The sequence below is a fragment of the Mobula hypostoma genome, chromosome 10 (genome assembly GCF_963921235.1).
Source record: "Mobula hypostoma chromosome 10, sMobHyp1.1, whole genome shotgun sequence".
In the NCBI taxonomy this organism is placed as follows: Eukaryota; Metazoa; Chordata; class Chondrichthyes; order Myliobatiformes; family Myliobatidae; genus Mobula; species Mobula hypostoma.
This window is the reverse complement of record NC_086106.1, coordinates 74,731,518-75,019,875: the sequence shown is the minus strand read 5'-3', so window position 1 is coordinate 75,019,875 and position 288,358 is coordinate 74,731,518. Positions and strand designations below refer to the sequence as shown.

Here is a 288,358-nt window from a genome sequence, read left to right as displayed (position 1 = left end):
ACAGGCAGGCTGCGGAATGGGTTGGGCAATCATGATCCTGAGTATGTTCGTTCCAGCCAATTAATGTTTCACTGTGGTGCTACTTAAGTCCCTTCCTCTTGTTTCAGTCTTATCAAGACTTGAGCAAAAACACAGCAACGTCATTGCTCCCTGCTAACCATTGTCCTGGTTCCAAGAGGAAAGGCTACTGTTTAGACTGATGCTGTTAAGAATTAAGCTACTGTCGCTGGCTCTCCTTGTCAGCATTAGCTTTAGGTTGAAAATTCTAATTAATGGCTGGTTGGCCTAACATTTATTGCTTGTTCCTTTTTTCTGTACAGTTCCAGTGAACTGTTGATCCACTTCACCGTCTCTTTCTTGGCACTTGGGTCATCAAGTCTCAACCAGAGAAAATGGACTCAGCAAAGAGAGAACAGCTGAACTTGGTCCTGACATTCATAGGCTAGATAGGAGAGAAGCTACAGCCAGTTGAAGCTGTAATTGGAGTAGTGACTTAAGCAGTGCGACAGATACTTGCAGAACAACGTCCGGTCCAGACTAAATTTCAAAGAGGAGAAAATAAAATCAGTAGAGGCTGGGTTGATTGATGTAGCCACTTTCCGAGTGACCAGCCCAGTCCTGGCTAGAAGAGCAGGAGTCAGCCCTCACAGTGACTGTTCGACAACTTACTGCAGACAGCTGGAATTAGGTGGCAGTGATCACTGCTTTTACAGTTGCGTTCAACACCTTACCACCGACAGCCAGAATTAGATGACAGTCATTACGGTTTTACTACCACCATTCAGCAACTTTTAGCCATGTCAGAGTCACTCCCAGCATCTCCCTAATCCTCTTCTTCAACAGCCTCATCAACCTAGGCCACTAATTGTCCCACTCTAGTAAGCACGTCTGAACCAAAAAACAGAGTATTCCTCTATCCTCTAGTGACCCAGACAGCTGCAGGAATTTTATTACCCAGTGTGTACTGAATTTCCAAGCCAAGCTTGGCCAGTTTGTTGATGATGTGCATACACTGCCTTACGTGGTGATTCTCTTAGACAGATCACCACTCAGCTTGCTCAATGCTCTATGGGAACGAGAACTACCACAGCCCAGTCCTTTTGGCATTTTGTTGTTGTGCTCAAGAGAGTTTTTGATCTTCTGGTACAGGGTCAGGAGGCTGCTCACCAATTCCTGGACTTGCACTAAGACGGAGGGATAGTATTGGAATACAAAGTAAAGGTTCTGCATGCTTGCGCTGGAGATGAGTTGGAACGAGAGATCCCTTTCGTCAGGGACCGAGCATTGGGGTCCAGCATGAGATCACAGTGTATTGTGAGCAGGACAGCCTGGATGACCTGATTATTCTGGCCATTCAAAGTGACAACTGGACAAAAGAGTGGCACAGAGAGAGTTTGTCCTGAGCTTCCTACTCCTTAGATCATCACTTGCCTGCACCCTTTCCCACTTCACCCAGGACACCATCTGCAGAGGAGCCTGTGCAGGTGGGGCACACAAACCTATCTCAGGAGAAAAAAGATTGGAGCAGAACAGGTTCCTACCTCTATTTTGCTGATCCAGGACACTTCCGGGCTTCATGTCCCAAGTGCCCAGTGAAAGAGGATACCTGTCTGCGGGAAGGGGAGTTCTGACAGGTCAGTTTTCTCTTCAAGCATCTTCCCTTAATTGTGTAATGTTCCCAGCTTCCTTGTCATGGATCCAGATCCGGGGTGTGGGGGGGGGGGTGGAATCTCCCACCAGCTGCCATGGTACACCCCACAGTGTTGGAATGGGGTCACTTCTTTCCTCTGGTTGGACGTCCAGGAATTCAACATGAATCCAGAAACCCTGGAATTTATCAGGAGATGATTTTGGTGGCCATCTATGTCGCAGGACATCCACAACTTCATCTCTACCTGTCCCACTTGTTCCCAGAACAAGACACCATGCCAGCACCCTGCTGGTCTGCTATGTCCTCTGCCTGTGCCTCACCGCCCCGGTCCCAACTCTTGATGGATTTCATCTTTGGTCTGCCCCCATCTTACGGAAACACTGCTATTCTGATGGCTGTAGACTGATTCTACAAAGCTGCTCACTTCGTTACTCTCCCTAAGCTCCCACCAGCTCATGAGACTGCCATTCTTATCATTCAGCATGTGTTCAGGTTGCATAGCTTCCCTTAGAACATAGAGTGCAATTGAGGACTACAGTTCATGTCTTGTTTTTAGGAGGCTCTCTGTTCTCTTATAGGAGTCACAGCCTCCCATCTAGCTCCAACTGCAATATAATGGCCAGACTGAGAGAGTAAATCAGGAGCTGGAGATAACCCTGGGCTACTTTGCCTCTTCAAACATATTTCCTGGAACTCCCGATTGGTTTGGGCAGAGATTCCCCACAATAACCTCCAATCATCCTCTCCTGGCATGTCCCCCTTTGAATGCCATAAGGGATTCTAGCCACTGCTTTTCCCTGACCAAGAGATTGGCATGGGGATTCTTGCTGCTGAACAGTTGGTCCAACACTGTGAGCACACATGGAGACAGGCCAGAGCTTCTCTGCTGTAAGCTCAAAAAAAAAACATGCTCTCAGACCAAGGGAAAAATTTTGTCTGGCACCTAGGGATCTTCCCTTGAAAGTTGAAAACTGCAAGTTGGCCCCATGCTTAATGGACCATTCATAGTGGAGAAGTCTATTAATAAGGTCTTGTATACTAATAAGGCTTCAATTGTATCAGTGCCCAAGAACAGTGTGGTAAGCTGTCCAAATGACTATTGCCCAGTGGCTCTTACTTCCAGAGTGATGAAGTGTTTTGTGAGGCTGGTGTTGTAGCATATCTGCTCCTGTCTGAATGGCGACTTGGATCCACTCCAGTTCGCTACTCAAGCAACAGGTCTGCAGCAGATGCTTTCTTGTTGGCTCTTCACACAATCCTGGAACATCTGGCCAGCAAAGATGCAGACATCAGGCTGCTCGCTATTGATTACAGCTTGGCATTTAACACTATCATCACCTCAAAACTAATCAGTAAACTCCAAGACCTGGGCCTCAATACCCTCTTGCTCAATTGGATCCTGGATTTCCTCACTTGTAGACCCCAGGCAGTTTGAACTGGTATAAGACATCTCTGCAATCTCCATCAACACAGGAGCACCACAGGGATATGTACTGCGCTCTACTCACTTTACAACTATGACTGTGTGGTTAAGTATAGCTCCAAAACCATAAGCAAGTTTGCTGTTGTGGCCTGTATCAAAGGGAGTGATGGATCAGCATACAGGAGTGAGATTGAAAACTTGGCTGAGTGGTGTAATAACAATAACTTCTCACTCAGTGTCAATAAGTCCAAAGAGCTAATTGTCAGGAGACGGAAATCAAAGGTCCATGAACCAGTAATCATTGGAGGAAAAGAGGTGGAGAGGGTCAGTAACTTTAAATTCCTGGGTGTCACTATCTCAGAGGACCTGTCCTGGACTCATCATATAAATATTATTGCAAAGAAGGTACGACAGTGCCTCTATTTCCTCAGGAGTCTCTGGAGGTTCCGCAGGTCATCGAAAACCTTGGCAAACTTCTATAGATGTGTGGTGGAAAGTGTACTGACTGGCTGTATTATGACCTGGGATGGAAACACCAATGCCATTGAGTGGAAAATCCTACAAAAGGTAGTGGATTTGGCCCAGTACATCACAGGTAAAACCGCCCAACCACTGAGCAAATCTACATGAAATGTTGCCGTAGAAAAGCAGCATCCATCATGGAAGTACCTCACCACCCAGGCCATGCTCTTTTCTCACTGCTACCATTGGGTGTAAGGTACAGGTGCCTCAGGGCTTGCACTACCAGGTTCTAAAGCAGTTACTACAACGCCACCATCTGTTAATCGATAAAGAGCAGCCTAATGTATGCATCTTTGCTGTCCAGATGTTCCAGGATTGTGTGAAGAGCCAACAAGAAAGGATCTGCTGCAGACCTGTTGCTTGAGTAGGCTAATTGGAGTGGATCCAAGTCGCCATTCAGACAGGAGCAGAACAAGAGGGGATAACTATACTCATTTAAGGATTATTTTATCTTGTTATTTCATGCTTGTTATTTTTTGCTATTTGTTTATATTTACAATTGCACAGCTTGTTGTCCATTGATCCTGTTTACAGTTACTGTTCTATAGATTTGCTAAGTACGCCTGCAGAAACAGAATTTCAGGATTGTATGTGGTGACATATATGTACTCTGATAAATTTTACTTCGAACTTTGAAGGGCTAGAGAATGAAACACTAACTGGCTGGAGAGTGCAAACTCACAAGCGTGATTGCCGAATCCGTTCAGCAGCCCACCTGTGAGGATGTGCAGACCCCCGGCGGAGTCTGCGGTTGTGACATATGTGTGGTTTCCATTTCCATTTGCGCAAGATCTTACAATTATATTTTCCCCCTGATATGTCTTGAACTAATGGCTCTTAAATAATTTTAAGGGATTCTGGCAAGTTGTTGAGACCAATCTTGTCAAGACTTCGTTTTTATGAAGGTTGCAATCGTCTAATGGTAACCCTTTTGCTTCAAATGGACAGATTCCAAGTTCAAGCTCAGTTCCAGATCTGTTCAGTCTTATAGGAGTTCTGAATTAATGAGAATACATTTTTCTCATATGAAACATTAAGCAGGACAGAAACAAGACATCACACTATTCAAAAATGTGAAGCGTGTTTCAAGCAGACTAGTTATTTATTCACTTTTGTAGTTCTTTGGCAGAGGCAATTTTTAAAAAAATCTTTCAACATGAAAATATGGGTACTCATCTTGTTTGTGATGCATTGTTGGATATTGAAGATATCAAATGATGACAATGTACTAATTGTTTTACAGAGATCCTAAATGTAACTTATGGACAAGATCAGGCAATGCCTTTATTTGCTCATAATTACTTTAGTAGAATGCACCTTTATATTAATAGTTTTATTTATTCCTCTTTCTGATGTTGAAATAAGAAAAAAATGAACCAACTGGCAATAGGGCATTTCCTCAAGTGATTCCTTATCACGGGGCACAAAATCTATTAATGTCTATACTCAAAACAATGTTCATATAATCACTTGCTACATTTCTAGTGCATCAGTGCATTTTATAATATAAATGTAACATTTCAAACCAGAAAATTAAATATATAGCTTATATTCCTTTGAATCGCAGTGTTATCCTAATGAGGTAATCACTACTTTGAGCGCCCTCTTGTGGCTACATGGAAATTATAGATTTAGCTGCAAAGTTCAAACACTGACTGCATAGGCGTGTTCAATTGTGTCCAGGTCTATCAGGGTACACTGAAAATGGGTTATAGAGTGACAAAATAAGTATCCTCTGGCAAAGGTAATGTAAGATGGTAGACTGAAGAACTAAACTGACAGTGGGATTGAAAATCATGCAGGGTTTAATGTGAAATATGGTGAAACCTGCAGACTTGAGGACATCCAAAATATGCACAGAAAGTTTTGGTAAAATACAGCAGGCCAGCCAGCATCTATGGAAAGTGAACTATTTAGCATTTCAGATCTGAGACCCTTCATCAAAACTGAGAAGAGTAAATAATGAAAGTAGCTAAAGAAGGTTGCCACAATCTTGAATGAAAACAAGTCTGCCTCGTGTAAGATGTTCTTGTTATATGGCAATGGTGATGCCAATCAAAAAGTTATGAGTTGATAAGCCCTTTGGGCCAACCTGACATTATGGAAGTTCTTATATAAATGAAATAATTGTCCTTATTACTCCCTTGTTTTATGTGGAGCCCAACATACAACATCAAAGAACTAGATAACTGCAGCGCCTATCATGTTGCCAGATGAGCTGATTTTTTTGCACTGTTGGATATTATAAATAGTCCATGTGCTTTACAATTAACATTAATTTATAATCTCTAAGTGTCACAATGAATCCAAAAGGGATTCATTTATTATCGTACAGAAGGGAGTGTAGGAAGTGTTTATTGATTGCAGCTCCATTCTCAATGCCATTATCCTCTTAATTCTAATCAATAAGATTCAAAACTTGGGTTCCGTACCTCATTCTGCAGCTGGATCCTCTGCTTCCTCAGTGAGGATTTGTAGATGATACAATTGTTGATGACAGAATCTCAGAGAGTGATGAGAAGGCAAGAAGGAGTGGGATGGATCAGCTGGTTGAGTGGTGTCACAATAACAACCTTACAACATCAGTAAGACCAAGAAGTTGATTGTGAACTTCAGGAAGGGGAAGATGTGATAGCACACACCAGTTCTCAGTGAGGGATTAGTGATGAAATGAGTGAATAGTTTTAAGTTCCTTGGTGTTAACATATCAGAGGATCTATGCTGGGCCAACACATTGATGCGATCATGAAGAAGGCACAGTGGCTGTATTCATTTGGAATTTGAGGAGATTCACCAAACAAGTTTCAATAGATACACTGTGGAGAGCTTTCTGACTGGTTACCCCACAGCATGATAAGGAAGCTTGAATGCTTAGGATCACAGAGGGTTGCAGACTGAATCAGCTCCTTTCCCATCATTGAAAACATCTTCAAGATCTGGTGCCTCAAGTAGTTGGCATCCATTACTAAGGACCGCACCATCTGTGACATGTACTCTTCTCATTACCGCCACTGGGGAAGAGATACAAAAGCCTGAAGACCAAACTCAACAATTCAGAAACCGCTTCTTCCCCCTTGCCTTCAGAATTCTGAATGGTCCATGAACCCATGAACATTATTTTGTTACTTCTTTTATTTGTACTCTCTTTATTATTGTAATTTATAATATTTTTATGTCTTTGCATTGTATTGTTACTGCAAAACAACAAATTTCATTTCATATAAGGCAGTGATATTCAATCTGATTCTGCACCTGTTTCTAAAGAGGACTTGAAACCAGGATGTTTGCAATTTGAAAGGGAGTGGGAATGCTGGGGTCTCAGTGAGTTGGAAGGACGCATGTGAAACAGTGCTCTTGAGAGTCAGAAAGAAATGGAAGAACTTGAATCCTGGTCAGCTGGAAGGGAGCATGGAAAACCTTACTTGGTGACCACTAGGATTTCTGAATATTCAGATTGCAGATTATCCTTAATATCTCCATAGTTCTTAAAGGTGTTCAAACAAAGAACAATGTTTCATAATTCAACAATTGTGTGTTATTTCTCAGAAAAGGATGTTCCTTAACAAATGATTGACCTTCTAAATACTTATTCCAAATTGTATAGTAAAATATAATGTGAAATCAATCAATTGGTAACAGGAGTATCTTTTAAACAATGTGTTAGCAGTTGTTAATATAATTTATGAAGCTTTACAGTGCAACTTTTACATTATCACTTCCTACTTTTCCATTCCTTTTAAATAATGTAATTCACAAATAATTAAGTGAAAATCTAATTGTGGGAAGTGTGTGGGAGTTGTGGGTGGAGGTTATTATTGAAATGCACAAAAAGAAAATGAAGATTTTGCAATGGCAATGATGATAAAAGTGGGACTTCATGGGATTTCTGTGCCTATGTGATTTATAGAGGAATCATAAATTTGTTAGTAATCTGGTGCTCCTCCACAATGCTACATGTAGCGTTCTCCAAATGGAATCAGTTCAATTGACATGGACTTCAAGAATTTATGAGCTCATCTGGCTGTAAATACCTTTGAAAATGCCATGTTCATCCATGTGAGGACCAATTGAATTTTTAATAATGCACTAAGTCATAATTAGAACTCAGCAAACCCTCTCTCCCTACTGTATAAATTTTATGCATGCACATTGTAATTCTCTCAAATAAATATTGCAATGCATAATACATCTTAAAAAGATTGCTTATGTTATTTCCTCTATCTTAAATGTGTCTGTTAAAATATTATTTATATGTATACATATAATATGCTAATATTTTAATCATTGTACTTATTTCTTTCTGATTGCCATTTATGAAAACTGTGTAATATGACTGGTTGATCATCTTGAAGATGGCACTTTTACTGGACAACAGAGGTCATCAAAAATTGACACATGATAATAATCAATAATGTAAAAGAGGGCATTTTTCCCACTGACATTACTAGCTATGAGAGAAACTTCCATCATGTTCAGCTGCAAGCCTCATTGATTCTTAGCCTTGTGTCTGAGATTTATCGCAAGAAGATGTTTGAACAATGTGAATGGAGATAGAGGGCTGTTTCTGTACCATATGGCTCTTTGGCCTACTGATTCTGTGGACACTGTAGGGTATATTTTTGCACTAATTCTGCACTTATTAGTTTATTCTCTCCCCAAAGCTTACCACTCACCTATACTACAAGCAATTTACAGTGACCAATTATCCCACTGACTTCAAACAAAAACATTAGATTGAAAAGATCAAGATTCAATCCTGGTCACTGGAGTTCTGAGGCGTTAGATTACTAGCTATGCCACAAGGTTTATCATTCTGCAAGGCTTTACTTGTAATGCAATAGTAAACTGATTTTATGTAATCCAGAGTTTTATTTCATTGTCTTTCAAGTGGATTATTAGCTAGACTGTATAACTATCTGTAAAACTACAGTGAGGGAATTTTTGTGAGCACTTTGCATGTTATTGCTTTTGTTGGATTAGAGTTAAAATTGTTTTATTTGTGTGTGTTTTCCCTTGTGGTTTTAGCATTCTTACACCTGTGTATATGTTTGTATAATCACCAGTGGAATGACCTTCCAGTGGAAGTAGTAAATGCAGGTTCAGATACAATATATAAAAGATTTTTGGATAGATGCATGGATGGGAGGGGAATGGAGGGCTATGGTCTGGGTGCAGATAGATGGAACTAGGCTGATATACAGATCAGCATGTACTAGATGGGCTGAAGAGCCTAGCTCTATGCTGTAGTGCTCTATGACTCTATGGCCTGCTGATCTGTAAACTTTTAGAAATACTGAAGTATATTTGATTCTATACTTATGTCTGCAGATTGGAAATGTGAGTCAGTCAGGAGCCATTCACAGGTTTCTTATGTAAGCTGGTTCAGACCTTTTTGCCACTTAACAGGAAAGCATATTCTCAAGTGTCTTTGCAACTTCTTTACTTGTCTCGTTTGCTGGTACAAGCTTACCCTGTCTGACCTGTGCGATGATGAGCATGTAATGAAACAGCTGTAACCATAAGACTTTGACCTCATTCTTGATTCCAGAGAACCTTCTGGAAACATCAACTTCCGATCTAAAAATTTGAATACATAGAAGGGAGATAATTGCTTCACCCAAATTATACCATATTCCTTGATTCTAGACATGTTAAAGTTTACTAATTTATAATGAACAATGTTCTGTCCTTTATTTTGTTTTGGGTTATTTCTACATCAAATAAAATCTTAAAGGAACAATTGCTTATGCTAAGAGAGCTTTGTGGACAAATATACATGCTATTAGACATAAATCTTTTTGTGGGAAGTCAGTTTACTAGGTTTTATAAATTACTGCAGAAGAAACAAGATCTAGACCCTGAGTTTTGTTATCATGCATACTATTGATCATTGGTTTCCTTTTAAGACAATACCAAAATTTTTTGAGGAAGAAGGCACTGATTAGATAATGCTGTATTTAATACAGAAACTCTTAAATATAAAGTCACAGGAAATAAATTGAATTATTTATCAGTTCTCAGAATAAAATTATACAATTTGGTAACTCCAAGTTAAACTTTGATTATTTGATCATAATTCAGGTAATAAAGCTCTCTCACAGCTGCTGCGACCCAGCTCCAATTTTTATCTCCAGTGCCTTCTGTGTGGAGATTGTGTGTTTTCCACAGGATGGTATGGTTTTCACCCAGGTGCTATGGTTTCCTCCCACATCTGAAAGACATATATATTTATGATTATTAGGTAAACTACCCCTGAAGTATTTGGGTGGTAGAAGAATCAGAGTAAAGTGTATGAGTGTGCAAGAGATAACAAGTTACAGGGAGATGGAGGAGAAGATGGCAGCTTGACGGCAGGGCACGTGGCCACCTCGGAGGTGATGTCTGTTATCTGTCAAGTAGGGGACTGTGCACAATTCTGATTTGATGGAGACGGACGTGAGAGTACGAATGAACATCTGGAAAACTCCTGAAATGCCCGCTTCGCTGCCACTGCTACTGTGTGGTAACCAGAATCTCCAGAGCAGAAGGCCCCGAAATCCTCAGCTTTATGTGTTTCAGCGGCCGGGGCGAGGTTGAAGGTGCTCAGCAGAGGATGGTGCTCGGGAGGCTGTATCGGAAAGGCTGGTCGGAAGCTCGAAGTTTTCGGACGGATGGACTCAGTGTCGGCTGTGGCCAGCTGCTTCCAAGGCATCGGCAAGTTGACGGTGCCTGGAGGTTTATGGCAGGGAGTTTTTCCCTTTTGCCGCCTGCTATCGGGGACTCGGGAGTCGATCGACTCGGGGACTTTTGAGACTTTATTTACCGTGCCCATGGCTTGCTCTTCATCAAATTATGGTATTGCTTTGCACTGCTGTAACTATATGTAATAATTATGTGGTTCTGTCAGTGTTAGTCTTTGGTTTGTCCTGTTTTCTGTGATATCACTCCGGAGAAACATTGTATCATTTCTTAATGCATGTATGCATTTCTAAATGACAATAAAAGAGGACTGAGTGTTCTCATAATCTAAAATAAGTGGGGCAATGAAATTGATAGGGTTGGTCTGAGAGCTAGTAAAGTCTAATTAATGAATGGTCTCCTGATAGTGGGATAGTCAACAGCATGGAAGTAGAGAGGAATTTTGAGGTCCATAGCTCCATGAAAGTGGAAACAAAAGTAGTTGGAAGATGAAAGGAGGCATAGAGCACTCTTGCCTACATCACAGGTTAGTTAGGCCAAACTTGGAGGATTATTTGTAGTTCTGGTTGCCCTATTGCAGGATGGAAGCAAAAGCTTTGCAAATTGTGCAGAAGAGAATTACTAGGATGTTGACTGGATTAGAGGTTATTAGATATAAGAAAAGATTGGATATACTTGTACTATTTCCTGTGGAATATTGGAGATTGAGGGGAGACTATTTGAAGTTTATAAAATTATGAGGTGTACAGATGGTGTTGATATTTCTGGGGTAGAAATGTCAACTATTAAAGGGCATAGCTTTAAGATAAGAGAAAGGAAGTTTAAAGGAGATGTACAGGGCAAGTTCTTGATTACACAGAGAGTGGTAGGTGCCTGGAATACACTGCCAGCTGGGATGGTAGTAGAAGCCAATAGAGACATTCAAGATACTTTTAGATAGGCACATATATATGTAGGGTATGGATCATGTGCAGGCAGAAGGAATTAGCTTATTTCAGTGATACGCACAAAATGCTGGAGGAATTCAGCAGGTAAGGCATCACTTAAGGAGTGAAGTAGAGTTGACATTTTGGGTCATCTTCAGGACTGGAATGAGATGGGAAGAAGCCGGAATAAAAAATGAGATGGGAAGAAGCCGGAATAAAAGCTGGTAGAGGGGATGGAGTAATTTGGCATTGTGTTTGACACAAGCATATCATTAAGTGCATTGTTCCTATGCTGTTGTATATTGTAAGGGAATATAACAAATAATTGCTTCAAAATTAGTATAATGCCTAGGAAAATTATGATGAAAAGGATAATAAGTTGTGGAGATCCTGTGGGAGAAGAAATAATTAAATAGATACAGTCTTCTTTTTATGTCAAGCATGCATCTACTCCTCAGAAAAGCACATCTATTCAATAAAACTGGAAGGGATGGCTGAAGAAGTAAATGAAAATGTTGACTGATAAAATGTTCAATCAAAGGTTATCATGTAATGTAAGGAGAGCATTGTTTAGAAAAGCCTCAATGCCCACTGAATGAATGCAACAAAACTTCTCCAGTTGTAAGAAAAATGGTTCCAATTGAACTGACTCGAACTCAGTTTGTGCTGATTAGTTTAACAGCATGAACACAACTTCTCTAAAACAAATACTAACCAGTGGGAAATACCCTGTTTTTTCAAACAGACTCAATTCATTTCAATGATCACTATCTATTTTACAGTATTATTATACAATTCTTTGTAATTTTCATGACATTAATAAAAACTAGAAGCAGAAATGGGATGATATGCTTTCAGCTGACTGAGGAATTTCAGAGAAGGTAAAAAAATTGTGCCAGATCTTTCGCAAGAGGATTGTAAAATTCATCCCTGGTTTGCAGTTGCAATTATGCAAGATGACAGTAAGAAAGTATTGTGCAGCATCTCCAAGTTGTATTCTCATAATCGAACTATTCAGAAGTCCAAAGCCTGCAAACAATGTATCACTGCAACTATCTGGTGCATTCAACTCTAGTCGGAGGTTTCTTGGATTTCTTCTCTGAGCAAAGGGTGATGAAAATGTTTTGCTCTTTTCTGCTAATAACTATTGTTGCTGTGACAATTGTAAACTTGAAATATGAGCTAACAGGTGAGCATGCAAGGTCTGACTGCAGAGCATGCTGGACCTTATTGAAGAGTAAGTCAAAGGGATAATTAGCTCATGCCTGCAAACTAAGATCTACAGAGTAATCTAGATTATGCAATAATATAATGGTTATTAGAAACAGAATCAGGTTTAATATCATTGGTATATATCATAAAATTTGTTGTATTGCAGCAGCTTTACATTACAATGCATAATAATAAAATATGAATTAGAATAAGATATATATATATATTTAATAAAATATTGTAAAAAGAGCAAAAAATAAACATTGAGAGGCAGTTAACATGGGTTCATTTTCCATTCAGAAATCTGATGGAAGAGGGGGAAAAAGCTGTTCCTGAAATGTTGAGAGTATGTCTTCAGTCTCCTTCTTCTCCTCTGTGATGGTAGCAATGTGAAGATGGCATGTCCTGGGTGATAGAGGTCCTTAATGATGGATGGCACCTTTTCAAGGCATTGTCTTTTGAAAACGTTCTCAGTACTGGGGAGGCCAGTGCCTTTGATGGAGATAGCTGGGTGAACAACATTCTACAGTTTTTACCAATCCTGTGCAGTCGCCCATCCATACCAGACAGTAATCTAGTCAGTTAGAAAGCTCTCCGCAGATCATTTGTAGAAATTTGCAAGACATACCAAGTCTCCTCAAACTTCTGATGAAATATAGCCAGTGTCCTGCTGTTTTGTAATAGCTTCAATGAGCTATTGGGCACAGGATAGATCTTCAGAGATGTTGACACTCAGGAACTTGGTACTGCTCACTCTTTCCACTGTTGACCCATCAATGAGGACTACTATGTGTTCCTTTGAGTTTCCTTTCCTGAAGTCCACAATCAGTTCCTTGGTCTTACTGATGTTGAGTGCAAGGTTATTGTGTTGACACCACTCAGCTAGCTGATCTCTCACTCCATTTCATCATCACTATCTAAAATTCTGCCCACAGTAGTTATGTCATGGGCAAATTTATAGATGACATTTGAGCTGTGACTAGCCACACAGTGTACGGAGAGGTTAGAGCAGTGGGCTAAGCACTCAACCTTAATGTGCATCAGCATTAATTGTCAGTGAGAAGGAGATATTATTTCCTGTCTGCACTGACTGTGATCTCCCAATGAGGATCCAATTGGAGAGAGAGGTACAGAGTCCCAGAGTTGTTACTTAGAACTGAGGATATGATTTTGTTGAATGCTGAGGTGCAATCAATAAGCAGCAGCCTGATGTAGGTATTGTTAATGTTCAGGCAATCCAGCACTGAGTGAGATTACATGTGCTGTAGACCTATGACAAATAGACAAAATGCAGTGGGCCCAGGTTCTTGCTTAGATGGGAGTTGTTTCTGGCAATGACAACACTCTGAAGCAATTTTTCAGAATAGGTGTGATTGCAACTTGAAATGGAATAGTTTTATCGCTCTTCGAATAGCCCTCTGTTTGTCATATCTGAACTTCTTATGTAGCGCTAGATCACCCATCAGCGGTCTATGGATTTCCTGGAGCATCTGTGGCTTTTGGTTTGGAGATCTCTGGTACGTTCTCAAAGGCACACACTCATTCTCACATGTCTTGATGTTAGTAATAACTGCAGTGTATTCATTCAGATTCAATATTGTCTAGTGCCCTGCTTTATCTGTGCACCATTCAAGTAAGACTATCAGTTCTTGTTCTGTTAAGTCCACAGGACTTTGGATGTACTCTTGACTACGGATGTTTAGGATGCACAAAATATTTTTCTGACTGCAGTCACCAACAGTAGCAGATATTGTAAGTTTGAGATCTTTACCAGAATCAACTACTACGTCAATCTCAAATATTAATTGATCGGTGCTCAGGTTGTTTCCTATGGTCCTTTAATACAAATCAATACACCAGAGGACCCAGAGATATGTTATTTAAAGGCGACTAGAGCAATCAAACTTGTCGGATGATTTCTGCTTATAAAAAGTATTTTTCTTTGATGTGGTAATAACATGTCCAGTTGAAGGCATTTCACATGCCATGCAAAATCTATAGCCCCTATCTGTCTGAAGCAATAGTTTGGAAAAATCTTGTATTAAGCAGAGATTCATTGCTGCAAATGCTTTTCCCAGCAGTAGCTAACTCAACAATATTGACTGAACTCATCAATAGAAGAATACACAATAGGCTGCAAAGGGCCAGACATTTCTTACATTTAAGATTCAATGTTCAAGATTCAAGTTTATTTATCACATGTCAATCAAAACATACAGCTAAATATGTTGTTTGTATTAACAACTAACACAGTCAAGGGTGTGCTGGGGCAGCCAAAATAACATGCCTACAATGCTCATCAGAAAAACACAGAACACAACTAAACCTGAATATGGAGCAGGGGAAGCTGGTATGCTCTTTTTATTAGTCAGTCTTTGATTATTAAACATCAGTGTGTGCTCCCTCCAGTTCCTATAATTGAACCTCTTCCCCTCAATTGCTGCCATTCTCCATTGTGAATGTTTCATCAGGCCAAGACCCCGCTACCTACCAATGCAATTCCTTCCCAACCTCAATCCCTCTTGTATACTTATGCAATCCCAGGCTCAAATCTGACCTGATCTCAGATATCTGACTAGCCTCTAAATAATGTACAACATAACATAATACTCCACTGACTGCCTTACACACATTTGACAATATAACTGAAATTACAGAGATTTGTTCACAGTCACTGCATCTGGAAAATTTGTACAAGAACATCTTACAGGGCCTGGGAAACCATGCAATCTCGATTAATGTCACCAAACCGAAATAATTCCTGCAAGGCCATGAAAATTGCTGCTGTTTTATCCTCTTGGGAAAGAAATCTTTTTGTTGTTGAGCAACTCCTGCTGCAGAAGCAGCTTGAGTGGATTACGTGTTTCTGAGAGTGTGCTGATAATGCTCCCATGGTATAAAGCCTTCCTTCAAATGGAATTAAATTAGCCTCTGTATAACACCAGAATTTATGATTGAAAATTACAACCAATGCTATTCATTTTATTCCATTTCTTAATCTTAAATTGGCTGAATTATTAATCAGTGTGGCAGTAATCAATACAAGAGACCATACATTACATTAAACAAATTTAATAAACAATGTAGGAATTTCTTTTCAATTTGAATGAGCAAATACTTCATATCAGTTACCCTTGAGTTGAACTAGATCCCTTCTAGTACAAGAAGGCATGGGTATTGTACATCTTTAAGAACTTAATATATTAATGAGGTCTGACTCTCACACGTTGTTGTACTAGACACTGCCTTTCCAGTAGAGTTACCAGCATCAATAAAGGAAGTTCTGTTTACATTTGTACTTTTGCATATTGGCTTGTACAAATCAAAGGCATTACATCAGCTCCAAGGACCTGTGTTCAACATTGACCTTGGATCCTGATTCTGTAGAGTTTGCATCTTCTCCCTGTAAACCTGTGGGTTTTCCTTGGGTGATCATTTCCTCCCATATCCCAAAGATGTGCTGGTTAGTAGGGTAATTGGTTCTCTTAACTGGGATGGGTGATAGGACACCTACAGTGGAGTTGATAAGTACATAGAAACATAGAAACATAGAAAATAGGTGCAGGAGTAGGCCATTCGGCCCTTCGAGCCTGCACTGCTATTCAGTATGATCATGGCTGATCATCCAACTCAGAACCCTGTACCAGCCTTCCCTCCATAACCCCTGATCCCCGTAGCCACAAGGGCCATATCTAACTCCCTCTTAAATAGAGCCAATGAACTGGCCTCAACTGTTTCCTGTGGCAGAGAATTCCACAGATTCACCACTGTCTGTGTGAAGAAGTTTTTCCTAATGTCGGTCCTAAAAGGCTTCCCCTTTATCCTCAAACTGTGACCCCTCGTTCTGGACTTCCCCAACATCGGGAACAATCTTCCTGCATCTAGCCTGTCCAATTCCTTTAGGATTTTATACGTTTCAATCAGATCTCCCCTCAATCTTCTAAATTCCAACGAGCATAAGCCTAGTTCATCCAGTCTTTCATTATATGAAAGTCCTGCCATCCCAGGAATCAATCTGGTGAACCTTCTTTGTACTCCCTCTATGGCAAGGATGTCTTTCCTCAGATTAGGGGACCAAAACTGCACACAATACTCCAGGTGTGGTCTCACCAAGGCCTTGTACAACTGCAGTAGTACTTCCCTGCTCATGTACTCGAATCCTCTTGTTATAAATGCCAGCATACCATTCGCCTTTTTCACTGCCTGCTGTACCTGCATGTCCACTTTCAATGACTGGTGTATAATGACACCCAGGTCTCGTTGCACCTCCCCTTTTCCTAATTGGCCACCATTCAGATAATAATCTGTTTTCCTGTTTTTGCCACCAAAGTGGATAACTTCACATTTATCCACATTAAATTGCATCTGCCATGAATTTGCCCACTCATCTAACCTATCCAAGTCACCCTGCATCCTCTTAGCATCCTCCACACAGCTAACACTGCCGCCCAGCTTCGTGTCATCCGCAAACTTGGAGATGCTGCATTTAATTCCCTCATCCAAGTCATTAATATATATTATAAACAACTGGGGTTCCAGCACTGAGCCTTGTGGTACCCCACTAGTCACTGCCTGCCATTCTGAAAAGGTCCCGTTTATTCCCACTCTTTGCTTCCTGTCTGCCAACCAATTCTCTATCCACATCAATACCTTACCCCCAATACCATGTGCTTTAAGTTTGCACACTAATCTCCTGTGTGGGACCTTGTCAAAAGCCTTTTGAAAATCCAGATATACCACATCCACTGGTTCTCCCCTATCCACTCTACTACTTACATCCTCAAAGAATTCTATGAGATTCGTCAGACATGATTTTCCTTTCACGAATCCATGCTGACTTTGTCCGATGATTTCACCACCTTCCAAATGTGCTGTTATCACATCTTTGATAACTGACTCTAGCAGTTTCCCCACCACCGATGTTAGGCTAACTGGTCTATAATTCCCTGGTTTCTCTCTCCCTCCTTTTTTTTAAAAAAGTGGGGTTACATTAACCACCCTTCAATCCTCAGGAACTAGTCCAGAATCTAAAGAGTTTTGAAAAATTATCACTAATGCATCCATTATTTCTTGGGCTACTTCCTTAAGCACTCTGGGATGCAGACCATCTGGCCCTGGGGATTTATCTGCCTTTAATTTACCTAACACCACTTTCCTACTAACATGTATTTCCCTCAGTTCCTCCATCTCACTGGACCCTCTGTCCCCTACTATTTCCGGAAGATTATTTATGTCCTCCTTAGTGAAGACAGAACTAAAGTAATTATTCAATTGGTCTGCCATGTCAGTGCTCCCCATAATCAATTCACCTGTTTCTGTCTGTAGGGGACCTACATTTGTCTTTACCAATCTTTTTCTTTTTACATATCTATAGAAGCTTTTACAGCCAGTTTTTATGTTCCCTGCCAGTTTTCTCTCATAATCTTTTTCCCCCTTCCTAATTAAGCCCTTTGTCCTCCTCTGCTGAACTCTGAATTTCTCCCAGTCCTCAGGTGAGCCACTTTTTCTGGCTAATTTGTATGCTTCTTCTTTGGAATTGATACTATCCCTAATTTCCCTTGTCAGCCACGGGTGCACTACCTTCCTTGATTTATTCTTTTGCCAAACTGGGATGAACAATTGTTGTAGTTCATCCATGCAACCTTTAAATGCTTGCCATTGCATATCCACCGTCAATCCTTTAAGTGTCATTTGCCAGTCTATCTTAGCTAATTCGCGTCTCATACCTACATGAGAGAGAGGAATCATTCTGAGAGCCAGAAGTGGCATGAATGTCTTCCTTCTACACAATGAGAAATATGAATTATGGTCCCTTGACACTTAAGCAAGCTTAACCAGTATTGTGCCTGTGCATTTAAATGTGAACTTAAAGTCTGAATTATCCCATTCTTAACATGCACAAGAGCATGTATGCTTTCATCAAGCTACCATGTGGAGTTAAGTGACTCCTGAAGATTTCATGCAACATAAGATTTCATAACATTCTATAACTTCAACATAATATCCTCGTCCGATCAGGAACTGAACAAGAATGGTTGAAGGTGTTTGGGGTCGGGGATGGGGGAATTGGAGTATTCACTTTTTACCAAAGCACAAATGATCTGGCTGAGGTGGAGTAAGCATGCAGTTAAAGCAGCTGGAGATTGCCTGGCAACACACACAAAATGCTGGAGGAACAAAGCAGGTCAGGCAGCATCTATGGAAATGAATCAACAGTCAATGTTTTGGGCTAAGACCGTTCTTCAGGACTCAAACTGAAAACAAAATGGAGAGAGCCCTTTCTGAAAAATGGTGACAGATACCATATGTAAAAGAAATTACTGTTAGTACAGTTTCACTTCTTCCTCTGGTTGTTAAGTACTACTTGAGGTTTCTACAGAGTTGGTGATACACTGAATCAGTTTCAATTATTGATATAGAAGGGGGAGTGTCCTGGCTTTGAGACGAAGAGTAATTAAAGTCATTTGGGCTCAGTAAGACAAAGATTATCAATGATCCTTTCCTTGTTCATTATTATCTCTGGAAACTCAATGGCTTTCAGGAAAGTTACATACGTGGATAGAGCGCTGGCTGATTGGCAGGAAACAGAGAGTGGGAATAAAGGCATCTTATTCTGGTTGGCTGCCGGTTACCAGTGGTGTTCCACAGGGATCAGTGTTGGGGCCGCTTCTTTTTACATTGTACATCAACGATTTGGATTATGGAATAGATGGCTTTGTGGCTAAGTTTGCTGACGATACGAAGATAGGTGGAGGGGCCGGTAGTGCTGAGGAAACGGAGAATCTGCAGAGAGAGTTGGATAGATTGGAAGAATGGGCAGAGAAGTGGCAAATGAAGTACAATGTTGGAAAGTGTATGGTTATGCACTTTGGCAGAAAAAATAAACGGGCAGACTATTATTTAAATGGGGAAAGAATTCAAAGTTCAGAGATGCAACGGGACTTGGGAGTCCTCGTACAGGATTCCCTTAAAGTTAACCTCCAGGTTGAGTCGGTAGTGAAGAAGGCGAATGCAAAGTTGGCATTCATTTCTAGAGGAATAGAGTATAGGAGCAGGGATGTGATGTTGAGGCTCTATAAGGCGCTGGTGAGACCTCACTTGGAGTACTGTGGGCAGTTTTGGTCTCCTTATTTAAGAAAGGATGTGCTGACATTGGAGAGGGTACAGAGAAGATTCACTAGAATGATTCCGGGAATGAGAGGGTTCACGTATGAGGAACGTTTGTCCGCTCTTGGACTGTATTCCTTGGAGTTTAGAAGAATGAGGGGAGACCTCATAGAAACATTTCGAATGTTAAAAGGCATGGACAGAGTGGATGTGGCAAAGTTGTTTCCCATGATGGGGGAGTCTAGTACAAGAGGGCATGACTTCAGGATTGAAGGGCGCCCTTTCAGAACAGAAATGTGAAGAAATTTTTTTAGTCAAAGGGTGGTGAATCTATGGAATTTGTTGCCACGGGCAGCAGTGGAGGCCAAGTCATTGGGTGTCTTTAAGGCAGAGATTGATAGGTATCTGAGTAGCCAGGGCATCAAAGGTTATGGTGAGAAGGCGGGGCAGTGGGACTAAATAGGATAAAATGGATCAGTTCATGATAAAATGGCGGAGCAGACTCGATGGGCCGAATGGCTTACTTCTGCTCCTTTGTCTTATAGTCTTATGGTCTTTCATTCATGTGTTGAAGACAGTGATTATCCATGTAACACATTTTTAAAGTTTTCTTTCATTATCTGTGAGGCTCTCACCTGCTTTTAGAAAACCACTATCATCTTTGTACCTAAGAATAACAAGGTAATGTAACTTAATGACTACTGCTCAGCAGTTCTGACACCACCATCATGAAGAGCTTCATGAGGCTGACCATAGCACATATTAACTTCAGGTTTCCAGACATCCTCAACCCACTGCAATTCACCTACCCCCAATAATAATGACGAGTCTGAGTACAGGAAGGAGATAGTGATCCTATGATGTGGTGTCTGACCATCATTCTTTCCCTTAATATCAGCATAACAAAAGAGCAGATCATTGGTTTCAGGAGCTGGTGGGTGGGTGGGTGGGTTAGTGGAACGCACAGGCTCTTATTTACATCAACACTACTGAAGTCAAGTGCATTAAGAGCTTCAAGTATGTAGAGGTGAACATCACTGGTAAACTGTTCTGCCCCAACTACATCAATGCCACAGCAAAGAAAGATCATCAGCACCTCGACTTCCTCAGCAGACTAAAAATATATTGGCTTGTCTTCTTCAACCTTCACCAATTTTGATCGATGCACCATCAAAAGTATCCTATCCAGATGCATGATGCTTCTCAGCCCATGTTCACAAGAAGCTGTAGAGTGTTGTGGACATAGATCAGTACATCACAGACACCAGCCTTCCATCCAAGGTCTCTTTCTACACTTTAGTAATAATAATAATAATAATAACAAGAAGAAGAAGTACTTTATTGATCCCAAGTGGGAAATTCTTGTATTACAGCAGCAACATTTAAAAAAACACTTAGCAGTGTGCAGACTGAACTAATAATAATATACAGAATAATAATATACAACAATAATGCACAAAATAATAAAACAGAGACTATTATACTGTGAAACTATTGTACGCTTCAGTAAAGCAGCCAACACAGTCAAAGACCTACCCATCCTAATACTCTTTCTCCTCAACATCCCTGAATCAGGAAGAAGATAAAAAAAGCTTAAAAACATGTACCACCAGGCTCAAAGATTATTGACTATATGACTATTGAACAGTTTAAGATGGAATTGTGACCTCACATTCTGCCTGCACCTGCATAGCACATTCTCTGTAACTGTCAAACTTTATTCTTTATTCTGTTATTGTTTTTTTTCTTGTACTACCTAAGTGTATCATTGGAATAAAATTATTTGTACGGATGGCCTGCAAAACTCAGTTTTTCGTTGTACCTCAGTACCTGTGATAATAAGAAACAAATTTCAGAATCAGAATCAGGTTTAATATCACTAGCATATGTCATGAACTTTGTTATCTTTGCAGCAGCAGAAAAAGGCTTAGATATTAATAGAAATAACAACATGAATTACAGTAAGTGTGTGTGTATATATATATATGTTTAATAAGTAGTATAAAAATAGAAATTTTAATGTAAAGGGGTTTCGACTTTTATGTTACTGCGGAGGCTAATTAAAATGGCGTCTTTGTTATGTTAATCCGGGGAATGCGGCTTTGTTGTGTTAAACGCTGAGAAAGTTTGCGCTAGCAGCTTATTTTGGTTTAGAGGGTGATAAGAGGGTGCTATTAACCAATTGGGATTGTTGTTATGTTTTTGGTGTATTTGAAGATACTGTATGCGCGGGGTTTTGGGGAGAAGGTGGGAGAGCGAGACAGAGGATGGACCAGGTGCTGTGAGTCCGCTAACGGGGTCGGACCCCGAGCGGGACGTTCGGCGAGGAGACGGAGACGGACTCGTGTGGAGCATCTGGTCGACCACCGTTGATGGTCCCAGGCGGCCGGTCGAGGTGGTCCGAGGGGGTTGCAGGATGAAGAAGGTCCTTGCTCTCCAACGGTTTTGTGCACGAAGAGATTGAACTTTGATAAGTGTGGCGCCTTTTATTTTCCTTTTATATTTTATTCTCTTTTAATTATATAGTTCCAGTAATATCTATAAACTGTATATCATTTAATTGTATCTGGTGTATTGTCTGTTATTTGGGCGGGGTGGGGTACCTCACACAGCATCCACACAAACGAATTATCCAGTTTGGCGGGGCCGAGGCTGTTTCCCTAGACGACAGCGAGCTGAGCGACACTGAGGGTGGCCGGGGGGGGGGGGGGGGATACATTAAAAAATAGTGAGATAGTGTTCATAGGTTCAATGTCCATTCAGAAATTGGTTAACAGAGGAGAAGAAGCTGTTCCTGAATCACTGAGTGTGTGCCTTCAGGCTTCTGTACCTCTTCCTTGATGGTAGCATTGAGAACAAGGCATGACCTGGGTGATGGGGGTCCTTAATGACGGACACCACTTTTTTGAGGTATCACTCCTTGAGGATGTCCTGGATACTATGGAGGCTAGTGCCCATGATGGAGCTGACTAAGTTTACAACTCTCTGAAGCTTATTTCAGTCCTATGCAGTAGAAACCCCCCACCGCATACCAGATGGTGATGCAGCCAGTTAGAATGCTCTCCACGCTCCACCTGCAGAAATTTGCAAACGTATTTAGTGACATACCAAATATTCTCAAACTCCTAATGAAGTATAGTCACTGTCATGCCTTCTTTGTAGCTGCATCGATATATTGGGTCCAGGATTGGTCCTCAGAGATATTGACACACAGGAACATGAAGCTGCTTACTCTCTCCACTTCAGATCCCTCTATGAGAATTGGAGTGTGTTTTCTCTTCTTACCCTTCCTGAAGTTCATAATCAGTTCTTTGGTTGAAATGACATTGAGTGCAAGGTTGCTGCTGTGACACCATTCAGCTAGCTGATATATACCCTTTCATAACCATCTGAAATTCTGCCAACAATATTTGCATCGTCAGCAATTTATAGATGATATTTGAGCTGTACCTAGCCACACAGTCTTGGGTGCAGTGAGAGTAAAGCAGTTGGCTATGCACACATCCCTGTGGTGTGCCAGTGCTGATTGTCAATGAGATGGAGATGTTATTTCTGATCCACACAGACTGTGGTCTTCTGGTCAGGAAGTTAAGGATCCGTTTGCAGAGGGAGGTACAGATATCCAGGTTCTAGAGCTTTTCAATCAGAACTGTAGAAATGATTGTGTCATCACTGAGCTGTAGTCAATAAACAGCATCCTGACATAGGCTTTGTATTATCCAAGAAATCCAATGCCACGTGCCAGCCTATGAGATTGCATCCACTGTAGACTTATTGTGGTGAAAGGCAAATGGCAGTGGGTCTAGGTCCTTGCTTAGTCAGAAGTTAATTCTAGCCATAGTCAACTTCTCAAAGCACTTTGTCACCATAGATGTGAGTGCTACTGGATGATAGTCATTAGGGCAGCTCCCCTGGTTATCTTGTGCACTGATATAATTCACCGTTTGAAGCAGGTGGGAACTTCCAAATGTAGCAATGAGAGATTAAAAATGTCTTTAAACACCCTCGCCCGTTGGTTGGCACAGCTTTTCAGAGCCCTACCAGGTACTCCACTGGGACTTGTCACCTTGCAAGGGTTCACCCTCTTGAAAGACCGCCTGACGTCGGCCTCTGAGACAGAGATCATTGGGTCACCTGGATGCTGCAGGGATCGTTATAGCTGTGGTTTTATTCTCCCTTTTAAAGCGAGCATAAATGGCATTGAGCTCATCTGGGAATTTACTACTTTAAAAGCCATAACCTTTCAATGGCAATATTTGCAGGGCTTTCTTTCTGTCAGATCTGGACTACACTGAAGGTAAAGAAACAAAGCAGAATACTGTCTTTGGTTGCTTAAAGTGCAGCCAAAGCAGTTATTCAGTGTGTAACACTAATGCATTGTGTAACATATGGCAATCATCCAGGAATCCAGTCGCTAGTGGTTCGGAGTATTGATCTGGAATTGCTAAGGACATGAAAGGTTTAGTGAATTCTTCTTTGGTGCATCATGAGGGCAGGAGTATACATTGAGTTAGACAACTTGGCCCTTCCAGAGAGCAGATATTGATTTTTTCTCTCTAATTGGGGTGTATGGGTTGTCTAGGGAGGGGTTGCACCTCTGGTGGGGGGGACTGCTGTGCCCTTTTTTAGGGCAGCTCATTCGCCTTTGGTCCCCACCTGGCGCTCAGCTCTTGCCTGTGGCTCCAAGTAGCTGTAGCACACACAGCGGCCACACCCCGGTAAACCGTCTTGGCAGACGGGCCAAACCAGGTGAGGGTAGCCGACGGGCCTTTGACCCTCGGTGAGGCAGGGGATCTGCCTGTCCCAGCGTGTGAAGTCTGGCCATGGTGGATTGAGCGGAAGAGACCAGTTAATAGTCCAACGGTCAAGCAGGCAGGCCAGCAGGCGTGGTGGAGCGCTAGGAGCGCGACAAGGCACTTAGACGTCCTGGTCATCCACTGCAAGAGGTGGTGACCTCTTTAAACCCACCCGGCAGAAGGCAATGGCACACCACTGCTGTAACCTGCCACGAACATGATTTCCCAATATGTCAGAGCAGCGTGGAGGGAAATTGTCTGCCAAATGGAAATTCCAGATGCGACCTAACGATGAATTGGTAATGATTTACTCTCAATGGTTGACAGATTGGTTGGAAATATTGCAGCCTAAAGCATTCACCTCTGTGGAGCACACCATTGTGGTACAGAGCTAAGAAATGTGCTAATAAATCAGTCCCACTAAATGCCTGCAGTTCAAATAGATATAATTTCCCCCAGAAATATCTGAATACCAGATCCATCGATGTTTATCTAAACAGTATCATACATATCTAGCCAGAAGGCTGTAACATTCTGTTTTTGGATGAAAGTATATAAGATTTACAGCATCAAATTTCTATCTGGTATAACCCAGATGTAATGTTGTACAGACACTGCAGTTTGATGGAGAGTCACTGCCTCTACCTCTGTCACATCACTAATGCCTGCAGCAACATAGAGAAACTCACAATCTACACAATATAGGTGATGCAAATTGAATGCTAACAAAATGGAATGAAAGATTCTCTCAGCTGTTGCTCTGCAGAATACTTTTATCCATTTCCACTTCATGTTGAAGTGCACAACATAATCAACAAAAAAATAAGAAAAAATTGTTAATCTCATACATTCTCCGGGAATGCAAGCATACAGAATAAAGAAATATTTGAAAGGCTCAAAATTCTGACACTTTTCTGCAGGCTGTGAGATAATGATGGCAGTAAATAATATTTTACTAATAATTGCCATAATAACATGCTACGAAAGGCCACAGAGAACAGGTACTTAACACAACAAGGCCGTAACTGGAGGCTAGGAGCCACTGGTTGAAGCTAGCTGTTATGTATTAGTGAACAAGATTGTGGATGAGAGCTGGGTTTAATTGGGCTGCAGGTGATGAGTTGAAAGTGAGTGGAAGGTGGGGCTCCTGTCAACTGGATGTAGGCTGGGAGGTGCCTGCCTTTGCAGGCCTGACAGGAACCACCACCACCTGCACCATGGCCGATACCCGACGACACAGAGTGATCCACATATGTCTGGTAGAACTCTTTGATGAATGATATTTCCAAGGTGAAACAGGAGGGCACTCAAGACCTATCCTCAGTTCCATACCCTTCCCAGTTGAACAAGTACCCCATCCACACTGAAGTGAATCCATCACCTAGTGAACCCTGTACACTAGATCACCTTCCACCATCCTATGTTCTGGAGGTGCAGGTTGACTGATCCCGGGACAACGGGCTGGAGGCAGGCCACATGGAAGGTAGGTGTGAACCTGGTGGACGGTGGGAGCTGGAGATAGTATGCGACTGGATTGAAGTGCTGGGTAATTTTGAAGGGACCGATAAACTGGATTCAGTGTGCAGGGGCAGATCTCAGGTGGACAGCCTGATCCAGGCAGAAGGAGTCTGGCAGGGTGCTGGGGCGGTTGGCCTGGTTAGCCGTTATGATGGCTCTCAGTGGCCTCTTCCAAGCATTCCAGCAGTGGCGAACTAGGGCCCTGATGGACTGGACCTCCACCGTTGGCTCATCTGCAGGGAACAAAGGGGGTTGGGAGCAATGAAATACTTCAAAGGGTGATATCTCTGTGGCAGAGAAGGTGTGTAGATTGTGGGATAGTTTGGCCCAGAGTAAAATACTTCTTCCATGTGGAAGGGTTGGAGTTGGTGAGACATCACAGAAATTCCTCCACTTGCTGATTGGCTCTTTCTGACTGTCCACTGGTTTGCAGATCATAGCCAGGGAGCAAATTTACTGAGGTGCGGAGGAGGGAGCGGGAAGTTGGAGAACCACGTCCACCTGTTTCGATAACTGATGGAAGTCTGCGGAGGGCAATGAAATGGGCTGCCTTGGAAAACCGGTCCACCTCTGTTATGGTCACTGTGACCCCATCGGAGAGTGGCAAACACATGAAGATGTGGAACAACAGGCGTTGAGGGGCTGGCTGATAGTTGGAGGAATTGGACTGGCAAATTGAAGGCAACAACTGACGTGCATCTGCATTCATAGTGGGCCATTAGAAACAGTGTCGCAGAAAATCCAGGGTCAGTCATGTGCCTGGATGACCAGGGAAAGCTGAGGAGTGGGCCCATTGGGCTGTGTAGTTGATATTTCAGTAATATTTGAGTAATCCTATATATGTATTGGTTGATTAAGCATTCTTGTTAATTTGAATTATTCATTATGTGTTATATGTATAAATATGTGAATTGCATATGTCATCACGCTACCATGTGATATGTGCATGCCTCATTTAAAGTAAACACAAAGCCAGACCTGCATTCTTGGGCTCCCCTATCTTCCTTTGAATTAGTTTAATGCTTTAAAGTTAAACAACATAACATTAGTGATGAGGTATTTTTAAAATGAACCTGAGAATGCAGCTGACCAGTTGAAGCGCAGTGAGATGTTGAACTTAAAAAAAAGCAGAGAGTAAAATACGCAGTCCAGCTCATGCAGAGACGTTCAAGTTTAAAAATGAAAACAGCTCAGTAAAAATTCTTTGGAAAGGAAGATATGATTGAGTTAAAAAAAAAGTCAAAAAAAGGGAAAAATTCATGCATTTATAATTCATGTGTTCATTAGGCTGGTTTAAAGAGAGTGAACACCTCTGCCGCAGAAGGTCCCGATGGAGTACCTGGTGCTCTGAAAACCTGTGCCAACCAACTAGCAGGAGTATTCAAGGACATTTTCAACCTCTCACTACTACGGGCAGAAGTTCCCACCTGCTTCAAAAAGGCACCGATTATATCAGTGCGTAAGAAGAATAATGTGAGCTGCCTGAATGACGATCGCCCGGTAGCACTCACATCAACAGTGGTGAAATGCTTTGAGAGATTGGTTATGACTCGACTAAACTTCTGCCTCAGCAAGGACCTGGATTCATTGCAATTTACCAATCGCCACAATAGGTCAACCTAAGACTTAATCTCAATACCTGGACAACACAAGCACCTACATCAGGATGCTGTTCATTGACTATAACTCAGGATTTAATACCATCATTCCCACAATCCTGATCAAAAAGTTGAAGAACCTGGGCCTCTGTACCACCCTCTGCAATTTGATCCTCGACATCCCAACCGGAAGACCACAATCTGTGCTGATTGGTGATAACATATCCTCCTCAATGACGATCATCACTGGTGCACCTCAAGAGTCTGTGCTTAGCCTATTGCTCTGCTCTATATATACACATGACTATGTGGCCAGGCATAGCTCAAATGCCATCTATAAATTTGTTGACGCTACAACCATTGTTGGTAGAATCTCAGGTGGTGACGAGACGGCGTATAGGAGTGAGATATGCCAACTAGTGGAATGCTGCCGCAGCAACAAACTGACTCTCAACGTCAGTAAGATGAAAGAACTGACTATGGACTTCAGGAAGGGTAAGACAAAGGAACACTTATCTATCTTCATAGAGAGATCAGAAGTGGAGAGAGTGAGCAGTTTCAAGTTCCTGGATGTCAAGATCTCCGAGGATCTAACCTGGTCCCAACATATCGATGTGGTTATAAAGAAGGCAAGACAGCGGCTATACTTCATTAAGAATTTGAAGAGATTTGGCTCGTCAACAAATACAAAACAACTTCTATAGTTGTACCAGGAAGAGCATTCTGACAGGCTGCATCACTGTCTGGTATGGGGTGGGCTGGGGTGGGCAGGGGTGGGCTACTACACAGCACCGAAAGAACCTGCGTAGAGTTTGTAAATCTTGTCGGCTCCATCTTGGGTACTAGCCTACAAAGTACCCAGGACATCTTCGGGGAGCGGTGTCTCAGAAAGGCAGCGACCATTATTAAGGACCTACAGCACCCAGGGGATGCCTGAAGTCTGAAGGCACACACGCAGTGATTCAGGAACAGCTTCTTCCCCTCTGCCATCCGATCATTAAATGGACATTGATCCTTGGACACTATCTCACTTTTTTAAATACACAGTATTTCAGTTTTTTGCATGTTTTTAAAAAATATATTCAATATATGTATACTGTAATTAATTTACTTGGTTATTTATAATTATTTTTATTTTATTTATTATTATTTCTCTTCTAGGTTATGTATTACATTGAACAGCTGCTGCTAAGTTAACAAATTTCACATCACACGCCGGTGATAATAAACTGGATTCGGATTCTGAATAATGAGTACTGGGTGATAATGATCATTAAAAAAACAGAAATGGCTGGCTGCATTGGAAAGCTTAACATTTGATTAAACTAGAGATAATTGGAGTCTGTACACTGAATTAATTCAACAATATTTTTAAAGCAAATGAAATAGTCAATGAGAAAGAAGTACCAGTGTTGTTGAGTGCATTGGGTTTGAAGACATACAGTATGCTTTGAAGCTTGACTGCTCCAAACAAACCAGCAGAAATTACTTTTGCTGATATTGTTAAAGTAATGCAAGAATGCTTAGAGCCAAAGCCATTGTTGATTGCAAAGTGCTTTAGGTTTCATAAGCAGAATCATAAAGAAAGGGAGTAAGTGTATGTGGCTGAATTGACGAGATTATTGGAACACTGCCAGTTTGATAAAGGGTTTAATGATACACTAATAGATTGTTTAATTTGTGGAATCTCAAAAATAGCTCCTAAATGAAGCACAGCTTACAATCATAACAGCAGTTGAAATTGCTGCTTCAGTGGAAACCACAGACAGAGATGCAATTGAATTGCAGTCAGGAATCAAAGTGAGCATGAATAAAATTGCAAACAAGAGAAAAACTGCAGATGCTGTGTCTGTTGCATGAATAAAATTGCAGCTTCTAAACGGAAACCAGCCTGGTCAAACAAATCTTGTCACTATGGCAGGTGCTCACATATACAAAAAAAAATGCAGATTTAAAGGCGAAACTTGCAGAAAATACAACAAAGTAGGATACATACAGAGAGCACGTTGGGCAGACAATAAATGGACTGTACAGGGAAGAAAACAAGCTAAAAAGTCAAGTTGCACATTCAAAAAGATCATGAATCTGCATGCTGTAGATGAGATATCAGATAATAATGAGAGTGATGTAGGGCTGGAGATCCTTGAGATTTGCAATGTGAAAGCTAACAATGGAAAAGCATTATGGCTTATGACAGAAGTGAATGGCAAATGAATTAAAATGGAATTAGACACTGGTTCAGCTGTTTCAGTCATCCCACAAAATGAGTTTGAATGGCATTTCAAAGATACTAAAATGGAGCTTGCAGATATCCAACTAAAAGCTTATACTGGAGAAAAGATACTGTAACTCCTGTGACAATGACATCCGTACTGTGAAATACAATAACGGACAAACCATATTGAGGTTGTATGTGTTAAAAACAGGAGGACCAGCATTGTGGGGACGTGAGTGGCTGAGCCAACTAAAACATGATTGGAGATGCATCCAGTATTTGCATGTCACATTCCCTGCAATGAAGCCAGCTGAAGGTGAATTAAGAAAGGTACTGATGATGCCACAACAATATCCATCCCAAACACCATGAGTCATTGCCCAACAGAGGACAGACAGGTGTTGGTGTCAACTTCTGTGCCTTTGGTTGGAGAGCATATTGAACCAAGAAAGGATAATGCTCCTCAGAAGAATCGTGAAAATGACGAAAGCCTGCAATAGTTTTTGTAGCCAACCTATCTGATAAAGCTTCCAATATGCTAATCAGGCAGTTGCGAAATACGTCTTGGTTTTAAGCTGGGAGAGAGTTCAAGGAGCTTCAGGAAAGTTGTAGGCATTCACCTTTTGTGACGCTAAAAAACTAGAATCTACTCTGCATACTGTAAAGTTATGGCATGAACTTCAAATAGGAGACAAAATGCTGTTGGTAAAAGTAGACGCGAAGACCAAACCCTGGCTGGATGAAAAGAAGGCCAAAAGGAAAAGAGTCAACGAAGATACAAAAACAGAGGATTTGTCAGATGAGGTTGTGGATGAGAAAACCAAGAAGAGAAATCAGTTGATAAAGGGAGCAATAGAAGTATTGGTAATACCTTATATATAGTTGAGATACATTCTCTGTTGAGTTGGAGTTTATAGCTAAGCAGAGAGGAGTGTTGTGTATATAATACCAGTAATATTTCAATAATTTGGAATATACAGTATATTGGTTGATTAAGCATTCTTTTTGTTTAAATAATTCATCACAGACTCCTGTGTCTTCCTTTGAATTGGTTTAATGTTTTGAAGTTACAAAACATAACACACTGGAGTGCTTCAAAACGCACGCAGCTATCAGGTGATCGGCCAGAGCAGGCTCATGCTGTAGGGCCTGGCAGAGGTGGTTCTCAATGTACTAGACAATTGGGTGCAAGGATCTTGGAGGATAGAATGTTGGACCTGTTTCAGCTGGGTCTAACTGTCATGACAGGGCACCCACCTTAGTGGTCCCGGAGCTAGGTCGGTAGGAGATGGTGAAGTTGAATTGCTCAAAGAAGAAAGCCCAGCGAGCTTGACGAGGGTTGAGTTAGCAGATCTTTTGTATGGATATGAGATTTTGGTAGTCAGTCCAGATATCAGGAAGGGCTATATGTTCCCATCAACCAATGTCTCCATTCCTTCACGGCCCATCTAATGGTGAGTAGTTCCCTGTCTCCTACTCCATAATGGTGCTCTGTAGAGTTGAATTTGCATGAGAAGACATAAGAGTGTATTTTCCCATTTGGCACTTGCTCAGAAAGGATGGCCACTGTGCCCATGTCAGATGCATCCACCTCCACCACAAAAAGTCCAGAGGGGTTCAGATGGCTGAGAATGGGAGTGGTGGTCTTTTGGGCTCCTCGAAAGCCGGGTTTGCAGTAGCAGACCAGGTTATCTGTGAGGTAGGTGACTTGGTGAGGGAAGTGAGAGGAGCAGCGATTTGGTTGTCTTTGCTGATAAGTTAGAGAAGTCCAAGAAGCACTGTAGCTGTTTGAGGGTGCATGGTCGGGGCCTTTCATCGACAGCATGCACTTTTTCTGGGTCCATTGTTATGTCTTGGAGCGAAAATACAGAACAAAGGAAGAAAATGACTGGAGTGTGGAACTGGCATTTTCTAATTTGCAGTACAGATGGTTTTTGAAGAGATGTGGAAGGACTGAACAGACGTGACAGACATGGTCTTGGGGATCCTTGGAGGAGATGAAGATGTCATCGAGGTAGTCAAAGACATACCTGCGTTGCATGTCCCAGCGGATCTCATTGATGAACGCTTAGAAAATGGCTGGACTGTTGGAAAGTCTGAAAGACATCACCAGGTACTAGTAATGACCAGTGGGTTTTATGAATGCCATCTTCCACTCATCCCCCTGATGGAAGCGGATCAGATTGCATGAGCTACATCGATCCAGTTTGGTGAAGATTTGGGCCTCATCATGAAATGTTCCCAATGTGCTATCCATCATGCGGAGAGGATAAGGTTCTTAATGCTGATTTTATTGAATCCACAGTAGCTGATGCAGGGACAGAGACCCCCTTCTTTATTTTTGAAAAAAAAAGAATTCTGCACCGGTTGGGGACTGGGATGGTTGAATGAAGCCACGTTGTGGCGCTTTGGTGATGTAGTCATTCATGCTTTGAGTCTCAGGAGGGAGAGGGAGAATGAACTACCGAGGGGAGAGCAGGTACCCAGGAAGAGGTTGACCTCACAGTCATGTAGTCTGTGAGGCAGCAGAGTGCTGGCTTCCTATTTACTGAAGGTGACGGCAAAACTGTAGTATTCTTGTGGGAGTTTGGTGAGTTCCAGAGTTTCCTCCATCTCCACAGACATATGGTGTGAAGCCAGCTGAAGTTGCAGGCAGGTGGCCTGACAGGAGGACCCCCGACTCAGCAGTGACGTGGATGGCCAGGAGAAATGAAGGTTATGCGTGGGGAACCAGGGATAACCCAAGATGAGTGGAGTGCTGGGAGAGTCAATAACAGATTTGGATGGACTAGTAGTGCTCTCTGATGTTCATGTGCACAGGCCCTGTGTGCACTCTGACCATCTCAGAACCCCGAGGGACATCTCTCAATGGCTGTGATGTAGAAGGGGTGAAAAATAGGCTTGCTGGGGAGTCCAAACAGCACACACAGAGTCCTGTCCAGGAAGTTGCCTACCGCCCCAAAATTCACTAGGGCCTCCTGTGTGCATAGAGCCATCAGGGTGTGGAGGAGGACAGAAAAAGAGAGAGCTGGACTATGGTGCTGGATAGAGGCTGAGGGAGCTTCCCAGAAGGAAGGCCCCTTGTCTCTACCTAGTGGTGCCATTTCCACGAATGCAATGGACATTTGATGTGTGTGTGATCAGCGGCTCTGCAGTAAGTGCACAAATTGTTTCCCCACTGACACTCACACTTGTGGGTTGAAGGGAGCTCTACTAACAAAGCTGAGTTATGGAGACATTAATGATGAGGGTCCTTCAGCTGGAAATGGTTATGGGATTGGAAGTGGGGTTCTGGCTGATGATCTGAAGGGTTGTTACATAAGCTACTTGTCAATTTGGAGGGCCAGAGTGATGATGCTTTTGGGGTTGGTGGGCATCCCCCAGGAGACAGCTTACCTTTCAAGTGCTCTGAGAGGCCACAATGGTAATGGGACAGCAGCGCTTCCGCAGTCTAGTTGCGGACCACCATGAGGGTCCTGAATTCAGATTGTAATCCAGCAGTTAATGTAGTCTTGGTGCTGGTAAAGTCTACGTTCTGCTGCCTCCAATTCTCTTCTCGGATGGCAGAAAACTGGTGCATCTCAGTGGTAAAATCTTCATGTTGGTTGCAAATGGAGGTTTTATTGTCCCAGGTAGCAGCAGTCCAGGTCAGATGGCTGGAAGTTGCAATATCAGGTTCGGGATCCACTGAAGCCCTTGAGCACTTGAATCCTGGGTGCTGGAGGAGGAGGGTGACTGGCGCAGAGTTGATTGAGAGTGGCAGGCAGAGGTCACTGCTTTCCCGTTGCTTCAGGACCGTGTGCACCTGTTAACAGACAACTTCCTATATGCTTGCACGCTCTGCTGAGCCAAACTTTGGTGCACTCATCACGACTGAAAATGTAGAGGAGGCTTGACTCAGGAGTAGATCAGCTGAGACAATTTAGCAATACACAATATTTTACTAATAACCATAAAATTAAAAAAGCCATGAGGGGCCACAGAGCCAGAGAGAGCATATACTTAATGTGACAGTGCAGCAAGGTAACCAAAGACCAGGAGAAACTAGTTGAAGCCGGCTGGTACGTATGAGCGGACAGGGATTGTGGATGAGAGTTGGGTTTAAATGGGCTGCGGGTGATGAGTTGGAAATGAGTGGCACCTGACTTCTGGCAGCTGGTGGAGACTGGCATGTACCTGCCTGTGCAGACCTGACTGTGGTATGATATATTCAATTAATATTCTGATAAAGGTTGTCTCTCTAAAATTATTTTGAGCAGCAAACCTACCTTTACTGGTGATTGTTTGCTCTTCAAAACACATGCTTCAGTGTTTCAACAAAACCCTCTGTAGATCAAAGCAAAAAGATTTAAAAATTGTGTTGTCCATGTTGATACATGGTCATTCATGTAATAATTGATTATACACCTTAGCTGCATGGCACATAAAAATATCCATTACACAACTAAATTTCCAGGCGAATGCATTTAGTGTCACAAGGTAGAGATTTAAAGGGGTTTTAACCTAGTAAACCAGGAATGATTTTGCAGCATTTTCACTTTGTTATATACTCCTAGCATTAGGAGAGACTAGGTTGCATAAATAGCATTGATCCATCACTCCTGGATGAGCTCAATGCCTTTTATACATGCTTTGATAGGGAGAACTATGATACAATCTCATGAGCTCCCAAATCTCCTCATGATTCTAATTTCAATCTTTGAGGTTGATAATCACTCGTGAATCTTCAAGAATCCTGGTGCAGAAGGCATATCTGGCCAGATACTAAAGATCTGTGTGGATCAACTGAAACATTTAACCTCTCACTTCCAAAATGCATCTATTGTAACAGTGCCCAAGAAGAGCCTGATGACTTGCCTCAATGACTACCATCTGGTGGTGCTTCCATTAACTGTAATGAAGTGCTTTGAGAGGCTGGTTATGGAATGAATCACTTCTGGATGGGCTCCAATTTGCCAACTGCCACAGCAGGTCAACAGCAGATGTGATTTCTTTGGCTCTTCATTCTCTTCTGGACCATCTGGACAACAGGAACTTGTATGTTGGGCTGCTGTCCATCGACTACAGCTTGGAATTCAACACAATTATCTCATCTAATCTTATCATCAAGCTTCAAGGCCTAGGCTTCTGTACCTCCTTCTGTAACTGGACAATTGACTTCCTCATCATCAGACCAGACTGGTTGCATCAAGTTCTCGTATGGAAATTCAAATGCTCAGGAACATAAAAAGCTGCAGAGAGCAGTAGACTGTGCTTGTATATCATGGCATAACCCTCCTCACAATCTACATGACATGACTTGGAAGATTCCACTATCTGGACCATATTATCTTTTCACAACTACATTTGAGCAAGAGGGACAGAATCCTGTAGTCTCACACATCCTGGTTCAAAAATAGCTATTTCACTTCAACCATTTGGTTCTTTAACCGGCTGGCAAAATCGTAATAAGACTATAAGATCATAAGAAATCCTCCAAGAGGAACACAATCTTGTCGTAGTTTGGAGGCTTGCAGGCTCCCTTCATCCCATAACTTTTGATGCCCTGACTAATCAAGACTAAATATACTCATTGACTTGGTCGACACAGCCATCTGTTGCAATGACTTCCAGAGAGTCACTAGCCTCAAGTTAAAGAAATTCCTCCTCATCTCTGTTCTAAATGGACGTCACTCAATTCTGAGGCTGTGCCCTGTGGTCCTAGAACCCCCTGCTATAGGAAACATACTCTCCATATTCACTGTCTCTGGACCTTTCAATATTTGTTAGGTTTCAATGAGAAACCCTTCATTCTTCTAAATTCAAGTGAGCACTGGCCCAGAGCCATCAAACGCTCTTCATACATGAAGCCTTTGATTCCCAGAATCATTCTAGTGAAACTCTTTTGGACGCACCCCACCCCATGCCAGAAAATTATCATCATCATCATTATGTGCTGTACGATACGATATGGGCAATCATGGTCTTCCTTGAGGATAATTATTCTTAGTAAATTTTTCTGCAGAAGTGGTTTTCTATTTCCTTCTTCTGAGCAGTGTCTTTACAAGACGGGTGACCCCAGACATTATCAATGCTCTTCAGAGATTGTCTACCTGACATCAGCATTCGCACATAACCAAGGCTTGTGATATGCACCAGCTGCTCATATGACCATCCACCACTTGCTCCTATAGCTCCATGTGACTCTGATCAGGGGGCTCAGCAGGTGCTACACCTTGCTTAAGGGTGATCTGCAGACTAGTGGAAGGATTGAGTGCCTTACAACTCCTTTAATAGAGACTTATCTCCACTCCACCACCCTTTCTCAGATAAGAGGCCCAAAACAGTTCACAATACTCAAAGTGGGGTCTGAGCAATGCCTCATAAAGACTCAGAATTACATTTTTGCTTTTATATTCTATTCACCTCAAAATGAATATCAACATTCATAGAATATAAAAGCAAGAATGTAATTCTTGCCATCTTACCACTGATTCAACCTGTAAGATAACCTTTTTGGAAATCCTGCATGAGGACTTCCAAATCCCTTTGCTCCTCTGACTACACACTCCAACGTTATGTTTGATCTGCCCCTTCTTTGTCCATTCTCTCAAACTGTCTAAGCCCTTCTGCAGTCTTCCTGCATTCTCAACATTATTTGCTTCTGCTCCTATCTTTGTATCATCTGCAAGCTAGACTGTAAAGCCTTCAATTTCAAAATCCAAATCATTGACATCTAATGTGAAAGGAAAAGATCCCAACCCTGAACCCTGCAGAACACCACTAGTCACCAACAGCCAATCAGAAAAGGACCCGTTTGTTGCAACTATTTGCCTCCTGCCATCTTCTATCCATGCTAGTATCCTTCCTGTAATTCCATGAGTTGTTATCTTGTCAAGCCCCCTTATGTGTGGCATTTTGTCAAAGGCCTTCTGAAACTCCAATTAAACAAGATCCATCTGTTGTTTATCCTCCCTGTTAGTTCCTAAAAATATTCCAACAGATTTGTCAGACAAAATTTCCCCAAAAGGAAACCATGCTGACTTTAACGTATTCTGACAGGTGCTTCCAAGTACCTAGCAACCTCATCCTTAATAAGACAATAACCATAAGATATAAGAGAAGAATTAGGTCATTTGGCCCATTGAGTCTGCTCTGCCATTTCATCATGGCTGATCCATTTTTCCTCTCAGCCCCAGTCTCCTGCCTTCTCCCCATATTCCTTCATGCCCTGACCAACCAAGAATCTATCAACCTCTAATTTAAATATATATAAAGACAGCCTCCTCAGCTGCTGTGGCAATGAAATCCACAGATTCACCACTCTCTAGCAAAATAAGTTCCCCCTCATCTCCATTCTAAAAGGACGCCACTCTATTTTGAGCTTGTGTCCTCTGATCTTAGACTGTCCTGTGATCGGAAACATCCTCTCCATGTCCACTCTATCAAGGCCCTTCACCGTTCAATAGGTTTCAATTAGATCACCCCTCGTTCTTCTGAATTTTGGTGCATACATGCCCAGAGCCATCGAACACTCTTCATACGACAAACCGTTCAAAACCAGAATCACTTTTGTGCATCTCTTTTAGTGTGAAGTTAAAGGATTGGGAAGCTTTTAAAAACCAACAGAAGGGAACTAAAAACTCATTAAAAAGATCAAATACAAAGTCAAGAAGGGAGAGAGGTAGAGAAAGGAAATTATAGGTTAGTTAGTCTGACTTCAATGGTTAGGAACATGTTGGAGTTGATCATTAAGGATGAGTTCTCAGGGAACTTGGAGGCACAGGATAAAATAACCCATCAGCAGCTTGGTTTACTCAAGGGAAAATCTTGCCTGACAAATCTGTTGGAATTCTTTGAAGAAGTAATAAACAAGATAGACAAAGGAGAATTGGTTGATGTTGTAAATTTGGATTTTCAGAAGGCCTTTGACAAAATGCCACACACAAGCTTGCTTAAAAAGCTAAGAGCCCATGATATTACAGGAAAGATTCTAGCATGGATAAAGCAATGGATCATTGACAGGAGGCAAAATTTGGGAATAAAGGGAGCATTTCCTGACTGGTTATTCATGACTAGTGGTGTTCCACAGGGGTCTGTGTTGGGACTAAAGCTTTTTACATTATATGTCAATGATTTGGATGATAGAATTGATGGCTTTGTTGCAAAGATTGCAGATGATGAGAAGATAGCTGGAGGGCAGGTAGTTTTGAGGAAGTAAAGAGGCTACAGAAGGACTTAAGATAGGTTAGGAGAATGGACAAAGAAGTGGCAGATGGAAGTGTCAGGAAGTGTATGATCATGCACTTTGGTAGAAGAAATGAAAGAATTGACTATTCTCTAAATGAAGAGAAAATACAAAAAAAACTGAGATGCCAAAGGACTAGGGAGTCCTTGTGCAGGATTCCCTAAAGATTAATTTGCAGGTTGAGTCTGTTGTGAGGAAGGCAAATGTAATGTTAACATTCATTTCTAGAGAATAAGAATATAAAAGCAAACATATAATGTTGAGACTTCATAAAGCACTAGCGAGGCCTCACTTGGAGTATTGTGAGCAGGCTTGGATGCCTTATCTTAGAAAGGATGTGCTGAAACTGGAGATTGTTCAAAGGAGGTTTGCATAAATGATTCCAGGATTGAATGGCTTGTCATATGAAGAACATTTGATGGCTCTGGGTCGGCATGCACTAGAATTCAGAAGAATGAAGGGTGATCTAATTGAAACCTATCCAGTGGTGAACGGTCTTGATAGAGTGGATGTGGAGAGATCACAAGACAAAGGATCAGAAGTAGGCCATTCAGCCCACTAAGTCTGCTCTGCCACTCCACCATGAGCTAAACTATTCTCCCATCTAGTTCCAATTTCCTGCTTTCCCCCCCTATCCCTGATACCCTGACTAATCAGATACCTATCAATCTCCTCCTTAAACACCCTCAATGATCGGGCCTCCACAGCTGTATATGGCAACAAATTCCACAAATCAACGACCCTGTGGCTAAAAAAATTTCTCCTCGTCTCTGTTTTAACTGGGTACCCTCTAATTCTAAGACTCTGGCCTCTTGTCCTGGATTCACCCACCAAGGGAAACAGCCTTTCCACATCTACTCTATCCAACCCTTTCAATATTGAAAATGTTTCTATGAGACCCCCTCTCATTCTTCTATACTCTAATGAATACAGTCCAAGAGCCAACAAACGCTCCTCATATGTTAGCCCCTGCAATTCAAGAATCGTCCTCGTAAATCTTACTCTGAACTCTCTCCAACATCAGTACATCCCTTCTAAGATAGGGGGCCCAAAACTGCACACAGTATTTCAAATGAGGTCTCATCAGTGCCCCATAGAGCCTCATTAACACTTCCTTACTCTTATACACTATTCCTCTTGAAATGAATGCCAACATAGCATTTGCTTTCCTTACTGCCAATCCAACCTGGTGGTTAACCTTTAGGGTATCCAGCATGAGGACCTCCAAGTCCCTTTGCACTTCAATTTTTGAATGTTCTCCCAACTAAATAATAATCTGCCCGATTAGTTCTTCTTCCAAAATGTACAACCGTACATTTCTCAACATTGTATCTCATCTGCCATTTCTTTGCCCACTCTCCTAACCTGACCAAGTCTCTCCGCAACCTTTCCATTTCTTCAACACTTCCTGCTCCTCCAACTATCTTGGTGTCATCCGCAAACTTAGCCACAAAACCATTTAATCCATAACCTAAATCATCGATATACATTGTAAAAGGAAGAGGCCCCAACACCAGCCGCTGCGGAACACCACTAGTAATGGGCAACCAATCAGAATAGCATCCCTTTATTCCCACCCTTTGTTTTCTGCCTATCAGCCAATGCTCCATCCATTCCAATATCTTTCCTGTAATTCCATGGGCTCTCATCTTATTAAGCAGCCTCTTATACGGCACCTTATCGAAGGCCTTTTGAAAATCCAAATACACAACATCCACAGCCTCTCCCTTGTCAATCTTATTTGCAATTACCTCAAAAAATTCCAATAGGTTGGTGAGGCAGGATCTTCCCTTCATGATACCATGCTGGCTTGGGCCTATCTTGTCATTCACCTCGAGGTATTTCATAACCTCGTCCTTGAGGATCGACTCCAATAACGTTCCAACTACCAATGTCAGACTAATAGGTCTGTAATTTTCTTTTTGCTGCCTTCCTCCTTTCTTAAACAGCGGTACTACATTTGCAACCTTCCAGTCCTCCGGAACCATGCCAGAGTCTTTTGATTCCTGGAAGATCATTTCCAATGCTTCTACAATTTCCAAAGCCACCTCCTTCAGAACCCATGGGTGCACCTCATCTGGTCCAGGAGACTTATCTATTCTTAGTCCACTTAGCTTCCCAAACACTTTCTCTCTAGTAATCTTGACTGTACCTAATTCTATTCCCTGAGACCTCTGGCTATCAGGTATGTTGCTAATGTCTTCCACTGTGAAGACTGTTGCAAAATAATCATTTAGTTCCTCTGCCATCTCTTTGTTACCCATTATAATTTCTCCAGCATCATTTTCAATCGGTCCTATATCTACCCGTGTCACTCTTTTACTCTTCATATATTTAAAAAAAACTCTTAGTATCCTTTTTTATGTTAATTGCCAACTTCCTTTCATAATTCATCTTTTCTTTCCTAATGACTACAATAGAGGATGTTTTCTATTGTAAGCAGTCTAGGACCAGAGGACACATCCTCAAAATAGAGGGGTGTCATTTTAGAATGGAGATGAGGAGAAATTTATTTCACTAGAGAGTGGTGAATCTGTGAACTTCATTGCCACAAGCAGCTGTGGAGGCCGTCTTTATAGATACTTAAGTCAGAGGTTGATATTGGTCAGGGCATGAAGGGATATGGGGAGAAGACAAGAGATTGGGGCTGAGCGCAAAACTTGGTCAACATTGATGAAATGGCGGAGCAGACTTGATGGGCTAAATGGCCTAATTCTGCTCCTATGTCTTAAGGCTTTATAATCTTATGGAACTCTTTCCAGTTTTAGCACATCTTTTCTAAGTTAAGGAGACCAAAACTGCTCACAATACTTCAAATGTGGCCTTACGTCCTTGCTTTAGTACTCTACTGCTCTTGAAATGAATGCTAAAATTGCATTCCTCACCTCAGACTCAAACTGCATATTAACCTTTAGGGAATCCTGCACAAGGATTCCCAAGAACCTTTGTATCTCAAGTTTTTATAATTTTTCTCCATTTACACCATTTAGAAAATAGTCTACATTTTCATTTCTTCTACCAAAGTGCATGATCATTCATTTCCTGACACTATATTCCATCTGCCACTTCTTTGCCCATTCTCCTAATCTGTCTAATTCCTTCTGTAGCCTCTCTACTTCCTCAAAACTACCTGCCCCTCCACCTATCTTCATATTATCAGCAAACTTTGCAAAGCCATCAACTGCATCATTCAAATTATTGACAAACAATGTAAAAATAAACAATCCTAACACAGACCCTGTGGAACACCAATAGTCACCAGCAGCCAAACAGAAAAGGCTCCCTTTATTCCCACTCTTTGCCTCCTGCCAATCAGCCACTACTTTATCCATGCTAGAACTCCAATATGTTCTCAGGCACTGAGGTCAGACTAACTGGTCTATATTTTCCTTTCTTCTGCCTCTCTCCCTTCTTGACGAATGGAGTGACATTTGCAATTTTCCAGTCTTCTGGAACCGTTCCAGCATCTAGTGATTCTTGAAAGATCATTATAAGTGCCTCTTTCAGAATCCTAGGGTGTACACCATCTTGTTCAGGTGACTTTTCTACCTTCAGACTTTTCAGTTTCCCAAGAACCTTCTCTATAGTTATGGTAACTTCACACATTTCATGCCTCCTGACACCTGGAACTTCTACCATACTGCTCATGTCTTCCACAGTGAAGACTGGTGCAAACTACTTATTCGCTTCACCTGCCATTTCCTAGTTCCCGATTACTACCTCTCCAGCATTGTTTTCCAGCAGTCTGATATCCACTCTTGCCTCTCTTTTACACTTTATGTATCCGAAGAAACATTTTTATCTTATTTGACGCATGTTTGGTATTCTCTTTAATATTATCGGTTAACTAACTTTTGTATTCCACCTTTGCCATCTTAGTGATTTCTTAGTTGCCTTCTGCTGGCATTTGAAAGCTTCCCAAAGCTCTAACTTTCCACTAATTTTTGCTCTATTATATGCCCTCTATTTGGCTTTTACGTTAACTTTGACTTCTCTTGTTTGTTGTAATTGTGCCATCTTTCCTTTAGAATATTTTTTCCTCTTTGGGATGTATATATTCTATGCCTTCTGAATTGCTTCTATAAATTCCACTGATTGCTACTCTTCCATCATCCCTGCTGGTGTTCTTTTCCGACCAATTCTGGCCAACTCTTCTCCTATGGTTCTGTAATTCCATTTACTCCACTATAATGCTTGACACATCTGACTTTAGCTTTTCCTTCTCAAATTTCAGGATGAATTCAATCATATTATGATCAGTTGCCCTTTAGGATTCTTTTACCTTATCTAATCAATTCCGGTTCATTGCATAGTACTTAATGACTTTGTAACATTGCCCTTTTTGTATGCATTTTCTATCTCCCATTGTAATTTGTAGACCACATCCTTTATTTTTTAATAGATGTGTAGACCATGTTCATTATTTTTTTGCCGTATTATGGGCTCTCTCTTTTGCTTTTATGCTGTCTTTGACTTCCTTTGTCAGCCATGGTTGTCTCATCCTCCCTTTAGAATTTTTTTTCTTGTTTGGGATGCATCGATCCTGCCCATTTTGAATTGCTTCCAGAAACTCCAGCCATTCTTGTTCTGCCATCATCCCTACTGGAGGCTGTTTCCAATCAACTTTGGTCAGTTCCTCTTTCTTACTTCTGTAATCCCTTTTACTCCATTGTAATACTGATATATCTGATTTTAGCTTTTCCCTCCCAAAATGCATAGTGAATTCTATCATATTATGATCACTGCCTCCTAAATGTTCCTTTACCTAAGATCCCTAATCAAATATGGTTCATTACACAGCACCAAATCCAGAATTGCCTTTTTCTGAGTGGGCTCAATCACAAGCTGCTCTAAAAAGCTATCTGATAGGCATTCTACAAATTCCCTCTCTTGGGATCGTGGACCAACCTGATTTTCCCAATCGACCTGCATATTGAAATTCCCCCGTGACTATCTCAATATTGTCCTTATTACATGCATTTACTATGTACTGTTGAAATGTATATTCTACAGCCTGGCTACTGTTCAGTGGCCTGTATATCAATCCTATCAGGGTCTTTTTACCTTTGCAGTTTCTTAATTCTACCCACAAGGATTCTGCAACTTCTAATCCTATGTCACCTCTAGGATCCCAAGGATTTGATTTTATTTTTTATCAACAGACTAAGCCACCCTCTCTGCCTATCTGCCTGTCCTTTCAATAGAATGTGAATCCTTGGATGTTGAATTTTCATTCAGCCACAACTCAATGATGCTCATTACATTATATGTGTCAATTGCTAACTGCGGGACAAAATCAACTACCTTATTCTGTATACTGTGTGCATTCAAATATAAAACCTTCAGTCTTATGTTTATCATCCTTTCAATTTTACCCTCATGTTACAATTCAACTTATCGCACTGACTGGTTTTTCAGTTTCAAATTTGAAAAGGAGAAGCTGGTATCAGGTGTATCGATATTTCAGTGGAACAGGGGAAATTACAGTGGTATGAGATAGGAACTGGCTCAAGTTGATTGGAAAAGTAAACTAAATGGAGGGACGGCAGAGCAGAATTGGATGAAATTCCTACAAGAAATAAGGAAAATGCAGGAAAAATATATTCCAAGAAAAAGGAAAATCATGAATGGAAAAATGGCACAAATGTGGCTAACGAGAGAGGTTAAGGCAAAAATAAAAGCAAAAGAAGCAGCATACAAGGAAGCAAAAATTAGTGGGAAAAATGAGGACTGGAAGACTTTTAAAAACTTACAGAAGGAAACTAAGAAAGTTATTAGGAAAGAAAAGATGAATTATGAAAGGAAGTTGGCGATTAACATAAAAAAGGATACTAAGAGTTTTTTTAAATATATGAAGAGTAAAAGAGTGACAACGGTAGATACGGGACCGACTGAAAATGATGCTGGAGAAATTATAATGGATAACAAAGAGATGGCGGAGGAACTGAATGATTATTTTGCATCAGTCTTCACAGTGGAAGACATGAGCAATATACCTGATAGCCAGAGGTATCAGGGAATAGAATTAGGTACAGTCAAGATCACTAGAGAGAAAGTGCATGGGAAGCTAAGTGGACTAAGAATAGATAAGTCTCCCGGTCCGGATGAGGTGCGCCCAAGGGTTCTGAAGGAGGTGGCTTTGGAGATTGTGGAGGTATTGGAAATGATCTTCCAGGAATCAACAGACTCTGGCATGGTTCCTGAGGACTGGAAGGTCGCAAATGTAGTTCCGCTATTTAAGAAAGGAATGAGGCAGCAAAAAGAAAATTACAGACCTATTAGTCTGACATCGGTAGTTGGAAAGATATTGGAGTCAATCCTCAAGGACGAGGTTATGAAATACCTCGAGGTGCATGACAAGATAGGCCGAAGCCAGCACGGTTTCATAAAGGGACGATCCTGCCTCACCAACCTATTGGAATTTTTTGAGGTAATCTCGAATAAAATTGACAAGGGAGAGGCTGCGGATGTTGTGTATTTGGATTTTCAAAAGGCCTTCGATAAGGTGCCGCATATGAGGCTGCTTATGGAATTATAGGAAAGATATTGAAATGGGTGGAGCATTGGCTGATAGGCAGAAAGCAAAGGGTGGGAATAAAGGGATCCTTTTCTGATTGGTTGCCGGTTACTAGTGGTGTTCCGCAGGGGTCGGTGTTGGGGCCGTTTCTTTTTACGATGTATATCAATGATTTGGATTATGGATCAAATGGTTTTGTGGCTAGGTTTGTGGATGAACCAAGATAGGTGGAGGAGCAGGAAATGTTGAAGAAACGGAAAGGTTGCAGAGAGACTTGGTCAGTTTAGGAGAGTGGGCAAAGAAATGGCAGACGAGATACAACATTGACAAATGTACGGTTGTACATTTCGGAAGATGAAATAATCGGGCAGATTATTATGTAGATGGGGAGAAAATTCAAAAATCGGAAGTGCAAAGGGACTTGGGGGTACTCGTGCAGGATACACTAAAGGTTAACCACCAGGTTGGATTGGCGGTAAGGAAAGCGAATGCTATGTTGGCATTCATTTCAAGAGGAATAGTGTATAAGAATAAAGAGATGTTGCTGAGGCTCTACGGGGCATTAGTGAGACCTCATTTGGAATACTGTGTGCAGTTTTGGGCCCCCTATCTTTGAAAGGATGTACTGATGTTGGAGAGAGTTCAGAGAAGATTTACGAGGATGATACCTGGAATGCAGGGGCTAACATATGAGGAGCGTTTGTCGGCTCTTGGATCGTATTCATTAGAGTATAGAAGAATGAGAGGGGATCTCATAGAAACATTTCGAATGTCGAAAGGGTTGGACAGAGTAGATGTGGAAAGGTTGTTTCCCTTGGTGGGTGAGTCCAGAACAAGAGGCCATAGTCTTAGAAATAGAGGGTAACCAGTTGAAACAGAGATGAGGAGAAATTTTTTTAGCCAGAGGGTCATGGATTTGTGGAATTCGTTGCCACATACAGCTGTGGAGGCCCAATCATTGAGGATGTTTAAGGAGGAGATTGACAGGTATCTAATTAGTCAGGGTATCAAGGGATATGGGGAAAAAGCCAGAAATTGGAACTAGATGGGTGAATAGTTTAGCTCATGGGGGAGCTGCGGAGCAGACTCGATGGGCCGAATGGCCTACTTCTGCTCCTTTGTCTTGTGATCTTGTGGCTGCAATTTTGCCCTACCATCTGCCTGTCCTTACACACAGTCTTGCTACACTCTGCATCTTTTTGTATATCAACTTCCCCATCTTCAGCCCTATCACTCCAGTTCCCATACTACTGTCAAGTTAGTTTGAACCCTCCCCTACACATCTAACAAACCCACCCACAAGGATATTGGCCCTGGCTCTCGTGTGTTCAGGTGTAAACTGTTCTTTTTGTATAGGTTATACTTTCCCCAGAAGAAATCCCAGTGATCCAGAAATCTGAATTCATCTGCCAAACATTCTATTCTTACTCTTACTGGTGAATAGCACAAACAACAATCCAGAAATTACTACACTTGATATTCTGCTTTCCAGCTTTCTGTCTAATTCCCTAAATTCTTTCTTCAGGACCTGATCCCTTTTCCCAGCTACAGTATGTTATTGGCACCAATATATACCACAACCTCTGGCTTTTCAACATTCCCCTTTAGAATGCTGTGGATCTAAATCTAAAACATCCCGGACCTCAGCACCTGGGAGGCAACGTACCATCTGGCTGTTTCATTCAAGTCCACAGAAATTCCTGCCTGCTCCTTTAATGGACCACACGATCCAATTTACATAGGTGGTGTGCAAGTGGAACAGATCAAAAGCTTTAAGTTCCTCGGGGTCAATATCACAAATGACCTGACCTGGTCCAACCAAGCACAGTCCACTACCAAGAAGGCCCACCAGTGCCTTTACTTCCTGAGAAAACTAAAGAAATTTGGCCTGTCCCCTAAAACACTCACTAATTTTTATAAATGCACCGTAGAAAGCATTCTTCTAGGGTGCATCACAACCTGGTATGAAAGTTGTCCTGTCCAAGACCGGAAGAAGCTGCAGAAGGTCATGAACACGGTGCAGCACATCACACAAACCAATCTTCCGTCCTTGGACTCACTTTACACTGCACGCTGTCGGAGCAGTGCTGCCAGGATAATCAAGGACACGACCCACCCAGCCAACATACTTTTCGTCCCTCTTCCCTCCGGGAAAAGGTTCAGGAGCTTGAAGACTCGTACAGCCAGATTTGGGAACAGCTTCTTTCCAACTGTGATAAGACTGCTGAACGGATCCTGACCCGGATCTGGGCCGTACCCTCCAAATATCTGGACCTGCCTCTCTGTTTTTTTTGCACTACCTTACTTTCCATTTTTATATTTTCTATTTATGATTTATAATTTAAATTTTAAATATTTACTATCAATTTGTAATCCAGGGAGCGGGAAGTGCAGAATCAAATATCGCTGTGATGATTTTACGTTCTAGTATCAATTGTTTGGCGACAATAAAGTATAAAGTACAGAGTATATGTATAACTGAGGAATACCCTATCACTACTGCAATTCTCTTCTCCCCCTCTGCTTCTGAGCCACAGAACCAGACTGTGTGCCAGAGGCCCAGTATGCAGCTTCCTTGGTGTCTTCTGTATTAATAAAATCCTTCATAGAAATTTGCTACAGAAGCTATTAAATTTTGACAACAACCTTTAGTTATTAATGCAGTAACATACAGTACCAAATATAATAAACTCTGTTGGCGATATTCTCCACAGATAAGGGAAAATCTGCAGATATTGGAAATCTGAGCAACACACTCAAAATGCTGGAGGAACTCAGCAGGACAGGCAGCATCTGGGAAAAGAGTACATTTGACATTTAAAAGGCAGGGGGAAGGGAGAGAGAAACACAGGTGATAGGTTCATCCCATCAAGTTGGAGGCTACCCAAACGGAATACAAGGTGTAGGGGCGGGTGTAGCACTTGTTCCGCTTGCAAGGATAAGTGCTCGGAGGAAGATGAGTGGGGAGGGTTTTTCAATGATTTCAAGTTCCCTGGCCCCCATTATCTTATTTTTACTATGGATGTCCAGTCCCTCTACACTTTCATACCCCAGCAGGAAGACTACACCTATCCCTACACCTCCTCCCTCACTACCATTCAGGGCTCTAAACAATCCTTCCAGGTGAGGCGACACTTCTCCTGTGAGTCTGTTGGGGTCATCTACCGTATCCGCTGCTCCCGGTGTGGCCTCCTGTACATTGATGAGGCCTCACGTAGATTGGGAGATCGCTTTGTAGAGCAGCTATGTTCTGTGCACTTGAAAAAGTGGGATCTCCCAGTGGTCACCCATTTTAATTCCACTTCTCATTCCCATTCTGATATGCCTATCCATGGCCTTCTCCACTTTCATGATGAGACCATACTTAACTTGGAGGAAGAAGACTTTATATTCCATTTGGGCACCCTCCAACCTAATGGCATAAACATTGATCTCTCGAACTTCCGGTAATGACCCCAAACCCCTTCTTCTTCACCATTTTCCATTTCCTTGTCCCTCTCTCACCTTATCTCCTTGCTGGTCCATCGCTTCCCTCTGGTACTCCTCCTTCCTTTCCTTTCATCCATGGCCTTCTGTCTCTTTACCAATTTACTTCCTAACTTTTTACTTCACCCCCTCCCCCTTAAGGTTTCACCTATCACCTTGAGTTTCTCATTCCCCTCGCCTCACTTTTCAAATCTACTCCTCAACTATTTTTCTTCAGTCCTGACCAAAGTGTTTCAGCCTGAAACGCTGACAGTACTCTTTTCCATTATGCTGCCTGGCCTGCTCAGTTCCTCTAGCATTTTGTGTGTGTTGCAATATTCTCCACTTCGGTTGCATCCCAAAGCTTTGTGCCTTGCACAAGAAGCATGATCAGCAGCCATAGCAGGCCATCATAACCAAATTTCTACCTAGGCACCATTTTCCCATGCTATTACCTAGTTCGTTGATTCCCAAATCCTACAGCCATCTATCAATCATGTTTTTGAACAAGCTTATTATGTCTCCTCAAGGGTAAAGAATTCAATAGTTTCACCATCCTTTTAGTGAAGAAATGCTTTCTCACTTCAAATCCAAATTTTCTACCGTAGTTCTAAAACAGTATCTTCTGGTTCTCAGGCTCCTCAGAGAGGAGAATCATTTTTCTTGCCTCTCCTCTCTTAAGCTGTTCCATAATGTTGTAAGTTCCAATAAGATTTTTTTCTCATTTGTCAAAACCATATAGAATACAGTCTCATTCTATTCAATTTCTCATGACAGACTTGCCATCCCTGGAACCAGAAAATGACTCTGCTCTCATTCCTTTTATGGCAAATACATGGTTCTTCAGAATGGAAACTAATAGTGAATATTCCAGGTGCAGTTTCAAAAGATCCCATACGATTGTAATAATACTTCCTCATTCCAGTAATCAAGCATTTCCATTGCAATGGCCAACACAGCAGCTGTCATCCTAATTGCTTGCCACAACTGCAACAACTTGTGTAAAACAATACCCATCTTTTGACCATTTGAGAAATTATCTGCCTTTCTCTTATGCACACCAAAGTGAATTACAACATTTTTTTCTGCTTTGTTTTCCATCTGCTATATTTTCACCCACTTAGTTTACCCATTTACAGCTGCGGCCTGCAGCCACGTGCGCTTGCCTCAGTGCTGAATTTGGCTCCATGGCTGTGGCCTGCAGCCATTGGTCTACTGGACTGGCTGCAGCACTGAACTGGCTATGTGACTGTGAATGTACTTTCTGGGACTCTGTGTTTCATGTCCTGTGCATTGTGCGCTTGCATTTTTTTATTGCTTGCATGATTTGTTCTTCCTTTTTCACACATTGGATGTTTTTGTGATGTGGGGATTTTCATGAATTCTATCGTGTTTCAGGTGGTCAGTGGAACTGAGGATGGGCTCTGAGATGCACAATGAGGCATATGAAGGAACTGCAAACTTCCACAGAAAGGGTGGGCATGGATGTAATTTGTGAGTTTGTACACTCCTTCAACCTCTTGTGCAGGGCACCTGTGCTCTCTGAGACATGTTTTCAAGATTCTCAATAAGTTCTGCTACTAATATTTCAATTCCTCTTTTTGCACTAGACATTTGATTTTCACCAGATTCCGTAGATGTAGAATATCATATCTGGATGTGTATCTATGACTTGGTATGACAACTGCTCTGCTTAAGAACACAAGAAATCGCAGATCTATGGACACAGCGTAGCTCATCACGAAAACCAACATCCCCTCCATGGACTCTGTCTACACAACTTGCTGTCTTGTTAAAACAGCCAACATAATCAAGCACCTCTTCAATCCCAGACATTCTCTCTTCTCCCCTCTCCCATCAGACAGAAGATACAAAATTCTGAAAGCACGTAACAGCATGCTCAAGCACAGCGTCTATTCTGCTCTTAAAAGACTATTGAATAATAAGACTTACTCACAGTTTACTTCATAATGGTCTTTCACCTGACAACATTGAACATTTTCTGTAAGTGTGCAACTATACAGCATTCTGCATTGTGTTATTGATTTTCTCTTGCACTACCTCAATATACTGATGTGACATGAAATCATCTGTATAGATAGCATGCAATAGAAAGATTTTCACTGTACCTCAGTATATATAACAATAATAAAACAAATTAAAATTGTGCATGTCTTATCCTTGAAGACAGATTCAAAGTAATCATTTAACAACTTTGTTTCCTTATTTCCCATTGTAATTTCCCCAGTCTCTGTATGTATGGGACCAGCACTTGTCATTGTTTGCGTTTTCCTTTTTATGTCCCTACTGAAGCTTTGACAGTCTGTTCTCATGTTTTTTGCTTGTCTACTCTCGGTTTCATCTTGCCTTTCGTAATCAATTCCTTGGTCTTCCTGTGCTGAGTTCTGGTCTACTGCTGTTTCTTGCAACTTTACATGCCAGTTCTTTTAATTTAATACTATCTTCAATTTATCTTTTGGCTCTGGATGAATAACCTTTCATTTTGCTTGTTTTTGTGCCTTAAAGGAATGCAGTGCCTTGCAACTTATAATCAGTATACCTCTAGTCCAGATGAATTTTCCCACTCTCCTCTTATGCTTTCATAGCATCCTTCATTTAGATTTAAGATCCTAGTTTCAGATTGATTTTGAAAGTAATGTACTGTCAAATTCAATTATGGCCACTTCTCACTAAAAGACCCAATACAACAGGATAACTAATTAAGCCTTTCTCATTACATTGAACAAAATGTAAAACATCCTTTTCTCTCATTGTTTCCTCAACATATTGATGCAGTAAAGCAACCTGCATAGATTCTATGAATACAATTTTATGTTTATTACAGCAAATTTGATGCATCCTGTCTGTATGTAGATTAAAGACGATTGATTGCTGTATTATCCTATTTACATGCATTTCTAAATTTAATCCACCTTGCATCTATACTTCAATATTGAATCACAGTAAACTCCGGACTTTTTCTCTTTCCTGGTGTCACAATGACACCTCTTCCCTTCAGACCTTCCCTTTCAGGTTCATATACAGTATTTTCATCTCTGACAATGTTCAGTTTGTCCTGGTGCACTCTGACTATGCTGTATTAGGCTGAATTTAATAAATCACACTGGCAGTAGCATTCTTTTCTAGATCTTCAGTGCAGTGTCTCCACGTCACAATACTCTCTTTTCTTTAAATATCCAATAATTTTTGCTTGATTGAGTCAATTCAGAAATTCTGTGATTAATAGATATTCAGTTCTACCGAGCTCTTTCAGAAACTGCTTTACATTTTAAGACTCATCTTCACATTGATAGCCCCACTGCATACTCTCCCTCAATCACTAAGTCAAGTTAGCGACTTAGTTTTTTCTGGATTTTCTCATCTTCCAATTATAAAGGGCTCGATTAAGACATGGTATATGAGCAAATGCTTGGTTCCCTGAACTAAGGAAAGATACTGTATATTTACAACAGAAACAGTATAGCAAAGTTTCATCAAATCCCTTCCTGGAATGGTGGATGGATGGGGGGAAGGGGATGGATGTATTGATCTTGGTGAAGAGTTTAAGTAGACTATGCCGCAGTCTTTCAATGAAACCTACAAAACTCTTTAGGGATTGACAGGGATGATGCTTCCAAAGTTCAAAAAATTCAAAGTAAATTTATCATCAAAGTACACATATGTCACCATATGCAACCCTGAGATTCATTTTCTTGTGGACATACTCAATAAATTGATAATAGAATAATAATCATAATGTAATCAGTGAAAAACTGCACCAAATTTGGCTTTCAACCAGTATGAAAAAGACAACAAACTGTGCAGATACAAAAAGAAAGAAATAATAGTAACAAATAATAAGCAGTAAGATCAAGAACATGAGATGAAGAGTTCTTGACAGCAAGTCCATAGGTTCTGGGCACATCTCAATGTTGGGACAAGTGAAGATGAGTGAAATTATCCCCTTTGGTTTAAGAGCATGATGGTTGAGGGGTAATAAGTTTTCCTGAACCCGGTAAGGTGAGTCCTGAGGTTCTTTTACCATTTTCCTGATGGTAGCAATGAAAGGAGAGCATGTGGGTGTCCCTAATGATGGATGCTGCTTTCCTGCAAGAACATTTCATGTAGAATGTGAAGAGGGCTTTACCCATGATGGACTGGGCTGTATCCACTACTGTTTGAAGGATTTCTGTTTAAGGACATTGGTGTTTCCATACCAGGCTGTGATACAGCCAGTCAATATGCTCTCCAGTACACATCTATAGAAGTTTGTCAAAGTTTTAGATGTCATCCCAAATCTTCACAAACTCTTAAGGAGGCAGAGGTGTTGCTGCGCTTTAATTCATGGCACGTCTAGATTCAGTTGTCATAGTGTCAAAATTCCAGTTCAGAGCTGAGATGAGCGTGAGATTTTTCACTAATGGGGTAGTGGATCTTTTGATTTCTCAAGATAGCTGTGGAGGGTCAGCACCTGGGTATGTTCAAGACAGAGAAGGATAGATTTGGGATAAGAGCATAAACGGGAATATGGGGTAAAAGCAAGGTTCTGGCTGTGGGGTGAAATACCTCATGGCTTACTCCTGCTTTTCTTTCTTATGATCTAAGCTTGGATATTAGGTGATCTCTGTTGTGTCTGTTCACAGCTACATATATATTAAATAAAAGCACGCATACTGAAGATGGCTTTAATTGGTGAATTCACATTGCAATGAATGAGAGAGCAAGGCACATGCACGGACAACAGATCACTATGTGGGGCTGGGGGGAAGTCTTTGCTCTAAAAGCAATACATTACACTACCTCCCCCGTCAGATTAATGCACCCTAAAACAGTATACGTACAAAACATTCAATTTCCCTTTCATGAACCCATATTCCAAATAATCATGCTTTAACAGGAACAGTCCACAACAACTTCATGGCTCAGTCTTTTGGTTGGTGCTGTTTTTCTTTCAGGATAGACTCTAGACCTGTGGAGTGGCAGCAGGTTTGGTAGGTTTCTTGACTTAGTCAATGTTCTCAGTTTCTGGTGTCACATTGCTGTCACTGACATGATCATCACTGAAAAGTAGGTCTGGTGGCTGTAATGTGTCTGTCTTGTTGGAATCAAGTGTGTTCTTCAGCTGAGTATCTAGAATCTGTCCACATGACATCTCCATGTCTGATGTCCAACATCCACTGTGTACATCAGTGGTCCAGTTCTTGTAGCTATCCCACTGGGCGTCTACTTGTCTTCTTGGTAATCACATGCTAGGACTTGCTGTCCAATCTCAAAGCTCCTTGCTGCTTCACTTGGCAACTGGCTGATCTGTCTATTCTGCACATCCCTCCATAGATTTGGTTTCAGGAGGTTTATGCAATCTCAGGTTCCTGCTCATGAACAGCATTGCTGGTGTTTCATTTGTTGTTGCTTGAACAGAGTTCTGATACACAAAAAGGAAATTGTTCAACTTGTGCTGTAGAGGAATGTCCTGCTTGTCCATTACCTTAATGGATTTCTTGAATGTTTGAATAAACCTTTCAGCTAACCCATTCCATACAGGGTGGCAAGGAACTGACTTGAAATATCTGATGCTTTTTTTCTTCATGAACAGTCTGAATTGTTCTGACATGTATTGTGGTCCATTGTCAATCTCAAATTGTTCTGCTAAGCCATTTCGGGTGAAGGTAGTCCTCAGGGTGAAAACAGTCTTTGATGAAGTAACACACATAAAAGTTGCTGGTGAATGCAGCGGGCCAGGCAGCATCTATAGAAAGAGGTACCTGGCCTGCTGCATTCACCAGCAACTTTTATGTGTGTTGCTTGAAGTTCCAGCATCTGCAGATTTCCTCATGTTTGATGAAGTAGCTAACTTCATTAGTGTAACCTCCATCCACTTCGAATGAGCATCCGCAGCAATCAGGAACATGGAGTCCTTGAATGGCCCAGCAAAGTCAATATGTACTCTTTGCCATGTTGAAGATTGTCACTCCCATGGGTGTAACACTGCCTGTGAGGGTGCATTTTGAGCTTTTTGGCATCCAGAACGACTTCCAGCAAAGTCTTCGATCTGTTTATCTATTTCCTTTTCAGACACCTTCTCATTAGCATTAAGCAGCTGTGACAGCCTTTGGTTAGCACTACCAGTTGGGCTGCAGATTCCTGTTGTTGAGAGCTTTGATTTAGTTGTATTTTTCTCCACCATTCACATCCAAAAAGTGCTAGCCCTCCACTTTTCAATACATATATACATAATCTGTGTGGGGCCTATGAGCGGTGGCAACTGAGCTCGACGAACTAAATAAAAGAACAGAAGGGATAAGTGGAGCAGCCACTGTCGGGGCGTCCATTCTTGGGAGTAGGCCAGTGGCGAGAGTATAAGCGACAGGGATGGCTCATTCAGGCTTTGACGAAAGCAGGCTTTGGTGAGGTAAGTGGGTAGGTGGACTTCGTTTTTGGTTTTTAGAAACATAGAAACATAGAAAACCTCAGCACAATACAGGCCCTTCAGCCCACAAAGCTGTGCCAAACATGTCCCTACCTTAGAACTACCTCGGCTTTACCCATAGCTCTCTATTTTTCTAAGCTCCATGTAGCCATCCAGGAGTCTCTTAAAAGACCCTATCATTTATGCCTCCATCACCGCCACTGGCAGCCTATTCCATGCACTCACCACTCTCTGCATGAAAAACTTACCCCTGACATCTCCTCTGTACCTACTACCAAGCACCTTAAAACTATGCCCTCTCATGCTAGGCATTTCAGCCCTGGGGAAAAGTCTCTGACTATCCACACGATCAATGCCTCTCATTATTTTGAACACGTCTATCAGGTCACCTCTTATCCTCCGCAGTTCCAAGGAGAAAAGGCTGAGTTCGTTCAACCTATTCTCATAAGGTATGCTCCCCAATCCAGACAACATCTTTGTAAACCTCCTCTGCACCCTTTCTATGGTTTCCATATCCTTCCTGTAGTGAGGTGACCAGAACTGAACGCAGTACTCCCAAGAGGGGTCTGACCAGGTCCTATATAGCTGCAACATTACCTCTCAGCTCTTAAACTCAATCCCACGATTGATGAAGGCCAATGCACTGTACGTCTTCTTAACTACAGAGTCAACCTGCATAGCAGCTTTGAGTGTCCTATGGACTCGGACCCCAAGATCCTTCTGATCTTTCTCTTTGGACTTTTTTGAGGAACAGAGAACATGTCGGTAGGGTTAGTATTTTGCTCTGGGTGTCGGATGTGGGAACCCTGGGAATCTTCCAGTCTCCCAGATGGCCACATCTACGCCAGGTGCACTGAGATGCAGCTCCTCAGAGACCGTGTTAGGGATCTGGCGCTGCGGCTTGATGACCTACAGCTTATTGGGGAGAGTGAACAGGAGACAGAGAGGGGCTACAGGGAGTTAATCACCCCGAGGCTGCAGGAGTTAGATAAGTGGGTGACAATTAGGGAAGTGAAAGGAAGAGCTCAGACAGTAGAGAGCACCCCTGTGGCTAATAATCGTCATCTTGTTTTGGATGCGGTTGAGGGGGATGACCTGACAGAGGATGACCACGGCGATCGGGTCTCTGGCACTGAGCCTGGTTCCATGGTGCAGAAGGGAAAGAGGAAGATGTGGAATGCAGTAGTCAACTCCATAGTGAGGGGAACAGACAGGAGGTTCTGTCAGCCTGATAGAGATATCTGCATGGTGTGTTGCCTCCCAAGTGCCAGGGTACGGGAGGTTTCAGATCGGGTGCAAAGTATTCTGAAGGGAGGGGGTGAACAGCCAGGGGTCTTGGTACACGTTGTTACCAATGACATAGGTAGAAAAAGGGAGGAGGCCTTGAAGAGAGAATTCAGGGAGTTAGGTAGCAAGCTGAAAAGCAGGACCTCTAGGGTAGTAATCTCAGGACTGCTGGCTGTGCCACGTGCTAGCAAGTGCAAGAATAGCATGATCAGGCATATTAATGTGTCGCTGAGAGACTGGTGTAGGGGCAGGGCTTCAGATTCCTGGATCACTGGGGCCTCTTTTGGGGGAGGTACAACCTGTACAAAAAGGAAGGTTTAAAAGGGGTCCACTATCCTAGCAGGCACATTCAATAGCGCCATTAGGGAGGGTTTAAACTAATTTAGCAATGGGATGGGAACTGGAATGATAATGCTGAGGAAGGGGGAAATAGAAATAAATCAAAGATAGGGCGCAACAGAGATTATAGAAAGAACAGGCAGGAGAGAAGGCTTAATCACAGCCAGTGGCATGAGTAACAGAGCAATCGAGACATGATGCAGTTAAAACAGAAAGCAACAAATACTGAACTGTAAGTGTTATATTTGAATGCACGCAGGTTAAGAAATAAAATGGACGATCTTGTAATTCAGCTAAAGATCGGCAAATATGATGTTGTGGCCATCTCTGAAACTTGGCTAAAGGATGGCTGCCATTGGGAGATGAACATCCAAGAATATATGATGTATTGGAAAGACAGGTTAGTCGGCAGAGGGGTGGTGTGGCTCTGTGTATAAGAAATAATATTAAATCATTAGAAAGAGATGATACAGGATTGGAAGGTGTAGATTCTCTATGGTTTGAGTTAAGAAATGGCAAGGGTAAAAGGACCCCAATGGCAGTTGTATACAGGCCTTCAAACAGCAGCCAGGATGTGGATTACAAATTACAGCAGGAGATAGAAAAGGTGTGTCAGAAAGGTAATGTCATGATAATCTTTGGGGATTTTAACATGAAAGTGGATTGGTAAAACCAGGTCAGTACTGGGCCTCAAGAGAGAGAATTTGTAGAATGTCTAAGGGATGGATTTTTAGAACAGCCTGTTGTTGAGCCCAGCAAAGTAAAAGCAAAAGAGAGGGCACACAAGGAAGCCAATCCAAGTGGGAAGATTGGGAAGCTTTTAAAAACTTGAAGAAGGAAACTAAGAAGTTCATTAGGAAGGAAAAGATGAATTATGAAAGGAAGCTGGCGACCAATATCAAATAAGATACTAAAAGCTTTTTTTAGTATATGAAGGGTAAAAGAGAGTCAAGGGTAGATATATGACCAATACAAAATGACGCTGGAGGTAACGTAATTAGAGATGCAGAGATGCCAGAAGAACTGAATGCGTATTTTACATCAGTCTTCACAGCGGAAAATGTCTGCAGTATACCAGACACTCAAGAGTGTCGGGGAGTGAAGTTTATGCAGTGAGAATTACAACTGAGAAGGTGCTGAAGAAGCTTAATGGTGTGAGCGTGGATAAATCTCCTGAACCTGATGGAATGCACCCTTCGGTTCTGAAGGAAGTAGCTAGAAAGATTGGGGAGGCATTAATGATGATCTTTCAAGAATCAATAGATTCTGGCATTGTACTGGATGACTGGAAAAGTGCAAATGTTACTCCGCTATTTAAGAAGGGTGGGAGTTGGAATGTTGTTGGAATCGATTGTTAGGGCTGAAATTACAGAGTACCTGAAGGCACATGACAAGATAGGCCAAAGCCAGCATGGTTTCCTAAAAGGAAAATCCTTCCTGACTAACATACTGCAATTCTTTGAGGAAATTACAAGCAGGGTCGACATAGGAGATGCAGTAGACATGGTGTACTTGGAAGGCCTTTGACAAGGCGCTGCAGAGGAGGCTGCTTCGTAAGATAAGAGCCCTTGCAATTATAGGGAAGCTACTAGCATGGGTAGAGCATTGGTGGGTCAGCAGAAAACAGAGAGTGGGAATAAACGGATTCTATTCTGGTTGTCTGCCAGTTACCAGTTGAGCTCCACAGGAGTTGATGTTGTGATTGCTGCTTTTTATGATGTATGTCAAGGATTTGTGACTAAGTTTGCTAATGATACAAAGATTGGTGAAGCAGCGTGTAGTGTTGAGGAAACAGAGAACCTGCAGGGAGACTTAGATAGTTTAGGGGAAATGGGCAAAGAAGTGGCAAATGAAATGCAATGTTGGAAAGTGTATGGCCATGCACTTTGGTGAAAGAAATAAAAGAGCAGACTATCATTTAGATGGGGAGAGAATTCAAAATGCAGAGATGCAAAGGGATCTGGAATTTCTTGTGCAAGATACCCTAAAGGTTAACCTCCAGGTTGAGTCGGTTGTGAAGAAGGCGAATGCAATGTTGACATTCATTTCTAGAGGTGTAGAATATAAGAGCAGGGATGTGATGTTGAGGCTCTATAAGACACTCGTGCGACCATACTTGCAGTATTGTGTGCACTTTTGGGCTCCTTGTTTTAGAAAGGATATACTGACATTGGAAAAGATTCAGAGAAGATTCACAAGAATGATTCCAGGAATGAAAGGGTTACCATATGAGGAACGTCTGGCAGTTCTTGGGCTGGATTCTCTGGAGTTCAGGATAATGAAGGGGGTTGGATCTCATTGAAACATTCTGAATGTTAAAATTTCTGAATAGATTAGATATGTAAAAGTTATTTCCCAAGGCAGGGAATTCTAGGACAAGAGGGCATGACTTCAGGATTGAAGGACGTCCATTTAGAACAGAGATGTGAAGAAATTACTTTAGTCAGAGGGCAGTAAATTTGTGGAATTTGTTGTCATGAGTGGCTGTGGAGGCCAACGCATAGGTTGTATATAAGGCAGAGATAGATAGGTTCTTGTTTAGCCAGGGCCCTAAAGGGTATGAGGTGAAGGCAAAGGAGTGGGAAAAACTGGAATAATTGGATCAGCCCATGATTGAATGGCAGAGCAGACACATTGGGCCGAATGGCCTACTTCTGCTCCTATATCTTATGGTCTTATGGTCTTATAAAGCTCTTACTGCTGTCTTTAGCCTCCATAAGTCACCGCCCCTTTCATTTTGCCTTTGGGAGACACTTTTTCATATGTGTAGGTCTTCAGCATCATTGAGGTCTTCTCTAATGGTATCTTAGAAAACAGTCTGTTGTAGTCAGCCTCTGGAATTATAGACAAATTTGAACTTATATCCGGCTCCATTTTTAGTTTTTTTGTAGACACATTTATTGTGATCCATTTTATTTTGCAATCTGCTTCGGTAATACTAAACAGTTGTAGGTATGTTAGGTCACCTTTGTCAGACTCCATGTTCTCAGTTTCTGATTTACATTCGGTAACTTTATGCATTTGCTTTGTTCTGTGTTTGAGACTTTTCACTCGGTTGTGCCTTTTGTCTGCCTTGCACATTCTCTCTATGTGATCTTGTCTGTGACACTTTCTGCAGACTTTTTCTTTGAACCAACAGTTGTTTGCTTCATGGGAGGATTTACCACATTGATAACATCTTTGGCTTTTTGCACCATTCAGGGACAATTTGTGCATTTCATATTCTAACTTCCTTTTCTGTCATTCTACTGCATCCTTTGTTGCTGAATCTCATGATATTACAATGGTCAACACCTGTTCTAAGGTTAGGTCTCTTTCAAACAGTAGCTACTTTTTAGTGCTTTGACAATGCAAGCCACATATAAACCTACCCCATAATGCATCAGGAAGTCCAGCTTTAAAGTCACACTACTTGAAAAGTTTAGGCATTTCTGCAATGTATTCAGAAAGGCTTTCATCTTTTGACTGGTTCCTTTTGTAAAATCTAAAACTCTCAGCTATTGCCAGTGGTTTAGGGCTCAAGTTATTTTGTAAAATTGTAACGATTTCGTCGAATGTCTTGCTTGCTGGCTTTGCAGGGGTTATTAAGTTGAGTAAGACACAGTATGTTCTTAAGCCCATTGAGCTAAGAAGCATAGAGGCTTTCTTCTGTTCTTCCATTTTGTCCATTCTACAATACAGTTTAACCCTCTCAATATATGACTCGTAGCCTTCATTAACGCTATCAAATTAAATTTGTCAACTTTCCAGACTGAAGTCATCACAATGTTATTTTCACTTTAAATTCAGTGCATCTTTCACTGTTATTCACACGTTCCTTTTTAGCGTCCGTGATGACCTTGTGCTGTTTAACTCTCGCTGTTTCATTCTGTAACTGTTGGTGCAGTTGGCGATATTCTCTGACATTCAGGTTTATACTCGTTGCCAATTTGTTGTGCCCGTGCCCAACTACATATATATTAAATAAAAGCATGCATGTGGGAGATGGCTTTAACTGGTGTGTTCACATTGCAGCAACTGAGAGCAATGTGCTTGTGCAGATAACAGATCAATATATAGTGCGAAGTGGGTGGTGGGGGGGCGGTCATTGCTCTAAAAGAAATAGATCCATACATTACCATGCCTCAACACCAGAGTAGGACTGGAAATTTCTCCTTTTAGCCAGCTAGTATCTTTCTTTGTGGCCACACAGTTCCTGATCAATTCCTTATACTTTTCAATGGACATGACAAACATGAAGCTCATGGAAATCTCTGATGGTGCCAGATTAAAATAACCTTTCAAGATTTTCATTTTTCCCCTCGTATGAGTGGTACATACTGGCTGATTTAGTGGAACTGCCACCTGACAGCCCTAATGAGCAGGTGCAGTCCTAATTTCTGATGCAGTCTGTGTGGAGTTTCCTAGTTCTGCCTGTGATTGTTGTGTTTCCACTAGGTGCTCAGGTTTCCTGTCACATCCCAAAGATGTACAGATTGGGGAATTATTTGTCCACTGAAGATTAATGCAGTGTATAGCTAAGTAGTGAAAGCTGAGTGGGGGCTGACGGGAGTTGATTGAATAAAATAGGTTCAGTGTAGGATCAGCATAAAGAAGGTGCTCAAAAAGCCTGCTCAGATCAGCTAGGCCCACAGGTATGACTCTGAGCCCTTGCCTGTTGTTTAAGGCATTGCTTTTGAAGGATGTATTGTTGTCCTGTATCTCTGACACCTCACCAGCAATAATGTTAATTAAACAATCATGTGTGGTACAACTCCACAATTAAGAGTTAAAGTTGCACATGTATATATCACGTGGTCAAAATTCTTATACTTCTTTTCTAAGAAGCAATCTTTTGTCTAAGTGGAAAATCCTGATTCTAGAACATACCTTAGTGTCTTCGTTAGTGATGGCTAATCAGTTCTGACCTTGACAGAGGCACATTCCATGAATGAATTTTAAATGACTGTTAATAGTACTTACTGTTTTGACCATTCTCTTTGTACTTTAGAGTGTTATGCCCTGTTCAATATTTGTGACTTGCTTTTAAACACATCAGTAGGTTGTAATATATTGGTTTACCCATATTGTTACATACAGTGAAATAGCAATCTCTTCTCTGAAATGTTTTTGTTAGGGTCCTTGCAAGACCTCTGCAGATACACTTCTGTAACACCTTTAATATGATCATCAGCAGATATATAAATGGTTGCAAAGCATGAAACATTTCTTAACAATTCAAAATAACTTTTAACAAATTCACTGGCCCTGCCTTTAGTCTAGCCATAGGAGGACTATTTATGTGGGAAAATAAAGAAAATGGTGGAAATTGGACACATAAAAACAAAATGATTAAAATATATAGTAAACGCATAATTGCCCAAGGGGTACGAATAGCCAATCAGTTCATGTTCATTATCCCTTGGTATTCTTTGATCCCTGCTGTAATCTTCAGTGTCTTTCCTCTTTCATTTTCCTTCCCTCAACCTTTGATTGTATTTCCCTATTTATTCTTCTAACAGAATATGTATTAGTGATTTCAAGATAATACTGGCAACAAGACCAAGTTATAGTGAAGACACAAGTTACTGGCAAATTGATTGATTTTACAACACCAATAGTTTTGGTTTTGGCTTCCTTGCTTGTAGTGATGGTTTTATACGATCTTTTGTCACATAGCTGGAGAAGGACTATGAATTATCAGAAATGTTATACTTTGTTATCATATTTTATGCAGATCATGTAAATGATGGAATGCTGATCAACTGCTGCCAGTGGAGTAGTTTAAGATGGCGTTGGTGAACCTTAGCAACTGCTGGCTGGTAGCTAACAAAATATAGATAGCAACTCAATACTTTGTAAACCACACTTTTTCTGGCAAATGATCATTGCAAGTAATAGTCTGTAACTTCCACTTGGATTTGGAGGCAATCTGATGTGGCAGAACCAAGGCAAGGTGAAGCAATGCGCCTATTGCCAAGAGCATGAAAAGTCATGAAGGATCGGACACAGGCTGAATAAAAACCCTGGGGTCCAGGCACCAGATCCAACTAAGCATGGTGTGTGGAACGAGATTTGCAGGCTGAATTGAAGTGGCAAGTTCAGCATATCCAAGTGGCAGAACCTGTTTTCAGATGGAGTGTTACTCACCGGGCAAGATTGAAAAGGTCAGGGTGTCGGGGCCTGAGATGAGGTACAGGCCAGTTCAGATCGCTGCTTGAACCCAACACTCGGATGGAAAGATACATGCCAGGCCAGATTGAAAAGGTCAGCATGTCGGGGCCCAAGATGATGTATGAGCCAATTAAGATTGTGGCTCCACGATGTTTACTCAGCTCTGCGCTGAACATTGGGACTCTGTTGCGGACTGCAGTTCAGAAACACTATTTGCTTACAGTCACTGTTTGCACAATGTTGTTTTTTCATTGCACACTTGGTGGTCAACTGTCTTTTTATGGGTTATTTTATTATTTTACTTTCTTATGGACATGATGCGTTATTTTTTATTCTCTGCACATTGGGTGTTACACAGTCTTTTTTCATATATTTTGGGTTTCATTGTTTCATCGCTGCCTGTTAGGAGATGAATCTCAAGATTGTATAATGTATACATACTTTGATAATAAATGTACTTTGATCTTTGAACTTTGAGAAGCGAGGCGGGTCCAAATCAGAAATCCCCTGCTAGTCATTTTCTACAAAAAACAAAGTGTGAAACTGGATGTAAAAATTCGATGGGATACCGAGAGTTGTAAGGTGAAAATAAGCAGCCACTTCTACAGAAACCTGTCTCCTTTGTAATAAGCCATTGCAATGGCAGTTAATACTTGGAAACATGATACTTCACTTTTAGATGCGCACAGCCTGAGCTTTGTTATCATAATGCACCTGATCTCACAACCTGTACCTCTTTCAAGATTTGCATTGATCGTTTTATGATAATATTTATGCTGCTGGTGTCATATCCTTCCACCACTTAGAGAATACATGTTTTAACAAATAGCTGTGCTCTTTAGTGGACATTACTGGGTAGTTTAAAAAAGCAGAAGTAAATTGTTGACGTTTCTGAAAATATCTACTGTTGTCATTGCCAACAAGTTGATTTGGAGTGGAAATATGTTGCTATCTGTTGATATGACAGCTCCACTGCTTCATATATATTGCTTTGAGAGCTGTGTTTAGGTGCTGCAGATAGCAGGGATAATTTTGTTGCATTTAAATAATTGCTTGCCAAATTGTGGGCTCCTGTAAAAGTAAAGATGTGGTTGATCACACACACACACAGATTGGTTTGTGTTTAACTATGTACTAGTTATAAAGATAGGAGATGTACCATCATTTTCATGAAATGAAAGTTGCTCTACTTAGAATTCTATTAAGTGTTCTATTAAAGTCAATCAGATAAAAGCATGTGTGATAAAGGTTAGCAGAAACAATATGGGAAATGAATAGGTCAGCCAGAAATCATATTAATTATTTGGAATGTTCTAGGGTTCCTTTGCAAGATGAGAAAACCTCACACTAACTGATGAAAAATTAAATGTTCAGGATTGCTTTTATGCCAAGCTTTGATGCCTTGGTCTGGAGAATACATTTCTAATTTGTGTTGAGAAAGACAAATGTATTTGCAGTTGTAGCTGCAATTTATTGACAGTTGAATTAGTCATATTTGCAATTTTTTGACAGTGCTGGAATTTACTATTCACCAGCAAGAGTGAGGAGATAGTAATGAGTATGGGTGGATTTGCAGTTGTTTCTAGATTTGATCAGGTAAGGATGGCAGATTTTATTCTTAAAAGAACATTATTAAATAAGATGGATTTTTACAGCAGCCGAGAGTTTTGACTTTTCATCACAGTGCAAGATCATTTTTTTGAAATGCCAGAATAATATTGCTAGTTGAATTTGACTTTCCCAGTTACTATGACAGGCTTGTAGATTGAGAGCACTGACCTCTGTCTGCCAGCATAGTAACTTAACTGCTAAGTTATTGTACTCTTTTGATCCATAGCGTCATAAGACCATAAGTCGCAGGAGCAGAACTAGGCCAGTCAGTCCATCGAGTATACTCCACCATTCTACTTGATCATGGCTGATCTGGCCATGGATTCAGCTTTACTTAACTGCTTTATCCCAATAATCCTTAATTCCTCTGCTATTAAAAATCCATCTAATTGTGTTTTAAGTATATTTGATGAGATAGCCTCCCCTGCTTCCCTGGACAGAAAATTCCAGAGAGTTGGAGTCCTCTTCCCAGAAAGAGAGGGGTTCCTTGTGGCAATATAACACACAAAAAAAATCAAAAATACATAATAAGAGTCTAACAAATTCAAAAAGATAATTGCAGAAAATGCCAAGAGAAACCAGAAATAATCCTACACAATACAGGATCTTGCAGCAATTTAACTCAATCTGATTATTACACAGGCACACTCAAAATCTTGCTTTAAAATACAAACTCATAAAATACAACATGCCTCATTATAAATACAAGCTTGATCAGAATATCCTACAAATTATATTATGACTAATCCATTATTGCAGATAGGATGATCCATAATAACTGTCTGGATATGCTATTACAGGATAAACAAGGAAGAACAACTTACTTAAAAGATTTAGGCTTTCCAAACACACAAAACATACAGAAATCAATACGTGAAAATACCAGAAATAAAATATGCTGAATTAAAAGAGGTAAGTGAAAGACTATGGAACAAGGCCAAAAGTTCCCAGCAATTGAGAAATGAGTGTTCTTCGCTGTGCCTGTACCTCAGGTTTTACCAGCTTGATCTGAGAATAAATAAAGCAGTAAATAAGTAATAAATATCGAGAATCTGAGATGAAGAGTCCTTGAAAGTAGTCCATAGGTTGTGGGAGCAATTCAGTGCTGAAGTGAGTGAAGTTGAGTGAATTTATGTCCTTTGGTTCAGGACCCTGATGGTTTAGGGTAATAACTGTTCCTGAACCTAATATTGTGGATTATGAGGCTCCTGTACCTTCTTTCTAATGGCAGTAGTGAGAAGAGAAGGCCTGGATGGTGGTGGTTCATAATGGATGCTGCTTTCATGTGGCAACATTCCAAGTAGACGTGCTCATAAGTGGAGACGGTTTTACTCATGATGGACTGGGCTGTATCAATTACGTTTTGTAGGCTTTTATAGTCAAGGACATTGGAGTTTTCATAGCAGGCCATGATGCAACCAGTCAATATACAGTCCACTGCACATCTATAAAAATTTTTCAAAGTTTTAAATGACATGCCAAATTTCAGCATACTTGGAAGAAAGTTGAGGCACTGCCATGCTTTCTTTGAAATGGCAGTTATGTGCTGGACCCAGGACAGATCCTCGGAAATGATAATACTGCAGAATTTAAATTTGCTGACTCTCTCTACTTCTGATCCCCCGATTGCCTTCTTGATAACCTGTTTTACCTGCAAACTAACCTTTTGCAATTCATAATTCATGCTCATGCACTCTCAAGTCCCTCTGCACAACAGCATGCTAGAATAGTTAATTAGTAATCTCATCTTCTATCTTTCCTTCCAAAGTTGATTACCTCACATTTACCAATGTTGTACTCCATCTGTCAGACACTTGCCCACTCATTTAACCTATCTATATCTCTCTGCAGAGTCTCTGCCCAGTTTGCTTTTCCACTCAATTTAGTGTCATCAGCAAATGTAGAATGTTACACTTAGTCCCCTCTTCTAAATTGTTAATGTACAGTATATTGTGAACAGTTGTAGGCCCAGCACCGATCCCTGAAACACACCACTTTCTGCTGATTGCCAAGCAAAGAAATGCATTTTTTTCCAACTGTCTGCCTTCTATTGGTTAACCAATACCCTATCCATGCTAATACATTACCCCCAACTCCATGTATCTTTATCTTATGAACAAGTCCTTATTCAGTACTGTGGAAATCCAAGTATACAACATTTACCAATTACCCTCTATCTGCTGCGCATGTTATATCTTCAATGAACTCGAAGAAGTTTGTTAAACAAGACCTGCCCTCATGGATCCATCTACCCAAAGGAATCACTTCTGTACAGATAGATCTAGATCTCTCTTATTATTTCTTCCTTAGTGACAGCTTCGAGCCTTTTCGCAAACACAAATGTTAAGCCAACTGGCCAATGGTTATCTGCCTTTTGCCTACATTCTTTTTTAAACAGTAGAATGATACTCACTCTCTTCAAATCTACTAAGACCTGCCCAGAGGCCAGAGAATTATGGGTAAATTACCACAAATGTGTCTGCTATAACTTGCACGATTTCTTTCAGTAGCTTGGGATACATCCTATAGGGACCAGGGGATTCATCTACCTTTAGATCCACCAGGCTGCTCAGCAGAACCTTTTTAGCTAATGTACTGAAGTCCTCACCTCCTATCACATCCATAACATCTTTCTTTGACATGTTAGATGTATCTTCCACCATGAAGACTGAGACAAGATTGTCATTCAAGGCATTAGTCATTTAGACAATAAGTCTTTAAAATATTTGAGCAGAATTGACCCATTCAATACATTGAGTCTGCCTTACCATTCCATCATGGCTGATTTATCATCCCTCTCAATCCCATTCCCCTGCATTCTCCCCTTAACCTTTGTGCTCTGACTAACCAAGAACCTATCAACCTCCATTTTAAGTATACCTAATGGCTTGGCCTTCACAGCCAGCTGTGGCAATGAGTTCCACAGATTCACCATTTCTACATTACCTGATAATACTGTAAATTCCAGTGTATAAGCTGAGAATTTGGCCCTAAGTTTTGGTCCTAAAATTAAGGGGTCGGCTTACACAGAGGGTGCCAACTTTGGAAAAACGAATACTTGGAAAACAGGCCATATTTATTGGCTGTTTGAGTCGGATACAATAGAAAATACAAATGCTTATGAAATCTACACAAAAGAAAAAGATCTACAAAACACATACTCTTTTTCAATTTACTTGTACACACTGTTGTCATCAAACGTTCAGAACTTGCAACTCTCACACTGTTCATTATCTGACTCTCCGAAAATCGTGTCCCATTCTTTGGCGCATGAATTCTTTGAATGGTTTGTTAAACTCACATCTAGTGGCTGGGGCACAGACGTCAAACCACCAGGGATGACTGCAATATCCGTATTTTCAGCTTTCAATGCTGCTTTTGTCTCACCTGACAAATGTGCTTTGAATATGTCCCAGACTTTTCCTTCCTGAAACCTATGGGACGTCGACGCCATGCCTCTTTAACCCACTTCAAGCAACCCGCTTCGTCCATCCAGCCATGTTCTTGAACGTAAACAACAATACCCTGCGGGAATTTTTCTTTCTTTGAGAATGTTTTCCTCTTAAAAATCACCATCGGTGGTAGTTTTGTCCCATCAGCCATAATGGTAACACGACAGTAAAATGTTGCTTCTCGTATCCAGTTGTTTTGACAAGGACTGTTTTCTCCCCCTTCTGATTGACAGTGCGGTTGCCAGGAAAATCAAAGAGCATTGGTGTCTCGTCCATGTTACCAATCAGCGAGAGCGGGTAAGAATGTGCCTTTCAGTGCTTGACTACAAACGATTGGAAGGCCATAATCTTATTCTCAAGGTTGCTCGGCAACTTCTGAGCAACCTTTGTTTTTTGTCTCAACACAAGATCATGTCTATTCATAAATTGGGTGCACCGCCTTCACGTAGCTTTGAAATTTTCACTGACCTCACGGTGTTTTTCGGCCCATTTCAACGCTTAACTTGAATTATTTCTCTGGTAACAATGTATCCAGACGATCGCTAGTGATTCACCCACTCTAAAACTTTTTCTTCCAGTTCTGGCACTGGCATGTTTTCCCACAGTTTGCACATTTCGTCTTTGGCATTTCCCTAAGCATTTCCTCTGCCTTTCTCCACTCTCTCACTTGTTTCTCGTTTACACTAAACTTCTTAGCAGCTGCAGCATTATTCGTTTCTTTAGCAAAATCAACAACCTTCAGCTTGAAGCCAGCATCATGTTGCATTTGTTTTAATCTTTCGTACATGGTGGTTGTAAACTCCATACTGAGTACACGTACTGATCCTGTCACCCCGTGTTATGCTTTAACGAGATTACGATGAGTGCTAAATGGTTTCACAGGGGTTACATTTCAGAGGATTCTATACCATTGGAACCTAGTCCAAAACTTCCCTCCCTGAACCAAAACCTCCACAAAAGGAGTTGGCTTATACAAAGGTAACATGAAAAAGTCACTTTTTTAACCTTGAAAATGGGCGGGGGGGGTGGTCGGTTTATACCCTGGGTCGGTTTATACACTGGAATTTACAATACTTCTCTTCCCCTTCCAAGGAGCCTATGATTGCTTTAGCCACCATTTACCACTTTATATTATTATTAAAATTTTAGTTATTTGCTTTTATATTTTGTGCTAGCTTACTTTTATATTCTATCTCCCTTTTCTTATTGCTTGCTTAGTGGTTCTTTGTTGTTTCAGAATGAGAGTTAGGTTTAATATCACTGGCATATGTCATAAAATTTGTTAACTGAGCGGCAGCAGTACAATGCAATGCATGATAAATATAGAGAAAAAGTAAATAAATAAATTACAGTAAACATATGTATATTAAATAGTTAAATTAAAATGGTGCAAAAATAGAAATGATACAAAAAAGTGAGGTGGTCTTCATGGGTTCAATGTCTATTTAGAAATCGTGTGGCAGATGGGAAGAAGCTGTTCCTGAATTGCTGAATGTGTGCCTTCAGGTTTCTGTACCTCCTTCCTGAAGAAGGCGTGTCTGGGGTGATTGGGGGGGGGGCCTTTAATAATAGATGCCACTTTTCTGAGGCACGATTCCTTGAAGATGTCATGGATACTATGGAGGCTAGTACCATGGTGGAGCTTTCCCAGTCTTCCAAGCTTCCCACTACTCTTAGCAACTTTGTATGCATGATTTCCAGCATCTGCAGTATCTTTTGTGTTTCTAAATTTGTTGTTCCTTATTGGAAAATGTAAACGCATACATTGTATTTTCTATGTATTACAGTATTTACAGTATTTACTCAACAGTATTTCAGTATTCACTCAAATGCACACATTATATTTTCTATATTTACAATGTAACCACTGCTAGCTGAATAGAGGGTATTCACTATGTAGCCATGACTTTTGACCTAATCACTATTAATTCATGAAGAGAACTAGAATGAAACCAAGTAGAAAGATAACGGTGGCGAGTAAGGTAATGAAATATGTGGTAGTGTGTCACAACAAGATTAATTAAGAAATAACTGTGGTTAGGGATGAGGGGACACCTGGTCTAAAAAGTAAACTAGGACATAATTAAATTGGGGAGTAAAACAATAGTGGAAGGTCGAGAGCGGATGTATTGATGATATGTGATCACAGGCCGTCTGGATATGATAATATAGCTAAGATAGGAGATTGCTATAAAGAATGCTATGTACAAGCCTCGATGGGCAGTCAGCTACTAGCTTTCTGATTGTCTCAGCTTTGATTTGCAAATTAAAGTTTAAAACGTCTTGAAGGATTTTCTGCGTCTCCTTGTTGTTTGTAAGAAACCAGAAACCACGACAAAATTGGCGTCACGAACAGGACCGGATAGAGACCCGCGAGGGAGGGAACGGCAGATTGGGACGCTTCCCGGTCCCTCGGGGACCCTCACGGGGCTAACAGAATTAAGGGTGCACCCAAAGAAAAAAGTGAGCGCTTTTTGCGATAATTCGGACTAAGAATTCTGTTGGTTTTGGAGGGTCTCGGGGACTCAGAAGTGTGAAGCAACTGCCGAAAGGCCTCTCCGATCCAAAGAATCTGGCAGAATCGGGGATAAAAGGAAGCTCAGAGGATTAATCAAGAACACTGCAGTGGGGGTAAGTACGAGTTAAGTAAGAAAATTCCACGTGGTGTTGGTAAGTCCCCGTGGATACCGCTTCGCACGAAGGTCTGAACAGGTAGGGAAAGAGAATTAAAAATCCTCGTGAATACCGCCTTAAGAAGTGTAAGGGTCTGCATAGGCGAGGTGTAAAAGGTTCTGTGGATACCGCCCTAAGTAGGAGTCTGCACGGGCAGAACGTAGTAAGAGACAAAGATAGTTTGATAGACAATTCAGACGCTGGTGAGATAAACCATAAGGCTAGGCATAGAAATAAAGTTAGAAAAATAGTACCATTAAATAGGCAAGTAGTGAGATTCTAAAGATACCATAATAGAAAAAGGGAAAAGAAAGCAACATGACAGAGAAAGGAACAGCAGTAGAAATATTGAGCAGAAAATTCCCGGTGTGTCAAGGTAAGATCGTGGAAATTTCAGAAAAATGGGAAAAAAGAACTGAAGAACTGGTCACGAAATGGCCAAGAGAAGGAACGTTTGATGTAAGCTTATGTGAGGAAATGGAAGCGCTAATTAAAAATCACAAACCCAAAGATAAATCTAAGAAAAGAGAAGGAAAAGGGGAACAAGAAATGGAAGTGTTAAAACTCTTTAGGATGGAGGAAGAAAGATTAAGAAAGACGGGAGGTATATTAATAGTAAGTAAAAAAGACATTGAGAAACGAAAGGAGCAGTCTGATAAAGAAAAGGAAAAGCATAACAGGGAGCCGGCTTCGTCTCTATACCCAGACCTGAAAGACGTAGAAAAAACTCCTCCCTATTAAGAGAAAGAAACCCTTAAGCAGTGTCCGATGATAACAGGAAGAGTGGATCTAAATGGAGAAATTAAAGTCTGGGATACCGAGGAGGAAAGAAAGAATCACGAAAAGGAGCGGGAGGAACTACGGAAGGTAATAGAGGAAGACAGGGTAAAGATAGAGCAGGAGAGACGGGAAATAGTAGAACAGATCAAAGGGTTACAGGAATTAAAAGCGAAAAGGGATGAAGAGAAATCTTTGTTATATGGGCACGGAACTGAACAGGCCAGAGCAGAAGGTGACTTGTCGGGAGAGCAAGAGTTAAGTAGCGAAAGAGAGGGTGCCGGAGAATGTAGGCAGAGGATAGGAGACAGGAGCCTTGAAGGGGAAAAAGAGTGAAAAGGCAGATATTAGAAACAGAGGGAGAGATTAGGGAATTACAGCGCAGACTGAATTTCCAACGAGAGTTTGAGGATTTCGCATGGGCCAAAGCAAATGCTAGCTCAAGGCAGAAAGAAAGAACTCCATGAGGAGGCCAAGGGAGAAAGGAAACCCCGGAAAGAATCATGTGGCAGCCAGTGAAAACGTGCTCAGAAACAGACGGGGAGTCAGGCGAGGAGGAGAGTTGGGATATGTGGGAAAGGAGAGGAAGAATGATGCCGTTGTTAGTAAAAGGATTGAAACAAGTACAGTATATTCCTTGGGGATCCCAGGACCTGGAAGGGCTGAAAAACACCCTGCCCAGCCTACATTAGGGTGCATGGAAACGGATTAGGGCCTTTGAAGAAGAAACCACGGGACGAATGTTGGCTATGGGAGATTTGAAGGCGCTGCTGATAAGGCTGATGGGAACCTCCAAACTGCAAGAGTTGATGGAAGTGGCTGGCATACAGAATGCGGACAGCACACTGATTGACGGGGTCAGATTTGACACAGTGAGGCAGAGAGTATGGGGGGCCCTCAGGGAGCTCTATCCACCCAAAATGGACCCGGAAGCCATGAAAGGAGATCCACTGGGAGACACTGAAAATCCAGCAGCCTATATAGAAAATCAGTTGAAAAGGTGGAGACTGGAAACTGAACAAGAGGTGGAAGGCAACCCATTTATGACTGGGATGTTCCGAAATACTGTTTTGGATGCGATGCCTTCCCAAGTTAACTCTAAACTTGAGGAAATGGTTGGACTGATGTCAATGACCCCACAGGAATTCAGGGACCACGTAGTCCATGCGGTCGAAAAATTTCAAAAAGACAAATGAAAGTTGACTGAGCAGCAAGAAGAAGTGCAAAGAAAGCTGATACAAATGCAGCTTGAAGAACTTAAAAAGAAGGAAAAAGAAAAAGGCAAGAAGATGCTGCCAGCAGTGACCAACTTGAGCACAGCCGTTGAAATGAATGAAATGCCACTATATGGAGGGACTGGTCGTGCTGTAAGACAGGGCCCAGAAAACCCCATTCCAATAATAAATGTCTTTGGGGGTGCTTTTCCACAAATGCCCTATCAGGGACAGGATAAATTTAAACAGCAGCCTAGACAGGACTGGAAATCCCAAGGAGGGGGGCAGAGAGGTTATGGGCAGGAAGGACCAGTAAGGAAACAAGGGGGAAGAGAGATGCAGAGACGGTGCTGGGGATGTAACCAGCCAGGACACATAAGAAGGGACTGTCCACTTAGGCCATGGGCCGTCACATACCAGTGGGAATCAATGAGAGGGGAACCACAGTCTAGCCAAGGACAAGACCCCGCAGGGCCGAATGGACCCGTGAACCCCTATGCAAGACATTAGGGGTGCCCAGAGAACCCAGGTGGGAAGGGACACTACCCAGTGATAACAAGAGAGGCAGAGGAGGAACCCATTGTTCAGGTTGTGTTAGAAGGGCAGCTGACACCAGTGATGATAGATACTGGAGCCACGTATACTTGCGTACAGCCGCAGTATGCCCTTCACCTTCCCAGGTCAGGAAAATTTATTAAGACTGTAGGGTTCTCGGGAAAAATACAGTTGACACGATGTACAGCTCCAGTGAGATTAAGGATGGGCAGCAAAGGAATAGTTTTGCCGATATTAGTGTCCAAAGGAACTCCGGTGAATTTGCTAGGCAGAGCGGCCCTATTAAAACTAGAATTAAAATTAGAATGTACCAGAAGTGGGTTGAGTGTGGAAAGAGTAAATGCTCAATTACTAGTGCGGGAAATCAAGAAAGCTAATGTCTTCTGGATAGGAGACATAGAAGATCAGATCTGGGAAATCTGGGAAAAATGGAAAAAGGGCGTGCAGGCTATATTGCCCCAGGCCATAGCGCCCAAATCCGAGTTACATTGCACAGTGATTTTTGATGAAACTCAGAACAGAGAGTTAGAGGAGAGATGGAACAGGGAGGCAGGTAACCGGCAGCACCTAAGAGGAGAAGCTATAATAATTGGGAGACAAGGGGCAGCCCTGCAAGTCAGGTGGAATACTTTCTTGGAGAAATGGTACAGGATACCGGAAGCTGAGCCCCACATAACGCTGCTGGTAAGTGAGGGACATTAGTCTAAAGACCTAGGACCCTTAGTAAAGCACGCTGGAATCATGGCAGTGTGGAGGAAAATTATGCCACAGGTGTGGGTATCGGGAGACAACGACTATGTTAAAAGTAGAGGTAGATATAGATATGGTAGGAACAGCAAAGGAGGTCGAAGTAACTCCCCAACCACACCAGACGTTATTGGGTAAGGAGGAAGGCCAGCAGAGAGATAACAAGCTGGATAGGTTACCATCTATCCTGTGGTCACAACATGACACGGATGTAGGGAAAATTAGAACAGCTAGTCCGGTAGAAATAAAGCTGAAAAAGGGAGCAGTTCCACCCAGGAGACCACAATATCCCCTGAAACCAGAGGCAGAAGAGGGAATAGCGCCAATGATACAGGGGCTACTGGAGGCAGGAGCACTTAAGGGCAGACAGCCCATGTAATACCCCACTGTTACCTGTCCTTAAAGCGGATAAATCTAAATGGAGACTGATGCATGACTTGCGAGCGGTGAATGAGACAGTGGAGGACTGGCCAGCGGTACTTCCCAACCCACACATGCTCTTGACTAATGTTCCACCAGAGGCAGACTATTTTTCGGTGATTGATTTGTGTTCGGCTTTTTTCAGCGTTCCCCTGGCAGATCAGTGTCAGTACCTATTTGCATTTACATACAGAAACAACCAGTATACCGAATGCCTCAAGGATTTACACATTCACCACACGTATTTAATCAAGTGTTAAAGGCAGACCTAGAGGGCATACCATTGGAAAGTACATTGATACAGTATGTGGATGATTTGTTGATTCGCTCTGAAAGTGAGGGACAGTGTGAATAGGATACCATAACCCTTTTAGAGAGACTGGCGCATGGAGGGCATAAGGTATCTAGAAAGAAGCTGCAATTTTGCAAGCAACAGGTAGAATACCTAGGTAGAGTGATATCCAAGGGAGCGAGGGCGATAGTGCCGGATCAAATTGAGGCGAGAACTAAAGCTCCCAAGCCCCAGACAGTGAGACAGATGATGACGTTTCTGGGACTGACAGGATATAGTTACAGATTGGATTGGGGAATATGCTGAAATTGTAACTCCACTAAGGAAAATAATGAAGGAAGCAGGACATACAAGCTTGGGGAGTAATCTACTGTGTGGAAACAGAGAGGTTTTAAAAAGAGCAATGGAGATCCCATACAGCACTGTCAGCAGATTTTAGATCTAATAAAAGCACTGATGAAACCTAAAGCACTGACTATAGTAAAATGCCAGGCACATGAAAAAGGAAACGATACAGTAACAAAGGGAAATCAAGCTGCAGATGAAGCAGCCAGGAAAGCGTCTGGGTGTACATCCACTGTTATTGCACCCCAGGTAAGTCTAGAGCCGGAACCTATGGTAGAGGACCTGATTGAAATACAGGGAAAGGCAACTTTGGCAGAACAAACTCTGTGGAAACGAAGTGGGGGGGGGGGGCAAGCAAATCCCAGAAGGCCTATGGACCACGGAAGATGGCCTACTGGTAGCTTCTACACCTTTACTGACTATTCTGATCTCAGAAGCACATGGGATGGATCATTGTGCAAAGGGGGAAGTAATAAGAAAAATAAAAAAGGATGGATATTGGTCGCCTTATTTACAGGCTTCAGTAGACCATGTGTTGTCACAGTGCGAGGTATGCGTGCAGAATAATAATCGGGAAGGAATTACAACCCCAATAGGTCATATACTCGTACCTGAAGGGCCATTTAAACACCTAGTGATTGACTATGTAGACATGATAAAAACAGTAAGAGGGAAAAGATGCATGTTGATGGTAATCGACAGATTCAGCAGATGGGTAGAGGCAGTACCCTCGAAAGATCAAGGGGCAGGAACAGTGGTGAAATTCCTGACAAACGAAGTGATCCCAAGGTTTGGGATACCGACAGAAATTAGCTCAGACAATGGTTCAGCTTTCATTCAAAAAGTGGTCAAGTTAGTTCTGCGAGCACTGAGAATAAAGCAGAGATTTGGATGTGTGTATCACCCTCAGTCGCAGGGTATGGTGGAAAGAATTAACGGGACCTTAAAAGCCAAACTAAACAAAATCTGTGCAGATACTAAACTCTACTGGGTTGATGCACTACCATTAGCATTAATGAGTTACCGCATGCAGACTAATCGGATGACGTGTCTAACACCACATGAAATGCTAACCGGAAGGCCCATGCCAGTGCCCCAGTGGAGAGGACCATATAAAGGGCCTAGTTTAGAACAACTGGAATTGGAATTAAAACAATGCATGCGGCAATTAACTATGATGCATAAGTCTATTTATGTACAGGAAAAACAGAAAGAGCCAGAGATCGATCAAGGGGAAGGACCAATCAAGCCAGGCGATCAGGTCTACGTGCGAGCATTTCGAAGAAAGTGGAACAAACCCAGAAGGGAAGGGCCCTTTATAGTAACCAAAGCATCACCCACCGCAGTTCAAGTGGAAGGACGCTCCACCTGGTATCATCTCAATCACTGCACTAGAGCAATCCCGCAGGTACAGTCAGGTGGGCCACCCGAGGTAAGTGGTGACGAGGATCAAACAGTAGGGGGCAGACAAGAGCAACAAGAAGCTGACACTGAACCGCAGGAACTTGACCAAGTAATAAGGGAAATTTTTGGTCCTGAGGACAGGCCCGAAGACCCTAAGGATGGGCTTATGGATGGTAGTACTCTTTCAGATAATGGGGACTTGGGGGCGACCAGTCCCGCACCCCGGGTGGATACACTCAGATACTCTTGTGCAGATTTGGAGACCATTAATTTGGCAGATGTGGCATGGGACTGTTAGGATCCCACAAAACCTGAGAGAAAGGAGTAAGAGGAGCACAACGATTACCTCCGTACCATGGTACCAGAACACGTGGTACCAATGGGCAAACTACACAGCAGGGATGATGAAAAGACAGAATTGTTATGTATGCTCAAGGGCAAATCCAGCACAGTATGTAGTCCCCATGCCATACAACTCTTCCACCTGCGCGCAATGGCGAAAGGAGCGGAGGGGGCAGTGTGCACAGCAGTGTCCAAGTATAGTCAAGACCTGCAGTATGGGAATTTGTAGCAGGATAGATCCTTGTTATCGGAAATGTATTGATAACACACCAATGTGCCCTTATTGGTGTATGTTGTACCAGGCTTCCTTGCAGTATGATCAAAACAAGCTTGCCTCTAACTGTAATTACAGCAGACAGTGGGCTATGAATAAAAGAAGCTAGACACCCACATTTGAAAAGCTCAAAGTGCAGGAGGATTTGAGTTATGAAAGTTTCACACGGACGGGTGATCTCTTGGTTGGACATTTCAGTGGTAACTGTGCTGAGATTTGGGATGTAACCCCAGGCCAGAGATACAAGACAGGTACCCCTCCGCCCGATGGTGCACTGGATGCCCAGACCATCCCGTTAGCAGATACCTGGTGGCTCTGTGGGAAGGAGGGAGGTCTGATATCCACGCTCCCCCTTGGTTGGACAGGTACATGTACACGAGTTATGCTGATTCAAGAAGTTGTAGTATCCCCTGAAGTACAATTTGACGCTCTGAAGCAGCAGATACTGTGACAAAGGAAGAGAAAATATGAACTTGATCCAACAATCCAAATTGACAGTATAGGACAGCCGAGGGGTATACCTAACGAGTTTAAGGCAAGAAATGAGATTGCTTCGGGCTGGAAGGCACTTACACCTATAATAGGGGTTAGTAAAAATGTTGAATGGATAAATTATATATATTATAATCAACAGAGATTCATTAACTACACTGATGATGCACTGGAGGCTTTGGGACAGCAGCTAGATGCAACCAGTAGAGTGGCGTGGCAGAATAGACAGGTACTCGACTGGCTACTGGCTGAGAAAGGAGGAGTTTGTGTAATGTTTGGGGAACAGTGCTATACTTTTATACCGAATAATACTAGTCTGGAGGGATCGTTTACCAGAGCAATGAATAAACTGAAAAATTTAAGAAAGGAAGTTAAACAAAATGCAGGGTTTGGACATCAGTTCTTTGACTGGTTAAATAGTAAACTAGGAGGATGGGGAGCATGGCTGACCAAGATTGCAGTAACCATTGGTATTGTATTGCTAAGCTGTGCGGTCATTCTGTGCTGTTTTCTTCCATGCCACAAGTCGCTTGTAGTGCGTGCTGCAATGAAACGGTTTCCGATGCTCCTGGAAATTGTTGGGTCGAACCCTATGGAGAAGGAGACACCGATGATGTATTCGTACAGTCTACGAGACACGCAAGACGAACAGGAGAGAGATGAGATATGTGGGGATTAGGCTGTGAAGGCTCCCGAGTCTTTTTTCCTGTCTCAGTTACAAAGGGATGGGTTTTTGGCTCAGCGGCCTAGGGAGTTAGGGAGAGAACACTTTGAGTCCTAAGCGCAGAAAACTATCGTTGAACCCAAGTTTGGGAGTAAATGCATGGCTTTATTTGAGCTTTTGTGCATAGACTCTCAGTCCTCTCTCTCTCTGTATGAGACCCTGTGGGTCTCAAAGGGTGGATTATATTGGAAAATGTAAACGCATACATTGTATTTTCTATGTATTACAGTATTTACAATATTTACTCAACAGTATTTCAGTACTTACTCAAATGCACACATTATATTTTCTATATTTACTATGTAACCACTGCTAGCTGAATAGAGGGTATTCACTATGTAGCTATGACTTTTGACCTAATCACTATTAATTCATGAAGAGAACTAGAATGAAACCAAGTAGAAAGATAACGGTGGCGAGTAAGGTAATGAAATATGTGGTAGTGTGTCAAAACAAGACCAATTAAGAAATAACTGTGGTTAGGGATGAGGGGACACCTGGTCTAAAAAGTAAACTAGGACATAATTAAATTGGGGAGTAAAACAATAGTGGAAGGTCGAGAGCAGATGTATTGATGATATGTGATAACAGGCCGTCTGGATATGATAATGTAGCTAAGATAGGAGATTGCTATAAAGAATGCTGTGTACAAGCCTCGATGGGCAGTCAGCTACTAGCTTTCTGATTGTCTCAGCTTTGATTTGCAAATTAAAGTTTAAAACTTCTTGAAGGATTTTCTGCGTCTCCGTGTTGTTTGTAAGAAACGAGAAACCACGACATCCTCTCGTTAGATTCTTCTATTTTGTAATTTTTTAGTAATTTAGTGAGCAGACAGACAACAATTTTCAGACACAATATAATCCAGTAACTACTGGATGTCACACACAGGAAGCAGAATGAATGAGCTTCAAATTTTCAGCTACAGTTGGACAAATTCCTAACTGCCTTATTATTGCCTCCTATCCCCAAATAGCCCACCTAGCCAAAAAGCCTTTGGCCATCTCTCCCTTGCAGTAAGTACCCAAAATGTTCAATGTACTTCAAATTATTTTAATGCCTTTCTGAGTTTTATGATTTTTTTCTGGATTCTAAAAGATTTAATCTTTTTCTCCTCAGAGTGGTGGTAAGTCAAGACAGGTTGAATGAAAATGACTTCACTATCCCTGAAAAAACACTAATACCAAATGTTCCTTAATATATTATATAAAATAAATGAATATATATTTTATATATTTTAATGTTAAATATATATAAAATTAAATAAAATGTCACCTGCAATTCAGTTTCATTATTGCTTAAGATTCCTTATGTTTTTGAATAAAAGGTGACATTTGCCATAGAAACTCTGGCTATAACCTTTTGTCAATTTCTGAATCACATTCAGTATAGAAATCTACTGCAGTGACTTGTAGCTTGAAGATGAAGTCAGTTATGACCTTGGTCAATATTGTCTAACAACAATTCCCTTGCATTTACTTGCAAAAGGAAAGATGGAATTTGTTCTAGCTACAAAATTGGACATTCAGTGGGGAAGATTTTTTTATAACCATGCACCAATAAAAATGTCTTTCTAGTCAGGCAAACTTTCTTACTTTAGTACTCACAGCTTTCTTGCAGTAGAGGAAGAGTTACCATTTAGCTTCATCTTGCTTGCTGTACCTGCACATTACTGTATTTAATTCAATTGTATACTGGGATCTTTCTGTATCATTGGGTTTACAAATGCGATCAATACTATATACATCAATCTTCCTGTTGCTAGTTGCAAAGTCTAAGATTACTATGGTTTAAAAAACCCTTCATAAATCTTCATCAAATTAGATATTGGTCATTTCTTTATGCCATGCACTTATTTTTTCATTTAATTCAAAGTAGATTGCACCAGACAAAATCATACCAATGTGATATTGAATCAGGTACTTCTGGGCATGAACTTTGCTCATACTCCTGACTATTTCCTGGCATCAGACACACCCCAGACCTACACTACAACTGCTATTGCAAAGTATCTCAAGAACTGGCAGAATATCACATTATCTTATAGTTTTTCTGATGTTTCTTGAGATACTCTGCTAACATCAATCTACCTAACTAAAAATTTGTTAACACATCACTTTCTACTCAAGCACAAAAGCCCAGAATGTGCTACAATTAAATACAAAATTCCCCACCCCCTACCCTACACCTGTCTTTTTTTCTTACATACTATAGAACAGTATAGCATAATACTTCAGCCCTTCAGCGCACAATATTGTGCCAACTTTTTAACCAGATCCAAGATCAATCCTTCAACCCACAATACTGTGCCAATATTTTACCCAGGGTCAAGATCAATCTACCTCCTTCCTCCCACATACCACTTCAATTTTTTTTTCATCCCTGTGCTTTCTAAGAGCCTCTTAAATGTCTCTAATGTATCCACCTCTACCTCCACCCCTGGAAGCACATTCTATACATACTCTCTGTATAAAAAAAATTAACTTTGATATCACCCAATATTTTCCTCCTCCTTAAAACTATATCTCTTTGAATTAGCCACTTCTGCCTTTGGAAATAGGCACTGGCTGTCCACCCTATTAATGCTGCTAATCATCTTATAGACTTCTGTTAACTCATCTCTCAACCCTTTGCTCCCAAGTGAAAAACCCTGGCTCACTCAATATATTCTCATAAAGCATTCTCCGTAATCCAAGCGAACTCCTTGTAAATTTCCTCTACACCCTCTCTAAAGCTTCTACACCTTTCCTATAATGAAGCCACCAGAATTGAATACAATACTCAAGTGTGGTCTAACCAGAGTTTTATAGAGCTGCCAACATTACCACATGGCTCTCAAACTCAAACCCCCAACTAATAAATCCTATCATCAGAATCACTTTATTACAAGTATGTGAAACATAACAGAAGTGAGTCTGGTTCGGTGCCAAGCATAAAACAAAGGAAAATGTCAAGCATAAAATGCAGGACAGCACCATAACAGACAACACAATAGCAACAAGCAATTTACAAGACAGTAGTGCAAACAGCCATAAGCAATCAGCAATTAGCAGAATGGTCACATGCACAAATATCAATAATTAAACTTAAATAAATGTGAACATATGAACAGACTAAGTAATTACCAACAGAACAATGAGAGTAGGAAAAACCATTTAATGGATGTTGTGGAGGGTCAGTTAGGGTATTACACCTGAGTGAGTTTTGTTGAGAAGTTGGAAAACTACAGGAAACAAGGTTTGGAGATGATGTCTAGTCCTGGTGGTAATGGACCTGTAGCATATCCTTGATGGCAACTTGATGAAGAGGTGACTGCTAGGTGGAGCCAATGATCTTCTGCACTGAGTGGACAACTTGTAACAATCTAGACTTGGAGAAGGAAGGGAAGCAGGAAACCAAATAGTGATAGAGGTGGTCGGAACACTCTCAGTGATGACTGAGGGAAAATTCATCAGGATATGCCCTGAGATATTAAGCTTCCTAAGCTGTCGTAAGAAGAACAACCTCTGCTGGGCTTGGCTAGTGATGAGGGTAACGTACTTGTCCCACTTCAATGTATCGGTAATGGTAGTCCCCAAGAATTTGAATGACTTTACCACAGGTGCAGCCTGACTATTAATGCTGTTGGGAGAAATCAATCCTCATTTCCACGTCTTAATAGCATTAAGTTCCAAGTTGTATACTATATGCCTTCTTAACCATCTTATCAACTTGCTCAACAACTTTAAGGGATTTGGGCCTCAGGATCCTTCTGTTCCTCCACACTGCTAAGAACCCTACCACTTACCCTGAATTCAGCTTTTAGTCCCAGCATTTCAAAGTGTGTCATTTCACATTTTTTTTGGATTGAACTACATCCGACACTTCTCAGTCCAGCTCTTCCTTCTACCCTATCCACAACTCCACAAACCTTTAGTGCCCTAAGGACAAGCATGATGTACTTCTCCCCCAGTTTTGTAAATTCTGAAGCCAATATGGAAATTGTGGATGCTTCCACATCTTGTAGCAGGATGTTCCTAGGTGAGTGGGTTGCTTAAGGCATTGCACTCTTTCCACTATTTACATTGTGTGCCCCACTTGATTTTCTCAGTGCTTTTCAAAACTTGCTTTATGACTTTGAAAGGCCATCAGGATCAGATTGATTTTCAACTTCAGGATTATTCCAAGTAGCTGCAGTGCCTCTCTGCTGAATTACTGCTCCACCATTGTGTCAGGGAGCTCATTCAGGCATTGTACTCTCAGACCCAAACAAGCCATTCAGAAAAAAACAGGATTAGGACAAGGTATAGGCCACTGGGTCTCTTGAGCCTGATCCACCATTGAATGATGGATATTATGGATGATTTTTCTTTACTAATTTTCTGATAAGTAGATCACCAAACATGAGTTGGAGCACAGGGAAGAGTTTACAAGCCTTGTGTCATGGTACCAGAATAACAACCATTTAACCATTAATGTCAGCAAGGTGAAAGAGTTTGTTGCTGATCGAAGGAGTTGGAGGGTTGAACATAACTCTATCCTCATTGACGTAGCAGCTGTAGAGATGGTCAACAGCTTCAATTTCCTTAGCCTCTATATCAACTGAAACCTCTCCTGGTCCGCTTTGCACTGATGTGGTGATCAAGAAAGCACATCAGCATATTTACTTTCTTATGTATATCCAAAGATTGGGCACGTCCTCAAGGAATCTCTTGAACTTCTACAGATGTGTTTAGAAATATTCTGCTGGGTTGCATCTCAGATTGGTAATGGCAACTGTTCTGCTTCTGATTGACAAAACCTACAAATGTGGTAGATATTGCCTTAAGGACCGGTGGTCAGTAATCATTGTGGCAAATCAGCACTGTGGCCATACTATCTGAAAGAAAAGCAGATAAAAATATCTTGATTGAATTCAAATTCATTGGGTAGGGAGATGTATTAAATGGCTAATATATTTAGCCAATTAAGTCCCCAATGAGAAATCACTCATGAGATTCCAGCTGAGGTTCATTTTAAATGTTTGTATCACTCAAGTTACACAGTGAAGCCAAGCTGATGAATTCAGTAGTGAAAGCAACATGCTTCACTCAGTTCCGCGTTATTGGTTTTGTGACTGTTTTTCTACAAAAGCCTTTACTTTTTCACTATTTATTCTCACCTAATCCTGTTGTTTTCAATAAAAAGAGGTTGCTTGAGTAACATAGCACAAATATAAATGTTCTCAAATTTTTAAGCTTCTCCTAGGGCCCCTACTTCACACTTTCCCATCTCCCTCCTTGAAGTGGACAAGTCAAAGTATCACAATCAAATTGGGAAAGAGAAATCTACTCCTCATTGAAGATACACAGAATAGTACAGTGGCTGTAGTATCATCGCAAATATTTCTCAGTATTGCAGCAAAAGTGATCATTTTTAATTGGAAGTTTATGTTTAGCTTTGGCATTTTCACGTGATATTAATAGTTTTTCAGGTGTGGAATGACAGAATATGCAATGATGTTGCCACAACAGTCAGACTTATTCTCTGGAATTAAATTTGTTTTTACTGATTAGAACTAATTTCAGCGTGCCAGTACATTTAGATGTATTTATGCATGACATGGTCAATCTGGATAGCATGTCAACAAAAGCGTTTTACTTTATCTTGGTACTCATTGGCACATGATAATAATAAACCAACACCAATAGTGTCCTGAGAATCTTTTCTCCACAGTGTCAAATCGAAAGTACAGTATAGAAACATAGAAACATAGAAAATAGGTGCAGGAGTAGGCCATTCGGCCCTTCGAGCCTGCACCGCCATTTATTATGATCATGGCTGATCATCCAACTCAGAACCCAGCCTTCCCTCCATACCCCCTGACCCCTGTAGCCACAAGGGCCATATCTAACTTCCTTTTAAACATAGCTAATGAACTGGCCTCAACAGTTTGCTGTGGCAGAGAATTCCACAGATTCACCACTCTCTGTGTGAAGAAGTTTTTCCTAACCTCGGTCCTAAAAGGCTTCCCCTCTATCCTCAAACTGTGACCCCTCGTTCTAGACCTCCCCAACATCGGGAACAATCTTCCTGCATCTAGCCTGTCCAATCCCTTTAGGATCTTATACGTTTCAATCAGATCCCCCCTCAATCTTCTAAATTCCAACGAGTACAAGCCCAGTTCATCCAGTCTTTCTTCATATGAAAGACCTGCCATCCCAGGAATCAATCTGGTGAACCTTCTTTGTACTCCCTCTATGGCAAAGATGTCTTTCCTCAGATTAGGGGACCAAAACTGCACACAATACTCCAGGTGTGGTCTCACCAAGGCCTTGTACAACTGCAGTAGTACCTCCCTGCTCCTGTACTCGAATCCTCTCGCTATAAATGCCAGCATACCGTTCACCTTTTTCACCGCCTGCTGTACCTGCATGCCCACTTTCAATGACTGGTGTATAATGACACCCAGGTCTCGTTGCACCTCCCCTTTTCCTAATCGGCCACCATTCAGATAATAATCTGTTTTCCTATTTTTGCCACCAAAGTGGATAACTTCACATTTATCCACATTAAATTGCATCTGCCATGAGTTTGCCCACTCACCCAACCTATCCAAGTCACCCTGCATCCTCTTAGCATCCTCCTCACTGCTAACACTGCCACCCAGCTTCGTGTCATCCGCAAACTTGGAGATGCTGCATTTAATTCCCTCATCCAAGTCATTAATATATATTGTAAACAACTGGGGTCCCAGCACTGAGCCTTGCGGTACCCCACTAGTCACCGCCTGCCATTCTGAAAAGGTCCCGTTTATTCCCACTCTTTGCTTCCTGTCTGCTAACCAATTCTCCACCCACACCAATACCTTACCCCCAATACCGTGTGCTTTAAGTTTGCACACTAATCTCCTATGTGGGACCTTGTCAAAAGCCTTTTGAAAATCCAAATATACCACATCCACTGGTTCTCCCCTATCCACTCTACTAGTTACATCCTCAAAAAATTCTATGAGATTCGTCAGACATGATTTTCCTTTCACAAATCCATGCTGACTTTGTCCGATCATTTCACCGCTTTCCAAATGTGCTGTTATCACATCCTTGATAACTGACTCCAGCAGTTTCCCCACCACCGACGTTAGGCTAACCGGCCTATAATTCCCCGGTTTCTCTCTCCCTCCTTTTTTAAAAAGTGGGGTTACATTAGCCACCCTCCAATCCTCAGGAACTAGTCCAGAATCTAACGAGTTTTGAAAAATTATCACTAATGCATCCACTATTTCTTGGGCCACTTCCTTAAGCACTCTGGGATGCAGACCATCTGGCCCTGGGGATTTATCTGCCTTCAATCCCTTCAATTTACCTAACACCACTTCCCTACTAACATGTATTTCGCTCAGTTCCTCCATCTCACTGGACCCTCTGTCCCTTACTATTTCTGGAAGATTATTTATGTCCTCCTTAGTGAAGACAGAACCAAAGTAATTATTCAATTGGTCTGCCATGTCCTTGCTCCCCATAATCAATTCACCTGTTTCTGTTTGCAGGGGACCTACATTTGTCTTTATCAGTCTTTTCCTTTTTACATATCTATAAAAGCTTTTACAGTCCGTTTTTATGTTCTCTGCCAGTTTTCTCTCATAATCTTTTTTCCCCTTCCTAATTAAGCCCTTTGTCCTCCTCTGCTGAACTCTGAATTTCTCCCAGTCCTCAGGTGAGCCACTTTCTCTGGCTAATTTGTATGCTACTTCTTTGGAATTGATACTATCCCTAATTTCTCTTGTCAGCCACGGGTATGTTATCATTTTCCATTAATGTAAAATTGCACACCCTGGTGCCATCCCTGTTTTACAACCCTGGAGTTTTGCTTTATCCTTATGTTACATTATAGACTTTTATTTGGCTGTAGTTTGACTAATAAGGGAAATAGACAATTCTCTTTTGCTTTCAGTGCCCACTGATTGCCTTGAAAATTTGTGAGAAGCTGAGCCCAGTGAAGGCCCAGCTTCACACTATTCAAGACCAATTGAAATTCAAAGTTCAAAATACATTTATTATCAGAATATATATATGTCACTATATAACATCCTGAGTTTCATTTACTTGTGTGCATACGCAATAAATCCATGAAATACAATAGAATCAATGAAAGACTGCATCCAACAGGGTGTACAAACCGTGCAAATACACAAAAATAAATAAATGAATGAATGAATGAATAAACAAACAAACAAACAAATAAATAAATAAGCAAGCAAGCAATAAATATTGAGAACACGAGATGAAAAGTCTTTGAAAGTGAGTCCATAGTTTGTGGGTACAGTTCATTAATGGTGTGAGTGAAGTTATCTCCTCTGGTTCAAGAGTGGGATGTTGAGGGATAATAAATGTTCCTGAACCTGGTGGTGTGGGTGCTGAGGCTTCTGTACCTTCTTCCTGATGGAATCAGTGAGAAGAGACATCGCATGTCTTCCTCACCATTCACTCAATCTGCAAATTAACCTTTAGGGAATCCTGCACGAGAATTCCCAAGTCCCTGTCCACCTCAGATTTTTGAATTTTCCCCCTGTTTAGAAAATAGTCTGCACTTTTATTTAAGTGCATGACCATACTCTACCGGACACTGTATTCCATCTGCCTCTTTACTCATTCTCTTGATCTAAGTCCTTCTGTGCTTCCTGAAAACTATCTGCCCCTCCACTTATCTTTGTATCATCTGCAAACCTGCCACAAAGCTATCAAATCATTGATATATTACATAAAAAGAATCGGTCCCAGCACAGACCCCCGTGGAGCACCACTAATCAGCAGCAGCCAACCTGAAAGGACCCCCTTTATTCCCACTCTTTACCTCCTGCCAATGCTCTATCCATTCCATTATCTTTTCGGCAGTAACATGGGCTTTAACATGTTAAGCAGCCTCATGTGTGGCTGCATAAGGCCTCCTGAAAATCCAAGTACATAATATCCACTGATTCTCCCTTGTCTATCTAACATATAACTTCTTCAAAGAATTTAAACAGATTCATCCAAGACTTTCACTTAAGGGAACCATGACGATTTCAGCCTAGTACTCCGAAACCACATCCTTAAAAATATCTTCCCAACTACTAAGGTCAGACTAACTGGCCTATAATTTCTTTTCCTCTGCCCTTCTCCATTCTTGAAGAATGGAGTGATAGTTGCAATTTTTCAGGTCTCCGGAATCTATTGATTCTTGAAAGATCATTACTAATGCCTCCACAATCTCTTCAGCCACTTCCATCAGAACCCTGGGGTGTAGACAATCTTGTCCAGATGATTTATCTATCTTCAGACCTTTCAGTTTCCCCACGTACCTTCTCCTTAGTAATGGCAATTTCACTCACTTCTTCCACTTGACACTTTCAAGCTTCCAGCTTACTAGTAGTGTCTTCTACAATGATACAAAATACTTATTCAGTTTGTCTGCCATTTCCTTGTCCTCCCATGACTACCTCTTCAGCATAATATTCCAGTGATCCGAGATCTACTCTCACCTCTCTTTTACTCTTTATATATCTGAAGAAACTTCTAATATCTTCTTTAATGTTATTGGGTTGCTTACCTTCGTATTCCACCTTTTCCTTCTTCATGACTTTTTAGTTGCCTTCTGTTGGTTTTTAAAAGCTTCCTAATCCTCTAATGTCACATCAATTTTTACTCTATTATATCCCCTCTCTTTGGTTTTTATGTTGGCTTTGACTTCCCTTGTCAGCCACAGTTACATCATTCTGCCTTTAGAATACTTCTTCAGCCTAATTCTGCTCCTATCTCTAATGGTCTTATGGTCTCATGGACTATTAGTCCCACTCCTATTAGGGAGGAGGCTACATAGTATCCATGCTATGATCACCAAACTCAAAAACAGTTACTTTCCCTATGAAAGCAGCCTGATCTACCACTCCACCCTCTGACCCACCCCTCTATACTCCCCACCATCCACCATCACTACTTTATCATTTCTTGTCAGCCACCTTATCCACCAACACTCTTGTGCCTAGGATCACGTTATGGACATACCTTCAATCTATGTATATAAGCCATCTTATGTATTTATATTTATTGTACTTATTGTGTTCTTTATTTTATTGCGCTTTTTTTTGGTGCTACATCAGATTTGGAGTAACAATGATTTTGTTCTCCTTTACATTTATGTACTGGAAATGACATTAAACAATCCTGAATATTGAAATTTGAAATTGAAAGGGAGCACAGAAGCAGGGTTCTCAGCAAGTGAAAAGGGAGGACAGTAAAGATTACCAGATGAGCCAGATGCTGAAACAGTGGGGTTTCTGAACAGTTGCATAGTGGATTATTTGGAGTTTTATTGACTTGCTACTTACCATGTAGTCTTCTTCATATTAAGAAGATTACATACAAGCTTGATTAATTCTGTCATATTTGCTTTCACATCATCATATGCATCTTTCTCAATAATAGTTAAAAATACAAATACAAAAATGCAAACTTTATACTTTATTGTCACCAGACAATTGACACTAGAACATACAATCATCACAGTGATATTTGATTCTGCGCTTCGCGCTCCCTGGAGTACAAATCAATAGTAAATATTAAAAATTTAAATTATAAATCATAAATAGAAAATAGAAAAAGGAAAATAAGGTAGTGCAAAAAAAACCGAGAGGCAGGTCCGGATATTTGGAGAGTACGGCCTAGATCCGGGTCAGGATCCGTTCAGCAGTCTCATCGCCGTTGGAAAGAAGCTGTTCCCAAATCTGGCCCTACGAGTCTTTAAGCTCCTGAGCCTTCTCCCAGAGGGAAGAGGGACGAAAAGTGTGTTGGCTGGGTGGGTTATGTCCTTGATTATCCTGGCAGCACTGCTGGAACAGCGTGTGGTGTAAAGTGAGTCCAGGGACGGAAAATTGGTTTGTGTGATGTGCTGGGCAGAAACTAACTGTTCACTATCTTCTGCAGCTTCTTCCAGTCTTAGACAGGACAACTTCCATACCAGGTTGTGATGCAACCTAGAAGAATGCTTTCTATGGTGCAACTATAAAAATTAGTGAGGGTTTTAGGGGACAGGCCAAATTTCTTTAGCTTTCTCAGGAAAGCTAAAATTTAAAAAGTGAAAAGGAGATCATTCATAATCAAGCAGACAAGAAACAAAACTGTATATCTGAGGATATGCATCAGTTCTGTAAGAGTTAATGCATGTATCCCCTAATCAGAGTTTGGAAGGATAACCTCTTGCAGGCAAGATGCAGGATTGATTGCTTTGGAAGCTCTCTCAGCTACACTTTATTGCCCACCATCTGCTAATAGCAAAATTTCATTTACTTTGAAAACGCTATTAAAAGAGTATTTGGTCTTTTCCCAGAAGCATTATTGCCTGATCAGTGCCTTTAAATACCAGCAAGCAGATAAGCAAGAAAGTAAACAAATATGTCATCAACGTTTTTGTATGCAAATTGCAGAACTCATCTAATTCTCCAAACAGTGATAATAGCTGTTAAGTCTAAAGTTGGCCAATTCTCTGGTCACTAAAAAGCATTAAAAACACTAACTGTTGGACGAAATGATAAACAGAAGGGGGCCTTTGTTAACATTTTGAATAGAATACAAAACTGAAAGATGGTTTTATGCCTGAACTAACAGTTAGTTTCTGCTTGGATCTGTTATGCATTTGCCAGTTAAAAGATTGGGATGTCATTTGAGTTTGGTCCAAGAGAATTACATTTACATTGTGTCACATTCCACTCAAGCTGGGCAACACCAACTTCAATTTATACTCCTTGCATGATCCCTGCACCATCTGCCAAAGGAGAACTGTTTCAGGAAAAGGAAAGAAAAAAAACTGACGCATTCCAAAAAAAGTCTTTAGCTTAGATGAGGTACATCTGAGATGAGCTGCAAACTGTGCTGCTATTTGAGAGTTCCAAGGACTATTAAAAGTTAGTCAATCCTTTTTTTCAGTATCAAACAAATATTTTGATGGTCCTTCTGGTAAATATTCTTTAATCATGGTTCAGTTGAAAATATTTGCATATCTGAGGTAGAATATTCAGTTTGAATTTCATCTGGGACTAAATGAAAGAGACCAATACTTTGGTCCAGGACAGAATGCAAAATTCATTGTCATGTTAAAATTTGGATACAAGACTCAACCAAATATTTGTCTGCTTGTTTTAGTGAAGGTTAATCATTTCAATGTAAACATATTTTTAAATTATTCAATAAAATTTCTGTTATGCCTTTCTGTACTGTCATTATTTTGGCAGAATGGGACACCATTTATGTCATTCCACATAATTTTCCATAAACCCTTTTTGAAATGAAGTTCAACACTTGAGAAATTCCAAGTAGTTTTAAGGAATTCTTCTTGTGTCCAAACAAACACTTTCCCTTTTGATTTTTGCTCAATATCTCTGAATTCAAAAATATTTGATTGAAATCTTGGGTTCTATCCGTTTTACCATGGTACAGTTCATCAGCATTCTAATTCCTCCACATATCAGGGGAAGCTCTGAAATTAGTTACACAAGGTTTCAGGAAATGTAGTAGCATGTCCTTCCTCCAGAGACAGGGATTGTAAAGAGATATAGATGTGCTTCCAAACACAAACAAAGGAAGTAGTAGAAGCTGGAGACCAATTCCCTGTTCAAGAAACCCAGGGGAGAGAAAGGAAGTGGCTCACTTATACAACAAACGTGTCCACATTGACACAGGTGGCTATTCTCAATCCTCTCCATAAGATGTCAGTCCTGATAAAGGGTCTTTGGCCCAATGTTTTGACATTTACCACACATGCCACCTAACCTGCAGAAGGTTTCCATCAGTTGCTACACTTTTGCTTCCATCACCTGCATTAAAAAAAATCCTTTCCAAAGAAAAAAAAATTCTGCATAACAAAATCAGGCCATTACTAAAGCTACTATTCCTTTCTCTCTGATATTCATTCAAAAGAACAGTAACATTGAAAGGTCACAAGTGATTCTTAATTCATATTAAAGAGATAATATTCATTCTGGAAAATAAAGCAAACATGTCAAATTGACTGAAGTCTATTGTCATCTTGTCCTTTCATTGTTCCTATCCTTAACAGTTTCTTTTTCCACTGTGCATCCTATTAAACCCAAAACTGTTGTTATGCATAATCTTGAACTCCAAAGCATTAAATGATTCTACATGACAAATGACCTGTGGATGAAGGTTTAAAATTTACAGCCCAGTCTGAAAACCCAGCACCGTTCTGTTTTCAGTCTTCCCATCAATGCTGTCAGTAAGTACTCTAAAATCTTCTTCCAGAAGACTCAAGGTTTTGCTATCTCCTGTATTACCACAGTCACCTGGATGTCCTGCCCTTCAGGTCACACATTTCATAGCAAATGACAAACAAAACGTTCGCCTCCTTCAACTTTTGCAATATCCACATGAAGAGAACAGACTGTTCTGTATATGTGATTTGTGTACTAAAAATAACACCATGTAACATGCTGCACACTAGACTTGTGAATGTCATATGCCAAGTGATGCAGATAGGATACTGGTATGTAGAAAGTTTTGTTTATTTTTTTAAAACTTTCCAGCATTTATATTATGTTGTGTCATGGAGGAAAGTTACACTTTCAGAATTGCCCCAGTTGTTGTCTGGGCCTTTCTTTAATCTGGTGGTGCTGAGAAATGTTTTGTGTACTTCAGCATGAAACAACGATCTGTGAGGATCTAGGCTTGTGGTACATTATTACTGTCATCTCCTACTGTAACATACTGCAGCACATTTTCATTGGATGCCAAAGAGCTATTACAGTCTGATCCTCATCATTATCAAATGCTATGTTCTCTCTGATGGTTCTCCTCCTTCTCTGTGACCATTTTCCTTTTACTATTGCAGACTTCTCTGATCTCATGCCCTTTTACCAAGCCTGACCCACTGAAGTTTTCCCTATGTGTTAAAATGGCCCTCCTGTTGAAATTGCACGCAATTACTCATCGAAGCAAATGTAAGAAGAATGGCCTTTCTCTGTTATTTCACTGATGGGAGCCAGTTTCAACTATCATAATAAAAATGCATGATAACTACATCATCCTGCTTTGCTATATCTTTCTATTCTTAGGATATTCATTTTTCAGCATAGTGTATTCCATCAATTATTAGATCAGCAAGGCTACTCATAAAAAATCTTTAATTCAATTAAATACAAGTGGTTATCCATTTTTAGGTAAGGTACTAATATTTTCATAACATGCAAAAGCATTGATTTTCTGTATATCTAATATCAAAACTAATGGTGTGGCTGGGCATAGCTCAAATACTATCAATAAATTTGCTGACGATACGACCATTGTTGGTAGAATCTCAGATGGTGACGAGGGCGTGTACAGGAGTGAGATATGCCAGCTAGTGGAGTGGTGCTGCAGCAACAACCTGGCACTCAACGTCAGTAAGATGAAAGAGCTGATTGTGGATTTCCGGAAAGGTAAGATGGAGGAACACATACCAATCCTCATAGAGGGATCAGAAGTGGAGATAGTGAACAGCTTCAAGTTCCTGAGTGTCAAGATCTCTGAGAATCTAACCTGGTCCCAACATATCAATGTAGTTATAAAGAAGGCAAGACAGAGGCTATACTTTATTAGGAATTTGAAGAGGTTTGGCATGTCAACAAATACACTCAAAAACTTCTATTGTTGTACCACGGAGAGCATTCTGACAGACTGCATTACTGTCTGGTACGAAGGGGCTACTGCACAGGACCAAAGGAAGCTGCAGAAAGTTGTAAATCTAGTCAGCTCCATCTTGCGTACTAGCCTACAAAGTACCCAGGACATCTTCAGGGAGCGGTGTCTCAGAAGGCAGCGTCCATTATTAAGGACCTCCAGCACCCAAAGCATGCCTTCTTCTCACTGTTACCATCAAGTAGGAGATACAGAAGCTTGAAGGCATTCACCCAGTGATTCACGAACAGCTTCTTCCTCTCTGCCACCCGATTCCTAAATGGACATTGAATCTTTAGACACTACCTCACTTTCTTTTAATATACAGTATTTCTGTTTTTGTACATTTTAAAAAATCTATTCAATATATGTATACCATAATTGATTTACTTACTTATTTATTATTATTATTATTATTTTATTTAATATTATTTTTTTCTGTCACTGCCAGAATATCTATTGCATTGAACTGCTGCTGCTAAGTTAACAAATTTCACGTCACATGCCGGTGACAATTACCTGATTCTGATTGTGGTGTCCTCTTTTAAACATCAAAGTTAATGTCCTAAAATATAACTATGGAACTAATTTCAGTATGTATTCTGCCAATGTCTTCCTTTGAGTGGAGAATTGAAAGCATTAGATAGATGAGTATTTTATGACACAAGCTGCTGTTGGAATTGGACAAAAATATATGCAAAATGATTTTCATCTGCAAATTAGTTTTTGAAAAAGAAAAAAGTGAGAGAAGTCAAATGTGTCCAAATGTGTCAGACATTTCTCAGTTCACTGCTGAGAGCAAGATTAGATGGATGCTGTAAGCTGTTATCAAGGAAATGCAGAGAGACTAAACTGACAGGTTTCAAGGTTGTAAAATTGCATTAATGTAGAGACGTCAAACTTATCTTATTTGGCTATGCTAAGCAACACTAATGATATGATTCATTGCCAATAACACAGATTGCTCTATGCTTTCCACCAGTATTGCTGACATCTTGTTTGTTTTTACATAGTACATATGCAAATGATTTCTGCATAGAAATCTTTAATAATAAATCAAACAAACTGCTTATTCTATTGAAAAAGCAGGCATGCTTTGTAGATTTTAAGGTAACCCACATTGTGCTGCCATCAAAACGTTAATACTTTCTGAAGTTGTACAATTTATTTAGTCATTAAAATTACGATGCACTTCCTCCAAATGATTTCACAAATGTGTAGCCAGCAAATTACTTCTGCAAAATAAGCCCTCATCTTGATTGTATTACTTTTATACAGATTGTTGTAAATACCTTTGCAATTATTTAAGTTAAATCCTAAAATTATTTGACAATAATGAAATGGATAAATGGCATCCTTTACATAGAGGGCATTCACAGAGAAATAGTTAGAAGCCAAGTTGAAGAACAAAGTACAACCAAGACATTGGGCAAAGAGTTTGTGTATTTATTTTATCTTACCTTGCGGTGGAGTGCAGAATCAGCCTTTCTGGGCCTTTGAGCCTTGCCACACCAGCAACCCCGATTTAACCCTATACGGAATCGTGGGACAATATACAATGACCAATTAATTGACCCAGTATGTCTTGAGACTCTGGGAGGAAACTGGTGTGTTTGGGGAAAACCCATGCACTCCACGGGAGGGCATACAGACTCCTTACAGATGCCACTGGAATTGAACTCTGAACTCCGCCATCCCAAGCTGTAATAGCATTGACACTATGCTACTGTGTTACCCCAAGGTACAAAGGTGCTGAAGGGTTATTTATAGGAATGTGATGATGGGCTTAATGATGATATTCTAAAGCTTAGAAATAAGACATCTGGAGGCACGTTTGTCAATGATAGGGGAAATGTGACAAGGGATATGGAAGCAGTGGTTCTCACACTTTTTTGGGTTACCACCCCACTGGCTCCCAGACCACATCTCCAGTGCCTTCCTCTCCCTGTCTGGCTATTACATAAACACAATGAAGAATTTTGATTTTGATTTACGATGCACATAGGAACTGCAAATTCAAAGCACCGACAAATAATTGCAAATAATTGCACCGACAAATAGTTGTCATATCTATTTAAAACTATAAATAAAATTATTTCTTTATTCTAATTACAGTAAAAACAATTTTCATCAATAATTTTAGAGCACAGATTAGTCGTTCAACTATCCACTACCACTGGTTTTTCACCTTTCAATGAGATGGATGGGTCTTGAGCAGTGATATCAGCTGCTCAACATTAAACTGAATGTTACATTAAAGGGCATCTCAGATGCCTCATCCCCATTCAGTAATTTGCAGTCTGCTTTGTTGCTTTGAAGGAAGTTGAGTAACTGCACTCCACTAAATATGATGTTGCAAAAAGCAATAAGGAACATCTTGACTGTTTTCCGCAGTGCAGAATAAAGTCAACAGATTTCTTTTCTTTCCAACCAAAAGTCTTCATATGGTGTTTTGAATCACAGCTTCAGCTCAAGATAATTTTGTAGTGAGATAAGTTCCTCCTCCCTCCTTCCAGTTAATTCCTCATTACAGGTGTTCAGGAATAGATTTATAACTCAATCTGGAATTTGGATTGAGAGGAAATCCTGAAATCTCTCTGGCATGTCTTTATGCTGCTCACCCAATTGGGCATAGTATACTTGAAGAACATTATCTGGTATTCTCTCTTCCTCATCCAATTCAGAGAGGGTCAGGCATTAGAGAAGGTCATGATGACCAATGTTGCACTTAAATTGGATTAACTTGGATAGAAATGTGGAAGCAACTTATTTGACTTTGATAAAATTCACATCAATTCCTTGCAATTGAAGATTGACTTCATTAAACTTTGCGAGTAATTCTGACAAATAAGTAATGTTATATATCATATTCTTGAGTTGATTACTGAATTAAGTATTTGAGTCTTCCTTCTATTTTATCAAAGTTTCAAAAAATGCATAAAATTGTCTCATGCAGTTTCCTTTTGAGAACCATCCGCAAATGAGCCAAGTTCTTGTTTGCTTTATCAGAGTGTATTCGCTTCAAATGTTGAATGAGCCTGGAAGGTTTCATTGTTTCCTTTGTAAATCTTTTTCACAAAACAGACGCATTGGCTGCTTTTGGTTCCTCGGTACTGGTATAAATCCATATTTCAGATACTCAATGCTATACTGTCCATACTTTTTCATTTAGCCTATTTCTGCCATTTTTGTTACAGATTAATGACCACAGTCAATCACCTGTTTTTGAAGTTCAACTGCTGTGATCAATAAAGGGGAAATCATGATGTCATCATAGCTCAGGCAAAACCTAACTCACTGCCTGAAGCTACAGAAAGTGGGGCAGTGATAGCTTGGTTGGGTTGTGGGCTAGAGAAATGTGGTCATGACTATTCAAAAGAGCAGATTCCGAATTTTACCCCATTGAATGCCATAGCTAATTCTAGGCCTGCTGAGACTTTTCAACTGCAGCAATGCAAAGGTATCAGTGTGGATACCGTCCAGTCATACAGATGGACACACTCCCTTCAGCCCACTTTGTACCACCTATTAAGTACCTCTCTTCCTATTCACACTTCCCAGATCTCAGGATCTCACCTAATTATTTTTACATATTGTAAAAATACCTGCCTCTGCTGTCCTCTTAGGCAATGAACTTCAAGCTTCAACAACCTGATACACCCTGAAAAGCAAATAAGAACTTAGCTTATTTGCAGTCACTTTGTGAAAACTTTCAGAAATGAATAACCCTTCAAAATATGTGTGCCAGCAGTAAAGAGGTACAATATTTTACCTTTAATCTCTTCTAAATTTCCTATCACTTACCTTAAACCTATTTTCTCTGCTAAGGCCACATATTTCTCTATTTATGCTATTCACAATTTTGTGCATCAGGATAATACACGGCCTTTCCCACTGAATAAAACAAATATAGTCCCATTGCTCTAACACTCCAGTTCAGGCAACATCCTAATGAATCTCCTCTGCACCCTTTCCAGTGCAAATCGTATCCTTCCTACAGGATGGAGACCAAATGTACACACAATATTCTAAATATGGCCTCATGTTTTATATAGATATAATATGATCTCTCTGATAATATATTCTATTAATGGGGGTGAGGATCCCACATATGTTGCCTAATCTATTTCTGTTCAGGAGGCCTTGGGCATCAACAATAAGGTCCTTTTATGGTTCAGCACTAAAAGTTACCTTGATAGGAGGAACAAATTGCGAGAGAGGAGATCACAGGAAAGGAACCAACACTAACACTTGAAAATTTGCAGCTAACGTTGCCCAGAACATTCAAGGTCAAATAGATTCTTGTTCACCTTAAGCTAAGAGAGTGGCAGAAAAAAATAGAATTGAGCAAGGAGATCTTGGCAGGGGAGAAGATGATGATTTTCCCAGTGTTTACCTGAAAGAACTGGATATTGGCCATGCAATCTGCCAACACGGAGGCAGTGAGCCAGTGGAGACGCAGAGTACGAGGTTGCCTGCATGTGGAATCTGACCTTGTATAATGCTGGTGCAGCAGATAATTGTAAATCTATGGGGGCAACATCACGGGGAAGGTAGAGAAACCATTGCTAGAAATCCTTTGTCTGTGATTCGATGTGCAAAGATAACTGATATTAAAGTTCTTTATAGACACTCAAGCAACTCACCTACTAAGACTTTTACAAAACAGACTCTGTGCAAACTTTCAACAACAAGCAATTTGGGAGGTGTATTAGAGTGTAGATTTGCCTCCAACTAGTTCTTCTTTCTAATAATCAATTGTGTTTTTATTTTTGTACCTTTTTTCTGCTTATATACTTCTTTTTAAAGACTGAATGTGAGTCATTCTGAATATAATCAATTGAAACCTTTTGCATTAAAGGCTTTGCAGATTAGTGGTCAAGAACATGGCAAGTGGTTGAAATGTATGATTGATATCTATTGTGTAAGACAATATGCAGCCTCAATAAAACTTCAATTGTTGATGGTATTTACATTAAATTAGTACCAACTGTGGTGTGAAGGGACAATAGGACCAAAAACTCAGTGGGTGTGGGGGGGGGGGGAGCCGCGGGGAGAGTGCGGGTTGGTGGTGAGGAATCAGAACTATTTCATGTTGCTATGCATTGGTTTTTAGTCTATAATTTCAAAATCAGAATCGTAATTAAGTTTACTATCATCGGCATGTGTTGTAAAATTTGTTAACTTAGCAGCAGTTCAATGCAATACATAATATAGAATTAAAATAATAATAATAATAAATAAATAAGTAAACCAATTACAGTATACATATATTGAATAGATTTAAAATAGTGCAAAAATAGAAATAATATATATTTAAAAAGTGAGGTAGTGTTCGAGGGTTCAATGTCCATTTAGGAATCAGATGGCAGAGGGGAGGAAGCTGTTCCTGAATCACTGAGTGTGTGCCTTCAGGCTTCTGTACCTCCTACCTGATAGTAACAATGAGAAAAAGGCAGGCCCTGGGTGCTGGAGGTCCTTAATAATGGACGCTGCCTTTCTAAGACACAGCTCCTTGAAGATGTCTTGTGTACTTTGTAGGCTAGTACTCAAGATGGAGCTGACTAATTTACAACCCTCTGCACCTTCTTTCAGTCCTGTGCAGTAGCCCAGGACCGAAATTTAATGTAAGACCTCAATAACTATGGTGGAGCTAACCTGGAGCTCTTCTGAGAGTGCACTACATTTAAACTTAATACTAATTGATGTTCTACACGTGAAACGTGTGTACTATTAGAGAAGGGCCATCATGTTGGTATATGGCAACTTGACAGGTGCATTACCTATGGTATCTAAAGTAACTTTCAAATTGTAAATTCTTAACTTATGATACGTAGCTAACATTTGTTAGAAGTATTGTTGCATTAGATTCATTAATGTTCTATCAAGGAGGAGACATTTTAAAGTTTAGTATGAAGTTTGTGGAAGGTGTAGCCTCATGGAGTATACATTAATATTTTAAAAATATCCTAAAATTTTGCATACAGATTAAAGGGGAGGGGGAGCAGAAGAGTAGCACAGCTGGTAGAGCAGTTGTATCTGAATTCCACTGATCCGGGTTCAATCCTGACATTGTTACAAGTTTTAACCCTCAAGGGTAAACCCTCAAACATAATGATCAGTTAGGCACAGACAGGATCCATATTTACTGTCAAGTACGTTTTTGGCTTAGTTCACAAGGACGTGGACTTACACAACCGAGTACCTGTGTGCACAACCATTGGGTTTCCCTGACCCTCCATGGACAGTAAACGGAAAAAAAGGTAATACCTGGGAAAAAGAGTCTATGCTGGCCGGACAGTCCTTGTGGTGCTGATCTAATTACTATGTGTCTGACATGGGGTCCTCCACACCCGCTATTTGCCACTGCCTGTATTCCCGAAATCCTCCATTCTTATTCTTTTCCTTATCAGATCAATCTACGATGTTTCAATTTTTGTTGGCTCAAGGTCACCTGACTTACCTATGTCAGTTTCTCGTTGGATATGGCCCAAGGCTACAAGCTGTATTGCTTTATGGCCTTTCCTCTTGTCTCATGCTTCAGCTGATTCCCTTCATCTTTTCCCAACACATACTTGTTCAAACAAGTCTAACCAGGTCATGTAAACACTGGGCCTAGCTAACCAGATCACAACCTGCCATTTTACATAATAAAGGGCTTGTTATCTGAGAATGCTTTCAGGTTTAGCATATCATTAGCAGAAACTCCTTGTGTCCACGTTCAACAGCTCTGATTAAGTTGTCCTGGAGCAAGAATCAATTCACCAAACAGTTCACAAAATGGCAGCTACAAGGACAGTCTCATACAATTGTTACCACTATTCCTCCCAGCACATGGCAAAAACAAAGACTTTTGCTTTGTTTGTTTCCATTGCCCTTGTCTCATTCTTGATCACTGATTTATAGATTTTAGATTTTTTTCTGGCCAACAACCTTGGCTGCTGTTTGTGAAGTTTGCACTTTCTCCCTGTGACCAGCATATTTCCTTTGTGTGCTTCAATTTTCTCTCTCATCCCAAATATGAGTGGGTTTGTAGGTTAGTTAGTCACTGTAAATTGTAATAATAGTGTGTAGGTGAGGGGTAGAAGATGGGGACAGTTGATGGGATTGAGATCAGTGAAGATTTTGTGTGAATGGGTGCTTGGTCATCACAGATTTTGTGGGCTGAAGGTCCTAACTCTATTGCTCTAAGGATTGGTCATTCCATGTGAATCATGCAGCTAATATGGGCATACATTGAATTCTGAGACCCCTGACAGGGCTTTCAATCATCATACTGAAATGTATTGCTCATTCCACTGCTCTGGGCTACAGGAAAACAAAATGGCTGGCTATAGTACAGTTCACAGGTAGTCTCATGGAGGTCAAAGAAATGGGGTAGACAAATCTTTGGTGGTCAGTCAAGAGGGGCTTGGATTCTCATAGTGAATGGCTTGGGATCACTGACAGAAAGTGGTATCACTGTCCACTGAAAATCTATTTGTGTTTAGTTTGTGTTTAGTTTGGGGTTGGTGAGCTGGATGTTTGTAGGAAGAAGTAAGGATGTAAGGAAGGAAAAGATCCCCAAGGAAGAGTCCCACCTGCTTTAAGAAGACAACTGTCATCTCAATACCTAAAAAAAAAGTTAACATGCCTGAATGATACTGCTCAGTGGCTTGGCGTCCATGGTTAGGAAGTGCTTTGAAAGGTTGGTTAACCCCAGCCTCCCAGACATTTTCAACCCACTGAAATTCATTTACCACCAAAACAGATATACCTCACTGTGCAATTGGATCCTTGATTTCCTCAATTGCAGACCCCAGTCAGTTCAGATTGATAACAACATCTCCTCCATAATCAGGACAGATGCATCACAAGGCTGCGAGCTTAGCCCCTGCTCTACTTAGTTTACACTTATGACTGTGAGGTTATGCACAGCTCCAATGCCATATTCAAGATTGGTGATGACTCAACTGTCATGGGCCAAATCAAATGCGGTGACACTTCCATATATAGGAGGGAGATTGAAAGCTTGTCTGATTGGTGCCACAGCAACAAACTCTTACTCAATGTCAGCGAGACCAAGGAGCTGATTATTGACTTCAGGAAGAGGAAACCAGAGGTCCATGAGCCAGTCCTCATCAGAAAGTCAGAAGTGGAGAGAGTTAGCAACTTTTAATTCTTTGGTGTTGTCATTTCAGAGGACCTTTCCTGGGTCCAGTATGTAAGTGCAATTATGAAGAAAGGACAACAGCCCCTCTACTTCCTTGGGAGCTTGCAAAGATTTGACATGATATCTAAAACATTGACAAACTTCTATATACATTGTGTGTCCTGGAGAATATATTGACTGGCTGCATCACAGCCCTTGAATGGAACTTCCTACAAGAAGTAGCGTATACAGCCCGATCATCATGTGTAAAGCTCTCTAGACCACTGAGCACTTCTACAAGAAGCATTGTCACAGGAAAGCAGTACCCATCATCAACGACCCCCACCACCCAGGTCATGCTCTCTTCTCGCTGCTCCATCAGGACTCACACCACCAGGTTCAGGAACAGTTATTACCCCTCAACTATCAAGCTCTCGAATCAAAGGCAAAAACATTACTAAACTTCACTTGCCCCATCTCTGAAATGTCCCACATTTTTCAATTTCAATTTCAAGGACTCTTCCTTTCATGTCCTCGATATTTATTGCTTCTTTATTTAGTATTATTATTTATTTCTTTTTATGTTTGCACAGATGGTTGTCTTTTGCACACTGGTTGAACATTGAATTTAGTCTGGTCTTTCATTGATTCTATCATGATTATTATTCTATTATAGATCTATTGTGTATTCTCACAAGAAAATGAGTCTCTGGGCTGTATCTGGTGACATATATGCACTATGGTAATAAATTTACTATGAGCTTTGAGCTTTGAAGTTTGGCAGATGTCATATTCCTGGCCCTATACAAATCTCTGCAGCATTTAAATATTAAATACATCTGTTTTTTATTTGTATATAGCCTGTTGTTTATTTACTACCTCTTGGCTACGAGTACTATAATTCCCAGTATGATCACCTTCATACTCCCAATACCGGGACTCAGCATCTCTCTTTGGAACTGATTTCTTTACTTCCTAATCAACTAACCACAATCAGTAAGAATAGATGGCAACACCTCTGCCATGATTATTCTCAACAATGATGCACTGCAAGGCCGTATCCACATCTCCCACTTCTGTTCCCTACACACTCACAATTGTACAGCCAGAATCCCAAACACCACCTGCAAGTTTGCCGATGATACTGCTGTATTCGCCAAGTCTCAAATAATGAAGAATCCAAGCACAGGAAGGAGATAGAGAACCCAGTATCTCCATGTTAATAATATAAACTTACTCTCAAAAAAACAAAAGAACTGATCACTGACTTTCATGGGGGTGTGGTGGTGGGGGTATGAGGTGGAGAATGTTCATGCTTCTGTTTACATTAATGGTACGGAGGTCAAGAAGGTTAAGAGATTCAAACTCCTTAGAAAAAACATTACCATTAGTCTGTCCATAGTCTGACCACATCAAAAAAACTCACCAGAGGCTCTACTTCCTCAGGAGACAAAAGGAATTTAACATATCCCCTTTGACCCTCACCAATTTGATCAATGCACTGTAGAAAGCATCATATCTGATGTGTTATGCCTTGGTATGGCAACTACTCTGCCCACGATCACAAGAAACTGCAGGGATTTGTGGACACAGTTCACATGGCGGAAATCAGCCTCCCTTTTATGGACTCTGTCTATACTTCTTAATGTCACAGTAAAGCAGCCAACATAATCATAGATCCCACCCACCCACTAACATTCCTTTATCCTCAGATGATATTGGTAATTTGGGATTCCTCACATTTCACACTTTTAATCGGTGAATCTAGACTATCTTGATGTTATCAGGGGAAGAAACATAACCACACAACTTATATACAAACCAGAATTAAAAAATCTCTAAGAACTTCAGGTGTTCTGACATCTCTGCAGCCAATGTACCAACTCTGGATTTTGAGCATAACCTTAGAATCTTCAGCGCTATTCTGAATGTGATGAGATAACCTAGCAACTTCTGGGGTTGAAGTGGGACCTCTGTCCTACACTGGGCAAGTAGGGCAGTTGTACACTACAAATATAATGTTAAACATTTTTATTATTTATAGATATTTGAAAAATAAAACTCTTTCAAGCGGTCACAGAGAACTTTGGTCTCAGTTGTACAGAGCACAGCCTCATTGTCATAAAACTGTATCTGCTCTTATTCTCATAAAAAAAACATGCGATCCATTCCACTCCTTTGGATGTCTTAGCTATACTGCACAAAATAGGTACTTCATTCCAACCTATCCTCACTGACGAAGGTGCCTAACTGGAATAATCCTATTTACCCACAGTGTAAGCCTCTTTCATTCATGTACGTGTCTGTTCAAATGTATTTTAAACATTGTAATCACAACTATCTCTACCACTGCTCCTGGTAGCTTCTTCCACCCTCAGGTCTGCTTTAAATCCTTCTGCTCTCATCTTAAACCTGTAGGCTTCAGTTTTAGACTCTGCCCCCTTGAGAAAAAAAGACTGTGGGAGCTGATGTATTTTAAAAAAAGCACCAAGCAAAAAGCAAAGGGCTGAAGACAAGCACACAACACACATATAAGTAAAAACATCATCTGACGACCCGGGGATCTTTCTCTTGGAGACCAATGTCAGAATATCTTTCAAGAGGGTGAACACTCACAAGGTGTCAGGCCCTAATGGTGTATCTACTACGGCACTGAAAACTTGTGCCAACCAGCTGGCTGGAGTGCTCAAGGATGTATTCAATCTCTCAAACACAAAATACTGTGCAGATGCTGGGGTCAAAGCAATACTCACAATGCGCTGGAGGAACTCAGCAGGTCAGGCAGCATCCGTGGAAGCAAACAGTTAACGTTTCGGGCCGGAAACCTTTGTCAGGACTGAAGAGGGAAGGGGCAGAGGCCCTATAAAGAAGGTGGGGAGGGTGGGAAGGAGAAGGCTGGTAGGTTCCAGGTGAAAAACCAGTAAGGGGAAAGATAAAGGGGTGGGGGAGGGGAAGCAGGGAGGTAATAGGCAGGAAAGACGAAGAAGGAATAGGGGAAAGCACAATGAGGAGGAGAAGGTAGAAGGAGGAGGTAATAGGCAGCTGGAGGAGAGGGCAGAGTAAAACTGGGATGGGGGAAGGGAGGGGCAGGGAATTACCGGAAGTTGGAGAATTCAATCTCTCGTTGCTGCAGTCAGAAGTTCCCACATGATTCAAAAAGGCAATAAACATACCCGTGCCCAGGAAAAGCAAGATGAGCTGCCTCAACAGCTATTATCCTGTGGTGCTCACGTCTCTGTGATTAAATGCTTTGAGAGGTTGCTCATGGCTAGAATCAACTCCTTCCTAAGCAAATTGCCTATTACCTCAATAGGTTTACAGAGCATGCAGTCTCACTGGCTCCCCACTCGGCCTTGGATCACCTGGACACTAGTAGTACCTATGTCAGGTTGTTGTTTACTGATTACAGCTTAGAGTTCAATGCAATCACTCACTCAATTCTAATCAACAAGCACAAATCATGATCCTCTGTATCTCCTTCTTGAACTGGATCCTTGACTTCCTCATAGGGAGACCACAGTTATTCCCATTGGAAATAGCATCTCTTCCTCTCTGACAATTAACACTGGCCCATCTCAAGGATGTATGCTTAGCTCTCTCTAAACCCATGACAGTGCGGCTAAGCACAGCTTTAAGGCCATCTATAAATTTGCTGATAACACAAACATTGTTGGCAGAATTTCAGATTGTGATGAGGAGGTGTACACGAGCAAGATAGATCAGCTGGTTGAGTGGTGCTGCAGCTACAGCTTTGCACTCAATATCAGTAAGTCCAAGGAATTCATTGTGAAGTTCAGGAGGGGGAAGTCAAGGGGGCACACACCAGTTCTCATTGAGGGATCAGAAGTGGAAAAGGTGGCCTTTTTCATGTTCCTGGCTATCAACATCACTGAGGATCTATCCTGCGTCTAACATATTGATGCAATTACAAGGAAGGTACAACAGCAGCCATAGTTCATTTGGAGTCTGAGGAGAATTGGTATGTAACTGAAGACTCACAAATTTCTACAGATGTAATGTGGAGAATATCTGGGATGGAGGAGCCACTGCACAGGACCAGAAAAAGCTGCAGAAAATTGTAAACTCAGCTGGTTCCATCATGCAACATCTTCAAAAGTCAATGCCATGAAAATGTTGGTATCCATCAGTAAGGACCTCCCTCACTCAGGATCCTGTTCCTCCACCTCATTGCTACTATCAAAGTGGAGGCACAGAAGCATGAAGACATGCACTTAATGTTTCTGGAACAGCTTCTTCCCCTCTGCCATCAGATTTCTGAATGGACAATGAACCCATGAACACTAACTCAGTATCTTCTTTCCCCTCTCTTTGCATTACTTATTTAATATATTTTTAAAAAATATATACTTCTTATTGTAGTTTATGTTTTTTATCATTACGTGTTGTAATTTACTGCTGCCGCAGAAGAGCAAATCTCATGAAATACTCCAAAGATATTAAACCTGATTCTGAACAAACGTAGTGTAAGGAAGCTGGTGATTCAGTTTTTAATCCACATATGTGTAAGGTTTCACTGCTAATGGTTTCTCTGTAGTAGCAATGCATGGGTTATGACTAGAGATAACGGGGGCTTGGAATTTACTCCATCCAATGAGAGGCATGTTGTTCTTTCTTGTGAGTCTGAGAGCACGGATTTTGCGGTCTTTTGTCGGCAAGAGATGAAGAGAGAAGACATGAGTGGAGAGAGTTGATAGACCACCAGATAGAGTGGACTGCGAATGAGGGTCCGAAGGTCAGCGGCGCTAGGAGGAGGTCGAAGGGGAATGAATGGACAAATCTGTGAGCTCCAACGTGCACATTAGACTGTGTCATTAAAATGGGCCCTTTTTCTTTTTATTTTCTTTACTAACCCTATAATCAGATTAAGATTTATAAAGTTCAATCCTTTAATTGCATATGGTGTACTGTCTGATATTTTGCGGTTCGGATTTGTAACCGGGCAACACATCATGCAGCATCCACACAAACGAGATTTCTCAGTTTGGTTGTCTTCCCCTAGACAAACGCGTGCTGGATAAATCTGACGGTTACATATGTAATACAAGAAATTTCTCAGAAACATGCATACTGTGATGCTTCTATATCCTTTCTAGAGTAAAGAACAACTTAGACCTCAGGCAGATGATGGTAGACCATCATCTGCCTGAGATTGCCAGCTGCTTTTTCCAGCATGGCCATTGTTACAGTTTTCCACTGGGAAACCCATCTCCATGTTTACCAACTATTATTTTGCTCATTGTATGATTGTATTTGGCTTTGGAATGCACAAACTTTCAACAGCGACCTGTCAAATTACAAATCATTAATAAAATACATATAGATATGTGTCTCCCAGTCAAATGAAAGATGATGTTTGTGCTGGTGACAGGTTAACCTAGCATGCATGCATTGTGCAGACTCCGTAGCCTGAGAACCAGATTACCTGTCAAAGATCTCACTGCTCAGTTTGCCTCCGTGAGATGTTCCTAGATGCTGCTCAGAACGAAACGACAATCCAGGTCGTCACCTGAATGTGTCAACTGGTTCCTTAAGGTTGTTATTGCAGGGGGTGGTAATGGGGACAAGCTCCCACTACCTATTAAATGCTCCCAATGGCGTGCACCTCAAATAGCCTGTGACAACCAAGTCCAGCTCCTGGCCTTCACATGTGGATTACCTACAAAACCCGATAGAAGCGCTTCTACAGACAGGAGAAGGGGCAAAGGCGGCTTACTAGCACCTTAGAAACAATTGCTTCTGGCAGATGGGGCTCATCAGCCGTGGTTGGCAGCTCATCTAGGAGAAGGAAAACTCTGCTCTCAAACCTCCGCTGCCATGCTGCTATACCGACTCATGGGGAAGGCTCTAGGAGTAAACCCCAAGGAAAAAAATCTGGAGCTGTAGTCCTTAAGGCAATCCTATGTCGAGTTCAATCCTGACTGGCAACTCCTGCGACACCGCTGGTGCCAAACTGCACCAAAAAAAGCTACAGAATGTTGTAAACTCGACCGTCTCCATTTTGGGACATTTTCAGAGGTCAATGCCTCAAAAAAGATGGCATCCATCATTAAGGACCCCCATCACCCAGGACATGCGTCTTCCCATTGCTGCTATCAAATTGGAGGCACAGGAGCATATAAAATTATGATAGGGATAGATAAAATAGAGGCAGGATTGTTTCCACTGGGAAGTGATATTAGAACTAGGAGACATAACCTCATGTTTCAGGGAAGTAGATTTAGGATGGAGATGAGGAAGAACTGCTTTTCCCAGAGAGTGGTGAATCTGTGGAATTTCCTGTCCAATGAAGCGGTAGAGGCTACTTCAATAAATATATTTAAGACAAGGTTGGATAGATTTTTGCATTGTAGGGGAATTAAGGGTTATAGGGAAAAGGCAGGTAGGTGGAGATGAGTCCACGGCCAGATCAGCCATGATCTTATTGAATGGCGAAGCTGGCTCGACAGGCCAGATGGCCGACTCCTGCTCCCATTTCATATGTTCTTATGTTGTAACTGTATCGGTCTCTGCCATTCCTTTGGGTTCATGAGATGTGAGGAGAGGGGGAGCTTGCTACATGGGCAATTGCTTGCTCTCCAAATTGTACTGTTTTGGTTTGCATATCTAGACAGCTGTTACTCAACATCCATTGTCGACCCTGACCAGTGGAGGCCTCGTTCAACATTGGAAACAGATATCTCTAGGGAAATGTGGCGAAGTCTTACAATCAATGTCATGTGAAGTCAGTATTACCTAGTAGTTTGCCTTTTACAAACACTGCTGGTTCCGTTTACTTCATTCATGCTATATCAACTACCTACAGTAGAGGAAGCTTTCCAATTTATTCGATTGAGTTTTACATTGTGCATATAAGATTGACAAGTTCATAGCATGTATACAGTTGCAGAAAGTAATTAAACTGCCTGCTACAATTTATTGCACCTCAAACTCAGCTCAACAGCAACATGGCAGGTTTTAACCATTAGATGTCACTTCCCGTTGTAACTTAGATAGCCAATTTGATTATCTCTTAACAAGTGTTTGCTTTTATTATACTATAATGGTGCGGCTTCCACAGGTTACGACTTTTTCCCTTTAGGAGTGATCTCACATCGCACTTTGGATAGCCAATCTAATTCTAAAATTATACTGACATTCTCTCATTGATATGAAACAGCACGGATGTGCATCAGTGGGCAAGTGTTCATCTTACAGGAGCCTAACAGAGCAACAATTCACTCCGCTGTGAAATATTTTGACATTCTCAATTGCCTCATTTTGAAGATAGAACTGAAATGGAAAATTAAACATCCATAATCCTCAGTCCAGTGGAGGCATTGTAATATTTGATACCTACTCATTGTCAGATAAATCCTATTGTGATTGAGATTACTAAATAGAACAAACCAATTCAATGAAAAAAAGTTCTGCTCTATCACAGGAGCACTTTACTGTATATTATTTCTAAACACTGTGCAGGTAAGACTAATTTATTCTGCAATGGTCTGAGTTTATTAGGAACAATTACATAGAGTTTATCTTTTGTAATATAAACCCCAAAATACTTGAATAGTTTGATGAAGTCTAATATAAATAATTACTAGGTGTAGGTAGGAGCAGTTGGAGTTAGGGATCAGAGCAGGTTGTTAACACTTGGACAACTGTGTGCATTAAGCACCCAGTTCTAGATTCTTCCTTAACTTGTGATTAAGCTGTGTAAGAGCAATTGCACTGGAAAAAGAAAAACTGTCAGCTTCCATGTGTCATGGTTTCTCGTTTCTTACAAACAACAAGGAGACGCAGAAAATCCTTCAAGACGTTTTAAACTTTAATTTGCAAATCAAAGCTGAGACAATCAGAAAGCTAGTAGCTGACTGCCCATCGAGGCTTGTACACAGCATTCTTTATAGCAATCTCCTATCTTAGCTACATTATCATATCCAGACGGCCTGTGATCACATATCATCAATACATCCGCTCTCGACCTTCCACTATTGTTTTACTCCCCAATTTAATTATGTCCTAGTTTACTTTTTAGACCAGGTGTCCCCTCATCCCTAACCACAGTTATTTCTTAATTAGTCTTGTTGTGACACACTACCACATATTTCATTACCTTACTCGCCACCGTTATCTTTCTACTAGGTTTCATTCTAATTCTCTTCATGAATTAATAGTCATTAGGTCAAAAGTCATGGCTACATAGTGAATACCCTTTATTCAGCTAGCAGTGGTTACATAGTAAATATAGAAAATATAATGTGTGCATTTGAGTAAGTACTGAAATACTGTTGAGTAAATATTGTAAATACTGTAATACATAGAAAATACAATGTATGCGTTTACATTTTCCAATATAATCCACCCTTTGAGACCCACAGGGTCTCATACAGAGAGAGAGAGGACTGAGAGTCTATGCACAAAAGCTCAAATAAAGCCATGCATTTACTCCCAAACTTGGGTTCAACGATAGTTTTCTGCGCTTAGGACTCAAAGTGTTCTCTCCCTAACTCCCTAGGCCGCTGAGCCAAAAACCCATCCCTTTGTAACTGAGACAGGAAAAAAGACTCGGGAGCCTTCACAGCCTAATCCCCACATATCTCATCTCTCTCCTGTTCGTCTTGCGTGTCTCGTAGACTGTATGAATACATCATCGGTGTCTCCTTCTCCATAGGGTTCGACCCAACAATTTCCAGGAGCATCGGAAACCGTTTCATTGCAGCACGCACTACAAGCGACTTGTGGCATGGAAGAAAACAGCACAGAATGACCGCACAGCTTAGCAATACAATACCAATGGTTACTGCAATCTTGGTCAGCCATGCTCCCCATCCTCCTAGTTTACTATTTAACCAGTCAAAGAACTGATGTCCAAACCCTGCATTTTGTTTAACTTCCTTTCTTAAATTTTTCAGTTTATTCATTGCTCTGGTAAACGATCCCTCCAGACTAGTATTATTCGGTATAAAAGTATAGCACTGTTCCCCAAACATTACACAAACTCCTCCTTTCTCAGCCAGTAGCCAGTCGAGTACCTGTCTATTCTGCCACGCCACTCTACTGGTTGCATCTAGCTGCTGCCCCAAAGCCTCCAGTGCATCATCAGTATAGTTAATGAATCTCTGTTGATTATAATATATATAATTTATCCATTCAACATTTTTACTAACCCCTATTATAGGTGTAAGTGCCTTCCAGCCCGAAGCAATCTCATTTCTTGCCTTAAACTCGTTAGGTATACCCCTCGGCTGTCCTATACTGTCAATTTGGATTGTTGGATCAAGTTCATATTTTCTCTTCCTTCGTCGTAGTATCTGCTGCTTCAGAGCGTCAAGTTGTACTTCAGGGGATACTACAACTTCTTGAATCAGCATAACTCGTGTACATGTACCTGTCCAACCAAGGGGGAGCGTGGATATCAGACCTCCCTCCTTCCCACAGAGCCACCAGGTATCTGCTAACGGGATGGTCTGGGCATCCAGTGCACCATCGGGCAGAGGGCTACCTGTCTTGTATCTCTGGCCTGGGGTTACATCCCAAATCTCAGCACAGTTACCACTGAAATGTCCAACCAAGAGATCACCCGTCCGTGTGAAACTTTCATAACTCAAATGCTCCTGCACTTTGAGCTTTTCAAATGTGGGTGTCTAGCTTCTTTTATTCATAGCCCACTGTCTGCTGTAATTACAGTTAGAGGCAAGCTTGTTTTGATCATACTGCGAGGAAGCCTGGTACAACATACACCAATAAGGGCACATTGGTGTGTTATCAATACATTTCCGATAACAAGGATCTATCCTGCTACAAATTCCCATACTGCAGGTCTTGACTATACTTGGACACTGCTGTGCACACTGCCCCCTCCGCTCCTTTCGCCATTGCGCGCAGGTGGAAGAGTTGTATGGCATGGGGACTACATACTGTGCTGGATTTGCCCTTGAGCATACATAACAATTCTGTCTTTTCATCATCCCTGCTGTGTAGTTTGCCCATTGGTACCACGTGTTCTGGTACCATGGTACGGAGGTAATCGTTGTGCTCCTCTTACTCCTTTCTCTCAGGTTTTGTGGGATCCTAACAGTCCCATGCCACATCTGCCAAATTAATGGTCTCCAAATCTGCACAAGAGTATCTGAGTGTATCATCCCGGGGGGCAGGACTGGTCGCCCCCAAGTCATCCCCATTATCGGAAAGAGTACTACCATCCATAAGCCCATCCTTAGGATCTTCGGGACTGTCCTCAGGACCAAAAATTTCCCTTATTACTTGGTCAAGTTCCTGCGGTTCAGTGTCAGCTTCTTGTTGCTCTTGTCTGCCCCCTACTGTTTGATCCTCGTCACCACTTACCTCGGGTGGCCCACCTGACTGTACCTGCGGGATTGCTCTAGTGCAGTGATTGAGATGATACCAGGTGGAGCGTCCTTCCACTTGAACTGCGGTGGGTGATGCTTTGGTTACTATAAAGGGCCCTTCCCTTCTGGGTTCGTTCCACTTTCTTCGAAACGCTTGCACGTAGACCTGATCGCCTGGCTTGATTGGTCCTTCCCCTTGATCTATCTCTGGCTCTTTCTGTTTTTCCTGTACATAAATAGACTTATGCATCATAGTTAATTGCCGCATGCATTGTTTTAATTCCAATTCCAGTTGTTCTAAACTAGGCCCTTTATATGGTCCTCTCCACTGGGGCACTGGCATGGGCCTTCCGGTTAGCATTTCATGTGGTGTTAGACACGTCATCCGATTAGTCTGCATGCGGTAACCCATCAATGCTAACAGTAGTGCATCAACCCAGTTGAGTTTAGTATCTGCACAGATTTTGTTTAGTTTGGCTTTTAAGGTCCCGTTAATTCTTTCCACCATACCCTGCGACTGAGGGTGATACACACATCCAAATCTCTGCTTTATTCTCAGTGCTTGCAGTATTAACTTGACCACTTTTTGAATGAAAGCTGAACCATTATCTGAGCTAATTTCTGTCCGTATCCCAAACCTTGGGATCACTTCGTTTGTCAGGAATTTCACCACTGTTCCTGCCCCTTGATCTTTCGAGGGTACTGCCTCTACCCATCTGCTGAATCTGTTGATTACCATCAACATGTATCTTTTCCCTCTTACTGTTTTTATCATGTCTACATAGTCAATCACTAGGTGTTTAAGTGGCCCTTCAGGTACGGGTATATGATCTATTGGGGTTGTAATTCCTTTCCGATTATTATTCTGCACACATACCTCGCACTGTGACAACACATGGTCTACTGAAGCCTGTAAATAAGGCAACCAAAATCCATCCTTTTTTATTTTTCTTATTACTTCCCCCCTTGCACAATGATCCATCCCATGTGCTTCTGAGATCAGGATAGTCAGTAAAGGGGTGGGAGCTACCAGTAGGCTATCTTCCGTGGTCCATAGGCCTTCTGGGATTTGCTTGCCCCCCCCCCCCACTTCGTCTCCACAGTGTTTGTTCTGCCAAAGTTGCCTTTCCCTGTATTTCAATCAGGTCCTCTACCATAGGTTCCGGCTCTAGACTTACCTGGGGTGCAATAACAGTGGATGTACACCCAGACGCTTTCCTGGCTGCTTCATCTGCAGCTTGATTTCCCTTTGTTACTGTATCGTTTCCTTTTTTATGTGCCTGGCATTTTACTATAGCCAGTGCTTTAGGTTTCATCAGCGCTTTTATTAGATCTAAAATCTGCTGACAGTGCTGTATGGGATCTCCATTGCTCTTTTTAAAACCTCTCTGTTTCCACACAGTAGACTACTCTCCAAGCTTGTATGTCCTGCTTCCTTCATTATTTTCCTTAGTGGAGTTACAATTTCAGCATATTCCCCAATCCAATCTGAACTATATCCTGTCAGTCCCAGAAACGTCATCATCTGTCTCACTGTCTGGGGCTTGGGAGCTTTAGTTCTCGCCTCAATTTGATCCGGCACTATCGCCCTCGCTCCCTTGGATATCACTCTACCTAGGTATTCTACCTGTTGCTTGCAAAATTGCAGCTTCTTTCTAGATACCTTATGCCCTCCATGCGCCAGTCTCTCTAAAAGGGTTATGGTATCCTATTCACACTGTCCCTCACTTTCGGAGCAAATCAACAAATCATCCACATACTGTATCAATGTACTTTCCAACGATTTGCCCTCTAGGTCCGCCTTTAACACTTGATTAAATACGTGTGGTGAATGTTTAAATCCTTGAGGCATTCTAATGTAGGTATACTGGTTGTCTCTGTATGTAAATGCAAATAGGTACTGACACTGATCTGCCAGGGGAACGCTGAAAAAAGCCGAACACAAATCAATCACCGAAAAATAGTCTGCCTCTGGTGAAACATTAGTCAAGAGCGTGTGTGGGTTGGGAACTACCGCTGGCCAGTCCTTCACTACCTCATTCACCGCTCGCAAGTCATGCACCAGTCTCCACTTAGATTTATCCGCTTTAAGGACAGGTAACAGTGGGGTATTACATGGGCTGTCTGTCCTCTTAAGTACTCCTGCCTCCAGTAGCCCCTGTATCGTTGGCGCTATTCCCTCTTCTGCCTCTGGTTTCAGGGGATATTGTGGTCTCCTGGGTGGAACTGCTCCCTTTTTCAGCTTTATTTCTACCGGACTAGCTGTTCTTATTTTCCCTACATCCGTGTCATGTTGTGACCACAGAATAGATGGTAACCTATCCAGCCTGTTATCTCTCTGCCCCCTTCCTTGGGATTTCCAGTCCTATCTGGGCTGCTGTTTAAATTTATCCTGTCCCTGATAGGGCATTTGCGGGAACAGCTCCCCCAAAGACGTTTATTATTGGCATGGGGTTTTCTGGACTCTGTCTTACGGCACGACCGGTCCCTCCATATAGTGGCATTTCATTCATTTCAACGGCTGTGCTTAAATCGGTCATTGCTGGCTGCATCTTCTTGCCTTTTTCTTTTTCCTTCTTTTTAAGTTCTTCAAGCTGCATTTGTATCAGCTTTCTTTGCTTCTTGCTGCTCAGTCAACTTTCGTTTGTCTTTTCAATATTTTTCGACCGCATGGACTACGTGGTCCCTGAATTCCTGTGGGGTCATTGACATCAGTCCGGCCACTTCCTCAAGTTTAGACTTAACTTGGGAAGGCATCGCATCCAAAACAGCACTTCGGAACATCCAGGTCATAAACGGGTTGGCTTCCACCTCTTGTTCAATTTCCAGTCTCCACCTTTTCAACTGATTTTCTATGTAGGCTACTGGATTTTCAGTGTCTCCAAGTGGATCCCCTTTCATGGCTCTGGGGTCCATTTTGGCTGGATAGAGCTCCCTGCGGGCCCCCCATACCCTCTGCCTCACTGTGTCAAATCTGGCCCCGTCAATCAGTGTGCTGTCCGCATTCTGTATACCAGCCGCTTCCATCAACTCTTGTAGTTTGGAGGTTCCCATCAGCCTTATCAGCAGCGCCTTCAAATCTCCCATAGCCAACATTCGTCCCGTGGTTTCTTCCTCAAAGGCCCTAATCCGTTTCCCTGCACCCTAATGTAGGCTGGGCAGGGTGTTTTTCAGCCCTTCCAGGTCCTGGGATCCCCAAGGAATATACTGTACTTGTTTCAATCCTTTTACTAACAACGGCATCATTCTTCCTCTCCTTTCCCACATATCCCAACTCTCCTCCTCGCCTGACTCCCCATCTGTTTCTGAGCATGTTTTCACTGGCTGCCACATGATTCTTTCCGGGGTTTCCTTTCTCCCTTGGCCTCCTCGTGGAGTTCTTTCTTTCTGCCTTGAGCTAGCATTTGCTTTGGCCAATGCGAAATCCTCAAACTCTCGTTGGAAATTCAGTCTGCGCTGTAATTCCCTAATCCCTCCCTCTGTTTCTAATATCTGCCTTTTCACTCTTTTTCCCCTTCAAGGCTCCTGTCTCCTATCCTCTACCTACATTCTCCGGCACCCTCTCTTTCGCTACTTAACTCTTGCTCTCCCGACAAGTCACCTTCTGCTCTGGCCTGTTCAGCTCCGTGTCCATGTAACAGAGATTTCTCTTCATCCCTTTTCGCTTTTAATTCCTGTAACCCTTTGATCTCTTCTTCTATTTCCCTTTTCTCCTGCTCCTTTTCGTGATTCTTTCTTTCCTCCTCGGTATCCCAGACTATAATTTCTCCATTTAGATCCACTCTTCCTGTTACCATCGGACACTGCTTAAGGGTTTTTCTCTCGTAATAGGGAGGAGTTTTTTCTACGTCTTTCAGGTCTGGGTATAGAGACGAAGCCGGCTCCCTGTTATGCTTTTCCTTTTCTTTATCAGACTGCTCCTTTCGTTTCTCAGTGTCTTTTTCACTTACTATTAATATACCTCCCGTCTTTCTTAATCTTTCTCCCTCCATCCTAAAGAGTTTTAACACTTCCATTTCTTGTTCCCCTTTTCCTTCTCTTTTCTTAGATTTATCTTTGGGTTTGTGATTTTTAATTAGCGCTTCCATTTCCTCACATAAGCTTACATCAAACGTTCCTTCTCTTGGCCATTTCATGACCAGTTCTTCAGTTCTTTTTTCCCATTTTTCTGAAATTTCCACGATCTTACCTTGACACACCGGGAATTTTCTGCTCAATATTTCTACTGCTGTTCCTTTCTCTGTCATGTTGCTTTCTTTTCCCTTTTTCTATTATGGTATCTTTAGAATCTCACTACTTGCCTATTTAATGGTACTATTTTTCTAACTCTATTTCTATGCCTAGCCTTATGGTTTATCTCACCAGCGTCTGAATTCTCTATCAAACTATCTTTGTCTCTTACTACGTTCTGCCCGTGCAGACTCCTACTTAGGGCGGTATCCACAGAACCTTTTACACCTCGCCTATGCAGACCCTTACACTTCTTAAGGCGGTATTCACGAGGATTTTTAATTCTCCTTCCCTACCTGTTCAGACCTTCGTTTCGTGCGAAGCGGTATCCACAGGGACTTACCAACACCACGTGGAATTTTCTTACTTAACTCGTACTTACCCCCACTGCAGTGTTCTTGATTAATCCTCTGAGCTTCCTTTTATCCCCGATTCTGCCAGATTCTTTGGATCGGAGAGGCCTTTCGGCAGTTGCTTCACACTTCTGAGTCCACGAGACCCCCCAAAACCAACAGAATTCTTAGTCCGAATTATCGCAAAAAGCGCTCACTTTTTTCTTTGGGTGCACCCTTAATTCTGTTAGCCCCGTGAGGGTCCCCGAGGGACCGGGAAGCGTCCCAATCTGCCGTTCCCTCCCTCGCGGGTCTCTATCCGGTCCTGTTCGTGACGCCAATTTTGTCGTGGTTTCTGGTTTCTTACAAACAACAAGGAGACGCAGAAAATCCTTCAAGACGTTTTAAACTTTAATTTGCAAATCAAAGCTGAGACAATCAGAAAGCTAGTTGCTGACTGCCCATCGAGGCTTGTACACAGCATTTTTTATAGCAATCTCCTATCTTAGCTACATTATCATATCCAGACGGCCTGTGATCACATATCATCAATACATCCGCTCTCGACCTTCCACTATTGTTTTACTCCCCAATTTAATTATGTCCTAGTTTACTTTTTAGACCAGGTGTCCCCTCATCCCTAACCACAGTTATTTCTTAATTAGTCTTGTTGTGACACACTACCACATATTTCATTACCTTACTTGCCACCGTTATCTTTCTACTTGGTTTCATTCTAGTTCTCTTCATGAATTAATAGTGATTAGGTCAAAAGTCATGGCTACATAGTGAATACCCTCTATTCAGCTAGCAGTGGTTACATAGTAAATATAGAAAATATAATGTGTGCATTTGAGTGAATACTGAAATACTGTTGAGTAAATATTGTAAATACTGTAATACATAGAAAATACAATGTATGCATTTACATTTTCAAATACATGCCAATGACTTAGTCACAGCCACCTTGGCATGGCATTTGTAATTTAGCAGGGGGTCCATGAGATTCCCCAAATTTCTTAGAACAGACTAGCAAAGCAACTAAGGAAAAAGAAGACATGACTGGGAGATGGCAATGAATACCGTTGACTCATAGCTGCTTTCTTGTCTGATTCTGATGCTAAGATTACTCTGACAATTTGAGTTTTAAATGACTGCTGTATGGGCAGTTCAATGTTTTCAATTGTCAAAGCAGCATTGGTAACAACACCTCTAAATTCAGTACGTTATTGAGGTGTGGACTTTCAAAATTGGACTACAGGCCACAATAGCACATTCAGTGCAAAGGTGTTTACTGTGTGCCAGAGGTGGAAAACTTTTAGAAAATTGCAAAAATATTTACAGTGGAAAAAAAATGGCAAATACCAGAAATGAAAAAAGAGAAAAATAGTTAGCATCAGATTTTTTAGGACTACAGCTCCAAATCACCAGCCCGAAGTAATACAAAGCATAAAAAGGTGACTTGTAACAGGAGCAGGACTGGCCACTGAATCATCAGCCCAGCAGAAAGAATAACTGCACCCGGATCAACAGAAGGAGGAACATCACAGGAACAAGATTAGGAGGAGCAGGAACAGAAATAGCTAACTCCTTTCTCATGCTCCATTCGTGCAAGTAGTGTAACAACTTGCCAGAGGCAACATTCAGCACACAAGGTCTACAGGCTTAAAGGTCTGCATGCTAAAAGGTCAGTATGTTGAGGCTATTTCTCATGTTGGATAGTGGCAGACATTATCCGTCTGCTGGAACAGACCTGCTTCCTAATGCACCTTTTGACCCTGCCTTATCAGTGGCTGTAAAAGTGATCTCAACTTCTGAGCTTAGTGATTCTTCCAAAGGTTTACTGGACACATTTGCTGAATGTTGATTTTGCTGCCCACATTTCTGTAAGACTAATTGTTAATGTGGTATCGCTGTAGTCACATACATTTAGTTTAGTATCAGGAAGCAAGTCACTCCCTGCAGAATACCAAACCACTGACCTATTCTTTTAGCTGTGATACTTAAGTAATTGGTCTGGGTCGAGTTTCTGGCCAATACTGACTTCTGGGATGGTAATGCCAATAAATGTCAAAGGCTTTGCTTCAATGCTTTATTGTTGGAGATTGTTATTGCTTAGTGTTGTTGTGACATGAGCCTAATTGATCAATTATCATCTGATGCCTGAATGCTATCTGGTTCCTGTTGCTGCTTCATCTGCTGAGTTGCTGTGACTGTAGTTAAACATTGTGCTATCATCAATGAACATCCCAGCTATAAATATTTATTATGGAGCAATGAAACATGCTGATGGCAAGAACTTTGTTCTGAGGAACTTCGCACAGATGCATAGGTGTTGCATTAATATTATCTACCACAACCCCATCTCCCATTATGAGTCCAAACTTTTCCTTTTAAATCTGATTAACACTACTAGAATAGCTCGATGTCACATTAAGTCAAATATTAGAGCTCTAAAATATTTGGTGATCATCTATGTAAATATTCTGTACAGTTCTGATCAAACTGCAGAAAAGCTGTAGCAGGACTGTACCAGTAATGCTACAGAAGATTTTTACATTGCCTTTGAATGGATTGGATACTGATGAATGGATAGGTTGCATTCTGTAAGTTTCTATGATTCTCCAATCCTCAGTCATTCTACTCTTTGACAAAATCATTCAACATCTGTAACACCGTGAAAGTCTTAGCACATATATACTTTTCTACAAAATCATTCAACACCTACAACACTGCGTGAAAGTCTTAGCACATATATATAGCTAGGGTGCCTAAGACTTTTGCATGGTACTATATTTGTCAACCTGAAGCGGAGAGTGAGTGTAAATCTGGTGGGAGCATAGAATGTTGGGGATAGTGAGAGTGGAGCATGGCGGGAGGGGTGTGGGATAGGTGACAGAAAAAGAGTGCTGGGGCGGGGGTGATGAAGGTGCAGACACATTCAGTGTTGAGACACCAGGCAAGGTAAGTTGATTCGGAACAATCAGTTTATTGATCATCACAGAATGTTTCTCTAGTGCTTCCCACTCTCTCCCCTCTCCCTTCTCCTTTTCCAAGCATGATTCCACTCTCCCTGCCCGCTTCTCACTCTCAGTCCATGATAGAAACCCATATCAGAATCAGGTTTATCATCACTTACATATGTCATGAAATTTGTTTTATTTATGCGGCAGCAGTATAGTGCAATACATAAAGTTACTACAGTACTGTGTAAAAGTCTTAGCACCCCAGCTACATATATGTGCCTAACACCTTTGCACAGTACTATATGGCCTATTGAGAAATGTTTGAACAAAAACACGACATCCACATCTGTAACTAGCTCGGATCTGTTTTAGCCAACAGATTTCTTTTTTTTTGTAATTTATTTTTTATTGAAGTTCATCATCAAACAAATAATAAATCCATAAGATCTATTTCAGATATTGTACATATATATCAGATAATCATATTTGCCACAAATCTCCACATAAGATTTATCTGAGGTATACAGGACAAACAATCCTTGGGTTATGTAAGAATTTTAGAGCTGTCTGTAACAAGTCAGAAATAAACAATTTCAATCAGGGCTGATTAACATGAACATTTATTTATTGTGTGTAGTCACAATGATGCAAAATCAGAATGTCCCACATCCAATGGCTAGTTTTGATGACCTTAAGATATCAATATATTGTTTGATAGTGTGTCAGTAGAAGAGACTTACCTTGTCACATTCCAAAACACATCTCTTAAGTGGCCTCTGTTCGTGAACTAAAAGCTGCATTCTTAAATCGGATGTTTCTATTTGATTACTATAAAGAGGCTCCATGTAAGCAGATTTTATTTGAAGACTGATTTTTCAATTGTTACGTACCCCGTAACTGGGTTGCCAAACCAGCAGAAATGGATCACTCAGTTGGAGTCTGGAGTACTAGAACTAAGAAAGTTTTATTAAAGAAACAAGCAACACAGTAATCGAAAGGATAATAAATGCAACAATTCAACAATGATAACCACACATGTGCACAGAATTAAGATAACAGCATCAATCAAGCTCTATCGTTGTCTAGGGGTAAATGACCAATTTCAAAATGACTCAAAGTTCAGTCCAGTTTGTAGTTCAGTTCGCAGTAATCGTTGCCATGGCGATGGACAAGGTGGGGGAAGAGAGACAGAATAGGAACAACTGATCATTCAGAACACTGCTTCACTCACAGACCAGCGGGATGGCTCACAGACCAGCGAGATGGCTCACAAACAGCTTTTGGGCAGGTCCTTGGTGATGTCACCTGAGGTCACCGACTGTGACCCCTCCTCCAGATGCGGTCGATCCTCTGCAGTGAACCCGGCACCCAGGCAAGGGCGGACACACACCGGGTTCCCGCTGATCGTACCTTTCCACCCTTGTCGTTGTCCGGTACTTCTCACCCACTCGTGAGAAGCGCACCGCTTCCAGGGTCTCGTTACCTCGGGTGGCGTGTGTGTCCGTCTTAGCGAACCTGTCCCCTTTTTATCCCCCTGCTGGGGTATCGCCTGTCCATCACTTCAAACAGTTCAAGGTTCAAAGAGGGGAGCCGCTCCAGACAGCTCTCTCTCCCACGTCCCTTCATTACACATCTCCAGACGCTGCTCCATTGTTCCTTATCTCTCCTTCCCCTGAGGGCAGGTGGCAGACCAACTGCTGATGCCACTGATGCTAGCCCAGGCCAGCAAACATCTTAATTTTATGTGTATTCTCGTAACACAATAAACTAGCTGCTACTCTCATTTCATAACTCCTGAGATGACATTTGCATTTCTGTAATTAACATTCCTGTCTTGAAAAGAGCTTTAAAAGTTTTATGTGAGAATTTGCATAAAGCTAGCTTTCCATAAGACAGATATTCTGTAACCTGGGGAGCACTTGTAATCAGAGAAAGGATTGAAGAGGATTTGAGGATTTTGTTTTCACCTAGCGAGTGGAAAGGTTCTGGACATTATGCAGAGTCAGAAGCATCTAACCCATTTAAAAACTACCCAGATGAGTACATGGGGGTGCCATAATTAGAGATACAAGCTGGAGATCAGAGAAAGGGAGTGAATTCTATTAGCTCTTCTATAACTAACTGTGGCATTGTGACTGTTAATGAACCAGTCAGAGACTGGAACAATGGAAGTAAAAGGTCTTTATTCATTTTCCACACAAATACGCATTCTTGAGAGTTTATCTTTCTTGGAGAAACCCTGGTGAAATTCTAGAGAATCTTTCCAAACACAAAATACATTAAGTTTTTATAACCTTAAGAACAAAGATAACAGCAAGTGATTAAATGTGGTTTCAATAGCTACAGGTGCATTGCTTTCTTCAGTATTTTGACTGCAGTCTGCTGATTCCATTGCATTATAAAAGTAGAATTGAAACACATCTTAAATGACAAGACAATCTGATCATTCAAAGGGGAATGGTCTAACAGTTAGTGAGGACAGAAAAACAAAGCACTCAAATTTAACACTGTGACAGCTGACTCTTTAGATACACAAATATCTCGGTTATTGATAGATGGAGCAAATATGTCTGTGACAATGTTTAAATGCTAAATGACAAAATTCTGTTCTGCATCTCGGTCAAAATGATATAAAATAACTTAGTGAAGACATCTAATGTTTGGTTTGATGTTGGCCAATTAACATAGCTCCATTCCCTTGTGTTTGGCTGATGCATTCAAGAATATTTCATCGTGAGTTGAACTGCAAATGTCCTGCTGTGGACCAGCAGCCTACACTTTGTATAAGGCACTGTTTGTTTACACACTGATGTTTTAATTGAAAAACTGATTACTGGTTGCATTTTACATTTCAACAAGTTTTTATTTGAAGACTGATTTTTATTTGTACAAATGCCTGCTATCCACATAGTTCCTGAAGGAATGTCAAATGACCCCCAACACTATGAAAGTGGTGAGTGGCTTTTTTTCCTGTCTCTGAAAGGGAAACATTGAAAAAGACCCAAGCAGCCATCCAACAGATTTGCCTATAATCCACCTGCAGTACACAATGACATTTTATTTCACTGTTTCTGTAGAGTGTAATACTCCTTTTAAATTGTGTTCATTAAAAATATAACATTGTAGAGAGGAAATCTCCATAATTGATAGCAAGGAATTGGCCTTCATATCAAAGTATTGAGTACAGGAGTTGGGATGTTATATTGAAGTTTATAAGACATTGGTGAGACCTAATTTGGACTATTCTGTGCAGGTTTGGTCACTAATCTACAGGAAAAATGTGAATAAGATTGAAAGAGTACAGAGAAAATTTACAAGGAAGTTGCTGGGTCTGCATGATCTGAGTTATCAGGAAAGATGGAATAGGTTGGAACTTTATTCCCTGCAACATAGAAGATTAAGACAAAATTTGATAGGGTTATACACAATTATGAGGTATATTATAGGGGTATAGTTAGGGTAAATGCAAGCAGGCTTTTTCCACTGAGCTTGGGTGAGACTACAACTAGAGGTCATGAGTTGAGGGCGAAAGGTGAAATATTTAAGGGGAATTTGAGGGGAAACTTTTTCACTCAGATGGTGATACGAGTGTGAAATGAGCTGCCTGTGAAAGTAGTGGATGCCATAAAACTGTAAGACCTTAAGACGAAGGAGTAGAGTTAGGCAATTTGGCCTGTCGAGTCTGCCCCACCATTTAAATCATGGCTGATCTTTTTTTTCCCTCCTCAGCCCCACTACCTGGCCTTCTCCCCATAACCTTTGATGCCATGTCCAAACAAGAATCTATCAATTTCCGCTTTAGATGTACCCAATGTTCTTGCAGGAGACAAAGGGTGGAAATGAAGGGGGCCTTTTCTAACTGGCTGCTGGTGATTAGTGATGTTCCATAGGGGCCTGTTTTGAGACTGATTCTTTTTATGTTATAGGGCAATGATTTTGATGATGGAATTGATGGCTTTTTTTGTAAAGTTTGTAGACAATATGAGATAAGTGGAGGGGCAGGTAGTTTTAAGGATGTAGAAAGGCTACAGAAGGAGTTAGACAGATTAGGAGAATGAGCAAAGAAATGGCAGATAGAATAAAGTGTCAGGAAGTGTAAAATCGTGTACTTTGGTAAAAGAAATGAAAAAGCTCATTATTTTCTAAATGGAGCCAAAATACAAAAAAAAACAGGAGTGTAAAGGGACTTGGGAGTCCTTGTGCAAGGTTGCCTAAAGGTTAAGTTGTAGGTTGAATCAGTGGTGAGGAAGGCAAATGCATTGTTAGCATTTATTTCAAGAGGACTGGAGTATTATACTGCGCACCCCTAGTCTCATCGTAAAGCAAGCTTTGCCTTTGAGATAACAAGAAGTGCATGATTTATGTAACTATCCATCTAGATCAATAATTTTATCTGGTGACCTCTTGATAGCAATGTCACTGGAAAGATACACTATGACTTCCAAATATTACAAATTTGAACAGCATACTTACCTGCTCAGCAAAGGTGACAATCACAAACTGATTACAGACATCTCTCTTCATCTCTAATGTTATTGTGCTATAGTTAGCTGACCTTGGAGGCACATTGTAATCATTATACAGTATATCTATTATGGAGAATCTAATTTAAGTTTGAGTATATTGTCATAGGTAGGACATTCATAATTGTATTTCATTTACCATCTATTATAAAGCTACTTTTGGTGGAAAAGAATAATGGTCAATAGGTATTTTAGTAGTTAAAATGCTGTCCAATGTGGGACAGTTAAGTGCATTAGCTCAATTAAATGCTTCAAGGCTGAAATGCAGTAGATGATACAGGAATTGCAGAATTGTAGATAATATGAAAGCAAGCAATAGATTTCGAGAAAGCATCAATGGGCAGATCATGAAAGGGAGGCAAAAAGCAAATGGAGTTCAATCCAGAGATAATGCATTTGGAGGTGAAACTAGTTAGATTATAACCTGAAGAATATAGAAAGGTGTATAAGTGCAGTGAGATTGGTGAGTACATGTCCAAAGATCCCTGAATGTAACATGGCAAGTAAGTACAGTGTTTGCAGAGATATATTGGACTTTTTTCTCTGCTGATCATGCTGGAGCTAGGCTACACATTAGTAAGGGTACATCTGGAAAGTCACTATCATTGTGGAGAGATTTAGTCTTTTCTCAGATTAGGTAGCACGCACCTTGTCAAATCAGAGTATAAAGTTTCTAGTTTTCTTCTTGGGTTTCCCATTGGTTTGAAGATCAGTTACTTCTATTACAATTTTATTAATTCTAGGGCCTAACTTGAAGTAACAGACTCTACTTGATGAAGCTTGTTTGGATAGACAAGGGGAGGAATATTCTAACGTGGTGCACTCCAGTAACAATAGGCTTTGATATATTCCTGACCTCCACTCAAAATTCTCAGGGGTATCCAGAATTTTCTATCTTTCTTTAAGGAGTGGCAAATGTAGCATTTTCAAGAGAAATTTTTGAGAACATTCTTGAACCTTTTTTGTTCAGAATGTAGTGTCTCTTTTAGTAATGAGATAGCAGCATAGTAATGACATGGCCTCCCCAACTTAGCTGATATGTCTAATTGGGGTCTTATTGGTGGGGTTTCTTAGCTGAAAACTCTTGAAAACTCTGAAATGTATTGCAAAAGGAAATAAATTGATTCTTTCGGCCAAATTTAACACTATGGTGAAGAAAGATACAAAGTTCTGGCAAAGCATAATTGGCAAGGAAGCAGGAAAGAAGGTCAATTTTAAGTCTCAAGATTATCAGAGGCACCCAGAATGTTCCATCCCACTGACGACTCATAGGCCAGGCCCAGGAAGCAATGATAGATGCTGCATCTTTAAATCATTTTCTTTCTCAGAGTGAGACACTACATAGATATTTGCATTATCTATGCCAACTCAGATAATAATGATTAATGCTAGATTAATCATTGCCTAAGCTATTGCTTTAACCCCAATAACCAGGCTTCACTCAAGATATAACAGAAACATCACCTCAACAAAAGCTATATTAAAGCTCTCAAAGTGTCCAGATAGGCAGCTTTCTTCAGAGAACTCAAATCACCTGTCAAATCCCAGACAACAAGGGACATAGAACTTCCACAGCATACAGAATAACTGTGAAGATATTCTTGATATATTTACTAAAAATAACAAGGACCAACTTGATAAGCATGACCACAAAATTCAACAGCTTAAATAGCCACTAATGGTAAGTATGCTTGAAAGCTTCACCACGCATCCAAAGAAAAGAAATTGATCTACAAGTATCTGAAAGTCAAGACCAGTAGAAAATCTAGTACCTGAAGAACAGATGGTCTGAGAAAAGAGCACAGCAGCTTGTTGACAGCCATGAATTGTGTTGAAATGCTCATTTCAATTTCACTATTAAATCATTTTATTTATTAGTTCAAATTAAATCCAAGAAGAATGAAATGTAAACACCAGAGATTCTACAGGTGCTGAAAATCTAGAGGAAACGCACACACACACAATGCTGGAGGAACTCAGCAGGTCAGGCAGCATCTACGGCGGGGAATAAACAGTCAATGCTTTGGTACCGAATAAGGGTCTCAACCAGAAACGATAACTGTTTATTAATTTTCATAGATGCTGCCTGCCCTGCTGAGGTTCTCCATCATTTTGTGTGAATCATTGTGAAAGGTCAGTTTTTTTCTTCCAAAGGTAACAATAGGAAACTGTGAAAAAGTCTGTATTCTGAAATAATGAAAAACAAAACAATTTTTTTTAAGGCTGAACACAGTTCGCTGGAGGATCATACCCTTCATCAAGATCAATGTGATTCCATTGTTTATAGCATTAGTATGCCATCAATTTCACCAAACAAGTGGGACAAGTGAGAATATTATGCAAGAAGTATAGAAGTTGAGCTGACTATACAATCAGTCTGCGATATTGCCTTCAAAAATAGATATAGGATAAAATAATAAAGAAACTAAATGAAAAAAGTCACAATGTATCTTAATGCCATGAAGGATAAAAACTATTGTAATATGAGAGTCTTCGGGATCCTGTGTTGCATAACTGCTGTCCAACTGTGGTTTAACTTTATTACTAATTAACCTTTTCATTAGATTATCTAATCAACTAAAAACTTCAAGTATTTCATCTGCACTTCTGACTGGGGAGAATTTCACAAATTCCTTCCCTTCAGAATAAAAGGATAAAGTGCAAGGATTAGGATATTAATTAAATAAAATCTTTTCCAGAAGTCTTCTATAAAAAAGGTAGGAGTTACTTAGGTCAATTACAGAGATCTAAATTAAATCAATATTTTGCCGATAAATGAAGTTTTTAAAATCACACACAAAAATTGCAAAAAAAGCAAATTACAAACATTAAAATAAAAATGAAAGTGTTTGTCTAAAAGCAAACCAAAAAAAATCCATGTGAATGCTCAATTTGATGTGATAGTGATAAGAACATTTTAAAACAGTGAAAAACAACATAAATCAACTCTTACATATTTGGCAGCATACATACCTGAGTCAGAGGGATGCAGGCTCACGCTCTCCCCTAGAAATTCAACAAGAACATAGTCTAGCTTTCCTGTGCAGTAATGAAGGAGTAAGTTTCCAGTGAAAGTCTAAAGCAATATCCATTGTCTGTCTTCCAGTACAGTGTAAAGGATTGCCACACCAAAAGTGTTCTGTAAACTGCCATTTGGGCAAGAGGCTAACCAGTCTTGAACCTGAAAGATCTTAAGCAACATTTCAAAGGAGGGGCCAATTGCCCATGAGATCCTGACGAATACTCAAGCATCAATATCAGTAATAAAAAAATGTTCTGATTATTAGCGTGCTCAATTTAGGACCATGCAATGTATGGTTTCTACATTATTTTAGAGGTTACACACATATCATATGTACAGTATATTGTTGGTTATAAAGTGCTTTGGATATCTTACAAGTGATATGGATGTGCCATTTAAGAGCTATACTCTTACAATCACCTTAAATAGGAATTGTCCTATTCAACGTCTGCAGAAGTATCATTTACTTCTTACTTTTGTCTGTAGAAGTTAAAATCTCGTAAACACTAGAAACTGAAGAACCTATGCAACTGCTGGGTGCTTTTGGTTAATATTCTGGTGTTAGCATTGAACTTAAAATGACAATTTCATTTCAATCAATGTAGGTAACATCTTTGTTGAGACACCATGGAAAACACATTCATGGTTTTACGAGCCATCCTTTAATTCAGTCAGTCACTCACTAAGGTTTAAAACCTATTAAGTAACATGCTCAATAAATATCAACGTGACCATTCCCCTGTTTGCCATCTTTTTTTCCATCTTTAGTCATAATTATTCCTTTTATTGAGTCTTGAAAAGGTCCTTCTTCACTTCAAATGCAAACTGCTCGTGTCATATATTCAACATTATGTAAAGTTTTCTGGTTCAACTTAGAAGTATTTTAACAACTCAGGAGCATATGAGCTAATCTTGGAACATGAATCCCTAGTCTAATCAAATAGTGTGTGTTCTGTTCTTGGAAGACAGAGTCAGGGATCAGGTGCCTTAAGATATAGAAATTATCACTGCTAATATGGAGAGGGGGATATTTAATCAAATGCACTTGGTGCTATATAATGGAGTCCCACAGTACAATTTCAGGGCAATTGTGAAGGAATGCAACAGCTGGTGTAACGCTGTGAACATATGGGCTGAATCAATTATTGAAGAATAAAAACAAGTGTCTTAAATCACAAACTTTTCAACATATTAGCAAGGATGTACAGAATATGAGGAAATGCTGAAACTGCTGAATAGAATTTTTCATACAAACCTACTCAAATTATAGATCAAAGCTCGGTTTGCTAAAATAGAATCTTAGAGGAATTAATGAATAATTTAACTTTAGCCTAAAGATAGTGAACGGGTAAGTAGTTGAAGAAGAAATGGATAAAATGTAATTGGGACTGAAGTAGTGCCAGGCTAACTTAAAACCAAAAGAAACACAGCCATCAAAGGAAAGACAAACAACAAGCCAGGAAAAAAGAACATCACAGTTAAGAGTGTCCAAAGCAACAAACTGAAGAAAGCCAAATGATGACTGATGTCGAAAGATAGAAAATACAAGGACAAGTTACAATGATATTTTGCCACTGTGTTAATTTAAAAGATATAGTTTTACTTCTAAATCTTTAAAACTAATTCAATTAACTTTAGAAAATTACAAGTTGATAATGAGATAGATGGGATAGGAACAGTACTTTAGTATAAATTCTAAAGTACTGAAAACAGGGAAAAATTATAAAGTTGTTAAGACTTAGTCCTGCCGAAGGGTCTTGGCTGAAACATCGACTGTACTTTTTTTTCCATAGATGCTGCCTGGCCTGCTGAGTCCCTTCAGCATTTTGTGTGTGTTGCTTGGATTGCCAGCATCTGCAGATTTTCTCTTGTTTGTGTCTCAATCTTCAATATCCATTGATGCATACACATACAGTCAGTCCATATTACTGAAACATATGTATTGATGAGGAGCTATCAATCACTAAACCCATCCAATAATACTGGTAAATCTGTTGAACAGTCAGTAGTCAAATATGTCTTCTGGTGTCATGCACACAACAATTAAATGATTCAAGCTTTTACACTGTATACTGACTGGCTGTATATACATATACCTGTACTTGTGTAGTGATTCAGTTTATTAATAAATTGTTGGGATATTGCTTCAGCTTCAATAATTTTGTGGTCACGTCTATCTGTGGAAAGATTCTTTGTGGATGTCTGAACCAAAGGTACAAGCCGCAAAGGGTGCCCTAAAAACCATATAAAAGAGAAACAAATAACTAGTCAGATATCACATACAAGACTCGTAGATTAATTAGGTATTTAGCAAATTATCTGTATGTCATTCCAAATCATCATAAAGCAAATGCAAAAATGTCAAAGATTGCCCTTCATACAATGCCAACTTGGCTAGAAAATGTTACCTTAACGAGAGCAAGACAAGCCAATTAAAACAATGGCCTGGAATTTCTTACATGATTTAAAACTGTGTTGAAAGGGGGCTGTGCACAAGACCCAGAGCAATTTTGTGCAAGGGACCAAGTGAGTCTTTTTCTAATGTGTACAATATTCAATGGGCTGCACATAATTATTTGATCTATTTGTATACATGTACTGTATGTAATCAATCATGTTAATGTGTAATGAGATTGTTGTGGTGCAAACACAGATGCATCTTGTTACTAGCCTGCAATAAAACATACACATATGAGCACATGAAATCAAGAGCAGGAGTATGATATTCAGACTTTTGAACTTGCTGCAACACCTAATAAAATCATGATCTGATTACAATCTTGATTTTACACTCCATCCTGGTTAATCTTTGCTTAAAAAGAATCTCAGCTTCAAAATCTTCAAAGACTCTAGTTGCAGTTCTGAAAGCTGACAACCCTATGAGGAAAATAAAATTGCCCAATCTCAAATAGGAGGCCATTTTTTTAACAGTGACCCTGTAGATCAGTACTCTAGGTTCCCTCTCAAATGGAAACATCCTGTCCACATCCAATCTGCTAAGAACTCTTAGTATTCTGAATGCTTTAATCAGGGTCTCCCTTGGACTTCAAAATTGACATAATTTTAGCTTGTCTTTTCTCATAAAACAACTCACTTATTTCAAGAATTAGTCAACTAAACTTTCCAAATCTGCATTCATAAACTTTAACTATGAAAACCATTGCAGTAGACAGTATTTCTAATGAGAGCACATCAATGTACTGTATATTGAACAACTATACATTTTTGATTGAAACTACTTTAGCAACAATTGTTGATATTATGAAGAGATTTTGACCAAAAAACATTAACTTTGCTTCTCTCCACAGATGCTGCCCAGTGTGCTATTTCCAGCATTTTCTGTTTTATTTTTAGATTTAAAGCATCTTCAGCTTTTTCTTTTATTTTGATGACTTTCTGATTGTTGTCTTTCTTAATTTTTTGCTGTTCCAGCACACTAGTCTTGTTTGGAAGCTCTTGCTGTCTTCTTGAGACTATTAATGCCAGAACTTAACAGCGCTAAAAGATCATCTCACACCACTCAAATATAATACAGAGAAGTCCTGCATTGTAGCAGTTCAGGAACAGAAATTTGCCCTCACAGAATTCACAAATCCCTACCAAAAAAAAATCTGAGAAATGAAATAAAAGACAATTTTCATGAAATTTATTTGAAAAGTAGCCAAAAAAAAAAACAAGATTTCTTTTTCAACTTGCATTTCTTGGCACATGTGCAAGCGGTGCAATTTTCCATTACAGAAATTGTGATCAGAGCAGTTTTGTAAGAACGCAAACCCTCTATAGTGTAATGGTCACCTTTATAAGGGAAACATAAACACCACTGTAGTGTAGTGGTTAATGAGACGCTACGACAGCTTGGGGTGTCGGAGTTTGGAGTTCAGTTCCGATACTACTTGTAAGAAGTTTGTACGTTCTTCCTGTGAGCACGTGAGTTTCCTCCTGCATTCCCAGTTAGTAGGTTAATTAGCTATTGTAAATTGCCCTGTCATTAGGCTAGAAGTAAATAGGTGGGTTGCTGTGCAGTGCAACTCGTTGGGCTAGAAGGGTTTGTTCTGTGCTCCACCTCTAAATAAAATAATATAAACCTTATTCTTCTGGTAAAATTATGTGGATGGCTTCTCCATTAGATGTATGAACGTAACAGCACACTCTCTCCTGTTAATGAAGAGAGATAAGGAATCCATGGCATCAGCAGGGCATGAATCAGTGAGATCAAAAGGATGATAACTTCAAAGGCCAAAGTTCAAAATAAATTTACTAACAAGGTATGTATAAGTCACCAAATACGACTCTGAGATTTATTTCCTTATCGGCTTTCATAGTAGAACAAAGAACTACTACAGAATCAATGAGAAATTACACGTTAAGACTGATAAGCAACCAATCCATGTGCAAAAGGAAACAAATTGTGCAAATGCAAAAAAACATCATGATAAATAAATAAGCCAATAAATAATACAGAGAACATGAGTTGCAGAGTCCTTGAAAGTGGGTCCGTCGGGTGTGTTCAGTCATCAGTTCAGTGTTGAAGTGAGTGAAGTTGTCCATGCTGGTTCAGGAGACAGACGGTTGATGGTTAAACTGTTCCTGCATCTGGTGACATGGGATCTAAGGCTTCTTTTCAACCTTCTTGCTGGTAACAGTGAGAAGAGAGCATGGCCTTGATGATGGATGCTGCTTTCTAATGGCAGCAAGAAAGCAGCATCCATTGCTCTCCAAGTCCAGGTTTCAGTGAGAAGTCCACTCAGCGGAGAAGATCATTGGCTCTCAGCTATTGATAGTAAAAACCTGTTCATCACCAGAGCAAAGAAAAGGGCTGAAAAATAATTACTGCTGACTCTACCCATCCCAGCAGTCACCCATTCACCAAATTGCCATCAGGGAGATGCAACAGGTCCATCACCACCAGAACTACACAACATCTCTGAAGCTTGTTTCTTGCAACTACCAGCTTCTCAAAAAAACTCACTCAGGTGTAATACTCCAACTGTCCCTACACAATATCCGTTAAATGATTTTTCCTGCTTTCCTTGTTCTGTTGATAGTTATTGAGCCTGTCCATATGTTCACATTTATTTAAGTTTGATTATTGACATTTATGCTAATTGTTGAATGACCATGGCTGTTTGCACTATTGCCTCGTAAACTGTTAGTTGCTATTCTGGTATGTTTCACATACTGGCATAAAGTAATTCTGATTTAAATTCAGATTTCTTCCTCCTATAGTCAATAATCAGTTCTGATATTTATCGAGAGTTGTGGCACCACTCAACCAGATTTTCAATTTCCATCCTCTATGCTGATTCATCACCACCTTTGATTTGGCCAACAGTGGTGTTTTATCTTTCAGAATGAAGACTAAATGACACAAGGCCTTCAAGTACTGATGAAGTCACTATGGTTAATGTAGAAGAATTGTGGGGCTTGATAAACAGTGGGGTCTAAAGGAAGGAATCTTTGTTTTGTGGGATTCTGACTAAAATAGCATTGTAAAACACTGGCTGTCCCATAAAAACACTCAGAAACCAACATCAGAGGGTGAATAATAGGTTAAAGTGTGATACAAAAATTGTATTACTTTCCCAAGTGTAAGACTCATTGAATCTAGTGGCATGATCTCAGGGGTGGCTCCCCTTCCCCGACCAAACTTTAGCATTCTTGTTGCATGTTGTGCCCCCTGTGTAACATCAGTACCCTGAAATAACATTCAGTCCACAATTTGTGGTTAAACGATTAAGATTTTATATTTAAGTATGGAGTTAGTAGAAAACAAAAGAAAAGGAAAACAAATAAAAGGCGCCAATAATCTCGTAAACATGTCCAGTGCACAAATGTTGGAGCTCATGGATTCCCTTACGCTGATCCTCCTCCGCTCATCGTCGACCCCCTGGGCTCCCGCCCTGAGCCCATGCCCAACGGGTCCAGCAACCGTCTCTTCAAGCCATGTCTTCTATCTTCATCCTCATTGCGCCTTCTCCTCAAAGCCCGCACAACTAACAGCTTTCACACAGACAGAAAGAATAACGTCTATCCCAATTGGTTAACAAATGAATACAAGTCGCGTTATCACTAATTATAACCCAAGCATGCCGCTATACAGAACCACTGTCTCAGCAGTTAACGGTACAGAGAAGCCATTTTATTCACCTTAGCAGTAACATAAAAGAAGAAACCCTTACACAAGTATAACATACTAAAGGCAAAAGGTGACCCAGACCCCATTTTCAATCAGATACCATTTAAATACAGAATATCACACCATCAGAATTCCAAACCATTATTAAGGCAATGGCAGCAAGAAAAAACTGACTGAAGATGTTTGGCTAGAAATCCTTCCCTACTTTAAATTACATGCTACAATTGTGCCAGAATGTGCAGCTTCACAAGGCAGTGATTTTTCAGCGATTTTGTTTTAAACATTTTCTTCCTGGTTGTCAATCCATCCATAGTCAAAGCCTCATTCACCTCCTGGAAAGTAAGGAGCTTGCAGATTATGGTGCACTAATGACCATTGTGAAACTGAATCCACACCAAGGTCTTAATGCCTAGGACAGAACCGATTCTGCTCCATGCTTACCATCATGGTAAAACATAGATTCCCCCAAAGTTCCCATACATGTTGATAGGGTGGTTAAGAAAGCATATGATGTATTGACCTTTATTATTTGGGGGATTGCATTCGAGAGCTGAGAGGCAATTTTGCAATTCTATAAAACTCTCATTAGTCCACATTTGGAATATTGTTTGTAATTAGGGTTACTTCAGTATAGGAGGGATATGGAAGCTCTAAAGAGGGTGCAGAGGAGATTTTTCAGCATCTCTTCTGAATTAGAGAATGTCTTTTGAGGAAAGGTTGAGTGAGCCAGGGTTTTTTCTCTTTCGAGTGAAGGAGGAAGAGCAGTAACTTGATGGAGATGTATATGATGATAATAGGCATTGACATAGTGGACAGTCAGTGTCTTTTTCCAAGGCAACAGTGGCTAATACAAGATGACATCCTTTTAAGTAAAGAGGAGGAAAATTTGGGCGAGATGTTGGAGGAAGTTTCTTTTATGCAGAGAGCTCCTGGAATGTCCTGCGGGGGTTGGTGGTAGAGACTGCTATATTAGGGACATTTAAGAGACACTTAGTAAGGCATAAGAAGGAAAGAAAATTGGAGGGTTATGAATTATGTAGGAGGGAAGGGTTAGATTGAACATGGAGTAAATTAAAAGCTCAGTGCATCATGGACTAACGACCAATGCAATGTTGTATTGTTCCATGTTCTATGTTTTAAATAAGTAGTGGGATAAAAAAGATAAATAATTCATGGGTTCGTGGACCCACAATGGTGGGAAGGGGAAAGTGTCTGTTTCCGTATCATTAAGTGAGGGTCTTCAGTCTCCTGGTGGTAGCAATGAGAAGAGGGCATGTTTCAGATGATGAGGGTCCTCATGCTGTCTTATTCTTCTTCTTCTTCAGTGGTGGGGAGGGTTGTGCCCGTGATTGAGCTGGCTGTTTATAATTCTCTGCAGCCTCTTGATATCCTGTGCATTGCAGCCTCCATACCAGTCTGTGATGCAACCATTCAAATACTCTCCACTGTACATCTGTAGAAATTTACAAGAGTCTTTGGTGACGTACCAAATCTCTTCAAACTGTTATTAAGTAGAGCTCTGGTATGCCTTCTTCATGATTACATTAGTGTGTTGAGCCCATGACATACCCCCTGAGATGCTGACAGCCAGGAATTTAAAGATGCTCACACTTTCCACTGCTGACCCCTCAATAGTACCTGTTCAGTCTTGTTCTGAGTTCTTTAATTTTATTTGTCAGTAACTGTACAGAAGCCAGGAGGACAGTGGGGGGTGGGGGGACTTTACAGCCCTAAGGTACTTTTTTACCTGGAGCGCACACTACCCATATTTTCTGCGACAACATCACTTTTCGGCCATGAATGATTGAGAAAAACCCAACTAGACTGGCACACAATCAAAGCTCTCAGTGTGTCATCAACAGGCCATTGCAGCCTAAACAGTAGCACTAACCAGAGACTGGCACAGCTGCTTAATGCTATTGCAAAGGTGTTTGAAAAGGGTATTGATAAACTCAAAGGCAGAATTAAATTAAATGAAGCAGCAACACCAAGAGCCCATAAAGCTCACCTAGTGCATTATGCACTACAGCTTAAAGTGGATGCAGAACTTCAGAACTTGGAGGCATCTGGAATTCTCTCCAAGGTTGAGTGGAACAAATGGGCCATGCCCATTATCCTGGTGATCAAGAAAGGGAAGGCTGGAGCTGTTCACATATGCAGGGACATCAAAGTGAGCATTAACCCGGTGCTGCATAACATGCAGTATCCCTTGCTATGAATAGAAGACATTTTTGCATCATTGGCAGGCAGGGAGAGGATTTCAAAGATTGACTTGTCACAAGCCTATTTGCAAATGGAGATTAAGGAGTCAAGCAGGAAGTTCCTTACAATCAACACTCACAAGGGACCGTTCCAGTATAATCATCTCAAATCATCTTATTTTTGGTATAGCATCAGCTCCAGCAATTTGGCAAAGAGCAATGGACCAAGAGCTCCGAGATATCCCAGGAACACAATGTTACCTTAATGACATCATCGTGACTGGCAAGAATGATGACGAACTCCTGCAGAACTTTGGTGAAGTGCTTACCAGGTGAGTGAATATGGTCGCAAAGAGAGAGAAATCCAAGTTTTTCAAGAATGGAATCTCATATTGTGGGCATGCCATTGACAAGCATGGCTTACATAAATCACAAGAGAAGACTGAAGCACTACTACAGGCACCCAAATCAGAAAATTCATCACAAATCAGGTCATACTTGGGCCTTGTAAACTATTACCACTGGTTTCTCCCAAGCATTGTTACAGAACAGCACCCATTGAACGGACTGTTGAAAAGTGAAGCAGAGTGGGAATGGTCAGAAAGATCTAGATCTGAAAGGGCATTCAAGGAAACAAAGATACTAATAACATCAGATGAATTGCTCACCCATTATGACCCATTGCTGCCTTTCAGACTGGTATGCAATGTATTCCTTTATGGCATTGGAACTGTTTCGTCACACACTATGAAAGATGGATCTGAATGTTTGATTACATTTGCTTCAAGATCAGTGATGAATGCAGAATGTAACTACACACAGATCGACCGAGAGGCCTTTAGTCTTGTATAGAGAAGAAAGAAGTTCCACCACTACTTCTACGGACAAAGGTTTACGCTAGTGACAGATCACCAGCCTCTTGTGTTCAGTTTGTGTTCTATTGTCTATTGTCTATTTTCAATCCTAGGAAGTGAATTCCAGTGATGACTGCTACCTGGTTACAATGTTGGGCATTGTTCCTAGGAGCCCACTCTTATGACATAAAGTTCAAGGGTTGAAAATAACATAGCAATGTTGTTGGTTTGTCACGTTTTCCACTGTTGGCAACTGAAGAAAAAAAGCCTTCATACTGTGACCCAGCAGAAGTGTTCCACATTGCATTAGTGGACCAGTTGCCGACAATAAATTCTAAAATACAAAGGGAAACGAGGAATAAACCGACATTGTCAAAAGTCTTTGAGGAACATCTGGAGTAACTTCTGAAATGCCTGCTTTACTGCCGCTGCTACTGTGCGAATGAGAATCTCCGCAGGGGAAGGCCCCAAAATCCTCGGCCTTTCCCATTACCTGTTGCCGGGGTCGGGGTCGAAATGCTCAGCAGAGATGGTGTTCGGTGCATCGGTGTCAGAGAGCTGGTCGGAGGCTTGGAGTTTTCGGACGGACTCAGAGTCAGAATGTGGTCAGGTGCTTCCTGGGTGCTGCATTGGCAAGTTTGTGGCGCTGGAGGTTCACTGTCTGCGTGAGATGATGGGACTTTCGAGAACCTTTGAGACTTTTACCATGCCATGGTCTGTTCTTATCAAATTATGGTATTGCTTTGCACTGTTGTAACTATATGTTATAATTATGTGGTTTTTGTCAGCTTTTCAGTCTTGGTTTGTCATGTGTTTCCGTGATATCATTCTGGAAAAACATTGTACAGGTTTTCCCCTGTGTCCTCATAATCTAATCTAATATAAGGATGGCCAGCTCATGGTAACCCTATCTTTTCAGAGTTATCAGTGAGATGAGGCCAACTGTTGGTTTGTCAAAGAATGATGATATATTGATCTCGTGTTGTGGTTTTTCTAAACTGCTCACCAGAATGTTAGAGAATCTGCATGAAAGACACCTGGGTACAGTCAAGATGAAGAGTCTCACCCGGAGCTACGTGTGGTGGCCAGGAATAGATAAACAGGTTGATGACTTGGATAAATGCTGTTTGGGATGCTAAAAAGTTCAAAATACACCCACAATGGCACCATTACACCCATGCGAGTGGCCGTCTTCACCTTGGCAAAAAGTACATATTGACTTTGCTGGACTATTCATGGACTCCACGTTTCTGATTGCTGCGTATGTTCTTTCGAAATGACCGGTAGTTCTGCCAATGAAGTCAACCTCTTCAGTGAAGAGTATCTCTGCCCTGAGGACTACCTTCACCAGAACTGGCTTACCAAAACAAATTGTGAGTGACAACTAACCACAATATATGTCAGAAGATTTCAGACCCTTCATGAAGAAAAAATGGCTTCAGACATTTCAAAGTTGCTGGTGAACGCAGCAGACCAGGCAGCATCTCTAGGAAGAGGTGCAGTCGACGGTTCAGGCCGAGACCCTTCGTCAGGACTAACTGAAGGAAGAGTGAGTAAGGGATTTGAAAGCTGGAGGGGGAGGAGGAGATCCAAAATGATAGGAGAAGACAGGAGGGGGAGGGATGGAGCCAAGAGCTGGACAGGTGATAGGCAAAAGGGATATGAGAGGATCATGGGACAGGAGGTCCGGGAAGAAAGACAAGGGGGGGGGGAGACCCAGAGGATGGGGAAGGGGTATATTCAGAGGGACAGAGGGAGAAAAAGGAGAGTGAGAGAAAGAATGTGTGTATAAAAATAAGTAACAGATGGGGTACGAGGGGGAGGTGGGGCATTAGCAGAAGTTAGAGAAGTCGATGTTCATGCCATCAGGTTGGAGGCTACCCAGACGGAATATAAGGTGTTGTTCCTCCAACCTGAGTGTGGCTTCATCTTTACAGTAGAGGAGGCCATGGATAGACATGTCAGAATGGGAATGGGATGTGGAAATAAAATGTGTGGCCACTGGGAGATCCTGCTTTCTCTGGCGGACGGAGCGTAGGTGTTCAGCAAAACGGTCTCCCAGTCTGCGTCGGGTCTCGCCAATATATAAAAGGCCACATCGGGAGCACCGGATGTGTGTTGCTTGAATCTCCAGCATCTGCAGAATTCCTGTTGTATCAGACATTTCAAATCAGTTCCTCACCACCCAGCAATGAATGGGTTAGCTGAAATGTTTATCTAAACATTCAAGAAGTCCACTAAAGCTATGGGCAAGGAGGACATTTCTCTGCAGCACACTGTGGACAATTTCCATTTTGTGCTTTGGAACTCTGTTCATGCAACGACAAATCAAACACCTGCAATGCTGTTCACGTGCAGGAATCAGAGATCTCACATGGACCTCCTGAAACCAGATCTATGGAGGGAAGTGCAGAATAAAAAGTTCAATCTGTTGCCAAGTGAAGCAGCAAGGAGCTTTGAGGTTGGACAGGAAGTCCAGCGCTTGGTTACCAAGAAGACAAGTGGACACCCAGTAGAATAACTACAAGAACTTTACCACTGATGTACACAGTGAGTGCTGGGGATCATACATAGAGACATCACGTGGTCCAGATACTAGATGCTCAACAGAAGAACACACCTGCGCCGATTGCATCTAACAAGACAGATACATTACTTCTCAGTGTCGATCATGTCACTGACAGCAATGTAACACCAGAGACCAAGAACGTTGCCTTAGACAGGACACCTGCCAAACCTGATGCCACTCCACAGGTCCAGAGTCACTATCCTGAAAGAAACAGAGTGCCACCCAAAAACACTGAATCTTTAGCATTGTGAAGTTAGTAATGGACCATTGTTGTGAAAAGCATGTTTATTGGAACTATGGTTTATGAATGGGAAAAGGAATGTTTTGTACCTATACAGCTTTATGTTGCATTAATCTAAAGGAGGAGGAAGTGTAATTTATGGATCTATTTCTTTTAGAGCAATGACTCCCTTTAGCACTACATATGATCTGTTGTCTACGTGGGCGTATTGATCTGTTGTCTACATATGCATATTGCTCTCTCTATCTCTCTCTCCCTCTCTCACGCTGCAATGTGAATACACCAGTTAAAGACACCTCCCATGTGCGTGTCTTTATTTAATTAATATGCAGTTGCACAGACACAAGATTGAGATGCATAGGATCTATAGTGAATTGGCCATATGGATTCAGAAGACAGAGAATAGTGGTGAAAGGAACTTATTCTAGATGGAGGTTTTTGATTTGTGATATTCCACAGGGACCTGTACTGGTACCTCTGTTGTTTGTGATGTACTATGTATAAATGAACTGGATAAAACTATATATATAAATGGGATGGATTAGTAGTTTTGCAGATGATACAAAGATAGTTGGTGTTGTGGATAGTGTAGAAGACTGGCAAAATATACAGTGGGGTATAGATCAGTTACAGGCAGAGAAATGGCAGATGGAATTTAACTCAGCCAAATGTGAAGTGTTGCACATTGGTCAGTCAAAAGTAAAAAGACAGTACACTGTTAAGGGCAAGACCTTAGAGTTGATGAGCAGAGGGATCTTGGGGTCCAAGTTCACATCTCCCTGAAAGTAGCTACACAGGTTGATAGGGTGGTTTAGAAGTCATATGGCAGGCTTACCTTTATTAGTTAAGGCAGTTATGTTTCAGCTTTATAAAACTTTTATTATGCTGCATCTGGAGTATTGTATATAGTTCTGGTTGCCCTGTTACAGGAAGGATGTCGAGGCTTTGGAGGGGGTGCAAAGAAGTTCACCAGGATACTGCGTGGATTAGAGAGCATGTGCAATAATGAGAGGTCGGATAAACTTGGGTTGTTTTCTTAAAATAGCGGATATTGAGGGGAGACATTATAAGAGGTATAGATAGAGTAGATAGAAAGTATCTTGAAATGTCTGATACCAGACAGCATACATTTAAGATGTGGGGGGGTAACTTCTAAGGAGATGTGCAGGGCAAGTTTTTTTTTACACAGAGAGTGATAGGTGTCTGGAATACACTACCTGAGGTGCCAGTAGAGACATATATCATCTGAGACTTTTAAGAGATGTTTAATTTGGCACATGAATGTGAGGAAAATGCAAGGATATGGACATCGTGTAGGCAGAGTAGATTAGTTTGGCTGGTCATTTGATTACTAGTTTAATTGGTCTGACACAACATTGTGTGCTGTAGGGCCTGTTCTTGTTCTGTACTGTTCTATGTTCTGTATTCTTTGGCACCATTTTGAATATCAAACCTAGCTGGCTTGATATTGTCACTTCTTGGTGTAGGGTATGTGGTGAAGGAGTAAGGTCAGGAATCAAGATCACTAAGGTCACTAAATAATGGAACATCTTGATGGAATCCAGAATTTAACTGTTGTTATTCAGTACACCCCAGATGACCAAACATGATTCTGCCTGAAGATATTCACTCAACTGTTTGGTTTTTGTTTCCCTTTTGGTTACTTTTTTTTCCTCCCTGGGGTTGTAAGATATGCACAGCCTGATGTGCCATGCATCTCTTCCAGCTCTGCATTTCACAACCCTTCTATTCTCCTGTCTTTCCACATTCTCCATCTGCTCCTATTCACTCATTGACCATACACATGAGAGGTTCTGCAGATACTGAAGATCTTGAGCACCACCTACAAAATGCTGGTGGAAGTCAGGTTAAGCAGCATCCTGTTAGAGATGGTGGAAGTTGGAGATAATGATCACGTCCCAGCTTCCCACATCATCTCCCCTCCCTCACCAACCCATTACCCCCTCAGCCAGTCTCACCTATCACCTGCAGGTTGTACTCCCCCCCTTTCCTCCACCTTCTTATGCTGTCCTCTGCTCTCTTCCTTTCCAGTCCTGATGAAGAATCGTGACCTGAAACGTCAACTGCTTATTATGCTGCTTGACCTGCTGAGTTCCTCCTGCAGTTTGAATGTGTATCATTTATGGTTTACTCCAATAATCACTTTTGATTTACCCTTATCAGGGACAGCCCTCCTCTTCTAACATCTCTGCATTTTAATGAGCTTATTGTGTCCTTTCTTATATCTGGTGAAGGGTCTTTGACCATGAAGTGTTAACTCTGCTTTTCTTTCCACAGATACAGCCTGACCTGTTGAGTACTTACAGCAACTTCTGTTTTGGTTTAAGATTTCCAGCATCTGAAATTTCTTTTAATTTTCACTCATTTAACACTCATTGCTCCACGAAGGACCACAATAATCTCACTGAGGACATGCATTTGTGTTGCTGGAGTCCCATACAGTGCCCAAAAAGAACACTGCATGTGAATAAAGTTATTTGACCCATGCCCAAGGCAAAAGTTATGCCTGATGTATAATGTCCTGCAGATAATTGTTGCTGTTATTTACTCCAGTTTTAATTATGCCATGCTGAAATAAACGGTGCTTCTTAATACAAATCTAGATTGTTGTATTTATTTAACAATATGTTGACCAAAGAATATTTGAGGAGTATTGCTTTCATTTGCAATTTTTATTCAGTGCAATCCCATTCTCAGCAGGTCTTTTAGGGATGTGTGAATGAGTTGAAGTGAGGTTGAGGCATGTCTGAGGCAAAGCTGGAGCGAGCTGAGCACAGCAAGTTGGAACAGAGGAGAGGTGTATTTGAGATCTGTCCTCCTAAACCAAGAGCGAGGTTTGATCAATCTAAGTGCCTGGCTGATTTGGAAAGGTTGGATACGGACAAAAACATGATGACGGGGTCCAGGCCCAGATGCCACAGGGCCTGGGTACTAGTACTAGTCATAGTGTGAGGAAAAACCCGATATTTGGATGACTTAAATGTTGGGACAGATGGATTGAAAAGTCTGGGTGAGGGGAGGGTCAGGCCAGTTCTGATTGTTGCTCTGCGAGATTTACTCAACTGTGCTAAATGGAGGGTGAGCTTTCTCTGGCTGCTGCGGGCTCCATGTCTAAGGACTCCACAATGTTTACTTAGCTCTGAGCTGAGCTGAGACTGGGGCTGTGGTCTGCTCCAGCTGTTACGGGCTTCGTGTCTGTGGACTCACTTTTGCTCTGAATGCTATTTGCTTACTTTTATTGTTTGCATGATTTGTTTTGTTTTCTTTCTGCACCTTGGGTTCTCTTTTTAAAGGGCTCTTGTGGGTTCCTTTGTTTTGTGGCTGCCTGTAAGGAGATGAATCTCGTGGTTGTATAATTTATACATAATTCGATAATAAATATACTTTGAACTTTGAATGAGAGATGAAGCATTGCCACACTGAGCTGTAGGGTTAGATAACGCAGGTCTAGTGTGAACAGGTACCTGAGAGAAAACAATCTGCTTGTCTTGTCTATCTATGGAGGCATTAAAAATATTCTGGTCAATTTATGCCTAAGATGTTTCCTTCTCACATCGGAATTGATGGTACAAACAACAGCATCACAGAAAATTGACTATTCAGAAAAGAATTAATTCACTTCTTCTTGTGAATGCACTTAACAAGAGCTCTTGATATTTCAGCAATTTGATACAACTTATACTGTAAGTAATAAGATGTTACTGAGGTAGCTGAATATTATACAAATGAATGCAGTACTTAATTTAGAAGAATCTCCTTGTAGACTTCTAATGGGAAGCTTGACCTCTAAAATATTCATATGATTATCATATTTCACTTAATTATCTTTAAGCTTCAGAAGAAATTTAGAAACTTCTTTGATCACAGGAAATTCAGTAACACATTCTTCAATTATCACAAGTAATTATATATTTCTGAATCTACAATATACTAACACAACATGTGTAAAGTCAAGAATAATCTATACATAACTAAATTCAAAAGAAAGTAATTCCTTGTAAAATGCTTGTACTAATTATGCAACCAAAATAATAAAGTTGTTAACTTCAGAGCGGTTAATCCATAGTGCTCAGCCTCAGTGCACAGGAGTCCAAAGGTACTGGGAACAAACCAACCCTATTTAAATAAAATGCAAACTGATATGGCATAAAAGTTCTTACAAGAGGCAAAAGATAATTAAAGCCAATAGCTCATTCTTAGAATTTGGATACTTTGTGTAAATTGTTCAGTCTCAGCTGTCAGAGGAGCAAGAGCAAATTTTTTTTAAAACTGCTTGAAATGGAACTAGACAGTGATTAGTAAATTAGTTCAGAAAATAAGTGCTGAAAAGTAATGCAAATGAATGGATGTATGATGGTTGAAAAGTCCCTAGCAAATATTTAAAAAAACCATGTCTGATCTTCCACATTTCACTTAAATATTTAATACAGTGGTCTACTTTTGGAATGTACTCCAAGATGACATTTCAATCCTGCAAATTCCAAAGGGTAGACTAAAGTTTTGAATATTGTGCAACTCCACCACCTCATTTTCATAACTAAACTGAAATAGTGGAAAGAATTGTGAGAATAATTCTGAGATTAAATCACTTAGCTGGTATTAATGATCTGACAAAAAATAAGCTATTGTTTAATGGAGTATTGAAGATTGAAGATTTTAAAAAATAGAATTAAAGGAAGAAAGGCTTACAAAAGTAAACCATTGCAACAACAGAGAGGTGAAACCATTGCCTACTTCCATTTAAGGAATTATTTGAGTAAAGGTTATGGATATAACTGTCCTACATGGTATCGCAAGAATTGCAGTTTTTTTTTGCGCTGCACTTCAGGGGATTTTTCAGTCCCAATTACTTACATGAATAATCCCCAAACACCCATTACTGTATGTGTTACCACCTAAGACAGCTTCTATTTATATTTGTTTTAATAATTCAGTATCATCCAGATGCAGAAACTTATCTCTTTGATGTGACTCTCATGTTTCAGTTGTAAAAACAACACACTTTGTCCTACAGCTGCCTTTCACTATGGTACTGGATGCTAGTAAAGATACAATGAAGTTACAGAAGATAATACTAATAGACAAAGTAATCAATAGCAAGCACTTGCTTTTGACAAAGTTAATACATATGGGTTTATGTAGTGTGAAGTTCGTTTTTTTTAAGTAATTGCAAAGGGAATAATCCAATCTAATCTAATTTAATCTAATATGGATACAGTGTGCACTTTGAACTCCATTATAAAAGAATTGAATGATAGGAAATCATCTGCTCAAAATTTTAAAAATGTACTCTATGTTTTTTATCAAAAATTGTGATGAATTCCTCACCAAGATTGAAAGGTAATTAGTTGTGAGTTATGTATATAATGCTATAGTTGATTCATCTAAAAATGCTTTAATTTTCCCACAAAAGGGTAGATGAAAAATATTTCTAACAGCTATGGATAAAAACACCATTTCCTTAATGTTCTTCCAAAGTGATAACTAATGGCAGTACTTGCACCTAATTTTATCATCTCCTAAGCCCAAAGCAAAGAACTAAAAAGAAGATAAATGTTTATAGGCATATGGAATCTAGTACTCATGCTATATGATTTCATTTAATTTCTCAAACTTAATATTTCTCATTTTTTGCAATGAAGGACTTCAACAATGATCAGAGAATAAGGAGTAATGCAGAGATGACCAAGGTTATTTGACAAGTAAATCAATAATTACAATCACTTATTAATTGTATTGCAAGAGAATGCATTCTACAATAACAATAGTGATTTATGAAGTGCCTTAAGGAAGCATGATGGTTGAAGGTAATCTTGTTGATACAATTGTCATTAGTTATGCTACAGCAGACTATTGACTTTTGATGGAAAATGCCTTTTTAACAAAATGAGGCAATTTTTATTGTGCTGTCTGATAATTTCAGTTTCTATAGTGCAACTTCAAATGACAATTAGTCAGTTTTCTGTTGTACGTACCATCAATTCCAATATGAGAAGGAAATGTCTTAGGCATACATTGACCAGAATATTTTTAATGCCTCCATAGAAAGACAAGGTAAGCAGATGGCTTTCTCCCAGGTACCTGTTCACACTAGACCTGTGTTATCTAACCCTACAGCTCAGTCTGGCAATGCTTCATCTCTCATTCAAAGTTCAGGGTACATTTATTATCAAAGTATGTATACATTATACAACTATGAGATTCATCTCCTTACAGGCAGCCACAAAACAAAGAAACCCACACGAACCCTTTAAAAAGAGATCACCATCAAGCATCCAATGTGCAGAAAGAAAACTGAACAGAAATGTTGACAAACTTCTACAGATGTGTAGTGGAGACTATCTTCCCTGCTGCACCACAGCCTGGTATGGAAACACCAATGCCCTTGAACAGAAAATTCTAGAAAAGATAGAGGATGGGGCTCAATCCATCAGACATACAGCCCTCAGCACCACTGAGCACATGAACATGAAGCATTGTCACAGGAAAGCTGCAACCATCATTAGGGACTCCCACCACTTGGGACATGCTCTCTTTTCGCTGCTGCCATCAAGAAGAAGGCACAGGAGCCTTAGGATCCATAACACCAGGATCAGGAACAGTTATTACTCCTCAACCACCAGGCTCTTGAACCAAAGGGGATAACTTCACTCCACTTCATTTGCTCCATCATTGAAATATTCCCACAACCTATGAACTTTCTTTCTGGGACTCTTCATCTCATGTTCTCTGTATTTACTGCTTATTTATTATTATTATTTCTCTCTTTTTGTGGCACTATTTGTGGTCTTTTACATACTGGTTGAAAGGAAAGTTTGAAAAAGAGAGATTATTCATATATATTTGTATTCAGACACAATAAAATGTTATGGTTCTTCAATTATTTCCTTTAAAATTATATTGAGTTACTTTTACTTACTAATCATGATTTCAAACAGAATATATGATAGATAGGGCACTGGACGGGTGGGAATGACTTGCACAGTGGTAATTTGATCAATCGGGCCTGGTGATATTATAAATCTAAGAATGGGAACCAAAGGCTTTCTGAATAGTTTTGAAATCAATAAGGCAGAATTACTCTTTAATGGTTACTGCAGTCTAATTTAAATTATATTTGATCTTTAGAAATTTAAATTCTAGACAGTCATGCAGCACAGAAACAGACCCTTTGGCTGAAGTCGTCTATGCCGACAAAGTTGGTTGCATGAACTAGATCCGTTTGCCCGCATTGCCCTTTCTCCTGCTACATTTTTTATCCATATACCTATCTAAATCTCTTTAATGTATTGCAATTTTACTCACCTTCACAGCTTCCTCTGGAAGCTCATTCCATATACCCATCACTCTCTATATGCAAAAACTTGCCCTTCAGTCATATTTAAATCTTTCCCTTCTCACCTTATATCCACACATATTCGCCGCTTTATTAGGCACATCCTGTACCTGTAAAGTGGCAGCTGAGTATGTGTCTGTGGTCTTCTGCTACTGCTGTAGCCTATCCACTTCGAAGTTCAACATGTTGTGCCTTCAGAGACACTCTTCTGTTGTAATGTGTAGTTATCAGAGTTACTGTCAGCTTGAACTAGTTCATTCATTCTCCTGTAATCTCTCTCATAAACAGGACATTTTCTCCCCCAGAACTGGATATTTTATTTTTGTTTTTTGCACTATACTCTGTATACTCTAGAAATTGCTGTGCATGAAAATCTCAGGGGATCAGTAGTTTCTAAGCTATTCAAATCCTTACCCCGATTAGTAGCAATAATAATTCTACAGTTAAAGTGACTTAGAACATATTTCTTCCCCATTCACATGTTTAGTCTGAACAAGAACTTAACTTAATGACCATATCTGCATGTTTTTATGCACTGAGTTGCTGTCACATAATTGGCTGATTAGATATTAGCATTAACATACAGGTGTACTTTTTAAAGTGGTCACTGAGAGTATATAAAGTAGTTAATGCAAAAACTATATTCCTTTGAGCAGTAGCTTACATTTTATTTTCTTGTCTTGGGAGTGAATGTAATCTGGCTGACATTTCCCCAGTAGTGCCCTGGAATGCTGAATTCTTGTTTGGTTATAAAACCTTCTGCTTGTTTGAGCAATCTATAAAAATACAAGAGATCCCTTGGCATGACTAAAAGAGTGGAGGTTAGAAATTGAAATATTAAATAGTAGCACCAAACTAGTGCTATACAGGAAAAATGAGTCTACTCATGCAAGAAACGATTTCCTTTCATGACCCTAGTGTGAAAATGTTTGCAGATTCCCATTTAGAATGCATCGTTTACCTTATTACTGAGCAGTTAGTACTTATTGGAATGGAAATGTTGTACAATGGCAGCCCCATTCTTCGAAAAAAAAATAATGTGGCTGTGTACAAGAAGAGCCAGTCGCCTTTACTTCCTGAGGAGACTGAAGTCATTTGGAGTATGCAGGTCTCTTCCTCACATGTTCTACCAGACTGCTGTCATCAGTACAATCTTTTATGCAGTGGTGTATTGTGGCAATGGCATCAACACGGGTGATGCAAACAGGCTCAATGAACTGATTAGGAAGGCTGGCTCTGTTTTAGGAGTCAAACTGGACACACTGGAGGCTGTGGTAGAACAAAGGACCCTATGGAAAATCCTGGCAGTCTGGACAATGTTTCTTATCCTCTGCATGTCACTTTGGCTGAACAGAGGAGTAATTTTGGTAATAGATGAAGTCAACTGTGTTGTTCCAAAGAGCGCTATATGAGGTCATTGTTACCCTCAGCCTTTAGGCTCTATAATGAGTCAACCTATAGCCAGGGAAACGATGACTCCTTCCTGTAGACTGTTTGAGGTAACTTAATTCTTATTCTTTCTATTTCTCTTCTAATATTTATACAGTATCTCTGCACTTGTAATGTTACTGTGATACTGTAATTTCCTTTGAGATCAATAAAGTATCTATCTATACTTGTCTGGATGTCTGAAGCATTAAAATGAGTATGCTGGAAAGACTCAACAGTTCAGGCAGCTTCTATGGAAATAAAAGCAGAATTAACATTTCAAGGCAAAGATACTTTTCTAGAACCAGGGAAGACACAAAAAAAGTTTGTTTCAAGTGGCAAAGCAATGGGACATCATTGATAGGGTGAGGTCAACATTGTGGTGATAAGATATTGATGAAGCTAATTCATTCATTTAACAACCAAGAATGTTAGAGACCGAGCCGATGCTTGCATTTTTTACCAGTGGGGAGAGGGGGGATTGTTGCTTGCTGCCACCTACGTGCGGGAGGGAGGGGAGCTGGGGGGGGGGTACTTTGACGTTCTAACATTTAACTGACATTCATTCTTTGGGGCCACCTCTCTGTTTTTGTGGATGTTTACGAAGAAAAAGAATTTCAGGATGGATATTGCATACATTTCTCTGATGTTAAATTTGACCTTTTGACCTTTGAACCTTTGAAAAATAACGATAAATTCAAAAAAGCTTCACAGTGCAGATCAGAGCTGTAGGACTCCCTAGCAAATCATGCTTAGAGAGAAATACCAATTTAATACTACAGATGGATAATTTACACCAGAGCTGAAAACTTCTAATGCAAGGTTTCTTCAGGACTCAGGGTCTTGGCATGAAATATCAACTGTTTATGACTGCCCATGTTCATCCAGCATTTTATGGGTGTTTCCCGAATCGTCTGTATTTATTTCGGATTTCTGGTATCTGCATCTGCTTGGAATGAATGGTGGTGGCATTCAATCTAGTTGGTTCATATAGAGGTTTACAGCTGTATGTCTCCTAACGAAAGTCATCCATTTTAGCTTAATCACTGGATTATTATTCCCCTGACTCACTTGCATAGGTAGTATAGATAGGTGGAATCTTTTTTTTTTCCGAGGGTAAAAATGTCACGTACCAGATGACATTCATTTAAAGCGAACGGGGTAAGTTTGAAGGGAATGTGCAATATAAGCTTCATTTTTAAACACCAAGCAGTGCATTCCTGAAATGTGTTTCCAGGAGTAGTGATGGATGCAGATACAATAGTGGTGTTTAAGAAACTGTTGGAAAGTTGCATGAAATGATCATGTATAAACAAAATATATTGTTTAATTCAGAATCCTAGTGCAGGTCAATGGGAGTAGGCAGCTTACATGGTTCATCACAGACCAGATGGATCAAAGGGCCTGTTTCTCTGCTGTACTTTTCTGTAACTCAATCATGCGCACTAAAAGGCCTGTTCCTGTGGTGTGATGACCTATCTACTACGTTCCATGATCTTTCTGCCTCCATGCCCATTTGCAGCTTCTGCTTGCACAGGACAGAATTTAGAAACACATGGAAGAGGTAATAAAAAGGAGAACTGATTTAATTGATCTAGTAACAGGACTACCCCATGATTCCTGGTAGCCTCTGAACTGCAACATGAAAGACAGATGCATGATGTGAAACCTGCAGTTACTGTGAAGGGCCATTTTGGATTTTGTTCCCCCTGAATGCATTATGTTTTCAGAGCATGAAATCTTAGCTGGTGCATTTTTGGCTGCAAGTGCTCCAGTTGAATGCTGCACAAAATATGACATCATTTATGTTGCACACTACACAGCAAAGCTTGAATGTGCCACTCGTGGAGGGAAATGCACAAATGTGACTGGCCGAATGTTGTATGTTGGATTAAGTATTGAAACATTAAAATTCACCTATTTAACACACAGAACTACTGTACAATGCAATGCAATTGTATTCTAGGCTCATGAGAACTCTGAACCTTTTCAACCCATATAACCCAAATTCACTTTGCTTTTTATAAAAACCTTTATAAAAGGTTTTTCCTTGTCAATATTATTATATCACTGGCAGGAGTTGTGTATTCTCACTCCTGTACAACATCTGAGTAGAATATGTAGGCTGACATTTCAACGCACTGTAGAGGGAATACTGTGCTTTGAACGAGATATTGCACTGAGACCTCACCACCTGCTTATGTGCACAATGCTTCTCAAAGTACTAACTCGGGAGCAGGAGGGTAGTTACCTGGGTACCTAGACAACAGTTATTCCCAGTCAGAGACTATAAATACCAAAATGAAGCATTTACTTCTCTGTTTTGTTGTGCAAGGTTGTGTGTAAAAAATGTGTTGCTATATTGCTTACATAACACCAACTGGTATGTCTTGAGCATTAATAAGGATGCAAATCATTTCTTTCAATGGTATGTAGTGATCTGAACACAGTTGTGTCAGCTGTAGTTAGAATCACCCTTTTTTTAGATTTCAAAACTAAACTTTATTCATGAAGTTTATTAATGGTTATGGAAGGCTCTCGCAGCATGCTAGTTGAAACCTCTCAGAGATACTGTAGGTGGTGACTTTGATTCCTTGGTTGGGATTAGTGTAACTAGGATCAATGTTATTTTGTGTTTACAAACCTCAGCAAAGACAACTTCGTGCTGATCTTCCAGATAAATATAATCATCTATATGCAATTGCTTATATCCCATTTCCTATAAATGCAATTTACCAGTTTCCACCCTCCTCATACTCCCACATTGAAATTTCAGGTCAATGGAGAATCTTAAGCTGCCACTAGTAGGAAACTATATCTTATATCTATGGTATGTCGTTGGGAATTAGAAATATTCCTTTAGACAAAATTAAAAATCTCTGAGAATAAGATTTACAGATTCCAATTTCTGAGGATACTTGGAATGAAATTTTTAAATTGGTTAATACCTCATCGTTATGTGCCCGTCATTCCCTTCTTCAATTTCAAGTGGTTCATAGGGCCCACATGACTAAAGATAAGCTCTCTTGTTTTTATTTGGATATATCTCCCTATTGTGATAGATGTAACAGTGGAAAAACTTCACTAATTCATATGTTTTGGACTTGTCTGAGTCTTGAAAAATATCAGAAGGAAGTATTCCAAATTTTTTCGGTGCTTTTTAAAGTAAATTTTAAACCTAATTGTTTGACTGCCTTATTTGGTATTGTTGGAGGAAATTATATTAGTTTGGAGTAACATGATCTGCATATTTTGGCCTTTATTTCTCTTATAGCCAGGAGGGCATTGGTGCTTAAGTGGAAGGATGCCACTCCGCCTATTCATACTCATTGGTTAAATGATGTTATGTCATGTTTAAATTTAGAGAAGATTTGCTGTTCAATTTCTGAACCTAGACAAGATTTTTTAACATTGTGGGGACCTTTTCTGAATTATTTTCAAAATCTTTGATTTGCTATTAAGCACAGATGTTGGCTAACAATGTGTTTTATCATATGATAAGGATTTTTTCCTTTTCTTTTTTTTTAACCAAACAGCTGTTTTTTTCTAGTCGTGAGTTTAGATTTTTCTTGTATAATAAAATTATCTCTTTTCAATATTATGTTTAAATTTAATGTATATGGATATGGGGTAATGAGACGATATTTATGATTTCAATATATTGTAATCGATATATATGATATATCCTACTGTATTCTGTATTCTTTTATGTAAGGCATCAATAAATATTGAAAAAGGAGAATCCTAAGCTGCCACTAGTAGGAAACTTGTGACAAGGCAGTAGTTATCCAAAAATGATTGGAAGCAGAATTGAATAATATATTGCACAAATAGCAACATAGTAAATTGCTTTACCCTCCAAGTTAATCTGGAAATGAAAGGAACTGCATGTAAACCTTCACAAAAATTCTTTATTAATCAATGAATAGGGTTACAACTTTTTATCCTAACTTTGTGCACAGTGACCAGATGGAATCAAATAAATAATTCAGTATAAGAATAATTACTTCCCTTTTTAGCAGAGTATCCATGACCTATATTCACAGCCACTGAAAATCCTGCTCCCCAGTGGTCCCACCCTACCTTCTTCACAAGCTGGACAGAATTAAATCCACTTTACCAATCTATGCAAGTAGAAAGCTTAAGATATTATAAAGAATCTTCATTATTTTTCAGCTTCTCTATAGGCAATACTTTTAAAATAGATCTAGGATGGTGTATCCCAATTGTTTATACGTTGTGACCCTCTTCATAATAAAACTCCATTTCATTATCTTCATGGTCAGATTATCATAGCTGTGATTTAGTATTACTTCTCTTTTATCCAGTAGACATGAATACTGATTTCACTATCACAGGGGTCCCCAACCATTTTTTTTGCACCGCGGACCAGTTTAATATTAACAATATTCTTGCAGACCGGCCGACCGGTGGGGGTGTTCAAGTAGGGTTGCCAACTTTCTCACTCCCAAATAAGGGACAAAAGAAGCAGTCAAATATGGGACACTTGTGTTTACCCCAAGAAAGACTACCATGACCATGAGGCCTTGCGCGGGCATCTGTGTGCACACGCGTGACGTGCGCATACATGACGTGCGTATGCGTGTACATGTTGATTTTTTTTTCTACAAATTGGTTTTGGGCTTAATTTTCCCGATTCTGTTAAGTGAAACTACACTGTACATACATTATTTCTACTTTATATAGGCTGTGTATTTATCATATCATTCCTGGTTTTACTATACGTTAGTGTTATTTTTGGTTTTATGTGTTATTTTGTATGATGTGGTAGGTTATTTCAAATTCACCAGTGCGTGACAGCTGACTCATATAATTTCATATCGCCAAATCATATTGTTTCCTCATGGCCCGGTACCGGTCCGCAGCCCGGTGGTTGGGGACCACTGCACTATCACACACTACTGGCTAAATCACTGAAGCTGTAATGAGAAAGATCTTAAGTTTGTGCTGAATACCATTGGTTGAATTAAAAGAAAAATCTTCATTGAATAAAGCAATTTTTGGATTGGTACAGAATTAACAACCAAGATTCAATTTTTGATCAAAAATTAAGAAGCGCAAAGTTTAACAGAATCAAAATCAGGTTTAATATCTCTAGCATATGTCATGTAATTTGTTAACTTTGTGGCAACAGTACAATGCAATACGTGATAACATAGAGAAAAAGTAAGTATATATATGTATACTAAATAGCTAAATTAATAATAGTGCAAAAAGAAATAATTTAAAAAATGAGGTGGTGTTCATGGGTTCAATGTCCATTTAGAAACTGGATTGCAGAGGGGAAGAAACTGTTCCTGAATCGCTGAGTGTCAGCCTCCTTCTTGAAGGTAACAACAACCAAAGGGCACATCCTGATGATGGGGGTCCTTAATGATGAACTCTGCTTTTCCGAGGCATCGCTCCTGGAAGATATCTTGGATACCATGGAGGCTAGTACCCATGATGGAGCTGATTAACTTTACAACTTTCTGCAGCTTCTTTTGATCCTGTGCAGTTGACCACCACCCCCCCACCCCCATACCAGAGAGTAATGCAGCTGGCAGGATGCTCTCCATGGTACACCTGTAGAAGTTTTCAAGTGTTTTACGGGACAAAACAAATTTCCCCAAGCTCCTAATGAAATATAGCTGCTGTCTTCCCTTCCTTATAGCTGCATTAATATGTTGGGACCAGGTTACATCCTCAGAGATATTGACACCCAGGAACTTGAAATTGCTTGGTCTTTCCACTTCTGATCCCTCTTTGAGGGTTGATTTGTGTTCCCTCATCCTACTTTTTCTGAAGTTCACCATCAGTACTTTGATCTTACTGACACTGAGTGTAGGTATTTGCTGTGACACCACTCAACTAGCTGGTATATCTCAGGTCTGTACACCCTCTTGCCTCCATCTGAGATTCTGCCAACAACGGTTGCATCATCAGCAAATGAAACACACACAAAATGCTGGATGAACTTAACATGTCAGGCAGCATCTATGGAGGGAAATGAACAGTCACGTTTTGGGCTGAGACTCTTCATCAGGACTTTGCTCGAAATGTTAATTGTTTATTTCCCTCTACAGGTGTTGCCTGACATCCTGAATTCTTCCAGCATTTTGGGCATGTCATGCAAGATCATCAGTATCTGCAGAATCTCTTGTGTCAAATTTAGTATATATTTGAATGACTATAGATTAAAGGCAAAAATCAGGTTGGAAAGGGTTTGTTTACAAAGCATTTGCTGTTATTTTGGAGTATCACACATCAATGGCATCTGGAGAGGACATTAGTTATGGGGAGAGATTCGGTAAACTGGGTTTATTTTTCCGTGGAGTGAAGAAGGCTAGAGGGTGACCTGATAGAGTGTATAACATCGTATGATATAAAGGTGAGATAGTCAGAAATGCTCTTCTATTAGAACAGAACATAAGAACATAAGAACATAAGAAGTAGGAGCAGGAGTAGGCCATCCGGCCCATCGAGCCTGCCCCGCCATTCAATAAGATCATGGCTGATCTGTCCATAAACTCAGCTCCATCTGCCTGCCTTTTTCCCTACTATGTAAAAACCTATCTAACTGTATCCTAAATATATTTAGTGAAGAAGACTCAACTGCTTCCCTGGGCAGAGAATTTCACAGATTCACCACTCTCTGGGAAAAAAGAGTTTCTCCTCATCTCCGTCCTAAATCTTCTCCCCTGAATCTTGAGGCAATGTCCCCTAGTTCTAGTCTCACCTACCAACGGAAACAACTTTCCTACTTCTATCTTATCTACAACTTTCAAAATTTTGTATGTTTCTATAAGATCCTCTCTCATTCTTCTGAATTCAAGAGAGTATAGTCCCAGGCGATTCAATCGCTCCTCATAGGTTAACCCTTTTATCCCTGGAATCAACCTGGTAAACCTCCTCTGCACTGCCTCCAAAGCCAGTATATCCTTTCTCAAGTATGGAGACCAGAACTTCATGCAGTACTCTAGGTGCGGCCTCACCAGTACTCTGTATAGTTGCATCATGACCTCCCTGCTCTTGAATTCAATCCCTCCAGCAATGAAGGCCAACAGTCCATTTGTCTTCTTAATAACTTGCTGTACCTGCAAGCCAACTTTTCGCGATTCATGAACAAGCACTCCCAAGTCCCTCTGCACAACAGCATGCTGCAATCTTTCACCATTTAAATAATAATCTGCTCTCCTATTATTCCTTCCAAAGTGCATGATCTCGCATTTACCAACCTAAACTTTATTTCAAACCTAAACTTTATTCATAAAACTATTGCATGAAATATAAGAAAAGTGCAAGACTTCTATTATATTCATATTGGCATTGTATATACATTCATGGAGTTATCAGTTCTATACATTCTTAGTATTCACACGTTCTGTGCATAGAGTAACTTTGTCTATCGGTGTCAAAGTCCGGTCCGTGAAGTCCGCATTCCGGTTCACAGTCCGGTCCGTGGAGTCCAGGTCTTCCAGCTGTCCCTCGTTTGGTTGAGTTAATCATAGGCACCTGATTCCCATCTTTGGACTTGGAATATAAGTAGCCTTGGGGTTGAGTGTGGGTGTGATGGTGTGAAGGGGTAGGTAAATAGAGGTGTAGACTAAGAACAATGATTAATTAATGATCAATCACCTTGTGGGTGCCTTAGCTTACTGTTTTGGACAGTCAGAAAGAAGCTTTACCCAACAACCAGTTACGTACTAGTCATTGTTCTCTAAAGATGGGCTCAAATAAGGAAATATCTGATCTTGCAGAAGCAACTCTGAGTATAGCTAAATATGGGAGGGATGAGGTAATGGCTAGAATGTTCTTGAGAAAAGGGGAAGGGGTTCGAATGGGGAACTGATGGGCTAGCTTTGGCTTAAAATAATTAGTCATAGTCATACTTTATTAATCCTGGGGGAAATTGGTTAACTGACTGGAAATTATAATGAACTAACCAATGATTATCTTACATATAATTGTATCTTAGCATGTGATTGAAATGTTTCTAATATTGTTTAAACTTGTAATTGTAAGATTTCCTGCTACCTGATCAATGTTATAAATGGTGGAGAACTATGTAATTCGGAGGCAGTGTCTGGACTGGCTCTTTTGGGAGATCAGTCTGTAACTTCCCCCATAGCAGGCTATGAGTAGAGAATAAAGGTTTGAAAAAGAAATACGTGTGTCCCTGTATTTGTGGTACAATTGCTATGGCATCGGGTCCGATCGAGTACACAGGTGGCTGGTTTATCTAGTCAAGATCCCCTGGGAGCAACCTGCCGGTGGAAGGCTAGAGCAGCGAGTTGCCATCTTTAGGCCGTGTTGGAGAACTATTGCTTCATGGAGCCTTGCTGTCGGTACTCGGAGCTGTCATTGTGGTTTGGATTCGGCTGTTTCCCGGGCCAGCTGAGTGGCTGCCAGCCACTCTGAGCTAGGTAGGGATCTGGCTGTTTCCATAGCCAGCTGAGGTTGCTGGCCGAACTGAAACTCGGAGCTACCCCGGCGCAGAGATGGAACTGTCTGTCGTTCTTTCGTTTTTGTCTCTTCTTGTCCTTGCCTCTGTGGGGTAAGTCAGGCTGTTTTGCCTATGCCCTACGGGGGGTCCTGTCTTGTCTTATCCTCACCTCCGTGGGGTAAGTCAGGCCATTTTGCCATTGCCCTGCGGCGGGGGGGTGGGATATGACTTTTCTTGTCCCTGCCTCTGTTGTGTAAGTCCGGCCGTTCTGCTGTTATCCAACAGGTGGTCCTGTCCCACCTTGGTGTGGAGACCAGCCTGCAGCCAAGCTCCGGACCCAGGACCCCAGCCTGCAGCCAAGCTCCGGACCCAGGACCCCAACCTGCCGTCCTGTAGTCATGTTATGTCCTTGCCTGGTTTTGGGGTCCAAGCCCGAGGACAAGGACCCAGAACCTGGGTCTTGCCAGTCTCTGGCTCGGAGCCCAAGCCCAGGCTCCTAGTGCATTGCTCCTTGTCCGGATTCCCTGCCTTGTCCATGCCCTAGCCCAAGTCTGCATTCTTGTCCCTGCTCCTTGCCTGTATCCTGTCACGTCCCTACTCTAGTCAAGTCCTGTTCCTTGTATGTCAGTGTCTGTGTCTCGCATTTGGGTCCGTTCCCAGCCCCCCATTGTGACAAATGGGACAATAAATATCTACACTGGGCTTAGCCCCTCAGTGTCTAGGGGCTGAAGGATATTAGACTGCATTCCTTACACACAAAGACTCGGTGTTAGCTGCGGTAAGCTGCAGTGTATTCTTTAGGATGTATTTCTGCAGCCTGGAATGTACCGGAGGAGGCATTCCCCTACCGAGATCTTGCTGTTCTACATGGTCAGCCAGTTTCATCCAGAACAAAGTAGGTCTTTCACAGAGTTGATGGCCTTCCAAAGGCACCTCTCTCCCCTATGTAGAGGGATCAATGGCAAGGGGTTTAAACTTGAGAAAGGATCAATAAGAAAGTTTCTTTTTAATATGCAGCATGATTAATTGACAGAGAGGATGATAGAGTGAGATACAATCACAACGTAGTCATAGCTACATACATCAAGGTTGCTGGTGAACGCAGCAGGCCAGGCAGCATCTGTAGGAAGAGGTGCAGTCGACGTTTCAGGCCGAGACCCTTCGTCAGGACTAACTGAAGGAAGAGTGAGTAAGGGATTTGAAAGTTGGAGGGGGAGGGGGAGATCCAAAATGATAGGAGAAGACAGGAGGGGGAGGGATAGAGCCAAGAGCTGGACAGGTGATAGGCAAAAGGGGATACGAGAGGATCATGGGACAGGAGGTCCGGGAAGAAAGACAAGGGGGGGGGTGACCCAGAGGATGGGCAAGAGGTATATTCAGAGGGACAGAGGGAGAAAAAGGAGAGTGAGAGAAAGAATGTGTGCATAAAAATGAGTAACAGATGGGGTATGAGGGGGAGGTGGGGCCTTAGTGGAAGTTAGAGAAGTCGATGTTCATGCCATCAGGTTGGAGGCTACTCAGACGGAATATAAGGTGTTGTTCCTCCAACCTGAGTGTGGCTTCATCTTTACAGTAGAGGAGGCCGTGGATAGACATGTCAGAATGGGAATGGGATGTGGAATTAAAATGTGTGGCCACTGGGAGATCCTGCTTTCTCTGGCGGACAGAGCGTAGATGTTCAGCAAAGCGGTCTCCCAGTCTGCGTCGGGTCTCGCCAATATATAAAAGGCCACATCGGGAGCACCGGACGCAGTATATCACCCCAGTCGACTCACAGGTGAAGTGATGCCTCTCCTGGAAGGACTGTTTGGGGCCCTGAATGGTGGTAAGGGAGGAAGTGTAAGGGCATGTGTAGCACTTGTTCCACTTACACGGATAAGTGCCAGGAGGGAGATCAGTGGAGAGGGATGGGGGGGACAAATGGACAAGGGAGTTGTGTAGGGAGCGATCCCTGCAGAATGCAGGGGGGGGGGAGGGGAAAGTCATAGCTGTACAGCACGTAAGTAGGCATGGCAGCCAAATCAAACTTACTGACAAAATTGCCTACCTGAACTAGTATAACTAGATAGATTCTTGACCTTACAGTCTAGCTCATTATGAGCTTGCACCCTATTGATTAACTATGCTACACATTCTTTGAAGCTGTTACACTTTATTCTGCATTGTTAGTGCTTCGCGTTATTCTGCCTCCATGTAATGAACTGACCTGTATGAACAGAGTACAAGACAAGCTTTTCACTATACCTTGGTACATATGATAATATTAATTCAATCACGATTATAATTCTAATAATCCAGTTTGTCTGAATTTGGCCTAAATCCCTCTTAACCCTTCCTATTCATCTGTCTGTCCAAATGTCTTGTAAATATTGTTTTTGCACCTGCCTCCACTACTTTCTCCATATGTTAATTCCATATGAACATTACCATCAGTGATAAATGTTGCCTCTCAGGTTCCCTTAAAATGTACCATCTCACTTAAATCTTAAGTCCTCCAGTTTTAAACTCCCTCACCCTGGGAAAAGGAGTTGGAGAAGCCACCATTTTTATGTCCCTCATAATTTCGAAAACACTATAAGACCTCCACCCAGCCTCCTTCACTCGAGGGGAAACAACCCCAGCCTATACAGTCTCTGCCTGCAACTCAAGCCTTCCAGTCCCAATAACATCCTTTATAATAATTTTCTACATCATTTGTAGCTATATCATATCATTCTTGTAGGGCAACAACCAGTATGCACACAATCCTCACCAATGTCCCAAAATGCTGTAATATGCTGTCCCAATTCTTATGGTCTAAGCTCCATCCATATGTGAAACAGTCTTCAATGTGCAATCACCCTTTTTGGACCATTCTATCATGTGGGATCTTGTCAAAATCCTTGCTAAAAGTCCATGTACTGTAGATAACCTTAACTGCCAAACCCTCATCAACTGTCAAACCCTAGATGAACTAAGAAATCTGCAGTCTGCTGAGGGCTAGGTTAGAAGAGTTCAAGACTGGCAACACTAAAGAGTACAAGAGGTCCAGGCACGACTTCAGGAAAGCCACTTCACATGTGAAGTGCCAATTCCAGACCAAACTTGAATTACAGGTGGACGTTTGGCAGCAGTGGCAGGGTTTGAATGACATTGCCTCCTACAAAGCAAAACTAAACAACATAATGACAATGAACTTTCAATGGCTTTTATACTCCTTTCAACCTTCAGAACTTGGAGATTCCTTCTCAAACTGCCACAGCCTACGTCAACCCTATAATTTCAGTCTCTGAGGCTGATGGGAGAGCATCATTCAGGTGGGTGAACATATGGAGTGCAGCTGGCCCAGATGGTGTACCTGGCCAAGCACCAAAGAACTATGGTAATCAATTGGCTGGAGTATTTACTGACATCTACATACTCTCACTTCAGTAGACAGTTGTACCCACCTGCTTCTATGATGGATATCTGGTTCTTTGGCCAGTAAGTCGAGTGTTTTGCCAAGCTCACTTTCTAAAAACAAAATCTGCCACTTGTAAGTAAACTTCCTATTAACATTGTTGAGCTTTTGTTTATCATGGGAGCCAGTCTTCAGTTCTTAAAAAGTAAATGGCAAGTAGGAGTCAGCTTGAAGTTAAAAACAAAGCTTTGCAAACAAGCTCTGTATAGAACATCAGAGCTGCTGGCTCATACCATGAGGCTAACTGTTCAAGGGGTGCAATATAAGACAATGAGTATTGCTAAGATGACACAGGCAATCATCAATGATTTTCTGTGGGCTGAGGAAAATGGTTTCAGTTTTCCTCTTAATTGTACGTATTTTGAATTACTTTAGCTGCAATCAGCAGCATATAACTTTCCTCTTTAACAATAGACTTCCCAATCACATCACAGATCATAGGATCCTACGATTGACTAACAATCCCAGAGCAGTCAGGCGCAGCGCCTTTAAGGATCATTGCTTTGGCTAAAAACGTAGCAGGAGAGGGGGACTCCAAGCCAGGCTGAAATGCAGAGGGATGAGGCTTCCTCTACCCAGCATCTTGTTGGAGAATGTGCAGTCGCGGGAGAATAAAACTGATGATCTGAGGGTAAGACTGCTGTATCAGAGGCAGATGAGAAACATCTCAATTGCTTGCTGTATTGAAGCTCAGTTATCTGCAGACATGCCAGATGTAGCAGTCAGACTGTAAAGATTTATGATTTTCAGAACGGACCAAACTGCAGACCTGGGTAAGGTGAAGGGACGTGGCATGTGTTTTATGTTAATTCTCATTGGTACTCTGACGTGGCGATTACATCAAACTCGTGTTCCCCTGATTTGGAACACCAAACGGTCACATGTAGACCATTCTATTTCCCTCAGGAAATCTCATCTGTGATTCTGACTGCAGCTTATCTACCACCAGTGGCTGACTATCAGCAAGCACTTGTGACACGACATGCATCGTCTGCAGACAAGAAACACCCCATTCCAACACATTTTAAATTATAGTAGGATACTTCAAACAGGCCTATTTGAAGAAAACACTGCCCAATTATCACCAACATATAACCTGTAATACCAAAGGTCCCAAATTACTAGACCACTGCTACATCAAGATAAGGAATATCTACTATTCCTTTCCTGGACCACATTTTAGTAAATCAGATCACTTTGATGCCCTCCACCTACCTGCATATAGGCAGACCTAAAAAGCAAGGCCCCGGAGATCAAGACATGGGTGACAGCAGGGCTTTGCTTCTAGATGAGCTCAATCCCTTCCATGCTCATTTTTACCATCTGAACATGGAGGAACCAGCACGGACCTGCACATTTTCTGATGATACTTTGATCGCAGTATCTGAAGCTGATGTATAGGCTGCCTTCAGGCGGGTGAATCCAAGAAAAGCATCAAACCAGGTGGGGTATCTGGCCACATAATAAAGACCTGTGCTGACCAACTGGTAAGTGTGCTTACTGAGATCACAAACCTCTTGCTTCGGCAGTATTTCGGCAGTATCTGGTACCTACCTGTTTTAAGCAGGCTTCAATTATACTGGTGCCCAAGAAGTGTGGTGACCTACCTTAATAACTATCACCCATTTGCACTTAGATCTACAGTGATGGAGTGTGCTGAGAGTCTGGTGATGAAACATATCAGCTCCTGTCTGAGAGGCAACTTGGATCCACTCCAATTTGTCTACTGAAGCCAAAGGTCCACAGCAGATACCACCTCATTGGTTCTTTACACCAGCGGTCCCCAACCATCGGGCCGCCAAGCATGTGCTACCGGGCCGTGAGGAAACAATATGATTTGGCGATAGGAGTCAGCTGCACCTTTCCTCATTACCCGCGCGTCATCCAAGTCAGCAAGGGAAAAAGATCAACACCTCGAGCTTGCAAATGATGGCAGGCTGAAAATTATGTTTGACATAACATCTCTGCCAGCATTCTGGATCTGAAAGTCAAGGCTAAATATCCTGAGATAGCCACGAAAGCACTGAAAACGTTGCTTCCATTTCCAACATAACTCTGCAATGAATGCAACGAAAACCAAATTGCGTAATAGACTGGACATAAGGAACCACATTTGAGTATTGCTGTCTCCCATCACCCTTCGATGGGACCATCTTGTTGCAGGGAAACAAGCATTCAGCCCAGGGCTCCCACTGATTCAGCGATATTGGTGTGTTGCAATGATTTTATATGTTCATACGGGGAAAATATGTGCTGTGTGTTTAACATCCAAACGTTACTTAAAATGTTATGATGCAATTGACTTACTTATATAACCATATAACAAATACAGCACAGAAACAGGCCATCTCTGCACTTCTAGTCCATGCCGAACGCTACTCTCACCCAGTCCCACCAACCTGCACTCAGCCCATAATCCTCCATTCCTTTCCTGTCCATATACCTATCCAATTTTTCTTTAAATAATATTGAACCTGCCTCTACCACTTCTACTGGAAGTTCGTTCAACACTTACTTCAAGCTCCCCTGTCCTTCCCTGATAACTGACTTATCGCTATATTCATGCGAGGAAAATATGCACTGTGTGTTTAACATTAAATTTGCTAGATAAACCCTTTTCGAAACAAAATTGAGTGTATTAGCCACTTATCACCTATATTCCGGTCGTGATTAACACTTCCACCCCCCACAACAGAATCGCTAAAAACGATTTGTAGAAAAAATCAGCATGTACACGCATACGCACTGGTGCCCACGCAAGGCTTCATGGTCGTTGTAGTCTCTCTGTGTAAGCAACGTATTTGGCTCTACTCTTGTCCGTTGGCAACCCTACCCCAATACCTCCATGTGCAATTGGATCCAGGATTTTCTCACTTGCAGACCCCAGTCAGTTTGGGTTGGCAAAAAAATCTTCTCCACAATCTCCATCAGCACAGGTGTACCATAGGGTTGTTCGCTTATCCACCTGCTCTACTCACTTTACACCTATGATTGTGTGGCTAAGCATAGTTCCAGTACCATATTTAAATGTCCTGATCACACCGCTGTTTTGGACCTTATCAAAGGTGGTGAGGAATCAGCATACAGGAGGGTGATTAAGAATTTGGTTGAGTGGTGTCATAACAACAACCTCTCACATGTCAGCAAGACCGAGGAACTGATTGTAGACTTCAGGAAAGGGAAACCAGAGATCAATGAGCCAGTTTTCATTGGAGGAGGTAGAGAAGATTAGTAACTTTAAGTTTAAGGGTTTTACTATTTCAGAGGACCTGTTCTGGACCCAGCATGTAAATACAATTGCAAAGAAAGCACAGCAGCTCCTCTACTTTCTTTGGAGTCTGTAGAGATTCAGCATGACATCAAAAATATTGATAAACTTCTATAGATATGCAGGGAGAGTGCACTGATTGGCTGCATCATGGCTTCTATAAAAACACCAAAGCCTTTGAATGGGAAATCCTACAAAATGTACTGGATTTGGCCCAGTACATCATGGGTAAATCCTCCCAATCATTAAGCATAGCTACTGAAAAGACTGTCACAGGAAACCAGCATTCATCATTAGAGATCCGCACCACCCAGGCCATGCTCTTTTCTCACTGCTGCCATCAGGTAGAAGGTACAAGAGCCTCACACAACCAGGTTTAAGAACAGTTACTGCTCCACAACCATCAGGTTCTTGAACAAAAGGGGATAACTCTCCTCACTTACCCGTCCATTGAGATATTCCCACAAAGATATCACTTTAAACACAAACAAGAGAAAATCTGCAGATGCTGGTAATCCAAGCAACACACAGAATGCTGGAGGAACTCAGCAGGCCAGGCAGCTTCTAAGAAAAAGAGTACAGTTGACGCTTCAGGCCGAGAACCTTCATCAGTTACCGAAGAAGGGTCTCAGCCCAAAACATTGACTGTACTCAATTTCATTCTTTATCTTGTTATTCCATGTTTTCATTATTTATTGTTGTTTATTTGTATTTGCATCTGCACAGTTTGTTGTCTTTGGCACTCTACTTGATTTAATTGCCTTGCCTTGCACCTTAAACTCCTGGTGGAGTTGTCCGGGCGCCATCATGACAAGTGTTGCACCAGTCTGTTCCATCTGTCACGGTTGTGTGCCAGAGCCTGGGTCACCATAAATGTTGTCCGTCCATCTTCTCCTCTGTCTACCTCTCTTTCTTTTCCCCTCCACAGTTCCTTGTAGAACGGTCTTTGCAAGGCCACTGGATCTTATTATGTGGCCGTAGCATCTCAGCTTTCTTTTCTTCACCGTTGTGAGAAGGTCTTCATGGGGGCCAATGTGGTGCTGGATGGTCTTGCAGACCTGCTTGTTTGTGATGTGGTCCAAGTATGAGATGCCCAAGATGTTGTGATAGCATCTCATTTCCAATGCCTGTATCTTCCTCTGTAGCTCTGCTGTGAGGGTCCATGTCTCACATGCGTACAGGAAGATGGAGAATACCAATGCACACAGGAATCTGATTTTGTACTTCATGGTGATGTTGCTGTCCCTCCATATTGTCTTGAGTTTGGATAGTGCAGTCATTGTCTGTACGGTTCTTGCCAGGACTTCTGGTCTTGATCCTTCATCACTGATGATTGCCCCCAGGTATTTGAACTGCCGCACTGTCTCAAGTTTCTGACCATGGACTGATATGTCTGTTGTGATGGCACCATTGGCATTTGCCATGAGCTTGGTTTTCTCAGCACTTATTCCCATTCCAAACTTTGCGGAGACTCTGTCAAGTTGGCTGACCAGGTTGGACAGTCCGTCCTCTTTTCCTGCAAGTTCATCGATGTGGTCAGCAAATCTTAGGTTTGTGATGCTCCTCCCTCTGATGCTGACTGTGCCCACATAATCTTCAACGGTAACACTCATGGTTTGTTCTAGGAAGACATTGAAGAGAGTGGGGGAGAGGAGGTAGCCCTGATAGACTCCTACAGAGGTATGGAGCCACTTCCCGATGGTGCCCGGAGTGAGTACTGCACTGGTTGCCTTGGCATAAAGCTGATCGATTGTATGAATCCCCTTCTGCTCCATGTTGAATTCCTTCATGGCGGCCCATAAGGCATCATGCCAGACTCTGTCAAATGCCTTCTTGAAGTTTATGAAGACATGGTAGAATTCTCTCTGGTGTTGAAGGGGTACAGGGGGCTCTGGATAGAGGTAGCACCTTGGTGTCTTGGCATGCTGGTCCCTACCAGACAGAGTGGACGGGCATCGCTGGTCCTCATCCATATCCTAAATCTCTCATGTGTTGGCTTCATGTGTCATACCCCGGTAAGCGGCTTCAGCAGGCTAAACCATGTGAGGGGGTGGTGCTAACACGGCACCACTGGGTGAATGACTTCCATGATGAAGTCACCGGCCGGGGCAGAAAGTTTCTCAGATAAACTATAACGGCCACGTGTTCACGACCAAGGTGAGCCACATAGTTGGAGGAAATTGGCTGTGGTCAAACCTGGAGAGGGATGGGCTCAGATGCCCAAGACACGCCGCATGATGAGCACACCAAAAAGCAACTTCGTACTGGATCGGTCGCAGCGCAGGTTACCAATGACCGCGCTATCCGTCTCACACCAGGGCGGACGCGATAAATGTGCTACTGGTGATTCGACACAGAAGATCTGTGGCAGAGAGAACATCACAATCACCTCATGGAATGTAGAACACTGAACCAAGCAGGGAAACTCAAGGAACTCAACACATGAGATGGAAAGATACAACTGGCACCTCCTCGGGCTCTGTGAAGCCAGATGGAAGAACACTGGAGAAGTGCATACTGAGGAAGGACATGTGCTCTGTTATAGCGGAGAAGAGAACAGACATGAAAATGATGTAGTCAACAAATCCATCAAGAACGCTGGATGCCAATCAGTGCCAACCAGGCTTATGACCATCCACCTGCGAGTAAAGCCATTCAGCATCACAGTGGCACAAATCTACGCCCCAACAACAGACTACCACGATGAACATATTGAAGAATTATATAAGAAACTACAAGATGTCATCGACAAGGTGGACCAAAAAAAAATATTTTGATCATTCAGGGTGACTGGAATGCCAGGGTGGGCAGAGACGCACAAGATGAGTGGGGAGGATCGCATCGGGCCGTCATGCAATGCCACCTCCAATGAGAGGGGACTACGCCTACTGGAATTTGCCAGTTATAACAACATGGTTCTGTCGAACACACTTGGGGAGCATAATGCATGCCGAAGATGAACCTAGCATGCCCCCAATGGTCAACATCACCAGACTGACTACATCCTGGTGCAAAGATGGCACAAATCTGATGTGAACAGACAGAAGACCAGAACATTCCCAGAAGCAGACGTGGGCAGTGACCATGACCTTGTCATGAAGAACATCAGAGTGTGCTTGATGAGAATCAACAAGCCAAAAAACAGCCAGGTGAGATTTGACCTTGAAAAACTGAAAACCCTACTATCTCTGAAGAATTTCAGGCAGCAGTTGGGGGGAAGTTTGCATCAATACTCCTCCTTGATGAAGACCTGGAGGCAACCACAAATAACTTTAACATAGTGATGATGGAAACAGCAAGCAGGATTCTGGGGAAAATCTGCCATATGTCTAAACCATGGGTCACTAACAAGATACTGGATAAGTGTGACACAAGAAGGAAATTAAAGAAAGATAAAAACACAGCAGAGGGAAGAACAGAATACAGGAAATTCAACAAGGAAGTCAGGAAGGAAATGAAGGAAGCAAAGCAAAGATGGATAGCCGAACAACGTGCAGACACTGAAGACAGCCTCTCCAACAACAACACAAAGAAGGCATTGCAACTGGTGAAAGATCATATCAAAGAAAAACAAGCCAAAGTGAACACCATCCAAGATAAAAATAGCAAAAGTCTCACAGAAGAAAATGAAATAATGGAAAGGTGGACAGAGTACTGTTCAGAACTGTATAACTACCAGAGCAAAGGGGATCCAAGTGTGCTGAATGTGCAGGAATCTTCCAATGAGGATGACTATCCAATCATGTGTGAAGAAGTTGAAGCTGCAATACGATCACTGAGTGGGAAGTCAGCAGGAGTTGACAACATTCCTGCTGAGCTGCTGAAGCATGGAGGAGAGGCCAAGATAGACATGCTTACCACCATCTGCAATAAGATCTGGCAGACAGATGAATGGCTGACATCTTGGACTCAGTCGCTGATCATTGTGCTTCCCAAGAAAGGCAATCTTCAACTTTGCCAGAAATCCCATACCATCAGTTTGATCAGCCATGTAAGTAAGGTAATGCTCAGAAGCATCTTGAACAGACTGAGACTTCAGGTAGAAGGCATCATGGCCGAGGATCAAGCAGGCTTCCGTAAGGCCAGAAGCACCACTGAGCAGATTTTCAACCTCTGCACCCTCTGTGAGAAACACCTTCAGCACTAGAGAGAGTTTGATTTAATTGCTCCTGTTATATTTACTATTCTGCAGGCTTGCTGAGTATGTCCGCAGGAAACTGAATTTCAGAATTGTATGTGGTGACATATATGTACTCTGATAATAAAATTTACTTTCAACTTTGAAGTTTGAATTAGGCTTCTTTGAAACAGACAAGTAGAATAAGTTGCTTAATTTCAGGAGGCTTGCAGATCAGATGGATAATATTATTTAGCCTATCAAATAACTGATATATTTATGTTGGAATTTTATTTACTCAAGGAAATTAGCTTTATAGCAGAGTTTCTCAAACTTTTTAAGTCCAATAGTCCCTAAAGCACCTTCATACTTGCCAGCACCCCTCTTAGGCACAACATACTTTTTGGTGGCCCTATAGTGTAAAAACATGTCTACCATCTCCTAACATGAGAAAAATAATTCTGCTTTAGATTTTTATTTGTTTTTAAACCTACCTTATACAGTATCTGCGTGCTGTACAGCACCTTCAATATCGATTTGATGCTTGAATTTGATGATTTTTAGCAAGAGTTGAAATATCTGGTTCAAGTTGTGACAGTTTAAACTATTTTGTTAGCTGGAAATATCTTCTCCTTGGTAGGGAAAGGGTACCCACTGTTCAAATAGTGGGTATTGGCAGCTAAACTCACCACAGAGAAAAAAGAGGGAAGTGAACTAGCCTTTGAAGATTGAGATTTTACAGAATAAGCTCCCTTTAGTGAGAATACTCATGGCTGTTTATATCTGATAGGGTTTAAGGTCTCCAATTGACTTTATAATTTTGCAGTCAAGAAACCCAATACCATCACAGTTGGAGGCCGACATGATCACGTCATATCAGAAGTATTATTTTAGAAAGAATTTTGATTTAGCAGTACTCCAGTTCAGAGTGCTTTCGACAAGTGCTACAGCACCTCACCTTGTACTATAAAATGGACAACATCCTGGTTTCCAGCAGATGTGTGGGCAAATGTTGGTTAATAATACGAATATGTTAATAATATAACAAAAATATGGGATTATACCCTGAATACTCCGGTTCATCACAATGGATATTTTATTCTTCAAATCAGACATTGGAATAATAAAGGGATAAAACATAAGTAGGATGCAAATTAGACAGACCAGACCCCGTTGTATGGACTCAGACCATCACAATTTGCACCAGATCCCAGCAATGTAGCAATAATTTACGCCTGGAGGCAAAAAAATTGGCCCCTTGTCAGCTTAGAAAATAAGCACCAGGGTAGGGACCACAAGCTTACGTGAACCCAGTGACATATATCTTAATCCCAATACATGGGAATATTGGATATTCCTTCCAGACATACATAAGGTAATGCCCACACCAATAAACCTTAGAGTACTATGAAAGCCTGGAAAATAGATGCTTGGGAAAATGCACTAGAAGTACAAAAAAAGATTGACTACAGCCATAAAAGAAAAATTCAGGGACAAGTTCCTGTTCAGGGAGCCACTGCTACTTTCCCAGTAGAAAATCTCCCCATCAGTTTGGACCTTTGACTATACAAAGTTAGTAGACAGCAAGTAACCATGACTCCAGCTGATGCTCAAGGAATTCTGAAGCGGCTACTTCAGGATGCAGGGAGGTTTGAGGCCTTCTGGGCCAGTCATATTCCCAAGATATACAACAATTCATATTAATGTTAATTTCCACATCCTTGATACCATCTTCACACAAGTATGGAAATTATCAGATACTGTATATGCGTGAATTTATAAACAAATACATGGTGGAGATTGTTGTGTATTTAATATTTCAGTAGCATTTGAGGAATTTTGAATATTATCTGAGTAAGCATACTTGTTCTTTAAATGATTTATTATAACTTATACATATAACTATGTGAATTGCATACATCATCACGCTACCATGCAATAAGTGCACACCTTGTTTAAGGTGAACACAAAGTTAAAAGCATATTTTGGACCCCTGTGTCTTCTTTTGTATTAGTTTAATGTGTTTAAGTTCCAAAATATAACTGTGGTGATGAGAAATCTTCCCCCCTTATCTGTAATGACCAGCGTATGCAAAAAACTTGTGCTGTTCAATTTTTTGAGCAGACAGCAACATGTGCGCACTAAATTTTACATAGCGAGGCATTCATTTCAACAACCAGCAAAACACTGTCAATAAGAACCTTCCTCACCTCTGCGTTTTATCATTTTTGCTCATGTTCATCTGCACACTCACAAAACATATGTAGTAGGTCATTAGTGGGTAATGAAGGATTTTCTTGCAAGAGCTTTTGCTCATTATCCATGTGTGTTTTGCTTGCTAAATAATATTTTATAAAGTCAAGTTTCCAAATATCCTCTTCTTCTCACTGGCAAATACTCCAGCAACTATTGCAACTTTAAATGAACTAGAAGTTCTTTTGCACTTTAATGCCCTTTGCTTCTTTGAATTTCAACATAGTGAATGAATAATTTCTTCAATAAAAACAGAATAAATAAGCGTGTTCTGAAATCTGCAGACAAATCACTGCTAACTCCATGTTGTTAACACCATCCACATCAGAAAATGGAAAAGGAAAAGTAATTGTGTATGATTGTGAAATATACTTAACATGGCAACAAGGTAGAGGGTGACAACCTTTTGTGCGCAGTTTAAATTGCTTTGTGCACTAGTAGTACAAGATGCGTGTGCGTGCTGTTACATACTTCATGGATATATTGAGACTGTCTTATGAGGATGATGTAATGGTCTTGCCGAGGTCACATGATGTAATTTTCCCACCAGTGAGGTCACATGATGACCTGTTCTCAACAGGTATATGAAAGGGAGACCCCAGGTAATGCAGTTAGTTTTCAGTTAGTTTTGTGTTAGATACTCCGTTTTGGCTGCGTATTTGGCTGATGAAGCAGTTTTGTTTTAAAGTGGAGTTCTACTTTCTATTGTAAGTAGTATTGGAGAGTGAAGACCTTACCAAAATACAGGAATTCGCTGAGTCGAGTGAAGCTGAGATCGTTTGGTGGTTTTGGAGAGGATAGACCTTTATTGAATCTTCGTTCAAGTAAAAGTGACCTGCAACTGAGATCCCCTCTGCTAAAGTAGGAAGGATAATGCAGTGTCTATTTTCCAGAGGAAAAGATCAGTTCCTTTAAACCGTTTTATTTCCGTCGTCATGAATCCTGCGGACAAGGCAGATTCCGGCTGGGATCAGTGGTAACATGACATCTTCGAGGAATTCTTTACTTCAGGAAAGTCTCTCCTAATTGACTGTATAAATCTCTTGGACTTTCGAATTTACCATTCCAAGAACTGTGTTCAAATTTACCACTTTAAGAATCGTTTTTGCATTTACCCTTTTAAGAACTGTTCCAGAGTTGCCGTATATCAGTTAACTTCTGGTTAATTTAGTCCTTGAAATACATTCCACTATTTTTGAGCAAAGTTTAATAAGTGTTTGTTTGTTTTTATAAAACCTGACTAAATTCTATATTCATTTTTGCCGGTCACGTGACAGTGCACACCTGCGCATCTTAGAGGGAACATTGGGATGAAGTATTGTGTAAAATAAACCCAAAAATGGCTATTGATTTGTTGAAGTACAGTGAGACGTCCAAAATAAAAAAAAGTACAGCAAGAAATGGCAGGAAAAAAAATGCGGCCCAGCACGTAAAGAAAAAAGGCAGAAAATGGAAGAATTGAAAGTTTCATTAAGAGTGAGTACCAGGTGATAATAATCATAAAACAGCAGAAATGACTTGGAAAAAAGCCATGCATTTGATTACATAAAACTGACACATTCGATTACGCAACAGATAACTAGAATATGTATACTGAGCGAACTGAACAGCATTTTGAAGTAAATGAAATAGTCAATGACAAGCAAATATTGATTTTGCTGAGTGCATTGGGTTTAAAGGCATACAGTTTGCTTCAAAGTTTAACTGCTCCAACAAAAAATGTGCTTTGCTGATATTGTAAAAGTAATACAGGAACATTCAGATCCAAAACCGTTGTTGATTGTAGAATGCTTCAGGTTTCATAAGTGGAATCAAAAAAAAAGGGAGTCCATTTCAGAACACATGGCTGAATTGAAGAGATTAAGCTTTTTCAGTTCGCTGATGGTCTTAATGATGCACTGAAAGATTGTTGAAAGAGAGAGAGAAATTTGCTGGTTTTGCCTGTGGTGTTTAAGGCAGCAATGAAGGTACTCCATCTCTGGTGGTGTTCATTGTATCAGTAGCTTTCTCTCAGTTTTCACTAATGTCATTCAGGCAAATCCTACGTGCAGAATTGGGAATACCTACACATTCAAGTGTAGAAAGATTCTGCATTGATGTTCCTGCAACAATTTTGTTTTACCATTCAGGGTTGTTACCCCTGAGCTGAATCTCAAAAACACGGGGGACTGGTGGACCACTCTTAATCTATCCTCTACACTTTGACTTGCTTGGCATGGGTGACCCTCCAAGAGCCAAAGCATAAGCCCCTGAGTCCAGCCAACACAATTCTCCAAGTCATTGAGGGAGACAAGCCTCCAAACCACAACAAGGTTGTGGTCCTCTTGGAGGTGAGAGACTGTTGAGTTTGTGGAACCCAGCGATCGAATAAACTCACATCTAGTGGTGCCTGCGCTTGATAGAGTCATTGTGGGGAACTTACTGGTAACTACCCAAAGTCGTTGAAATCCACAAGCTGCCATTTCTTCAGATTATCCAACAATCCTTGGCCATACAGGAAATCTGTACTAAGCAGAGGTCTAGCCACTTTAGTCGGGACAAAGTCTCATGTATAATGCCACCCACTAAAGCAGAGTGTTACCCGTCATGTCCCATAAGTCTAGACCCTGCTGCTGTGTAGGCCTCCAACGAGATTTCTTCGCTCTTTGCCTTCTCAGCAATAGGCAGCGCTGACAGTACACTCACTTGAGCCCCCATGTCACATAAGAAGTGTCACATTGAAAGGATGTCTGGAATGAACAGCAGACGGCCCTGGCAGCTGGAATCCATGGTATTCACAGACCTCTGATGCTGTGATACACTGGACTGTTGAAGCTACAAGGCGGTCGGCACTTCTTAGCATTCCTAACAAAGTGAGCATAGTGAAAGCATAGGCCCAGCACCATCTGTTTTGCAGCCGTAGGTGTCCTTATGTTGGGAACCTTGAGGTAGAGAAAGGAGGAAAAATGATGTACTTCTGCCCAGCTGGAGTACATCAGCCACCTTAGCAAACTCCCTATAGTCCATCACAGGTGTATTAGCGAGTGCTAAGCAAACTTGCTCAGGCATTTGCTGCATGAAGTGTTCTTTAAAAATGAAACAAGTTTGGTGATTTCCCAGCAGAGACAGCATGAGGTCCAGTATTTTGGAAGGCTTACCATCGCGGAGACCGAGCAAGGAGAGCATTTGCTTAGTGCGATCAGATTCTGGAAGTCCAGAAGTCTGTAAAAGGTGAATATTCAGCAATTGGTATGTATTATGCTCAGGTGGGTGTTCAAGCAGATTCGCCACTCTTCCCACCACGGAATTGCTGAGTGACACTGTTATGTAGTAGAATTTGGTGTTATCGGTGGAGATTTCTCACACAGCAAACTGGGCCTCAGCTTGTACAAACCAAACGATGGCATTTTGCTCCCAAAACTCCAGCAGTTTCAAAGCAATGGCATTGGCCGACGTAATCAATAATTCCGGAATTGACCTAGAGCATTGAGGTCACCAGTGAAGTGAGGCCTCAAGGAAGTGAAGCGTTTTCTGTTTAACAAAACCTATAACAGGTTTTATTTACTCCAAAACCTACACAACAAAAGTGTACTGAAAATCTTAATATAACCATGTCATCACATGCGACCAGCCTCTTAAAGCGAAAGCCCCAACTCAATATCGGTGGTTGTGAATTATGTACATTACTCTCAATTACATTACACCACACTATTCTCAAATACGGTACGGTGATGGATCCCCAATGAAAATCCAGAAAGACAGATTCACTCAATTATATTTCCCACTCCTGATTATAAAAGGAATTTTCTTTTCAAAACTGAATTTTAACCACATGATTTGCAAGCACATCTTTCAGGAAATCATGCAGCTCAATTTACAGAGGTTAGAGCCCGAGAATTGCCTAAAACAAGTAAATACAACAGAACCAGTCTTGATATGTACTGACTTTAGTTAAGTTAGTCATTCAGTAAGGAGAGATCTTAACTGGTCAATGACTGGATAGAGAACACACGGGTTAAACTGCTTCCACGTGTCCACGTGGAAGAATATTTATGAAGTATTGTTGACTTGACTATTACTACAGGTGTTACACATCCTGGGACATACTGCAGGCCTCTTACATCGCTATGGTAATAAACCAGGAAATTTAAAAAGTCAAAACAAGCTATTAAGATGGGCCTTACTACAGTAAGGAAGGCCAGGGGTTTGGTAGTAACTAAGTAACAAATAAGGTCTGGTTGGTGGCGCAACGACATCGGCGCCGGACCCGGGAGCAGAGGTTCCCGGGTTCGAGACTAGTCGGGTCCGCTCCCGAGTACGCTTTCCATCCGTGCTGGGTTGAGTGTCGAGACCGCAACTCAACCTTGTAAAATAAAGGGAAAATACTATGAAAATGTCTGTGAGGAGTGGCGTGCCACACAGTCTCTCTCTTGTAAAAGCCATGAAAGAGACATAATCACACACGCACACACAGACACACATGCACAGACTCACATGCACGCACACGCAGACACACATGCACAGACTCACATGCACGCAGGCACACACCAAAAAAAAACTAAGTAACAATTAAAAAGTAACAGTTTTAAGAATTTTCTTAGATACTACTAAACCCAGTTCTGAAGGATTTTGAACACAGTCTAAATATAAAACTGATGGTGAAGGTAAGGTTTGGGTTTGCCGCCCTAAAAACGATAAAAAACAAATAGCTCCTGCCCACAAGCAGGAAACACTGATTCAAAAAGCCCACCATGGATTCAGGAACAATCATGGTGGCAGACAAGCCATTCATGCAAATTTATGCATGAATGCTGGTGACTTTACCTATTGAGTCATTGTAAGCATTCTTTTGCAAATTGTAAAGAATGTCTAGCCTATAATAAAAGAGCAGTTACAAGACCAGCTCCTTCCTATAAAACAAACAAACACAACTGCTCTAATGCAGGTGTGGCAAATTGATTATATAGACCAATGTCTGACACCTCTAGACAGCCGACCTTATTAGTAACCTAGTAGGTATTTTTTGATCATTGATCTTTGTACAGGATACACATGGTTAATCTCCACAATTTCTTGTAGTGAGAATGGAACCGTCACAGCAGTGAAAAACTCAATATTCCCATATGCTAGCACCCCCAACTGCATACATACTGACCTAGATTCTTCCTTCAGTGGTAAAGAATTTGAAGATATGTGCTAATAAACAGGCATACAAGTTGAATGTAGTACTCCAGTTGCCACTGAGTGCCAAGATGGAGTGAAGGATTTGCGAGATTAAGGACACCTGGAAAAACTTGTCTACTCTAGAGACAATGTAGGCTACACTTGCCCCTGAAGTGCAAATTTTAGTAAATAAAATAGCAATTGCAATAATAGGAGTACACAAGAATATTACACTTTATTTCTTAGTGAACTTTGAACTTCAAACTTTGTGCAATGTCCACCTAAATATACTCCTAATCACTAATTCAGGCCAACCAGGTACTACTCTCCTCAACAATTGAGACAGTTTATGGGAATTGAAGAGAAAACAAAAGAACCTGCCTGACAAGACAGTTTAGAGACAACAAAAAGGGAACTGGGCTCAAGAAGAGAAATTCCATACATGTAATTCCAACCCGAGCTGCCATCCTAGATTGAAACCTTCTTGTCTCATTACCCAGATTATCAATGACAGGAACGAGGAAAGGAAACAAGTCTGTAAGTAAAACTATCTCAACAGGTAATATCAAACTTGGCCCAGCGGAATTTATTCCCCCAGAATGAATGGAGCCCTTCTAATAGTATGCTCCATTGGTCCACCACGTAATCTCTGCATACATGCTTTAATCTGAAAAACAATGAAAAATTCCTGTTTATTTGAGGAAGGTCTCAGAGTGCATTGCCCAGGGATAATGCATCCAGAATGCATTGTTGCTTTCAATGTAATTTAGATTCAAATATCAAGAAGAAATGTTATTTTTGCTGTATTTTGCTCTCAATATTTGTTCCTATAATAATATTGCTCAGTACTGACCACTTACCATTTTTTTTTCCCCACAGATGAAGTCACATCTACTACAGAAATTGTCTTATCTGGCTTGGACATCCCTGAAGTTTAATGGCTGAGAGAATATTAGATTAACAGGATTTGTGAGCAATGGTGATTCTGATTATTTAAATATCACTAAATAATGAACATAGATACAAGAGAAGGCATGACTTACAGAAATGATTAATGACACCCCAACAAAACTGCAAGATTCCAGACTAAATATTGATGATAATCTAATAGAAAAATCCCTTGACAAGGACCCCTCTACACTTGAAGAAAAGTATAGAAACTGTTACGTCATTGAATTGTCCCACACATTGGAACAGCATTAAAATCTTTGGACTTGCCTATTGTGAAAAACCTTATTTTTTTAATCAAGACTTCTCTATTAGACAGATATCTTTCTGCACTTTCTCTTTATGGCCAATAAGTATATGAACATGCCTACTACAAAGGTTTTAGATGTTTCCATTACTTTACTTATGGCCACTATTCCACTCCATTATTTAAGATCATGATAACAGGACAATTTTCTGCGTTCCTGGGTTATGTTCTAACTGACTCAGGAAAGCCCTTGACCTGGGTTTTGCATCGGAACATAAGAGAGAGAGAGAGAGAGATGCACTGAAGCCCACTTCAGTGGCAGAAGCAGCAGTTTGGTGTTTTTGTATAACTTCAGTCAGTGATCGAAAGCAAGAGAAAACATACCTCCCTCAGGTTAACTGATTGAGTACATAAGGCATTGTTTTGTAGCAGTTTGGTGTTTTGAGCAGCAGCCAATCAGTGATCAGGATTGACTGGCATGAACAAATGAAGATAAGGCAGGGGCAAACAGAGCGGCCATTGTTGATGTGGACAGTTTTAGAGTGGTTTATTTGTGGCTTTAGCTTCTTGAGGCTTTAGCGAGGAAAGGCTTGAGTGAGATTAGGTAAAAAAGCTGTAGGTAGATTTTTTCTCTTTCTCCTCTTCTTGCAGGATATGGGAAGGCAGGGAGACCTCCAGTGTTCCTGACGATTACAGCTCTGAGAAGTGCATCCAGCTGCAGCTTCTAACACTTTGTGTTTAAGAGCTGGAGTTGGAAATGGATGAATTCAGGATCATTCAGAAGACTGGAGAAGGTGATAGGAAGGACATATAGAGGGTGCAGGACACAGGAGGCTGGAAGGGGAAAGATGTTAAACAGCTAATGTAGTGCACCCCTGTAGGCATCCCCCTCCACAACAGGTCTGCAACTTTGGATACTGTTGGGGGGGGGGGTGACGTTGCAGAGGAAAGTCATAGCGATCAGGTCTCTGGCATTGAATCAGGCTTTGTGACTCAGAAGGAAAGGGAAGTGGTGGGGGGGGAGACAGAATGCATACTGTGGTGATCCGAGATTCATTAATTAGGGGACCAGAAAGGAGGTTTTGTGGATGAAAATCAAATTCCTGGATGGCATATTGGCTCCCAGGTGCTAGGGTCCTGGACAACTTGGATCGAGTCCTCAGCATTCTTATTGGTGAGGGTGAACAGTTAGAGGCTGTGGTCACTGTTGATACCAATGACAGAACAATGACAGAGGTAGGAAGAGTGATGAGGTTCTGCAAAGGGAGTTCAGCAAGTTAGGTGCTAAGTTAAAGGTGACAGAAGTTTGCATGGCTAGATGATTTTGCATCTGGTGATCATAATGCCATTAGTTTCAAAGCAAATATGGAAAAAAGATAGGTCTGGTCTGCGGGTTGAGATTCTGTATTTGAGAAAAGTCAACTTTGATGTTATCGGAAGGGATCTGGCAAGTATGGACAGACTGTTTTCTGGTAAGTGGGAGGCCTAATCTCAAACAATAAAGAGGTGGCCTAGAGGAAAGAACTCATCTCTCTGACACAGTGGTGTCAAGAAAACAACCTCTCCCTCAGTGTTGCGAAAACAAAAGAGCTGGTTGTGGATTACAGGAGGAATGGAGATGGGCTAACCCCTATTGACATCAATGGATCTGGAGTTAAGAGGGTAAACAGCTTTAACTTCCTTGGCATCCACATCACCGAGAGCCTCATATGGTCTGTACACGCCAGCTGTGTGGTAAAAAAATGCACAACAACTCCCCTTTCATCTCTGATGGTTGAGGAAGTTTGCTATGGACCCCCAAATCCCAAGAACTTTCTACAGGGCCACAATTGAGAGCATCTGACTGGCTGCATCACTGCCTGGTATAGGAACTGTACCTCCCTTAATCGCAGGATTCTGCAGTGAGTGGTGCGGACATCCCAGCGCATCTGTAGTTGTGAACTTCCCATGATTCAGGACATTTACAAGGACAGGTGTGTAAAAAGGGTCAGAAGGGTCATTGGGGACCCAAATCATCCCAACTACAATCTATTCCAGCTGCTATCATCTGGGAAGCGATACCACAGCATAAAAGCCAGGACCAACAGGCTCTGGGACATCTTCTTCCACCAGGCCATTAGATTGATTAACTCACGCTGATTTAAGTGTATTTCTATGTTACATTGACTGTTCTATTTATTATTAGTTATTATATATTACTATGATTGCACATTGCACACTTAGAAGGAGACGTAACATGAATATTTTTACTCCTCATGTATGTGAAGGATGTAAGAAATAAAATCAGTTCAATTCAGTGAGACTGACTTCAGTAGAGTGGAAGTTATTGGAAAGTATTCAAAGGGACCCTATATATGAGTTATTTGGATAGACACGGACTGGTTAGGGATTGTCAGCATGGTTTTGTGCTTGGTACATCGTGTCTAACCAATCTTACAGAGTTTTTTGAAGAAGTTACCAGGAAAAGTTGATGAAGGCTCGGGAGCAGATGTTGTCCACATGGACTTTAGCGAGGCATTTGACAAAGTCCTGCATGGGAGGTTGGTCAAGAAGGTTCAGTCACTTGATATTGAAGATGAGGAAGTAAAATAAGTTAGACATTGGCTTTGTGAGAGTGGTAGTACATAGTTGCCTCTCTGATTGGAGGCTTGTGACTAGTGGAGTTCCTCAGAAACTGGTGTTGGGTCCATTATTGTTTATCATCCTTATCAACGATCAGGATGATAATATGCTTAACTGGATCAGAAAATTCGATGATGCCAAAATTGGGGTTTCAGTGGACAATGAGTAAGACTATCAGAGCTTGCAGCAGTATCTGAACCAACTGGAAAAATTGGCTGAAAAATAGCAGATGGAGTTTAATGGAGACAAGTTGTTGCACTTCAGTAGAAACAACCAGGGTAGGTCTTACAGAATGAATGATAGGGCACTGAGGACTGTGGTAGAGCAAAGGGATCTGTGAACATAGGTCCATAATTCATTGAAAGTGGCAGCAAAGGTAGATAAGGTTGTAAAGAAAGCTTTTGGTATATTGGGCTTCATAAATAAATGCATTGAGTACAGGAGATGGGATGTTACTTTGAATGGTATAAGACATTGGTAAGGCCTAATCTGGAGTATTGTGTGCAGTTTTGGTCACATACATACAGGAAAGATGTAATTAAGTTTGAAAGAGTACAGAGAAAATTTACAAGGATATTGCCACTGAGGTTGGGTGGGACTACAACTAAAGGTCATGGCTTAAAGATAAAAGCCGAAAAATTTAAGGGAACGTGAGAGGAAACTTCTTCACTCAGAGGGTTGTGAGGATGTGGAATGAGCAACCAGTGCAAGTGGTGCATGTGAGCTCGATTTCATCATTTAAGAGAGTTTAGATGGGTACATGAATGTAAGGGTATGGACCAGATCCAGGTCGATGGGAGTAGGCGATTTAAATGGTTTGGCATGGACTAGATGGGCTGAAGACCCTGTCTCTGTGTGGTACTTTTCTATGACTCCATGATCCTAGAACTCAGTCACTGTCTGACTACAAGATAAAATGAAATTATTTTCCTTCCTGTTCTATAGGAATTGATAACTCCAATGAAATTTTTGGAAATATTAGTCCCAGAGACTATTTTATCTACCCAGATTTCCTATCTACCATTAATCAAACAGTTCATGCTTTGGCACAATTAATAGCTTGCAACGGAAATTAATTCAGAGTTATAGGTGTCTTTATGAATTCAATTATATTTCAGACAGAATTTGACCACAAGTTGAAAACTGGGAAAAAAGCCAATAACAAATTTTACTGTTGGTGACCAATTGATAAGGCTAAATTCTGGGGTCACACAGATATCATTACTTTCCAAATAGATAATGTTACGTACACAAACAGGCCTTCAATTATTGCCGTGTATTCAGTTGCATGGTGTTTTCATCAACGGGTAGAATAAAGAGCATTTCAGCCCTAACAACTTACATTATATGTAATTATTTGGGAGGCTGACAAGTGGGTCACGGCTAGGAGGAGGAAGAGGAAGAGTCAGGCTATAAAGAGTACCCCAGTGGCTGAGCCCCTTGACAACAGGTACTCCTGTTTGAGTACTGTTGCGGGGAACAGCTTACCTGGGGGAAGCGACAGTGGCCGTGCCTCCGGCACAGAGTCCGGCCCTGTAGCTCAGAAGGGTAGGGAAAGGAAGAGGAGGGCAGTTGTAATAGGGGACTCGATAGTAAGGGGGTCAGATAGGCAATTCTGTGGATGCAGTCCAGAGACCCGGATGGTAGTTTGCCTCCCTGGTGTCAGGGTCCGAGGTATTTCTGATCGTGTCCAAGATATCCTGAAGTGGGAGGGAGAGGAGCCAGAGATCGTGGTACATATAGGTACCAATGACATAAGTAGGAAAAGGGGAGAGGTCCTGAAAGGAGAATATAGGGAGTTAGGAAGGGAGTTGAGAAAAAGGACCGCAAAGGTAGTAATCTCGGGATTACTGCCTGTGCTACGCGACAGTGAGAGTAGGAATGCAATGAGGTGGAGGATAAATGCGTGGCAGAGGGATTGGAGCAGAGGACAGGTATTCAAGTTTTTGGATCATTGGGACGAACTCTTTTGGCGCAGGAGTGACCTGTACAAAAAGGACGGGTTACACTTGAATCCTAGGGGGACCAATATCCTGGTGGGAAGATTTGCGAGGGCTACTGAGGTGACTTTAAACTAGAATGGTTGGGGGGTGGGAATAAAATTAAAGAGACTCGGAGAGAGGAGGTTAGTTCACAAATAGAGAAAGCTAGTAGACAGTGTGTGAGGGAGGATAGGCAGGGGATACAGATCAGGAGCACTCAGACCAAAAGTGTAGGGGACAAGGGAGAAAAAGATAAAGTTGTTTGTTCCATTAAGGATAAAAGGAGAGTAAGAGGTGGAGAGTTTCTTAAATGCATCTATTTTAATGCTAGGAGCATTGTAAGAAAGGTGGATGAGCTTAGAGCGTGGATTGGTACCTGGAAATATGATGTTGTAGCTATTACTGAAACGTGGTTGCAGGAGGGGAGTGATTGGCAAATAATTATTCCAGGATTTCATTGCTTCAGGTGTGATAGAACAGGAGGGGCAAGAGGGGGAGGTGTTGCATTGCTTGTCAGAGAAAATATAACAGCGGTCCTCTGGCGGGGTAGATTAGTGGACTCGTCCAGGGAGGCTATTTGGGTGGAATTGAGGAATAGGAAAGGTGTAATGACGCTTATAGGGGTGTATTATAGGCCACCTAATGGGGACCGAGAACTGGAGGAGCAAATTTGTAAGGAGATAGCAGATATTTGTAGTAAGCACAAGGTTGTGATTGTGGGGGATTTTAATTTTCCACACATAGACTGGGAAGTCCATTCTGTAAAAGGGCTGGATGGTTTGGAGTTTGGCAAATGTATGCAAGATAGTTTTTTGCAGCAATACATAGAGGTACCAACTAGAGAAGGGGCAGTGTTGGATCTCCAGTTAGGGAATGAGATAGGGCAGGTGATGGAGGTATGCTTTGGGGAGCACTTCGGGTCCAGTGATCACAATACCATTACTTTCAATATAATTATGGAGAAGGATAGGACTGGACCCAGGGTTAAGATTTTTGATTGGAGAAAGGCTAACTTTGAGGAGATGCGAAAGGATTTAGAAGGAGTGGATTGGGACCATTTCTTTTATAGGAAGGATGTAATAGAGAAATGGAGGTCATTTAAAGGTGAAATTTTGAGGGTACAGGATCTTTATGTTCCTGTTAGGTTGAAAAGAAAGGTTAAAAGATTGAGAGAGCCATGGTTTTCAAGGGGTATAGGAAACTTGGTAGGGAAAAAGAGAGGGATTTACGATAAATATAGCTTGGAGTTAATGAGGTGCTCGAGGAATATAAAGAATGTAAAAAGAACCATAAGAAAGAAATTAGAAAAGCTAAAAGAAGATACGAGGCAGCTTTAGCAAGTAAGGTGAAAATAAATCCAAAGGGTTCCTACAGTTATATAAATAGCAAAAGGATAGTGAGGGATAAAATTGGTCCCTGAGAGAATCAGAGTGGATGGCTATGTGTGGAGCCAAAAGAGACGGGGGAGATTTTGAACAATTTCTTTTCTTCGGTATTCACTAAGGAGAAGGATATTGAATTGTGTAAGGTAAAGGAAACAAGAATGGAAAGTATGACGATTAAAGAAGAGGAAGTACAGGCGCTTTTAAGGAATATAAAAGTGGATTTGTCTCCGGGTCTGGACAAGATATTCCCTAAGACCTTGAGGTAAGTTAGTGTGGAAATAGCAGGGGCTCTGACAGAAATATTTCATATGTCATTAGAAACGGGGATGGTGCCAGAGGATTGGCGTATTGCTCATGTGGTTCCATTGTTTAAAAAGGGTTCTAAGAGTAAACCTAGCAATTATCGGCCTGTGAGTTTGACGTCAGTGGTGGGTAAATTGATGGAAAGTATTCTTAGAGATGGTATATATAATTATCTGGATAGACAGGGTCTGATTAGGAACAGTGAACATGGATTTGTCCGTGGAAGGTCATGTTTGACAAATCTTATTGAATTTTTTGATGAGGTTACTAGGAAAGTTGACGAGGGTAAAGCGGTGTATGTTGTCTATATGGACTTCAGTAAGGCGTTTGACAAGGTTCCCCACGGAAGGTTAGTTGGGAAGGTTCAATCGTTAGGCATTAATATCGAAGTAGTAAAGTGGATTCAGCAGTGGCTGGATGGGAGATGCCAGAGAGTAGTGGTGGATAACTGTGTGTCAGATTGGAGGATGGTGTGTAGTGGTGTGCCTCAGGGATCTGTACTGGGTCCAGTGTTGTTTGTCATATATATTAATGATCTGGATGATGGGGTGGTAAATTGGATTAGTAAGAATGCAGATGATACTAAGATAGGTGGCGTTGTGGATAATGAAATAGGTTTTCAAAGCTTGCAGAGAGATTTAGGCCAGTTAGAAGAGTGGGCTGAAAGATGGCAGTTTAATGCTGAAAAATGTGAGGTGCTACATTTTGGTAGGACTAATCAAAATAGGACATACATGGTAAATGGTAGGGCATTGAAGAATGCTGTAGAACAGAGGGATCTAGGAATAATGGTGCATAGTTCCCTGAAGGTGGAATCTCATGTGGATAGGGTGGTGAAGAAAGCTTTTGGTACTTTGGCTTTTATTAATCAGAGCATTGAGTATAAGAGTTGGGATGTAATATTGAAATTGTATAAGGCATTGGTAAGGCCAGATTTGGAGTATTGTGTACAGTTCTGGTCACCGAATTATAGGAAAGATGTCAATAAAATTGAGAGAGTACAGAGGAGGTTTACTAAAATGTTGCCTGGGTTTCATCTCCTAAGTTACAGAGAAAGGTCGAACAAGTTAGGTCTGTATTCTTTGGAGCGTAGAAGGTTGAGAGGGGACTTGATAGAGGTGTTTAAAATTATGAGGGGGATTGATAGAGTTGACACGGATAGGCTTTTTCCATTGAGAGTAGGAGAGATTCAAACAAGAGGGCATGAGTTGAAAGTTAAAGGGCAGAAGTTTAGGGGTAACATGAGGGGGAACATCTTTACTTGGAGAGTGGTGGCTGTGTGGAACGAGCTTCCAGCAGAAGTGGTTGAGGCAGGTTCGATGTTGTCGTTTAAAGTTTAATTGGATAGACATATGGACAGGAAAGGAATGGAGGGTTATGGATCAATTGCGGGTCGGTGGGACTAGGTGAGAGTTGGAGTTCGGCACGGACTAAAAGGCCCGGGATGGCCTGTTTCCATGCTGTAATTGTTATATGGTTATATGGTTATATATTTTTAAAAATACATTAGAGTAAAGCTGCCTGGACAACCATGGCTTGATAGTGCTCACACATATAGTAGCACTAATGTGATTCTTCAGTTCACTTGAAAGGTACAAATTTCTGATGACAAAATTTGTTTAGATATACTGCTATCAGTATGTACCTTCTTTAAGGTATATAAAGGTTTAAGGTAAATAGGTTTATAAAGGAAATGACTCTTGGGGTAATTTGATGATTTAATCTCTGATGTGTATCTCAAGACAAAAACACATATCCAGTTTTAAGGAAAAATTTATAAATGCAGCAAAGAATGTTCTAGAAGGACTTGATGTTTGTTAACAATGGCTAGCAGAAACAGTCAAATTGAAAGAATTTTTCTCTATACATTATGAGAGTAACAGAACTGACACAAACAGATGGGCACCTCTTTTCACACGTTTTCCTTGTTGACTCGTACTAAGCTCCTGACTGGCTTGATGTTTAAGCTGTAAGGATAGCTAAAACCTTTCCAGCTGCTGCAAATTTAGCTTCTGCAGCAGCAAATACAGTTTCTGGATGGATTGGCACTGCTTTAAATTGGGTTGAGGATTTAAAAATAAATTTGCACTTCTCCAATGGAAATTCCCCTAGCCATTGGAATTATTGTTTTCGTTGAGATCTGCAAGGATGGAAGTTTAGTGACTTCTGCTTTTTGTATAACGGCTCCAATCCTAAGACTCCGTTAACTCCAATTCCCAACTTGTACTACTATGGGTTACTTCTCGTATGTCCACTTTGCTATACCCTGCCTCAAACTTGCCTGTTTACCTATTCCGCTGGTTTGTTCTCAACCCTGGAAGAGTGAAGAGCAGGGACTGCCCTGATCATGTTATCCTTGCTCCTCTTGTTTTCCAAGTCCTGATCACTAGCCTTGTGTAGGGGTACGCATATTCCTTGCCTCATTTTGTGGAGTTTGGGATGTGTCTGGTCCCAAGAAGAATTTTGATCTTAAAGCTAACATTTGTAGAAAAAACCTGAGTTAAAATCTATGCTTAGCAAGATAGGATGTGATGGATATTCACTTCCTAGGCCAGTGGGCCTCATGTTTTGCCAAACTCACTTTCTATACACAACAGCTGCCACTTATCAGGTCATTGGTTTGTAAGTCAACTTTCAACTAACAAGGTCTGGCTTCTAGTCATAAACGAGAGCTGGTCTTCTTAAAATGAAAATAGCAAGTAGTTGTCAACTTGATGTTAAAAACACAACTTTGCAAACAAGTTTTGTATTGAGCCTTAGACTTGCTCACTCATATAATGAGGGTAACTGCTCAAGAGAAATAGTATAAGACAATGGGCTACTTAATTTGGCTTGTCTCATTCAAGCTGACTATGTTGCTTAGCTCAAAGAAGCTTGCAGACCAGATGGATAATATCATTTAGCATATTAAGTACTGATGTGCTAATGTTGGAACCCTTACATAATTAAGGAAGTTAGCTTTACAGCAGTAGAGATAGCTGGGATCTGGCTCCAGTAAGTTTTCGGACTGCTTATGTTAAAAAGATATCTGAGGAATATGTATGCTTTTGAAGTCAGTCAAGTGGCAGAAAAAGATATAAATATAGAGAGCAGTTAAAAAAAACCTTTAGGGAATTCTGCACGAATACTTCCAAGTCTCTTTGCACCTCCAATTTTTGAATTTGCTCCCTGGTTAAAAAATAGTATATGTTTTCATTCCTTCTACCAAAGTACATGAAAATACACTTCTCAACACTGTATTGCATCTGCTGATTGTCCATTCTATTAATCTGTCCAAGACGTTTTGCAGACTCCTTGCTTCATCATAAAAAATGACAAAAACCTATGTGCTACATTATTTATAAATAAATCAACTAAGAATTCTAGGTTTCTCCAAACAGTAAAGGAAACAAAAGCAAGTCACCGTGATAATAATCAACTTAAAAATTTAATAGATTGAAGAAAATTCAGACAGACTGAATGACATTTCATTGCAAATTAAAAATTGCACCAAAATAATCATTAACATTTAGCTATATATATGTGTGTGTTTGTGGGTGGGTGGGTGGGTGTGTGTGTGTGTGTGTGTATGCTTTTGTAAAATTCTCAAACAGATTTTTGAACCTGCATTATGTTATAGATTTAACGTGGCTTATATTGATGGCAGAAAAATAGAAACTAAATTTTTGATGTCAAATTCAGTGCATAATTTTTTTCCTAGTACAAGAGTAGTATTTGATGTTTTATTTATTGCTGCATATAAAATATAATGAAAAACCTTGAAGCAAGCACCAGTCTGGATGAAATCATGACATGACTGTAGAATGTTAACTAGATTATATTCAATGGAGGGGAAGAAATGATGGCCATAGTTACAGCCATTTAGCTTGAGTCGCTCGTCTTGTTATTAAAGCTCAGACAGTCTATTTTCAGTTAGGCCTGCATTGCATTTTCATCCCACAACAGTAATTCTCTATTCAGAATCTGCCAAGTTCCTTGGAATGCTTCAAGGGAGGCCAGCCTCATTGAATTAAGTTGTGATCTATTTCATAAATTAAATCAACTGTATAGCTCACATTTCATTACCATTAAAAGAAACAGAATTCAAGTACTGGTGAACAGAGCCCTGCAGTAGAAAGTAAATGGATGCAGTTTTGTATCAACTTCAGCAGTTACTGGTTTCAATTGACTATCAACAATGTGATGGAGCAAATGCTGGTGCAAATTGGAAGTTTCCCTATTTTGTGTCAGCTATCCCCTGTGGTTCTGTCCCATTCCAAACAGGATCAGAATCAGAAGCAAATTCAGAATCATGTTCATCATCACTGACAGATGTTGTGAAATTTATTGTTTTGCAAGCAGTCCAGTGCAATACATTGAAAAAACTCTAATTTTCATTAAGAAATATAAAAATATAAATAAGATAGCAAAATAGAGGTAGTATTCATGGGTTCATGGACCACTCACAAATTTGTTGGCAGAGGAGAAGAAGGACATCTTTAGGGAGCGGTGTCTCAGAAAGGCAGCATCCATTATTAAGGACCTCCAGCACCCAGGACATGCCCTTTTCTCACTGTTACCATCAGGTAGGAGATACAGAAGCCTGAAGGCACCCATTCAGTGATTCAGGAACAGCTTCTTTCCCTTTGCCATCGATTTCTAAATGAACACTGAATCTTTGGACACTACCTCACTTTTTGTTTAAATATGCGGTATTTCTGTTTTTGCACTTTTTAAAATCTGTTCAAGATATGCAATTGATTTACTTGTTTATTTATTATTATTATTTTTAATGTTATTTATTATTATTCTTTTCTCTGCTAGATTATGTATTGCATTGAACTGCTGCTGCTAAGTTAACAAATTTCAAGTCACATGCCGGTGATAATAAACCTGATTCTGATTCTGATGCTCTCCCTAAAACACTGATGTGTATCTTCAAACTCCTGTATCTCCTCCCTGATGGTAGTAATCAGAAGAGACCATGCCCTGGAAGGTGAGTGTCTTTAATAATGGATGCCACCATGTTGAGGCATTGTCCTTTGAAGATGTCCTCGATGGTGGGGAGGCTAGTGCCCATGATGGAGCTGGTTGAGTTTACAACCCTCTGCAGCTTTTACCAATCCTGTGCATTGGCGCCTCCATACCAGATTATGATGCAACTCAGTCAGAATGCTCCCCATAGTACATCTGCAGAAATTTACTGCAGTGTTCAGTGAAATATAACTGCTGGTGTGCCTTCTTTGTAATTGCATCAATATGTTGGGCATCAGCATGGAAAAAGAACCAGCTTCCCCTTCCATCCCATTGCCCCTCATTACTGAGGCTTACTATCCTTCTCAACCTGATTCCATCTGCCAATCACCCATGTACCTACCTACCTGTGCTTGTTCTCCCTTGGTTACTTTTCCAACCTCCTCACTCACCTTTATCTGTGTCCTCCTAGCCTCTGTCTCTCCCCTCTCTTTCACCTCCTTATACTGATCATCTTCCCTCACATTCTGTCCTGAATCAGATGTTGACGCAAAATATCAAACATTCCCTTTGCCTTCCCAAACACTCCATGACCCATGGAGTTCCTCCAGCAGTCTGTTTTCCTCTTGCTCTATATTCCATTGTTTGCAATCTCAGGTGTCTCCATAGTGGAATTCTTGGTGTGTATTTAATGGTCTGCTTTAAACAAAGAAAGCTTTTGATCACATTACTACTTTTTACATTTCATAGAGAAAGTTACGATTAAAGTTTGATACATATTTCTGACTTGAGAATTGTATCTAGAGTACTACTTTGAATATTGATCGGCTTTTAAATAGCACACCCAAAATACTGGAAGAGCTTAGCAGGCCAGGTAGCATCTATGGAAAAGAATAAACAGTCAACTTTTCGGGCCGAAACCCTTCATCAGGACTAGAGAAAAAAGATGAGATCAGAGTAAGAAGAGGAGGGAGGGGAGGAAGAAATACAAGATAGTAGGTGATAGGTGAAACTGGGAGGAGGGGGATGGGTGGAGTAAAGAGCTGGGAAGTGTACTAAGTGTATTTTTACTCTAGTATATAAACATGATCCATCCATAGAACCCAGATAAATTACCCCCAAATTAATGTAACTTTGGAAAGCCGAAGTTGGTTGAGTTGATTTGAATTAACTCTACTGCTAGCAACATCTAAAATCTGTAAATAGAATTCTCTACAGAAGAAGAGAAAATGATGCAAGAGGCAACACCTTGAAATTTTTAACTGCCAAGATGGTTCTAAGTGACTACAATGGAACAAACCAAATGGAAAGCTAATGGGATTTAAAATAGAACTCTTTTTAGTCGTGTGCTAATTACACCTCACTACAAATTTGCCTAGTTAAAAGGTAAATCCAGGAAAATTGTATAACCTGTTCAGGTGTTGTTTTGTGCAATATTTCATCACATAAAAAGACTAAAAGCAGGATATTTTTATCACATTGCCAAGGTGTGCAAGTTTTAACAGTGATTGCTGCTGCACCTCATCCTCTATACCATTGAATGCCCAGAGTTTATCAAACCACTATTATATATCTATCAAACTGAAGAGAGTTGATTAATGTCAGTGTGTCCAATTCTTAATGTGGAACTAACCAGCAAGTCATCACACTCCTGGAAGTCACCGAGTTGCTCTGAAGTTGCATGGCCTTAGAGCATGAATCACACAATGGTGCTTTTCTCAATACTGTGTTATGAAATTCTATGTCAGTCTGGAAAGTTAAATGAATTTTAGTTTATCTTTAATTGTGCTCGTGCCGTTAAGTCCTCCGGTGGATATGCATGTATGATGACACCCTTACTGGGAGGAATTAGAATAAGCGATCCTAAGTACCATATATTTGGTACTTACAATCCAGCTTAATTTTTATAGTAACACACATCAAAGTTGCTGGTGAACGCAGCAGGCCAGGCAGCATCTGTAGGAAGAGGTGCAGTCGACGTTTCAGGCCGAGACCCTTCGTCAGGACTAATGAAGTCGTTAGTCCTGACGAAGGGTCTCGGCCTGAAACGTCGACTGCACCTCTTCCTACAGATGCTGTCTGGCCTGCTGCGTTCACCAGCAACTTTGATGTGTGTTGCTTGAATTTCCAGCATCTGCAGAATTCCTGTTTTAATTTTTATAGTGTTACTTGCTCCACCTGCACAAATCAGAGGGGCACTGAGCAGACACCAGCTTGAAATATGAACCTATCTTAGTAAGTTTTACCATGCACCTGCCCATCTAGAGTAGTGATCCCCTTGAAAATTCATCCAATTGATTACCTAATCATCTCCATTCACTCTCCCCCCACTGTTTATCAGATTCAATTTAACAAGCAGAACTTAATGGACTTGAAACCATCTTCAATACCCAGCAAATGATGTGATAGCCCCATTTCTTATTCAATACAGGTCTCTCCTTAACTTACCAAATCTCTACCTCATTGTTATAGCCTACTAACACTTACTTCCTCTCCACTCCCAGCTAACAACTAAACATAGGCCACAACAAGTTACATTAACCCTTTGCAACATTGTTTCACTTTCCTAACCACTATTATACTAGTGTGCCCTCCAAAAATATTGCAGGATCAAGGAACATATATAGGTCTATACTTCCCTAACCATTCATCAGGCCCTAACTGGATCTTAGAGCTCATCACTGCCAGTCGAGAAGTGATTAATATAAGGCACAGACCAATCCATGGTACAGTAGTTAATGGCAGAGTTATTTAACTTTCACAGCTAATTTAATTTCCAACCTGCCCTCTTCTACATATGTGTTTAGTTATCACACAGGAATGAAATCAATTCCCATTTCTATCAATACTGTTAGGGTTGTTAGGGATTATTAGATATGGGGGGGGGGCGTCTTTCAGAAGTGAAACCTGATGAAGTAGCTAGTTAATTCAAACAGGAACCAATCTTTAAAATCTATTTATATGCAGTCATCCGGACTAATCAAACAGCTATAACTATCTGTTTAAAATTGCAGGCTGCGGGTTTTCTTTGGAATGCCACTTAAGAGATTTGTTTTGGAAACTGAGAAGGGAGTTTCTTTTATTGACACTTGTATAACTTATTGAAACTTCCACCAATACATTAAAGTCCATTGAAACCAATCACAGTGCGTGGAACATTCTGATTTTGTAACATTCTAATTATGTAGGAGACATTAAATGTTCATGGTAATTGACACTCATTGTAACACCAATAATGAGATCACGGAAGCATAAAGAGGCCATCTCCTGTAGTAGCACATTGTTAAAGATGTGTCTTTGCCAATTAGGACTTTTTGCAGTTATCAGCTCCAGTGGTTTAGATTACTTTCACAACAGGACTGATGATTAAAGCGTGAAAGCTGTTTATCAAGTGAAAATCTTATTTGTGGATGATAAAAGTGTATAAAATAGAAGTGATTTCACATGATTCTTGTTCGAGGCTAATTGACCTGCTATAGATATTCAATCATTTCAGAATACTAGCATTTAAAATTTGCCTTCTACCATTTACATTTCTAAGCTGCCAATTCAACTCCTTATACCTTGATAACTTTGAAAGGTTTTTCTTGTTGATACTTCAGAATTCTAGAAACAAAGAAACATAGAAAACCTACAGCACCATACAGGCCTTTGGCCCTCAAAATTGTGCCGAACATGTCCCTACCTTAGAAATTACTAGGCTTTCCCGTAGCCCTCAATTTTTCTAAGCTCCATGTACCTATCCAAAAGTCTCTTAAAAGTCATAGTCATAGTCATAGTCATAGTCATAGTCATACTTTATTGATCCCGGGAGGAATTGGTTTTCGTTATAGTTGCACCATAAATAATAAATAGTAATAGAACCATAAATAGTTAAATAGTAATATGTAAATTATACCAGTAAATTATGAAATAAGTCCAGGACCAGCCTATCGACTCAGGGTGTCTGACCCTCCAAGGGAGGAGTTGTAAAGTTTGATGGCCACAGGCAGAAATGACTTCCTATGACACTCTGTGCTGCATCTCGGAGGAATGAGTCTCTGGCTGAATGCACTCCTGTGCCCACTCAATACATTATGTAGTGGATGGGAGACATTGACCAAGATGGCATGCAACTTAGACAGCATACTCTTTTCAGACACCACCGTGAGAGAGTCCAGTTCCATCCCCACAACATCACTGGCCTTACGAATGAGTTTGTTGATTCTGTTGGTGTCTGCTACCCTCAGCCTGCTGCCCCAGCACACAACAGCAAACATGATAGCACTGGCCACCACAGACTCGTAGAACATCTTCAGCATCGTCCGGCAGATGTTAAAGGACCTCAGTCTCCTCAGGAAATAGAGATGGCTCTGACCCTTCTTGTAGACAGCCTCAGTGTTCTTTGACCAGTCCAGTTTATTGTCAATTCGTATCCCCAGGTATTTGTAATCCTCTACCATGTCCACACTGACCCCCTGGATGGAAACAGGAGTCACCGGTACCTTAGCTCTCCTCAGGTCTACCACCAGCTCCTTAGTCTTTTTCACATTAAGCTGCAGATAATTCTGCTCACACCATGTTACAAAGTTTCCTACTGTAGCCCTGTACTCAACCTCATCTCCCTTGCTGATGCATCCAACTATGGCAGAGTTATCTGAAAACTTCTGAAGATGACAAGACTCTGTGCAATAGTTGAAGTCCGAGGTGTAAATGGTGAAGAGAAAGGGAGACAAGACAGTCCCCTGTGGAGCCCCAGTGCTGCTGATCACTCTGTCGGACACACAGTGTTGCAAGCACACGTACTGTGGTCTGCCAGTCAGGTAATCAAGAATCCATGACACCAGGGAAGCATCCACCTGCATCGCTGTCAGCTTCTCCCCCAGCAGAGCAGGGCGGATGGTGTTGAACGCACTGGAGAAGTCAAAAAGCATGACCCTCAGAGTGCTCGCTGGCTTGTCCAGGTGGGTGTAGACATGGTTCAGCAGTGTCTACCCTATCGTATCCACCGCCACCACTGCTGCCGGCAGCCCATTCGACACATTCACCACTCTCTGCGTAAAAAACTTAACCCTGATATCTCCCCTGTACCTACTCCCCAGCACCTTAAACCTGTGTCCTCTTGTGGCAATCATTTCAGCCCTGGGAAAAAGCCTCTGACTATCCATGCGATCAATGCCTCTCATCATTTTATACAACTCGATCAGGTCACATCTCATCCTCCGTCGCTCCAAGGACAAAAGGCCGAGTTCACTCAACCTGTTTTCACCTGTTCACTCAACCTCAACCTGCTGCAACATTACCTCTCAGCTCCTAAATTCAATTCCATGATTAATGAAGGCCAATACAATGTATGCCTTCTTAACCACAGAGTCAACCTGCGCAGCTGCTTTGAGCGTCCTATAGACTCGGACCCCAAGATCCCTCTGATCCTCCATACTGCCAAGTGTCTTACCATTAATACTATATTCTGCATTCATATTTGACCTACCAAAATGAACCATTTTACACTTATCTGGGTTGAACTCCATCTGCCACTTCTCAGCCCAGTTTTGCATCCTATCAATGTCCCGCTGTAACCTCTGACAGCCCTCCATGCTGTCCACAACACCTCCAGCCTTTGTGTCACCTACAAACTTTATGTCATCAAATTCTATATATTATTACCATAGTTATGGCTGCGTAAAAGATTTTAGTTAATTTGGTAGTGGTCCATTGAAATCATTCTTCATTCTCAGACTGCAGAGAAATGGAATTATAAACAAACATTGCCTTCTGTGCAAGAAATCAAACAATGCACACATTCGATCATAACAAACACAAAGATCCTCTCCAAAATCTTATACACTGACTCATTGGTTTGCTATTGCAATATATATCCATAACTTGTACAATTCCTTGTTTTATGTGTAAAATGCTTTCACTAAAGAAGTTTAATTTTTCATAGGTGACTGGAAAAGTAAAACACTTGATAAAACAACATTCACATTTAATAAGATGTAAATATACTTATATTCATGACTGTGAGAACATTAACATTTTGGAAATGGACTAGATACACAAAAGAACATAAGAACATAAGAAATAGGAGCAGGAGTAGGCCATCCGGCCCATCGAGCCTGGCCCACCATTCAATACGATCATAGCTGATCTGTCCATAAACTCAGCTCCATCTACCTGCCAATTGTTGTTTGATTCAAATCTTACTCCTGGATTGAAATTTATAGTCAAGGCTGTAACTCCAATAAACAGAGAGAATGATGCTTAGACAGGGATTTCTTAACAGTGGACTTCCTAAAGGAGGCTTGATATGATAGGAATTATTCCCTCAAAGGTTCTCTTGTTCTCCTCTCAATGCTTCCAGCAAACTAAAACCACCTAATACCTGATCATCATATGCCATTGCATTGACATTTGAAGTTTACAAGCAGCAAATCTGATCAATTTATATTAAAGAGATTAATTGAATGATGAGCCTTAAAATATTTCCACATCCTTTCAGAATATGTTTACCTTTCCTCCAGAACATTTGTAGAACTGAAGAAACTGGATATGAAACCCAAGGAGCAACTGTGTAACAAATAATCTTCCTGATGAACACACATCTTCCCCCCAACACACATACAAATATCAATTTCCTTCCTGATATATACATTTCAGTATGAAAATGCCATGTTAAATCCAAGTGCTGTGGTAATAAGGAATAACTGGCATGGAATTTTTCATTCATTCCAAAATTTATAATTAGTTCCACTCATGTTTCTGTGTTCTGAAGATCTATATTTGGGGGATCCACATTTTAATAATGAATTTTCCTCCTTCTGTAAGTTGTTTTTTATTTGGAATTATGCAAAAAGCAGAGAAAAGATTTAAATGCAAATTATTTTCTGTTCAAGAATTTTTCTTCACCTATTTAACCTTCTGAAATTATTTCTGATTCTCTTCAGAAATAGAATTTTTTACTTCAATTTAGGCAACAGTATTATTTAAAAAAATTGCTGTACTTTTTAGGATAAAGCAGATCAATATAAGAATATTGATATTTTGTACTAAACATCCATATGTCAGATTAAAACTTCATTCATAATGCCCTGAGTATAGCATTCTATTGCAGCAGATTAGCATGTCCATTTCTCACAAAAACTGCATCTTCTGTTTTGACGACAGAAACAGACTTTATATAGGCATTTTCAATTTATGTGTTCAAGCTTCTGAGGTGAATTTACATTAAATCTACTGATATCAAATACATAGTGGTCGAAGGATATCTCAATTGTAAACCAGCCTTCATGCTTGCCTAAAAGAACAATTCATTATTGTTTCTTTTTAAAAAATTAACTTAACTTGCACAGTATTGTTTCTTCGTCAAGAATAAATCTATACATTCTTGCAGTATCTTACCACGAGACTTAGAATCATTTATTATCACAATCATCCTTTGTTCATTTACACATTCTTACACAGCCATGCTATTCCCCCCTCCCACAAAATAGAAACAAAATGGATTTCAAAGTCAGTGCGCATGTTCTGTTAGCTATAAACATTTTTTTCTTCTGGTTGAGCATCGGAATCTACTTTCACATGGCTTAAGGTCTATCTACATATTTCTTACAATATTGCATTAAACATTGACAGCCTCTTTGACTCTTTCCATTTGATTTTCATTGAATAGCTGGCTCATGTAGACATTTGCCTGTCTTCCTTTAAAATCTCTTCTCAGTCCATTGATTACAGTTTGACATTGTATCAAGTGTTCACGACAATTTCAAAAGGATGAGTAACATAGAATACAAACACAAAAAGACAAGGCAATTAATAAAGACACAGCAATATTGGAAGTGCCATTTTTTACTATTTCATGCTTCTTGTTATCTTCCTTTTAACAACTGGCTCACATTTTCATTCGTTGACACCATTTCTATAACTAGGACTGTAAAAGTAATCTCAGTATAATACTATCTTCATACTGCTATTAGTCTTCAGATCTTCTATAGTTATGCCAGTGTGTAATAAGCTATTGGTTTGATACCGTGTAATTTCAGGTAAACTGCATGAAGCTCGCATCTGTGAGATGAAGAAACCTCATCATTCATCAAACCCTCAAGTTACTCAAATTAAAAATTGATAGCTATCATTGTTTGAAGTTCATGCGTTATCCAAATGGCTACCTAATTCATTGTACCCACAATTATAACTGTACCTATTTCATTGAATCTCAAACCCTTTTCATAACCCCCTACAAAACCTTCAAGTTGTGAAGCTCACACACTCCGAAGAAATCATGGAAAATAGTTTATTCCCTGCCATTTCGAAGCCAATACTCTGCAGATGTTCCAAGAACAACAAGACTCATCAAAAAGGACTGAGAAAAATTAGAACAACATCAACCATATGGTGGAACTCCAGTAATGAGGTATGTAGTCTAACTTCAAATTTTATTCAAACTAAATCTGGAGGCAACAACCAGTGGTGACAAATTCAAATGTGCTAATAAATTAAAAAAAATAATAAGAAGAAATTATTCAATGAAATTAAAGCTGAATACCTGACTTCACTTTCCATGCAGGGTAATACAGACTTAAACATCCAAAATATAATTGAATGTTAGGAAGGATTAAGACACAATTTAGGATAATTCATCTTTCTTCTCCTATTTAAGTATTTAACTTTGTTTCCTTCCTGCTACCATTTGTCTAACTCTATTGCTTTTTAATAACATCCTCATTAATATTAAAATAGCAAATATGGGGATTCCATCTCCATAAAATATTTCATACTCTTGCAGATGACAAGATAATTGAAAACTGACAGATCTCCAAGAAAAATAATGCTCAGGGATGAAATTGGATCCAAACCTCATTTTGAAGAGTAATGGTTATAAATCTTCAAGTCAACCAACAGTGATTTTTAATTAGTTAACTGGCAATAATATAAATGTAATATGATCTGCCCAAAGGGACAGAAGGATACTTCTATTAGTTGGTGGTCCATTAAGAAGAATTTCTCCACTAGGACTGTGCACAGGAAATCTAGGTAGACAGCCCTGACAGTTTTCTGATCATCAGAATGAAGTATATTACAGTACTGTGCTTTTCAATTTTTCCCAAGAGGTGAGGGATTCTGCAGCGGGCATGCATACAGATTTCCCCAACAATCTCATACAAATATCAACATTGATGAACACCATTTCAATCCACTTATTTTAATCAAATACTGCCTTATATTTTTTCTGTCCTGCACCACCATCCACCTTCCAATATTTTTCTACAAAACTTGTCAACATTTTATATAGATATCGAAACCTCAGAGTTGACAAAAATACTTCATTATTCAATTCAACAAATATTGATATTAGAATTTTGTCATGCTTTTGCAATTGGACCAAAAATGTGCAATTAGCTTTAGAAATTGTGGTACAAAAACATATTTCATAAAAGGGCAACAAACTAAAACACAGTTATCTGGAAATTGGATCTATTGAGTATGGCGACTTCAAATGAGCCACATGGAAGCTGGAGCAGTAGATATCAAAAGGTCTCTATTTAGTTAAACCAGAGGCCATTCTGGGAAATAATAACATGATAACAGCAGGTGATTAAACATAGTTTTTATGGTTATAAACATTGTTTACATTTTGGGTGTAGACATAGAACATGGAACACAGAGCAGTGAGGCACATTATGGAGTCTTTGGCTCATGATATTTTGCCAACCTAAGAGGGGTGATTGATAAATTCGTGGCCTAAGGTAGAAGGAGTCAATTTTAGAAAACCTAGCACATTTATTTTTCAACATAGTCCCCTCCTACGTTTACACACTTGGTCCAGCGGTTGTGGAGCATATGGATCTTGGACCTCTAGAAAGTGTCCACAGCAGGGGTGATTGATAAGTTCGTGGCCTAAGATAGAAGGAGATGAGTTATACGGCTCTTGTTACATGCACATGCAGTTCAACACTTTGAGTGATTATGCAGAAAGTTTCAAGTTAATAACTCATCTCCTTCTATGTTCTTATGATATTCCGTCTGATTAGCCTCCAACCAGATGGCACGAGTATCAATTTCTCCGTCTAGTTATTTTTTCAGTTTTCTTCTCCCCTTCCTCTATTCCCTCTTCAAACCTGCCCATCACTTCCATCTGGGTCCCCTCCTCCTTCCCTTTCTCCCATTGTTCACTCGCCTCTCCTTTCAGATTTCTTCTCCTCCAGCCTTTTATCTTTCCCGCCCACTTGGCTTCACCTATCACCTTCTAGTTAGCTTCCTTCCCCTACAGCCAACTTTTTATTCAGGTTTCTTCCCCCTTTCTTTTCAGTCCTGAAGAAGAGTCTCAACCTGAAACATCAGCTGTTTATTAATTTCCGTAGATTCTGCCTGACCTGCTGATTTCCCCTAGCATTTTGTGTGTGTTGCTCAAAATGTCCTATGCTCGATGTTAGATTTCAATGTCCTTAAAGTATAGTTGTTACATGTGAATATCCTTTCAATATGACACCCATTTGTATTGATAGCTGCTATTCACATAATACCAGACAAGAGCTCCATGTTTTCGTCTCCCATGATATCCTCATTTATATGACAGACCTCTCCACGCTTATAAAGGAATAAATCTTAAAATAACTGTCTTGCTTTCTAATGACCAATGTGATAAGGACATGGGAGCGGACAGCTCTATGGTTTCAGTTGAGAGCCACCTGCACAGGTTCTTATTTTGGCATCCAAAACAGTACTGTACATTACATTTGTCTATTTTGCAACTATCTGCTCCTTTGTCTTATGGTCTTATGGTCTATCTTGTGCTTTAGCAACATGCACAGCACAAACTTACTACACCAAAAGGAGGAAGAAATGCAATTTCTGAGCGTATGAACAACTCAGTATAACATAACAGCTTCTAGGTAAAGAAAGTGATGTAATGTTTCCTTTAGCCATTGTTGCCCAGAGATTGGATTTCCCCTTTAGTGTTTGAAAGACATACCGTGCAGCATGCTGATAAGTGTACAGGTAAGTAGGTAGGGTTTGCAGGCCATTATTTCCTACAAGGTGAAACCTCACATCATAAATATCTATGACGCTTCCCTTTCCAATGAGCTGAATGCCTTTCATGCACACTTTGAAAGCGATGATAAATCCATAACTTTGCAAATCCCTGCAAATTTGGGAATCTTGTGATATCTGTCTCAGAGACTGTTGTCATAACGCCTTTCAAGAGGATGAAATGTCGCTAGGTGTCAGACCAATGGACATATTCACTTGGAGGTTTGAACCTGCTTCGTAAAGGCATTAATGTTCCCATTACCCAAGAAGAGCTGAGTGAGTTGTCTCTATGACCAATAGCCAGTAGCACTCAAATCTGCTATGTTGAAATGCTTTGAGAGGTTGTTCACTAGAATTAACTGCCTAAGCAAGAACATGGATCCACTGTAATTTGCTTACCATCACAACAGGTCTACAGTGGATGCAATCACACTGGCTCTCCACTCACCCTTAACTACACCTACCTGCTATTTATTGATTACAGTTGTAACATTGAACATCATTATTCCCTCAATACTACCATGAAGCTCCAAAACCTAGGCTTCTGTACCTCCCTCTGCAACTGGATCATTAGGGGACGACAGTCCGTGCAGATTGGAAATAACATCTCCTCCTCACTGACGGTCAACACAGGTGGCACCTCAGCAATGCTGCTTAGTCTGCTGCACTACTCATCACCGTGTGGCTAGACACAGTTCAAACACCACCTATAAGTTCGTCAACGGCATAATTGTTGTTGGCAGAGTCTCAGATGGTGACGTACAGGAGTAAGCTAGATCAGTTGGTTGAGTGGTGGCACAACAACAACCTCACAATCAGCATCAATAAGACCAAGGAATTGATTGTAAACTTCTGGAAGGGGAAATCTGGAGATCACACAGCAGTTAACATTGATGGATCAATTTCAAGTTCCTGGGCGTCAACATCTCTGAAGACCTATTCTGGGCCCAACATATTGATGCAATTACAAAAAGGCACAGCAGCAGCTATACTTCATTAGAAATCTGAGGAGGTTTGGTCTGGCACCAAAAATTCTAGCAAATTTCTACAGACGTACTGTGGAGATTATTCTGACTGGTTGCATCTCTGTCTGTTACGGAGGTACTAATGCACAGGATTGGAAAAAAGCTGCAGGGTGTTTTAAACTCCAACGTGTTTATAAGCATCCCCACCATCGAGGACATCATCAAACGGTGATGTCTCAAGAATTCAGCATCCATTATGAAGGACCTTCCTCTTCGCTTTTCTATGAGCAATGAGGAGGTATAGGATCCTGAAGATGCACACACAATGTTTTAGGAGCAGTATTATTTCCTCCATCATCATATTTCTGAATAATTCATGAACCCAGGAACACTACCTCACTGTTTTCCTCTTTTTAACTATTTATATTTCTTCCTAAATATTCTTATTGTAATTAAAAGTAATTTTTATGTACAGCGCTGTACTGCTGTCACAGAACTATGAATTTCATGACAGCAACACACACAAAATGCTGGAGGAACTCGATAGGTTAGGCAGCATTTATGGAAAAGAATAAAGAGCCGATGTTTCAGGCTAACCCTTCATCAACATCTGCAGAATCTCATGTATTTAAAATTTCATGTCATATATCAGTGATAATAAACCTAATTCTGATTCTGATTATGAGGTAGGTAGTTACAAATTGTAGAGGGACCACTGATGGCAGCTCTCCATCCTAACCATTGAAAACCAATGCAAGGAGATGCTGAGTGCAAGAGTAGGAGATAATTAAGTAAACAGTCTGGTAAAACTTGGGCCAATTACACCTGGTAGTAATTAAGTCCATGCTTGGTCCAAAATTAAATTACTTTTTAAAAATAATATGTATTGTTTTTCATGAAATATGTGAAAGGTTAACTTATAAAAATATATTAGCTTGAAACATAAACCACGAAGCAATCATTTTCTTCCTGGATGCTTTTACAACCAATTCGCTCTTTAATAAATAAAGGTTTAATATTGAATCATTTTCCTTTGAAAGGAGCTAATGCAACTGGAGCAACACACACAAAATGCTGGAAGAACTCAGCAAGTCAGACACATCTATAGTTATCATTTTGAGTCGAGACCCTTCGTCAGGACTGGAAAGAAAGAGATAAGATGCCAAAAATAACAAGGTGGTGGGGAGGGGAAGGGGGACCAGCTAGAAAGTGATAGGTAAAAATAGGTGGTGGGGGAAGAAGGGGATGAATTAAGAAGCTGGGAGGTAATAAGCAAAGGGCTGGAGTAAAAGGAATCTGATAGGAGAGGAGCATGGACCAACATGTCAGAATAGGAATGGGGACAGGAATTAAAATGTTTGGCCATTTGGAGATACAGATTTTTGCAGATGGAGCAGAGGTGCCAGGCAAGGCAATCCCCCAATTTATGTCGGGTCTCACCAAGGCAGAGGAGGCTGCTTTGGGAGTATCGGACGCGGTAGACAACCTCAAGAGGTTCACAGGTGAAGTGTTGCCTCATCTGGAAGGACAGTTTCGGGCACTGAATGGAGTCGAGGGTAGAGGTGGATTGGAAGGTGTAGCACTTGCTAGGAGGGAGATTAGTGAGGAGAGATGAGTGAACAAGGGAATCACGGAGGGAATGATCCTTGTGAAAGTGGGTTGTGGGTGGGGAGTGAAGTCGCAAATATGTGTCTGGTGGTTGGATCCTTTTGAAGATGATGGAAGTTGTGGCGAATGATGTTGGATGTGGAAGCTCAGGGGGTACTAGGATACCAGGTGAGGATAAGAAGAACTAAGAAACTAATTCTATTAGTTACTGTATTGCTAGCACAGATCAGCACCTTAGTGCTGTTAGTAACATTGTCAAAGCAAAGCAATTTTTACATCATTAAATTCAATCATAAATAAATCTTTTACACACCTTCTAGTTGTCATGCATTAGACCAGAGTCATGACTGAGGGTAACATCATTCTTAAAAGAAGGATCAATTTAACTTCTCCAGCTATTCCCTTCAAATATCCTCTGAATCATCAATAAATTGATGCTAAAAATCATGAACGGTGAAAGCAAAACTGTATGTTTGTCAGTCGCCATCAGTTTGAATTCTCCCGTAGGTACTTGATTCCTATACACAACTGAAATGAGCACAATAGATAAACAGGTCAAAGTGAGGCAAGAATTCTTGACCTGCATACTAAAGTAGCAATTGAATGAGCTGAAACTAAGGAGCCCTGTCAATAACAAAGACAATGGAGATGAAAGGAAAAACATTCATTAACTAGTGCCACTGCTTCCAGAACAGAAGTTAGTTGTGGTTGTCAAAAGCCAGTCTTTCAAATTACCTCAAGAGAGCATTCTTGGTCTAAGCATCTGCATGAGCTTAATCTGAATCAGTCAGAAGCACAAGAGTTTAATTATGACTCCATAATACTCTGCTCCCTTCATTTATACTTTGAAAAGGAAATAGCCCACACCAGCAAACAGACTGTCTGCATGCCTTGCTATCTAGCTGTATTAGTGTCTGTTTTGTTACTACTTACTGTTCTATCGTGCAGCATGTTCACATCTAATTCCAATAAAAAGAAAATTGAATTGCTGAAGGCATCTTTCTTAAATGTCACTTTTATAAATGGACTTTGTACCATACTTGTACCTACATGTCACACAAGGTCCTTTGTGGAATAATTTTATAGAATATGGAGTTATAATATTCATTGCTGTGTGCAGATAATTTTTTTTAAATTAGAAGCTGACCTTTAAGTTGTCAGTCAGTAACAATTTCCATTTCTGCAATTCTTAGATCACTAAGACTCCATCATTGACTGTAGGGATATTTTATACAGGGGCAAGAGAAAATCCCCTGCAGACACAAAGAGAGTGTAACAACTTTGCTCTCAGGACTATTTGTCCTTTTGAAATAGTGAAAATAGGGACACAAATTTCCTGATAACGTAAATCCGCTGCAGATTTTAAGAGTATATTGAATCTTGTATTGCCTTTCACTCAGAGCTATATATCGAGGTTTAACAGATATAATTAAACAGATTATTTCTTATATTTTATATTAATGAAGTACTAAGTCATTGCTGGGAAAATAGTTACGCAGATTGACAAGTAGAGACAAAGTAATTGGAGCATGAGCTTTCCAATCATGGAGATTCCTAGGGATAGGATTTATGGAGAAGCATAATCTTATTACAGTAGTCAACATGGCTTTGTGATGGGCAGGTCATACTTCACAAGACTAATTGAGATTTTCAAGGAAGTGGCAAAACAAACTGTTGAAAGTAAAACAGTTGATGCGGGGTTCATGGTGTAAGATTTTCAACATATTTCCCCATGGTAGGCTCATCTAAAAGGTAATAAGGCCTGACATCCATGGAAACTTGGGTACTTAAATTCAGAATTGGCTTGCCTACAGAAGGTGGTAGCAGATAGAGCTCATTCTGCCTGGAAGCAACTAGTGGCTTTCTCCAAGGATCTGTTCTAGGACTTCAGCTCTATGATTTTTATAAATGACTTGGATGTGGAAGCAGAGGGGTGGGGTATTATATTTGCAGATGACATGGAGGTTGGAAGTGTTGAAGATAGGGCAAATGGTTACAACAGGATATAGACAGGATGCTGAGTTGGGCAAAGAAGTATCAGCGAGGGTTCAGCTGGAGGCAGGCTGATTCAAGGCTGGTGCTGCCGATTGATGCATCACGGGAGAACTAGGAAGATTGTAAGCAGCAGGCTTGCTGTTGCACAAAGCTTGAAAAATGTGACACAACAGACCTTTAACATAATAAATCAGTGAGTTGTTTTGTTATGTCTCTCCTCTCGCTGTGAAACGGGACACCTCTTTCCCCCTATTGGGGGGGGTGGGGGGGAGAGAGAGAGAGAGAGAGGGAGAGAGAGACACTGTGGTATGTCAAATTACCGGGTGAACGATTGGCCTTTGGGGTACTGCAAGCCTGTGTCTCTGTTGATACTTTGCTGCACGCTTATGGGCTTGGTGGGGGGCGCCGATGCTTTTTTGTTGGGGGGGTGGTGGGTCATTGCCTTGCTGCTGTTTGTGCGTGGGAGGAGGAGCTGGGGGGGCCTTGGGGTTCTAACTTTTAACTGTCGTTCATTTTTTAGGGCACTCCTCTATGTTCATGGATATTTGCAAAGAAAAAGAATTTCAGAATGTGTATTGTATACATTGCTCTGACAGTAAATGTACCTATTGAAACCTATGAAAAGTGGTGAATTTTCAAGATAGAACTTGAAGACAAATTACAAGATGAAAAGTAAGATTCTTAACAGTGTGAAGGAAGAGAAGAATCTTGGAGTCCACGTCCACAGATCCATCAAAGTTACTGCACAAGTTGATAGGGTGTTCTAGAAAGCATACTGTTTGCTGATTTTCATTTGTTAGTGGGTTAAGTTCAAGAGTCATGAGGCAGTGTTGCAGCTCTATAAATGGCCAATACCAGAGAACATCTGTTTAATGTGAGTAGAGCAAAGCTTGTGGTGTGTACCTGGAATGCACTGCTGGGAGTGGTGTCGAGGTTGATACAACAGGTATATTTAAGCCACCCTGAGAAAGGCACATGGACATAAGTAAAATGAAGGCTTAGAAGCTATGCAGGAGGGTAGGGTTAGATTGATAGGAGAGTAGGTTGATATAGATAGGCACAATTTTGTGGGCCAAAGAGCCCATACTGTGCTATATTGTTTTATGTACACTTTTTGTTTGTATGTGCTATAATGCAACACCAAAGGCACCACTTGCAAATTACAGGAATTACCCAATAACACGAGTTTCAGTCCTAAAAAAGCAGTTACTAGTCAAAAGATACTGTTGAAGCAAGGGAGGCGTGATAGCAACTTCTACAAAATAGGCCTGAAAGGGATTACTGTCACTACTTGGAGAAGGGAGCAGTAAAAGACTGATCACCATCTGTAGCTACTTTTGAAAAACTGGATGGGGTCTAGTTACAGCTTGAAACTACTGTGGGAATTTAAAATCTATTGCTTATCACTTCATTTTAAATGATTTAATCTGCAGATGCCGCAACAAATAATATTTAGCATTCATATTGTTTTCAATTCCTCGAACTCATGCAAGGGTTAACAATAATTATAAATGTTTTAATGTGATTGAAGGGTTAATTATAGACAGTTGTTTGTAAATAGATGTTAGTGTGCATTTAACCCTTTAATATTTCACGATTGATCTTCACTGTGACAGCTATACATAATATTCATGATTTGTGGCCATTTTATAATGTACACCTGCTCAGTAATGCAAATATCTAACCAGTCAATCAGCAACTCAATGCATAAAAGCATGAAGACATTGTCAAGAGGTTCAGTTGTTGATAAGATCAAACACCAGATTGGGGATAAAAGAAATCTGGGTAACTTTGATCATGGAATAATTGTTGGTGCCATGTGGGGTGGTTTCAGTGTCTCAGAAACTGCTGATTTCCTGGGATTTTTACACACAACAGTCTCTAGAGTTTACAGAAAATGGTGTGAGAAACAAAAACATCTAACGTGCAACAATTCTGAGGAAATAAATGCCTCGTTAATGAAAGAGGACAGCTGAGAATGGTCAGACTTGTTCAGGCTGACAGGAAGGCAACAGTAACTCAAATAACCACACATTACAACAGTGGCATGCGGAAGAGCACCTCAGAATGCAGAACACCTCAGACCATGAACTGGATGGGTTATAGCAGCAGAAGACCACAAACATGCAGTCAGCAGCTACTTTATTAGATGCAGGAGCTACCTAATGAATGGCCACTGAGTGTATAATCATACTATTTTATGCCAAAAACATAGCATTACTAGCATTTATTTTCCTAAAGGATGTTGATGGTGTTTTTCCAAGAAACGATATTTATTACCCATTCCCAAATGTCCCACAAAGCTGTTAAGATCTATACCATTAATGGATGAAGTTAAAAATGTTTTAGAACATTCCGTCAGCTCAATATCTGCACTACAGATCCCAAGTTATTCATTCCATTGAATTTAGATGTGAATTTCTATCTTTAATCATTAGCTCATCATTGGATTGTCCTGTTCAGTAACACGACCATTTAGTGAGGGGAGGAAGAGATGTTACTAAATTCTCCTTGTCATACATATTGAGAGTACAATCTGAGCATCTTGTTAAAGAATGAACATGCACATTGGTAGCAATAAAACACAAAATTCTAATGACAGTGAGATTCTTTGTTACGTTAATGAAGTTATTGAACTTATATTAAAAGGCATTGTGGATTAAAGATAATATAAATTGAGAAAATATGAAATTAATTAATTGGTTTCTTTGAGATAACAACTCAAGGTGCTTGATAAAAGGTGGAGAATGGGGAACATAGAGTTCATTCAGGCCTGTGTTCAAAGGCTGCATTGCAAAAACTAATTAATATGGAAAACATTTGTACAGGACAAGTAATTCCCTGACTAACAGAGCTCAAAGGGATGGTGATAAACCAGTTGTCATTAGCCTGGGTTGTCATCAACAGTACGGCAACACGGTGATGTCTTGTGAAACTTTCTGAAAAATGCATTCTTAAGGGATTTGTTTAAATTAGAGGCAACATGGAACTTAAGATGATGAATTGTAAACCAAACAAAAAATGCAAAGGGAGGCAAGGGGAGAAAAAAACCAGAGGACATGGGTTAAGGGTGAGGGGGGAAAAGTTTAAAGGGAACATTAGGGGGGGCTTCTTCACACAGAGAGTGGTGGGAGTATGGAATAAGCTGCCAGCTGAGGTGGTAAATGCGGGTTCTTTTTTAACATTTAAGAATAAATTGGACAGATACATGGATGGGAGGTGTATGGAGGGATATGGTCCGTGTGCAGGTCAGTGGGACTAGGCAGAAAATGGTTCGGCACAGCCAAGAAGGGCCAAAAGGCCTATTTCTGTGCTGCAGTTTTTCTATGATTTCTATGGTTTCTATGGAGCACTTGAACATACTTGGGAAATGAGCAAACAGATTAGAGATGAATTCCGATATAGAGAAACGTAAATGCTTCACATGGACATTAAACAAAAATCAAAGACCATAAGACCATAAGACAAAGGAGCAGAGGTCAGCCATTCGGCCCATCGAGTCTGCTCCACCATTTTATCATGAGCTGATCCATTCTCCCATTTAGTCTCACTCCCCTGCCTTCTCACCATAACCTTTGATGCCCTGGCTACTCAGATACCTATCAATCTCTGCCTTAAATACACCCAATGACTTGGCCTCCACTGCTGCCCGTGGCAACAAATTCCACAGATTCACCACCCTCTGGCTAAAAAAATTTCTTCTCATCTCTGTTCTGAATGGGTGCCCTTCAATCCTTAAGTCAAGCCCTCTCGAACTAGACTCCCCCATCATGGGAAACAACTTTGCCACATCCACTCTGTCCATGCCTTTCAACATTCAAAATGTTTCTGTGAGGTCTCCCTTCATTCTTCTAAACTCCAAGGAATACAGTCCAAGAGCGGACAAACGTTCCTCATATATTAACCCTCTCATTCCCGGAATCATTCTAGTGAATCTTCTTTGTACCCCTCTCCAACATCAGCACATCCTTTCTTAAATAAAGAGACCAAAACTGCCCACAGTACTCTAAGTGAGGTCTCACCAGTGCCTTATAGAGCCTCAAAACCACATCCCTGCTCCTATATTCTATTCCTCTAGAAATGAATGCCAACATTGCATTCGCCTTCTTCACCACCGACTCAACCTGGAGGTTAACCTTAAGGGTATCCTGTACGAGGACTCTCAAATCCCGTTGCATCTCAGAACTTTGAATTCTCTCTCCATTGAAATAATAGTCTGTCCGCTTATTTCTTCTGCCAAAGTGCATTATTCTTTCAATGGAAAGCTAATATTGCACAGAGAAAAAATGAAACTAATATGGAGGTTTTAAAAACTGGTAACTAATTGAATATACAAGTCAATGGTTTGTTGCAAAGGAATCAAGATGCAGAAAGAGAGCTGTGGATACAACAGAACATCGCTAACTGAATTCTATTGGGAAAATAGTTGTACATCAATTATGTGAGTTCTGGCAGTTTACTACATGCAGGTCAATCCAACTCAATACAAGTTCAGCACTTGTGAAGCTTAGGGTTGTTGATTTTGTTATGATACAACAATAGAACCTTGTAGGGTTTCAGCATCCATAATCTCTCATAAATATCTTGACTGCTCATCATTCTGAGAAATTGACATTTAAGTGTCTTCAGTTGTAGAAATACATTTGCAGCTGTCATTCAATTCAAGGGCAGTGTTGAAGCCATGGAGAGACAGGACAAGGATATGTTATTGAATCTTCACCTGCACTCAGAGGACACTTCATTAGGCGACTCCTGTACCAAATAAAATGCCACTGAGTGTAGGTTTGTGGTCTTCTGCTGCTGTAGCCTATCCACTTCAAGGTTCAATTGTTGCGCACTTAGATGTTCTTCTGCACAATGCTGCTGTAACACTTATTTAGTTGAGCTACTGTTGTCTACCTGCTAGTCGAAACCAATCTGATCATTCTTCTTTGATCTTTCTCATTAACAAGGCATTTTTGTCCACAGAACTGCTGTTCACTGGATGTCCTTTTGTCTTTCGCACCATTCTCTGTAAACTCTTGAGACTGTTGTGCATTAAAATTCCAGGACAACAGCAGTTTCTGAGACATTCAAACCTGCCCATCTGGCACCAACAATCATTCCATGCTCAAATCAAATTTCCGCAGTTAGATTACGTTTCTTCCCCATTTTGATGTTAGATCTGAACAAGAACTGAATGTCTTACTAGGCTTATACTCCCTGGAATTTAGAAGATTGAGGGGAGATCTTATTGAAACATATAAAATCCTAAAGGGATTGGACAGGCTAGATGCGGGAAGATTGTTCCCAATGTTGGGGAAGTCCAGAACGAGGGGTCACAGTTTGAGGATAAAGGGGAAGCCTTTTAGGACCGAGATGAGGAAAAACTTCTTCACACAGAGAGTGGTGAATCTGTAGAATTCTCCACCACAGGAAACAGTTGAGGCCAGTTCACTGGCTATATTTAAGAGGGAGTTAGATATGGCCCTGTAACACGTGGTTAGTTGAGCTACTGTTGTCTACCTGCTAGTCGAAACCAATCTGATCAAAGGGATCAGGGGGTATGGAGAGAAGGCTGGTACAGGGTTATGAACTGGATGATCAGCCATGATCATACTGAATGGCGGTGCAGGCTCGAAGGGCTGAATGGCCTACTCCTGCACCTATTTTTCTATGTTTCTATGTCTTGACCATGTCCGCAGGCTTTTATGTATTGAGTTGCTGCCAAATGATTGCCTGATTAGATATTTGCATTAATGAGCAAGTGTACGGCTGTACCTAATAAAATGGCCACTAAGTGTATTTTTAATTACTTGTGGTGAAAGAAAATTCAATAAATATGACTTAATATGTTCAATAACAGTTGTTCCTCAATTTTGTAGTTAGCTCAATTTCCAGGGCAAGGAGAGACCTTGACACAGATCTCAACTGCTTATGTACGGGGTCTCTTTTTTTTGTATGTTAAATTTAAAATGGCTTCTTTGTTATGTTGATCTTTTAAATTGCTGCGTATGTGAACTAAAATGGCTTCTTTGTTATGTTAAATGCTGAGAAAGTCTCTAGCTAGACATTTGCTTGGGTTAATACAGATAGCAGGGTGCTATTAGCCAATGGGTATCCATGTTATCATTTTATATCGTTTTATAATGCTGTCTCATATGACTGGGAATGGGATTTTTGGCGGGGAGTCGGAGGAAAGATGGGGAGGACGGCGGACGTGCGAGAAGGCTCCGATCGATCATTCCGGGTGGTCCCGAGCCGTGAGTTGACAGGATCCGGGTGGTCATCCGGATTTGATTGAGCTCCAACTTGTGCACAAAGAACTTGAACTTTGATAAGTCTGGCGCGTTTTTTTCCCCATTACTTCCTTTTCAGTATCAAACTGATATTAATTTCATAGTAATATCTATAAAGTGTACTTTGTAAAACATACTGTGCGTGCTGGCTGATGATCGATAATTCAGATTGATTTGGGTGGCAGTGGTACAGCAACCGACTCAGCGGGAAACGTTCAGGCCGGTGCTGGGCGGGATTTCCCCGAGACATATACGAGACAATATACACTTATACCACAATTTTGTGCAGATATATTATACTTTGCTTTTCAATAAGTACCAAGAATATTTTCATAGGCCAAATGGTATCATTTCAACTGCAATAAACACTCTGTTGGCATGATGATTTGTGATAGCAATTACGAAGAAAGCACGCCAATGGCTATACTTCACTAAGTGTTTGAGGAGATTTGGTATGTCATCTAAGATTTGAGCAGATTTCTACAGATAATCTGTGGCGAGCATTCTGACTTGTTGCGTCACCATCTGGTATGGAGATACCAATGCACAGGATCACAAGAGACATCAGAAGGTTGTAGACTTAGCCAGTTCCAACATGGGCACTATCCTTTCCACCATCGAGGACACCTTCAAAAGGCATGGACAGAGTGGATGTGGCAAAGTTGTTTCCTATGATGGGGGAGTCTAGTACGAGAGGGCATGACTTCAGGATTGAAGGGCGCCCTTTCAGAACAGAAATGCGAAAAAATTTTTTTAGTCAGAGGGTGGTGAATCTATGGAATTTGTTGCCACAGGCAGCAGTGGAGGCCAAGTCATTGGGTGTATTTAAGGCAGAGATTTATAGGTATCTGAGTAGCCAGAGCATCAAAGGTTATGGTGAGAAGGCGGGGCAGTGCGACTAAATAGGATAAAATGGATCGTACTAGCTGGAATTTAGAAGGATGAGGGGAGATCTTACTGAAAAATTTTGAATGTTGAAATGCCTAGACAGAGTAAATGTGGAAAGGATGGTTCTCATGATGGGAAAGTCTAGGACAAGAAGGCACAACCTCAGGATAGAGGGACGTCTATTCTAAACAGAGATGCAGAGAAATTTCTTCAGCCAGAGGGTGCTGAATTTGTGGAATTTGTTGCCACGTTCATCTGTGGAGGCTAGGTCGCTGGGTGTATTTAAGGCAGAGGTTGATAGTTCTTGAATGGACATGGCATCAAAGCTTATGGGGAGAAGGCCAGGAAATGGGGTTGAGGAGGAGAAATAAGAGGATCAGCCATGATTAAGTGGCAGAGCAGACACAATGGGCCAAATGGTCTAAATTCTGCTCCTATGTCTTATGGTCTTCTTATTACTGCATTCAGTGAGGAGGTACAGGAGCCTGAAGATGCACACTCAGTGTTTTATGACCTACAGCACAATACAGGCCCTTTGGCCCACAATGCTGTGCCGAACATGTACTTACTTTAGAAATTGCCTAGGGTTACCCATAGCCCTCCATTTTTCTAAGCTCCATGTACCTATCCAAGAGTCTCTTAAAGGACCCTATTCTATCTGCCTCCACCACCATTGCCGGCAGCCCATTCCACACACATCACTCTCTGCGTAAAAACTTACCCCTGACATCTCTTCTGTACCTACTTCCATGCACCTTAAAACTATGCCCTCTCATGCTAGCCGTTTCAGCCCTGGGAAAAAGCCTCTGACTATGCATATGATCAATGCCTCTCATTATCTTGTACACCTCTGTCGAGTCACCTCTCATTCTCTGTTGCTCCAAAGAGAAAAGACCGAGTTCACTCAACCTATTCTCATAAGGCATGCTCCTCAATCCAGGCAACATCCTTGTAAATCTCCTCTGCACCCCTTCTATGGTTTTCTCATCCATCCTGTAGTGAGGTGACTGGAACTGAGCACAGTACTCCAAATGGGATCTGACCAGGGTCCTATATAGCTGCAACATTACCTCTCAGCTCCTAAGCTCAATCCCACGATTGATGAAGGCCAATGCACCATATGCCTTCTTAACCACACAGTCAACCTGCGCAGCTGCTTTGAGCGTCCTATGGACTCGGACCCCAAGATCCCTCTGATCCTCCACACTGCCAAGAGTCTTACCATTAACACTATATTCTGTCATCATATTTGACCTACCAAAAAGAACCACCTTACACTTATCTGGGTTGAACACCATCCGCTACTTCTCAGCCCAGTTCTCCATCCTATCGACATCCTGCTGTAACCTCTGACAGCCCTCCATATTATCCACAACACCCCCAACCTTTGCGTCATCAGCAAATTTACTAACCCATCCCTCTACTTCCTCATCCAGGTCCTTTATAAAAATCCCCTGACTGTTACCTACTTATTCGTCTCCCGAGGCCGTGGAGTGACTACTTAACATAGAAACATAGAAAATAGGTGCAGAAGTAGGCCATTCGGCCCTTCGAGCCTGCACCGCCATTCAGTATGATCATGGCTGATCATCCAACTCAGAACCCTGTACCAGCCTTCCCTCCATACCCCCTGATCCCTTTAGCCACAAGGGACATATCTAACTCCCTCTTAAATAGAGCCAATGAACTGGCCTCAACTGTTTCCTGTGGTGGAGAATTCCACAGATTCACCACTCTCTGTGTGAAGAAGTTTTTCCTAATCTCGGTCCTAAAAGGCTTCCCCTTTATCCTCAAACTGTGACCCCTCGTTCTGGACTTCCCCAACATTGGGAACAATCTTCCTGCATCTAGCCTGTCCAATCCCTTTAGGATTTTATACGTTTCAATCAGATCTCCCCTCAATCTTCTAAATTCCAACGAGTATAAGCCCAGTTCATCCAGTCTTTCATCATATGAAAGTCCTGCCATCCCAGGAATCAATCTGGTGAGCCTTCTTTGTAGTCCCTCTATGGCAAGGATGTCTTTCCTCAGATTAGGGGACCAAAACTGCACACAATACTCCAGGTGTGGTCTCACCAAGGCCTTGTACAGCTGCAGTAGTACCTCCCTGCTCCTGTACTCGAATCCTCTCGCTATAAATGCCAGCATACCATTCGCCTTTTTCACTGCCTGCTGTACCTGCATGTCCACTTTCAATGACTGGTGTATAATGACACCCAGGTCTCATTGCACCTCCCCTTTTCCTAATCAGCCTCCATTCAGATAATAAACTGTTTTCCTAGTTTTGCCACCAAAGTGGATAACTTCACATTTATCCACATTAAATTGCATCTGCCATGAATTTGCCCACTCACCCAACCTATCCAAGTCACTCTGCATCCTCTTAGCATCCTTCTCACGGCTAACACTGCCACCCAGCTTCGTGTCATCCGCAAACTTGGAGATGCTGCATTTAATTCCCTCATCCAAGTCATTAATATATATTGTAAACAACTGGGGTCCCAGCACTGAGCCTTGCGGTACCCCACTAGTCAACGCCTGCCATTCTGAAAAGGTCCCGTTTATTCCCACTCTTTGCTTCCTGTCTGCTAACCAATTCTCCATCCACATCAATACCTTACCCCCAATACCGTGTGCTTTAAGTTTGCACACTAATATCCTGTGTGGGACCTTGTCAAAAGCCTTTTGAAAATCCAAATATACCACATCCACTGGTTCTCCCCTATCCACTCTACTAGTTACATCCTCAAAAAATTTTATGAGATTCGTCAGACATAATTTTCCTTTCACAAATCCATGCTGACTTTGTCCGATGATTTCACCGCTTTCCAAATGTGCTGTTATCACATCTTTGATAACTGACTCCAGCAGTTTCCCCACCACCGACGTTAGGCTAACCGGTCTATAATTCCCCGGTTTCTCTCTCCCTCCTTTTTTAAAAAGTGGGGTTACATTAGCCACCCTCCAATCCTCAGGAACTAGTCCAGAATCTAACGAGTTTTGAATAATTATCACTAATGCATCCACTATTTCTTGGGCTACTTCCTTAAGCACTCTAGGATGCAGACCATCTGGCCCTGGGATTTATCTGCCTTCAATCCCTTCAATTTACCTAACACCACTTCCCTACTAACATGTATTTCGCTCAGTTCCTCCATCTCACTGGACCCTCTGTCCCCTACTATTTCTGGAAGATTATTTATGTCCTCCTTAGTGAAGACAGAACCAAAGTAATTATTCAATTGGTCTGCCATGTCCTTGCTCCCCATAATCAATTCACCTGTTTCTGTCTGTATGGGACCTACATTTGTCTTTACCAGTCTTTTCCTTTTTACATAACTATAAAAGCTTTTACAGTCAGTTTTTATGTTCCCCGCCAGTTTTCTCTCATAATCTTTTTTCCCCTTCCTAATTAAGCCCTTTGTCCTCCTCTGCTGAACTCTGAATTTCTCCCAGTCCTCAGGTGAGCCACTTTCTCTGGCCAATTTGTATGCTTCTTCTTTGGAATTGATACTATCCCTAATTTCTCTTGTCAGCCACGGGTGCACTACCTTCCTTGATTTATTCTTTTGCCAAACTGGGATGAACAATTGTTGTAGTTCATTCATGCAACCTTTAAATGCTTGCCATTGCATATCCACCGTCAGTCCTTTAAGTGTCATTTGCCAGTCTATCTTAGCTAATTCACGTCTCATACCTTCAAAGTTACCCCTCTTTAAGTTCAGAACCTTTGTTTCTGAATTAACTATGTCACTCTCCATCTTAATGAAGAATTCCACCATATTATGGTCACTGTTCCCCAAGGGGCCTCTCACGACAAGATTGCTAATTAACCCTTCCTCATTGCTCAAAACCCAGTCCAGAATAGCCTGCTCTCTAGTTGGTTCCTCGACATGTTGGTTCAAAAAACCATCCCGCATACATTCCAAGAAATCCTCTTCCTCAGCACCTTTACCAATTTGGTTCACCCAATCTACATGTAGATTGAAGTCACCTATTATAAGTGCTGTTCCTTTATTGCACACATTTCTAATTTCCTATTTAATACCATCTCCGACCTCACTACTACTGTTAGGTGGCCTGTACACAACTCCCACCAGCGTCTTCTGCCCCTTAGTGTTACGCAGCTCTACCCATATTGATTCCACATCTTCCCGGCTTATGTCCTTCCTTTCTATTGCGTTAATCTCTTCTTTAACCAGCAACGCCACCCCACCTCCCCTTCCTTCATGTCTATCCCTCCGGAATATTGAATATCCCTGAACGTTGAGCTCCCATCCTTGGTCACCCTGGAGCCATGTCTCTGTGATCCCAACTATATCATAATCATTAATAACAATCTGCACTTTCAATTCATCCAGCTTATTACGAATGCTCCTTGCATTGACACACAAAGCCTTCAGGCGCTCTTTTACAACTCTCTTAGCCCTTATACAATTATGTTGAAAAGTGGCCCTTTTTAATGCTTGCCCTGGATTTGTCAGCCTGCCACTTTCACTTTTCTCCTTAGTACTTTTTGCTTCTACCCTCACTTTACACCCCTCTGTCTCTCTGCACTGGTTCCCATCCCCCTGTTGTGAACTAACCTCCTCACGCCTAGCCTCTTTAATTTGATTCCCACCCCCCAACCATTCTAGTTTAAAGTCACCTCAGTAGCCCTCGCTAATCTCCCTGCCAGGATATTGGTCCCCCTAGGACTCAAGTGTACTTGCTTATATTTCCTATCTATCAACTCCTCAGTTTCCCTGACCAGACAAAGGTCATCGAACGATCAATGCCTCTCATTATCTTGTACACCTCTATCAAGTCACCTCTCATGAGAAAAGACCGAGTTCACTCAACCTATTCGCATACGGCATGTTCCCCAATTCAGGCAATATCCTTGTAAATCTCCTCTGAACCCCTTCTATGGTTTTCTCATCCATCCTGTAGTGAGGTGACTGGAACTGAGCACAGTACTCCAAATGGGGTCTGACCAGGGTCCTATATAGCTGCAACGTTACCTCTCAGCTCTTGAAAAGGTCTCGAGTTCCCTAACCTGGTCCCTAAGGAGCTTCAGCTCGACACACCTGGCGCAGATGTGGCCGTCCATGAGGCTGGGAGTCTCCTGGACATCCCACATCCAACACCCAGTACAGATCACCGGCCTCACAGACATACTTCCTATTCCTAATCTTCACAAGTAACTTACCTCGCCTCTACGTGTTATCATTGAAGCCCCGTTGAGCCAAAGCCCTCCTACTCTGACTCTCTGTACTCTGAAGCCCGCTCTATAAAGCTGTCTTCTTTTTAAATTCTTTTCAAAATTGCTACACTTTGAAAGTACTAACTAATGTCCTGCTTGTATTACAAGGCTCCATTAAATTTATGCCACCTATCCCTTGTTCTGGATGTCCTGATCAGTGCAGCGAGTTCACTCAACTAAGTCTTTCACTGTCTTCAAAGATTTTGACTTCCCCTGATGATTCTGGGATTTTGCCTGGCTGCTACAATTCCAGACCAAGCAGATGTTCAGTAATATCAATTTTTTGACATGCTGCTATAAAAAATAAGTATTTTGGCACTGACCTGTAATAAGGGTTAAACAATGGGAGCAAACACTTCTGTATAAACATAATCAGATCATGCTCCCTTGACAGAGAATATAAAGGAGAATATTTATGTGAAAATACAATCAAGTTATTTTTTCTCTGACACATTGCTGGAGGCTTGTTTGGCAATTAACTGAAAAATTGTTCTTCATAATCCTTGGTTGAAATAGTGGTGTCTCACAGTAATTGACAGGCTACCATGCATTCCTTATCTATTGTGCAGAAACATATATAAGGATGTCTACAGAGTTGCTATCCATAATATAATGGATCTACCTACAGTATGTGCTACTGCCCGACTGAAACTAGCACTCTGGCGCATCCTGAAATGAAATCTGGCATCTGCTAATGAATTGTACTCGATTACACGGTCCAGTCATGGCCGAATACCAATGAATGAATTCATAGCCTGACAGGAGTAGTACCAACATTAATTGTAGATCTTGACGTATTTGTCATTTACTTTCAAATTTTATGTGAACTATTGACATTGATCTCTTCCATCAGCAGCTCTGTTAGTGACTCTGTTGGACCAGTGGAAACCGTTCCTGAGAAAGTATGTTACGATGTAGGCAGCTACAGATTGTTAAATCTACATCACATCCAAAATATTTCTCTTCTTAGCCCTTTGCTGGAGATAAGAGTCTGCCATCCAAAGGCAAATAATGAGCTTTGCTCTAATTTGCGTAGTTTCATCCTGGTTCCCAGAGCTCAGTAATACCCCTGTGTCTAAATCATTAATGTCGAAAATAAATACATGGGAAAAAGTGTGTGAGGCAGAGCAGGGGAGATAAAAACTTATTTCTTGATTGTGTGTGGGCAAAGTAGAATTTTTGTCCAAGCACTGACCCATTGTCTAAAAAAGGGTGTTAGAATTTAAAATACATCAGAGTGCTTTTGTTATTTGTAAACCAATGATTTGTTCCTTGGGTTGGTGAGGTTTAGTTACTTTGTAATGATAAATGCATGTGCACTTTGCATTCAAAGGAGATTTTAACCTACACACAATAACTCTTCTATTATTCTCCTATTAGCTATTTGCTTCTCATTTTTCAGGAGTAAAAAATGGCAAGGTTTCATTGCTATTCAGTGTTGGGATTGCAACATTTCCTGGGTTAGCCCTTGCTATTCATTTACCACAAGTTCACATTGATATAACTGCTGGAGGCTGGCAAGATATTTTTTGGGGAAGGAACACTTAAGGTTCCAGCAGTCCTTAATGTTTGTCAAGAAAGAAGATGATTGAAACAAATAAGATTTGGAAAGGTTTTTTAATACTTTCTTTTAGTTTTCAGTCTTTCCAAAAAGTCTGGAATTCCAGAAAAATAAAGTAGAATGACAGGAAACACAGGTCTGTTGAAAAGTTGTGGACCGTAAGGACCGAATTCAATCAGTTCATAATTTAGCACAATTTTCACCCAACAAATATCACTATATAATTGACTGTCAGCTGTGGAGTCTTTGTAATCATTAACCAAGTGAACTTCTGGTTTGAAAATATTAATGCTTGGTACCTTGAGAAAAAACATGATCAAACAAGATGTTTGAGTAAAAAGTTTCTAGTGTCTGTCCTATCAGGCACTATTTCTTTACCTAGAAGCAGCAGTACAATCTGAGCAGCATAGAGACAGTAGGTAATGTTCAGGGTGAGAGAAGTGGAAAGATGACTTTGACTGTCATTGGCAACATTTGCCAATGTTTCAGATTGCCTGAAGGTGTCCATACTGCAGATGCCATAGATCTGGAATTAACTCCATTCTAAACCACCAGCTCCTGACGTTTACTGTCAAGAAGTTGTGCCAAGGCCTGCAGATATAATTAAAAATATGTGGATAACTCAACCCTAGTGCTTATTGATATTCCTGTAGGAATTTCTTTCATGTCCAATCCCTTGTATTTGATGTTTAATCTAACTTTTTTTTATTGATCTGTATAAACTGATAAAGATTTGAAATTTATAACTAGATGCCATGTGACTCCCTAAAAACTTGTATTGGAAGAGCCATTTTCCATGTTATTCTTTATTATTTGCCTGCTATGGTTCAATTGAACCACAGGAGATTATGAGCTATTTTCTAGTGATAAAGCAGACAATGATGAACTATTTGTTTTCTGGGGTGGTTAAAAACTTACTGGTTATGGGAAGTGAAAATGGTTGCTGTGTGAAATAAATATTGCAATAAAATTTAATTTTAAGGTAAAATTGGTTATCATACAAGACTGTCATTATCCAAGGAACTCTTTCAAAGCAAACCTTGAAGGGAAATAAAGCAAGCTTTCAATCCCAGTGGAGAATATTAAAAGAAGACATCTCAGTACCTCTCTTTAAGCTATTGGAAAAATAGTTGGTGATTCAAACTAACATCAAGGGTTCTTCATTGAAGGGTAAAAGTGACAACATCACAAACACATGACAAAAGTTCGAAGTAATTTTTTATCAAAGTAAATACATGTCACTATATACAATGCTGAGATTCATTTTTTGTGGGCATACTCAACAAATTCAATAACCATAATACAATCAGTGAAAGACTGTAGGTCAGACAACCGGTGTGAAAAAGACAACAGACTGTGAAAATAAAAAAGAAAGAATGTCAGAATAATAATATAAAAATGTACTTACCTTCATCTGGACCTTTTTTCTTAAAAATCCTGAAAACGTGTCCAAATTTTTGCCAGAAGGTAGAGCATATCTCTCACCTAAAGGGGAAGTCACAAATGACCCATCAAAATATCATCCTATTACTCGTTTAGAAACTATGTATAAATTTTTAACAACATGCATCTCGCAACTAATCACCACTCACTTAGGTAACCACAGTATACTTACAGAAGAGCAGAAAAGGTATGAAAGGATGTAAAGAACAACTGATAATAGATTCTGTACTTCTAAATCAAGCCCGGTGCAAAAGCAGAAACTTTCTGGTTTATCAAGCAGTAGTAAATCAAGGCTAGTGGACTTGCCTAGCAAGTTCTGTTGCCTTGATTTACTACTGCTTGATATAAAATGACTTGGATAACTAAGAGCCTTCATACTTTCATGCTGTTATATTGACCACCAAAAAACATTTAATTCTGGAATGCATACATGGTTAATAGGAGTTCTTAACGTATATAACAACCAAAAAAGAACAACCTCTATTATCAAAGGAAACCAAGGCATTTTTCTGGGCAACTCATTTAGCACACTATGGCTTTATCTAGCTTTCAACTTGCTCCCTAATTTACCAAATCAGATGAACATAGGGTATCAAATCAGAAATAACCAAGTGAATTATACCTTGTCATGCCTTCAATGCATGGTTTATTTGAAATTATATACTCTTTCATCAGTAATAGTAAAGCAATTAATTCAAATAGTAGAGCTATTTTCAAAAGATATAAACATAAACTTTGGACTAGATAAGTGCAGAGCATCAAATATAAAGGTACTGTGTACATACATCTATTGATGCTTCTGGACACATCTTCAGTGATGTTCCTGGAATCATCGGGTGTTTTGGGTCTTTCAACATCATACAGCCTCCTCCAGGTGACCCAGCCGGGGCTGATCAGACCCCAGCTTGTGTCCAGATGGCTAGCTACTTATGACTCCATGGCTCCCCTCTTTTGAGCCACAGCCATCATGAGGCCCTCTCTGCCGCATCGGTGGTACTGTGGATGGCTCTCCTCTTCCTCTCTCCCTCGATGCCCAAAATGCTGAAGGCTCTAACTAAAGAATGGGGTACGAATCCCCTACAACCAACTCTCGCTCTCCATCCAGCCTGCTGACAGTTGCTGACCAGTCCTGCGTACTTGGAGAGCTTCCTTTCAAAGGCCTCTTCCAAGTTATCTTCCCATGGGACTGTCAGCTCCAGCAGCACCAATAGAGTTAATAAAATATGAAACAGAACAGCAGGATACAATGCAATCAATGAATAAATGTTAAATATATAAGTATTTGGGATATCAACAAGTAAAGAAAATAGATCATAGTTCAATAAAGGGGGGACTTTTGACATAATTTACTTCCAGGCTTAAGAAAATCTGCCAAACAGAGCTCAATAGTAAAAATATAACAAAGGCTATAAAAATTCAGGTATACTCATTTTAATGTATTCTTTTAGCATAATATCTTGGTCCAAAACCATTCTGGAAAATCTAGAAAGAAAAATGAGAACCTGAAATGACAAATTTTAGAAAACATGATGTACACTTGAATGCACTTAGATTAACACTACATAGGACAGAAGAATGAAAAGAAATAACAGACATAAAAAAAATTACACAACAGTCAGATAAATCTTCCAAGAATGTATTTTCACTAACAAAAACAGGATTCAGCATTCCATGTGAGCATATGCAATTCTGATAAGAAGTGCATACCACTAAACTTAAATGAAAGCACAACCCAGAAAAATGAAGAAGTTATCACTATAGAAGAAAAAAATAACCAAAGGTAGAATATGACCCTCAATGAAAGACATCCACACAATCTGAGCAGACTAGATCTTAACAAGGAAACGTCAAACGGCTGGTTCAGATTTGGAGACCTCTTCACAGAAACAGAGGAGTTCCTTGTGGCAATAGAGAACCAAGTGGTTAAAACAAACAAATACCGAAAATACATAATAAAAGACCAACAAATTCAAGATGATAACTGTAGAAAATGCCAAGAAAAACCAGAAACTATCCAACACATTACAGGATCCTGCAGCAGTTTAACTCAATCTGATTACCTACACAGGCACAATCAGGTGGCAAACAGCATTCTCCAAAATTTTGCTATAAAATACAAACTCAGAAAAGGCACCATACCTTACTATAAATACAAACCTGGTATAGTTTTAGAGTCAGTCTTACAAACTATACCATGATGGATAATTTATTACAAATAGAACAATCCATAGTAACTGTCTGGATATAATATTACAGGATGAATAAGCAAGAACAATTTACTTAATAGATATAGCCATTCCAAACACACATAACATACTGAAATCAATAAGTGAAAAACACTGAAATAGGATGGATTAAAGGAGGAAATTGAAAGACTATGGAACATGCATAAATTGTTCCAATAGTAATATCTACAACTGGTTTGATTTCCAAAGTCATTACACAATAGCATTACACAATTACACCATACACAGCAATATCTGTGTAATCTCCAGAAAGCCACAATATTAAACACTACAATAATAGTCTGAACATTCCTAGCAATTGAAAAATAAGTGTGCTTGGCTATTCCAGTACCTCAGGTTTTACCAACTTGAGCTGAGAAAATATAGAAAATACTACAAAAATAATAATGATGATAATAAAATAATTTAACAATGAATATCAAAAACATGAGATGGAGAGTCCTTGAAAGTGAATACATAGATTGTGGGAACAATTCAGATGGGTCAAGTGAAGTTGCGTACAGTTAAATTCTCTGGTTCAAGAGCCTGCTTGGTGGCTGAGAGGTAATAACTGTTCCTGAACCTTGTGGTGTGTTTCTTAAGGCTCCTGTACCTTCTTCCAGATGGTCACAGTGAGAAGAGAACATGTCCTGATTGGTGGGTGTTCGTTGATGATGGATGCTGCTTTCCTGTGACAATGCTTCACGTCGATGTTCTCAGTGATTAGGAGGACTTTATCATGTTGGACTGGGCTGTATCCTCTAGCTTTTCTAGGATTTTCCTATTTTTATATTAACCTGTGATGCAGCCACTCAATACACTCTCCACCACACATCTATAGAAGTTCGTCAAAGTTTTAGATATCATTCAGAATTTTTGCAAACTTCTAAGGAATTAAAAGTTTGCAAAGATTCAGAAGGATATCTAAAACTAGAATTAGAAGTTTGCATTTTTGTAATTGCTCTTATGTTTTTGGCCAGGACAGGTCCTCTGAAATGACAGCAGTGAGTGTAGTGGCCAAACTAAACCAAAACGAACACAATTGCTGCTGCCGATGACTTTAAGGATTTGTTATCCTTGCATGATGCACCCTCCATCCAATAATGGTTGTTCCAAGAATCGAGGATATGTATTCTATCCTTTCTTAGCAATTAGTAAACATACAATCTTGATACGATGAAACTTAAACTTACCCAGGTGTAAACTAAGCATAACTGAAAATTACTGAGTGGTCAGCAAAAGATATGATCTCCATCAGCCCCAACTTCCAAAACTGCCATGAAATAAGCAAGAATATGTAACTTCTTCCCATCACTTTCACCACACTCTCACTCATGTGACTAGTTACCATAATAAAGAGAATACAATGCAAGTAGAGAACACATGCATAATTCCTACACTAAGGAATTTAAAGTTGCTGACACGCTTCACTAATAATCCTCTAATGAGGACTGTCTCATTGACTTCCTATTTCTTCCTCATGAAGTCAATAATGAGCTTCCTGGTTTTGCTGATGTTGAGTAAGATTGTCTCCAAGATCTATATTTTACAAATTTTTACATATAAAATGATCCAATTCTGAAAACACTACCTTATGCCATGTTCCATTACTCCACTTAGAAACAAACATGTGTTTTACATGGATACCAAATTTTGCAGTTGGTATTCTACAGATTCGTAAAATTTATTTTCCTAGTTTTGCAAAAATAGACTGCTCATTTAACTGCATGCAGCACAGCTGGAATGTCTGCTGAAGTTGAAGCAATCTTTATGACTCCATTATAGACCACTTTTAATCAGTTCTTTTGCTGGACCTTACTTCTTCCAAGTAGGCATAACAATATTTTTCCGGTCAATAATGAATGCTGTTGTTGGCAAATTCAAAGAACATCTCCAACTAGGTCCAATATGTTTATTGTCCTGGGCATATGCGAAAAGGATATAAATACCACCAAAATTATTTTTACAGCAGCAGCGAAGTTTTAAAAAGGAGCATTTCACGGGGCTAGACACATTAGCAGCGGACCAATCAATTCGAAGGGAGAGAAAGCTTTGCACAAGTCAGGGAAAAGAGTTTAAAAAAGGAGCGTCTTGTGGGGCTTGGCACATTAGAATAGTGGATATGACTGCAAGGTCAGATTTCTGTTCTGGGTGTCAGATGTGGGATATCCACGGGACTTCCAGCCTCCCTGATGGCCACATCTGCACCAGGTGCATGAAGCTGCAGCTCCTTTGAGACTAAGTTAGGGAACTGGAGCTGCAGCTTGATAACCTTTGGCTTGTTAGGAAGAGTGAGGAAGTGATAAACTTGAGCTATAGGCAGGTAGTCACGCCAGGGCCAAAGGAGACAGATAAGTGGGTGACCGTCAGAAGAGGGAAAGCAGGGCGTCAGGTAGTGCAGAGCACCCCGGTGGCTGTCCCCCTTAACAATAAGATGCAAGATTCAAAGATTCAAGATTTAAAAAACTTTATTGTCATTCTAACCGTACATCAGCTCTGCAGGGCAGAATGAGACAGCGTTTCTCAGGAGCAGTGCAATCATAACATAACAAACGCAACACTGAATAATAAACATAACAATAAATAGTAAATCCATTTTGAGTGCTGCTGGGGGGGGGGATCGACCTACCTGGGGGAAGCAACAGTGGCTGTGCCTCTGGCACTGCGATTGGTCCTGTGGCTCAGAAGGGTAGGGAACAGAAGAGGACAGTAGTGGTAATAGGGGACTCTATAGTTAGGAGGACAGATAGGCGATTTTGTGGACGTGAAAAAGAAACAAGGATGGTAGTTTGGCTCCCAGGTGCCAGGGTTTGTGATGTTTCCGAGCACGTCCACAATATCCTGAAATGGGAGAGTAAGCAGCCGGAGGTCGTGGTAAATATTGGTACCAATGACATTGGTAGAAAAAGGGAGGAAGACCTGAAAGCAGAATACAGGGAGTCAGGAAGGAAGCTGAGAAGCAGGACCTCAAAGACAGTGATCTTGGGATTGTTGCCTCTGCCACGTGACAGTGAGTATAGGAATAGAATGAGGTGGAGGATAAGTTATGGCTGAAGTACTGGAGCAGGGGTAGGGATTCATATTTTTGGATCATTGGGACCTCTTCTGGGGCAAGTATGACCTGTACAAAAAGGACGGATTGCACGTGAATCCAAAGGGGACCAATATCCTGGTGGGGAGGTTTGCTAATGCTATTGGGGAGGGTATAAACTAGATTGGGAGGATATAAACTGGAAACTGAAGTGAAGAGGAAGAGGATGGGGAGGTTGGAGCACAAGTAGAGACAGCTTGTATGGAGATTATGAGGAAGGATAGGCAGACATTAGAGCAAAGATGCACTCAGTCTGATGGTTTGAGATGTGTCTATTTTAATGCAAGGAGTATCATAAACAAGGCAGATGAACTTAGAGCATGGATCAATACATGGAACTGTGACGTTGTGGCCATTACAGAGACTTGGATGTCTCAGGAGCAGGAATGGCTGCTGAGTGCACCAGGCTTTAGATGTTTCAAAAAGAACAGAGAGGGAGGCAAAAGAGCGGGGTGGGGGCATGGCATTGCTAATCAGCGATAGTGTCACGGCTGCAGAAAATGAGGAAGTCATGGAGGGATGGTCTACTGAGTCAGTGTGGTGGAAGTCAGAAACTGTAAAGGAGCAATAACTCTACTGGGTGCTTTTTATAGACCCCCCCTCAGTAATAACAGGGATATCGAGGAGTAGATAGTGAGGTAGATTCTGGAACGGTATAATAATAATAGGGTTGTTGTGATGGGAGATTTTAACTTCCCAAATATTGATTGGCATCTCCTTAGTGTAAGGAGTTTAGATAGGATGGAGTTTGTTAGGTGTGTTCAGGAAGGTTTCCTGATATAATATGTAGATAAATCAATCAGAGGAGAGGCTGTACTTGATCTAGTATTGGGAATTGAACCTAGTCAGACATCAGATCTCTCTGTGGGAGAGCATTTTGGAGGTAGTGACCACAAATCTATCTCCTTCACCATAGCACTGGAAAGGAATAGGAGCAGACAATCTGGGAAAACATTTAATTGGGATAGGGGAAAATATGATGCTGTTAGGCAGGAACTTTGGAGCATAAATTGGGAGCAGATGTTCTCAGGGAAATACATGACAGATGTGGCAAATATTCAGGAAACATTTGCATGGAGGTCTGCACAGGTGTGTTCCATTGAGACAGGGAAAGAATGGTAGAGTTAAAAAACCATGGTGTACAAATGATGCAGAAAATCTAGTTAAGAAGAAAAGAAAAGTTTACGAAAGGTTTAGAAAATTACAAGGTTGCTAGGACGGAGCTTAAGAATAGAATTAGGAGGCCAGAAGGGGCCATGAGAAGGCCTTGGTGAGCAGGATTAAGGAAAATCCCAAGGTATTCTACAAGTATGCAAGGAGCAAGAGGATGAGCTGAGTGAGAATGGAACTATCAGATGCGATAGTGGAAACGTGTGCATGGAGTCGGAAGAGGAAGAGAAGGTACTTAAAGAATACTTTGCTTCAGTATTCCCAGGGATAAAGACCTTGGTAATTGTGGGGATGACTTACAACTGTCTGAAACACTCAGGCAAAAAGACATTAAGAAAGACGATGTGCTGGAGCTTTTGAAAAGCATTAAGTTGGATAAGTCACCAGGACCAGATGAGATATACCTTAGGCTACTATGGGAAGCAAGAGAGGAGATGGCTGAGCCTCTTGTGATGATATTTGCGTTATCAATAGGGATGGGAGAAGTCCCGCAAGACTGGAGGGTTGCAAATGTTGTTCCCTTGTTCAAGAAGGAGAGTAGAGATAACCCAGGAAATTATAGACCAGTGAGTCTGACTTCAGTGGTGGGCAGGTGGTTGGAGAAGATCCTGAGAGGCAAGATTTATGAGCATTTGGAGAGACATTATCTGATTAGGGATAGTCAGCATGGCTTTGTCAAGGGCAAGTCATGTCTTACGAGCCTGATTGAATTCTTTGAGGATGTAACAAAACACATTGATGAATGTAGAGCAGTGGATGTAGTGTATATGGATTTCAGTAAGGCATTTGATAAGGCTACCTCAGAAAGTATGGAGGCATGGGATCCAAGGAGACATTGCTTTGTGGATCCAGAATTGGCTTGCCCACGGAAGGCAAAGGGTGGTTGTAGATGGTTTGTATTCTGCATGGAGTTTGGTGACCAGTGGTGTGCGTCAGGGATCTGCTCTGGGACCTCTGCTCTTTGTGATTTTTATAAGTGACTTGGATGAAAAAGTAGGGGGGTGGGTTAGTAAGTTTGCTGATGACACAAAGGTTGGGGGTGTTGTGGATAGTCTGGGGGGTTGTCAGAGGTTACAGTGAGATATTGATAGTATGCAAAACTGGACTGAGAAGTGACAGATGGGCTTCAACCCAGATAAGTGTAAAGTGGTTTATTTTGGTATGTCCAATTTGAAGACAGAATATAATATAAGTGGTAAGATTCTTGGCAGTGTGGAGGATCCGGGATCTTAGGGTTCATGTCAAAAGGACACTCAAAGCTGCTGCGCAGGTTGACAGTGTTGTTAAGAAGGCATATGTTGTGTTGGCATTCATCAACCATGGGACTGAGTTCAAGAGCAGAGAGTTACTGTTACAGCTATATAAAACCCTGGTCAGACCGCACTTCGAGTACTGTGTTCAGTTCTGTTCACCTCGCTACAGGAAGGATATGGGTACTATAGAGAGAGTACGGAGGAGATTTACAAGGATGTGTCCGGGATTGGAGGGCCTACCTTAAGAGAATAGATTGAGTGTACTTGGCCTTTTCTCCTTGGAGCGATGGAGCGATGGAGGTTGAGAGGTGACGTGATTGAGGTGTATAAGATGATGAGAGGCATTGATCGTGTGGATAGCCAGAGGCTTTTTCCCAGGACTGAAATGGCTAACACGAAGGGGCATAGTTTTAAGGTACTTAGAAATAGGTACCGAGGGGGTGTCAGGCATTAGTTTTTCACACAGAGGGCAGTGGGTGCATGGAATGCACTGCCAGTGGTGTGGTGGAAGCGGATACAATAGGGTCATTTAAGAGACTCTTAGATAGGTACATGGAGCTCAGAAGAATAGAGGGCTATGCACTAGAGAAATTCTAGGCAGCCTCGAGAGTAGGTTACATGGTCAGTACATTGTGGGCAAAAGGGTCTGTAATGTGCTGTAAATTTCTATGTTGTATGTTCACATTATGTTACAAAGATAACAAATTACATAAATTTAAAACTACATGTAAAATAAACAAAATTACATTAGTGCATACAATCCAAGGCAGAAACTGAGTTTTTCAGGTTGGTTCAAGAACCCAGTGGCAGTAGTGAAGAAGCTGTTATTGAACCTTGAATTGAGTGTCTTAAGGCTCATAACTGATGGCAGTAATGAGCAAGCATTGCTCGGATGGTGGAAGTTCTTAATAATTTATGATGGTGCTTTCCTGTGGCATTGCCTATTGTAGATGTCCTTGAAGGTGGAGATAGCTGTACCTGTGATGGAGCTCGCTGTTTGTAGCATGTTGTACTCCTGTGCATTGGAGTGTCTATACCGGGCCATGAGACAACTGGTCAGAAAACTCACCAATGTATACCTGCACAGGTTTGCCAGAGTCTCCAATGACATGGCTTTTTTCCTTGCATTTCTAAGTAGAGAGACACACATCTTCATTTCAATATAGTCTGTGCATCAGCACAATGTGCCTTTTGGTTTTAGCTGCATGACCGGGTGTAGTTGGGTTGCTTAGGAAGGACATTAAATATTGCTTCCCTCATTTTGATTATGCTATTGGCTACCTTACACTTAGTTAGTTCTGTTCAAATGGTATACAAAGTGTGATTCATTTCTATCCTGACCCTCTCCATAAAGTTTCAATGTCCACTACATATGAATGTTTGTAGATACGAATTAGCCATCCAGGTCAAATACAATGTTTCCCAACATCTATATGCTGGCTTGGAGATCATTCTGCACTGTTGCATAGCTTAAGATAGTTTACCAAATGTAATACATGCATCTCATGTAAACATCCTTCTTACTGACTGGCCTTCCAAATCCCAAAATAATTTGTTCTCTGATGACATATATATATATTAGGTATCAAAGGATTCCCCTTGTGCCTGATTGCATGTAAAGATCTAGCACTGGTGTTTAATGGTTTGCAATGAGCCCAATGCATTTATGGCCTTACATGAAGAATTTGTAGATTAAGTAACCTTTATGATCCACCTGCAATGGTTTATCTGCTATTGACAGCTTAATATAGAATGCACTTTTCCTTCCACCAGCTTCATTCTTTGGACAATTTATTGGTCTGGGAAATCCAGCAATCTGAGCTACATCATCTTACCTTATAAACTTCTGCAATTTTAATCATACAATGTTATCTTTCAAGGCACATCCAAATGTTACTGCAGTTAGAAAGATTCATATGTGGTGCTTGATGTTCCAATTTATTTGCAGTGCCTATATTTCATAGTTTATTTTTGCATGAGAGTTGAGTTTGTTGAGCTGGGTGCAGGTGCTGTGTCAAACAGCACTGCACAATTCTCTTACCACCCCTTCAACCCACATCCATCTGCAGTTATGTGGCTATATAATATGCTTTCAATTATGTAATGTTACTGTTTATTAAACATTATGCAGATCTTAAAGATCCATTTCTAGCAAATGTGAGATTTTGAACCTGGAACTCTAAATTGGCTTTGCTGCTGTGCTTTCTGTTAACAACATCTTTGGGTAAAGTAACTTTTGATGGAAATCTCACCCATCTGCCTCCAATCCAAGTTGAGACAGTTCTCCATGCTCTCCTCTTGCATGTGATGCATTTTAAGATTTTGACTTGCTTTCATTTGCTTTCAATGCACTTTTCTGTCCTTCAGCAAATGTAATCCTCTGAATTAAATGGCATTTTGCAGAAAATTTCTTAAGCATTGAAAAACAGCACTCTGGCTTTAGATATTTTCCTCTTAATGTATGTGAATCTATGCATTGGATTTGACTAATTTTAGGTTTTTACATAAATTTGTAAATTCTGCCTGTGAAGTGACTTGCATTTTTAAATGGATATTTGAAAGGTAGCAGGAAAATAAAACAAAACTAGGTAAACATAATATATCAAGAACAATTAAGTAGAGCACAGTAAAAATAAATCAATTCGCTTTGGTGTAATTTGTGAAGTTCCAAACTCTGCTTTTAATCATTTTTATCAAGTTGTCCCTGGTTCTGAACTCCATCAAATGAAACTATAAAATTATTACCTTCTTTCTCAAATGTGAAAAAAAACCATATTTACAAGCTTTAAGTGCAGACAATAAACTTGATGCAACTGGATCATCTGAATGACGAGTGATTGATGACATTAAAATCATATTCATGAAACTCAATGATATCTATAGTTGCAGTCCTCTATGCAAACCTGATTTTGTTAGCAGCCATTGAATGACATCATTGCACAGAATGCATTGGAACAAATGATAACCTTTTCAAACTTTACAGTGACTCTATAGCAGATGAGGTCCTAAGAATTTACTCGGCTAACCATTAAAAGAATGAGAGATTAGCTATTTAATATCAAATGCGTGGATAAAAATGATAGCTAAAAAAAAAAGATCTGAGGCTATTCCAAAGCTTTTTCATTCCTCATTAATTCAGGGCCTGTAGGCCAAATTCAAAGAAAACAGCAGGAATTTAAACTCTGAAGCAACCACCATAATAAATATCCAGATGCATTACTTTGAAATAATCAGGTTTCCTCCAGGTTTCTGAAAAATGATTTAGCTCAAAGTAGCAGCCATTAGAATTGCATTTATGAAATATTGGATGAATTTGCTAAACATATAGAAAATTGTCAAAGCTGTACCACACAGTTGCTAATGTATCAAACTTTGATTATCTTTACATGTCAAGCCTGCACAGGCAGTCACTTACCAGTCTCCACCAGCTAACAGTGGTCACCTGTCACTCATTTCCAACACATCACCTGCAGCCCATTTAAACCCAACTCTCAGCCAAAGTCCTTGCTCACCCATCAAACGAGCCAGCCTCAACCAGTTGCTCCTAGCATTTAGTTACCTTGTTGCCTTGTCATGTTAAGTATCTGTTTTCTCTGTGCCATGGCCCCTTGAGGCTTGTTATTTTGCAGTTAAATAGTATATTGAAGTATCATTTACTGCTAAATCACCTTGGCTGCTCTGCTTTAGGGTCAAACTTCCTCTACATCTCCTGACAGGATGAGTGAACCAACAATAGACCCAGCGGAATATGCTCACTTAAAGGAGGTCAACCATTGACACAAACACACTATCTTGAAGCAGCAGGAAACCACTGAACATCTGCACACCACTCTCAACCAACTCTCCATCTTAATGCAGCAACTCTGCGTCAGTCAAACTCCTCCCTCAGAGCTCCGGATACCAGTGCCCGAACATTTTGATAGATCCCCAACCCAATGTCACAACTTCCTGCTCCAGTGACTCGAGCTCCAGCTCCCTCTGTGTTCTGTGGACCAAGCCAAGATTGCCTTTGTTTTCCTTCTCCTGACTGGGTGAGCTCTGACCTGGGTCGCCACTAACTGGGACACTGAAATCACCACTTACAATAAATATGAGGAATTCACCACTGAGATGCAACGGGTTTTTGACCATCCAGGAAGTGGGGGGGGGGGGGCAACAAATCGCAATGTAGGACCTTCAGGATTCAGGACCCTCCCGGTGGAGTGAAGCTGGAATGCAGGCGCATTGCTGGCCCATTCCCATTCTGGCTCCATCGTCAGCCAGAACCCCTGTCCTGATCCAGGAACCATTTCAGGCTGCAGGACCTTCACCATTAATTCCTCTAGAACTCATGCAAGTGGGAGAGCTCCCTTAGCCCTTAGCCCTTTCCCCCACCCCCCACCCCCCGCACCAAGAGTGAGAGTGTTTTTGGAGAAACTACTGGTGTGCTTACTGCAGAGTCACCAATCACCCAGGCATCAAGTGCCCACTGCATCTGGGAAACCAGCACCACCAGGTAGAGATGAGGGGCCTTCTATTTGATAAGCTCCCCCAGCCCCTATCGATTAAAGCATGATCAAACACAGCCAAACTGCTGCTCTCTCACCAACCTCATAGATATCCCAGTCTGCAGCCCTAGTTCATGCTATTGAGGTGCTCAAGAAATGCTTCACCACCTCCCCCGTTTTCCTCCATCAGAACCCCTCAGGACCTTTAGTGGTAGGAGTAGGTGCATCTGCAGTGGATTCTGGGGCCATCCTCTCCCAGTAGGACTACACTGGAAGACACAACCTTGTGCCGCCTTCTTGTGCTACTGTTATGTGGTAGGAGATAGGGGACTACTCACCATTAAATGTTTTTTTGAGAGAAATAGAGACATTATCTGATTGGAAACACTGAGTCCTTCCTGATCTGGGCTAGCCTCATATCCATTTAATACACCTGCCAACTCAACACACATCAGGCTTACTCACTGGAACTTGAAACTCTCAAACTTAGCACCATTGATGTGCACTCCCCTCCTCCCTAAAGTCAATGATCAGCTGATTTACTTTTTTGACATTGAAGGGCAGGTTGTTGTCATGACATCATGTCACTAGGCTATCTCCTTCAAGCAAATCAACTATCTCCTCCTGACCCAGCTCCAAGAATACTAAGATAGCCCCATCATTTCGTCCTACAGATCCTCACCCCGATCATCTGGAACCTTGACAACCAGATCCGCTAGGCCCTACAGCAGAAGCCTCCTCATGCTGACACACCTGATAACCGCACATACACGCCAATGGCCATGTGTTCTGAGGCACTCCACTAGGCTCACTCCTCACCCCTCTCTGGCCATCCAGGCACATGACAGATTGGATTTTCTGCAATGCCTGTTCTGGTGGGCCACGATCATTGCAAATGTACGTCAGTTCTTCATGTACGCCTGCCTTCAATGTGCCCAGAACAATTCCCAAAACTTGTGTCCCACAAGGCTGTGTATTCAGCCCCCTACTTGAGTCCTTATACAATGACAACTGCATGACCAGTTTCTGCTCTAACACCATCTACAAGTTTGCAAATGATACTGCTGTATTGGGCTATTCTCAAATAATAAAGGGTTGGAGTCCCAGAAGGACACAGATAGACTAGTGACATGGTGTCATGACAACAATCTGCCCTTCATTGTCAAAAAAGTAAAGCAGATGGTTAATGACTTCAGGGAGGGGGGAATGTACATGTACATCTTTATATCAATGGTGCTAAGTTTGAGAGTTTCAAGTTCCAATGATTAAGCATCAGCAATAAGACCATGTTGATGTCATGGCCAAGAAATCTCACAAAAGCTTCTACTTCCTCAGGAGACTAAAGAAATTTGACGTGTCCCCTTTGACCCTCACCAATTTTTATTGATGCACTATAGAAAGCATCCTATCTAGATGCCTCACTGCTTTGTATGACAACAATTCTACCCATGACAGCAAGAAACTGCAGAGCTGGGGAATATGGCTCAACAACATCATGGAAACCAGCCTCCCTTCCACTGATTCTGTCTACAATTCTCTCTGCCTCAGTAAAGCATCCAGTATAATCAAAAATCCCACCCTCTTTGGGCTTTCTCTCTTCACACCTCTCCCATTGGGCAGAAGATACAAAAACCTCAAAGCATGTACCACTCAGCTCAAGGACATCTTCTATCCCACTTTTATAAGACTATTGAATGCTTCCTCAGTATGACAAGACTATTGACCTTGCAATGTACCTCATATTCTTGCAACCTACATCTATTTGGACTGCAGTTTCTCCGTACTGTAACACTTTATTCAGCTGTTAATGTGTACTACCTCAATGCACCATTACAGTGAACTGATCTGTATTGTCACTGCCAGTGTACTTTTGTACATGTGACAATAATAAACCAATTTACCAATTAATCAATAATGAACACAAGTTGCTTGCATGTTACAATCAGAGCAATAATATTCAAACTAGAAAATCTGGGCTACAGTAAAGCAGCAAATTTATGTTCTTTTTTCATGGGAGCTGTGTTCTTCCTTTATATTTTAACAATAAATAAGAATGCTTTTTTTTCTTGCTGTTCAATGAATTGCAGATTGTGAAGAATATGCTGAATAATGAGGCCATTTGTCTTTCAACAGTGCTAAGCAAGTGCTTGAAATGAAACTGTAACAGAAGAGCTGGACACTAGCTAAATGATAAAATATTACTATCCGATATAGGTTATCAGATAAACCTCAGCAGTGGTGAAAGTCAGTGAAATGCAAACTCAAGCACGCTAGGACCAGAAAGTGATCTAACACTAGTTTCCACGCTGTTGCTGAGCTGGGATCAATATATTAGAAGTAACTCAACCGATAACAAGAATCAGAACATAGCATTACCTACAGCGATGCCTTACGTGGCCCAAAATTACCAAAAGGCGTACAGGGGCCTTTCTAAACACAAAGGACTTTTATTTTTCATGTCAATGCAATCAGGCAAAGGAGCTTAGAATGATACATCTAAATCCATATTGAATAGCAATGCATGACATCAGATTAAAAAAACATTGTGCTTACAACAGAAAACAACACCAAAAGTATCAAGCATGAAAGATATTCCTGCAAGAAACTATCAATTAGTAAATTTAAATGTAAACCTTTGTGACTGTCAATAATTATTAAAATGATTCATGGAAGGAATGCACAAATCTGTAATGTTCCTTTGGATAAATTCTAACATCAAGAACCACATTCTGTCCAGTTTGTACCTCGTGTGGATTTTAACTTCATTATCCTTCTTCATAGTCTTCCATCTTTACTGACCCTGATCAACTTTCTAGACTTTCCTATTAATGACTTCAAGCACACACCTCACTGAACCCAGATATTGTGATGACAGGATGAGTGCAGGGGAAGCCATACATTCTCCTCATCTTTGTCACCTCTCTACAGCATTTCCATGTTTGCAGATGCTTAGTTATTTTTTTCTTCCTAACTGATCTATGTGCATAGATTTGGCATGACACCTGAAACTTTGACTGACTTCCATAGTGTGTAGTGGAGAGTATATTGACTGGCTGCATCACAGTCTGGTATGGAAACACTAACACCTTCAAACAGAAAGTCCTACAAAAGGTAATGGATTTGACCGAGTACATCAGGGATAGAGTCCTCCCGATCATTGAGTACATCTACATGAAATGCTGTTGTAGGAAAGTAGCACCCATCATCAGAAATCCCCACCACTCAGGTCATGCTCTCTTCTTGCTGCTGCCATCAGATGGAAGGTACAAGAGCATCAGGACCTACAACACCAGGTTCAAGAACAGTTACTACCTCTCAACCATCAGGATCTTGAATAACAGACTCACTTACCCCCATCATTGAGATGTTTCCCACAACCAATGATGTCACATTAAGGATTCTTTATCTCATTATCTCATGCCTTGTTATTTATTGTTATTTATTTATATTTGCATTTTCATATTTTATTGTCTTCTGTACTCTGGTAGATCTTTCATTGATCCTGTTATGATTTCTATTTTATAGATTTGCTGAGTAAGACCATTGGAAAATGAATCTCAGGGTGGTATATGGTGATATATATGAACTCTGATAATAAAATTTACTTTGAACTTTGAAATTTTATTTTTGTGAAATTCCCACTGAAAAGAAATTAAACTTGCTGAAAACAAATGAGTCGTCAACATGGATTTTAAAAATGGGGAATCTATCAGAGTACAGGGAGGTTTAATTTAGCACAAACAATGTATCTAGTTTTCCAAAATGTCTTTGATGAAAGATGCTGTATTGAGGAATAAAACAAAATCCAAATAGAAGTAACAGTTAATAGTTAGGTGACAAAAAGCAATAATTAATTACAGTTAAACCAAATAGCAGAGGGATGGATCTGGAATCTCATAGACATCAATCACGGGAGACAGCTTTTCGAAAACCTGCTTTGAAGATTCAGAATCAAAAGCACAGTTTCTGATTTGAGAAAGACACCAACTTGAGTGGACAAAGAATTTCACAAGCGCAATACATTTAGAGAGCAAGCATACAGTTGGGAATTTCAGTCTTGGTGAGTTTGAGTTTTAAAGTTCAAAGGTCAAAGTAAATTTATTATCAAAGTTCATACATATTTCACTATATATAACCCTCAATCATTTTCTTGCAGACATTCACAGTTAATACAAAGAAACACAATAGAATCACTGAAAAACTGTAGACCACAAGATGGACAAACAACCAATGAGCAAAAAGCAATAAACTATGTAAATACAAAAAAAATAATATTAATAATACAACAGATGGATGAATATGAAACACAAAAGAAAAGCATTTGAAAGAATTTAAGGCTTAAGAAAATCTGCCAAACAGAGTTCAACAGTAAAAATATAACAAAGGCACTAAACACTTACACTATATCTATCTGGAAAATTTACAAAGAAAAGTAAGAGCAGGAATGACAAATTTCAGAAAACATTATGTACACTTGAATGCTCTTAGATTAACACTACCTAGGACAGAAGGGGGAAGAGGAATAACCGGCAGTAAAAATTTACACAAACTTCTAAAGATGTATTTTCGTCAATGAAAACAGGATTCAGTACATCACACGGGCATTTGCAACTCTGATAGATACACACCGCTAAATGCAAATGAGAGCACAGCCCAGAAAAAATGAAGAACTTATCACTATCAAAGACTTAACCAATTGAACAGCATGGCTCTCCATGAAAGACATCCCCATGATCTGAGCAGACTAGATGTCGTCAAGGAAGCATTGAATGCTTGGCTGAGAGTTGGAGACCTCTTCCCAGAAACTCATGTCAAAATACAGGACCTGGTGGTTGTCACAACAAATCATCAAAAATACATAATAAAACACAAAGCAATTCAAGAAAATGCAGAAAACGCCAAGAGAAACCAGAAATAATTCAATTCATTACTGGATCCTGCAGCAGTTTAAATGAATCTGATTGCTTGCACAGGCACAATCAAGTGGCAAACATCATTCACCAAAATCTTGCTTTAAAATACAAACTCATGAAAGAAGCTGTACCTTGCTATAAATATAAGCCTGATTCAGTTTTGGAGTCAGAGTCCCACAAATGATATTGTGAGCGATCTGTTAGTACAGATAGAACAATCCATAATAACTGTCCAGATATGATAATACAGGATAAATAAGCAAAAACAATTTACTTCTAAACAGATATAACCATTCCAAACACACATAACACACAGAAATCAAGAAATGAAAATACCACAAATATGTGGAATTAAAAGGAAATTAAAAGACTATGGAACATGAACATGGTATACATTGTCCCAATAGTAATATCTACTATAGGCATCACCCCAAAGCCACTGCACCATTATATTAGAAATTAGGGCTACACAGCAATATCAATGTGAATATCCAGAAAGCCACAATACTAAACACCACTAGATTAGTCTGAAAGTTTCCAGCAATTGAGATACGAGTGTGCTTGGCAATGTGCATTCCTCAGGTTTTACTAACTTGAGCTTTGAGAACAAATAAACGATAACAAATAAACAATAAATATCAAGAACATGAGATGAAATATCCTTGAAAGCGAGCCCATTGGACATGGGAACAATTCAGTACTGGGATGAGTGAAGTTCAGTGAAGTATTCCCTCTGGTTCAAGAGCCTGATAGCTGAGAGGAGCAACTATTTTTGAACTTGGTGGTGTGTGTCCTGAGGCAACTGTACCTCCTTCCTGATGGCAGCAACAAGAAATGAGCATGGCCTGGTTGGTGTGGGTCTTTGATGAGAAAGTCCTTGATGAAAGCCCATGCCATGTGCTACTGAGGCCGTAATTTGGAAGATTATGTAGTTTATTACGTGTGTAAGGAATTGATTTAGGAGGGCATACGAGTTTTGGATCATTGGGCTCTCTTTCAGGGAAGGTGGGAGCTAAACAGAAGGGACGGTTTGCACTTGAACTGGAGGGAGACTAATATCCTATATGAAGGTTTGTTAATGCTGCACAGTGGGGTTTAAACTAGAGTCGCAGGGGGATGGAAACAGAGTGACAGGACAGTTAGTGGAGAGTTTATGGAGGCAGGTGTTGGTAAGACCTCAGACTAAGTTAGGAATCAAAAGGTTGAGCATGGTGTGACTAGTGTCCTGAGCCGCACGTACAAAGCAAGAAATATCTTAGGAAAGGTGGATGATAGTGCTGAAGATGAGGTAGCTGGTTTGAAAGTAGAGGCAATATGTAGTTAGGAGAGACTGTTGATAGGGCAAAATTGCAGTCAACAGGATGAGTTGCAATGTAAAAAATGGAAAAAATCAAAAAAGGTGAATAAGGACTGAAGGTGTTACAGTATATTTGAATGTGCGTAATATACGGAATCAGGTAAATGAACTTATGGCACAGTTACGGATTGGCATGTATGACGTAGGTATCACCGAATAATGGCTGAAAGAAGATTATAGCTGGGAGCTTTATGTCCAAGGATACACATTGTATCAAAAGGACAGGCAGGAAGGCAGATAGGGTGACGTTGCTGTGTTGTTAAAAAATAAAATCAAGTATTTAGTGAAAGGTGACATAGGGTCAAACAGTGTTGAATCATTGTCGATAGAGCTAAGAAACTGCAAGGGTAAAAAGACCCTGATGGGAGTTTAAAGCAGGGGTGAGGTCTACAAATTATAAACAGGAGATAGAACATGCATGCCAAAATTGCTATGTTACAATAGTCATGGAGGATTTCAATATGCAGGTAGATTGGGACAATCATGTTGGTACTGGACCCCAAGAGGGGAATTTCTAGAATGTCTATGAGATAGCTTTTAGAGCAGCTCATGTCTGAGGCACTAGGGCATCAGCTATACTGGATTGGGTGTTGTGCAATGAAATGGAATTGGTTAAAGTAAAGAACCCTGTCAAGTGATCATAATATGATCAATTTCACCCTGAAACCTGAGATGGAGAAGCTAAAGTCAGATGATTCAATATGAAAATGAGGTAAAGGGAATTGCAGGGGCATGAGAGAGGAGTTGGCCAGAATTGATTAGAAAACAATATTGGTAGGGATGATGGCTGAGATGGAATTTCTGGAAGCAATTTGTAAGGCACAGGCTATATACATCCCAAAAACGAAGAAGTATTCGAAAGCCAGAATGGCACAATCGTGGCTAACAGGAGAAGTCAAAGCAAACATAAAAGCCACAGAGAGGGCACATAATAAAGCAAAAATTAGTGGGAAGTTGGAGGATTGTGAAGCATTTACAAACCAACAGTAGGCAACTAAAAAAGTAATTAAGAAGTTAAAGATAAAATAAGAAAGTAAGTTAGCCAATAATATTAAAGAGGATGCCAAAAGTTCTTTCAGATACGTCAAGTGTAAAAGAGAGGTGAGAATGGTTATTGGACTACTAGAAAACAATGTTATAGTGGTAGTAATGGGGGAAAAGGAAATAACAGATGAACTGAAAAAGTATTTTGCATCAGTCTTCAGTGTGGAAGACACTAGCAGTACAATGGAAGTTCTAGGTGCTAGGGTCATAAAATGTGTGAAGTTACGCTAACTAGAGAGAAGTTCATTAGCAAACTGGAAGATCTGAAGGTAGATAAGTCACCTGGACCAGATGGTATGCAACCCAGTATTCTGAAAGAGGTGGCTAAAGGATTGTGGAGGCATTAGTAATGATCTTTCAAGAATCACTAGATTCTGAAATAGTTCCTGTAGACTGGAAAAAATTGCAAATGTCATCCACTCTTCAAGAAGAAAGGAAACCATAGGCCAATTAGTCTGACCTCTGTGGTTGGGAAGATGTTGGAGATGGTTATTAATGATGAGGTCTCAGGGTACTTGGATGTACATGATAAAACAGGCCACAGTCAGAATGGTTTCCTCTGGAGATTACTTGCCTGACAAAGCTGTAGGAATTCTTTGAAAAACTAACAAGCAGAATAGACACAGAGAATTGGTAGATTTTCAAAAGGTGCCACACATGAGGCTGCTTAACAAGCTATGAGCCCATGGTATTACAGAAAAGATTCTAGCATGGATAAGGTAGTGGCTGATTGATAGGGGCAAAGAGTTGGAATAAAGGGAGCTTTCCCTGGTTGGCTGTAGGTGACTAGTGGTGTTCCATAGGGGTCTATACTTGTGCAGATTCTTTTTACATATATGCCAATGATTTGGATGATGAAATTGATGAATTTGTGGCAAAGTTTGCAGGCAATATGGAGACAGGTGGAGGGGCATGTAGTTTTGAGGAAGTAGAGAGGTTACAGAAGGACTTATACAGATTAGAAGAATGGGCAAGGAGGTGGCAGATAGAATACAGTGTCAGGAAGTGTATAATAGAAGAAGTGAAAGGATCGACTACTTTTTAAATAGAGAGAAAATGCAAAAAACGGAGGCACAAATGAACTTGGGAGACCTTGTGCAACCTTAAAGGTTAATTTGCAGGTTAAGTCTGTGGTAAGGAAGGCAAATATGATATTGGGATTCGTTTCAAGAGAGCTAGAATATAAAAGCATGGATGTAATGTTGAGAATTTATAAAGCCCTGGTAAGGCCTCACTTGGAGCATTATGAGCTGTTTTGGGCCGCTTATCTTAAAAAGGATGTGTGAAACTGGAGCGGCTTTAAAGAAGGTTCTCAAATTTTTTTCCAGGATTGAATAGCTTGTCATATGAAGTGCGTTTGATGGCTCTGGGACTGTACTCTCTAGAATTCAGAAGAATGAGGGTTGACCTAAATGAAACCAGTCGAATGGTGAAAGGTCTTGGTAGAGGATGTGAAGAGGATGTTTTCTATGGTGGGAGAGTCTAAGACCAGATGACACAGCCTCAGAGACATTTAAATGGGGATGACGAAGAATTTCTTTAGTCAGAGAGTGGCGAATCTGAGGAATTCTTTGCACAGGCAGCTATAGAGGCCAAGTTTTTATATATATTTAAAGCAGAGTTTGATAGATTCTTGATTGTTCAGGGGAGAAGTCAGGAGATTGGGGCTAGGAGAACAATAGGATAACCCATGAGGAAATGGTGTAATAGACTCAATGGACCAAATGGCCGAATTCTGCTCATATATCTTATGGTCTTATGATCTTATGATGGATGCTGCTTTCCTGCAGTAGCACTCCTTGTAGATGTGCTCCACCAACTTTTGTACTATTACCTTTTGAATGGAATTTGTCACATAATTTAGACAAATTATAATCCATTGGACTACAAATCACATGATCTGGGACTTACTTTTTTTTTAATTTTATTTTTATTTGGATAAGGAATTCACAATTATCATGTACTTTTTTCACACATATAACCTTTTCCATTTTTTATATGTATAAAACTACAATTATTTATACATTCTTAAGTACACATTGAGATGATATAAAAGGAAAATGACTTTCAATTACAAGAAATTGTGACATGGGTTAGTAATGCAAGTTTAAGATTTAGACTCCTGGAGAGAATGAAATGAGGTTTATATTTCAATTGTATTGAAGCATGGTTATATTATACTTTCACAGAACTGAACTCCACATTATAAGGACATAGAAACATTGAATTGGGTGTGCAAAATCATGAAGATATTAGTACCAGAGCTATAATGAAATAATAACAAGAATAATGAACAGTATAGTTACCTTCTCTTGAAAATAAGTCTGAAACACAAGTGAAAAAAAGGAAAGAGGATTTGATAGAATTGAAATGTCTTGTTTGTCTCTGCTTCAAAGTTCAAAGTTCAAAGTAGATTTATTGTCAACGTATGTATACATTATGCAGCCTTGAGATTTGTTTCTCTACAGGCAGTCACAAAACAAAAAAAAAGAAAAAAAAACATTTAAAAAAGAAAAGCGTCAAACACCCAATGTGTAGAGAGAAAAAAAATGTGCAGACAATGAAAGTAAGCAATTAGCATTTAGAATGGCTGTAAGTCCTCAGACACGAAGGTTGGTGCAGCCAGAGCAGGCCACAGCCTGAACCTCAGTTCAGCATAGAGTGGAGTAAACATCATGGAGCTCACAGACAGGAAGCCCAGAGCAGCTGGAGGAGAGCACAGCCTCAGCCTCAGTGCAGTGCAGAGCAGAGTATATGTCGTAGAGCAACGAGCGGAAATGGCCTGATTCTTGCATCTGGTCCCGACAACCTACCCTTTCAATCTGCCTGCCCGGTATTTAAATTGTGCAATCATTCCTTGCTCTCAGACTCAGGCCCTGTTCCATCAGTATGCTCTGTGCCTGGACCCTGCTGCCATGTTTTGGCCTATACCTGCCCTTTTCTAATCAACCTGGCACTTAGATCAATCAAACCTCAGCCTCGGTTCAGGTGAATGCGCCTCAAATCTGCCTCTCCTTTGCTCCACTCTGCTCGCCTCAACTTCGCATTAAATACGCTTCAATCTTGCCTCAACTTGGCCTCAACTATGCCTCAACTTTGCCCTGACTTCACCTCGCACATGCAACCTTTGACCCTTGACTCAGCATTGCCTTCACTCACCTCCTCACTGTTGGAGATGACTGTTTATCATAAGTTTTACAGAATGTGTTATTAATAAAGTATTTAGTTGTATTATGTGGTCACTGGACTTCAGCAATACCATCTTAAACCAGATGTAGCACCAAAAAACAATTTAGTTCTCAAGAACTACAAAATAGGAAGCCATTCATACTTGATGATTACCAAGAAATCCGATGCAGAATATGTCTCTATACAAAGTTGAAACTTTGGAACTCAGTTGTTCTGAGCAACCTCACATTTTCTGAATAGGAAACCATGATATATGGGTTAAACAATCTTTAAATTCATGGATGTTGTCACAAAAATTGCTGAGAGAGCATTCACGGACAGACCCACATTTAAAAAAAATGAGGAATTTAATTGAAATATTTGTGGAAGGAATATTTTCCAGACTTGAACATTAGTAATTTGGTGCTGAAAGTCAGAATGGAGCACTATCATTTTAATAACAGAGATGCATTTCACTTCTATGTAAAATGTCATATTTTGGGCATCAGTTAATAATACAGGTTCGGAAAAAAATATCTTGACCAGTCCTTAAGCCAGTTCTTTACAGTACGGCTTTATTTAAAACATTTTCCTACCATCTGAGTTTCAGGAAGAAGTATAGCCATTCATATAGAACACTCCACTGCCAAAATTATCATCGTTTTGATCTTGGAATTTAATATACTAATTGTGCTGCAATATTTCTGAGATCTGAACTGCTGTCGTGTGCATGTAGAAGTCACTCATTTTATAACATTTTCATAACTTTATTTTTATAAAGAAAAATACAGGGTTCATCAAATATCATCCAAATAAGACAAAGTCCATTGATGCAAAGAAACAGATTCACAGGAGTTGAACTTCACACAGTAACTATTACTTGAGTGCAGGCAGACTAATAATTTACAACCAGAAAGGGAATGTCAATTCAACTGTTCTTAACAAGACAAGTTGGAGAAATGGATATACTTATGGTGATTAAATGGAAATCAGAATACTGTATCAGCACAGCTTCCTTTGACAAAATATTCAAAAGTATTTTGCCCCCTCCTTTCCAGTAGTGGAGAAGTGTCTTGGCCTGAGTCATTGACAGTATATTCCCCGCCACTGATGCTGTCAGACTTGCTCAGCTTCTCCATCAGTTGCTCAAGATTTCCAGCAACGGCAGAATGTTTTGAGTCTATAATTTTGTTTGTGCAAGTAAAAAGTCAGAAAATGCTAATGAATCGTGTTCACCCCTGGAATCAGGAAGCAAATGTTCTTCAAGAACAGCACAGCTTCATGGGATGACACCACAGCACAGAATCAGGTGCTTTGGCCTAATTCATCCATGTTGACCAAGGTGCTCATCGATGCAATACCCAATTGCCTGCCTTTGGCCCATATCCCTTTTAAATTTTCCCTCACTACATACCTCTCCAAATACCCTTTAAATGTTGTAACTGTACCCACCTCTACTACCTCCTCTGGCAGCTCATTCTATTTACCCAGTGCATTCTGTGGGTAAAGTTTGTCCCTCATATCTCCTTTGTATCTTTCCCCTCCCACCTTAAACCTATATACCCTCGACTTTTAGCCTCCCCAACACTGGAAGAAAGATTGATTTCCTATCCAGTTGAGCGTCCCATAATTTTACTAACTTCTACAAGTTCAACCCTCTGCTTTCCTTGTTCCAGTGAGGACAGTTCCAGAACACACACTCTCTCCATACAATTTAGGCCATATAGTCCCAGCAAAATGCTTGTGAATATTTTTTGCACCCTCTATGGCTTAATCACATGCTTCCTAATATCATAGGAACTAGAACTGCTCACAATACTCCAAGTGTCTCCTAAAAAACAATTTCTAAATGACATCCTAACTTCTGCATCCAGTGTCTCATCTGATGAGGCAAGCATGTTATATGTCTTTTTCAAGGTTCATGTTTATTTGTCGTGTGTACATTGAAACAAGTGACCTGTGCCATTTGCTGCCACGAGCGTCGCCACACAATCTGGCGCCAACATAGCATGTCCACAATTTGTGGGAGAACAACACAGAACATAACAAGCAACGAAACAACAACAGCATAAACAAGGCACGTTCCATATACATTCTTTTAACCACTGGACAAGCCTTCAGTAGATATAGACTCGGACCTGCAGACACTGGGCTTCAACCTCCCAATGGACTCACAGAAATTTGCAGACTCAGCTCCAGCCAATGGGGCTTGACTTGCAGACTTCCAATTCGACCCTCAGGTCGTGATCCTTGGCAACGATTCACCAACGTGCCAATCACCTAACAGTAGACATCAAGCTCGAGACTCGCCGATGATGGGACCCCGAATACAAGTCCTCAAAGCTCAGTTTCATTGATTCGCAAACGCAAGGGTTCATTGAACCTCTTTCCTCCTGTTCCCATGGAATTCCAACTCTGGAACCAGCTGACAAATCAGCGATCTGCGGAGGTCCACATCTCCTTTCTGCAGGCTCAACATCTGATGTCCTGCAACAGAGATCCCACGTCTGAGTTGCTGGTATTTGAACATAGAATGGAGACTTAGACTCCGGCCTGATCTCTAATTCCCTACAGCCCTGTTCCAAAATCATAACATGACCCCCAAACTCCCCTCTCTGTCCCTAAAACCATCCTTACAAACCTAAAAAAAGTAAAAACTTAAACACTTACTTAAAAATCAAATAAATCTGAGTTACAGTTCCACAGAGGTCACAGTTTGTTGCCATCTTGGAACTTCACCACTCTGTCTACCTGTGTCACCACTTTCTGGGAGCTAAATACTTGTACCCAAAATGTTTGCTGTTCATTAACTTTCCTTGGGGCTCTGTCATGCATCATGTACATCCTGACTGATTTGGCTTGTCAAATACATCACTTTGAACTTGTCTGAGCTAAATTCTGTCAGCCATTCTCTTACCCACTCTGCCAGTTGATCGAGAATCATATTACAAACTTAAGCAATCTTCTTCACCATCCACCACATTACCAATGTGGGAGTTATCTGCAAACTTACTCATCCTGCCAGCTACATATCGTTAATACACGTGCTGAACAATAAAGGAGCAGCACTAATCCCTGAGGTACACCACTGACCACTGGTTGCCAATTTGAAAAACTGCCCTTCTCTGCCATCCTCTGCCTCCCACCATCAAGAAAATTTTTATATTCAATTTGCTTTCACAATTTGGATTGCATATAATCCAAACCTTCTGGACTAGTGTACCATGCAGGACTGTGTCAAAGGCCATGCTGAATTCTGTGTGGACAACATCCACAGCTCTGTCCTTGTCAGCTCCGATGGTAGTCTCCTCAAAAAGCGCAAATCAAGTTTATGAGGCATTATATTCAATGGAAAAGGCTAAGCTGACTAGCCCTAATCTGTCCTTGCCTTTCCAAATGCAAAGACATCCAGTTCCTCAGAATACCTTCCCCAACACTGTTGCAAGACCTAGTGAAGTATAGTTCTCTAGCTTGTCCTTGCAGCCATTCTTAAATAAAGGTATAACATTAGCCATCCTTTAGTCTTCAAGTACCTCACCCAATACAAGTCTTCACCAGTATGTCTATTGCATTTTTCACCTGGCAGTGTCAATTTGCTGATATTATTTATACAGGATTTAAATCAGAAACACCCAAAATATTTCTCCACACAAATTATGATAGATCAATTTGTGAAAAACAATGTTTACAAGTGATTGGATGAAACATAAGTAGGAAATTCATGTCACATTCATTGAAATGTTTTTTAAAACATAGATAATGTTGATTTAAACACAACTTTAATTAATAGCAATGGTAGCTGAATAATATTACCTGCATATTAAATTTAAACTGTATATCTCAATATGAGATAAGAACCGAGGAAGGGTAAAATGGCAAATGATGCACGTCCTTAAATGGCAGAGGTTTTCTGATTGGCAGCATGAGTCATATTTTAAAGATCAAGTCTCATTAATACAAACCGTTACAAATTCCAGGCCTAAATTGTATTAATGAAAGTCATTGTCAAATAACTTTAAAACACTGCAAATTACAGAGGTTTGTGCTGTGCAAGATCAGCCATGGAAGCTGGTTGAAGAAACCAGCAAATACTTCAATTCTTCCTTCAGCAGTGATGCGGATCTGTGCCTGCAAACTTCATGGGCATCAAATCACATATTTAAAAGTTGACTTGAGCAACATTGCATCTGGAACACTGAGTTTAGGTCATGGGGATAGCTCATCATAGCTTTGAGTCAAATGTGGATGACAGATGAATTCTCGAGATACAGAGAGAACAACTGCCCTTGATGCCAAGGGAACACTTGAACAAATGGGAAAATTAAGGTACCCCATTAAAGGTTGTGCTAATAGACAAAGAGAATGCTTGCATGACTGGAATTATATTTTGCATAAATGGAAGATTATAAGTTAAACTGCAGATGTTGGAAATCTGAAATAAAGACAAACTGCCAACTAGTGGAGTGGTGTCACAGCAACAGCCTGGCACTCAACATCAGTAAGATGAAAGAGCTGGTTGTGGACTTCAGGAAGGATAAGATGAAGGAACGCATACCAATCCTCATAGAGGGATCAGAAGTGAAGAGAGTGAGCAGCTTCAAGTTCCTGAGTGTCAAGATCTCTGAGGATCTAACCTGGTCCCAAAATATAGATGTAGTTATAAAGAGACAAGACAACGGACACTTTATTAGGAGTTTGAAGAGATTTGGCATGTCAACAAGTACACTCAAAAACTTCCATAGTTGTACCGTGGAGAGCATTCTGACAGGCTGCCTCACTGTCTGGTGGAGGAGCTACTGAACAGGACCGAAAGAAGCTGCAGAGGGTTGTAAATCTATTCAGCTCCATCTTGGGCACTAGCCTACAAAGCACCCAGGACATCTTTAGGGTGCGGTGTCTCAGAGAAGCAGCGTCCATTATTGAGGACCTTCAGCACCCAGGGCATGACCTTTTCTCACTGTTGACATCAGGTAGGAGGTACAGAAACCTGAAGACACACACTCAGTGATTCAGGAACAGCTTCTTCCCCTCTGCTATCCAATTCTTAAATGGACATTGAATCTTTGGACACTACCTCACTTTTTTTTAATATACAGTATTTATGTTTTTGCACATTTTAAAAATCCATTCAATATAGGTAATTGATTTGTTTGCTCATTTATTATTATTATTATTATTATTATTATTATTTTATTTATTATTATTATTTTTCTCTGCTAGATTATGTATTGCATTGAACTGCTGCTGCCAAGTTAACAAATTACACATCACATGCTAGTGATAATAAACCTGATTCTGATTCTGAGCTGCTGGAAATGCTAGGGTCAAGCCACAGATGTGAGATGAGAAACAGGGGTGTCATTTTAGGTTAAACACACTTCCTTGTATTTCCTTCCCAGTTAGGATGAAGGTCTTTGGATTAAAACCTTAGCTCAATTTATCTCCCTGCAAATGGAAGATCTGTCTCTAAGTAAAACTATCAGCCTGGTTTCAGGTCTTCACTGTAGGAGTTGCTCAGGACAGCATCTCAGGCCCAACCATTCTCTGTTGCTTCATTACTAACTTTCCTTTTATTGTCGGATCGGAAGTGGGGATGTTCAATAATGATTCCATTGTATTCAATGCCACTCCCAACATCTCAGCAAATAAAGCACTCTGCTCATGCATGCAACAAGATCTCGACAACATTTAGGCATTTATTCATAACTGGCTAGTAATAATCTTGCACTAAGGTACCAGGCAATAATCTTCAACAAGAGGATTTAACTGCCTATCCTTAACATCCCAAGGTATTACCATCTCTGAGTTTCCCAACTTTGTTATATTAGGAATCACCCTTTACCAGAAACTAATTTTGATAAACTTCTACAAGAGTAGGTCTGAGGCTGAGCATCTTGTTTCCATCCAGGGGGTCAGTGTGGTCATGGTGGAGAATTACAAATACCTGGGGATACGAATTGACAATAAACTGGACTGGTCAAAGAACACTGAGGCTGACTACAAGAAGGGTCAGAGCCGTCTCTATTTCCTGAGGAGACTGAGGTCCTTTAATATCTGCCGGACGATGCTGAGGATGTTCTACAAGTCTGTGGTAGCCAGTGCTATCATGTTTGCTGTTGTGTGCTGGGGCAGCAGGCTGAGGGTAGCAGACACCAACAGAATCAACAAACTCATTCGTAAGGCCAGTGAAGTTGTGGAGATGGAACTGGACTCTCTGACGGTGGTGTCTGAAAAGACGATGCTGTCCAAGTTGCATACCATCTTGGACAACGTCTCCCATCCACTACATAATGTACTGGTTGGGCACAGGAGTACATTCAGCTGGAGACTCATTCCACCGAGATGCAACACAGAGCATCATAGGAAGTCATTCCTGCCTGTAGCCATCAAACTTTACAACTCCTCCCTTGGTGGGTCAGACACCCTGAGCCAATAGGGTGGTCCTGGACTTATTTCCTGGCTTAATTTACATATTACTATTTAACTATTTATGGTTTTATTACTATTTATTATTTATGGTGCAACTGTAATGAAAACCAATTTCCCCTGGGATCAATAAAGTATGACTATGTCTATGACTATTGTAGTGACTGCACAGTACACCAAGGCCTTTCTTACCATCTACAATGAAAAACTCGGGTGCGAGATGGAGTACTCATCACTCACCTAGATGAGTGCAAAATCAACAACTCTCAAAATTTTGAACTGTATCAGGATCTAGCAGTTTATTAACTCCCCTAAATAATAATTCCTTCCACAACCTCCAGTGCACAGTATGTACCGTCTACAAGATGCATTGCAGCTATTTCACTAAGCACTCTGACAACACCTGGTATACTAAAAATAATTTTGATTGAAGACTGCTGCATGAAGAAGATGGGAGCATACCCACTTTAAGACTCCTCTCTGAGTCACATACCATCCTGATCTGAAATTGTAAGTCCTTTATCAATGATTTTTTTAAAATCCTGGAACTCCCTTGTTTGCTGTATCAAAACCGAACAAAGGAAAAAAATAAAATTTCTGTATGGAGAGATATAAAGATGTACAGTATAGTGCTGCCACAAAGCTTTAACAATTTGGGTTCAATTCAGACTTGAATGTGGAGAATACATGTTTCCCATTATCACATAGTTTTCTTTCAGCTCTTCTGATTTCCTCCCACATTCCACAAGCTGTGAAGGCAGGTTAGTTGGCTTTTGTAAAAGACCTTTTGGGAAAAGAATCAAAGGAGAGTTGGTGGGCATGTGAGAGATTAAAAAGTTGTAGGGGGCAGTGAAATAAAGAGACATAGAATGGAATTGATGATTGCTAGCATTGACAAATGGACTGAATGACCTCCAATGTTGTAAGAAGTATTTTCAGTAAATGAATATATAACAAAAATCTTTGCCTTAATGAATCAAACTTTTTTTCCCAATCTCCGTCAGGTGGCTAGAAAGGCAGAAGAATGAACATTATACCAGTAACACAACAAAGAGAATTGAAATAGTCTTTGATTGATGAAGCCATATAATTTCAATTTGGTAGCTCTCTTTCATATCTTTGAGTGTTAACACTACCTAAACCAGCACTTTATTTGTTAAGTCCTCACCACCACTCATACCAAGTTCTCTTTTCTTACCTGTCCATTGCATTTCAAACATCTATTTCTTTTCTCTGTAAATCTATTTGGTCAGGCTTGGATTTCCTGAAAACACTGAACGGCTATCAGGTTTTTATAAAAATGCAAAACCTGAAACCACAAATTCAAGAGGTTGCAGTTGATGGGAAGTGTAAGTATAATAACAAACGTAACTGGGATTGAATGATTGCAGTTAATTTAATCATGTATGTATGTAAAGCATAATGTTAAAAAGGGAAGTATGTAGATGCAATTTCATTATCTACATTAGTGAATTAGTTTATTTAACATGATTTCATTGTGCATTTTGTGAGATCATTCATTCTTTAATGATTTATTCAGCAAATTTAATGTTCCAATGAAACATCCTTCCAGTTTCTCGGCTTATTTACAGCACAGTGATAAAACACAAATATATTTTTCATTGTTTTTGTGCAGGGATAGCTATCGTGGAAATGGGAAGATGTGATTGTAACTGCAGTCAGAGTGGCTATGGTTGGTTGACCAATAGGAATAAAACAAAGCTGACCTGGAGATGGATGAACACAGTTGTGGCTACATCTGTAATTCCCATATTAGAGACAAGGTTATGAGTTGGTAAACAGACAGTTGGAAACTCACTCCAACTTCAAAAACTTCTGACTGTGTGGAGGGTAAAAATATACATTCTGTGAGTGGAAGTGTTTCACCAGCTTACCAGTTAAAATTAACCTTGATGTAATTTCTGGCTCAGTCAAGTGTTACAAAATCAGTTCCAGTCTAATGCTGTGGTATAGACGTGGAGGCTGACAGTCTGTTGCAATCTACACTGCCTCTGTTACTAGCAAATAGCACCTTGAACACTATAAATAACATTTGTAAAATACATGCTTTGCATGTGTCTGGCAGAAGATCTGGAGTCATCAGAGTCAATTTTTTCCAGTGCTATCAGGTATTTCTATACCACAGAAATAGCAAGTCCTCATTACAGGAGTCATGGTCTCTCAATACTCTATTTTCTTAATTTATAGGGAAATACCACAGACGGCATTACAGAAATTCAAGTTCATAGGAACTGAAATGGTTCTCCAGATGGCAAGGTTTCTGTTATTCAGTCCAATAAACATGAACAATCACTAAACAGTAAAATTTGATTGTAGCATTTGATTGTTTTACCTTTTGAAATTTACCATTCATTATTTCCCACTTATTACTGATTCAGAATCAGAATCCTGATTAATAATATCTGCATATTTTGTTATATTTGAGGTCTCCTTGAAATATGTGAATTTAATCACATAAACTTGGTTTTCTCAGAGATATGCAATTAATCTTTTTCACCAAGAGTCAAATGAGCTAATTGTCGATTCTGCATCACCTTGCAAATTCTACCTGACACTCTTGATACAAATTATCTTTGATATCATCTTCACATTGATGTTCTGCAATGTGTTCAAAATTTCAAATCAAGCTGATGTCTTACCATCTGCAATGCTCCCAGCCAAGAAGAACGACATTTCCTTAATGCAATGAAAAGTCTCAGAAGAGTCTCTTATTCACCTTTACCATACATCCTACTAACGCTGCTTCACTCACCTATATCCCCTATCTTACTGCTGATACTCACAGTAATTAAGGACATTTTCCCCACAATGTTCCAACGCAGACTTCAATATCCCCCCATTTACTTCAGCACAACCCTTTCATGTTCCAGTTCTTGGGGTATCCTGGGTTCATTGGCATTTTATTGTAAATTCTCCAGCTTCTTTTTGGATTACATTCCCTTAAACTGTATCACTTAGCCCCTAGTGTTCTCCCTGCTCATCACCATTTATGAGTCTGGAAGTAGTACATCTGTGCTTCATTTTCAATAATTTACGCATAGATCCACCTTAATGCGATGACCTACTCCATGATATTGCAATGATAAGCTCAGAAGCCAAGGCCCGTTGGCTGGATCCCAGTGTCTGTGAATCTCTGTGTATCCACTGGGGTAAATGAACACTCAGTGTCTGCTTGCCCACATCTGATTTTCTGAGGCCGAATCCAGGTCTGCTGGAGGCCAAAGAATACAGATTAACGTGGGGTTATAGAAAACATAGAAAACATAGAAAATAGGTGCAGGAGTAGGCCATTCGGCCCTTCGAGCCTGCACCACCATTTATTATGATCATGGCTGATCATCCAACTCAGAACCCCGCCCCAGCCTTCCCTCCATACCCCCTGACCCCTGTAGCCACAAGGGCCATATCTAACTCCCTCTTAAACATAGCCAATGAACTGGCCTCAACAGTTTGCTGTGGCAGAGAATTCCACAGATTCACCACTCTCTGTGTGAAGAAGTTTTTCCTAATCTGGGTCCTAAAAGGCTTCCCCTCTATCCTCAAACTGTGGCCCCTCGTTCTGGACTTCCCCAACATTGGGAACTTCCTGCATCTAGCCTGTCCAATCCCTTTAGGATTTTATACGTTTCAATCAGATCCCCCCTCAATCTTCTAAATTTCAACGAGTACAAGCCCAGTTCATCCAGTCTTTCTTCATATGAAAGTCCTGCCATCCCAGGAATCAATCTGGTGAACCTTCTTTGTACTCCCTCTATGGCAAGGATGTCTTTCCTCAGATTAGGGGACCAAAACTGCACACAATACTCCAGGTGTGGTCTCACCAAGGCCTTGTACAACTGCAGTAGTACCTCCCTGCTCCTGTACTCGAATCCTCTCGCTATAAATGCCAGCATACCATTCGCCTTTTTCACCGCCTGCTGTACCTGCATGCCCACTTTCAATGACTGGTGTATAATGACACCCAGGTCTCCTTGCACCTCCCCTTTCCCTAATTGGCCACCATTCAGATAATAATCTGTTTTCCTATTTTTGCCACCAAAGTGGATAACTTCACATTTATCCACATTAAATTGCATCTGCCATGAATTTGCCCACTCACCCAACCTATCCAAGTCACCCTGCATCCTCCTAGCATCCTCCTCACTGCTAACACTGCCACCCAGCTTCGTGTCATCCGCAAACTTGGAGATGCTGCATTATGTTGTATGTGTGTGGATGGGAGAGAGGAATGGGGACTTAGTTTGTTGTCGTTTTGCTGCCTGTTCTGTTCTATGTCATTGTGCTTTGTGTTGTTCAGCCGAGCACTGTGGGCATGTTTTGTTGATGCTGGGATGTGTGGCAACACTTGTGGGCTGCCCCTGCCAAACCCTCGCAAAATGACGCATTTCACTGAATGTTTCGATGTACATGTGACAAATCAACTTGAATCTAGAGGATCTTCATTCCTTGATTGGAAGAATGATTTGAACTATGCTTTGCATAAGTATAGGAAGCACCTTCCTACCAGAATGTGGGTGACTACAGTTCTAAAGTGCAGGCAGGAATTTAGCAGTATCCTTTTAAGGAGAAGCTTTGATGAAACAACCCTGACCTGGTCTGGTGTTCTAAACCATGATCTAACCCTGTGGATGGTATTGTCTTCTGGCCCGCAACCCTAGGCCAAACCCAAAAAGATAAGTTTGGTAAATTAAAGTGAAAATATTTATTTGGTTCCATGGGCCCAGAGGAACAAAATTGTTCCCTGTATCCACTACTGGTCATAATTTCTTTACGAGGTCCACTAACCAGTTACATTCACTAGGTGTCCTTTTTCTGGATTGCTTTGCAAATGGTCGTCCTGTTCATTCATGACCAGCAAATGGACACATGTTTATCTTAGCAATTGCAATGCTTTGAGATATTCCTTTACAAATGTTTCAAAAGAGTTATTGACATTATTTGTCAAAAGCTGCAATCATAAAAATTAAAACTCCGCTGCAAGCAGACTATGCAAATGCTGAATTCTGTGCTTGTCTACTTCGCAAGCTTTGCTGATAGAAAGTGTTCCTGATCAGTGATGCATCTCTAAACTTCTGACCGACTTACATTTATATACATGTTGCTGACATGCTTTTTCCATACTTATTCCAGTAGCACTTTTAAGCAACAGTTGCTGAGGCTGTGGCACTGATTTTTGTAGAGATATATGGGTCTCTATCGCATGGCTGGTAGAGTTGCCACCTCACAGGTCCAGCCTCCTATCCTAACATCTTGTGCTCTCTGTATGAAGTTTGCCCACCTCAAAAGAGAAGAAATACTTCTCCACTAGAAACTGGCATTGGCAATTTTGTAAATAGTACCACTCAGATAAATAAAACAGAAAAAAAAAATATACACCTCCATCTGTAGTAAATCCAGTCATGAAAGCATTGACTAGGCAGATCGAAGATAAAATAAAGATTGAAAGTTTACTACCTATAACACCTTCTGACTCACAATTTCAAGCCTGTGGGCATTATTTTGCAAAATGATCAACTTTCTTTGCAAAATTTCCTGCAGTTGGGTACTCTTTTAGATAAAAATGTTATGTGCTGTGCTCTTAATGTGCAGATGAAGATGCTTGCAAAAGCAAACATGCTTCTTGTTATGTCTCCTATCAGGAGAGGGATCCTCAATCCAATCTGAAATTTTCCCAAACAATAAAAGGCTGTATGTTTAATGGGGTTCTATTGAATTAGCACTTAAATGCCTCAGAAACATTATTTCACACATTTAATTGTTGTTTCGCCATGGTAACTGGGCCCCAGAACTTCTGTTCTTAGACAAGAAATGTTGCAGGAATTATAAATTCCTCCTTGGTCAGGTGCATTGCATGATACAATAGCTTATTCACGATATACTGCTCATCCAGAATTAGGACATATTACCTTCAGTGAAACTTTTAAAAAGCATTTTGCAATAATTTTGTAATGTAAAACATGTTAACCTTGTTTATTTTCACATTGAACTGAATCCACAACAAGCTTACTCAGAACCAGGGACAGAAGAATGCATCTTGCAGTATATATCTTTGCCTGACCATTGAGTTGATTAACAGCAGCTCTGAAATTACAACACCACTCACTTTTCCCTCTCCTGTTGATGGATGGAAGTATGACATGATGTTTCAGCTGGCTTCAGATGGTTAAATATTCTAATCTAAGTACATTTAGAAGTGAATAGTTAATCAACTGAGAAAAAAATGACAAGTTTAACATACATACATAACAAACCTGAAACTATCTATAAACAGAGTTCTTATGAACATCAGTCTTTTAATTAATTGCACTGACTTCTGGTAAATTCTCAAAAACAAACTTTTGGTTTGTTTAAGAGAAGCCAAATCAAAAGCAATCTCCAAGCCTAAATTAAATATTTCCTTGGAGGCAGCGCTGCCCCAAACAAGCCAAGTGATGTCTTCAGAAGTATGCTTAATTACCCTCATATATATTCCTATATTTCACAGTACTTACAATATAGAGAGGCAACATTTTTCACAACAGAATAATGGTTAGCAGAGCCACTGCCTCATAATGACCTCAGTTCAATCCGGACAATGGGTACTGTCCATGTATAGTTTGCATGCTTTTCCTGTTGTCATGTAGGTATCCCCTGTGTTCCAAATTTGCTCCTAGGTCACAAAACTGTACATATTGCTAGATTAGTTGGTTCCTCTGTCTATATGGCTCCCAATGCGTAATTAAGAGGAAGAATCTAAGATGAGTTCATGGGAGGAGAAGGTGAGGAGAATAAAATAGGCTTTGTGTAGTGCTGGTGCAAATGGGTGGCTGATGGCCGTCATGGACTTCTATTTATTTATTTATTTGCTTGTTTATCTATCTATCTATTTATTTATCTAACTGTCTATCTACCTACTTGTGTATTTATTTATTCATTGATTGTGATACAGCACAGAGTAAGCCCTTCCAGCCCCTCGAGCCATGCCACCTAGCCGGTCCCCCAATTTAATCTTATCCTAATCACGGGACAATTCACAATTGTCAATTAGCCTCCTAACTGGTACATCTTTGGACTGTGGGGGGAAACCGGAGCACTCGGAGGAAACAGACATCGTCATGGGAAGAACGCAGAAACTCCTTACAGGCAGTGTCGGGAAATGAACCCAGGTCACCTGTACTGTAAAGCTTGTGCTAACCAGTAAGCCTCTGTACCACCACCAAACTTGTTGTGCTGTTGGTTCTGTTTCCATGTTGTGTAGCTCAATAGAACTATTTGTATTGCCAATCAGTGGCAAAAGTGGATTCAAGCACCTCAATGAGAAAAGGTTTTAAATTTTATATATGGCAATCTGTTGTGATTGTGGTTGAAGTCACGATCTCTGAAACTGGTAATATAGAAGTCTTTATTCAGTACAACAAGCAGACATGATTCTGGAGACTCTCTTGGTAGAGACTCATGTAGCCCCCCTGGCCAGCCTCTGGGTCACTCGGCTCGCTGTCGTCTAGGGAAACAGTCCTCGGCCCCACCAAACTGGGGAATCAGTTTGTGTGGATGCTGTGTGATGTAACCCACCCCGTCCAAATAACAGACAATACACCAGATACGATTAAATGATTTACAGTTTAAAGATATTACTGGAACTATATAATTAATAGAGAATAAAATATAAAAGGAAAATAAAAGGTGCCACACTTATCAAAGTTCAATCTCTTCGTGCACAAACAGTTGGAGGTCAGGACCCTTCTTCTTCACCCTGCGACCCCTCAGATCGCCTAGACTGGCTGCCTGGGACCAACAATGGTGGATGACCAGATGCTCCACACGAGTCTGTCTCCGTCTCCTCTTCTCGCCGAACGCCCCGCTCGGGGTCTGACCCTGTTAGCGGACTCACAGCACCTGGTCCATCCTCTGTCTCTCTCTCCTGCCTTCTGCCCCAAAACCTCACGCATACAATATCTTACAGATATACCAAGAGCATAACAACTATCCTAATTGGTTCATCAACCTCTTATCAATAGATAATCCAAAACAAAATACTAGTGGGAAGACTTTTTCAGCAGTTAACATAACAAAGATGCCCTTTCAATTATAATATAACAAAGAAGCCATTTTAATTAGACACGCGGTGACATAAAAAAAAGAAACCCCCTTACACTCACAAACCCAGTAATTATTCAAAATAATTTCAATAGTTCCAATGACATTGCTTACTTCAATACTTTGGGTTGACAAATGGTGGAAGCACATTATAATTGCTAAGACATCTCTGAAGATCCAAACACCTTTGGGAGTAACTAATTAATAAGAATATGTTAAACTTTTTTTTATCACTGAGAGTCAGACACCAAAAATTAATATTGTTAGGGTTGTCTCTGGTTGCACAAATATTGGATGCATACAAAATCTATTGATTGCCAATACATTTGACCATGTTTGATATGCCAAGTGACAACATCCGTCTGGTGTGCCAGATTGCATTCAAGTCACAATTGTGAAAATGTTGCCTGGTTTGATGCAAACCAATCAACACAACCCCATTCCCTTAATGTTTGACTCTTGCTTATGCAATCTCTTAGTCTGTGTTTTTAACTTCAATTTATTGCTTGTAACTTAAAAAAAATACGGAAAGCCAAATGAAAGCTTTCTGAACTTATTTACATTTACAATAAGAACTGAACATGAGAAAATCTGCAGATGCTGGAAATCCAAAGCAGCACACAAGAAGTGCTGAAGGAACTCAGCAGGTCAGGCACCACCTGTGGAAATGAATAAACAGTCAACATTTAAGGCTGAGACCCTTCTCTAGGACTGAGAAGGAAAGGGGAAGGGGGAAGAGAAGGAGGCTAGCTGGAAGCTGATAGGTGAAGCCAAATGAGTGGGAAAGGTCAAGGGCAGGAGAAGAAGCAATCAGATAGGAGAGGAGAGTGGACCATAGAAGAAAGGGAAGGAGGAAGGGCGCCTGGTGAGGTAATCCTGGTTTTTGTTTGAATTAATATTTGCTATGTTCACATAACTACAGAATACTCCCTAATACAATCAGCACACTGAGCAATACATGCAAAATTTTGAATAAGTTTAGCAGATCAAGCAACACTTATAGAAATGAACAGACATTTTGAGTCAAGACTCTTCATTGGGAACTGGAAAGGAAAGAGGCAGAAGTCAGTGTAACAAGACTTAAGGCATGAATATTGATTTCTCTAACTTCTAGTAACCATTCCCCTTTATACAACACCACTATACTCCCATCTCTTTTTTTATTTCCCTCATTCTGGTGACCCTCACACTCTTTGTTTTCCCCTTTTCTGCTCTCATGGCCTTTCCAGGTTGTTTCTTGCTCCACATTCCAGTACTTGCACTCACTTGTGTCTCAGAATTTGTTTTAACATGACTTACACCTGGCACTGCAGTTTACGAATGTAGAATTAGGAGGTAGACAATGGTTGATATGAACAGGTTTGGGAAAAGGCATGTTTCCATGCTTTATGACTTCCTTAAGGTTCCTTAAGGTTGTTATAGCAGGGGGTGTCATATGGGGGTGCTGGTAGCGGACCCAAATGCAAGACACAGACACTGAAGTATTAGGAACAGGACTAGGTGTGTCAAGCAAGCAAGGGAAGTGGGGAATAAATGACGCTGGGCAAGACACAGGCTCTGGATGAGGCTAGGATACAGGGCCTGGGGTAGGACTAGACTAGGAAAGCGGGACCTGGACGAGAAACTAGGAACTTGGAACCTGGACAAGGACTCCGAGCCAGAGACTGGACAGGGACCCGGAACCTGGGTCTTGACTCGGGCTCGGACATCGGATTTAGGCAAGGACAAGACGTGGCTACAGGTTGAGGAGTGGCAACAGGACTGGACGTGAGACTCCTGGACAGGACGAGGGAACCCCAGCACAGGACGAGGGAACCCCAGCACTGAGCTGGGCGAGGCACATGGACAGGATGAGAACATGAAGCCTGGACTTGGTCGAGGGAGAACAGGAACACAGAACACCGAGCCAGGACCCCTCCTTGGGAACAGGACTTGGGGTCGGGGCTCTACACAGAGTCAGGACCCCTCCTAGGGAGCAGGATGTAGGGCCGGGACTCATATACCCTACACTGAGAGACAGATCTCCACTCAAGGTTACGGCAAACAGCTGGACCTACCTAGCGAAGGTGTGGACACAGACAATTCCCAACTCAAGGTAGTGGCAAACAGCCGGACCTACCTAGTGAAGGTGTGGACACAGACAATTCCCAACTCAAGGTAGTGGCAAACAGCCGGACCTACCTAGCGAAGGTGAGGACACAAAGAGACAGTTCCAAACAACGAAAGACAGTTCTTTACCTAGACACAGCAAGCCCCGCTCTTGCCCTGGTGGTTGAACCTGACGGTGTTACAGGCGAGGACACAGGCGAAGGTAGCATGCGAGGCTTCAGAAGGAAGGGGAAGGTGGGAGAACAGTCCAGCAAATGAAGCTGAACCCAGAAGCTATTTATGTAGCCAGCCCAAAATGAGAATCATATGCCTCAATTAAGGCACACAACAGGACAAGGGAAAACGGGAAAACCTAGAATAAGGATCGATGAACCGAAATGAGGACTTCACGGACCAGACCATGACAGGCGGTGGTAATGGAGTCAAACTCCCACTACCTAGTAAACACTACCAATGGTGTGTGCCTCAAATAGTCTCTGAAAACCAAGTCCAGTTCTTGGCCTTCATTTGTGGCTTAAATACTAAGCCCAGTGGAACCACTTCTATTGACAGCAGAAGGGACAAAAATGGGTTACTGGCAGCTTAAAACAAGTTACTTCAGGAAGATGGGGCTCATCAGCCGAGGTTGGCAGCTCATTGAGGAGAGGGAAAACTCTGACCTCAAACCTCTGCTGTCTTGTGGCTATACCCAGTCAATGGAGAAGGCTTGAGGAGTAAAACTCGAGGGAAAAATCCATGGCTGGAGTCCTTAAGGCAGTCCTACATTGAGTTCAAGGCTGACTGGCAACTCCTGCAATGCTGCTGGTACCAAACTGTAGTGGTCTCTGCTGCTTCTTTGGGTTTGTGAATTGCATGGGGGGGGGGGCGGGGGAGCCTGCTACATGGACAACAGCTTACTGTCCATATCGCACTGCCCTGGCTTGCATATCTAGACAGCTAGGATGCAATATCCGTGGGAAACTCTGACCAATGGAGGCCCTCACCTCTATGACTGTACAGCATACCGATGGTAAAAGGGACGCAGCTTCAGGATTCCCTTATCTGTGGATTAAGCAAAGAAGCACTAAAGTCTGTGTCCGTGAATCAGTACTCCCTCAAAGTTTGTATTTTCCATAGAGTAACGGGGGAATCACATGACATGACGCAAACCTAAACTTTTCACAGATTTGTGTGTTAAATATTTTGAAAATATGTGTTAAATATTTTCTTTAAATGTCATACTGTATGCTGTAATTAGTACCTGGTCAACCACAATATCTGACTAATTTTTTTGTTTTATAATTCCTTCAAAAGGTATTGAAAATAAGAGATTTCAAGCTTAAAACAACCTAAATGTTTAAAAATAGGCCACCTTAAACAATGGTCAGAAGCATTTGTACTTTTCCAAATAAAATTGCCATTCTTCATTTAGAAAGTACAAACAAGTAAGAGTCAAACATAACAAAACTTAACGTTTAATCAATTAGCTTTGATGTTAATCTCTGCTTTAATAGTTTATACTCTCAGTGCCTATTATATTATCATTTATTAGATCACATTAGCATACTTAGAAGTACATCTTTCCACTTGCAATGGCAACTCACTGCACAGATTAAACACTGTGGTGAAACTAGAGTTGTTGTATGAAAGATTTTAAAATGCTTAAGCTTCAGGATAAACTCATGACCATGAAGTCACTTGATATATTTATATTGTTGTCAACAGTGGGAATAAATTCTTTTAATCTGTTATCAAAAACTGGTTTATAATTTACATTCAAAGCTTAAAAAGAAATTGCCTGCTAGAACATTAGAAAGGATGCTCTGACTGGGAAAAAAATAATCGGTGTAATTATTTTTCAATTTATCAGCTGCCTGAGTAATTTACTAAAAGCATTCTAGCGATTCTTTGAGTATTCAGTGTTTCAGTTACTCATGTTGAAGAACACTTCGACAGATATTTAATGGCCATGTTTGCATAACATATTCTCAACAAGTCATTGAATTCCTTTGGTGTTGATAAACCCCGTAACGAACAAATCTTTCTGGAGGTTCTACGCACACACTTCAATCAGAAATGGTGCCATTTAGATCTTTGCACTTGAACAGATGGCACAAAAGCAAACTTGGCTAGCAGTTAAGGAGCTTGTTAAAGCAGATAGTTGCCATGCTAAGTAATTTGGTTCAGCTGAAACTCACACAATCCTTGAACCTGAAAATAGGACTAATTAAAAATATTTACTGTTTCCTGTGTCAGTTAAGTATTAATATGACAGGATACTGATGTATATTTCAACATCTGCATATCAGTGGTGCAGCAGATAAAAGTTTACTACACTATGGGGAATTTTGAAAATCAGTAGCAAGTTTGTCAGGCTCCAACAGGCAAAATAACTTAATTTCTGGGCATAAACCCAAAACATTCTTTCACTTAGTCGGGCTTAATACATATTGCTTGCCATTTCATTATTTTGTTCCAATATTTTTATTTAATCCCTTATTAAATTATTATGAAATTAGCAGCTTTCAAATTCAGCCTACTTTGTTGCTCAAAGATCAAAGCACAACAGTTTATTAACAAATTTTGCCTTATCTTGTCTTATTGCTGTTAAATGCATCACAGAATCAAAATCACTTCAGTAAGTCTTCCATCTCATCTTCAGAGGTGGAGAACCTAATTGTGGCTTCTTTTCTCTTACAGTGCAGATTTCAGCTCTGGAAAGTCTGCCAGCTGAATCTTTGCCCAATTAGACCAGAGACAGGAATGGTAAATGTATTCAATTGAGTGCATTGGGACAAGCCAGCTTTAATAAATTATTATTTAAGGATCAGGGATCAAAGTTGGTTGTCACCTAATAAAGCTTGGAGAGATGGTTTTGCCAGCTGTCAATTTTTCAGCCAACCATGAAGTCTGGCCAACAATTTTTGGACTTAATGTTGAAGTTCTGAACTCATTGGTCCCTTATGAAGAGGTTGCACAAGTGGTTTGGTGCAGACCTGTCAGCAGATTGCGCAGGTGGTTTGGTGCAGGCCTGTCAACAGTTATAGGTAGTTTGCAGCTCATTAAATACACTTTCTTCCTCACCTCACCTTTAATGCACTTCTGGCTGAGGACTGGGAGCTCAATATTTTGGGAAAAGACAGCATAAAGCAGTGTTCTACCTTATTGATTTGTAGCTAGCCATTCTTGTAAAACAGTTTGATGCATCATATTGGTGCGGTCCAGGTCATGCATTTCTCTTCGTATAATCAAATGACTGCTTCAGGCAAAGTGTAAGACCACATACTCTCCACTATCACTGAGCTTAGCAAAACATGCTAGGACTGATAATATTATGATGCATAATCTATTTTGAAATTTTGATTAGTACTGAATGAGTGAAAATACTGTGCTGATAGATTGAGCAACATTATATTATCTGTTATTTTCACCCAAAGATTAATCGATTAGAAGTGATTTATGCACTCCAACAATGTAAGAATAATTTTCACACTGAATGTTCCCTTACAAAGTGACAATATTTGTTATGGGAGAATATGTAATTAGTTCCAAATCTAATTCAAACTGGAAGATCATTTACATTTCTTTGCAGCAGATGCAAATCATATTTGTACGTATTAGAACCCTCTGAAATCAATTTGTGGTAGTAAAACAGGAAGAAAATCTATTTGATTATACAAAGCTGGAAACTAAACTAAGTCAGTTTTATAAAGTAAGCATGGAAAAGCTGGCTGCATCCAGGAAATGGAAAGATGTTTAACTTGTTGGTATAGCTGGAAGAATCTGTTTCTTAAGTGAATGCAGAACCGGTTGAAGATACAAAAGGTGCTGCTGGATGAATATCTGAGAGGTAAAAACCAAGTAAAAAAATTGTGTGATCCAGCTAGCATTTGTAATACTCCACTATATCATTGCTTCTTAAGCTATTGAATCATGTTGGTCTGGAATTTTCTGGGAGATGCCTGACAGAGATCAATGGGCGTATTCCCTGGAATAAGCATTAGCAAGCTGCAATAAGTTTATAGTAAACCATATTATTTTAATTAATTAAGTATAGCGAAATAGATTTAATTATTTAAAGAAGTCTTTAATTAAAATTCATATAGTTTCACCGCTTTATGAATATTTCTGAATTATAGGAATGCTCTGAAATATGCAAACATCGACAATAGTTAATCCTACAGTAAAGAATTCTCAGTTTCAAGCAAAGCCTTACTGCCATACTGTCTTACATAGAACATAGAATAGTACAGTACAGTACAGGCCCTTCGGCCCACAATGTTGTGCCGACCTTCAAACCCTGCCTCCCATATAAGCCCCTACCTTTGATTCCTCCATATACCTGTCTAGTAGTCTCTTAAACTTCACTAGTGTATCTGCCTCCACCACTGACTCAGGCAGTGCATTCCATGCACCAACCACTCCCTGAGTAAAAAACCTTCCTCTAATATCCCCCTTGAACTTTCCACCCCTTACCTTAAAGCCATGCCCTCTTTTATTGAGCAGTGGTGCCCTGGGGAAGAGGCGCTGGCTATCCACTCTATCTATCCCTCTTATTATCTTGTACACCTCTATCATGTCTCCTCTCATCCTTCTCCTCTCCAAAGAGTAAAGCCCTAGCTCCCTTAATCTCTGATCATAATGCATACTCTCTAAACCAGGCAGCATCCTGGTAAATCTCCTCTGTACCCTTTTCAATGCTTCCACATCCTTCCTATAGTGAAGTGACCAGAACTGGACACAGTACTCCAAGTGTGGCCTAACCAGAGTTTTATAGAGCTGCATCATTATATCGCGACTCTTAAACTCTATCCCTCGACTTATGAAAGCTAACACACCATAAGCTTTCTTAACTACCCTATCCACCTGTGAGGCAACTTTCAGGGATCTGTGGACATGTACCTCGAGATCTCTCTGCTCCTCCACACTACCAAGTATGTTGTCATTTACTTTGTACTCTGCCTTGGAGTTTATCCTTCCAAAGTGTACCACCTCACACTTCTCCGGGTTGAACTCCATCTGCCACTTCTCAGCCCACTTCTGCATCCTATCAATGTCTCTCTGCAATTTTTGACAATCCTCTACACTATCTACAACACCACCAACCTTTGTGTCGTCTGCAAACTTACCAACCCACCCTTCCACCCCTACATCCAGGTCGTTAATAAAAATCACGAAAAGTAGAGGTCCCAGAACAGATCCTTGTGGGACACCACTAGTCACAATCCTCCAATCTGAATGTACTCCCTCCCCCACCACCCTCTGCCTTCTGCAGGCAAGCCAATTCTGAATCCACCTGGCCAAACTTCCCTAGATCCCATGCCTTCTAACTTTCTGAATAAGCCTACCGTGTGGAAACTTGTCAAGTGCCTTACTAAAATCTATATAGATCACATCCACTGCACTACCCTCATCTATATGCCTTTTCACCTCCTCAAAGAACTCTATTAGGCTTGTTAGACGCGATCTGCTCTTCACAAAGCCATGCTGACTGTCCCTGATCAGACCATGATTCCCTAAATGCCTAAAGATCCTATCTCTAAGAATCTTTTCCAAAAGCTTTCCCAACACAGACGTAAGGCTCACTGGTCTATAATTACCCGGACTATCCCTACTACCTTTTTTGAACAAGGGAACAACATTCGCCTCCCTCCAATCCTCTGGTGCCATTCCTGTGGACAACGAGGACATAAAGATCCTAGCCGGAGGCTCAGCAATCTCTTCCCTTGCCTTGTGGAGCAGCCTGGGGAATATTCCGTCAGGGCCCGGGGACGTATCTGTCCTAATGTATTTTAACAACTCCAACACCTCCTCTCCCTTAATATCAACATGCTCCAGAACATCAACCTCACTCATATTGTCCTCACCATCATCAAGTTCCCTGTCATTGGTGAATGCCGAAGAGAAGTATTCATTGAGGACCTCGCTCACTTCCACAGCCTCCAGGCACATCTTCCCACCTTTATCTCTAATCGGTCCTACCTTCACTCCTGTCATTCTTTTTTTCGTCACATAATTGAAGAATGCCTTGGGGTTTTCCTTTACCCTACTCGCCAAGGCCTTCTCATGCCCCCTTCTTGCTCTTCTCAGTCCCTTATTAAGCTGCTTTCTTGCTACCCTATATTCCTCAATAGACCCATCTGATCCTTGCTTCCTAAACCTCATGTATACTGCCTTCTTCCACTTGACTAGATTTTCCACCTCACTTGTCACCCATGGTTCCTTCACCCTACCATTCTTTATCTTCCTCACTGGGACAAATTTATCCCTTACATCTCGCAAGAGATCTCTAAACATCGACCACATGTCCATAGTACATTTCCCTGCAAAAACATCATCCCAATTCACACCCGCAAGTTCTAGCCTTATAGCCTCATAATTTGCCTTTCCTCAATTAAAAATTTTCCTGTCCTCTTTGATTCTATCCTTTTCCATGATAATTATAAAGGCCAGGGAGCGGTGGTCACTGTCCCCCAGGTGCTCACCCATTGAGAGATGTGTGATCTGACCCAGTTCATTACCTAGTACTAGATCTAGTATGGCATTCCCCCTGGTCAGCCTGTCCACATACTGTGACAGGAATCCATCCTGGACACACTTAACAAATTCTGCCCCATCTAAACCCTTGGAACTAATCAGGTGCCAATCAATATTAGGGAAGTTAAAGTCACCAATGATAACAACCCTGTTATTTTTGCACCTTTCCAAACTCTGCTTCCCAGTCTGCTCCTCTGCATCTCTACTGCTACCAGGGGGCCTATAAGTACCCCAGCAGAGTAACTGCTCCCTTCCTGTTCCTGACTTCCACCCATATTGACTCAAAAGAGGATCCTGCTACATTACCCACCCTTTCTGTAGCTGCAATAGTATCCCTGACCAGTAATGCCACCCCTCCTCCCCCTTTTCTGCCCTCTCTAGCCCTTTTGAAGCACTGAAATCCAGGAATATTGAGAATCCATTCCTGCCCTGGTGCCAGCCAAGTCTCTGTAATGGTTACTACATCATAATTCCATGTATGTATCCAAGCTCTCAGTTCATCACCTTTGTTCCTGATGCTTCTTGCATTGAGGTACGCACATTTCAGCCCTTCTACCTTACTGTCTTTACACCGTTTATTCTGCTTCTCTTTCCTCAAAGCCTCTCTGTATGTTAGATCTGGCTTTACTCCATGCACTTCTTTCACTGCTCTATCGCTCTGGGTCCCATCCACTTCGCAAATTAGTTTAAACCCTCCCGAACCATGCTAGCAAACCTACCTGCAAGGATATTGCTCCCCCTCTAGTTCAGGTGCAACCCATCCAATCTGTACAGGTTCCACCTTCCCCAGAAGAGATCCTAATGATCTAAAAATCTAAAACTCTGCTCCCTGCACCAACTCCTCAGCCACGCATTCAACTGCCATCTCCTCCAATTCTTACCATCTCTGTCACGTAGCACTGGCAGCAATCCTGAGAACGTCACCCTTGAGGTCCTGTTCTTCAGCCTTCTGCCTAATTCCCGAAACTCACACTTCAGGACCTCATCCCTCTTCCTGCCTATGTCATTGGTCCCAACATGCATCACGACTTCTGGTTGCTTTCCCTCTCATACCAGGATGTCGTGCACCCGGTCAGAGACGTCCCGGACCCCGGCACCCGGGAGGCAACAAACCATGCGGGTGTCCTTCTCATGTCCACAAAATCTCCTGTCTGCTCCCCTGACTATAGAGTCTCCAATGACGAGAGCTCTCCTCTTCTCTGTCCCACCCTTCTGCACCACAGGGTCAGACACAGTGCCGGAGGCCCTGCCACCGTGGCTCACACCTGGTCGGTCGTCCCCGCCAACAGTATCCAGGACGGTAAACTTATTATTCAGGGGAATGGCTACAGGGGTGCTCTGCACTACCTGTCTGCTCACCTTCGTTTTCCCCCCTCTGACTGTCACCCAACGACCTGCTTCCGACAGCCTAGGTGTGACTACCTCCCTGTAGCTCTCATCTATGACTGCCTCATTCTCCCTTATGAGTCGAAGATCATCTAGCTGCTGCTCCAGATTCCTTACACGGTCTTCCAGATCGCCCAGCTGTATGCACTTCTGGCAGATGTGACTCTGCGGGAGAGGGGAGTTCCTCCAAGACTGCCACATCTCACATGAGAGGCACATCACCGTCTCAGGAGGCATGGTAAAAACTAACTGCGAGCTAGCTTGTCCTCCGCCTCTTCTCATCGAAGCCTCTCGAGTCAAAGCCTCAAAGCTCCACTCCTTCACTGGCCCACTCACGCTTTGGCTGCTTTCCACCGGCCACTTCGCTTCAGCAGTGCCTCATCATTTAGAGTTGGAATTGGTTTATGTGGCATGATGACATCCAGAAATATAGAAAGCTCAATTAAATACTTACACATTCAGCATACAGAGTGGTCTTTTCACCCGGAACAGTGAGGTTCCGTCCATCAGGAAATGCTGAATGTGTCATATGAACCTCCTAAACTTATCCCTGTAATTGGTATCAGAATTCTTGGGTGTCAAGATCTCTGAGGATCTAACCTGGTCCCAACATACTGATGTAGTTATAAAGAAAGCAAGATAGCAGCTATACTTCATTAGAAGTTTGAGGAGATTTGGCACATCAACAAATACACTCAAAAACTTCTACATATGTACCGTAGAGAGCATTCTGACAGGCTGCATCACTGTCTGGTATGGGAGGGTGGTGGTGCTGGCTACAGCAGAGGACCGAAAGAAGCTGCAGAGGGTTGTAAATCTAGTCAGCTCTATCTTGGGTACTAGCCTACAAAGTACCCAGGGCATCTTTAGGGAGCGGTGTCTCAGAAAGGCAGTGTCCATTATTAAGGACCTTCAGCACCCAGGACATGCCCTTTTCTCACTGTTACCATCAGGTAGGAGGTACAGAAGCCTGAAGGCACACACTCAGTGATTCAGGAACAGCTTCTTCTTCTCTGCCATCCGATTCCTAAATGGACATTGAACCCTTGGACACTACCTCAGTTTTTTCTTAATATACAGTATTTCTGATTTTGGCACTTTTTAAAATCTATTCAATATACATATACTGTAATTGATTTACTTATTTATGTTTTTTTCTCTTCTATATAATGTATTGCATTGAACTGCTGCTGCTAAGTTAACAAATTTCACGTCACCTGCCAGTGATAATAAACCTGAGTCTGATTCTGATTCCGAATTGTATTGAATTCAATAACTTTTTTAAAGCTGTTTTGTGAAAATGTTGAAAAGTATAATCCAGTCAATTAGATATTACAAGTCAAAGTTCAAAGAAAATTTATTATCAAAGTATATACATGTCACCATGTACTGCCCTGAGAGTCACTTTCTTGTGGGCATTGATAGTAGATGCAAAGAAACACAATGGAGTCAAAGGAAAACCACAAACAAACAAAGACAGACAAACAACCAAAGTGCAAAGAAGAGAAACTGTGTAAATACATAAAAATCATAAATAAATAAGTAATATTAAGTACATGAGGTGTAGAGTACTTGAAAGTGAGTCCAAAGTTTACAGAATCAGTTCAAAGTTGGGGTCAATGGAATTGTCCACGCTAGTTCAGGAGCCTAATGGTTAAAGGGTAATGACTGTTCCTGAACTTGATTTTGTGGGACCCTGGACTTCTGTACCTCCTTGCCAATAGCAGCAGTGAGAAATGAGCATGGCCTGGATGGTGGGGTCTTTGATGTTTTCTTGTGGCACAGATCCTTGTGGGTGTACTCAGTGATGAAGAGAGCATTTGTGTGATGGACTGAGATGTTTCCACTACTTTTTATAGGTTTTCCATTGAGGATCATTGGTGTTTCCATACTAGTTCAATGTGCAAGCAGTTAGCATGCTGTTCATTGTGCATCAACATATATATATTGAATTGAAATGACTTTATTTCTTTCATCTTTCACATATATAAGGAGTAAAAATCTTTTCGTTACATCTCTAAATGTGCAATGTGCAATCATAGTAATTTATAATAATTTATAATAAATAGAACAGTCAATGTAACATAGAATACACTCAAGTCAATGTGAGTTAATCACCCTGGTGGAAGAAGCTGTCCCAGAGCCTGTTGTTCCTGGCTTTTATGCCGCGGTACTGTTTCCCGGATGGTAGCAGCTGGAACAGGTTGTGGTTGGGATGACTTGGGTCGCCACTGATCCTTCAGGCCCTTTTTACACACCTGTCCTTGTAAGTGTCCTGAATTATGGGAAGTTTACAATTTCAGATGCACTGGGCTGTCCACACCACTCTCTGCAGAGTCCTGCAATTAAGGGAGGCAGAGTTCCCATACCAGGCAGTGATACAGCCTTTCCAGATGCTCTCAATTGTGCCCCTATAGAAAGTTCTTAGGATTTGGGGGCCCATACCAAACTTCCTCAACCAACTGAGGTGAAAGAGGTGCTATTGTTCCTTTTTCACCACACAGCTGGTGTGTACAGATCACGTGAGTTCCTCGGTGATGTGGATGCCAAGGAACTTAAAGCTGTTTACCCTCTCAACCCCAGATCCATTGATGTTAATAGGGGTTAGCCCATCTCCATTCCTCCTGAAATCCACAACCAGCTCCTTTGTTTCTGTGACATTAAGGGAGAAGTTGTTTTCTTGACACCACTGTGTTGAAGAGATGACTTCTTCCCTGTTGGTCACCTCGTTATTGTTTGAGATCAATGTAGTGTTGTCAGCAAATTTAATTAACAGATTAGAGCTGTGGTGGTGACAGAGTCATGGGTATACAGGGGGTAAAGGAGGGTAGTTAGCTACAGCTCTGAGGGGCTCTTTTATTGTGAGTCAGAGGGATGGAGGTGAGGGAGCCCACTCTTATCATCTGCCAGTGATCTGACAGGAAGTCCAGGATCCAGCTGCACAAGACAGGGTCATGGCCCAGATCTCTGAGGTTCTTGTCAAGCCTGGATGGAACTATGGTGTTGAATGCTGAACTGTAGTCCAAGAACAGCATTCTCACATACGCATCCTCCTTCTCCAGATGTGTAAGGACTGTATGTAGAGCAGTGGCTATTGCATCGCCTGTCGATCAGTTGTGCCAGTAAGCGAATTGTTGGGGGTCCAGTTTGGGTGGTAGCAAGCTGCAGATGTAATCCTTGACCAGCCTTTCAAAGTATTTGCTTATTTTTGAGGTGAGTGCAAAAGGCTGCCAGTCATTCAGGTATGTTACCTTGGTCTTTTTTGGTACGGGGACAAAAGTGGATAATTTGAAGCAGGAGGGCACTCTGCACTGGGAGAGGGAGAGATTAAAAATGTCAGTAAACAATATAAAGTTTGTCAAAGTTTTGGATGACATGCCAAATCTGTGCAAACTTCTAAGAAAGCAGAGATGCCGTTGTGCATTCTTTGTAATGACACTTACGGGTTGGTTCCAGGACCGATCCTCTGAAATGATAATACCAAGGAATTTAAAGTTAACAACACTCTCATTTTGATTTCCTAATGAGGACTTGCTTTTTGACCTCCAGTTTCCCCCTCTTGAAGTTAATAATCAGCTCTTTGGTTTTGCTGACTTTGAGTGAGACGTTGTTGTGGCACTATTCAGCCAGATTTGCCACCCCCCCCGCCTCTCCTTCATGCCAATTCATCTCCACCTTTGATTCAGTCAACAATGATGGTGTCATCAGCAAACTTGAATATGTCATAGGAGTTGTACTTAGCCTCACAGTCATAAGTACATAATCAAGCAAAACAGGGGGCTAAGTACACAGCCCTGTGGTGCAGCAAAATAATTAGGTTTGATTTAGATATTTTGCTTTAATAAAATAAAATTGGATGTATTTTTTTAAATCTATACAATCATGTTAATTTTGTCATTTTTGTAGCCAAATTAGGATTATTCATTTGTTTATAAAATTTAGAAAGAAGGAAAGGAAGCGAAGTCCCTAAAACAGAACCCAGTGAAAACCCTTGTAATGAATTACATTCAAGAATTACCCAACGTGGACTTGAAATTGCATCCAAGTCTCGTAACCAAAATTTTAAGTATTGAATATTAATTGCCCAATAGTAAAATCTAAAATTCAGGAGAGCTAACACCCCCCCCCCCCTTTTTTGATTTCTGTAAATGTCTTTTATCTAGCCTAGGGTTTTTGTTCTGCCATATATGTGAAGAAATTTTTGAATCAACATTATCAAAAAAGGATTTTGGAATAAAAATTGGAACCGATTGAAATACATATAGAAATTTAGGCAAAATAATCATCTTAATAGCATTGATCCGACCAATTAAAGACAAAGACATTGGTGACCATTTAGTAAACAAAAGTTTAATCTGATCAATTAAAGGTAAAAAATTAGCTTTAAATGAATCTTTACGCTTTTTCGTGATTATAATCCCTAAATATATAAAAGAGTCAGTAACCAATTTAAATGGTAATCATCCATAAATAGGAACCTGCTTATTTAGGGGAAATAATTCACTCCTAATAAGGTTTAATTTATAGCCAGAAAAATTACTAAATTGAGCCAACAAAGCTAAAATAACAGGAATTGATTTCTCCGGATTAGAGATATATAATAACAAATTATCTGCATATAGTGATAATTTATGTATTTCATTTCCACAGGTAATACCAAAAATGCTGGGCAAGTCATGGATAGCAATTGCTAAAAGTTCAAGGGCAATATTAAATAATAAAGGAATAAGAGGGCATCCTTGCCTAGTACCGCAAGATAGAAGAAAAAAGGGAGATCTTTGTTTATTAGTACAAAGCGAAGCTACAGGGGTATGATATAACAATTTAATCCAGGATATGAATATTGGACTAAAATTATATTTCTCGAACACACTAATAAATAAGGCCATTCAACTCTATCAAAGGCTTTTTCAGCATCTAATGAAATACTACATTCCGGAGTGTTAAATGAGGGGGTATAAACAATATTCATTAACCTCCTAATATTTAAAGATGAATAATGGTTTTTAATAAATCCTGTTTTGTAGCCAAATTAAATAAAGTTTTAGAATCAGAATCAAATCAGGTGTAATATTACTGGTAAATGTCATGAAATTTGTTGTTTCGTGGCAGCAGTACATTTGAATGCATAACATATATTACAATAAGAAATATATGAATATATAAAATTAAATTTAAAAAGTAGTGCAAAAAGAGAGTAAAAGAAGAAAAAACAGTGAGGTAGTGTACACTGTATAGTACATGTGTTTATTGACCATTCAGAAATCTGATGGTGGAGTGGTAGAAACTGTTTCTAAAATATTGAGTCTGAGTCTTGAAGCTCCTGTACCTCCTCCTTGATGGTAGTAACGCAAGAAGGGCTGGGTGGCCGAGGTGATGGGGGCCCTTAATGATGGATACTGCCTTTTTGAAGCATCACTTTTGAGGATGTCCTCAGTGCTGGGGAGGCTCGTGTCCATGACAGAGCTGACTGAGTTTGCAACTTTCTGCAGCACGTTCCAATCCTGTGCAGATTCCCATCCATACTAGATGGTGATGCAGCCAATTAGAATGCCCTCCATTGTACATCTGTAAAAATCTGCGAGAGTCTTTGGTGACACACTAAGTCTCCTTGAAGTCCTAATGAAATACAGCCCTTGGCAAGTAGTTTGAAGCTCCTGAGAGTGCATATAACACACAAACTCTCATAGTTCCCGAACACATTCCACACATTCAAGAAAGCTCACCAATGCCTCTACTTTCTGAAGAAGATGAAGTGAGCTGGACTTTTCTCATCCATACTCATATCATTCTACTGATGCACCATAGTGAACATCCTAACAAACTACATCACTGCTTGGTATGGAAACTGAACTGCGGTGGATAGGAAGTCAAAACTGCCCAATACATTACTAGAATCATCCTACCCACCATCAAGGACATATATACAGAACGATGCCAGAAAAGGGCCAGTTACGTCATGAACGATTCCACACACCCTGCTCATGGACTGCTTGTCCCAGTCCCATCGGGGAGGAGATTATATTGCGTCCACACCAGGATCACCAAATTCAAAAAGTGTTACTTTCCCCAGGTGATAAGACTGATCAATATCTTCACCCAATAGCTCCACCATTATTATATAATTTCCCATCAGTCACCTTATGTAGAGCCTAGCATCACTTTATGGACATACAATCTATCTATGTGTATAAGCTATTGTATATCTTTATTGTGTCTTATTATTATTGTGTTCTTCATCTTTTGTGTCTCTTTTTGTACTGCATTTGATCACGAATAACAATTATTTCATTCTCCTTACACTTGTGCACAGGAAATGACATTAAACAATCTTGAATCTTGAATCCTCCCTTCTCTGTAATTTATCTTTGTTAGCTCCTTTATCTTTATCTTTGTTAGTTTCTATGCAGAGCAGCATACGATCTGCTCCCAACACCTGCCAACCTCAGCACCTGGTATGAAGATAAGACAGACAGGTGTGCTGCTTGTGGCGAGAAGGGAACACTTCAACATATTTTGAGTGCATGCAGAGTCAATCTTTCCAGCAGCATGCACACTTGGAGACATAACAACTTTCTCAAAGTTGTAACAGAAGCGGTTGAGCAGAGAGTACTGCAGCACAACTTATTTCATGCCCCATGTTGCACAGAACATTGCATATCATTTGTGAAAGAAGGCTCCAAGTCAAGGGTGTACAGCGCAGGCCCACGATCAAACACACTTTCTTCAGCCAATGATTAGTGTGTCAAGGCCGACCTGGATGGGAAAGGCAGTTTCCTGGAGCAAATAGCTTTCACAACAATGCATCCAGATATAATCGTATGGTCTGACACCAGTAGAGAAGTGGTTATTGGTGAACTCACAATCCCCTGGGAAGACAACATTGATGAAGCCCATGAGCACAAGTTAACCAAGTATGCAGAATTAAGATCAGAGTGCAGAGACAGAAGGTGGAAGGTCTCATGCTATCCATTCAAAGTAGGCTGCCGTGGGTTTATTGCGTTCACTCTCCAGAAGTGGCTGTGTGACCTTGACTTCAGTAGAAGAGAGATCAAGTCAACCAGCAGGGCTGTAGCTGAGGCAGCAGAGAAAGGATCAGCATGGGTGTGGACCAAATATGTCCAGAGGGGCAGATAGTCTGACAGTGTATACATATCTTGCAAACCCTTCAGTAGTTGCATAGACACCTGAAGAGCAAACTATCAGTTGGATGGAAGTGACCAACAACTCTGATAGAGGCAGATGCCAAGTTTTCAAGCTCACCAGTGGGAGGTGGTGCTTTAGCACTGCTGGCCCACCAGCTCGAGGGAGTCTTGATCATAAGCGGGTCGAAACTCCTGCGGACAGGTGGCAGATCAACTGATGATCCCACTGGTGATAGCACAGGACAGTTAATATCTTCGTCCACATGTATTTTTTAACTTGAACTGTTAGTGGGGTCATAAATACGTTACACATTTGCATTTTGTATACTCTCAAGTTTTGAAGTCCATCAGCCAATGGCAATGAATTTGTTCAAAATACTGTGATATACTGTACTTTCTACACGGGTTAACCAAAAAAATAGAGTTCCTAATCTGTTTTATGAACCAGGCTGTCCTACACCTTCGAGACTTCAGTTCCCACTGCAAAAATGCCAGGTCATACAGGCAGTTCAACAGGGAAGTTATAGTTTATTGTTTGCAGTGATTGTTTACCTAAAAGTTGTGAATAATAATGTATTTAGTTGTTTTCTTTGTTTTATTTTCCACCAGCAAGCAGTCGCTGAGCTTCTTAAAGAGTGCTGTCTTAAACCATAAGATTGCATAGATGTATTTATAAGGAAAGCATGCCAATGTTTTTACTTTCTTAGGACTTTAAGTAGGTTTGGCTTGTCACCAAACTCTCCTTCCACAGATACGTTGCAGAAAGTAGCCTGACTGGTTGCACCATAGTCAGGTATGTTAATATGAACAAACAGGAGTGTATGAAACTGCATAGGGCAGTAGACGCTGCCCAATAAATTATGGGCACATCCCTCCCCACCATTTGTAGTATCTACAGGATACATCCATCATTAAGGTTCCAACATCTGGGCAACATCATCATTTCCCAGCTACCATCAAGTTGGAGATACAGAAGCCTAAAGTCCCACACCACCAGTTTTAAAGAACAGCTACTTCCCTTCAACAATTTGGTGCTTGAGCTGACAAAATCCTAATCACTACAGTTAAAAAAACTATGAACACTTTAACTGCTTTGCATTCAAATGGACTTTGTATTATTTGTTCTGATTGTATTTTCTTATAAAAATGTGTACGCATAATTTATGTTTTTCTTTCTAGGCTGCTTATATGAAGCTATGTACCTGTGATGCTGATGTAAATAGTTTTTCATTGCACTTGCATATATGACAATAAACTTGACTTTGAATTTAAATTGAAATATAGAAGAGACTACAAGATTATCTGGGAAATAAATTAGCTTAACGAATCAATTTCGTGGAAAAATCACTGAGAAATCAAAGCACAGTGTTTTACTAGTTTGTAAAACTCACTGGAAATCTAGAGAAATGGTTGTATAACTCCCTAGATTATTTATTACATTCACTATTTATAAAGACAATACACTGCAGAATAAAATCACAACAATCAAACGAGTGGATAAATACACAAGACATGCACCTTAGCTTTCAGTGATGGAATAACGATATAATGCAAAGACATTGACTCACAGGTATGAAAAACGGCATTTTAGAATAAAGAGCTGAAGTAAATAAATGCAGAATTTGTTATTTTGTTAATCGACTAAAGTGATGCAGAGAGTACAGAGGAGGTTTACTAAAATGTTGCTTGGGTTTCATCTCCTAAGATACAGAGAAAGGTTGAACAAGTTAGGTCTTTATTCTTTGGAGCATAGAAGGTTGAGGGGGGACTTGATAGGGGTGTTTAAAATTATGAGGGGGATAGATAGAGTTGACGAGGATAGGCTTTTTCCATTGAGAGTGGGGAAGATTCAAACAAGAAGACATGAGTTGAGAGTTAAAGGACAGAAGTTTAGGGGTAACATGAGGGGGAACTTCTTTACTCAGAGAGTAGTAGCTGTGTGGAACGAGCTTCCAGCGGAAGTGGTTGAGGGAGGTTCAATGTTGTCATTTAAAATTAAATTGGAGAGATATATGGACAGGAAAGGAATGGAGGGTTATGGGCTGAGTGCAGGTCAGTGGGACTAGGTGAGAATAAGAGTTTGGCACAGACTAGAAGGGCCGAGATGGCCTGTTTCCGTGCTGTAATTGTTATATGGTTATATGGTTAGGCACTAGGGGACAACGACACTATTAGCTGAAGCAATACCACAAGTAAATATTTACTCTCAGTTTTAACAATAAGATCCCTATCTATTTTGCAATAATATAATTTCCTTTTTTTCTTTATCTTTTGTCTGATCTTTGTGCTGAAACTTTCAGCTTGGATGAACAATCGAAAAGCTTAAGCTCTGTTGTTACAGTTTCTCCCCAGGTTTCAGCAGGGCTCTGTTGTTCTGAACTGTTTGCAAATTAATTGCAAATCAGAAATGTGGCTACCAAATGAGTATCTTAATGGCAAAAGATGCCTGCAGCAACTGACAACCCCATACTGCAGGTCTCCCACATGCTCGTTCATATGTATGGGCTGTGCATAGTTTGAGTGTTCATAACCTAGGGAAGATCCGTACTTATCATCCTCTTGTAATATTATTCATAGTATTGTTCAGGGAGTAACCTTTCTGTGGGCACAACAAAGCTCATCCAGTGTCCAAAATCTTGTGTCTGTCTGTCTACCAGCAGACCTTCTATTTATCTCACCATGCTGAACACCAGCTGTCCATCAAGTAGCTCCTCCCTTCTCCCTCTGTAGGAACACAGAAGCTGGTAGTGTCCTTGCAAAAGTGTTAACACGCTGCAGAGAAATCATAACACCATCTCAAAGCAGTCTTCGCCTCTCTCTCTCTTAATAACAAGGTGTTTGTGTTGTACAACTGTCTCTCTCTTTCTAAACATTTAGTCCATAGAAAATATGACCCCTAGGGGTACATAACATACTTTACATACCCAAATCAAAAGTCGTGGATGAACCAATTTGTATTCTTCTGAGGGCTAGATCTGTGACATTCAAGTCTATTGATCCAAGACGACATAGCAAAGCCAGGTATAGCTTGCAGAGGGCTATCTCAAGACTAAAAGAAAATTCTGATTGAGGTTAGAGGCGGAATTGATGTATGAGAACTCTGACAGAGTTCACAGGCCATTACTTCTGACAAAATGAAACCTAACATCGTGATGTCAGTGATGCTTCACTCCCAGATAGGCTCAACGTCTTTTATGCAGGCTTTGAAATGGAGAATAAAACACCAGCTGTGAGGATCCCTGCGGCAGCCGGTGACCCGGTGATCAGAGTCAGAGGCTGATGTCAGGAGGTCTTTTAAAAGGCTGAGCCCTCATAAGACAGCAGGCCCCAATGATGTACCTGGTAGGGCTCTGTAAACGTGTGCCAAACAACTGGCAAGTGTGTTCAAAGACATTTTCAATCTGTCATTGCTACATCCAGAAGTTCTCACACTGCTCTTCTTGGGCAATGATCATATCAGTGCCCAAGAAGAGCAATGTGAGCTGCCTTAACGACTATTGTCCAGTAACACTCACATCTACGGTGATGAAGTGCCTTGTTAGGTTGGTTTTGGTTAGTATCAACTCCTCCATGGGAAGTCATTCCTGCCTGTGACCATCTAGGAATAATGGTGCATAGTTCCCTGAAGGCGGAATCTCATGTGGATAGAGTGGTGAAGAAAGCTTTTGGTTTGCTGGCCTTTATAAATCAGAGCATTAAATATAGGAGTTGGGATGTGATGTTGAAATTGTATAAGGCATTGGTGAGGGCAAATTTGGAGTATTGTGTACAGTTCTGGTCACTGAATTATAGGAAAGATGTCAACAAAATAGAGAGAGTACAGAGAAGATTTACTAGAATGTTACCTGGGTTTCATCACCTGTTACAGAGAAAGGCTGAACAAGTTGGGTCTTTATTCTTTGGAGCATAGAAGTTGAGAAGGGACTTGATAGAGGAGGTTAAAATTATGAGGGGGGTTGATAGAGTCGACGTGGATAGGCTTTTTTCCATTGAGAGTGGGGAAGATTCAAACAAGAGGACATGAGTTGAGAGTTAAAGGGCAAAAGTTTAGGGGTAACAAGGGGGGGGAACTTCTTTACTCAGAGAGTGGTGGCTGTGTGGAACGAGCTTCCAGCAGAAGTGGTTGAGGCAGGTTCAATGTTGTCGTTTAAAGTTAATTTGGATAGATATATGGACAGGAAGGGAATGGAGGGTTATGGATCGAGTGCAGGTCAGTGGGACTAGGTGAGGGTAGGAGTTCGGCACGGACTAGAAGGGCCGAGATGGCCTGTTTCCGTGCTGTAATTGTTATATGGTTATATGGTTATACTGTGGCAAGTCAAAATACATATTTGTATCTGAACATAGGCTGCTACTTTAAAGTAAGAGTGCAACAAAATGAGAAGTCACGATTGAAATGAGATCAGAGGACCATCTAGTTGTTGTTTTTTTGTTTATTATTATTGTTACATGTATCAAGGCACACTGAAAAGCTTGTCTTACATACTGATATTACGGATCAAATTATTGCGTAGTGCATTGAGGCTGAGCAAGTAAAGATAATAAAAATGCAGAGTAAACTGTAAAAGCTACAGAGAAAGTGTAGCGCAGATAAACAATAAATTGTAAGATCATAATGAGGTTGACTGTGAGGTCAAAAGTCCACTGTAACTACAAGAGGTCTGATCAAGGGTCTGATTTCTGCCGTCCTTGAGCCTTGCGGTACCATCTTTCAGACTTTCATATCTTCTCCCTGATGGGAGAGGGGCAAAGAAAGGATAAGGTGGGTCTTAGATTCTGCAGGCTGCTTTATTGAGGCAGCAAGAAGTATAGACAGAGTCCATGGATGGAATACTGGTTTCCAAGATGTGCTGAACTGTGTCTACAGCTTTCTGCATTTTATTTAAGGACACAGAACATAGTTCATTGAACAGTAAAGCACAGGAACATGTCTTTCAGCCCACAATGTTGTGCTGAACCAATTGAATTACTAATTTCTCTAAATAGCCAACTAAACTAACCTCTTCTGCCTACACAATGTCCATATCCTTACATTTCCCCCATATTCATGTGCTTACCTAAACGTCTTTTAAAAGTCCCTAATGTTTCTGCCTCGACTACCACCCTGAGCAGCGTATTCCAGGCACCCACAACTCTCTGTGTAAAAAATTTGTCCCTCATTTGTCCTTTGAATTTATAATCAGGATACAAATCTGAATCAGGTTTAGTATCACTGGTATATGTCATGAAATATGTTGGTTTGTAGCAAAAGGACATTGCAAACCATAATGAAAAAAAAACTATAAATTACAGAAAGAAATACTTATTTATTTAATTTTCTTTTTGCATTGCTTATATTATACATATTGTAAGTAGTGTAAATAGAAAAAAATAGTGAGGTAATGTTCATTATCCATTCAGAAACCCAAATATGGTTGGGCAAAAGTTGTTTCTAAAATATTGAGTGTGTGTCTTCTGGCTTCTGTGCCTCCGCCTTAATGGTAGCAATGAGAAGAGGGCATGTTCTGGGTGATGGTGGTCCTGAATGACGCATCAACATTTGACTATGTCTCCAATGTTGAGTAGGCTAGTGGCTATGATGGAGCTGGCTGAGTTTGCAACTTCCTGTAACTTTTTCCAATTCTGTGCAGTGGCCAATCTATGCCAGATAGTGATTCAAGCAGTTAGAAAGTTCTCCATGGCACATCTGTAGAAATTTGCGAGAGTCTTTGGTGACACATTAAGTCTCCTCAGATCCTACTGAAATATAGCTGCTGCTGTGCCTCCTTTGTGATTGCATCAATATGCTGGGCCTAGGACGGATCTTCAGCAATGTTGACCCCCAAAGACATGAAACTGTTCAATCTTTCTCCTGTTGATCGCATGATGAGGACTGGTTTGTTTCCTCAATTTCCTCTTCCTGAAGTCTGCAATCAATTCCTTGGTCTTATTGACGTTGAGTTCATGTTTGTTGTTTCAGCACCACTCTACCAGCTGATCTACCTTCCTCCTGTATGCCTCTTTGTCACCATCCAAAATTCTGGAAACAATAGTTGTGTCATTGCCAAATTTCTAGATGTCATTTGAGATGTACCTAGTAACATAATTGTGTGCATAGAGAGAGTAGAGCAATAGGTTAAGTACGCAAACCTCAAGTGTGCCAATGCTTATTGTTTGCGACGCGGAGATGTTATTTCCAATTGGCAATGATTGTGGTCTCCAGCTGCGGAAACTTAAGATCCAGTTGCTTAGAGAGGTACAAAGGGCTAGGTTTTGGAGCTTGTTAATTAGTATTGAGGATATGATAGCATTGAATGCTTAGCTGTAATCAATAAAGAGCAGCCTGATGTAGGTATTGCTATTGTTAAGATGATCCAAAGCCAAGTGGAGAGCCAGTGAGATTGCATCCGCTGTAGGCCCTATTGTGATGATAGAAAGATTGTCAACCTTTTGAAGCAGATGTAATCTTCAATTGCAGCAGTGGGAGAATGAAGATGTTCTTAATCACTCCTGCCAATCAGTTGGCCCAGGCTTTCAATGCCCTGCTAGGTACACCATCAGGGCCTAACACCTTGTGAGGGTGTTTTTGCTTCCCCGTAACATTTTGCATAGTTGGCAGGATTCAGTGATTGAAGAGAAGATGATTATCTTTAGAAGGAAAAATATCTTTAGAGGAAGGCTGTGTGAGCAGTGCCTAGTCCTGAAGTGGACTGACAACAGTGCAGGATTTGGGAGTCTCACTAACCTACTGGAGGATTACAGGATGCCCGTAGGCTAGTCCTGTGGGGTGAAAGTTGGACACCACGTTGTGTCTGTACTTAATGAGGCAAGGTTCTCCCAAATGGAAGGAAAACCAGAGGGATGCTTTCTGGGTGCTGGCAGCCATCATTATACACCAGTAATAGACAATCAGAGAGAGAGCAGGAGATAATAAGTGTAAAGGACAAAGTGGAGATGTTGCCCCAGTGCTGCACCACCATGGGGGAAGCTGGCTGGGTCAGCACCAACCTGGACCAAAGAGCTAGAAGACAAGGGTACGGAGATAGTCTGGCAGGTGTTGATGGTGCCGCAGTCAGAGGCTGTCAGACAAGCTAGTTGTCAACCAGATTCTATTAGGGTCTGAGCCTCGATGCTGCAGGTAGATCATTGCAACACATGGATGTGGGTGTGGATAGCCGACTGGATGGTGAGGATGGTGAGAATAAGGCAGAGTTTTATGATCCTCCCGCAAGATGATCTTCCTTCTCCCTATGCATCTGAGACAGTACAGGCCATAATGTGACCATTTGGTCCCATGCCTCTGAACCTTATGTACGGGAGCATTGGTGCGGGGGAATAGTACAGTAGGCCCAAGGATACAACCGGCAGAGATTGGGGAGTTTGCCAAGGAACTGCTTTGATTGGTGGATAGGTACAAGCAGAAGCTGGGAGAACTTCTGGCCGCATGGTTGTTAAGAATATAGGATGAGGGTGATACCAGAGTGAGTCTGTTTAGTAGAGGGATGGGAGGTTGTTGTCCCAATACACAGTCAATATTGCCCTGAGAGTGCTGCTCACTCCCCATGAGGGTAATAAATACTGATGGGATCAGGTGGCAGCAGTTGTCAAGATTAGATACCCTTCCTCCCCAGAGTGTGGTTTATAGCCCCGGGCACGTGGAATGCAGTAGAGGAAGGGACCAGAGCGTCGCAGCAATTGGCTTTAATTACAGGTTTATACTGCAATAGTCATAGCCTGCCAGAGGATTCTGAACTAAGCCTAGTGGTAGTAAAGCATTTGGTGGCCATAGCTTCTTCCCCTCCGCCATGCGATTCCTAAACTGAGATTGAACCCATAAACACTGCCTCACTTTATTATACATATTATTTCTGCTTTGCACCATTTTAAATCTATTTAATATATATTAAAATATATTCTATATATATTTAATACATATTAAAATATATAAAACAACTTTACTTATTTATTTTTACTTATTTAATTTTTCTTTTCTGTATTATCATGTGTTGCGTTGTACAGCTGCTGCTAAGTTAACAAATTTCATGACACTTGCTGGTGAAAATAAACCAGATTCTGATATGGAGAGAGAGGTGGCATGTGCATTTTAATCTGGGCAAGTGGGAGGTGTTGCACTTTAGGGGGTCAAATGAAAGGAAGAAGTGTGAAGTTAATGGTAAACATCTTGATGAATTTGAAGTACACCGGAATCTTGGGTTCTAAATGCATAGTTAACTAAAAGTGGCTACACAAGTGGATAAGATGGCAAAGAAGGTTATGAAATGCTTGCTTTCAATTGTGGGGGTGTTGAGATTAATGAGTTACAACAAAAGGGTGAAAAAACTGGGTTATTCTCCTTGGAGCATCAAGCCTTGAGGGAAGAAGGTTCTTAAAATTATTAAACACATAGATAGAGAGTCAGAGTCTTCTCCTCAGGGTAGAAATGTCAAATTCCAGAGGATGTGCTTTTAAGATTACTGTGTGAAAGTTTGCTGTGTACGTACATCTATTGATGCTTCTGGACACATCTTCAGTGATGTTCCTGGTATCATCGGGTGTTTCGCGTCTTTCAACATCATACAACCTCCTCCAGGTGACCCAGCCGGGGATGATCAGACCCCAGCTTGTGTCCAGATGGCTAGCTACTTATGACTCCATGGCTCCCCTCTTTTGAGCCACAGCCGTCTTGAGGCCCTCTCTGCCGCATCGGTGGTACTGCGATGGCTCTCCTCTTCCTCTCTCCCTCGATGCCCAAAATGCTAAAGGCTCTAACTGAAGAACGGGCTACGAATCCCCTACAACCAACCTCCACTGGGAGACACCTCGCTCTCCACCCAGCCTGCTGACAGTTGCTGACTAGTCCTGCGTACTTGGAGAGCTTCCTTTCAAAGGCCTCTTCCAAGCTATCTTCCCATGGGACTGTCAGCTCCAGCAGCACCACTTGCTTAGTAGACTCAGACACTAGGACAATGTCTGGTCGCAGGGTGGTGGCTGCGATATGGTTGGGGAACTTCAGCTGCCCTTCGAGGTCCACCAACAGCTTCCAGTCCCTTGCAGAGGTCAGAATGCCTGCAGATGTTCTTTTGGCAGGTATTGGCTGCTTCCCAGCTCTGACAAAGGCAATGGTCTGCTTGGAGGGTCGGGACCGCTTTGCCCACTCAACTCCTGCGCTGACGGCTTCAGCGATGCTCTCCAGGACCTGATCATGCCTCCACCTGTACCGTCCCTCACCAAGTGCCCTTGCACAGCCGCTGAGGATGTGCTCTTGGGTTTCTCGCTTGGAGCACAGTGGGCACGCAGATGACTCTGCCTTGCCCCATGTGTGCAGGTTTGATGGGCTTGGAAGCACATCGTACACTGCCTGGATGAGAAATTGGATGCGGTGTGGTTCGGCTTTCCAAAGATCAGCCCAGGTCACTTTCCTCTCAACCGCATTCTCCCATCTTGTCCAAGCTCGCTGTTGCTTCATTCCCACCGCCTTGCAGGCTCTCATCTCCTCCACTACTGCTCTCACCTCCTCCTGAACTAGACGACACCTTTCCTTCCCTCTGGTGTCCATTTGGGGAGTTGGAAAGGATCCTAGCCCAGCTCGGTCTCGTGTGACCACTCCCACCAGCCTCCTGTGATGCAGCCTCGCCTCTGCCTCCTGAACAGCTTCCTCTGCCCTCCACTTCATGCCAGTACTTACTTGGATCCCTGCTGTAGCCACCTTCGGATCACTTGAGTCCCTATACTGTAGCACTTCTCTGGCTCTTGTTACCTTGAATTCTTCCTCCAAGGATTTGAAGGGCAGATGCAGTTTGTTGTGGTGTCCATAGAGTGCGATGCTGCTCAGGCTCTTTGGCAGCCCCAGCCATCTCCTGAGGTGGTTGCTAATCCTCCTCTCTAAGGTTTCGACTGTCGAGATCGGAACTGCATAGATGAGGAGGGGCCACAGGATTGTGGGCAGAATGCCATGCTGATACACCCAGGCTTTAAACTTCCCAGGTAGGCCAGGCCAGACTTGTCCACAGATTTCAGCCAGCCATCCAATTCGGTACAGGTTGCCTGAATGGATGTTGTGTCCCTTAAAGAGCTGTCAAAAACTTTGCCTAAGCTCTTGACTGGCTTTTCTGCGAAGGTTGGGATGGCTGTGCCTGCGATGCTGAACCGGAACTTGTTCTCCACCTTCCCTTTCCTCTGCACCATCGATCTTGATTTGGCAGGTTTGAAACGCATCCGGGCCCACTCCACCAGCTTTTCGAGCCCTTGCAGAATCCTCTGGCAGCCTGGGACTGATCCTGTGGTGACTGTGAGGTCATCCATGAATGCCCTGATAGGTGGTTGCCATTGAGCAGAATTCATTCTGGGCCCTCTGCACTCTGGTTCAGCAGACTTAGTGAGCATGTTCATGGCTAGAGAGAACAGTGTCACTGAGATAGTGCACCCTGTGATGATGCCAATCTCCACCTTGTGCCAGGTTGATGTAATTGATCCTGAGGAGACCCTCATCCTGAAGTTGCTGTAATAATCAGCGATAAGGTCTCTGATTCTGCTGGGGACGTGATATTTGGTCAGTGTGAGCTGCACCAGCTTGTGCGGAATGGAGCCATATGCATTTGCCAGGTCGAGCCACAACACTGACAAGTTGCCCTTGTTCTCTCTGGCCTCCCTGATGAGCTGTGTCACCACACCGATGTGCTCCAGACAGCCCGGCATCCCTGAAATGCCACCCTTCTGGACTGATGTATCAATATAGGTGTTCTTTGCTAGGTAGGTGCACAGCCGGTTAGAAACTGCACTGAAGAAGATCTTCGCCTCGACACACAGCAGGGAGATGATACGAAACTGATCTATCTGGGTGGCATTTTCCTCCTTCGGGATCCACAACCCTTCAGCCACTCTCCACTGTTCTGGGATCTTCCCCCTTCTCCAGCAGATTCTCAGGATCTTCCACAGACGCAGCAGGAGCTTAGGGCAGTTCTTGCACACTTTGTACGAGGTGTTGCTTGGTCCTGGAGCTGAGCTTGCCCTTGCTTTGCGGACGACCTCTCTGACTTCCTTTAGTTGCAGCTCCGACATGTCGAACTGCACATCCGGTTCAGGTGGGTCTATTAGGATGTCGCACTCTCCCAACTCCTGCTCTCTTTCAGGATCATTATATATCTTCTTCAGACGTTGGTCTATGTCTTCCTGCGAACAGGCCAGTTTCCCACTGCGCTTCTCCCCCGGCAACTCCTTGGTGAACTTGAAGGGGTTGGTGATAAATGCAGCACGTTTTCGAGCCCTTTCATGACGCCGCCTCCAATGCCACTCTTCCCGGCGGAGGACCCTGATCTTCTTTCGTAGTCTGCACATCAGCTGGCCAAGCCAATGCACTCCTCTTCTCCTGCCTCCTTGTATTGGGACTTCAGCGCTTTCATCTCCTGCCTGATGTTGTGGATCCTCAATGCTCTTTGGTTCTTCGAGTAAGATGTTTTGGAGCCTTCCTTCTCTTCTTCTCCGAACCGTTCAGCTGCGATACTAACAATAATTGTTGTCATGGCTTGCAGCTTCCTATCAACCCCTCCCTTCGCCGTTGCCTCCTGAATCTGATTAACATCTTCATCAAACTGCTTCCACAGTGAAGTCATGTTAGCTGCAGGCCATTTGATCTGCCTCCTGTTAGACTTCATGTTCGAGGGATTAGTTTGCAACACTTGGAGGTTCCGGGCACTATGGGGTGACTCCAGGCCTGGCCCCTCATTCGTCTCACCAGGTTGGACACCTGCGCGTTGTGCTGTTCCTGCTCCCGCCAAACACTTCATCCTCGCTTGGTGCATCTTCAAGCCGCGATCGTTCTTGCAGATTTTGCCACATGCACACTGCTTCCTCATCGTCGTTTGTTCATTGCCTGGGTCTGATGTTGTTGTGTCCATCCGACTGGGGTGCTCATCCTCCCCACCTCTCAGACACCCCTGAGGGTATCTTTTCCTTAGATGCTTTGTAGCTTTTGTGGGGATCCTCCTCTCAGAGGACGCAGATTGGGTTGCCAGCCCGTTCTGCCCTGGTTGCCGTCTCTCCGGGCTGTCACTGACTCTCCAGTCGTCACCACTCTTTTCACGGTTGTCACCACTCTTTCCTGGTTGTCACTGATTAACTCAGGGTGTAAGCTGTGTACATACATCTATTGATGCTTCTGGACACATCTTCCGTGATGTTCCTGGAATCATCGGGTGTTTCGGGTCTTTCAACATCATACAACCTCCTCCAGGTGACCCAGCCGGGGCTGATCAGACCCCAGCTTGTGTCCAGATGGCTAGCTACTTATGACTCCATGGCTACCCTCTCTTGAGCAACAGCCATCTTGAGGCCCTCTCTGCCGCATTGGTGGTACTGCGGATGGCTCTCCTCTTCCTCTCTCCCTCAATGCCCAAAATGCTGAAGGCTCTAACTAAAGAACGGGCTACGAATCCCCTACAACCAACCTCCACTGGGAGACACCTCGCTCTCCACCCAGCCTGCTGACAGTTGCTGACCAGTCCTGCGTACTTGGAGAGCTTCCTTTCAAAGGCCTCCTCCAAGCTATCTTCCCATGGGACTGTCAGCTCCAGCAGCACCACTTGCTTAGTAGACTCAGACACTAGGACAATGTCTGGTCGCAGGGTGGTGGCTGCGATATGGTTGGGGAACTTCAGCTGCCCTTCAAGGTCCACCAACAGCTGCCAGTCCCTTGCAGAGGTCAGAATGACTGCAGATGTTCTTTTGGCAGGTATTGGCTGCTCCCCAGCTCTGACAAAGGCAATGGTCTGCTTGGAGGGTCGGGACCGCTTCGCCCACTCAACTCCTGCGCTTACGGCTTCAGCGATGGTCTTCAGGACCTGATCATGCCTCCACCTGTACCGTCCCTCACCGAGTGCCCTTGCACAGCCGCTGAGGACATTAAAAGTAATGTGAAGTGCAAGTTCTGTTAACGCAGAGCGTGGTAAGTGCCTAGAGTGGTTTATTAGAGAATGTAGGGGAAGCTGACATTTTGGTAGAGTTTTAGATAAACACATGAACATGAAATGAATGGAAGAACATGGATAATATACAGAAGGAGGACATTTAGTATCAACTGGCATTGAGATCTGTGTATCATCATGGGCTGAATGGCTTCACTGGTGCTGTACTTGTAGCCCCCTAGTAAGCCTCCGTCTCGCTCAGCTTGCTTTCGTCTGGGGAGCAGCCTTTGGCCCTGCCAAACTAGGTAATCAAGTTTGTGTGAATGCTGTGTGATGTACCCCACCCCGCCAAACAACAGACAATACACCATATGCAATTAAATGATTATACTTTATAGATCTTACTGGAACTATGTAATTAAAAGAGATAAAATATAAAAGGAAAATAAAAGGCGCCAATCTTACCAAAGTTCAACCACTTCGTGCACAACAGTTGGAGCTCAATTAACGGGGTCTTCTTTCCACCATTCGATCCCCTCCGACCCCCTCGACTCGCCGCCTGGGACCAACCATGGTGGTCGACCAGATGCTCCACACGAGTCTGTGTTCGTCTCCTCTCCTCGCTGAAGACCCTGGGCCTCAGAATCCTTCTCGGGGTCCGTCCCGTCACCCAGCTTACAGCATGGCATCTCCTCACTCTGTCCTCATCCGCCTTCTGCGCCAAAACCCCGCGAACCAATAGCCTACAGACACACAAGAAAGAATAACATCTATAGCATCTATCCCAATTCGTTTGTTCCCTCTCTTATCAATAATATAACCCAAACAAGCAGAGAGAGAGAGAGAACTCCTTACCTCGCAGTTATTATTACAGAAAAGCCATTTTTATTATAACAAAGAAGCCATTTTATTAGCCTTCGCAGTAACATAAAAGAAGAAACCCCTTACATACTCTTCTATGTTCTATGTTCTATAAAGCTCTCAAGCACACAGAGCATACGCTGACCTGTGTAACAGCTGAAAAGAGAGCTATTTGAATAGTAGTCTCGCAGAGTCAGATGGCCTTAAACTAACTGCTCGCAGAGAAATGGGGCACCTGTGCTGTGATTGGTCAGGTGTTCTGCACCCACATCCGTATGAGTCTGGGACATTACTTGCCTGGCTGCTCATATTGAGCGGTCAGTAAGTAACATCAAGAACGTAGCTTCATAACTGCTATACCCCAGGGGGTGGGGGAAGTTGGTGGTCTTTTGGAGCATTCAGAGGCTGGTGAAATATACTGGGTAGTAACTGGTGGGTTGATAATTCTGCATGTTACGCTTTGTCTAGAGTATCGTGGGGCATCTGTCGTGGTTGTACTAGCCCACAGGCCAAGTGTCATGGTGGCTTTCAAGAGATGGAATGTTGCAGTAAGTGTAATGAGTTACCTGCTCATCAAAAGCCTCTCCCCCATGGGAGGCAGGGAATGACCTGTGTAAGGAACATTGCATCCCCTCCCACTAGCTTCCATTTAGTCGACAACATCATGGAGCCGGTAAGGTTTAAATCTAACGCTCAGTAAACTTGCAGTCTTTCTTTTCCATTCAGATCGCAATGGACCAGGTAGACGATAGTCGCCATGGAAACGGTAGACAGTAGGCAGTATGCTGCAGTGTGGAAGACCCAGGTGCACACCTTAGATAAGTATTTACCACTGCCTGTATGTTTGGTGTCTGTTTTGTCCTTATATTTCAAGCAGTCAGTTTAGATAAGTTTCTGTAACGGAGTTTAGCTTGAAGGGTTATTGTATGTTTAGTGTCATAGTCTTGTAACCTGAAGGGGGCGGGGCTTAGATATGTACTTGTTTGACTTAGAAGCTTGGTTAAATGCTTCACTGTTTGTCTTGTAAATAAGCAGCTAATGTGCTCAGTCACAATCAGTGTCTTCTATCCCAGTTACAGAATCTGCAAATCTGTTTCCCCATAACCGAGCATTCACCCTCATGAAAGGTATTCTGATGCTGGCCTTTGCGACATAGATTGCAGTGTCACCAGATGCTACAGGGATTCACAGAGGTGTATTTTTATTCTCCCTCTTAAAGCATGCATAAAAGGCGTTTAGTTCATCTGGGAGTGAAAGATCACAGCCATTTATGATGTTAGGTTTCGCCTTGCAGGAAATAATGTCCTGCAAACCCTGCCTGAACTGACATGCATCTGATTCTGTCTCTAAATTCAGTCAGAACATTTTTTTCATTCTTAAAATACATTGATCATACCTGGACTTCTGATATAGTTATGGATCACTGGTCTTGAATGCCACAGAATCTCCTGGTTCACCCATGCCTTTTGGATTCGGTACATCTGATATGTTCTTGATGGCACATACTCATCCACACAGGCTTAAATGAAGTCAGTGACAACTATGACATTTTTATTCAGATCCAAAGATGACTTCCTGAATATTATCCAGTCCACCAGCTCAAAGTGGTCCTCTAAGTGTTTCTCTGCCTCTCTTGACCATGCCTTCTTGATTCTCACCACTGGTGCTGTAGTCTTTATTCTCTGCCTATGGTATGAACCAGAAGCACTGCCTGATGATTGGACCATCTGGAGTGCAGGTGTGGGATAGCACGGTAAGCATCCTAAATGGTGGTATAGTAGTAGTAAAATGTGTTAGCTCCTCTGGATCCACAGGTGATATGATGGTGGTATTTGTCCAGAGACTTCTTCAAGCTGATCTGTTTGAAATCTCCCGCAATGATGGTGAAGGCATCAGGGTGCAGTGTTTTGTAATTGCTCATCATGGTGCTCAGCTCCATTCCACCAGGATGATGGCAGGAAACTTCCTTGGCCGATTAAATGGATGACACTTGATCACTAGGTAGTCCAGGTTGGGAGAGCAGGATCGAGACAGAATCATGACTGTGCATCACAATGAGTAATCATGACACATAGTCGCCCTCCTCTACCTTTTAAAGACTCAACTGACCTGTCTTTGCAGAGAATGGTGAAGATATTGGGCTGTAGCACTGCATCCAAAATGGTGGTGTTGCATCATGTTTCCATGAAGCGAAGTACACAGAAGTCCCTGTTGTCCCTTTAGTAATGTAATCATGCTCTGAAATCTTCAGTTTTATTTTCCAGACTGTGCACTCACCATCCGAATAGCTGGGAGTGGGGGTCTAAGGCTTCTGTGTTTCAATCGTACCTGTACACCAGGGCTTCTATTTCTTAAAGGGAACTGCACTTGTGACCTGAGTCTGTCATCTGGGGTTCATTGACACTGAGGATCAATCGATATTTTAAGCAGCTTAAAATGTCTTAAAATGAAGTGGAGCGTTCTGTCCTCAGCCTGGGCTTTACCTTCATTTTGCTTCATCCACACCTTGGTGAGTTCTGTGCCTGCTACAACACTGAGCTCCTCTCCCAGCTCTACCATCTCTGAGTCCACTTCTTTGGTAAAAATGCCCCATTCCATTCTGATGATCTCTTCTCCTATCTCCAACCCTCCCCCTCTTCTTGGACACCATGTGCTTGTTCTCTGCCTGCCCTGGATCTTCTTAACTTCAATTGCCGAAGAGACATCAACCAGCTCAATTTTAGCACTCCTCCTTCCTCCTTGAACCTTACCGCTTCCTCCAAATGCACTGCCCTTCACTCCCGCTGCATTAATCACAAACTTACCATCAAACTGGCAGACAGGAGGGTGCTGTTGTAGTTTGGCAGCCTGACCTCTGCATTGCTGAGGCCAGGTGGCAACTTACACACCACCTCATACCTATCCCTTGAAGAGGATCCCACTTCAGACCATCAGAAAACTGTCTCAAACACCATCACTGATCTTATCAGCTTCAGAGAACTCCTATCCACTGCCTGCAAACTCATAATTCCCTACCCCCCACTGCTTGTTTCTACCTCCTACCCAAGATCCACAAACCTGATTGTCCGGGTAGGCCCATCATCTCTGCCTGCTCCTGCCCCACTGAACCCATGTCCTCATACTTTGATTCCATTCTATCCCCCTTGGATCAGCCTCTCGCACCTACACCTACAACGCTTTTCATGCTCTCGATCTCCTCAATAACTTTCAATTCCATGGCCCTGACTGCCTCACTTTCACTATGATGTCCAGTCCCTATACGCTTCTATCTCCCATCAAAAAGGCCTTAAAGCTCTCCACATCTTTCTCAATAGAAGAACGAACCAGTTCCCCTCCAGCACCACCCTCCTCATTCTGGCAGAATTGTTCCTCATGGTCAAAAATTCTTCCTTCAGCTCCTTCCACTTTCTCCAGACTCGAGGGGGAGCCATGGACACAGCTATGCCTGTCTCTTCATTGGCTACGTGGAAAGTCCAGGTCCAAAGCTTTCCCTGGTAATGCTCCCCAACTCTTCCTCTGCTACATTGACAACTGCATTGGTGCTGCTTCATGCACCAATGTTGTGCTTGTCAATTTACTCAACTTTACTTCCAATTTCCACCCTGCCCTTAAATTCACTTATTCCATTTCTGACACCTCCCTCTCCTTTCCTCAGCTTTCTGTTTCCATCCATGAAGATAAACTGTTGACCAACATCTTTTATAAACCTACTGACTCCCATGGCTTTCTTGACTGTACCTCATCCCACACTG

General features: G+C 41.0%; 1 protein-coding gene across 1 annotated transcript; it reads right to left on the bottom strand.

The window, feature by feature from the left end:
- Window positions 1–279,500: 279,500 nt before the first annotated feature.
- Window positions 279,501–282,644, bottom strand: LOC134353331 (uncharacterized; the record flags this gene model as incomplete). The annotated part of the gene is given in 4 exon segments (XM_063061364.1): window positions 279,501–279,562; window positions 279,565–280,840; window positions 280,843–282,185; window positions 282,188–282,644. Coding segments are annotated over 4 exon segments (3,138 nt in total), but the record flags the coding sequence as incomplete, so codon positions are not given.
- Between the last annotated feature and the right edge of the window lie 5,714 nt (window positions 282,645–288,358).